The sequence below is a fragment of the Oncorhynchus mykiss genome, chromosome 28 (assembly GCF_013265735.2).
Source record: "Oncorhynchus mykiss isolate Arlee chromosome 28, USDA_OmykA_1.1, whole genome shotgun sequence".
Taxonomy (NCBI): Eukaryota; Metazoa; Chordata; class Actinopteri; order Salmoniformes; family Salmonidae; genus Oncorhynchus; species Oncorhynchus mykiss.
The window spans coordinates 34,854,277-35,109,276 of NC_048592.1; the positions used below are offsets into that span (position 1 = coordinate 34,854,277).

The 255,000-nt window shown below is 42.6% G+C and overlaps 8 protein-coding genes across 12 annotated transcripts in view; 4 read left to right on the top strand and 4 right to left on the bottom strand.

Moving 5' to 3' along the window:
• Positions 1-13,047, top strand: part of LOC110509073 (abl interactor 1) — a 42,355-nt gene extending 29,308 nt beyond the window's left edge. Inside the window, exons 4-11 of one of the 4 annotated variants that reach the window (XM_036966160.1) lie at positions 357-371; positions 741-859; positions 1,013-1,153; positions 1,760-1,860; positions 2,739-2,951; positions 6,798-6,884; positions 9,978-10,166; positions 10,513-13,047. In XM_036966160.1, the coding sequence (XP_036822055.1) occupies positions 357-371; positions 741-859; positions 1,013-1,153; positions 1,760-1,860; positions 2,739-2,951; positions 6,798-6,884; positions 9,978-10,166; positions 10,513-10,688 (1,041 nt within the window). In that variant the 3' untranslated portion in view covers positions 10,689-13,047. The remainder of the gene's footprint in view (positions 1-356; positions 372-740; positions 860-1,012; positions 1,154-1,759; positions 1,861-2,738; positions 2,952-6,797; positions 6,885-9,977; positions 10,167-10,512) is intronic. The other 3 variants (XM_036966162.1, XM_036966161.1, XM_036966164.1) reach the window with 3 other exon arrangements.
• Positions 13,048-14,236: 1,189 nt separating this feature from the next.
• On the bottom strand, positions 14,237-34,654 carry LOC110508238 (amyloid beta A4 precursor protein-binding family B member 1-interacting protein). The gene is made up of 13 exons (XM_036966925.1): positions 34,498-34,654; positions 28,143-28,202; positions 26,010-26,100; positions 25,541-25,761; positions 25,113-25,190; positions 23,603-23,762; positions 23,217-23,338; positions 20,506-20,580; positions 20,191-20,334; positions 19,748-19,858; positions 15,677-15,775; positions 14,782-14,905; positions 14,237-14,689 (listed from the first exon to the last, which is right to left on the bottom strand). The coding sequence occupies exons 2-13, from the start codon at positions 28,200-28,202 to the stop codon at positions 14,589-14,591; spliced, it is 1,386 nt and encodes a 461-aa protein (XP_036822820.1). The 5' UTR covers positions 34,498-34,654; the 3' UTR covers positions 14,237-14,588.
• A 9,596-nt stretch (positions 34,655-44,250) lies between these two features.
• si:ch211-252f13.5 lies at positions 44,251-49,142 on the top strand. The gene is made up of 5 exons (XM_021590036.2): positions 44,251-45,205; positions 45,801-46,006; positions 46,748-47,068; positions 47,169-47,235; positions 47,426-49,142. The coding sequence occupies exons 1-5, from the start codon at positions 44,551-44,553 to the stop codon at positions 48,988-48,990; spliced, it is 2,814 nt and encodes a 937-aa protein (XP_021445711.1). The 5' UTR covers positions 44,251-44,550; the 3' UTR covers positions 48,991-49,142.
• A 7,676-nt stretch (positions 49,143-56,818) lies between these two features.
• Positions 56,819-67,336, bottom strand: anxa13l (annexin A13, like). 2 transcript variants are annotated; one of them, XM_021590038.2, is made up of 12 exons: positions 67,180-67,336; positions 66,250-66,325; positions 65,655-65,749; positions 64,980-65,150; positions 64,255-64,288; positions 62,286-62,365; positions 61,755-61,823; positions 61,335-61,436; positions 60,842-60,917; positions 59,181-59,293; positions 58,186-58,312; positions 56,819-58,062 (listed from the first exon to the last, which is right to left on the bottom strand). In XM_021590038.2, the coding sequence occupies exons 1-11, from the start codon at positions 67,192-67,194 to the stop codon at positions 58,193-58,195; spliced, it is 951 nt and encodes a 316-aa protein (XP_021445713.1). In that variant the 5' UTR covers positions 67,195-67,336; the 3' UTR covers positions 56,819-58,062; positions 58,186-58,192. The 2 variants fall into 2 exon arrangements, with proteins under 2 accessions (XP_021445713.1, XP_021445712.1); XM_021590037.2 differs by having other exon boundaries at positions 56,819-58,312.
• A 3,773-nt stretch (positions 67,337-71,109) lies between these two features.
• Positions 71,110-202,102, bottom strand: LOC110509081 (probable G-protein coupled receptor 158). Its single transcript, XM_036966584.1, has 11 exons — positions 200,732-202,102; positions 191,889-191,994; positions 151,240-151,342; positions 134,498-134,709; positions 133,753-133,821; positions 118,267-118,376; positions 112,628-112,866; positions 102,537-102,675; positions 81,653-81,758; positions 81,181-81,327; positions 71,110-75,022 (listed from the first exon to the last, which is right to left on the bottom strand). Exons 1-11 carry the CDS (start codon positions 201,649-201,651, stop codon positions 73,217-73,219), a joined length of 3,957 nt encoding a protein of 1,318 aa, XP_036822479.1. The 5' UTR covers positions 201,652-202,102; the 3' UTR covers positions 71,110-73,216.
• On the top strand, positions 82,250-85,052 carry LOC110509083 (macrophage mannose receptor 1-like). Its single transcript, XM_021590040.2, has 2 exons — positions 82,250-83,838; positions 84,381-85,052. The coding sequence occupies exons 1-2, from the start codon at positions 82,575-82,577 to the stop codon at positions 84,791-84,793; spliced, it is 1,677 nt and encodes a 558-aa protein (XP_021445715.2). The 5' UTR covers positions 82,250-82,574; the 3' UTR covers positions 84,794-85,052.
• A 23,119-nt stretch (positions 202,103-225,221) lies between the features above and the next one.
• LOC110509084 (ras-related protein Rab-18-B) lies at positions 225,222-233,835 on the top strand. The gene is made up of 7 exons (XM_036966464.1): positions 225,222-225,401; positions 225,953-226,008; positions 226,202-226,263; positions 230,284-230,356; positions 230,704-230,825; positions 231,087-231,153; positions 232,102-233,835. The coding sequence occupies exons 1-7, from the start codon at positions 225,334-225,336 to the stop codon at positions 232,272-232,274; spliced, it is 621 nt and encodes a 206-aa protein (XP_036822359.1). The 5' UTR covers positions 225,222-225,333; the 3' UTR covers positions 232,275-233,835.
• Positions 233,836-237,945: 4,110 nt separating this feature from the next.
• Positions 237,946-250,743, bottom strand: LOC110509086 (homeobox protein Mohawk). The gene is made up of 5 exons (XM_021590044.2): positions 250,522-250,743; positions 249,398-249,551; positions 245,935-246,249; positions 239,059-239,092; positions 237,946-238,761 (listed from the first exon to the last, which is right to left on the bottom strand). Exons 1-5 carry the CDS (start codon positions 250,741-250,743, stop codon positions 238,446-238,448), a joined length of 1,041 nt encoding a protein of 346 aa, XP_021445719.2. The 3' UTR covers positions 237,946-238,445.
• Positions 250,744-255,000: the final 4,257 nt, after the last annotated feature.

Genomic DNA, 255,000 nt, shown 5'->3' on the forward strand with positions numbered 1-255,000 from the left:
ACACCCCGTTACTGCTGTAGTTCTTACTGTCTCTTCTGTTAACCAATGATTACACACTGTTACTGCTGTAGTTCTCTCTCTGTCTCTTCTGTTAACCAATGATTACACCCTGTTACTGCTGTAGTTCTCTCTGTCTCTTCTGTTAACCAATGATTACACCCTGTTACTGCTGTAGTTCTTATTGTTTCTTCTGTTAACCAATGATTACACCCTGTTACTGCTGTAGTTCTTACTGTCTCTTCTGTTAACCAATGATTACACCCTGTTACTGCTGTAGTTCTTACTCTGTCTCTTCTGTTAACCAATGAGCATGTTGTTGTTTTTGTCTCTCCTCTCTTTTTACTGCCTGCACTCAGTGGCTTAAAGCCAAGGTAAGAGTTGTTTCTCTCCCTACCCATGATGCTTTGGGCCCATTACTCCAGATCACCATTGTTTCGTGACATCAGTATCATTATATTCATCATTCTAAAAGCCTTTTTTTTTTGCCATGATGTTGTCCAAATATAAGGTCCCTGTGATGTCTCCCAATGATCTATCTAATTATCAATCCAACAATACACAGACCTTGTTATTGACCATCCGTCCACCGCCACAACACTCTAAAACACTAAGCAAAATGTTTCCGCATAAGCTCCACCATATGGTATATGGGCTACTTCCACTAATTCATCTTTTAGTAATGGGTTGAACATCAGTAGGCCACCTAGGACTGAGTCTCGCATGTTTTTGTTTTTTCATAGCAACAAGGCAACAACCAACCAACGAGGGGAGGAGGAGGAGGAGGAGGGACATTATCCAGGACCAATCCGCCCACACAGAAACCCCCGAGCCCGCCCATGGCTGGTCGTGGAACTCTTGGGTAGGTTGTCCAGAAATGAAAGTGTGTGTACGTACATACGTGCGTGCGTGTGTGCGTGTGTGTGTGTGTGTTTGTGTGTGTGTGTGAGCTTGTGAGCTTGTGTAGTTGACTTGCACTTAGTATTCTCCGTGTGTGTGTGTGTGTCCTCTCCAGGCGAAACACCTCCTATAAGACCCTGGAGCCAGTCAAGCCGCCAACAGTCCCCAACGACTACATGACCAGCCCTGCCCGACTAGGCAGTCAGCACAGCCCTGCACGCACAGCCTCCCTCAACCAGAGACCCAGAACACACAGGTTACTTGCACACACACACACAAGTACACATACACACTCATTCACTCACAGACACACATAGACACACACACATACACACACACACACTCATTCACTCACAGACAGACAGACAGACAGACAGGTGTGTGTTAGTGTGTTTGTTTTACCCAGCTGGGAAACTTCCACTGGTCACAGCTGTCTGAACAGCACAGCAAAGGTCGCATTTCATATTACAGGAAACAAACAACACTTCCTTGACCTGTTTTATTGACCTATTTTTGTCATTAATAATCAAAGCAGATGTATGTCGAGGAGCTTGTGATCACTGAAAAAAATTTTTTAAACACACCATCTCTCACACATTTGATATGTTATTTCTGACATATTATGTTGTACAGAAGCAAGCTGAACTGTGGTAGGATCTCATGCTGCCATTATTACAGGTTGTCTGACACCCTCTCTTCCCTCACCATCCCTCTGTTTTAATCTCTTTATCCCCATCACTCTCTCTTTTACCTCTTCCCCATCCCAATTTCTCTCTCTTGCTCTCTCTCTCTCTCTCTCTCTGTCTCGCTCTCTGTCTCACTCTCTGTCTCTCTCTCTCGCTCACTGTCTCGCTCTCTGTAGTGGCAGCAGTGGGGGTAGCGGGGGGCGAGAGAACAGCGGTGGCAGCAGCATTAGTGTTCCTCTGGCCGTGCCCACGCCCTCCCCTCCCAGCCTGGGACCAGGTGAGCCAAGCAATACATATCCTTCAGTTTAGCTTAGCATTTAGCCTTCCATTCTGTTATTGTAGCTTCTATGTTAGCTTAGCATTTAGCCTTCCATTCTGTTATTGTAGCTTCTCTGTTAGCTTAGCATTTAGCCTTTCTCTCGGTCTAGCATCTCTGGTCGCCTAGTTTAGGATTTAGACTTCCATTTTGTTACCTTAGCTTCTCTGTTAGCTTAGAATTTAACCTTCCATTCTGTTATTGTAGCTTCTCTTCTCTGTTAGCTTAGCATTTAACCTTCCATTCTGTTATTGTAGCTTCTATGTTAGCTTAGCATTTAGCTGTCCGTCCTGTATTGCGTCTCCTACTTCTATCAGGTCTGCTTCTGGTTTGTCTTGAACTAAGCCATTTGTTTGTTTATTGTATCAGCTTGTCAAAATATGCAACCGAAAGGTTGCTGGTTCGAATCCCTGAGCCGACTAGGTGAACAATCTGTCGAGGTTCCCTTGAACAAGGCACTTAACTCTAGTGGTTTTTCTTAGCAGCCTATTTGTTCTGTCAGTGTGGAATCTCTTTGGACAGTTTGTTTTAGCCTCGTATGATGCATCAGCTGTCCATCTGGATCCTGATGGAGATGAATATTTTAATTAGATTTTGGCAGCACATTATATCTTTCCATAGAAGTCTTTTTTTCTGGCTGGTTTGGTTGTTGTACTCGGGCATTCTAGTCACAGCCGAGTCTCTTCCATCCACATATAAACAAATGACCTGAGGTTGACTTCAGTGAATTTGAAAGCCAAATACTTCTCTACCTCTCTCGTTCCCTAGTTCGCTCACTCTCCTTCCCCTACCTTCTTTCTCCCTATAACTCTCCCCTTTCCCCACCCCAACAACCACAGCAGCGGCCCACCAAGGCCCAGGCCTGGGTCCCATCCCAATGGCCCAGTTTGGCACCATCTCACGACAGGTCTCCCGCCACAACTCAGCCACTTCCTCAGCCTCCATGGTGTCGGCCACGGGTACCTACCGCCGGGCGCCCTCCGGCAGCTCCCATTTCTCCATGTCCCAGCAGCCCCACCTCAACGGGGGCCCTGCCTACCCCCAGAACTCAGGTAAGACCATGGAAAGGAGTTTTATGGTTGAAGGAATGTTGAGTCTGACCAAAGAACAACGTCAATAGGCCGCCCGGTCACTGTGTGTCCTGGATAGAGGTAGCTCACTTTCACTTCAGCTAAAAGAGGAGGACATTCAGGGCAGTGGAAGAAAGAAATACACACGCCCACATTAGCTGACAGACTCGAGGAGATTTAAGACGAACGTCACAGACATCAAACCAAGGCTGTCAGTATCTCTGTCAGCACACACACAACATTGACCCATAAGAGGTGGACAAGTTTGAGTGACTGGTCTATGTGTCTGAAGGCATCTCGATGTTTCAGGGCTCCACATCAACGCCTGTCTGCTTACCCGGGGAAAGTCAAATACATTGTTGGACAAGCAGATTATAGATTTAAATTGTCCGAATTGGAAAAATCTAAATTCACAATGTCAAACAATTAGGCTACTCCGATCAGAATTGGATCAGAATTGGATCAAAGTGTCCTCCAGATGTGATGTTTTGCTCACTGTCCATAGGCACGGGGGGGTCTTTTAATCATGGAGTCGCGAGATGCGTTTTTTGAGATCAAAGCGAGCCTTGCTATGTTCACACATTTGTTGATAATAATTGCTGGTGAGTTATTTGGCCAGTTATAGCAAATTGTTGGTCTGCAGTGAAAATCCTGGAAAAGTAATTGTGTGAGAGGACAACGGACTGACTATAGTAGATGACCAGCCAAACTACACAATATGTTTTTAATTGGCTATCTGGCTAGTTAACTATGTTTTTAATTGGCTATCTGGCTAGCTAACTATGTTTTTAATTGGCTATCTGGCTAGTTAACTATTTAGCTATAAGCATGATTTTCCACTGGCACTGGTGTATAAGTGGCGCAGTGGTCTAAGGCACTGCATCTCAGTGCTAGATAGTATTACAACTGGCTGATTGGGAGTCCCACAGGGCGGCGCACAATTGGCCCAGCGTTGTCCGGGTAGGCCGTCATTTAAAATAAGAATTTGTTCTTAACTGACTTGCCTAGTTAAATAAAATGACCACAAATGGCCAACACGCAGGTGATACAGGTAGTCAGGTGATACAGGTAGTCAGTTGATACAGGTAGTCAGGTGATACAGGTAGTCAGTTGATACAGGTAGTCAGGTGATACAGGTAGTCAGGTGATACAGGTAGTCAGGTGATACAGGTGCACATGAAACCAATGCTGCATACTCCGGTCTCTTAAAGGAATAAGTCAAAGGGTATGAACACTGTCTGAAGGCGTCTGCAACTATGCTGTCAAGATCTCCCCAGAATGCTGAGCTGCAGGGTTAGATCAAAAGCCTGCACACCCAGTAGCTCTCCAGATGAAGGGTAAAAATCTGTCATGCCTTTTGGTGGGAACAATCTGTTATAACACCAGGGTTAGAGTGAAGGGAGTAATTGTGTCCCTTGACTAACCAGTGTTCCCCCGCACATTGACTCTGTACTGGTACCCCATGTGTAGAGCCCCGCTATTGTTATTTTACTGCTGCTCTTTAAATATTTGTTAGTTGTATTTGTTTTTCAATGATTATTATTATTTTTATATATATTTTAATGTATTCACATTTTTACAAATATTTTTATTTTCATGTTTATATTTATTTATTTTATTTACATTTAAAAATATATATATATTTTTTTTTTAAATTATAATTGTTTTTAATTGTCTTTTATTTTTTCAATTTCTAGGATAAAAATAAATAAATAATGTAACCAACAACTGCATTGTTGGTTTAGGGCTTGTAAGTAAGCATTTCACTGTACGGTCTACCTAGACCTGTTGTATTCGGTGTCGGTAGCCTAGTGGTTAGAGCGTTGAACTATTATCCGAAAGGTTGCAAGATTGAATCCCCGAGCTGACAAAGGAAAAATCTGTTGTTCTTCCCCTGAACAAGGCAGTTAACCCACTGTTCCTAGGCTGTCATTGATGGAAATTTAGAATTTGTTCTTAACTGACTTGCTTAGTTAAATAAAGGTAAAAACGTAACTGATTTGATGTCAGCCACCTATCAGAAGACAGTTGAGTGTTCTAGTTCAAATGACAGTTTCTGATTGTAATGATGTTATTTCAACAGTTTCTGGTTATAATGATGTCATTTCAACAGTTTCTGGTTATAATGATGTCATTTCAACAGTTTCTGGTTATAATGATGTCATTTCAACAGTTTCTGGTTATAATGATGTCATTTCAACAGTTTCTGATTGTAATGATGTCATTTCAACAGTTTCTGATTGTAATGATATCATTTCAACAGTTTCTGGTTATAATGATGTCATTTCAACAGTTTCTGGTTATAATGACGTCATTTCAACAGTTTCTGATTGTAATGATGTCATTTCAACAGTTTCTGGTTATAATGATGTCATTTCAACAGTTTCTGGTTATAATGACGTCATTTCAACAGTTTCTGATTGTAATGATATCATTTCAACAGTTTCTGGTTATAATGATGTCATTTCAACAGTTTCTGGTTATAATGACGTCATTTCAACAGTTTCTGATTGTAATGATGTCATTTCAACAGTTTCTGGTTATAATGATGTCATTTCAAAAGTTTCTGGTTATAATGACGTCATTTCAACAGTTTCTGATTGTAATGATGTCATTTCAACAGTTTCTGATTATAATGATGTCATTTCAACAGTTTCTGGTTATAATGACGTCATTTCAACAGTTTCTGGTTATAATGATGTCATTTCAACAGTTTCTGGTTATAATGACGTCATTTCAACAGTTTCTGATTGTAATGATGTCATTTCAACAGTTTCTGGTTATAATGATGTCATTTCAACAGTTTCTGGTTATAATGATGTCATTTCAACAGTTTTCCATACTGGGCCTAGTGGCCTGCAAACTGTTTCAAATCATTCCTGTAATATTGGGAACTATGCATGAAATGGTACCTAACTCAACACGGTGTCTGATAGAGTACTGTGAGATATCATGTTACCGTGCTGCATGTTGTTTGTCTACATACCTAGTGGCAAAAACTGGTTGAAAAGACGTCATAATGACATAATTTCAACCAGTTTGTGGTTGTGATAACCTCATCGCTGGGCATGTTTTACTGTCTATGGAGAACAAGCATCCCACAAGGCATTTCTATTCTGCTTCTATCTTTCTTATTGTCTTGTTTCAGTGCCACTCGTTTTATTGTTGTATCTGTAACTTGCCACTATCCTAGATAAAAGATACATTTGGAAGAAACTCTGATAATAAAGTCGTAGTAGCTAATTGAAAAAAGCTGAAGCAAAAACACTATTTACTCACACACTAAGTGTCTTACTGCTTTGTTTTGATCTCTGACAAGCATATTTATCTTGTGTTCCTCACACCTTCCCCTCCACCCTATTTCTGTCTCTCTGTCTCTGGTCTGTCTTTCTGTCTGTCTGTCTGTCTGTCTGTCTGTCTCTCTCTCTCTCTCTCTCTCTCTGGTATGTCTTTCTGTCTGTCTGTCTCTCACTCTCTGGTCTGTCTGTCTCTCACTCTCTGGTCTGTCTGTCTGTCTCTCACTCTCTGGTCTCTGTCTGTCTCTCTCTCTCTGGTCTGTCTTTCTGTCTGTCTGTCTCTCACTCTCTGGTCTCTGTCTGTCTGTCTCTCACTCTCTTGTATGTCTCTCTCTCTCTGGTCTGTCTTTCTGTCTGTCTGTCTCTCTCTCTCTGGTCTGTCTCTCTCTCTCTGGTCTGTCTCTCTCTCTCTGGTCTGTCTGTCTGTCTCTCTCTCTCTCTGGTCTGTCTCTCTCTCTCTCTGGTCTTTCTGCCTGTCTCTCTCTCTGGTCTGTCTGTCCCTCTTTCTGCCTGACCTTGTTGCTGCTTCCAGTGTCTGTAGCTCCTCCTCCTCCTCCTATGGTCCAGCTGACACCTCAGATCCCCCTGACCGGCTTTGTGGCCAGAGTTCAGGAGACCAGTAAGTCTCTCACACACACACACACGGGTAACATCAAAACGACTTCCTCAGTCCTACATATCAAACCAGGACCTATTAATCCCCTTTTATGTTGTCTGTCATGCCTTTTTCACACACCCCCTACTGTCTTTAGACACACCCCTTTCATGTCTTGTCTGTCATGCCTTTTTCACACACCCCCTACTGTCTTTAGACACACCCCTTTCATGTCTTGTCTGTCATGCCTTTTTCACACACCCCCTACTGTCTTTAGACACACCCCTTTCATGTCTTGTCTGTCATGCCTTTTTCACACGCCCCCTACTGCCTTTAAACACACCCCTTTCATGTCTTGTCTGTCATGCCTTTTTCACACACCCCCTACTGCCTTTAGACACACCCTTCCATGTCTTGTCTGTCATGCCTTTTTCACATGCTCCCTACTGCCTTTAGACACACCCCTTCCATGTCTTGTCTGTCATGCCCTTTTTCACATGCTCCCTACTGCCTTTAGACACACCCCGTCCATGTCTTGTCTGTCATGCCCTTTTCACACGCTCCCTACTGCCTTTAAACACACCCCTTCCATGTCTTGTCTGTTGCCATGGTCACTGAGAGACAGTGGAGAGTGTTCTATGCTTCCATCTCTGTTCACTGAACACACTTGACTTAAGATTTGGAAAACTGCATAGTCTCAGCCAAGTCAAGCACAGTGACCCTCCCAATGCCTCCGTGTCCTTATTCAGGTGTTTTTCCAGCTTTCAGATCCCAGTTTCATCCTTCCGGTCATTTTTTAGCGTTTAGACCTTCAGGAGCTATAGGTCTCTGAACTACTGGTTCTCTTCCGGGGCGGCAGGTAGCTTAGTGGTTAGAGCCGGAAGGTTGTTCGATCGAATCCATGAGCTGACAAGGTAAAAATCTGTTGTTCTGCCCCTGAACAAAGCAGTTAATCCACTGTTCCTAGGCTGTCATTGTAATTAAGAATTTGTTGTTAACTGACTTAGTTAGCCTAGTTAAATAAAATACAGTTAAGAAGAATGCTCTGTCATGCCATCTGCTGGCCAGTACAGGTAATCACATGTCTGGAAGATCAGGATAATGCATAAAATAGAATATATGAATTCATGATTTGTTTGTATAATGTTCAGGAGCAACATACTGGTAGGGGCATTTGGAAGTTGTTTGCTCAGTTTGGAGTGGCAGAGCTGAGCTCATATGACATTTTGATAACACTATATGAGCAGCCTGTGGGCGATACATCATGTAGATGGTAACCTGTCATAAGACTGACATAACAATTCCATGACAACTGGTTATTGAAATTATACTTGTTGCATGCATGGTATTCATGTATTATACTGTAGGTACAGGCAGTATATCCTAAACATGGAAAACCCTGCTTTAATATACTGTATATATAACCTAAACATGGAAAACCATGCTGTAGATTTGAATTGGCATACATACAGTACCTGTCAAAAGTGTGGATACACCTACTCATTCAAGGGTTTTTCTTTATTTGTACTATTTTTCTACATTGTAGAATAATAGCACATTATGGAATCATGTAGTAACCAAAAAAAGTGTTACACAAATCAAAATATATTTTATATTTGTGATTCTTCAAAGTAGCCACCCTTTGCCTTGACAGCTTTGCACACTCTTGGTATTCTCTCAACCAGCAATTAACAGGTGTGCCTTGTTAAAAGTTCATTTGTGGAATTTCTTTCCTTCGTAATGCATTTGAGCCAATCAGTTATGCTGTGACATGGTAGGGGTGGTAAACAGAAGATAGCCCTATCTGGTAAAAGACCAAGTCCATATAATGGCAAGAACAGCTCAAATAAGCAAAGAGAATCAACAGTCCGTCATTACTTTAAGACATGAAGGTCAGTCAATACTGAAAGTTTCTTCATATGCAGTCGCAAAAACCATCAAGCGCCCTGATGAAACTGGCTCTCATGAGGACCACCACAGGAAAGGATGACCCAGAGTTACCTCTGCTGCAGAGGATAAGTTCATAAGAGTTACCAGCCTCAGATTGCAGCCAAGATAAATGCTTCACATTGTTACTTAAACTGACACATCTCAACATCAACTGTTCAGAGGAGACTGTGCGAATTAGGCCTTCGTGGTCGAATTGCTGCAAAGAAACCATTACTAAAGGACACCAATAATAAGAAGAGACTTGCTTGGGCCAAGAAACACGAGTAATGGACATTAGACCGGTGGAAATCTGTCCTTTGGTTTTATGAGTCCAAATTTTAGATTTTTGGTTCCAACCGCCGTGTCTTTGTGAGACGCAGAGTAGGTGAACGGATGATCTCCGCATGTGTGGTTCCCACCATGAAGCATGGAGGAGGAGGTGTGGGTGTGCTTTGCTGGTGACACTGTCAGTGATTTATTTAGAATGCAAGGCACACTTAACCAGCATGGCTACCACAGCATTCTGCAGCGATACGCCATCCCATCTGGTTTGCGCTTAGTGGGACTATCATTTGTTTTTCAACAGGACAATAACCCAACACACCACCAGGCCGTGTAAGGGCTATTTGACCAAAAAGGAGAGTGATGGAGTGCTGCATCAGATGACCTGGCCTCCACAGTCACCCGACTTCAAACCAACTGAGAAGGTTTGGGATGAGTTCGACCGCAGAGTGAAGGAAAAGCAGCCAACAAGTGCTCAGCATATGTGGGAATTCCGTCAAGACTGTTGGAAAAGAATTCCAGGTGAAGCTGGTTGAGAAAATGTCAAGACTGTGCAAAGCTGTCATCAAGGCAAAGGGCGACTACTTTGAAGAATATAAAATATATTTTGATTTGTTTAACCCTTTTTTGGTTACTACATGATTCCATAATGTGTTATTTCATAGTTTTGGTCTTCACTATTATTCAAAGTATAAAATAATAAAAAATAAAGAAAAACCCTTGAATGAGTAGGTGTCTAAACTTTTGACTGGTACTGTATAATTAGGTGTTTTTCCCTGGTCAGGTCACATGGTCAGGAGAAACCCTTGACCCTATTGATGTCACAGAAAATAAATAGAATTACTACACCAGTCGATTAAATTCCACTTCCATAATGTCCGTCATTTCTTCCCCGTCCTCGTCCAGTTACAGACGACCCGGTCCCCCCTCCACCGCCCCCTCCCGAGGACGTGGTCATGTTTGACGAGCCCTCGCCTCCTCCCCCGCCCCCGCCCGTGGACTACCAGGGGGATGAGGAGGCGGCCGTAGTGCACTACAATGACCCCTACTCTGACAGAGACCCCCACTGGGCCCCCAAGGCCTACGCTGAGAAAGGTGAGTTTGACTGGTACCACCGAAGATACAGAGACCAGGCACTGATCGCCGTTTCAGCATGATTCAGGCGCTGTTTACAAAGTAAATGTCTGTGGACACAGACGGTCAAACGTATCCAAATCTGGATGGCCAATTTAGTGCAGTACACACTATACACCCATAAATTGTATATCTTGGGTTTAGGCCGACTATATTATTAGTACTGAGTCTGTACTGTAATGTCTCTAAGTTATCCTAGTACAACCCTATTCCCAGCAGTTGTCCTCTCTCACTCTGTTCTGTCTGTGGTCGGATTGCTAATGTATAAGAGAATACAGTGAATAAATAAACCAAATGTATTTTACAGTGGTGGCCATTTATGACTACTCCAAGGACAAGGAGGACGAGCTGTCCTTCATGGAGGGCTCCATCATCTACATCATCAAGAAGAACGATGATGGCTGGTACGAGGGCGTCTGCAACGGCGTCACCGGCCTCTTCCCCGGCAACTACGTAGAGTCCATCATGCACTACACAGACTAAGGGTGGCCATTTTGAATGAGAAAAAAAATGCCAAGATGTTACCAAAAAAAAACAACCATTTTGAATCAAGTGCTGTGTTTAGTATTTGAAACGACAAGGTAGGTTTTAGTAAGATGTTGGCTTTTTGGGGGGGGGGGGGGGGGGGGGGGCAACTCTTATCCACACAGCAACATATACATTTTACTTTCACAGACACACATAGAAAAAAAGAAGAAGAAATCAAACATAAAGAAGTGCATTAGGACATGACCGAATGTTTGTTTTTGTCCGAATCGCAGATGTTAAGAAGCGAAATAGTCTATTTACTATGCTACATGTTGAAAAGGAGGGGTGGGGAGCTGGGCCAAGGGACCAGGAATAGGGGCCAGGGAATAGGGGACATCAAAGGGGAATACTGAGTGTAGAAGTCAAAAAGAACTGAACGTGATTTTTCTTATTTCTGGTGATGTGTTGTTTTTGTTATATAACTTGTATATACTGTAATGTGTGAAGCTGACAGTTGGTTTGCCAGTAGTGTGTTTTACTTGTGAGATTTTTTTTTTTTTGTTCATCGGCGTCTTTTGATTGGTCAACAGCAAGCCAAGTTGTGCCAGATACAGATGGTTTAACCCAATCATATTTTGTCGTTGTGTTTCGGGTATTATTTTATTTTTCTCTTTTAGTGCCATTTCTACCCTAGGCTCGGCCAATTATCACTTGATAAGAATGTTTTTTTTTTGTTGGTTTTTTTATGTGGAAAATAAAGTGTATCTTGCTTATTTTTTATGCTGTCAGGCTACTGTAGAAAATGGTTCCTGAAATGTGCTTTGCTTCAAATGGCAAACGTCAAGAAACGGATTATTGTACTTTTGTTCCACCATGGTTCCATTGTGTTAGAATGTCTGCTTGGTTCTCAATGGCTTTTTATACGACTTCAATTTTATACGGTTTTGATGTGCGACAACCGGGTTGCGTTCAGGCTATCCGACCGTTGCGTTATCTTTTTTTCAAGTTATATCATCCTGAGTTTTGTCAGTGGGGTCTGGATAGGTGCTTATCTTTGGTGCTTGGTAACAAGTATCACCTTCCATTAGCAACACAACCTCAAAACAAGGACGCCGGGCTATCAAAGAACGGTATAGGCTGCTAGCATACCTATTGAGCAGTACAGGGTGATTTGCAACACGATGCTAAATGTTCAATCTTGAACGCACCCTTGCTCTATCCTTTCTATCACAGTGGATGTAGACAATTTAGCAGTGCATTGTTATCTCAAAATGTACTAAAACGATTGTCTTAAAAAAAAATAAGAAGACACATTTGTGCCACACGTTTTCGATGAAGTCGTATTCCACACACATTTCAGTGCATCGTAATACATGACTTTCTTGCAAACATGACATGATGCTATCTATGACTGAATACAGTTTATGATGAAATACTTCCATGCCAAGATGTAGGCTGCTTGTGGACGGATGTCCATACCTCTTACGTACTGACGTTTGAGGTTTATTTGAGCCATCAGTAATGTTAAGAACAGGTTACGGTGATGACACTATGAAGTAGACATGTCGCACAGACAAAGGGATGTTAAAAGCTTGCCACGTGCTGACCGTGCAATGCCAACATAATCAACATGAACAGTATTCAACCTCAATGTATGCATGACTACATCAACAACAACAAAAACATTTCATTTTTTTTTATTGTGAATAATAATTTGCCACTACATCCAGTTATTGATTGTACTTTTAACTCTTCCATCAGAGGTCAATTTTGTGAGAAACAACTTTTTTCTACCTAAGCATTTCCAGCACTGCAAGTGATTGTTTTGAAAGACTCTGTCTGAGACTGCCGGTCATGGTTTGGTAGCAGTTTGGATTGTGATTTATTTATATTTTCCTAGAAAAATATTATTAGACAACCACTATGTTTACCACTAAAACGTGAAACATTTCGGGGCTCCACGGCACAATGCGCCTTGATTTGATGTCTGTTTTATTAGATGAAATGTGGAAAAAGTGTATCTGTAACTTGGACTGTTCATGGGAACAGAATGTGATATTTCTCGTCTCGTTTCTTGGGGCTCTATCCAATCTGGAAAGCTGAAGCCGTTACAAATGCCGTAATAGATATTGAAAGGGAATCTCTGATTGAGCCGATAATATGCAGTGTTTTGCTGTGAATGCCGTCTCCGATTGAGCCGATATATGCAGTGTTTATCGTGAATGGCGTCATCGCTAAAGTGGGAACATTGCCTTCTTGCTGTAAAGCTGAACTTCTGCGATGCGGATCGAATAGAGCCCCTGGTTTGTATATATAATGTGTTCATTTACATTTATGTACAGTCTTTTTTGTAATAAACAGCTCACCGAAACAACACATGAAGCTGCTCTTTGGTGGGGGATTTCTCTTTGGGACAGTTAAAGAAGAGGGAAGAGTGGTAGAATTGTCCTCTGTATCTCAGTTGATAGAGTATGGAGCTTGCAATATCAAGATAGTGGGTTTGATTCCCGGGACCACTTGTACATTAAAATGTATGCGTGCGTGACTGTAAATCTATTATTAAGAGCTAATTGGAAATCCAATTAGTTTCTATGGCGTTTTTGCCAAACAATTTAACACCCAATAATACTACTCAATAATACTACTCATTAATACACACACACACACACACACACACATATGACTTAGTCATTTCATTGCAACGCACTATCCATAGCAACTCTACATCACAGTTTTTCATTGAAGTAAGGTCAATGACCAACAGTAAAGTTAATTGTCAACTAACAGATAGAAACGGGAGTTTGCATGCTAGACATGAAGCACAATGCCAAAGAGATGTTCATCTGCCCGTCAGCATGTAATAAATACTATAGGAATTGATCTGGCTTAGCCAATTATGTCTGTGTTGATAAAGCGGCATAACAACATGCTGTACATCTTCATCAGGTTGCAATTACAACATAGCTTTACTGTGGTTAACTTAGGTTTTAATAATTCTGACTTATTACATAAATAATACAATTCAATACATAAATAACCCAAGAACATGCATCGCGGGGGTTGGGTTAAATGCGGAAGACACATTTCGGTTGAATGCATTCAGTTGTGCAACTGACTAGGTATCCCACCTTTCCCTATACAACTGACTAGGTATCCCACCTTTTCCTATACAACTGACTAGGTATCCCCCCTTTCCCTATTCAACTGACTAGGTATCCCACCTTTCCCTATACAACTGACTAGGTATTCCCCCTTTCCCTATTCAACTGACTAGGTATCCCCCCTTTCCCTATACAACTGACTAGGTATCCCCCCTTTCCCTATACAACTGACTAGGTATCCCACCTTTCCCTATACAACTGACTAGGTATCCCCCCTTTCCCTATACAACTGACTAGGTATCCCCCCTTTCCCTATACAACTGACTAGGTATCCCCCCTTTCCCTATTCAACTGACTAGGTATCCCCCCTTTCCCTATACAACTGACTAGGTATCCCCCCTTTCCCTATACAACTGACTAGGTATCCCCCCTTTCCCTATACAACTGACTAGGTATCCCCCTTTCCCTATACAACTGACTAGGTATCCCCCCTTTCCCTATTCAACTGACTAGGTATCCCCCCTTTCCCTATTCAACTGACTAGGTATCCCCCCTTTCCCATCAGTCACTGGTTTGGAAATGTCTCCACTGCATTGCGTTGTCCAATCATATCTTGTCAGATCAGTTACTTAAAGAAGGAGGGAAGAAAGGAAGAATGCATTTTGAATTATTGGAGCAGGGCCTGTCACCTCCCGAGATGCTATTTTTTAAAAGCATCGCTCTGGTTCATGAACACTGGGCTTGTCTGTCTGTAGGTAGGTAGGTTGAGAACGTCCTCTACAGAAGTCATGGGTGAGTGGGCGGAGCTCCATCCCTAGACCCCAGAGCTCCACCCAGGAGGGGGCGGGGGAATAAAGTCTGGGGGCGGTTCAGAGAAGTCGTCCTGATCAGGATGTCCATTGGCCCTCACTGTTGCTGAGGAAAGGAAAATCATATATTATTTAGAGTGTGTGTGTGTGTGTGTGTGTGTGTCGTGTGTGTGTCGCGTGTGTGTGTGTGTGTGTCACCTATGTGCCCAGTAGAATGTGTGGGAGGGCTGGAGACAGGCAGACTGGTCACATGCAGAGTGGAGGTGGTGGTTAAGGCTCTCCTCACTGCCTTCTGATAGTTGTGATACAGGGTGGCCCCATACTAAACAAAGATAGATACGGGTAGGTACACACAAGAGAGTAAAGGGTATGAGTAGAGTAAAGGGTATGAGTAGAGTAAAGGGTATGAGTAGAGTAAAGGGTATGAGTAGAGTAAAGGGTATGAGTAGAGGAAAGGGTATGAGTAGAGGAAAGGGTATGAGTAGAGTAAAGGGTATGAGTAGAGTAAAGGGTATGAGTAGAGGAAAGGGTATGAATAAAGGGTATGAGTAGAGTAAAGGGTATGAATAAAGGGTATGAGTAGAGTAAAGGGTATGAGTAGAGTAAAGGGTATGAGTAGAGTAAAGGGTATGAGTAGAGGAAAGGGTATGAGTAGAGTAAAGGGTATGAGTAGAGTAAAGGGTATGAGTAGAGTAAAGGGTATGAGTAGAGTAAAGGGTATGAGTAAAGGGTATGAGTAGAGGAAAGGGTATGAATAAAGGGTATGAGTAGAGTAAAGGGTATGAGTAGAGGAAAGGTTATGAGTAGAGGAAAGGGTATGAGTAGAGTAAAGGGTATGAGTAGAGTAAAGGGTATGAGTAGAGGAAAGGGTATGAATAAAGGGTATGAGTAGAGTAAAGGGTATGAATAAAGGGTATGAGTAGAGTAAAGGGTATGAGTAGAGGAAAGGTTATGAGTAGAGGAAAGGGTATGAGTAGAGTAAAGGGTATGAGTAGAGTAAAGGGTATGAGTAGAGTAAAGGGTATGAGTAGAGTAAAGGGTATGAGTAGAGTAAAGGGTATGAGTAGAGTAAAGGGTATGAGTAAAGTCTAACCTTGGCTACTCTGATGGAGTTGACCCAGAGGGAGAGAGTGTGCTCATCGTCACAACACAGGAACCTGATGTACTGGGACTCCTTCTGGATCTGAGGATGCTACAGGGCAAGACCAGAACATATTGTATTGATGGTAATCAACGCACCTACAGCTAATTCTCCCATGCATGCAATGTCTGTCAGGAGAGACTGCATCGATGCTTGATGCAATACGTCTTTGTTCAAGGAGTCCAGTATTTATTGTTTTAGAAGTTCATCAACAAGCCTGCAGGAGGCGACCTATGATGGAGCTCCATGTGTACTTCACTAGCAATGGTAAGAACCTTTCTCGATCATGTTAAGAATGCATGAACATTCCCATACACCCAAAATAAATGGTGAGGTAAAAAAATAAAAGGCCCCTAATTTGAACCATAACTTTGTTGCCTGTTTTAAATCAAAACTCTTATTTGAAGATACACTTTTTTGTCACACCAAATTTTTGCCTCAGAAATGGATTCAGCTCGTATGTTGCCGTTATAAACCGTAACGTGGAAATATAAGCTCAAGTTCAAGGTAACAGTTAGGAACTCAACTTCCGGTGATGTACCTTTAAAAACAAATCACTGTCAGACATGGTTCTGACCTGTTATAACTGACCTATGACCTATTATAACTGACCTATGACCTATTATAACTGACCTATGACCTATTATAACTGACCTATGACCTGTTATAACTGACCTATGACCTATTATAATTGACCTATGACCTGTTATAACTGACCTATGACTTATTGTAACTGACCTATTGTAACTGACCTATTGTGACCTATTATAACTAACCTATTGTGGCCTATTATAACTGACCTATTATAACTGACTTATTGTAACTGGCCTATTATAACTGACCTATTGCAACCTATTGTAACTGACCTATTGTGACCTATTATAACTAACCTATTGTGGCCTATTATAACTGACCTATTATAACTGACTTATTGTAACTGGCCTATTATAACTGACCTATTGCAACCTATTATAACTGGGGCGGCAGGGTAGCCTAGTGGTTAGAGCATTGGACTTGAGCAAACCCCTGAGCTGACAAGGTACAACTCTGTCGTTCTGCCCCTGAACAGGCAGTTAACCCACTGTTCCTAGGCCGTCATTGAAAATAAGAATTTGTTCTTAACTGACTTGCCTAGTTAAATAAAGGTAAAATAAAAATAAAACAATAATAACTGACCTATTGTAACTGACCTATTATAACTGACCTATTATAACTGACTTATCGTAACTGACCTATTGTAACTGACCTATAACTGACCTATTGTAACCTATTGTAACTGACCTATTGTAACTGACCTATTGTGACCTATTATAATTGACTTATTGTAACTGACCTATTATAACTGACCTATTGCAACCTATTATAACTGACTTATTGTAACTGACCTATTATAACTAACCTATTGCAGCATATTATAACTGACCTATTGTGACCTATTATAACTGACCTATTAATACTGGCCTATTATAACTGGCCTATTGTAACTGACATATTGTAACTGACCTATTGTAACTTACCTATTGTGACCTATTATAACTAACCTATTGTGACCTATTATAACTGACCTATTATAACTGACCTATTATAACTGACCTATTATGGCCTATTGTAACTGATCTATTGTAACCTATTATAACTGACCTATTGTAACTGACCTATTATAACTGACCTATTGTAGCTGACCTATTGTGACCTATAATAACTAACCTAGTATAACTGGCCTATTGAGACCTTTTATAACTGACCTATTATAACTGACCTATTGCGACCTATTGTAACTGACTTATTGTAACTGACCTATTATAACTGACCTATTTCAACCTATTATACCTGACTTATTGTAACTGACCTATTATAACTGACCTATTATAACTGACCTATTATAACTGACCTATTATAACTGACCTATTGCAGCCTATTGTAACTGACCTATTGTAACCTATTATAACTGGCCTATTGTAACTGACCTATTGTAACTGACCTATTATAACTGACCTATTGTAACTGACCTATTGTAACTGACCTATTATAACTGACCTATTGTAACTGACCTATTATAACTGACCTATTGTAACTGACCTATTATAACTGACCTATTATAACTGACCTATTGCGGCCTATTATAACTGACCTATTATAACTTACTTATTGTAACTGACCTATTGTAACTGACCTACTGTAACTGACCTATTATAACTGACCTATTATAACGGACCTATTGTGACGTATTGTAACTGACCTCTTCTAAAATGTTCTTACTTGTTAACAGTTACAGGTCAGTCAGACTAATATAAGTCCATTCTTGTGAACTACATTAAACTACATTCACTTCCTTACTGGTTGACCTTACCATGAGAACCATCACTATCATCAACTTAGCTGTTCATTTCCTGAAAATATGAAACAGAGATAACAGAGGTAACAGAGATAACAGAGATAACATAGGGATAGATCTTGGGCTCCTGAATGGCGCAGCGATCTAAGGCACTGCCTTAGTGCTCGATGCGTCACTACAGACACCCTGGTTCAAATCCAGGCTGTATCACAACTGGCTGTGATTGGGAGTCCCATAGGGCAGCGCACAATTGGCCCAGCATCTTCCTGGTTTGGCCGGTGTAGGGCGTCATTGTAAATAATAATTTGTTCTTCACTGACTTGCCTAGTTAAATAAAAATTAAAGTTAAAAAAAAATAGGATAGTAGAAAAAGCGCAAACTCCTCCCATCTGGCACTCCAAGCAGGCTTAAGAAAACAAAGCTCAACGTAGTAGAAAGATTTCAAGTAGTATTTCAACCCAGAGAGAACATTGGGGTTGAGTGGTGAATTGTAGTTGCAAACTAAGGACCATCAGACACAGCTCAACCCAGCTGCAAGGTTCTAAGTACCCGACCCTGAGCGCTCTTTTGAAGGGACGCCACAACCCAGCATGTGTCAGACCTGCCCTCCACTTCAACCAACTGACACCTCACTCCCCCTGCTGTCATTCTTTGTCTGAGAAAATTATATTCTCTGTAGGGGAAACGTTTCCTTATTAAAAAGCCTCTTGATGACTGACAGGTCGTTTAAGTTGATAACTGTCTGTCTCTGTCTGTCTGCCTGATTGTCTGTCTGCTTCTCTCTTTCTCTCTCTCTCTCATTCTCTCGTTCTCTCTCATTTCTCTTTCTCTCTTGACACCTCACTCCCCCTGCTTTCATTATTTTTCTGTCTCTCTCGCTGTCTCTCTCTGTCTCTCTCTTTATGTTTCTCTCTCTGTCTCCATTTCACTTTTTCTCCCTTTCTCTCTCTGTCTCTCCCTGTCTCTCTCTTTCTCGACCTGTCTCTCTGTCTCTGTCTCTTTCTCTCTCTCTGTCTCTCTTTCGTTCCTCATAATAGATAGTGATCTCTGATGGACCACACTAAACTATAGCAACATCCACGTCAGATGTTGGTGTGTGGTGGCGTCGTGGCAATGTGTTATAGTAGACACAATAGGACACAACTTCCTGTTAACATTTTTTATATTTAAACATGCAAACATTCAAATATTTGTTGCCTTGCTGGCCCTCAAAACTTTGCATTTGTATTGTATTGCAAACCATGCAAGGCCGAGCACGCCCCCATCCACATTGACAGGGCTTAGTGGAGCAGGTAGAGAGCTTCAAGTTCCTCGGTGTCCACATCACTAAGGAATTATCATGGTCCACACACAACAACACAGTCGTGAAGAGGGCACGACAACGCCTCTTCCTGATGAGGAGGCTGAGTTAACCCCCACAATTACTCCAGGGCCATCACAATGTCACTAACCCTGTGCTTTTTTCAGCCTGTCAAAAGTGTGTGTGTGTGTGTGTGTGTGTGTGTGTGTGTGTGTGTGTGTGTGTGTGTGTGAGAGTGTGTGTGTATGTGTGTGTGAGAGTGTGTGTGAGAGTGTGTGTGTGTGTGTGTGTGTGTGTGTGTGTGTGTGTTACCTCAGGGTGTTGATGGGAGAAGAAAAATAAATGAATAACCATCATGCTATTGTTTCCTCTGAAGTGGATGGCCTACCTTGAGGATGAAGCAGAAGTTAGTGGGTGCTTTGTACTTCTGTTTGTAATCAGTGGTGGTGTAGATGTTGACTTTGTCAAACTGAATGAAGCACGCCAGGTCCCTGGATGTCTGCCAAGGGAGAAAAACATTTAAAAAAACGGACAAGCAGAATTCAGTTCAGTATGGATCATATTACTGAAGATGCAGTAAGTTATTAAGGATTTCCTACAGCACTGTTTTAGTGGGAAATGTCCCAATATGAAGGAATGAATGTAGACGTCCTCACTAATAAAATAAAAAAAACTGGTTTACCTCAGTTCTATGTAGAAACAACATGTATAGGTCTCTGTAAAAGTTTAGAAATGGCCTGTAATACTGTATATCAAAAATACTTTCTATGTTTGGACAAGATGTTTACGGGACTTGCTGGACTTTGATGGTTATTATGTCACTTCCTGTACCTTTGTCTTTCCTTTAGGCACGTAGTATATCCCAGAAGCTCTGAGCAGGAAGTAGCGACGTTTCCACGATTTCTTCCTGTCCTCCCTCAGATACAGCGGCCCCTCCAGGTCTGGGACGATGACAGACGGACCCTCAAAATGTTCCTGGATTCAGACGTTTAAAATGAGGTGTGTGTGGAAGTGTTTGAGGGTTTTGGATAAATCTGATTTGCTATAGAGGAAGGAGAACTCCTTCAACAAAATATTAGTACAGTGAATGTGTTTACTATATAGGCTACAGAATCCTCTATAGGTGTGTTTGTGATGATAACTCACCTTTAGCAGAAGTTCCTTATGGCATTCTTTTATCTCATTCATAAATTGTTTATGTTTCTTCCATAGGTAGAATATCTTGGAGGTGAAAAGACAATGTTAGATAAAACAAAAAAAAGATTAAAAAAACAACACCTTATGGAACGGAGGGGACTGTGAAGCAACACAAACAGTGGCACAGACACATGCACACACATGCACACATGCGCACACACACACACACACACACACACACACACACACACACACACACACACACACACACACACACACACACACACACACACACACACACACACACACACACACACAATAACATACGCACTATACACACACACGGATTTAGTTCTGTAAATATGAGGTAGTGGTAGAGTAGGGGCCTGAGGGCACACAGTGTGTTGTGAAATCTGTGAATGTATTGTAATGTTTTAAAATGGTATAAACTGCCTTAATTTTGCTGGATCCCAGGAAGAGTAGCTGCTGTTTTGGCAGGAACTAATGGGGATCCATAATAAACCCCAGGAAGAGTAGCTGCTGTTTTGGCAGGAACTAATGGGGATCCATAATAAACCCCAGGAAGAGTAGCTGCTGTTTTGGCAGGAACTAATGGGGATCCATAATAAACCCCAGGAAGAGTAGCTGCTGTTTTGGCAGGAACTAATGGGGATCCATAATAAACCCCAGGAAGAGTAGCTGCTGTCTTGGCAGGAACTAATGGGGATCCATAATAAATAGAAATATAAATGTCAGCACAGGGATATCAATAATGGAACTAAAACACAGAGCTTGGCTGCCAGTTTGTCTACTATAACCAACTCTTTCATTTGGTAAAAAGTTGGCAAAAATAGAGACATACAGTGCCTTGCGAAAGTATTCTGCCCCCTTGAACTTTGTGACCTTTTGCCACAATTCAGGCTTCAAACATAAAGATATAAAACTGTATTTTTTTGTGAAGAATCAACAACAAGTGGGACACAATCATGAAGTGGACATATATTGGATATTTCAAACTTTTTTAACAAATCAAAAACTGAAAAATTGGGCGTGCAGAATTATTCAGCCCCCCTAAGTTAATACTTTGTAGCGCCACCTTTTGCTGCGATTACAGCTGTAAGTCGCTTGGGGTATGCCTCTATCAGTTTTGTACATCGAGAGACTGAAATTTTTTCCCATTCCTCCTTGCAAAACAGCTCGAGCTCAGTGAGGTTGGATGGAGAGCATTTGTGAACAGCAGTTTTCAGTTCTTTCCACAGATTCTCGATTGGATTCAGGTCTGGACTTTGACTTGGCCATTCTAACACCTGGATATGTTTATTTTTGAACCATTCCATTGTAGATTTTGCTTTATGTTTTGGATCATTGTCTTGTTGGAAGACAAATCTCCGTCCCAGTTTCAGGTCTTTTGCAGACTCCATCAGGTTTTCTTCCAGAATGGTCCTGTATTTGGCTCCATCCATCTTCCAATCAATTTTAACCATCTTCCCTGTCCCTGCTGAAGAAAAGCAGGCCCAAACCATGATGCTGCCACCACCATGTTTGACAGTGGGGATGGTGTGTTCAGCTGTGTTGCTTTTACGCCAAACATAACGTTTTGCATTGTTGCCAAAAAGTTCAATTTTGGTTTCATCTGACTAGAGCACCTTCTTCCACATGTTTGGTGTGTCTCCCAGGTGGCTTGTGGCAAACTTTAAACAACACTTTTATGGATATCTTTAAGAAATGGCTTTCTTCTTGCCACTCTTCCATAAAGGCCAGATTTGTGCAATATACGACTGATTGTTGTCCTATGGACAGAGTCTCCCACCTCAGCTGTAGATCTCTGCAGTTCATCCAGAGTGATCATGGGCCTCTTGGCTGCATCTCTGATCAGTCTTCTCCTTGTATGAGCTGAAAGTTTAGAGGGACGGCCAGGTCTTGGTAGATTTGCAGTGGTCTGATACTCCTTCCATTTCAATATTATCGCTTGCACAGTGCTCCTTGGGATGTTTAAAGCTTGGGAAATCTTTTTGTATCCAAATCCGGCTTTAAACTTCTTCACAACAGTATCTCGGACCTGCCTGGTGTGTTCCTTGTTCTTCATGATGCTCTCTGCGCTTTTAACGGACCTCTGAGACTATCACAGTGCAGGTGCATTTATACGGAGACTTGATTACACACAGGTGGATTGTATTTATCATCATTCGTCATTTAGATCAACATTGGATCATTCAGAGATCCTCACTGAACTTCTGGAGAGAGTTTGCTGCACTGAAAGTAAAGGGGCTGAATAATTTTGCACGCCCAATTTTTCAGTTTTTGACTTGTTAAAACAGTTTGAAATATCCAATAAATGTCGTTCCACTTCATGATTGTGTCCCACTTGTTGTTGATTCTTCACAAAAAAATACAGTTTTATATCTTTATGTTTGAAGCCTGAAATGTGGCAAAAGGTCGCAAAGTTCAAGGGGGCCGAATACTTTCGCAAGGCACTGTATGTAGCAACCATGCAACATACCATTTCACTGTTAAATTAGAAAGAACAGTTCACTGTTTTGTGTGAACTCTGGGCCATGGTCATAAGGGCAAGCAACAGTAAATGTTTTAAAACATTTTGCAACAGAAAACACAAATTGACATTTGTTTTTGGTGAAGTTCAAGTAGTTTCCTCCCTGTTTCAATAAATGTTATTCCGTTTGGTGCCGAATCAATACTTCCCAGGTCTCTACTGTACTCACCTGGGGGTCTTTGAAGAGGAGATATTTGTTGGGTCTCAGAAGGAAAAGGATTTTGTTTTCACTGTCTCGTGTCCATGCAGAAAGAGACTCCACCAGATATTCATGGTCTTCAAACCCCCTTTCTGTATTGAGAAAAAATAGGAACTTCAATTGCTTTCTGAAAATGATGTACATTAAATCATACTGTACAATATCATATCTTAAACATACCATTAATACTTTGACTGCACTTGACTGAACTTACTTGGTGCAATGGAACCAATGGAAGAGTCTAAAAAGTACAAACCCGACACCAAACTGCCATTTCAGTCAGGCTCAAGCAAACGCTCAAAGTATTTGACAGAAACAAATACTATTTGAACCCAGGTCTGGTGTGTGAGCCTCACCAGCCTGCAGCTCAGGGTTGGTCTCACATAGGCTCCAGTCCATGCTGCAGTCGCAGTGGGTCTTCTCAAACAGATTATCCAGCACGTCCCTCACCGTCTGTCTCTCGTCCACCATCAGTGTCTTGGAGCTGCCATCGCTCATCATCACCTTGACCACCAACTACAAGGATGTACATAGGAACAACCATAGACATATAAGTATTTATTGGGAAACACTCAATATGGCCACCGGTTCACCCATCACAGATCATTGACTTGAATGGGGATAGCCATTCTAGTCATTCTATTTCTATGTGAAGAGCATTTCACAATGATTACTAGAGTGATGTGCATCTACACTCCCCTCCGTATGTATTTGGACAGTAAAGCTAACATGTTAAATGTGTCTCTATAATCAAGCATTTTGGATTTGAGATCAAATGTTTCATAGTAGAAAATGTCACCTTAAATTTGAGTTTTTTTTGTTTTATACATGTCTGTTTCACAGTTTAGAAATGAAAGCACTTTATGTACCTAGTCCCCTCCATTTTAAGATGTCATAAGTATTTGGACAGATTTGACTTATTAGTGTAAAGTAGCCAAAAGTTGAGTATTTGGCCACATATCCCTTGCACACAATGACTTTATCAAGCTTGTGACTTGACAAACTTGTTGGATGCATTTACGGCATGTTTTGGTTGTGTTTCGGATGATGTTTTGGATGTGTTTCGGATGATGTTTTGGTTGTGTTTCTGTGTGTTTCGGATGATGTTTTGGTTGTGTTTCGGATGATGTTTTGGATGTGTTTCGGATGATGTTTTGGTTGTGTTTCTGTGTGTTTCGGATGATGTTTTGGTTGTGTTTCGGATGATGTTTTGGATGTGTTTCGGATGATGTTTTGGATGTGTTTCTGTGTGTTTCGGATGATGTTTTGGTTGTGTTTCGGATGATGTTTTGGTTGTGTTTCGGATGATGTTTTGGATGTGTTTCGGATGATGTTTTGGATGTGTTTCTGTGTGTTTCGGATGATGTTTTGGTTGTGTTTCGGATGATGTTTTGGTTGTGTTTCGGATGATGTTTTGGATGTGTTTCGGATGATGTTTTGGATGTGTTTCTGTGTGTTTCGGATGATGTTTTGGTTGTGTTTCGGATGATGTTTTGGTTGTGTTTCGGATGATGTTTTGGATGTGTTTCGGATGATGTTTTGGATGTGTTTCGGATGATGTTTTGGTGGTGTTTCGGATGATGTTTTGCCCATTAGGACGTGAAATGAAAGGTTACATTCTGGATTGTTGCCTCATAGGAACCATTTGATCTCAAATCCGAAATGCTGCAGTATAGAGCTGTCATTTACAATTTTAGCATCACTGTCCAAATACATATGGAGGGGAGTGTATATATATATATATATATATATATATAGGTGTTTTCCTCCAAACCTCACAGTGATATACATGATATAGAGGTATCTCAACTCCTCACAAAGTGAAGCTGCTATTATAGCCGGTTTAGTGAAATTAACCCAATGTACCTTCTTAACTTTGGCTTCTTTTAGCTTCTCCAGAGCCAGCTTGATTTTGTCGGCTTTGGCTTGTGCTTCAGCCTCTCCCTGGAAAAAGGAAGGTATAATGTTTAATTAAAAGAGCAAGAGTGTAAAGCAGTGCTACCTTTTACTGTATGTCGGAAGTAAATAGCTACAAAAACAGAAAGGTTAAAATGCCTTGATATACAGAAATATAAATAACTGCAGAACTCAAGGGCCTGATGTTGTGTACCCCTGCATTTATAACATAAATAGTTATGTGTTCTTGCCTGAGACCTGAAGACTTACATTAGCTCCCCTGGCTAATGCCTAGCTTTTAGCTCAGAGGGCTAACAGTCTTGTGGTGAGCAGGAAACCCGCGTTCCAACCCCAGTCAGTCACACATTACAGCGTACAGTATATCTATGGGAAGTTACCGCTAGCAGTGGTTCAGAGGGTTCAGGAGGGAGAGAGGAGGAGGAGGAGGGGATAGGTGCTTGGACATTTTGTTGCGGGGTGTAGAGGCCAGACTTGTGCTGTTGTGTGTGGACATGTCCCGTCTTGGCTGCATTCAGTGTCTCCTCTGTCTCCGTCAAATCTGACCCCAGATCAGCCATCAGAGCGTCAAGGTCGTGATCCTCTAGCTCATTTAGAGATTCTACCAGAGAGGAAGATGAAAATTAGAGGAGGTAGGGTTTGTCTGATCAAAAAGGGTTGTGGGTAAATGGGACAACACAACTACTTCCCTTCTAGTTAATTACTTTACCAGTCTAACTCGTGTACTAGTCAAATGTGCTTAGTAAGGTTGTTATTGGCAAGCAAGGCTTGAAATACATTTACAGTATGTCATATGCATCAACTCTAGAGATAACTGTTTGATGACCTAGTGTTGCTGGTGTTTTTCACCTTTCAAATCTGTGAACCCAATAGAGAAGTTGTTTTCTATCTGTGAACTGCTGGATGATATTTCTGAGGAGTCCGTTTCATACCCAAGACTCTGTCAAGACAAAGGGTTCAGATGAAGAGTTTGAATACAGATATTTTAGGACATGAACAGACAGGAATTGTATGTTTTACATACACTCTTACAAAAAAAGGGTTCCAAATGGGTTCTTCGGCTGTCCCCATAGGAGAACCTTTTTTGGTTCCAGGTTGAACCCTTTTAGGTTCCAGGTAGAACCCTTTTCGGTTCCAGGTAGAACTATTTTGGGTTCCATGTAGAACCCTCTGTGGAATTCAAAAGGGTTCTTCAAAGGGTTCTCCTTCGGGGAGGTTCTAGATAGAACCTTTTTTTTCTAAGAGTGTAGAGAACACTCCAACAATGTTTGCAGCATTTGTAAGTTAATTCCAAGAAAGCCCTCTAGAAAACCATTCCGTTCTGGGTAGCCATGCTTATAAGCTGTGTGGAACACAGTCAGAATTCAGACCTTGTATTTTTTTTTTTATGTCAAATAGAAAGATAACAGAAATATAAAAGAAGAAAGCTATAATTCTGCATTAAGTCAATGATGTGATGTCAGAGAGAAACTGATTATTAAAGATGTAATGCAATGTTTTCATAAATATCCCCAGCAGGCAACACCAGTAATTCTATATCTTAAACAGTCTATAGAAGTGGGCGACCTGCCGACCTGCATAGGATCTCCCCTGGCACACATGAAACCTGATGAACGTAGAGACAAACATCTGTTTTCATGTTCAAAGCCACGCTCAATTAAACCTTTAGCCCTTTGAGTCATTGGGTAGCAAACCATGGATGGATTCTGAGGTCTGATTAGCCTGCATGCTCCCAGGCAATAACCCAAATTGTGTATAAATCCAATCATGGTCATAATTGGATTACATTTGATCCTCTTAAATTCAGGAAGAATGATTATTCAAATAAAAATGGTTTTCTTCCTAATTTGGATAAGACCCTGTTAGACAGTGACACATTTGTGGTTCTCCATATGAGGTTTAATTGACCCATTACGTAGTGTTCGATTTTAATGTATTGCCATTTAGGACCAATCCTGTCCTTAGATCTACATTCATTAAAAGGGGAAGATCCATATTTTACAACTTGATGTTAGATGGTTCCTCACCCTGAAAGTAGTCTATGGGCCTGGAGAATATGTAATCCATGTTTTTAACAGCCACTATAAACTTCAGCTAACTTTATCTAGCGCAATCAGCTGAAAATCAATGGAAGGGATTTGTCAGCATCAAACCCGATATTGAGTTAATTCGGTTATTTTTAAAATGTCTATTCCTTGTTTGTCCCTATCACTTTCATTGATGTTTAGCTAGCGGTGGCTTAAGTTAGCTGAAGTTTGTAATGGTTGTTTAAACAAAACCAAGCCATGGATTATAGTTTCTCCCGGTCCATAGACTACTTTGGGCTCCCAAGTGGCGCAGCGGTCTAAGGCACTGCATCTCAGTGCAAAAGGTGTCACTGCAGTCCCTGGTTTGAATCCAGGGACTGGATCTGGCCAAGAATGGGAGACCCATAGGGCAGTGCACAATTGGGCCGGGGTAGACCATTATTGTAAATAAGAATATGTTCTTAACTGGCTTACCTAGTTTAAATAAAAGGTACTAAAAATCTAACGTTAAGGTGTAAAATACAGAAATGTCCCTTTAAGAGGAGTTTAATGCATGGCATACAATGCACATACTTTAGGCCTTAGCCAGTATTCTATTTGTGTCAAAATGTTTCGTCTGGCTACATACATAATAGTGTCATGGAGGACCAAAAGTGCTTGAGGACATCTTCATCCTACGATGACCTTACAATCAGTGGCTTGCGTCCATTACTCAAACCAGATGATATTACTTCTCATCATTCACTTTTACTTCATTCATAATAAATCAACATCTTCTCTATATTAATTTAAAAAAGAATACATTGAAAATGAAAAGGCTAATTTACAGCTGTAGTCCTTGGGTTAAAAACCGCTACAGCCTCAATAAAAAAAACAATTTAACACAGTTGCTGATGTTCTGATGAATCATGGGAAGTGTAGTTTATGAATAAGAGTGGTCCCAGTGATAACTTACCTGTGTTAGGAGGTCCATCTCTCCCAGCAGGTCAGTGAACATGGCGTCTATGTCCTCCATCTGTTACAGAGAACAAGCAGCAGTTGTTTAAAACAAATGGCTACATGCAAGAAGACCATCAATGAGCCCAACCAGTGTAGACTGCTGAGGGGAGGACGCCTTATTATAATGGCTGGAACGGCGTGAATGGAATGGCATCGAACACATGGAAACCATGTTTGACATCATTACCACGAGCCCATCCTCCCCAAATAAGGTGACCACCAACTTCCTGTGAGCCGTAAACATGACATCATTGGAGTTGACAGAGAATAGCCCTACTCAACCAAAGCCACTTCAACTTGTAAAATCTTAATTAAAGGGATAATTTCAGCTAAATTGCATAAATGCAGTCTATGGACAAAGAAAGGCTGTAATCCCATCCTTGGTTTTTACTGACACCAACTGCTAATATTAGCATTTTTCTAACCGAAAAAAACCGCTGTAAGTGAATGGTACCCAGTTAGCGTGTTTTAAATGCCCACAGTGGCACAGAGACTCAATGTGGCGGTGTGGTATGTGACGGCTCAAAGGGCTTCCATGTTGCTTGTACTTTGAGAGGTGGACACATTTTTATTAGAGGCTGCCAGACAAGTTGCTTTTTAAAAAGGTTCAATGCAGCTGTTTTTATCTCAATATCAAATCCTTTCTGGGTAGGAGGTGTTCAGTCCCAGGCTCCTTAGCTTAGTGATGAGCATTGAGGGCACTATGGGGTTGAACGTGGAGCTGTAGTCAAATAGGTGTTCCTTTTGACCAGGTGGGAAAAGGCAGTGTGGAGTGCAAAATAATTGCCGTCATCTATGGATTTGTTGGGGCGGTATGTGAATTGGAGTGGATCCAGTGTTTCTGGGATGATGGTGTTGACGTGAGCCATGACCAGGCTTTCAAAGCATTTCACGGCTACAGATGTGAGTGCTACGTGGCAGTAGTCATTTAGAAAGATTACCTTAGCATTCTTGGGCACAGGGACTATATGGTGGTTGGCTTGAAAAATATATTGGTATTACAGACTGGGCTAGGGAGAGGTTGAAAATGTCAGTGAAGACACTTGCCAGCTGGTCAGCGCATGCACTGAGTACTCGTCACTGTGAATGTTAACCTGTTTAAAGGTCTTACTCACATCGGCTACAGAGCATGTGATCATACAGTCGTCCGGAACAGCTGGTGCTCTCACACATGGTTCAGTGTTGCATGCCTCGAAGCGAGCATAGAAGGCATTTAGCTCGTCTGGTAGTCTCGTGTTTGCAAGCCCTGACACATCCAATGAGTTCCTCTGTCCAGTGTCTGTGTTCTTTTACACATCTTAATCTTTTCTTTTTATTAGTCAGTCTGAGATATGTATTTTTCTTTGTAACTCTGCCTAGAAGGCCAGCATCCAGGAGTCGCCTCTTCACTGGTGACGTTGAGACTGGTGTTTTGCGGGTACTGTTTAATGAAGCTGCCAGTTGAGGACTTGTGAGGCGTCTGTTTCTCAAACTAGACACTAATGTACTTGTCCTATTGCTCAGTTGTGCACCACTCCTCTTTCTATTCTGGTTAGGGCAGTTTGTGCTGTTCTGTGAAGGGAGTAGTACACAGCATTGTACTAGATCTTCAGTTTCTTGGCCATTTCTTCCATGGGATAGCCTTAATTTCTCAGAACAAGAATAGACTGACGAGTTTCAGAAGAAAAGCCTTTGTTTCTGGCCATTTTGAGCCTGTAATCAAACTCACAAATGCTGATGCGCTAGACTAGTTGAGTATCTGAAGGCCATTTTTAATGGTTATTTAAAACAGCACAACAGTTTTCAGCTGTGCTAACATAATTTCAAAAGGTTTTTCTAATGATCATTTAGCCTTTTAAAATGATAAACTTGGATTAGCTAACACAACGTGCCATTAGAACACAGGAGTGATGGTTGCTGATACAGTGGCTTGCAAAAGTATTCACCCCCCTTGGCATTTTTACTATTTTCTTGACTTAAAACATCAAATTAAAATTGATTTTTGGGGGGTTGTGTCATTTGATTTACACAACATGCCTACCACTTTGAAGATGCAAAATATTTAATTGTGTAACAAACAATAAATAAGACAAAAAACAGAACTTGAGTTGTGCATAACTATTCCCCCCCCCCCCCTCCCAAAGTCAATACTTTGTAGAGCCACCTTCTGCAGGAATTAAAGCTGCAAGTCCCTTGGGGTATGTCTCTATAAGCTTGGCACATCTAGCCACTGGGATTTTTGCCCATTCTTCAAGGCAAAACTTCTCCAGCTCCTTCACGTTGGATGGGTTCCGCTAGTGTACAGCAATCTTTAAGTCATACCACAGATTCTCAATTGGATTAAGGTCTGGGCTTTGACTAGGCCATTCAAAGACAATTAAACATTTCCCCTTAAACCACTCAAATGTTGCTTTAGCAGTATGCTTAGGGTTATTGTGCTGCTAGAAGGTGAACCTCCGTCCCAGTCTCAAATCTCTGGAAGATTGAAACAGGTTTCCTTCAAGAATTTCCCTGTATTTAGTGCCATCCATCATTCCTTCAGTTCTGACCAGTTTCCCAGGCCCTGCCGATGAAAAACTTCCCCACAGCAGGATACTGCCACCACCATGCTCCACTGTGGGGATGGTGTTCTCTTGGTGATGAGAGGTGTTGGGTTTGCGCCAGTTATAGTGTTTTCCTTGATGGCCAAAAAGCTCCCTTTTAGTCTCATCTGACCAGAGTACCTTCTTCCATATGTTTGGGAACTCTCCCACATGCCTTTTGGCGAACACCAAACATGTTTGGTTATTTTTTACTTCTTCTGGCCACTCTTCCGTAAAGCTGTGAAATGCACGGCTTAAAGTGGTCCTATGGACAGAAACTCCAATCACCACTGTGGAGCTTTGCAGCTCCTTCAGGGTTATCTTTGGTCTCTTTGCTGCCTCTGATTAATGCCCTCCTTGCCTGGTCCATGAGTTTTGGTGGGCGGCCCTCTCTTGGCAGGTTTGCTGTGATGCCACGTTCTTTCATTTTTTTAATAATGGATTTAATGGTGCTCTGTGGGATGTTCAAAGTTTCTGATATTTTTTTATAACCCAACCCTGATCTGTACTTCTCCACAACTTTGTCGCTGACCTTTTTGGAGAGCTCCTTGGTCTTCATGATGCCCCTTGCTTGGTGGTGTTGCAGATTCTGGGGCCTTTCAGAACAGGTGTATATATACACTGAGATCATGTGACAGATCATGTGACACTTAGATTGCACACAGGTGGACTTTATTTAACTAATTATGTGACTTCTGAAGGTAATTGGTCACACCAGATCTTATTTAGGGGCTTCATAGCAAAGGGGGTGAATACATATACACCCACCACTTTTTTTTTTAACAATTAATTTTTTTCATTTAATTTAATTTAATTTAATTTCACTTCACCAAATCAAATCAAATCATACACATGGTTAGCAGATGTTAATGCGAGTGTAGCGAAATGCTTGTGCTTCTATTTGCGACAATGCAGTAATAACCAACAAGTAATCTAACCTAACAATTCCACAACTACTACCTTATACACACAAGTGTAAAGGGATAAAGAATATGTACATAAAGATATATGAATGAGTGATGGGAGAGAACGGCATAGGCAAGATGGAGTAGATGGTATCGAGTACAGTATATACATGTGAGATGAGCAATGTAGGGTATGTAAACAAAGTGGCATAGTTTAAAGTGGCTAGTGGTACATGTATTACATAAAGATGGCAAGATGCAGTAGATGATGTAGAGTACAGTATATACATATACATATGAGATGAGTAATTAAGGTATGTAAACATTATATTTTGTTTATGTCCATTACATGAAATCCAAATAAAAATCCATTTAAATTACAGGTTGTAATGCAACAAAATAGAAAAAACACCAAGGGGGTGAATACTTTTGCAAGGCAGTGTAATGGGCCTCGGTACGCCTATGTAGATATTCCATTAAAAATCAGCCGTTCCGGCTCCAATAGTCATTTACAACATTAACAATGTATTTCTGATTCATTTGATGTTATTTTAATGCACAAAACAATTGCCTTTCTTTCAAAAACAAGGACATTTCTAAGCGACCACCAAACTTTTGAACGGTGGTGTATAAAACAGAGAAATCCTGTTTTTTTTGACTGCACTGGACCTTTAAGACAGAGAGGCTATGCGGCACAATAAACCATCCCATAAGCAAAGTCTGATGCTCTTTCAGAGAGGCCTGTTCAGGTTAGCTACTGAGTTAATCCATATGGAGAATGGGGAGCGTTTATGGCCAACGTTAAGTAAAATATGCACCAGTACATGTGTAGCAGGCAGCTCTGGCCAAAATGGATCATCTCTTCAAGTATTTCCTTTAGATAGGAGCACCGTCTCGCCAAAGGTGAGAGGCATTCTATAACCATAACTCGAATGAACATCGGAACAGCATAACTAGACCATATGCAGGGACATATGGAGGATCCATAGTATGGAGTAAAGAATACATCTGAACCAAGTTTTGCTGGTCCAGATTAGAACTTTGGTAAATATAGAGAGTAAATGTCTTTCACTCTCTGAGTCCTTATCCACCCAGCATAGCTAACGCCTGAATAGTTCCACTCTGTTTCGCCAGACGAGTAAACAGACCATCCATTTAAGCTGTAATGAGGAACAGAAAAAGGGCTGCATGGGGTGACTATTGTTTCCATATGAATGTCAAAATGCTGGATGTAAAACAATGTGGGGTTTTTGTTCCAGATCCTGATTCTGATATATTCTATCTGACAGGACCTGTGTGTTTTTTAATGGAGGGGGAAATAACAAACTTGGCATTGTGACATATCGCGCGGGCTTGGAAACAACATCCTCTCATGACACTCAGCTCCATCAATTCAACACAGCTTAGGGATGAAGTGTTTAGTGCACAAGACTACACGTTTAGATACTTCTCAAAAAAACTGTTTGACAAAGGCCCATCCATCCATCCACCCACCCACCCAGCCATCCACCCATCCATCCATCCATCCACCCACCCAGCCATCTACCCATCCAGCCACCCAGCCATCCATCCACCCACCCAGCCATCCATCCACCCATCCAGCCACCCAGCCAGCCAGCCACCCAGCCATCCATCCACCCATCCAGCCACCCAGCCATCCACCCAGCCATCCATCCACCCACCCACCCATCCACCCACACAGCCATCCATCCACCCATCCAGCCACCCAGCCGCCAGCCGTCCCCCCTAAATACCGACCCAGCCACCCACCCAAATACCGACCCAGCCACCCACCCACGCACCCAGCCAACCATCCACCCATCCATCCAGCCACCCATCCACCCAGCCACCCAGCCACCCACCCAGCCACCCACCCATCCATCCATCCAGCCAGCCACCCAGCCACCCACCCACCCATCCACCCACCCACCCAGCCACCCATCCAGCCAGCCACCCATCCAGCCACCCATCCATCCAGCCACCCACCCAGCCACCCACCCAGCCACCCATCGACCTGATAGCTCATTGAAACAGACACATTAATAGACGTTCCACATCATCCTGTTCTAGCAAAGAGGCTGCTTTCAGCTGCCACTGTGGTCTGTGGACATGTTACTTCTGCGTTGACACATAAAGTGACACACTAAAGAACAGACAGACAGACAGACAGACAGACTGACTGACAGACAGACAGACAGAAAGGCCAACGCCTTATCAACAATGATTTATTGTGCAGAGAGAGAGAGAGAGATATAGTGCTTGTTGATAGTGACTGTAGGCTACATATGTTGAATGTTCTTGTGGTCAAATGCTCCCTCTGTTTTATAATTGAATACATAAGCAATTACTGGCTGCTGCTGTAAAAAGACATGTGTTTGCTTTAATTGGGCAATCTGGCATTCAATGGTTATCATTAATTATAAGTCCACAAAGGATGTACCGATCCCAGATTGCCTATTTAACCAAAGCTGATGTGTATGTTCAAGTATTTAACCCTAAACTGGCCAATGGGCTGTATTTGTGATAGTAATGTACTGTAGTAGCACATAACAATTTCAGCATGACATGAAAATGTTACAAGGCCAAATATGAGCAATTCAACATCGCATTAAGAGCAACCACGCCCTTATCTTTGGCAGTACCAGAAGAAGCATTAAACCTCAAACCTGGAAAGAGTGTAATTCCAGACCGTAAGATAACATAACAGATGATGACGCTACAAGTAAAGCGTCCATTCACAGACGTATTAAGTAAGCAAAGTCATCAAAGTCAAAGGACGTACATTTCAAAGATAAACATGTAAAAAGACAAACAAGATCCTGTCTAAAACAACCAAAGTGTTTACCTTTGGAGTTGAACGATCTCCCGGGTTACTCTCCAGTCATAGAGTCAACGGTAGATATTGTATCTGTAGTTCTTGTGTCTTAAAGTACATGTGCACCTTGCACACGTGGGGTTGATCTGGAACTGGTATGAATACTGACACTTGTCTGATCAGTGGGCTCTATTTCCTGTTCTGTGGGGAAGTTGACCTTCTCACTGTGGCATGACTCAGCAAAATGCTTGGTTTGTACTGTATCTAAGCATGAGGTGGCTTTCTCTTCTTGTCTCCTCTGCCTAATCTGCACTGGTCTGAGGATACAGGATAGGTTCAAACAAGATGTTGGAAGCTTACTGTGAATTTGCTTTGGGGCTTGTCCAGATTTGAGGGAGGATTCAATGTTCAGACCTTGAAAAGGATTTGACTGTAGGTTGTGATTTCATAGATGTTTTTTATAACTATGTCATAAAGTTGATACGGACTCTATTCGCAGTTTAAAAATGCGACATAAGTTGGTGTTAATGTTACAAGGAATGATACTGAATGCATCATAGGCCATCTAATAACATGACAAGATGTAGCCTAAAGGGTTTGTCAGTTCATCGGTTTACAGAGTAGACGTCAAAACACACGTGTGGTCCTGACAGCAATTCCTAATTAGGCTGAAAAAGGCCATATATATATAGGAGTATTCCTGTACACAGTCCTCTTTACTCCACAGTCATCAGAGTAAATTATGTGCTTGTGGGAGTTCCATTATTAAAGCCTGTGATATTTTTAATGAAAGAAAGCAAGCAGAGGAAACATTCAACCACGGTTGAATTTCAACTGGAGGCTCGTGCTTTAACCAAAGCCACATGGCAGAAGGAGGATGAGGGAAACGGAGAGGTTGTAAAGTATACATTAAAGACGACAGACTTAGGTTTTCATCTCTCCTTTTTACGATTCCTTAGATTTGTGTTTTAGAAAGTCTGTCGCTGCGCACTTAATGTCAGAGAGGAGATCAAAGCCGTCATTCGCCCCTCAAAGCTGCCATTCACCCCTTCAGTGAATTTGATAGTACTTAATATTGTGGGGGAAAAGGTCTGTAGTCTGAAACACATACTGTCCCCTGTCGAAGTCTCAAATACATTTTAGCGTGGAATTTATTCTTCTGTTTTTATTTCAAATTTTTCATTAGCTTGTATTCCAAAGTTAAAATAGCAAAGAGGCAAATAATAATAATAATGATGTAATAATAATAATAATGATGTAATAATAATAATGATATTGTAAATCAAACTTGTGATTTCATAATTTACAGTAACTAACAGTACCTTTTGATTAATTTACTTTAATTCACAATTAATTAAATACTAGACAGCCATACATAACTTTGAGTTTGTAAGGTTGAAAACTAAAAACAAACTCACAGCGGGTAACAAAATCGGAGGCATGGGCGGATTGGCCATCTGGCAATTCTGGCAAATGCTAGATGGGCCGGATCATCTTTTTTTTGGGAGGGTGGGCTGGTTGAAAACGGAAAGGTGGTGCCGAAAAAGTTAGATAGAGACAAAAAAAAGGCTCTTGAGGCCGACGCTGTTAAACGTGTGAAATTAACAGCCATATTTTCTAAAAGTTCTGGTTCTGCTTGTCCGAGTGCTGTGACTGTGTCTGTGCTGAGAAATGATGTTAGGCTTAGCACCGACAAACCAGCTGCTGCTACAAAAGACAGTGCGGTCGAGGTAGAGAGAACTGAGAAAGACACTAACCAGGTTTCCATCCAAACTTTTTATGCAGGTAGTACATGTCAGAATTTTTTTTTAATGACAGGCAGAACATTTGTCGATAAACTTTACACATGTCGACAAAACAAAATATGCTAAACAAAGTGGGATATTTTTGTGTCGGTAAAATGTATTAACAGGGTGGTGAAAGTGCACGATGATGAGCTTGATGCTCCTTTCCAATAAATATCGAGGGTCTTATTCTGGTGACATGATCATCGATGCTTGGCTGCCATTTAACAAATAAAAATTATATTTTGTCCATAATGATTTCGTCATGTAGGCTATACCCACACTGTATCTTCAAGCTGTTGGCTACAGCACACGTACCAAAACCAGAGTGGACACACTCACTATAACACATTTTTTGGTAAGAAACCCATCAGTAGGGTTGAAAATGCAATGAACACTCATTTAACTTTTTAAAATGTATTTTGTACATGGGAATTTAACTGCAAAATGTATTTTTATGTGCCCAACGTCATCACACACAGCATTTTATCCTCAACAGGTCAATGAGATGGAAATTGCATATTGTTTTAATGTGGATTTTAGAATAGCTGCCAATTGGATGGAAACCTAGCTAGATTAGATTTAGCCTACAGCTGCCAGTTAATATTTTGGCTGTATATTGTATGAAGTATTAGGCTAATTAAAACCTCTTGGCGCACCGATCCCTTTAGCGGGATCATTTTCGTCAACATCCGGTGAATTGCAGAGCGCCAAATTCAAATTACTAAAAATATTGACTTATCATGAAATCACAAGTGCAATATACCAAAACACAGCTTAGCTTGTTGTTAATCCACCTGTCAGATTTCAAAAAAGCATTACGATGAAAGCAAAACAATGGATTATGTGAGGACAGCTCTCAGCAGACAAAACATTACAAACAGCTAGTAGCAAAGTAGATTGGTCACAAAAGTCAGAAAAGCAATCAAATTAATTGCTTACCTTTTATGATCTTCGTATGTTTGCACTCACGAGACTCCCAGTTACACAATAAATGTTTGTTTTGTTCCATAACGATTATCTTTATATCCAAAAACCTCTATTTGGTTGGCGTGTTTTGTTTAGTAATCCACAGGCTCGTGCAGGTCACGACGGGCAGACAAACATTCCAAATAGTATCCGTAAAGTTTGTAGAAATGTGTCAAACGTTTTTTATAATCAATCCTCAGGTTGTTTTTACAATAAATAATCGATAATATTTCAACCGGACGGTAAACTTTTCAATACAAGAGAGAAATAAAAGGTCTCGCTCCAATGGCGCGTGCATGAACAAATCTAAGGACATCTGGCTATACACTGACGCGATGTGATCATTCTCGCTAATTTTTCAGAATAAAAGCCTGAAACTATGTCTAAAGACTGTTCACACCCTGTGGAAGCCATAGGGAAAGGAATCTGGTTGATATCCTTTTAAATGGAGGATAGGCTTGCAATGGAACAGAGTAGTTTCAGAAAAACAGCACTTCCTGGTTGGATTTTCCTCAGGTTTTCGCCTGCAATATCAGTTATGTTATACTCAAAGACAATATTTTGACAGTATTGGAAAACTTTAGAGTGTTTTCTATCCTAATCTGCCAATTATATGCATATTCTAGCTTCTGGGCCTGAGAAATAAGCAGTTTACTTTGGTAACGCTTTTTATATCCAAACATCAAAATACTGCCCCCTTGCTTCAAGATTAACACTTAGGCCTAATGAGGGAAGGGGAAATTCGGGGATCACATTTGACAGGCACGAACTTGCAATAGCCTAAAAAGTTATTAGATTGGCTTTTATAACACAGAATTCATTAGCCATCTATAAAACATTAAACACAGTACTATTGCTTTTTATTAAATACAAGTCATCATGTATTACTATGAAAAAAACATAATGAATACATAATAACTTCTAAATAATCCTCTGTTAAAAGGTCTGTGTATTTGAATTGTTTTAACAATGCTTATTCGCTCCTGAATCTCAGTCTCTTGAGCCAACGAGTGGAAGTGAGTCTGGTGTAAGATTACATTACATACCCATCGCCACTGGAGGCTTGTAAGCCCTGCTTATTTTCCCACCTATTTAATTTGCTGTAAGGCCTGTCATTTCTTGGCAGAAAGATATCCATACACTGTAAAACAAACCACAACGCTGGAAATCTGTCCACATCCACATAAAGTAGTATGAGGATTCTATGACAAACAATAGAAGAGAGGGAAAGGAGGAGACTGGCCGTTCCTTCAATGTAGCCAATGACTGTATTATACAGCCAAAACATTAAGGAACTGTCTCTCTCTCCTTCTCTGTTGTGTTAAATGGAGCCTAACTTAGCTAACTGGGCAGGGTAACACTTTATTTTAAAGGACCGTTTATAAAACCATTTGTGTGTTCACCATTTATTAAGTATTACTCCCACATTAATAAACCATTTACTAATCATTAGTTAAGTATTTTTGTATTCCCTAATCTAAAAGTGAGTGCTATTTATACTTTACAAATGAATGCGTGACCAGTGTAATTTGTCACAAAAAGATGGCCATGCCATTGGTAGAAATTCCATCTGTTCCTGGTAAAAGAATAAACACACAACACAGGATGTTTAAAGAAATACAGTTGAAGTAGGAAGTTTACATACACTTAGGTTGGAGTCATTAAAACTTGTTTTTCAAACACTCCACAAATGTATTGTTAACAAACTACAGTTTTGGCAAGTCGGTTAGTACATCTACTTTGTGCATGACACAAGTCATTTTTCCAACAATTATTTAGAGACAGATTATTTCACTGTATCACAATTCCAGTGCGTCAGAAGTTTACATACACTAAGTTGATTGGAATATTCCAGAAAATGATGTCATGGCTTTAGAAGCTTTGATATGCTAATTTACATCATTTGAGTCAATTGGAGGTGTACCTGTGGATGTATTTCAAGGCCTACCTTCAAACTCAGTGCCTCTTTGTTTGATATCATGGGAAAATCAAAAGAAATCAGCCAGTCTGGTTCATCCTTGGGAGCAATTTCCAAACACCTGAAGGTACCATGTTCATCTATACAAACAATAGTACGCAAGTATAAACACCATGGGACCTCGCAGCCGTCATACCCCTCAGGAAGGAGACGCGTCTCCTAGAGATGAACGTACTTTGGTGCGAAAAGTGTGAATCAATCCCAGAACAACAGCAAAGGACCTTGTGAAGATGCTGGAGGAAACAGGTACAAAAGTATATTTATCCATAGTAAAACGAGTCCTATATCGACATAACCTGAAAGGCCACTCAGCAAGGAAGAAGCCACTGCTCCAAAACCGCCATAAAAAAGCCAGACTACGGTTTGCAACTGCACATGGAGACAAAGATCATACTTTTTGGAGGAATGTCCTTTGGTCTGATGATGCAAAATAGAACTGTTTAGCCATAATGACCAACGTTATGTTTAGAGTTTGCAAGCCGAAGAACACCATCCAAACCATGAAGCATGGGGGTGGCAGCATCATGTTGTGGGGGTGGCAGCATCATGTTGTGGGGGTGGCAGCATCATGTTGTGGGGGTGCTTTGCTGCAGGAGGGACTGGTGCACTTCACAAAATTAGATGGCATCGTGAGGAAAGAAAATTATGTGGATATGTTGAACTAACATCTCAAGACATCAGTCAGGAACTTAAAGCTTGGTCGCAAATGGGTCTTCCAAATGGACAATGACCCCAAGCATAATTCCAAAGTCGTGGCAAAATGGCTTAAGGACAACAAAGTCAAGGTATTGGAGTGGCCATCACAAAGCCCTGACCACAATCATATAGAACATTTGTTGGCAGAACTGAAAAAGCGTATGCGAGCAAGAAGGCCTACAAACCTGACTCAGTTAAATCCATTCAGGAGGAATGGGACAATAATCTACCCAACTTATTGTTGGAAGCTTGTGGAAGGCTACCTGAAACGTTTGACCCAAGTTAAACAATTTAAAGGAAACGCAACCAAATACTAATTGAGTGTATGCAAACTTCTGATCCACTGGGAATGTGATGAAAGAAATAAAAGCTAAAAATAAATCATTCTCTCTACTATTATTCTGACATTTCACGTTGAAAGCGGCAGCTCTAGCCTAGCTCGATGCCGATGTTGCCTGTAATCCATGACTTCTGGTTGGGATATGTACGTACAGTCATTGTGGGGACAACGTCATCGATGCACTTATTGATGAAGCCGATGACTGAGATGGTGTATTCCTCAATGCCATTGGATGAATCCCATCTGACCACTTCCGTATTGAGTGAGTCACTGGTATTTCCTGCTTTAGTTTTTGCTTGTAAGAAGGAATCAGGAGGATATAATTATGGTCAGATTTGCCAAATGGAGGGGGGGGGGGGGGGGGGGGGGGGAGATTTGTATGCATCTCTGTGTGTGGAGTAAAGGTGGTCTAGGATTTGTTTTTCTCTGGTTACACATGTGACATGCTGGTAAACAGTTGGTAAAACTGATTTAAGTTTGCCTGCATTAAAGTCACCGGCCACTAGGAGCGCCACTTCTGGGTGAGAATTTTCTTCTTTGCTTATGGCCTTATAGAGTTGGTTGAGAGCGGTCTTAGTGCCAGCTTCGCTTTGTGGTGGTAAATAGACTGCTACGAATAATAGAGATGAGAACTCTCTTGATAGATAGTGTGGTCTACAGCTTATCATAAGGTACTCTACCTCAGGCGAGCAATACCTTGAGACTTCTTTAATATTAGACATTGCACACCAGTTTTTATTGACAAAAAGACACACACCCCTACCCCTCGTCTTACCAGAGGTAACGTCTCTGTTCTGCCAGTGCATGAAAAATCCCACTAGCTCAATATTGTCCGTATCTTCGTTCAGCCACGTCTCGTGAAACATAAGATGTTACAGTTTTTAATGTCCCTGTTAGTGAGCATTTCTTATTTGCCAAGATAACCCATCCACCTGACAGGTGTGGCATATCAAGAAGCTGAACAAACAGCATGATCATTACAAAGGTGCACCTTGTGCTGGGGACAATAAAAGGCCACTCTAAAATGTGCAGTTTTGTCACACAACACAATAACACAGATGGATCATGTTTTGAGGGAGAGTGCAATTGGCATGCTGACTGCAGGAATGTCCACCAGAGCTGTTGCCAGAGAATTGAATGTTAATTTCTCTACCATAAGCCACCTCGCATGTCGTTTTAGAGAATTTGGCGGTATGTCCAACCGGCCCCTTTGTGCAGCTTCAAATGTCAAACAAAGTTGGAAGTTGTTGCACCTCCGTCTGTCATTTTCTTCCCACATGTTTTGCAAGTTGCAATCCGTTTTTTTGTTGATACAACGTAGTCTTTACATCTGAAAATAATAATTTTGGGTATCAACTTTCCAAGGGCTCCATCTGAATTCACTCGCCGATGTTCCTCTGCACTGCCACACGCAACTTTTTCTCAGGTGGCACAATTTGATTGGCTGCTGTCCGATTCAAACTGTAATCCGTTAAATGAAGAGTTGATGCGCCGCACACTTTTTTAATGGCATTATTTTAAATATTTGGGCTTGGAGAGGGTTGGGGAGGGTATCAAGTCAGTTTGAGTCAAAAGGCGCAACTCCAAGTTAAGTCACGAGTTATTGGTGTTAAAGTCAAAGTCGAGTTGCAAGTCATCCTATTTGTGACTCAAGTCATGTGACTCTAGTCCACACCTCTGGAAGTTGCACACATGGGAAAACAGTCTTTGTGGCCTAGGGTCCGGGAAATGAATGTCCTTTTATAAACGCATATTATACAATTCTACATAATTTTACATGACTGGAGACTTTGGCATAATCTTTTTTAATGTTGTGTCCAAAACAACAGGGAACTCCGAGCTGGGAAATCTCAGACTTCTGACTTCAGTATGTCCCAACCAACAGGGAACTCCGAGCTGGGAAATCTCAGGCTTCCGACTTCAGTATCACCAAAACAACAGGGAACTCGGAAATCTCAGACTTCTGACTTCAGTATGTCCAAAACAACGGCGAACTAGGAGCTGGGAAATCTCAGACTTCCGACTTCAGTATGTCCAAAACAACGGCGAACTAGGAGCTGGGAAATCTCAGACTTCCGACTTCAGTGCGTTCAAGACAACAGGGAATTCGGGGAAAATAAACTGAGCACTGACTGGGAAAATTCGTTTTGAACGGTCATCCAACTCGGAATTCCAAATGGGGAACTCTGGCCTCTTTCTAGCGCTCAGACTTTCTGACTTCTTTTTTTCCTGAGTTCCCAGTTGTCTTGAAAGCACTATAATACCACACAAGGGACGAAATGACAGGCTACTTTGACACTGAGATCAGTGAAAACGACCTTGTCTTGAATCCATCAGTAGCCCAGGCCTAGGTGTGTGGAGACATATTGTTTGCTACAATATGAGAAGGAAATTATAGTTCTTAAAATGCTTTCCAGTTTCACTGACTCACCCAATGATGCGCAGCTCACTAGCTGGTGATGTCATATGGGCTCGTGCCAAAAGCCTCTCTCTCTCTTGTTTAACTTTTTAGACAATATTTGGAAGATTATCAAATATTTTGGTAGCCCGCAGCTGACAGATTATAGTCTTCTCTTTTCAGCAGGAGCAATTTGCAACCTTTTTTCCCCCACGATTGTAGACTATTTGAAATATTGTGAAAGGCCAGTTTTGTCTGCATGCTGTATGTTGACAGAGATTTGCAGCTCGTTCCCGACTGTAGGCTATGCCTATTTATTGGGCTACACTCCACAGCTAGGTTATTTTTTAATAAGCTATGTATCCTCTGTGGCAGGACAATTAAGGAAGAGGCAACTTGAATTAACTTTGATTGCAAAAAAGTGACAATTATTTTTCATGCCAGGGGAAATACCGGATCAGGCCAAATAGGTTCCAGAACAAAACAGTCCAAAACGGAGAGGTGCCGGATCCTGTTCTGGCAGGAATTAAGTACTGGTGGTTACACCAGATACTGACTGGTTTTTCTGATCTACGCCCCACAGATATATATTTTTTTGCATATCTGTATTCCCAGCCATGTGAAAACCATTGATTAGGGCTTAATTTTTTTTTTTCAATGGACTGATTTCTTATATGAACTGTAACTCAGTAAAATCATTTAAATTGTTGCATGTTGTGTTTATATTTTTGTTCAGTATATGTTGGCTCTATATATTATAGCAATTAACACTTAGGAGTCAGACAGACAGACAGACAGACAGACAGACAGACAGACAGACAGACGAGAAGAGAACAAGGTGAAGCACAGACAGACAGAGTGACAGCAGAGAAGATGCAGAGACTGCACAACAGGAAGGAAACAGAGGCCCAGTTAGTGGTGAGTTGTATCCCCTGTAGTGCTTTTACATGTTGTGTTTGTCTTAATCATGGGCTGGTTAAAAAAGGAGGAGGACTGTTTTCTGTCCCAGTCTGCCCCTGGGCACAGCTGGGATACATCAAATCAAATCAAATGTATTTATAAAGCCCTTCGTACATCAGCTGATATCTCAAAGTGCTGTACAGAAACCCAGCCTAAAACCCCAAACAGCAAGCAATGCAGGTGTAGAAGCACGGTGGCTAGGAAAAACTCCCTAGAAAGGCCAAAACCTAGGAAGAAACCTAGAGAGGAACCAGGCTATGTGGGGTGGCCAGTCCTCTTCTGGCTGTGTAAGCATGAGATACAATTCTGTTGTCACTTTTTTTTTTCATACTTCTTGGTATTGTGAATTTGACATTACAATGCAATGTATGGTGACTATTTCCAATTACTGGAGAGAAAAAAAAGGAGATATTTTTAACACAGACCCATAATTTGTCCCCAGGGAGTGAGCAATGCATGATAAATGAACCTCAGATTCCCTTGAAGTCTGAGAAAAATATGTAGATGAAGTATTTGAAATATCTACCACATGCATAGCATCAATAGAAATGAGTGACTCGGCACCGTGGTATGTCCGGGAAAGCTATGGGTTAATTTAAGACGGAAAGGAAACCTGTTGCCAATTAAGTGCACGAAATGCCACATGTTGCCTAGACACATCTTCAGATCGGCTGGAAGGATCAGTACATACCATATCCACTCAGGGAGAGAGAGGCTGGCAGTTCATTCATTTGAAAAGGTTCCACTCACTCCAAAAGGCTACATTAATTGAGAAGGTGTGGATGATCTGAAAGCAGTCTTTCCTTCGTGGGGAAACGCTACGATTTAAAACGCGAAGTGAACCAGGCAGCTTATTCCCCTGGATTCCGGAATGCGTAAAAGCACCTGATGGGATGCGCAATAAAATAGGCACAATTCTACGTTGGCTAAATAACTCTTCTTCTACATCGTGGATAATATGAAAATGACTATCATAACTCCATTGTTTCTGCTCTGCTTGACATTGTTGGTCGGCACAACCGAGAGTGTGGCAGAGATATGCAGGGGGACGCACTGTTTCAGCTCAGAGGACTGGACCAGACCTTGTACAGGGGCGCATTGCCAGCGGCGAACGGACGCAGCACCCCAACACTTAAACCCCGTAATGCAAGACAGGCAGGCGTTTGTTAAGCCCCTTTACCAGGATGCCCATACTAAACATCAGACCAGAAGTGCACAGGTACCATACACTGTCATCCAACCACATCGTGGTGGCACGGCCACAAGCGACACGCAGAAAGAAAACCCAAGATCCATTACCGCGGAGGTGTACCACCCCGGGTGCAAAGGAGGGAATTGTCAAGCTTCCCAGCCGCGACCAACGAGAACTGAGAGTGTCCCCCGGGAATGCAAAGGGATTGAATGTAAACTGCCACTCAGGATGCGACCCAAGCCGAAGCCTCAACCGTGCATTGGCGACAGCTGTGTCACTGGTGGTGGCGAAGACCCGAGAGGGCAGCAGCCCCCCCTGGTTCATGACAGAGCGGCGCAATTTCTTGGAGAATTTCCGGAGTTTGGATCAGAACGTGGTTCATCGCCTCTTGGAATACAGTTGACATGCGACATCAAACCAGGTTTAGCATGTGACCGTCTGATATACAGATTTTTCTACAATTAATTTTAAAAAGAGCATGCCCCCAAAGTAATTAATAGTTTAGCTAGCAATTAATGTTAGTAGAAAAATATATAATTTCAGTTTACACCCATGAGAGTTGACATGTACTCTGAGTGAATGCAACAATAACCAGCTGGCCAGTGTTACTGAACTATTTACAGAGGTACATAAACTCTGTGAAAACGTTATAAAGATAGCTGTAGTGTGGGATAATTTATACTTTTTGAAGTATTAAATGTAAGACAATTAGAGTTAATTTAACACTTGCAATTTTGCAATATAAATGAGGTAAAATAGAGGTAAAATAGAGAATAAAGGTATTAAACAACAGTGTATAGTTTCCTAGAATGTTTGAGTCTAGCAGGATTTACCACCAACTTATCACTGCAACCTTTAATAATTTAATAATTCAGTCTGAAAGGTATTTTTGTATGCCGTTTGAATATAACCCCCCCAAAAATGTATTTCACTATGTAAATTATCAATGTGATGAGTATTTGTGCATGTGGGTGAACACATGTATCCCTAGCTACCCTGTCCTCCCTCCAACACAGGCAACAATGAGGTGCCCTCGGAGGACACCCTGGTGCTGCAGCTGCGTCTGGCCAAGGGCCAGGAGAAGCTGGTGGAGGCACTGAAGGGCCAGCAGGAAGAGATCAGGGAGCTGCAGAGCAGACTGAGCCAACAGCAGGGGACGCTGGTCAGCCAGCAGAGAGAGATCCTGGAGGAGCAGAGCAGACTGAGCCAACAGATGGACCAGGTCTGGAACCACGTCTGAAACATTGTGGTTTCCCTTTGCTGGAGGGAAGATTTAATAGACATGATGCAACGCTTTGCTGTTGCCCGGCAACTTCAACATCTGCTGTGTTTATAATAATAGACCACTGGAAGGTTTAATTAATTACTTTTGGGCAACATTTTGGTCAATAAACGTTTAATAAAGTCTACCTAAAACCATCCAATAAAACAAACAAACAAAACTGTTATTGCAGGACTCTGAAGGAGCTTGCTCTGATGAAGGAGCTTGCTCTGATGAAGGAGCTTGCTCTGATGAAGGAGCTTGCTCTGGTGAAGGAGCTTGCTCTGGTGAAGGAGCTTGCTCTGATGAAGGCGGTTGCTCTGATGAAGGCGGTTGCTTTGATGAAGGAGCTTGCTCTGATGAAGGAGCTTGCTCTGATGAAGGAGCTTGCTCTGGTGAAGGAGCTTGCTCTGGTGAAGGAGCTTGCTCTGATGAAGGCGGTTGCTCTGATGAAGGCGGTTGCTCTGATGAAGGCGGTTGCTCTGATGAAGGAGCTTGCTCTGATGAAGGAGCTTGCTCTGATGAAGGAGCTTGCTTTGGTGAAGGAGCTTGCTCTGATGAAGGGTCTTGATGTGATGAAGGAGCTTGCTCTAATGAAGGCTCTTGCTCTGATGAAGGCAGTTGCTCTGAAATGCGTCAACATTATTGAAAGTTGCCATCCTGAACCTTTTTTCAGTAAATGTGTGTTTGGTCTCATCTCAGGTCAAGGCCCAGTATGGCCTACTCCTAGAGAATGTCAAGCAGATGTCCTTCCAGGGCATGCAGGAGGAGCTAGAGAGCCACATGGTGGCCCTCAGAGGCCAGGCCAGGGCCCATCACACCCAGGCCTACGCTGTGCACAAGGTGGACATGGAGGCCAGAGTGATGGATGTAGACCTCCCCGTGTTGGCCTGCAGGTCCTGTGGAGCGGAGGAGTACTGCGACTTCAGGACAGGTCGGCCGCAATGTGAGAGGTGCACCATCTGTCCAGCGGGCTTCTTCCTGGTGTCCCAGTGCTCCATCCATGCTGACAGGATATGCCAGGTGAGGCTATAAAAGCTTGAATATTCTAAATGTAGATGTACAAACACACCCATTCAGGAGTTGTATTATATTTTATGAATCATTATTTATATTTTTACAGGACAGAGATGAATGCCTTGAAGTAGCAAACCTGTGTTCAGAACAGAAGAAATGTCTAAACACGCCAGGTAAGAAGGGTTTAGACTGTTTGGCGAAAAACGCGTACTGTATCAGTGTTAACCTATTCCCAAATAGTTTTTAAAGAATATGCTACATATAACAATTCCTCTTCCACTCACTCTATAAATAGAAATGTACTACTTGTGTATGTGTGTGAGAGAGGGTTAACTTCTGTCCTTCACTGTTTCTGTGAACCAGGTGGATTCAGGTGCCAGGGCTTGTCTGACAGAGAGGCCAGCACAGGCTTGTGTGGACATGCCTACTTCTACAACTCGGAGATGGAGGAGTGTCAGGCCTGTCAGGAGTGTGAGGTGGAGCAAGTGGCCACACCCTGCACTTTCACGAGTGACACCATCTGCTCCACCCCCTCCTCCACTGACAGCAGCAGACTGTCCCTGTCCTGGGCTGGGGTTGTGACCCTGCCTCCTACCAAGAGCCACGCCCCTGGTCACGCCTTCCCCAACCTGCAGCTCCACATCCATGGGCGGGGCGACAGCAATCTGCTGGCCACCGAAGACGGCCATCTGGTGCTGCGACAGCACGGCCTTGTTTGGGCAGACGAGAACTTGGCCCTGAGCCATGGATGCCGCAGTTTCGTCCAGGTGTGTCTGCAGCTTAACACCAGTGACCTGACCGAGGGGCGGGACCTTAGTGGGGTCAGGGTGGAGCAGCGGGAAGTTAAGTCGCTCCAGAGTGCCAGTGTCAGTGGGGTGGCAGAAGTTGCTCCAGGAAGTATGCTCTCCCTGCTCCTCAGGAGTGCCAGCCACCATTGCAACCACACAAGCGATGGCCTGCACCTCCATGACCCATCTGTGGCCCCTCTCAGTCTCTTCTGGCTGTCCCACGATACCGGTGCCGTCGCCATGACTGCGCAGGCAGTGTCATCGGCGCACTACCACACCAACTACCGGCCCGCCTTCAAGACCACGTCCACCTCTGACCCGTACGTTGTGGGGCTGACTCATGATGGGCGTGGAGTGCGCTTCACCGAAAGTGGCACAGTGCGCTTTGTGTTCCAACAGGCACTCTACTCCATGGGCCAGGCGTGCGTGACGGAAGGCTTTCACCTGCTGGCCTACCTCAACCACAATGGTAGCAGCATGGAGCTGGCTCGAACATATAAGACTGGTGTCCACTATCGCGACACGTCCATCTCCCTGTCGGCTGCTACCATGGTCGGCCCCGGCGATACTCTGGGCTTTGAGATCCTCTCCCCGGGGCAGTGCAACATTCGCTACTTCGGTGACGACTCCGGCATCAGTGCCCTCAGTTTGGTGTGGATCCCCACTGCCATCTCCTCCGCCCTCTCCGCCTCCCTGGCACGCACAGGCTTGCCCTCCGGAGCGGTGCGCAACAAGCCCTTGTATTTCCGCCAGGTGAGCCCCCACATGCCGCAGATGCAGGTCGGGCTTCCAGGGAAGGGTCGCGCTGAACAAGGACGTGAGTTTGTCTTCACGGAGAGCGGGACAGCCAGCTTTGCACTGGACCTGAAGCTGATCCACTCCTGCAACCCGGTTAAAATCACCCTGCTCCGACATAGAGGCGAGGGGGCAGGGGAGGAGGGCAAGCCAGTGCCCCTGGCCCAGCAATTCGGGGGCCAGATGCCAGAGGGCAGTGGGTGGGCAAGTGTGGGGCTGCGGGCCTCCTTCCAGGTCCACAATGGCACGGCGGTTTTTGTCACATTGGACTGCGTGCGAGGACGCATCAATCAGATCAGTCATCAGGCGGGGAGCGGCGTCTCCATACTGTGGGTGGCAGCGTAGCCTAGTGGTTAGAGCGTTAGTTCGAATCCCCGAGCTGACAAGGTACAAATCTGTCGTTCTGCCCCTGAACAAGGCAGTTAATCCACTGTTCCTAGGCCGTCATTGAAAATAAGAATTTGTTCTTAACTGACTTGCCTAGTTAAATAAAGGTACAAAAAAATACAAAAAATATCACTAGTCTAGAAACACCAAACTAACAATACCTAAAGCATGGTTTACCAAATGTTTTACTTCTTCAATTAGCCTTTGATCAACAAAATTGGCCAATTTTAGCATGGTTTACGTCATGTATAAAAAGTACCCTTACATATCCTTACTTAAAATACACCAAAGGATGGTTTTGGTGAGTAGCAGAGAGAATATTTAAGCTTTATGGTCTTCTATGCATATTCTATACTGTATTTTGATATTATAAGGATGCTAGAATTAGCATTGTTATTCAACAATTCTTGGTATGAACCTTCTTTCATGTTGACATTTGCTGGGCGCATATCTTGTCTGTCTTGTATTTACAGTGTATAATTGAGTTACTGCATTGACGCCAGAGCTTTATAGAAGATACTTAAAATTCTTTTTGCTTTCATCAAGGATAATTTTGCAGGGCTGGTTTTACTCTGAAGTGTGTTAAGAACATATGTTTTAGGTTAGCCGCCATTTTCTAAATGTGAGTGTGTCCGCTGCATGCCTTAGTTAATGACCATTTTCAGGAGACCCAGAAAGGGTTTGTACACTCGTGTGGAGGTCCACTTGTGTTAGACCAGCCACAAAGAAGTGTGCATTAGCACGGGTTTAGAATTATACAGAGTTTAGAATTATACAGAGACTTCCTTCATCCACTATTTAGACCAGCAATTATGCCACCAGCCAAAGTGGCAGTCTTTAATGCCGTAATACATACTTTGTAAATATTAAAACAGAAAACACTGATTATGACACCAAACCTCATTCTTATTAAGTCACCTGCATTGCTTGCTGTTTGGGGTTTTAGGTTGGGTTTCTGTACAGCACTTTGAGATATCAGCTGATGTAAGAAGGGCTTTATAAATACATTTGATTTAAACACTCACTGCTTTAAACGCACAAGATTGTAGGCTATATATTTTAATAATGGTTGTTATATATTTAAGCATTAATGCCCGAGGGGGTGTGGCATATGGCCAATATACCACGGCGAAGGGCTGTTCTTGGATACAAAACTTCAATGTGCCTTATTGCTATTATAAACTGGTTCCCAACATAAATAGAACAGTAAACAAGTATTTGTGCATCATACCCATGGTATAATGTCTCATATATAATTACACACACACAGGTGAATGAAATGCTGTTTCAGCCAATCAGCATCCAGGACCCAAGCTACCCGGTTTATAATATGTATTATAACACATTATTATCTACGTTTTCACAGGATAATGTAATTCACAGGATAATGTATAAATGTTACTAGAAGCTGCCATGCTGTATGTCCCTAACCCTAATTCTAACGTAATCATAAAGACAGACAATCTGTCATACTGTATACCTTTTGTAATCACATGTATAGACCTGCGTTGTCATGAGACATGTCTGTCCTTATGGCTTGAATTAAACCCAGGTGTTGCCAGCAACAAAAAAAACCCAAAAAGACCCAGATGTTTTGCATTGCAGATCAAAAGACACAGCAGGTCTTTCACATTGAATTTAAAGAGTTAAAATGGCATTCGAAAGGGGTTAACAGTTTTCCAGTTATAACCTCTCCTCTCTCAGAATGTTTCCAATGCCTTGGCTAAAGATCAATACGTGCAATACTCATCATATGAAATTCAATTCAACAGAGCAGGGCACACAATGTGTGAAAACGTCACCCTATTCAGAGCATGGTATAGTTTTATGTATAGTTTTCATATTGCTGCAGACTAGGAGGGATTCATTAACTCATGGTCCTAGTGAAGCCAATGAGCTCGTCTGTGCATGTCATGAGATGTGATCTGTTGCTAAATAAAGAAGGACCAAAAACCTGCAGACTCACCCACATTAAAAAAAATACTACAGTTTACTATATAATACTACAGCACTTATAGAATTATGCAGTAAACTGTAGAATATACTACACATTGTAGTATACCTCGACCATATGTAGTACTTACAATAGGATATTGCTGAATACTATAGTAAATACTATACTAGTATAGTATACTACAGACCACAAAAGCACTATAATTTACACTACAGCGTGGGACTCCAACCCTGTTCCTGGAGAGCTACCCTCCAACCCTGTTCCTGGAGAGCTACCCTCCTGTAAGTTCACTCCAGCCCTGTTCCTGGAGAGCTGCCCTCCTGTAAGTTTTCACTCCAGTCCCAGTTGTAATTAACCTGATTCTTTATCAACTAGCTAATTATTAGAATCAGGTGTGCTAGATTAGGGTTGGAGTGAAAACCTACAGAACTGTAAGCTCTCCAGGAAAAGGATTGGAGATCCCTATACTGCATTATATATTTTGCATATACCCTGCCCATTCCCCTCCCTTATCCCAATGTTTGCCACCCGTACAGTAAGTGACAAAACTACATGCCAAGTATCGACAATATATCGTGTTCCCTACAGGTGAAAGAAAAGAGCATAATTTCTGAACTGTCCATTCAGACCTACAGGTTATTGAAGATATATATATAAAAAAAAAAATTAAAAAGTATTTTGTTCAGTAGGTTTCCTCAAAGGCAAAGCCACCATTGCTGTCAAAAAAACAAAACAACACTATAGTAAATACTTCAGCCATGTCTGCAAAAACACTACAGTAATTACAATAGTATATAATAGTTCTTACTACAGTATTTATACTATATAGTAAACTGTAAATACAGTCTTGTCCGCAAAACTACACTAAGCACTACCGTATTCACTGTAGTGTTTTTACGGACTTTAGTGAATACTACACTATTTAACTATAGAATACTATAGTATTTTTCTCCCACATGGGCAGCAGCTTTTCAGGAACAGAGGTGCCTATTTCTACTTCAAAAGGCTTCTAAATGGCACAGGTATTTGTAAAGGGCATGAAACAGGGAGGTACTATTTTAACTTAGTTTCTTTTTCCGTTGCAAAACGTTTCACTACAGTGTTCCCTACTGAACAGGACTCAGTTTACTTTACATTGATATACATCAGGCTCATTATATTGAGATCAACAATGTTGATGCTAATAGTAAGTAACTATGGGGGGGGGGGGGGGGGGGGAAATCGGGATCGTATTGGATCGGGATGATGTTTGTCACAGACTATTCCACATGACAGACTATTCCACATGGTCAAAAAGGGACAGAATTCAAAGAGCATGTCATCATGGGAGAAATGAAAACCACTCCACTTACGACTGGTGAGTTATAGCTATGATAAAAAAATTAAAAAGGCCAAAGTCCTTAACCTAGTGATGGCCCCTGTCTGGCCCCTCCCTGTCTGGGGACCAAGCCAGCCTCTCACGTCAGTGCTTCAACCACAGGTTAACGCAAGTGTCCAGTGTTTCCAGATTTCTATGGAAATATGACCTAGAATTAATCACAATACGTGTACAATTGTTTTCCTTCCCCAAAAAATTGCAATTAAGTATGTAAACAAATATTCTCTGTGTTGGAACGGGTGTGGGCGTACCCCCAACCACAGAAAGGGTGTGGGCGTACCCCCAACCACAGAAAGGGCGTGGGCGTACCCCCAACCACAGAAAGGGTGTGGGCGTACCCCCAACAACAGAAAGGGTGTGGGCGTACCCCCAACCACAGAAAGGGTGTGGGCGTACCCCCAACAACAGAAAGGTTGTGGGCGTACCCCCAACAACAGAAAGGTTGTGGGCGTACCCCCAACAACAGAAAGGTTGTGGGCGTACCCCCAACCACAGAAAGGGTGTGGGCGTACCCCCAACCACAGAAAGGGTGTGGGCGTACCCCCAACCACAGAAAGGGTGTGGGCGTACCCCCAACCACAGAAAGGGTGTGGGCGTACCCCCAACAACAGAAAGGTTGTGGGCGTACCCCCAACAACAGAAAGGTTGTGGGCGTACCCCCAACAACAGAAAGGTTGTGGGCGTACCCCCAACAACAGAAAGGGTGTGGGCGTACCCCCAACCACAGAAAGGGTGTGGGCGTACCCCCAACAACAGAAAGGGTGTGGGCGTACCCCCAACAACAGAAAGGGTGTGGGCGTACCCCCAACAACAGAAAGGGTGTGGGCGTACCCCCAACAACAGAAAGGGTGTGGGCGTACCCCCAACAACAGAAAGGGTGTGGGCGTACCCCCAACCACAGAAAGGGTGTGGGCGTACCCCCAACCACAGAAAGGGTGTGGGCGTACCCCCAACAACAGAAAGGGTGTGGGTGTACCCCCAACAACAGAAAGGGTGTGGGCGTACCCAACAACAGAAAGGGTGTGGGCGTACCCAACAACAGAAAGGGTGTGGGCGTACCCCAACAGAAAGGATGTGGGCGTACCCCAACAGAAAGGGTGTGGGCGTACCCCAACAGAAAGGGTGCGGGCGTACCCCAACAACAGAAAGGGTGTGGGCGTACCCCAACAACAGAAAGGGTGTGGGCGTACCCCAACAGAAAGGGTGTGGGCGTACCCCCAACAACAGAAAGGGTGTGGGCGTACCCCCAACAACAGAAAGGGTGTGGGCGTACCCCAACAACAGAAAGGGTGTGGGCGTACCCCCAACCACAGAAAGGGTGTGGGCGTACCCCAACAACAGAAAGGGTGTGGGCGTACCCCAACAGAAAGGGTGTGGGCGTACCCCCAACAACAGAAAGGGTGTGGGCGTACCCAACAACAGAAAGGGTGTGGGCGTACCCAACAACAGAAAGGGTGTGGGCGTACCCAACAACAGAAAGGGTGTGGGCGTACCCCCAACCACAGAAAGGGTGTGGGCGTAACCCCAACAACAGAAAGGGTGTGGGCGTACCCCCAACCACAGAAAGGGTGTGGGCGTACCCAACAACAGAAAGGGTGTGGGCGTACCCCCAACAACAGAAAGGGTGTGGGCGTACCCCAACAACAGAAAGGGTGTGGGCGTACCCCCAACCACAGAAAGGGCGTGGGCGTACCCCCAACCACAGAAAGGGTGTGGGCGTACCCCAACAGAAAGGGTGTGGGCGTACCCCCAACAACAGAAAGGGTGTGGGCGTACCCCAACAACAGAAAGGGTGTGGGCGTACCCCCAACCACAGAAAGGGCGTGGGCGTACCCCCAACCACAGAAAGGGTGTGGGCGTACCCCAACAGAAAGGTGTGTCATAAAAAATAAGAACGCTAGTAGACCAGCTCATCCTCTCTGAGGAAATATAACTTAAAAAAATAAATAAATCATTAAGTCTGTTTGAGATCCAAGTTTGAGGTTGATGCTTTGGCCACAAAGTATAAGTATAGGATGACTCAACATTATTTGGGTATGTGTTACCATAATATTTACTTTTAAAAAGTAACATTTTCACTGCACAGTTACTTTCAAGGTAGAGTCAGCGATGCACAAAGTTAACAGCAATATTTGGGTCAATTAACAACAACAACTAAGAGCATTGAAATGCAAGGCTAAACTTCACTATTTCTGGTCCCGCAGCAATCACGTAGTTATTGAAAGTGCACGTGTGCTGATACTATGAGTGAATTATAGTGCATCGTTTTGCTCATCTGTAAGATGTGCGGTGCTACTCGCGGCAATGTCAAAATGCCACTTTGCTTATTTGAAGTTTTTAGAAAAGACAGTGAATAAATGAAGATGGTTCACTCAGGCCACTTCCCATTGGGGGGGGGGGGGGGGGGGGGGGGGGGGTGGTCAGTTCCAGTCTGCTTTGGTTCTCCTATAGACACCAATGCAATAGCAGCTGGGTTTGGTCTGCTAAGTTCATTGACTAATGTAGCCAGAAAAAAATTAAGTCGTGGAGTGTCTCGCTTCCTCTTCAGTCTCTGGTTTACTGTTAAATTACACTTACCTAAGATGGTGTTGAAACACCCAGAACGTTAAGTGCACTAGATCATTATTTAGCTAGGTCCAGCATGTCCCAGTTAGCATGGCTGCTGCATGCAATGCTAGTGGAAATGGTTAGCACAGCTAGCTGTGTTCTCAAAACCACAAAAATGTCCTTCAGACCATTACAATAATATACACAGCCACACCATGTTTTCAGACTGTGTGTGGAACTTGTGAGACTATCACAATGTTTTTTTTGGCATGCGGGCAGAGTGAGAAGGCAATCAGGAAATGCTTCACAATTTAAATATTGTCAACTTTTACACATAATAACAAGTACAGTTTAATACAGATATACAATGTCAGTTCCTTTGAGCGACATGCTTTAATGCTTTTGAGAACAAAACTTCCACTACTAGCCCAGGAGATGCTGGACCAAAAAAAACACTTGCCTGCATGGAGGGATGACACCACCCGCCTAAGGTGGGAGACTTCACAAGAAAACTATCCCTTTAACAATAGGTGGGTTGTCCATTGACATCAATGCATGCGTCAATGCAAACATTGACGTTATGCTCATATCTCTAATTAGGATTCGGTCCTTGGGGAGTACCACACACGTGGCCTTCACAGCAGACGGGCCGGGGAGAAAGTGTGGTATCCACATGTTTCACAGACAGAAGACCAACTGCAAGTAGGAGAATGTCTGCTTTTGAGAACTCTTTTGTGATTGACACAATCACCCATCGGGTCACATTAACAGTGTCCCACTGACAAACAGTCCCAGAGGGTGAGAGAGAGGGAGAGGGAGAAAGAAAGACAGAGAGAAACTGAGAAAAATAGGAGGGGTAGACAGAGCGAAAAGTAGAGACAGGAGAGAAAGAGCTACAGTTACCTCCTGTGGAAGGATACAGTAGCCCTCTAGGTGATGATGCGCCATCTGGAAGGAGTTGGGGCTTGTTTGTGAGGCATCTCAGGCAAGCTTTTTCCTCAGTTTCCCTGTTAACGCTGTATATTCCTCAAGATAAAAAGGCTTACCCATATGATTTTCCTGAATGGCCATAGAAAAACATGTATTTGTGTTGTCCTGTAGGCATACAAAGGAAGTGGAAAAATCAATTACGAAGTGTACCTTCCGAAATCCTACCTCTTCAACAAGTACGTTAAGACATCCGAGTCTTATTCCCCCCCCCATTAAAGTAAATTTCAGGAAAACATTCTTAGAACTGTGACATGTGGTTCTCACTTAGCCATCTTAAGATGAAAGCACTAAGTCACTCTGGAAAAGGGCATCTGCTAAATTACTAAAATGTACCTAAGTGTTCAATGTTTAAGACATTGAGAGTATCCAACAATGTACTCAACATTAAAACCATATTTAAATGTACTACACTAAACTAAACATTATGCTTTCCTTTCCAGTACAGCCACCTATGGCTTTCAGTATCTATTACTCTTCCTGGGGTCCCAGGTCAGAGACAGTCAAAGAAAGCATATCTTTCAGATAAGGACTTACTATATTGGGGGGGGGAACAGTGTGCTATATCTTGTCAAATGTAACACAGTACCTTGCTTTCTCCCCTAATAGTATAGTTGGCACAACAACATTGGACCTGCAGTTTGGTTATTGGGTAACAGTAGATCTATAGTGCCATCTAGAGGTTAAAATTGGGCATAGATACCAAGGCAGTAACTGCTCTGCAAATTAACACTCCTCATTCACACAACTTTTGGCAAGGCCCGCAGGAAACAAACAAGTTTTACAGTTTAAAGTAATTGATTAGTCCATTATGTGACCCCCCAAAAATAAAATCAGTAGTACTGAACACATACCCATCTCATTAAATGCAATTTCACTTTTCAGAGGTTAAAAAAAAAAAAAAAATGAACACAGCCACATGTTTAATATAGCTATGCTTTATTTATATTTTACAGTAACCACAAATCTTTGGCTATGTTCAGGATAACATTCATCCAAAATGCAAGTCGTTGACATTGACCTGGTTGCCATCAATACCGTTCTGACACCTGTATAGCTGACACAACAGAAGCCCACTCTCACTACAAGATAGTTAGAGGTATTTTTGATATACCATTTTAGGAGGCCATGTAATATTACCATACAGCAGTTGCCTTTAATACTACATGCTCATGATTGTACTTGAAGCCTTACGATTAATTTGCACATTTCCTTTAAATGATGAAATACTACAATCAATGCTATGGTGCATTCCCTCCTTAATATATTATTTTTAGAGCCCCCATTGCTCTTTAAAAGCATTAACATCCACTTATTTATATCAACTACTTCAATTGGTTACTACTGCTGTTTTCCATTGAGTTTTATTAGAAAGAAAAAAGGAATTGTCAATCAAAGTGTAAATATTTCAAAAGAGAGAAGGCTTTGATCTAAAAAGGTATCTATAAACAGTCAACTTCTTTCCTACAGGTTAAAAATCCTAATGATGGATAGAAATTCTAAGCCAGATATGTTTAATCTCTTCTCGATTCAAAATGGAGCCATGTATGTACCGGAAAGCTTCCAATGAGATTCCTTGGAGCTTGAGTGGTGCAGCAGAAAGAAAATAAATGGCATCTTTTAAGGCTTCGTCAAGGCATCTATGTGGTAGACACAGTAAACGTGGTATGAACTAATGATACAGCCAACATCAACTATCAGCCACAAACAAGAAAGGAGTAAGAACAGGGGGATGCTGAGGAGTATTTCTCCTCAACTGATACAGGAGCAGTAAAGGACAAAGTTCACTAATTTTGTTTTTTTTTAAAAAAAGCAAATTGACTTGTTTTTTTCCCCAAGGGGTGTTGCAGCGCCTTCAGCACCCCTACTTCCCACAGCTTTGAATAAAGAAAAGAGGGAAAAAAAAGAATGACAAATAGTTGGTTACATTACTGTATGTAAGAAGAGCCTAACTGTGGAATGTGTGATAATCAACATAGTATATCAATATGTTATTCAGTTTTAAGAACAGTATTTATAATTCAGGTCTATGACTTTTAAGTCATTATCCAGTATACGGCCCAGGATACTTGGCAGTCTTCTGTTCATAACTCAATGTAGAAGTTAGTGACATCTTGTGTCTGTGTTAGTAACACATGACGGTGTGGTTGGTTTTTGGTCCATGCTGCAGTCAGAGCCGGAGAGAAGGAAGAGGATGAGAGAGGTAGAAGTATTAGAAGACAGGTGTTTTAGGAGTGTAACTGTCAAAGAAGGATAAAGAATAAGAGGAACAGAAAGAGAAACAAACAGGGGTCTTAGTGCAGGATCTCCAGTAGGAGACGTTTGAAGTCTCCTCCACACTCAGAGCTCAGAGCTTCTTTCAGAGGAACATCATACTTCTCCAGGTACATCTCCTTAATGGTCTCCAGGTCAAACTGTTGGAAACAAACATTGACATGATCTTCTGGTTCTATAATTATCCTCGTATGACATTGATATGTTCTTATTTAGAGGGCAAGTAGTAGTAGTATTCGTGGGTTGCACCTCTGTCCGCACATTGTTATGAACATACGACCCATACTGGTGCCCAGTCATTCTGAACGAAAGACTTATCAAAATTACACGACAGCGGCCGGCAAATTCAATGATATTGCTCAAGAAATAATGAAATGTCCTCAAATTTACTTTAGAGAGCTGGCCATTAGCTAGCAAAGTTTGTAAAATAAAAACTATTGCTAACGTTAGCTAGCTAAAATTCAGTGCCGTCCCCTCAATCTTGACTAGCTAAAGTTATACTGCATCTAAAGCCAATCTGGCGACATCACAATGATAAAGATTTCCCCCTTTGAAAATGTCATTGTGTTTCCAAGCCACAGTAATGCACTTTAGACTACATCTTTCAGTTGGGCATCAGTCCTAAAACATTGAAAACAATATTGTGAAGAAACGTGCAACCCATGAAGACAGCTAATAAAGTTAAATACGTTTCAAATTATTTGACAAAACACATGGTCCACAGAATCACTCCCGTTGCGCAATAAATAATTATAAAACGGTGACAGTTTCCTTATTATGGTAAACAAAATAATTGTTGCTTTAGCAACAGAGTGATTCCTGAGCAAGGTCGCGTCATGTGCTCAAGCAACAATTGTGGCACCACCCGCCATCATACGCCCTACACAATACTGTTAGGAAAACGAGGGGGGGGGGCATTGTCTAACAGGGCAAAAGCTTTAGAAACACATTGGTGATACTAAACCCCTTAAAGAGTAATATTCTGTGTCTCATGCCTTGATGTCATACCTCTGAGCGACCAACAATGATGCGGATGAGCGTGTCTTCGTCAGTGCCCGCCCCTTTCATTGCGGCGTTCAGGCGACGGGCAAAATAGAGCTGAGGGTTTTTGGCACAACGCACTGTAGAGAAAGAGATGTGCATGCAGACACACACAGATGAATACTTCCCTGTGTGCCTCACAGAGCACTGAGTTGGAGGGGCACTTAAGTCCAACTCCAGCATTGGGTTCAATGTCATGGCAACTCAAGTAAAAAAAATAAAAACAGGAAATGCCACAGTTCTGTTTACATTTGATGAATGAAAGTTTCCTAATTTTGGAGTCTACCCACTATGCTATAGTCGCATGAGGAAGCCATGATTACTCCTTCAGACACTTGAAGTAGTTTGCTTTATGTCACATTTACAACTAAGGGCAGTGAATGGTTTCACCCTCAGTCAGCTATATTGAACAAAAATATAAAAACATAACATGAAACAATGTCACCGAGTTAGTTCATAAGAAAAAAATGTATTAGGCCCTAATCTATAGATTTCACATGACTGGAAGAGGCACAGTGTGTGGGTATAGGCCCACCCACAGGGGAGCAAGGCCCAGCCAATCAGAATGAGTTTTCCCCACAAAAGGGCTTTATTATCGACAGATATTCTACTCAGTTTCATCAGCTGTCCAGGTGGCTGGTCTCAGGTGAAGCCGGATGTGGAGGTCCTGGGCTGGAGTGGTTACACATTTAGGTTGTTTTAGCAGACGCTCTTATCCAGAGCGACTTACATGAACAATTAGGGTTACGTACTTTGTTCAAGGGCACGTCGACAGATTTTTCACCTAGTCAGGTCAGAGACTGAAACCAGCAACCTTTCCATTACTGACCCAACGCTTTTAAACCACTAGGCTACCTGCCGCCCCTACACATGGTCTGCAGTTGTGAGGCCGGTTGGACGTACTGCCAAAATCTCTAAACGAGGTTCGAGGGATGGATTATCTTGGCAAAGGAGAAATGCTCACTAACAGGGATGTAAACAAATGGAGAGAAATATTTGTGTGTTATGGACCATTTCTGGGATCTTTTATTTCAGCGCACAAAACCAACCCTACAAGGCTTCTCAACAGTTTTTACCCCATAAGACTCCTGAACAGGTAATCAAATGGCTACCCGGACTATTTGCATTGTGTGCCCCCCCACCCCAACTTTTACACTGCTGCTACTCTCTGTTTATCATATATGCATACATTCATGTACATACTACCTCAATTGGGCCGACCAACCAGTGCTCCCGCACAGTGGCAGACCGGGCTATCTGCATGGTGTCCCTCCACCCACGACCCCTCTTTTACGCTACTGCTACTCTCCGTTTATCATATATGCATAGTCACTTTAACCATATGTACATACTACTTCGCCTGACTAACCGGTGTCTGTATGTAGCCTCGTTACTTTATATAGCCTGTCTTTATTTCTTTACATACCTATTGTTCACCTAATACCTTTTTTGCACTATTGGTTTTGCACTATTGGCCTGCAAGTAAGCATTTCACTGTAAGGTCTACACTTGTTGTATTCAGCCCACGTGACAAATAAACTTTGATTTGTGTTTATATTTTTGTTCAGTGTATCTAACTTACAGGTAGTTAGCAACCATGTAAAACATGGCCTTTAGAAATAACATACCCAGGGTGATGTAACACTCCTTTAAGGTCCCAGTGGCTTCGTTGTCAATGGCATCCAGGATCTCTGTCCCAGAGAGCTGAAGAGAACAAACAGGACAGTGAACACAGAATCAAGATGGTGATCCATTTGTCCATACTGAGTACAAAACATAACCGACTACTGCCAGGTAATTTCCCCACGTACTTAGAAATGCTTCCATTTAAGTGGCAAATGGTTTTACTTCCTTCTTATTTTTAAAAAGAAGTGGGACAGTCCCACTCCTCACGCATCTCTTGTTTATTGGATAGGACATATGGAGGAAAGAGCAGTGGGACAGATCTGCAGCAGTATGTGGGATGGAGGCAGCGGCTTACGCCACTGGACCAACCTAGTAATAACGGTTATTTTCTTACTGTTGACTATTATTGTCAATTCAGAGCGTTGACAGAGTTAATGACCCCCCCAGTGGCAGGTGTGCTGTACATACTGTAAATAGCAGGTGTACTGTACATACCTGCTCATAGATCTTGAAGGTGGCCTGAAGCTGCAGGTAGTTCCTGTGTGTCAAAATGTAACTGAAGGTGGACTCGTCCGTTCCAAAACGACCCTCTCCTGCCTGACATCCACAAACAAAGACCAGAAGACACTTCATCAAGGCCAGAATACACACACCAGCAGAAAGCACAGGGATACACAGTCAAAGTCAGTGCTTATAAAAAAAAAGGAATTCTGGCTCGAGATCCATACACACAACTTGGATTTTTGCATAAATTACGCATTGATGTCAACGGCAGATTTACGCGAAAGAAATTAGTTACTCACGTTCCACAAGCGCTATTTGTTGAAATCTTACCTTCATACTGATTCCTAGAGCATCATGAGGGGTTGACAGACATAAAACAAGAGCCTGGTACCGTACATGGTGAGAGCTCACCTCAAACATAGCGGTCGCATCCTGCTCGGCCAGTCCCTCGTCCACCTCGAAGCCTTCATCTCGGTTAGCCTATCAGGATAGAGGTAGAGAGAAGGGGGTGTGGGGGGTAAAGAGATGCAAAGGGAGAGCGAGGGGGACAAAGAAAGGATGGCGACAGACCGAGTAAGAGTGAAAGAGCAGGTCTGGGAAGAATCAACCTATCAAGCGAAGGTATGATGTAATGCCGCTTTGTTTTCCCAAACCAAAATATATTTTCCTGTTTCCCATTTACTTCTTTTAACTTTCATACCTAGCAGTCATTCTTATCCAAATTAATTTACATGGTCATTGTGACAGGATATGAGTCATGTACCTTTTAGTGCAGGGGAAGTGGGAAGGGGGTGGGGAAAGAGTGGGCACAAGGCCCACAGACTGGCCTCCCAATGGGGAACACCTCCAGTTGATGTCGTGTCGCCTTGTCACGTGATCAATTGGTGCAAAATGTGTATATTTGACACATGTACTTTAAGCATAGAATATCACCCTGTCTACCTGCAGAAGAGATATCAGGAGGTTCTTGACATCTCCACTGGTGTCATCCTCAATGTCAGCCACAAGGTCACGTTCGTTCACTGGAGGGTAAACAAATGGGTCTCACTGTAGAGGTCATTCCAGATGTACATTACCAGTCAAAAGTTTGGACACCTACTCATTCAAGGGTCTTTTTACATATTTACATTGTAGAATAGTGAAGATATCAAAACTATGAAGTAACACATAAGGAATCATGTAGTAATCAACAAAGTGTTAATTTTTTATTTGAGATTCTTCAAAGTAGCCAACCTTTGCCTTAACTTGGCATTCTCTCAACCAGCTTCATGAGGTAGTCACCTGGAATGCTTTTCAATTAAACAGGTATGCCTTGTTTAAAAGTTAATTTGTAGAATTTCTTTCCTTCTTAATGCACTTGAGCCAATCCGTTGTGTTGTGACAAAGTAGGGATAGCATGCAGAAGATGGTCTTTTAAGAAATAGGGCTAAGTCCATATTATGTCAAGAACAGCTAGAATAAGCAAATAGAAACGACAGTCCATCATTACTTTAAGACATGAAGGTCAGCCAATACTGAATTTAAAACTTTCTTCAAGTGCAGCCGCAAAAACCATAATCCGCTAAGAAACTGGCTCTCATGAGGGCCGCCACAGGACAGGAAGACTGTTACCACTGCTGCAGAGGATAAGTTCATTAGAGTTACCAGCCTCAGAAATCGCAGGCCAATAAAATCCTTCAGAGTTGAAGTAACAGACACGTCAACTGTTCAGAGGACTGTGAGAATCAGGCCTTCGTGGTCAAATTGCTGAAAAGAAACCACTACTAAAGGACACCAATAAGAAGATAATTGCTTGGGCCAAGAAACACACGCAATTGACATTAGACCGGTAGAAAGCTGTCCTTTGGTCTGATGAGTCCAAATTTGAGATTTTCCCACCATATCGTTGAGACGCAGAGTAGGTGAAAGGATGATCTCCGCATGTGTGGTTCCCACCGTGAAGCATGGAGGTGGTGTGATGGTGCTTTGCTGGTGACACGGTCTGATTTATTTAGAATTCAAGGCACACTTAACCAGCATGGCAACCACAGCAATATGCCAGCCCATCTGGTGTGTGCTTAGTGGGACTATCATTTGTAAAAGGTCAATGACCCAATACACCTCCAGGCTGTGTAAGGGCTATTTGACCAAGGAGAGTGATGAGTGCTGCGTCAGATGACCTGGCCTCCACAGTCAGACATCAACCCAATTGAGATGGTTGGGGATGAGAGGACAGCAGAGTGAAGGAAAAGCAGCCAACAAGTGCTCAGCATATGTGGGAACTTCAAGACTGTTGGAAAATCATGCCAGGTGAAGCGCGTCGAGATAATGCCAATAGTGTGCAAAACTGTCATTAAGGCAAAGGGTGGCTACTTTGAAGAATCTAAAATATATTAGGATTTGTTTAACACTTTTTTGGTTACTACATGATTCCATAGTTTACGTCTTCACTATTACTCTACAATGTAGAAAAAGTAAAAATAAAGAAAAACACAATTTCAGATGTGTTAGGAAAACAAAGTAGCAACAAAAGACAAAAGTTCACAAAACCAAATAATGGGATGTCAAAACACAATACTATGAAAGGACAGCAATTTGAGAAGAATGAATTCAATATCACAACAGCATGGAATGTATCAATAATTCCCTTGACAGACATTGGGTCAGCATATTTTTTTAAGGGGGTAAACAGTGTCACGTTTCAACGACAGTTCGGAGATTTCCCAAAAGCTCCAACATTACTCTAAAATTAATTTATGATGTCATGTCTAAATCTCCACCAGCGAACGAGAGAGGAAAACGTGACTGATTCTACTGTGAGTCATCCTAGTGACTCACATAACAAAATACAAGAACACTGGTTGCGTGTGGGTTGACTGACCATATTCTGGACCATAAAATATATTATGAAGTCCTGGCTAAAAATACTTACCCTGGGCATACGCCTCCTGGCAAGTCAGGATCTCCTGTTGGGAGAGAGTCAGGGAATAACAAGTCATTCTGCTTTAGCATTTCTGTTTTCATTCACTAAATAATAATATTTTACCTTTTTTATTTAAGTCAGTTGAGAATTTTTATTTTCAATGACGGCCTAACAGTGGGTTAACTGCCTGTTCAGGGGTTTGAACTTTGAACTTGCACTAGTAACCTTCCGGTTACTAGTCCAACGCTCTAACCACTAGGCTACCGATCTGTTGAACAGTATTGTGACAGGTAAAATGGATCTGCTGAACAGCATTGTTTGTCATTATCGTGCGAGTACATTCCTGCAGAGTGCAGATTTGACAGTCCAAATCAATGCTAGTTGGGCCAATAAACCCATACCCGATAAGCCTTTAGTCAAGAATAATTCATCTTCTGCACATTCTACCATTCCAGTGGTTAATTGTTATATTGTAATTACTTTGCCACCATGGCCTATTTATTGCCTTACCTCTTATCCTACCTCATTTTCACATGCAGTGTATACTGTATTATTGATTGTATGTTTGTTTATTCCATGTGTATTCTGTGTTGTGTGTGTCGAACTGCTATGCTTTATCTTGGCCAGGTCGCAGTTGCAAATAAGAACTTGTTCCCAACTAGGCTACCTGGTTAAATAAAGGTGAAATAAAATAAAGGACATCCAATTGGCTTAATGGTCCAGTAACAACATACCTGATTGGTGCTGGTGCACAGGATCTCCACCAGAACGGCCTCGTCGGTGCCCGCCCCTTTCATGGCCTTCCTCAGCTCCTTGGCAGAGTAGATGTGGGGCGGATCTAGCATAGCCACAATGGCCATCTCAAAACTACCAGTCAGCTCCTTCTTCAACACCTCCTCCAACTCCTTAGTATGGACAATACATAGAACAGATGGTTCTCAAAAGTCTTTCCTCATGAAAACCCTGTGGTATAGTGGTAACACACCTGCTGCTGTCACATGTCTGCCTCCCCACCAAAGACCAAGGGTTCAATCCCTGTATCCTCCTGTCTAAAGTATACATTTATAAAAAGGACAGTGAAATTCCACTCTCATTTAAACAAGTTCTGACCTCGATTCCTATATAAAAAAAATCCTATTTCAAGGAGGCAAGCAAAGCAGAATATAGAAATCGAGGAGAGGGGAAATTCTGTACAATGGCATCAGCCATTTTTTTTTATTTTTATACACATGTTAGTATTTCCATCACTCATTCCCCATGCTAACTCATCATTCAGGACATCCATCTTGTGATCCAAAAAGTATTTCTCCTCTACAACTCAAATGAAACAAACAGTTGGACTCTGCATTTCACATAAAAATGGTCTTAATGCGTTGACCTCCCGAGTCCACGAATGAGAAACGACTCACGTCGTCATACTTCTCAAAGTATGCGTGCTTGATTTCCAAGCGCTGTGCTGATGAACGATTGGCCAGGATCTCAATGATGGCCTCCTCATCCGTCCCTGTGGAGAGGAATCAGAAAGACACTTAAAAACAATAAAGTTACAAACAGTTGATCCGTGAATGCTCAAAACTATCCATTGATGGAGTGTCAATAAATACAATTTATATTGTCCTATTATCATTGTATAATCCGTTGATCGCTACATCGCTGCATAATTGACTCATATTGGTGGATACATAGTGATCAGGTCACTTTATTTCTAATCAGATGGATGATGTCATGCATCTGATGTGCAAGAAAAAAAAACACATCCATGACCCTATGCAACAGACACTAATGACAAGTTCCTGTACTAATCCTCAGTACTGCTGGTCTACATTCTGCCCCTTCTAATCAGGAACTGATTCAGACCTAGACGTCGCTCTGGCCAATCACTGACATGGATTAATCAATTCCTTAGGGAGACAAGAAAAACGATCCGTACTATCGACCTCAAGGCAAGATTTGAGAATCCTATAGCCTTCGGCCTAAATTAATGCTTGAATGGAATACACTTACCCAAACCTTTGCAGGATTTGCGAATGGCCTTGATATCAGCCACAACATCGAAATCATCATAGGGGGTAATAGTTGGCTATGGGAAAACATTCAGAATCAGGACATCCAATGACACTAATATAACATACAAAAATATGCTCTCCCATGATATCATATCTGTCTCAAATAACCATAGGTCTATGCCACATAATTCATCCTAAAAATGAGTCTTTTCGGTATAGATCATGCGAGAAAGACTATTCCTTCATGGTTGAGTACAGTAGACTAGATTCCCCTCCGTTCCTAGTCTAGCAAAAGGGTGCAGTCTCTGTGCGCTGAGTCATGGGGCAATTGCATATTGCTACAAAGCTACTTAGGCGCCAGCCTCCCTCCCTCTTCATCGCTCAGCCTCCCCAAAGACAATGCAACGGTATTGATCATTGAGTGGGGGGCATTTCTGAGAAATTCCAGAGAGAAGCAGCCTACTCAAGCTGCCACGCTCCTAACACGCATTTGATATACAGTCGGGTTGACGTATGAATGGTCCTTCTGCATAGCCTACGTTTATAACAGGCTATGATAAACAGCAAGCTATTTAATGGATAAATTATGCTCCACGCATACACAAATCATATATGAAAGCTAACCATTTACATACATTTTCTAAAAACGGACATTTTAAAAGCTTTAAAATGATTTGATAAACAATAGCAGTGTGATGGGCCATTTAGCTGAATTGTTCTTACATTCTAACAGAATATAAATAACTATATTTTTGACATGTAGATTGATTCAGTCGAGTTGTACCAAGACGCATTTAAAATGAGCGTTTATTTTCGTTTACTTTCCGGCTACACTGTACAGTAGCATCAAATAGGCTACTAGGCATAGAAAGTCAACAAAAGCTGATAACGCACTTAAAAATAAAATTGTCCAAAACGTGACACTCACTTGGACGTTGCCCATGTTGCAGACTCTTGTTTTCAATCCAGCGAAGATGATGTACAGTGTCGGGTCAGTCAACGTCCTCCTCGCTAGTCACCCTTTAAGAAGTCGATTCTGCACACGAAGGACCAGCCCTGCCAGCATAGCTGACGTCACCAGCCTTTATCAATTTGGCAGGCTAATTACGACACTGCTGAAAGCGTTTAGTGATCATCCTATCTAGCTACTTAATTTGAATCATTTCGGTTTGTGTACTATGATTTAGTGAATTAAAACCATTGATTTGAACTGTATAACGTAAGAAGTATAGGCTCCTACTTTTATATTGAATTGAAATCAACTAATGGTGTTAAGAATGAACAAAAATTCAGGCGATAGGACAAGACTTGAACGCTGTTCCCTACTAACTCAACTAGCACAGCTGCAACACATTGCTAATCAGCCTCCACACCTGTCCTCACTCTCCTTAATCACCACTGCCACCCTACAGGCTACAGGTTAAACCTGGTCAAACTAACGTTCCCCCTCTGTGTTCTGTAATGCATGTCACTAGCGTGATCAAATTTTGCATGACCCCTTCTGTCTAAAATCTCTTAGGTTCCTCCAAGGATTTAGGCTTCATCTGACCCAATTCTCGTTCCCTTCCTGAATCCTTCTGACATCCATTACATTTCTTAAAATTAATATTCTAAACCCATTTCAATGTATGGTCCTTAAACTTGTCAAATCAAAAAATAATCACAGCTGAATTGGATTTAAATTATATTTCTTAATGTGCTTTCAGGTTACTCCAGACAGACTAGAATCTATATAATCTATCTTCAGACTATGGCATTATTTGGAATGTTTCATGAGCTGAAATGAATAATCCCAAATGTTCCATATGCACGAGAAAATTTCTCTCAGATGTTGTGCACACATTTGTTTATACCCCTCTTATTTCTCCTTTGCCAAGATAATCCATCCACTTTACAGGTGTGGCATATCAAGTTGATATCAACAAGCTGATTAAACAGCATAATCATTACACAGGTGCACCTTGTGCTTGGGGAAAATAAAAGGCCATTTTAAAAATGTGCAGTTTTGTCAAACAACACAATGTCGTAGATGTCTCAAGTTTTGAGGGAGCGTGCAATTGGTATGCTGACTTTAGGAATGTCCACTAGAGCTGTTGCCTGATAATTAAATGTTCATTTCTTTAACACCAACGTAGTTTAAGATAATTTGTCAGTACGTCTCCAACCAGTCTCACAACCACAGACCACGTGTAACCACACCAGCCCGGGACCCCCACATCCGGCTTCTTCACCTGCGGGATCATCTGAGGAGGGGAGGGGGTAGTAAAGTCCTTTTGTGGGGAAACACGAATTGTGATTGGCTGGGACCTGGCTCCCCAGTGGGTGGGCCTATGCCCTCCCAAGCCCACACATGGCTGCACCCCTGCCCAGTCCATAGATTAGGGCCTAATTAATTAATTTAAATTGACTGATTTCCTTGTTTTAATTGTAACAGTAAATATTTAGAAATTGTTGCATGTTGCGTTTATATTTTTGTTCAGTACACATTGAAATCATGCATAATATAACAAAGAATTCACATCTGTCAAGGTGAGACGAAACCTTATCAGCAATCGTTATACAATACATGTATTTCTGTTCTGGAGATAAAATGTAAGATTTTTATTACAAAAAAAAGAAAGGGTTACAGTGTATGAATATGACAGGAGTTTACAGTAGTTTTCAGGCAGTCAAATTTAGTATTTCATATTACAGTACACATATGGTATCAAAGCAAGTACTGTATAATGACACACACTACAAAACCCCTAAAATTGACTGTATTTTACTGTAAAAAAAAGAGTAAACACTACTGTAATCAGAATGAATCAATGAAATTCATTGATGAGAGGGGTTTGTATTCCACAGTATTTTACTGTATTGACAAGGGATTGGTGCAAGCAGGTTGGTTTGCCAAGTAGAGTGTTTACAGCATATGAATTAATATTTGGAGGCACTTTTAAAGGTCTTTAACAAAGGCTTCCAAACTGGCAACGACCACAGGGCAAAACACCAAAAAGACATGACAAAATGCTCAACCATTTAAGGTTCAAGACTGGCAGCCACTTCAATCTGTCCCCTATACATTTTCTATTGATGGGGGCACTGTAATCACATAAAATATACATTTGTACAGCATTCTCACTCACAGGTTCAACAAATATAGCTTCTTACAAATCACGCTTCAAAATACCTTGCGCCCGCTAGTGATCAAAAGGCTCTCCAAAGATACGGTATGCTACTTGTATTAGGTGTGGTTGAATTACAGCACCATTCAAAATACAGCAAGTATTTCCCCGCCCACAACATTTTCCCACAATGCACCATAATTTACAGCATGCTGGAGTAAAATGTGTCAAAGTATTTTACTGTTGATAATACCCTAAATTACTCTATTAATAAAATATATATATATGTTACGGTGTAGATTATGTAATAAAATGGACTAACTTCTAATAAACAAATAAGCATAACCACCATCATTTACACACAAGTAGAAAAGACAAAGCCTCTGGTGTTTATTGTCAGAACACAAAGTAACTACAGTCTCTCTCTGTAATCATCTTTGACCCTGCACTACAGCCCACAGTCTCTCTCTGTAATCAGCTTTGAACTAGTACTGACCAGATGCATGTCATTCTCTGAAATACAGTATTTTTTATTATATTATAATATCAACACATATTCAATATATGTTCAGTATATTCAATAGTATATTCAATATTTAATAATTCAATGCGCTGGATTAAATGTCTAAAAATGTAAGGGTTTTTACAAGTTAGCCATCTGTTAGGCTCAAGTATAATTTATTATGTTGGGACTTCATTAGTTTGATATTAGACATCTAATAAAATTGTAATCTGTACAATAATTTATGGATTGTGAGAAAGTACCATTATAAGACTTGTCATGAGCATGTATGAGCCCCTTAAAGGGGGCTCATTCAAACAAATGACAAATTAACACATTTGTTTCCTTATTGATAGCAGTCTATCGTCAAGGAGAGATTGATATCCACCCTGTAGTCTTGTTTACTTTGTCACTGCCAAAAATATGAGCATTTTATAACCAAAAGTCAATGTTCCCCAAAGTACCATCCTTCAGATTCCATTTCCCAAATCATCTCAAACTAACTTCAAACAACAACACAATCACTTTCAGAGACTTTGAAATGACTTGGGTTTGAAATACAGGCCCTGCACAAAATAGGTATACACTGAGTGTACAAAACCTTAAGAATACATTCCTAATTATTGATATGCACCCCCGTTTGTCCTCAGAACAGCCTCAACTCGTTGGGGTATGGGACTACAAGGTGTCGAAAGCATTCCACAGGGATGTTGGCCCATGTTGACTCCAATGCTTCCCACAGTTTTGTCAAGTTTGGCTGCATATAATTTGTGTGGTGGACCATTACTGATACACACAGGAAACCCAGCAGCGTTGCGGTTCTTGACACAAACCGGTGCGCCTGGCACCTACTACCATACCCTGTTCAAAGGCACTTAAACCTTTTGTCTTGCCCATTCACCCTCTGAATGGTACACATCCACAATCCATGTCTCAATTGTCTCAAGGCTTAATTTTTTTATTATTATTATTTTTTTTTTAAATGGTCTCCTCACCTTCATCTACACTGATTGAAGTGACATCAATAAGGTATCATAGCTTTTCATCAGGTGAAAAGAGCAGGTGTTCCTAATGTTTTGTACTCTCAGTGTACATTGGTTATTGTCAACAGTTTGGTTATGTATGCTCATCACCACCAGGGTGTAGTGTTGTTCTGTGTTGTGAAACAGTAGGTTTTCTCTCCTAGAACAGGGTTTGGTCAGCTCTGTTCGACACTACCCATCAAATAACAACAGAAAAAGACATTGAGTTTTATTATAAATATTTATTGCAGGTTTAAGGGGGGGAGTTATGTACATGCGATTACAACAGAACACAATATAAATGTACAATATAAATATTCCTATGTGGGATGCAACAGCAGTGTTACCAAGCATTATAGTGATAAGACGACGGTGGTACAAGTTCACTCAACAAACAGGTTATAACGGAGCAGAGTTTGCTAAGAGCAGTGAGACGTTGGGCCAATATGTTTACTGTCATGCAGAAGTCACTGTAGCATTAATGGATACAGCGGAATCAGTGGTGTGAAGTACTTAAAGTACAAATACTTCATAAAGTACTACTTAAGTCATTTTTTGGGGGGATATCTATACTTTACTATTTATGTTTTTGACAATTTGTACTTTTACTTCACTATATTCCTAAAGACAATAATTTACTTTTTTTACTCCATACATTTATCCAGAAACCCCACAAATACTTGTTACATTTGAATACTTAGCAGGAACAGGAAAATGGTCCAATCACACACTTATCAAGAAAATCTCCCTGGTCATCCCTACTTCCTCTGATCTGGTGGACTCACTAAACATAAATGTTTCATTTGTAAATTATGTCTGAGTGTCGGAGTGTTCTCCTGGCTATCCGTAAATAAATAAAAACAAGATATTGTGTCGTTTGGCTTGCTTAATATAAGCAATTTGAAATTATTTATATTTTTTACTTTTGATACTTAAGTATATTTAAAACCAAATACTTTTAGACTTTTACTCAAGTAGTGTTTTACTGGGTGACTTTCACTTTTACACGAGTCATTTTCCAATAAGGTATCTTTACATTTACTCAATTATGACAATTGGGTACTTTTTCCACCACTGAGAAGAACTGTGTTACGGATTAGCTGGGTTTTACTCACTAGGAAGCCAATTGGAGAAAAACAGACTGAAACAGGGGATGGACTAAGTTGAACTTGTCCAATAAGAAATGTTTGTTTCTGTTGCAAAAAATGTCCATTACCAAATGCTGTAGCATTTTGGATGTAAATTGATGAATTGACAACAAAGCAATTTCTGGAAGTGCTCTGTCACATTCTATAGCAGTTTTACAAAATGTATGCATCAAAGATAAACTTTAGTTTGTTTTTTTGTACGAACACAACGCATGTTTGACTGGAAGGAGACCAAATAGATACACTTCCTTAAGGGGATGCATCCTCGTGTTGCTACGCAAGTGGTAACTATGTATGGTGCACCAATGTAGCTATTTCTCCTACTCAACACTTCAAATTGTATAATCTATAAGGCCCCAGAATTAACAGTATACTTATCTGTGCACTGTGCTTCATATGGAAGTTATATTATACACTTCCCGATGACCAACACTCTGAATTCATACTTGGCCCACTACTTGACAAGAATGACCCAGGTGCAGGAAACAGACAAAAGAGAACTCCAGTCTAGAATATTGGAATGACCCAGGTGCAGGAAACAGACAAAAGAGAACTCCAGTCTAGAATATTGGAATGACCCAGGTGCAGGAAACAGACAAAAGAGAACTCCAGTCTAGAATATTGGAATGACCCAGGTGCAGGAAACAGACAAAAGAGAACTCCAGTCTAGAATATTGGAATGACCCAGGTGCAGGAAACAGACAAAAGAGAACTCCAGTCCAGTATAATGGAACATGTGGCAACATCATCAATTAGTTGTTTACAAAAATGGACTGGTTAAATCAGTCCCACGTTCTTGTACAAACCTGTCTAAAATCAGATTGTTGTCTGTAATTCATTCAGTGTAAATTCCCTCACAGGTAGTAAGGACGTGTTTCATGTATTAAAGAGTGTGACAAATGGCTCAAAACTGCAAACTGAGCAAATGTACAAGCAAATAGTGCTGACTAAACATTTCTCTACATTGCGGATAGTGACTTTAAGCTGCACAACTAACAACAGGACTTTGTATTCGAACAAATACTTTTGTTGGGAATGCTCTAACAGACCGTATTGCATGTTTTACTTCACAAAATGATTTAGTCATAACCACAGTACAACTGTTTTTCCCACCCTTATCTTTAAAACCCAGTTTGCAAGGCATTTGTGTCGTGAATACAAAACACATTGTCTATCATTTTGATTATCATGCACTTTTCTCTGACCCATTGTCTTCAAAATCCCAGGGGCAAACGTCAACCCTTTTAGCAGTGCTAACGGGTTGTTTGTTATGAGAACTCAAAGAGTTCTCTTTCGCTGGAGAAGGCTTTGTCTGTGCTACGCTGGCATGCGCGTCTTCTACCTCCCACGGGCACACCTCTACCCTCTTGTTCTCCGACGCCTCCGGGTTTCTCGTTGAGCTCCTCCGTCTCCCAGATGTTGGCACGGTGACCGGAACACCCTCTGATGATTGGCTGACACGTGGTCTTTCCGAGGGCCTGCTGGAGGAGCTCTCCTTGTTCTTTGACCTGTGCTGCTTCTCCTCCTCCTTGTCCCTCCCTCCTTTCTCTCTCTCACCCCTCTCTCCCCTTTCTTTGGAGGAGCACGAACCTTTTCGTTTCCGCTTGGAGTGAGCCGTGGGACTGGAGCAGGTCTTCTCCTGGCTGGGGGAAGGCGAGGCTGGGGCTTCATTGTAGTCCCAGGGACAGATGTCCAACATCAGGGTGGGCGGCTGCAGCAGACTCCCTGTGGATTTGGAGTAGTCTGAGTGGAGGATCTTGGGCTTCCCATCAGTTGGTGTGACGCTCCTCTTACGTCTGATCCTCTCTGGAGAGATGGAGTCTGAATCGCCTCCCAACATTGGCTGCACCTCAAAGGCCCAGGGGCACACCTCCGGTTTGAGCAGGAGTGGAGATCTGGGAGACCTGGGCTTCCTTGTTTCTTTGGCCTCGTCTCGTTCACACCCCTTGTCTTTGGAGCGCTGTCGGCCTGCAGGCGATTGCCCTGCGGTTCTCTGCTGCTTCTGTTGGGAGCGACTGCCCTTGGTGGTACCCGTGCCACCACCACCATCACCCCTGTGGACCGTGGTAGTCTCTCCCGGAGCAATGGACACATGCTTCTGGGACCTTCCATCCGACGGGGTTGGGGGGTCCTCCACATCCCAAGAGCACACCTCGGAGAGGTCATACAGGTTTCTCCCCGGCTCTGTATTGATGGACGGCTGGCTGCCACTCACCTGCTGCTTCATGATGCCCATCTTGGCCATGGGTGTCCTGGAGTACTCTACCGACTGGCTGATGATCATCTTAGGATAACACTCCATCTCGTCCACCTCAGACAGCATCCTCCCATCGCGACCCTTGAGTCCCTTCTTGCTGGCATCCTCTGCGCTATGGGTCTTGCTGGTGAGCCCGGGCATCTTCTCTTTGGCACTGGTGATGACACTCAGTGACTTCTGCATGATGGACGTCCTCAGCTGAATGGGCTTTTTGTCCGCTGTGAAGTTGTGCGCGCTGGCCGACTTGCAGACCAAGGGCACTGACTCGGCCGGTTCCACCTTTGGGGCAGGCTCCGGTGACTTCTTAACCTGCCTCCTAATGAGAGATCCCAGCAAGGAACCATCGCCGGTGGCCATTTTGTCCCCACCCAAGCCTTCTCCGCCGGTAGTTTCCTTAGCTTGGTCACAAACGTGGTCGTAGCTGTGTGACTTATTCAGGCCCAGAACTTTGTTCTTCAAAGAGTCTTCCCTGGACTTGTGACCTGAATGGGACGAGTCGAAGGGATTCCGTCGAAGGGTGCTGCGGTTGCTCCCGTGCTCGCTACCGTCACGTTCCTCACGGCTGCCATAGCTGCCATGTCGGTGCAAGGTCTCCGGGATCTCAGTGAGGCGCCTCATGAGAGAGCGGCCCAGGCCCTTCTTGGAGCTGCGCTTCTTCTGCAGGTGTGGGTTGTTGGCCAGCATCTTCTTGCGCTTGTAGACTTCCAGTTGGGCGTAAAGCTTCTTGAGCTCGTCCTACAATGATGACACAGAGGATGGGTTGGGATAGAGAGAGAGAGAGAGAGAGAGAGAGAGAAGGAAGGAAGGAAGGAAGGAAGTGGATGAGAAAACAATGCTTGATCAATGCAAATATTTTGTTGTTGCTCTAGAGACATAAATTGACATCACAGACACATCACAGACACAAACCAAACTAACCATGGTCCATTTCCTTGACAGACCAGAATGTTGCCACAAGGTAGCGACTTCCCACAGGGTTCAGTGTTGGGGCCAATCCTGCTTTAATCTACACGCTCCCACTCACCTAACTCCTCAGACATTAAATCATCAACTTTCACTGCTTTGCTGACACTCAAGTATACATCAAAACCAAATCGGACACCATCGCCCATATTTCTTTGTAATGAAAAGCGTTATACAAATTACATTTGAATGACTAATTATTACAATTCTGAATGTTCCCAAACAAAACAGCAAATGGGTGCTAAATCTAAACAGTCTCTACACTGTAAAGATGTGAAAATCTTGGCGCCATACTGGATGGCTGCAGGTTTGTAAGCTCCGACCAAACTTTGCTATTTTGTGATTATTTTGTTGTTTATTTTTACTTTATTTTCTCTAAAAGTATCCGCTATCATTTCTTAAAACCGACAATAACTTTTAAACTGTTATGGTGAGTGAATGAGGACCCAAAAGCGAACTAACTTAAACAGAGCTTCTTTAATAACCAAACATAGGTAGGCTCAGATAGACCGGCAGATTCCGACAGGACAGGACAAGGTTACAGCAAACATGACGATAGTCTGGCTCAGGCATGAAACACAAACAAGAATCCGACAAGGACAGGAACAGAAACAGAGAGAGATATAGGGACCTAATCAGAGGGAAAAAGGGAACAGGTGGGGAACGGGGTGAATGGGTAGTTAGAGGAGACAAGGAACAGCTGGGAGAAAGCGGGGGAGAAAAGGTAACCTAACAACGACCAGCAGAGGGAGACAGGGTGAAGGGAAAGGACAGAGACAAGACACAACATGACAGTACCCCCCCACTCACCGAGCGCCTCCTGGCGCACTCGAGGAGGAAACCTGGCGGCAACGGAGGAAATCCTCGATCAGCGCACGGTCCAGCACGTCCCGAGAGGGAACCCAACTCCTCTCCTCAGGACCGTACCCCTCCCAATCGACAAGGTACTGGTGACCACGGCCTCGAGGACGCATGTCCAAAATCCTGCGGACCCTGTAGATGGGTGCGCCCTCGACAAGGATGGGGGGGGGGGGGGGGAAGACGAGCGGGGGCGCGAAGAACGGGCTTAATACAGGAGACATGGAAGACCGGGTGGACGCGACGAAGGTATCGCGGAAGAAGAAGTCGAACTGCGACAGGATTAATGACCCGAGAAATACGGAACGGACCAATGAACCGCGGGGTCAACTTGCGAGAAGCCGTCTTAAGGGGAAGGTTCTGAGTGGAGAGCCAAACTCTCTGACCGCGACAATATCTAGGACTCTTAGTTCTACGCTTATTAGCAGCCCTCACAGTCTGCGCCCTATAACGGCAAAGTGCAGACCTGACCCTCTTCCAGGTGCGCTCGCAACGTTGGACAAAAGCCTGAGCGGAGGGGACGCTGGACTCGGCGAACTGAGATGAGAACAGCGGAGGCTGGTACCCGAGGCTACTCTGAAAAGGAGATAGCCCGGTCGCAGACGAAGGAAGCGAGTTGTGGGCGTATTCTGCCCAGGGGAGCTGTTCTGACCAAGACGCAGGGTTGCGAAAAGAAAGACTGCGTAAGATGCGACCAATAGTCTGATTGGCCCGTTCTGCTTGACCGTTAGACTGGGGGTGAAAGCCGGAAGAGAGACTGACGGAAGCCCCAATCAAACGGCAAAACTCCCTCCAAAATTGAGACGTGAATTGCGGACCTCTGTCCGAAACGACGTCTGACGGAAGGCCATGAATTCTGAAAACATTCTCGATGATGATTTGTGCCGTCTCTTTAGCAGAAGGAAGCTTAGCAAGGGGAATGAAATGAGCCGCCTTAGAGAACCTATCGACAACCGTAAGAATAACAGTCTTCCCCGCTGACGAAGGCAGTCCGGTGACAAAATCTAAGGCGATGTGAGACCACGGTCGAGAGGGAATAGGAAGCGGCCTGAGACGGCCGGCAGGAGGAGAGTTACCGGACTTAGTCTGCGCGCAGACCGAACAAGCAGCCACGAAACGACGCGTGTCATGCTCCCGGGTGGGCCACCAAAAACGCTGGCGAATGGAAGCAAGCGTACCCCGAACGCCAGGGTGGCCGGCTAACTTGGCAGAGTGAGCCCACTGAAGAACGGCCAGACGAGTAGGAACGGGAACGAAAAGAAGGTTCCTAGGACAAGCGCGCGGCGACGGAGTGTGAGTGAGCGCTTGTTTTACCTGCCTCTCAATTCCCCAGACAGTCAACCCGACAACACGCCCCTCAGGGAGAATCCCCTCGGGGTCAGTGGAGGCTACTGAAGAACTGAAGAGACGAGACAAAGCATCAGGCTTGGTGTTCTTAGAGCCCGGACGATAAGAAATCACAAACTCGAAACGAGCGAAAAACAGCGCCCAACGCGCCTGACGCGCATTAAGTCGTTTGGCAGAACGGATGTACTCAAGGTTCCTATGGTCAGTCCAAACGACAAAAGGAACGGTCGCCCCCTCCAACCACTGTCGCCATTCGCCTAGGGCTAACCGGATGGCGAGCAGTTCGCGGTTACCCACATCATAGTTACGTTCCGACGGCGACAGGCGATGAGAAAAATACGCGCATGGGTGGACCTTGTCGTCAGAGAGGGAGCGCTGAGAAAGAATGGCTCCCACGCCCACCTCTGACGCGTCAACCTCGACAACGAACTGTCTAGAGACGTCAGGTGTAACAAGGATAGGAGCGGATGTAAAACGATTCTTGAGGAGATCAAAAGCTCCCTGGGCGGAAACGGACCACTTAAAGCACGTCTTGACAGAAGTAAGGGCTGTGAGAGGAGCTGCCACCTGACCGAAATTACGGATGAAACGACGATAGAAGTTCGCGAAGCCGAGAAAGCGCTGCAGCTCGACGCGTGACTTAGGGACGGGCCAATCAATGACAGCTTGGACCTTAGCGGGATCCATCTTAATGCCTTCAGCGGAAATAACAGAACCGAGAAATGTGACGGAGGAGGCATGAAAAGTGCACTTCTCAGCCTTCACAAAAAGACAATTCTCTAAAAGGCGCTGGAGGACACGTCGAACGTGCTGAACATGAATCTGGAGTGACGGTGAAAAAATCAGGATATCGTCAAGGTAAACGAAAACAAAGATGTTCAGCATGTCTCTCAGGACATCATTGACTAATGCCTGAAAGACAGCTGGAGCGTTAGCGAGGCCGAAAGGAAGGACCCGGTATTCAAAGTGCCCTAACGGAGTGTTAAACGCCGTCTTCCACTCGTCCCCCTCCCTGATGCGCACAAGATGGTAAGCGTTACGAAGGTCCAACTTAGTGAAAAACCTGGCTCCCTGCAGGATCTCGAAGGCTGAAGACATAAGAGGAAGCGGATAACGATTCTTAACTGTTATGTCATTCAGCCCTCGATAATCTATGCAGGGGCGCAGAGACCCGTCCTTCTTCTTGACAAAAAAAAACCCCGCTCCGGCGGGAGAGGAGGAGGGGACTATGGTACCGGCGTCAAGAGCTACAGACAAATAATCCTCGAGAGCCTTACGTTCGGGAGCCGACAGAGAGTATAGTCTACCCCGGGGGGGAGTGGTTCCCGGAAGGAGATCAATACTACAATCATACGACCGGTGTGGAGGAAGAGAGGTGGCCCTGGACCGACTGAACACCGTGCGCAGATCGTGATATTCCTCCGGCACCCCTGTCAAATCACCAGGCTCCTCCTGTGAAGAAGAGACAGAGGAAACAGGAGGGATAGCAGACATTAAACATTTCACATGACAAGAGACGTTCCAGGAGAGGATAGAATTACTAGACCAATTAATGGAAGGATTATGACAAACTAGCCAGGGATGGCCCAAAACAACAGGTGTAAAAGGTGAACGAAAAATCAAAAAAGAAATGGTTTCGCTATGATTACCAGAAACAGTGAGGGTTAAAGGTAGCGTCTCACGCTGAATCCTGGGGAGAGGACTACCATCCAGGGCGAACAAGGCCGTGGACTCCCTTAACTGTCTGAGAGGAATGTCATGTTCCCGAGCCCAGGTCTCGTCCATAAAACAGCCCTCCGCCCCAGAGTCTATTAAGGCACTGCAGGAAGCTGACGAACCGGTCCAGCGTAGATGGACCGACAAGGTAGTGCAGGATCTTGAAGGAGAGACAGGAGTAGTAGCGCTCACCAGTAGCCCTCCGCTTACTGATGAGCTCTGGCTTTTACTGGACATGAAGTGACAAAATGACCAGCAGAACCGCAATAGAGACAGAGGCGGTTGGTGATTCTCCGTTCCCTCTCCTTAGTCGAGATGCGGATACCTCCCAGCTGCATAGGCTCAGCTCCCGAGCCGGCAGAGGAAGATGGTAGTGATGCGGAGAGGGGGGCAACGGAGAACGCGAGCTCCTTTCCACGAGCTCGGTGACGCAGATCAACCCGTCGCTCAATGCGAATAGCGAGTTCAATCAGGGAATCCACGCTGGAAGGGACCTCCCGGGAGAGAATCTCATCCTTTACCTCTGCGCGGAGACCCTCCAGAAAACGAGCGAGCAAAGCCGGCTCGTTCCAGCCACTGGAGGCAGCAAGAGTGCGAAACTCAATAGAGTAGTCTGTTATGGATCGATTACCTTGACATAGGGAAGACAGGGCCCTGGAAGCCTCCTCCCCAAAAACAGATCGATCAAAAACCCGTATCATCTCCTCCTTAAAGTCCTGATACTGGTTAGTACACTCAGCCCTTGCCTCCCAGATTGCCGTGCCCCACTCACGAGCCCGTCCAATAAGGAGAGATATGACGTAGGCGACACGAGCAGTGCTCCTGGAGTAAGTGTTGGGCTGGAGAGAAAACACAATATCACACTGGGTGAGGAACGAGCGGCATTCAGTGGGCTCCCCAGAGTAACACGGCGGGTTATTGATTCTGGGCTCCGGAGATTCGAAAGCCCTGGAAGTGGCCGGTGGATCGAGGCGGAGATGGTGAACCTGTTCTGTGAGGTTGGAGACTTGGGTGGCCAGGGTCTCAACGGCATGTCGAGCAGCAGACACTTCCTGCTCGTGTCTGCCTAGCATCGCTCCCTGGATCCCGACGGCTGAGTGGAGAGGATCCGAAGTCGCTGGGTCCATTCTTGGTCGGATTCTTCTGTTATGGTGAGTGAATGAGGACCCAAAAGCGAACTAACTTAAACAGAGCTTCTTTAATAACCAAACATAGGTAGGCTCAGATAGACCGGCAGATTCCGACAGGACAGGACAAGGTTACAGCAAACATGACGATAGTCTGGCTCAGGCATGAAACACAAACAAGAATCCGACAAGGACAGGAACAGAAACAGAGAGAGATATAGGGACCTAATCAGAGGGAAAAAGGGAACAGGTGGGGAACGGGGTGAATGGGTAGTTAGAGGAGACAAGGAACAGCTGGGAGAAAGCGGGGGAGAAAAGGTAACCTAACAACGACCAGCAGAGGGAGACAGGGTGAAGGGAAAGGACAGAGACAAGACACAACATGACATAAACATCAGATCGGCAGTTAATTACCTCAATTCAGGCTTTAACTTCCCCTCATCTGCTCTGTAACGTTTCTGTAACCTTTCTGTAACCTTTCTGTGACCTTTCTGTGACCTTTCTGTGACCCAATTTCCAGGCTACCCAAGAGGAAACGCCGACGTTACAGAGGCAAGAGAGGGGGGAAACTGGCGAGATTAAAGGGAAGGGAGAACCGGCCACCTCTCCACCCTCCGTTCTACTGGCCAATCACTTGATAATAAGATGGATGACATCCGATTGCGGATTTGCTACCAACGGGACTCTCAAAACTGCAATATTCTCTGCTTTTATGAAACACGGCTATCCAACTCGATGGATTCTGCATTCACCATTCTCCATTTGCCATTCTCCATTCACTAAGGGAGTCTTTCACCCATGACATTAAAACTTGAGAACTTGAAAACCAGAACAAATGAAGTTTACAGAACAGAGGGTAAAAAAGGGAGGGACCCTGCTCACCCGTATGTCTTCGGGGTCCAGGCTGTGTTCGCTCCAGGCTGAGGTGATGCTGCTGTTGAGGTAGGACCCGGACCGGCCCATGTCCAGCTCCTCTTCATAGGTTTCAGTGGCAATGTCATCACTCGCCTGGGTCACTGTGGACAGACACTAACGAGAGGGGGAAAAAACAGACAGAGTGATATTATTTCAAATGTTCTGGTGCACTTTCGCACAGTGTGTGTGTCTTGGAGAGACATGTCGCCCACAGACAAGATTGATCCCATTGTTTTCTACTTCTGAGGATTCTAATTAAGACTTTAGAAATGAACGGTTTATTCCCCACTCAGCGAAAGTTTTTAAAAGTTCCCCACGGGACTGAAGAGACGAAATACCCAGAAGTGCATTTAAATTACAGTACGATACCACTATCGAAGCTGTTTAATGTACTGGTTATGTATTCAGGGAAATGTGACAGGAGAGAGAGCAGGGTTACCTTTGGTACAAACAGCAGCCCCAAAGACACAGTCACGGTGAGCTGTGTGTGAGTGAAGACCAACATGAGCATCCAGTCAGGGTGCCACTGAGGAGCCAGAGTGAACCTGCCGATAAAGACCAACAGGTTTTATTCAGGACACTATTATCTAAGTGTAACAGAGTACATTATATTCTGCCACGAGCTGTGGCTGGAACTCACAACCTTCTGCACAACAAGACGCCACTCAACGCCAACTGTCTTAGCCAACAGAGAAAGAGACTCTGGGAGCAACAGTTGGCTTCTAAATCTCCGGTTAGGTGATGTGACAGATGTACTCCAGTCAACATTCTACGGATGAGTTTCACATCCACTACACAAGATCTTCACTATCTGACATGAGTAGCCAGGAAGCTCAGGGACGAAGAGCTACCACCCTCACTACGAAGACATAAGATTGGACTTGATCCCTTTTTTTCATTTTTTTTTAGCTTATGGATTTATCTTTCTTTACAAAGTGTCTTTCTATTCTGCTGTTCTCCCTGACTCAATGAGTTTTGGTTACTGAGTATCAGTCATTGGTTAAATGATTTGAAAGAGGAAGAGTATAAATCTATTTGAATAGGAGAGGGACGCACACTCTCACCCTGTTACCACAAACAAAACCTAAAATATCCATTATTTGCATGGAGCAACCAACGGCGTGGAAAACCAAAAAAAAACAGCATGTACTCAAACTACAAAACACTGCTTTGCATAGCATAGATACAGGTCTGGCTAGGTACAGCAGGCTGTACATGTCCCAGGATATGAATCATGAAAGAGTTTCATTGTGTACAAAAGGATGATATATCGGCAAGTAAAGGTGACGGATGTACAGAACGAGTGAGAGAGACACAGAGAGAACTTCAAATCGAACAGAGGACAGAAGACAGATGATTGAATGAAGCCTCCACCACTAACCATGCAGTGGAGTCTATCTCTCTGCTCTTTAATGGGAGTTGCGTTATTAGCCCAGATGAGCAGCACCTCAACAGTAAACGTTGCGTTACAAGGAGTGGCCACTCAGTCATCACTGTACTCTGCTCCTAATACTAATGTTAATCATGTGAAAGCTTCTAATGCCATTGACGGGAACAAAGACCCAAACGCCGACAATGGATCCTGCACCCACACAATGAAGGAGACCAACCCCTGGTGGAGAGTGAACCTGCTGGATGTGTACAAAGTGACTACTGTTGTAATCACCAACAGAAACAGCAATCCTGAGAGGCTCAATGGTGCAGAGATTCGTATTGGTAATTCACTGAAGAACAACGGCAACAACAACCCCATATGTGCAGACATCTCCAGCATCTCAGCAGGACAGAACCAGACCTTCCAGTGTAAAGAGATGGAGGGACACTATGTCAGTGTGATCATCCGTGGCAATGACCAAATTCTCACTCTGTGTGAGGTGGAGGTATATGGCAGTCTAGCGGGACACTGTTCATCTGCAACATGCCTCTCTCATGACGAGTATCAGTTTGTGAACCAAAATAAGACCTGGACTGAAGCACAGAGTTACTGCAGACAGCGGTACACGGACCTGGCCACCATAGACAACGTGGAGGACTTGGACAGACAGATGAAAGCTGTACACAGTAATTATACTGAAGCAGCCTGGATAGGGTTAAAGAAGGGAGACTGGAAGGGAGAGTGGCAGTGGTCAGACGATGATTGCAGTGAGGGATATTTCAACTGGCGCCAAGACGAACCAAATAACAGGGAAGGGAACGAGGACTGTGTGATGATGAGCAACGGTGGCCAATGGAATACATCTAATTGCAACAATTCACATGCATTTATCTGCTATGACAGACTGAACAGTTCTGGTACGAAATTCAATTTTATTTATAATACTCAGATGACTTGGAGAGATGCTCAGATGTACTGTAGGGAGAATCACACAGACCTGGCCAGTGTGAGGAACCAGACTGAGAACGAGGAGATATTTAGACTGGCTAGTGGTGATAGTGTGTGGATTGGCCTGTTCAGAGGCTTCTGGAAGTGGTCGGACCAGAGTAACTGCTCATTCAGAAACTGGCATGAGAGACAACACGATAACACCGGAGGGAATCAGACCTGTGCTGTGACATTTATGAACTATTCCGGGCGTTGGGGTTTTCAGAAGTGTGATGAAAAACAACCTTTCTTCTGCTACTACAGTGAGTGACCCCCTCCTCTGTTTATGGCATATCTAATGTTGCTGAGTTATAGCATGGAGTAAACTACAGCTACACCACTGAATGTTGGTTATAACAAGATTTTACACACCTCTCCTCTGGGACCCCTAGACATTTAAACTATTTTGTTTTAACCCTTAACTAGTTCACCTGATTCACCTGATTCACCTGATTTACCTGATTTACCTGATTCACCTGATTCACCTGATTTACCTGATTCACCTGATTCACCTGATTTACCTGATTCACCTGATTCACCTGATTTACCTGATTTACCTGATTCACCTGATTTACCTGATTCACCTGATTCACCTGATTTACCTGATTCACCTGATTCACCTGATTTACCTGATTCACCTGATTCACGTGATTCACCTGATTTAAGGGCTTGATGATTAGTTGACAAGTTGAATCAGGTGTGCTCGATCTAGAATAAATCAAATGCATGGTATGGCTGGGGTACCCGAGGAGAGGTTTGAAAAAGGCTGTGTTATAATATCACAAACTCGTTTTTTTTTCCTCAGATAAGGTGATCTTGATCCATCAGAATAAGACGTGGAAAGACGCCCTGGCCTACTGCAGAGAGCAACACAACGACCTGGTCTCTGTCCACTCTGACGAGGTCCAGAGATGGGTGGAGGCCCAGGCCAAGAGAGCCTCCACTCCTCATGTGTGGCTGGGCTTGCGCTTCACCTGCACTTTGAACCTCTGGTTCTGGGTCAGTGGAGAGTCCACCTGCTACAACAACTGGGCTTCGGGAAACGGGACCGTCATGAAGGACTGTGGGAGAACCGGAGTGAGGAGTACCGGGGCGGTAGAGAAAGATGGAGGACACCAGTGGGTCAGTCTGCCTGACACAGAAGAGCTCAACTTCATCTGCAGCACCTCTAACAAAAGTAGAATCAGGACCAAGGTAGTAGAGTCTGGACCAAGGTAGTAGAATCAGGACCAAGGTAGTAGAATCTGGACCAAGGTAGTAGAGTCTGGACCAAGGTAGTAGAATCTGGACCAGAGTAGTAGAATCTGGACCAAGGTAGTAGAATCTGGACCAAGGTACTAGAATCTGGACCAAAGTAGTAGAATATGGACTAAGGTAGTAGAATCTGTCATGTATTGTCATGTTGTGTCTTTCTGTCCTTTCCTTTCACCCTGTCTCCCTCTGCTGGTCGTATTAGGTTACCTTTTCTCCCCCGCTTTCCCCCAGCTGTTCCTTGTCTCCTCCTAACTACCCATTCACCCCGTTTCCCACCTGTTCCCTTTTTCCCTCTGATTAGGTCCCTATATCTCTCTCTGTTTTTGTTCCTGTCCTTGTCGGATTCTTGTTTGTTGTGTTTCATGCCTGAACCAGACTATCGTCATGTTTGCTGTAACCTTGTCCTGTCCTGTCGGAATCTGCCGGTCTGTCTGAACCTACCTATGTTTGGTTATTAAAGAAGCTCTGTTAAGTTAATTCGCTTTTGGGTCCTCATTCACTCACCGTGACAGAAGAATCCGACCAAGAATGGACCCAGCGACTTCGGATCCTCTCCACTCAGCCGTCGAGATCCAGGGAGCGATGCTAGGCAGACACGAGCAGGAATTGTCTGCTGCTCGACATGCCGTTGAGACCCTGGCCACCCAAGTCTCCAACCTCACAGAACAGGTTCACCATCTCCGCCTCGATCCACCGGTCACTTCCAGGGCTTTCGAATCGCCGGAGCCCAGAATCAATAACCCGCCGTGTTACTCTGGGGAGCCCACTGAATGCCGCTCGTTCCTCACCCAGTGTGATATTGTGTTTTCTCTCCAGCCCAACACTTACGCCAGGAGCACTGCTCGTGTCGCCTACGTCATATCTCTCCTTACTGGACGGGCTCGTGAGTGGGGCACGGCAATCTGGGAGGCAAGGGCTGAGTGTACTAACCAGTATCAGGACTTTAAGGAGGAGATGATACGGGTTTTTGATCGATCTGTTTTTGGGGAGGAGGCTTCCAGGGCCCTGTCTTCCCTATGTCAAGGCAATCGATCCATAACTGACTACTCTATTGAGTTTCGCACTCTTGCTGCCTCCAGTGGCTGGAACGAGCCGGCCTTGCTCGCTCGTCTTCTGGAGGGTCTCCGCGCAGAGGTAAAGGATGAGATTCTCTCCCGGGAGGTTCCTTCCAGCGTGGATTCCTTGATTGAACTCGCTATTCGCATTGAGCGACGGGTTGATCTTCGTCACCGAGCTCGTGGAAAGGAGCTCGCGCGCTCCGTTGCCCCCCTCTCCGCATCACTACCATCTTCCTCTGCCGGCTCGGGAGCTGAGCCTATGCAGCTGGGAGGTATCCGCATCTCGACTAAGGAGAGGGAACAGAGAATCACCAACCGCCTCTGTCTCTATTGCGGTTCTGCTGGTCATTTTGTCACTTCATGTCCAGTAAAAGCCAGAGCTCATCAGTAAGCGGAGGGCTACTGGTGAGCGCTACTACTCCTGTCTCTCCTTCAAGATCCTGCACTACCTTGTCGGTCCATCTACGCTGGACCGGTTCGTCAGCTTCCTGCAGTGCCTTAATAGACTCTGGGGCGGAGGGCTGTTTTATGGACGAGACCTGGGCTCGGGAACATGACATTCCTCTCAGACAGTTAAGGGAGTCCACGGCCTTGTTCGCCCTGGATGGTAGTCCTCTCCCCAGGATTCAGCGTGAGACGCTACCTTTAACCCTCACTGTTTCTGGTAATCATAGCGAAACCATTTCTTTTTTAATTTTTCGTTCACCTTTTACACCTGTTGTTTTGGGCCATCCCTGGCTAGTTTGTCATAATCCTTCCATTAATTGGTCTAGTAATTCTATCCTCTCCTGGAACGTCTCTTGTCATGTGAAATGTTTAATGTCTGCTATCCCTCCTGTTTCCTCTGTCTCTTCTTCACAGGAGGAGCCTGGTGATTTGACAGGGGTGCCGGAGGAATATCACGATCTGCGCACGGTGTTCAGTCGGTCCAGGGCCACCTCTCTTCCTCCACACCGGTCGTATGATTGTAGTATTGATCTCCTTCCGGGAACCACTCCCCCCCGGGGTAGACTATACTCTCTGTCGGCTCCCGAACGTAAGGCTCTCGAGGATTATTTGTCTGTAGCTCTTGACGCCGGTACCATAGTCCCCTCCTCCTCTCCCGCCGGAGCGGGGTTTTTTTTTGTCAAGAAGAAGGACGGGTCTCTGCGCCCCTGCATAGATTATCGAGGGCTGAATGACATAACAGTGAAGAATCGTTATCCGCTTCCTCTTATGTCTTCAGCCTTCGAGATCCTGCAGGGAGCCAGGTTTTTCACTAAGTTGGACCTTCGTAACGCTTACCATCTCGTGCGCATCAGGGAGGGGGACGAGTGGAAGACGGCGTTTAACACTCCGTTAGGGCACTTTGAATACCGGGTTCTTTCTTTCGGCCTCGCTAACGCTCCAGCTGTCTTTCAGGCATTAGTCAATGATGTCCTGAGAGACATGCTGAACATCTTTGTTTTCGTTTACCTTGACGATATCCTGATTTTTTCACCGTCACTCCAGATTCATGTTCAGCACGTTCGACGTGTCCTCCAGCGCCTTTTAGAGAATTGTCTTTTTGTGAAGGCTGAGAAGTGCACTTTTCATGCCTCCTCCGTCACATTTCTCGGTTCTGTTATTTCCGCTGAAGGCATTAAGATGGATCCCGCTAAGGTCCAAGCTGTCATTGATTGGCCCGCCCCTAAGTCACGCATCGAGCTGCAGCGCTTTCTCGGCTTCGCGAACTTCTATCGTCGTTTCATCCGTAATTTCGGTCAGGTGGCAGCTCCTCTCACAGCCCTTACTTCTGTCAAGACGTGCTTTAAGTGGTCCGTTTCCGCCCAGGGAGCTTTTGATCTCCTCAAGAATCGTTTTACATCCGCTCCTATCCTTGTTACATCTGACGTCTCTAGACAGTTCGTTGTCGAGGTTGACGCGTCAGAGGTGGGCGTGGGAGCCATTCTTTCTCAGCGCTCCCTCTCTGACGACAAGGTCCACCCATGCGCGTATTTTTCTCATCGCCTGTCGCCGTCGGAACGTAACTATGATGTGGGAAACCGCGAACTGCTCGCCATCCGGTTAGCCCTAGGCGAATGGCGACAGTGGTTGGAGGGCGCGACCGTTCCTTTTGTCGTTTGGACTGACCATAGGAACCTTGAGTACATCCGTTCTGCCAAACGACTTAATGCGCGTCAGGCGCGTTGGGCGCTGTTTTTCGCTCGTTTCGAGTTCGTGATTTCTTATCGTCTCTTCAGTTCTTCAGTAGCCTCCACTGACCCCGAGGGGATTCTCCCTGAGGGGCGTGTTGTCGGGTTGACTGTCTGGGGAATTGAGAGGCAGGTAAAGCAAGCGCTCACTCACACTCCGTCGCCGCGCGCTTGTCCTAGGAACCTTCTTTTCGTTCCCGTTCCTACTCGTCTGGCCGTTCTTCAGTGGGCTCACTCTGCCAAGTTAGCCGGCCACCCTGGCGTTCGGGGTACGCTTGCTTCCATTCGCCAGCGTTTTTGGTGGCCCACCCGGGAGCATGACACGCGTCGTTTCGTGGCTGCTTGTTCGGTCTGCGCGCAGACTAAGTCCGGTAACTCTCCTCCTGCCGGCCGTCTCAGGCCGCTTCCCATTCCCTCTCGACCGTGGTCTCACATCGCCTTAGATTTTGTCACCGGACTGCCTTCGTCAGCGGGGAAGACTGTTATTCTTACGGTTGTCGATAGGTTCTCTAAGGCGGCTCATTTCATTCCCCTTGCTAAGCTTCCTTCTGCTAAAGAGACGGCACAAATCATCATCGAGAATGTTTTCAGAATTCATGGCCTTCCGTCAGACGTCGTTTCGGACAGAGGTCCGCAATTCACGTCTCAATTTTGGAGGGAGTTTTGCCGTTTGATTGGGGCTTCCGTTAGTCTCTCTTCCGGCTTTCACCCCCAGTCTAACGGTCAAGCAGAACGGGCCAATCAGACTATTGGTCGCATCTTACGCAGTCTTTCTTTTCGCAACCCTGCGTCTTGGTCAGAACAGCTCCCCTGGGCAGAATACGCCCACAACTCGCTTCCTTCGTCTGCGACCGGGCTATCTCCTTTTCAGAGTAGCCTCGGGTACCAGCCTCCGCTGTTCTCATCTCAGTTCGCCGAGTCCAGCGTCCCCTCCGCTCAGGCTTTTGTCCAACGTTGCGAGCGCACCTGGAAGAGGGTCAGGTCTGCACTTTGCCGTTATAGGACGCAGACTGTGAGGGCTGCTAATAAGCGTAGAACTAAGAGTCCTAGATATTGTCGCGGTCAGAGAGTTTGGCTCTCCACTCAGAACCTTCCCCTTAAGACGGCTTCTCGCAAGTTGACCCCGCGGTTCATTGGTCCGTTCCGTATTTCTCGGGTCATTAATCCTGTCGCAGTTCGACTTCTTCTTCCGCGATACCTTCGTCGCGTCCACCCGGTCTTCCATGTCTCCTGCATCAAGCCCGTCCTTCGCGCCCCCGCTCGTCTCCCCCCCCCCCCCCCATCCTTGTCGAGGGCGCACCCATCTACAGGGTCCGCAGGATTTTGGACATGCGTCCTCGGGGCCGTGGTCACCAGTACCTCGTAGATTGGGAGGGGTACGGTCCTGAGGAGAGGAGTTGGGTTCCCTCTCGGGACGTGCTGGACCGTGCGCTGATCGAGGATTTCCTCCGTTGCCGCCAGGTTTCCTCCTCGAGTGCGCCAGGAGGCGCTCGGTGAGTGGGGGGGTACTGTCATGTTTTGTCATGTTGTGTCTTTCTGTCCTTTCCTTTCACCCTGTCTCCCTCTGCTGGTCGTATTAGGTTACCTTTTCTCCCCCGCTTTCCCCCAGCTGTTCCTTGTCTCCTCCTAACTACCCATTCACCCCGTTTCCCACCTGTTCCCTTTTTCCCTCTGATTAGGTCCCTATATCTCTCTCTGTTTTTGTTCCTGTCCTTGTCAGATTCTTGTTTGTTGTGTTTCATGCCTGAACCAGACTATCGTCATGTTTGCTGTAACCTTGTCCTGTCCTGTCGGAATCTGCCGGTCTGTCTGAACCTACCTATGTTTGGTTATTAAAGAAGCTCTGTTAAGTTAATTCGCTTTTGGGTCCTCATTCACTCACCGTGACAGAATCTGGACCAAGGTAGTAGAATCTGGACCCAGCTCTAGCAGGGTACCATTCCCAGACATGGGTTTGGCCTAGTCCTGGACTAAAAAAAAGCAGAGAAGAATCTCCATTTAGAATTATTTTTAGTCCATGTCTAGGCTTAATCTGTGTCTGGGGAAACCGGCCCTCAGTCTTCAGATCTATATATTTTCATTCATAGAACTTTCTGGAAGCATGTTGCTGTCGTAGCTTTTGAAAAAGAAAAGCATCACACTCTAGGAGCTCAGATGTAATAATTTAATAACCAACGTTTGGACAGACAAGCTGTCTTCATCAGGGTATAATGACAAACACTGCGGGTCACTAGTTGTCTCTGTAATCATGGCTGGGTGTGGCTTGATATCATTGGTCGATTTACAGATATAAATAGAACATATATAAAAAAAATGGATATATGATCATAGATACAATTCAGCTACATCAGCCAACAGACATTTACAATGAACAGCAAAATCACAATAATCACAAGAATGGCTTCAGATTAAAAGTCTATGTTGAGACCGAAGGGAGTGAGGGTCTTTAAAGTTCCGAGAGGCCTCTTGTTTTAACAATACATTTTCACAATTGTAACCTTACAACTTTTTTTTGTTTGACATTATATTGTATTGTGTGTGTGTGACTTAATAAATTATTTGATTTTTATAGATTACGTTTAAGGTAAAAAAAAATATATAATAATCTTGTTGTACTGTTTTATCTTTTGAGGTTGTTTATTCACATCCTTTTCACATATTTGTCGAAACATTTGATTAGTCTTTCAATCACATATAGACCTGGATGATCATTGTTGATGTTCAACTTGACTGTCCTTTTAGTGTCAATAGTATTGGTGTGTGTGAGTATGTGACGTTTGATTATTTTTGGTTTAAGTGATTGTTTTACTATTTTGTTGATTATTGATCCACCGCCAATGTGGCAAAAACTATATAAATATATATATTTGTCAAGTTGCTGTGTAATAAAAAAAAAAAAAAACATTTCATAGATTGTTAAAAACGTATTTAAAGGTCATGTTTTATATTAAATTGGATGATATTTGAAGGAAGCCAGATCAAAGTATGAAAAATGACTGTTGCTTCTACATTGATAAAGTCACTCAAAACTCCAACGCAGTTGTCAAGTCAACACATTCGTCAGTGCTGCTGTTTATTTATTTATTTATTTATATCACCTTTATTTTACCAGGTAGGCTAGTTGAGAACAAGTTCTCATTTGCAACTGCGACCTGGCCAAGATAAAGAGTAGCAATTCGACACATACAACAACACAGAGTTACACATGGAATAAACAAAACATACAGTCAATAATACAGTAGAACAAAAGAAAACAAAAAGTCTATATACAGTGATTGCAAATGAGGTAAGTTAAGGAAATAAATAGGCCATGGTGGCAAAGTAATTACAATATAGCAATTAAACACTGGAATGGTAGATCGGCAGAAGATGAATGTGCAGGTAGAGATACTGGGGTGCAAAGGAGCAAAATAGATAAATAAATACCAGTATGGGGATGAGGTAGGTAGATAGATGGGCTGTTTACAGATTGGCTATGTACAGGTGCAGTAATCTGTAAAGCCAGTGGGTTTGGCGACGAGTATGAAGCGAGGGCCAACCAACGAGAGCGTACAGGTCGCAATGGTGGGTAGTGTATGGGGCTTTGGTGACAAAACGGATGGCACTGTGATAGACTGCATCCAGTTTGTTGAGTAGAGTGTTGGAGGCTATTTTATAGATGACATCACAGAAGTCGAGGATCGGTAGGATGGTCAGTTTTACGAGGGTATGTTTGGCAGCATGAGTGAAGGATGCTTTGTTGCGATATAGGAAGCCGATTCTACATTTCATTTTGGATTGGAGATGCTTAATGTGAGTCTGGAAGGAGGGTTTACAGTCTAACCAGACACCCAGGTATTTGTAGTTGTCCACGTATTCTAAGTCAGAGCCGTCCTGAGTAGTGATGCTGGATGGGCGAGCAGGTGCGGGCAGTGATCGATTGAATAGCATGCATTTAGTTTTACTTGCGTTTAAGAGCAGTTGGAAGCCATGGAAGGAGAGTTGAATGGCATTGAAGCTCGTCTGGAGGGTTGTTAACACAGTGTCCAAGGAGGGGCCAGAAGTATACAGAATGGTGTCGTCTGTGTAGAGGTGGATCAGATAATCACCAGCAGCAAGAGCAACATCATTGATGTATACAGAAAAGAGAGTCGGCCTGAGAATTTAACCCTGTGGCACACCCAGGGTTCATGACTTGACACACTGAACTCTATCAGAGAAGTAGTTGGTAAACCAGGCGAGGCAATCATTTGAGAAACCAAGGCTGTCGAGTCTGCCAATAAGAATGTGGTAATTGACAGAGTCGAAAGCCTTGGCCAGGTCGATGAATACGGCTGCACAGTAATGTCTCTTATCGATGGCGGTTATGATGTTGTTTAGAACCTTGAGCGTGGCTGAGGTGCACCCATGACCAGCTCTGAAACCAGATTGCATAGCGGAGAAGGTATGGTGGGATTCGAAATGGTCAGTAATCTGTTTGTTAACTTGGCTTTCGAAGACCTTAGAAAGACAGGGTAGGATAGATATAGGTCTGTAGCAGTTTGTGTCTAGAGTGTCTCCCCCTCTGAAGAGGGGGATGACCGCGGCAGCTTTCCAATCTTTGGGAATCTCAGACGATACGAAAGAGAGGTTGAACAGGCTAGTAATAGGGGTTGCAACAATTTCGGCAGATCATTTTAGAAAGAGAGGGTCCAGATTGTCTAGCCCGGCTGATTTGTAGGGGTCCAGATTTTGCAGCTCTTTCAGAACATCAGCTATCTGGATTTTGGTAAAGGAGAAATGGTGGGGGCTTTGGCGGGTTGCTGTGGAGGGTGCCGGGCAGTTGACCGGGGTAGGGGTAGCCATGTGGAAAGCATGGCCAGCCGAAGAAAAATGCTTATTGAAATTCTCAATTATAGTGGATTTATCGGTGGTGACAGTGTTTCCTAGCCTCAGAGCAGTGGGCAGCTTGGAGGAGGTGTTCTTATTCTCCATGAACACTTCACAGTGTTCCAGAACTTTTTTTGGAGTTAGTACTACAGGATGCACATTTCTGTTTGAAAAAGCATTTTCTAACTGCCTGTGTATATTTGTTCCTAACTTCCCTGAAAAGTTGCATATCACGGGGGCTATTCGATGCTAATGCAGAACACCACAGGATGTTTTTGTGCTGGTCAAGGGCAGACAGATCTGGAGTGAACCAAGGACTATATCTATTCCTAGTTCTACATTTTTTGAGAGGGGCATGCTTATTTAAGATGGTGAGGAAGGCACTTTTAAAGAATAGCCAGGCATCATCTACTGACGGGATAAGGTCAATGTCATTCCAGGATACCCCGGCCAGGTCGATTAGAAAGGCCTGCTCGCAGAAGTGTTATAGGGAGCGTTTGACAGTGATGAGGGGTGGTCGTTTGGTCGCAGACCCATTACGGATGCAGGCAATGAGGCAGTGATCGCTGAGATCTTGATTGAAAACAGCAGAGGTGTATTTAGAGGGCGAATTAGTTAGGACGACATCTATGAGGGTGCCCGTGTTTACTGATTTGGGGTTGTACCTGGTAGGTTCATTGATAATTTGTGTGAGATTGAGGGCATCAAGCTTAGTTTGTAGGATGGCCGGGGTGTTAAGCATGTCCCAGTTTAGGTCACCTAGTAGCACGAGCTCAGAAGATAGATGGGGGGCAATCAATTCACATATGGTATCGAGGGCGCAGCTAGGGGCAGAGGGAGGTCTATACACTGCGACAACAGTGAGAGACTTGTTTCTGGAAAGGTGAATTTTCAAATTGTTTGGGTACAGACTTAGATAGCCTTCAGAGTTCTGTATTACTATCTTTGCAGTAGATTGCAACACCACCCCCTTTGGCAGTTCTATCTTGGCGGAAAACGTTATAGTTAGCAATGGAAATTTCAGGGTTTTTGGTGGTTTTCCTAAGCCAGGATTCAGACATGGCTAAGACATCTGGGTTGGCAGAGTGTATATTTCGGTGGTAGCACAGGAGCCCTGGCCAGGCTAGATTCAAGCTAATTGGTGCTTGCTCTGGGATGGAAACGCTAACCAGGAGTAGTCATCCGGGATTGCGGTTAGCTAGTTGTGAAGATCCAGATGAAAATGTTCAGTTTGCAGTAGGAATCCGGGGATAAAAATAACAGGTCCGTTATGCTCTGGTTAGAGTCACGTTGTTCGAACTGACGAGAGCTTTCCGAGCTGAAGGTTAGCTGATGACCACTGGCAATGGTTTGCTGACTGATAGCTGGTAGTTAGCTGGCTAGCTTCAGTTGAAGGATTCCGGAGTAAATATAAATACTTTAGGGGGAAAAAGGCAGATCCACGCCACATTGGGTGAGGCGGGTTGCAGGAGAGTATTTAGATATTGAGGTTTAGCAAAATATTTTAAAGGAAATGCAACGAAAAAGATGTAAAACGATATATACAAGCGACACGACAGGACAAAGACGTCTGACTGCTACGCCATCTTGGAATAGGAACTGTGAACCGTGTCACAAGAGAAATACTAAACGGGAGATCATATCACTGATGCAATTTCAATGTTGCTTGAGTTGCTTTGTGTATCACCAAATTTGCTTGAGATGATTTTACTACAACACTGCTCACTGTATCCAAGTTGTTTGACATGAATATATCCTCCCCGCCCACTCAGCCTGTCTTTTCAAACTTCCTGGTAGTTAGCCATGTGAAAAAGTAAATACTTTTCAGAGTTACTTTTCAGGAACTTTCAAACTTCTTAACTATAATATATGATGCTTAGCTTATATTGTATCCACTTTGTTTCCCCTGAATGAAAAATAAAATAAAATAAATCATTAAAAAAAAGATCTAGAATTGAAATGAGAATGGAAGAATGTGATCATATCAAATACTCTTGAGTATACTAAACATTAGGAACACCACAAAACACTGCAACAAAAACTATTTATCGTTACAAAGTCCCATTAAATTTGCTGGGTGGAGTGAGTGACTTAAGTGGTCTATGAAATATTAATCATCATCAAACTTCAAACGAGGCAGGTGAATTTTCATATCCTCGACTAATTCAATGGGGGATCACAACGCTGAGGGATGGCGGTCAAGGTCCCGGGGAGGTCGATGTCCCACCACCCCTCCGTCAACTGTTCCCCCCGATAATGAGATTCAACCTCATGAATCACATTAGTCATCCCAAAAGGGTGTTTTTGGCACGGGGTTGAAAAATAAACATCACGACTCTCTCGCTCTCTCCTTCCCTCTCTTAGACAAACTCAGCCAGCTCTTATCGCTGGGCTCCAGCAGCCTGGCTGCTCTCTGATGCCTCTGACGCGGTTCTCTGAAATAAGCATGGCAATAGACTCTCTGGACTTTTTTATGGTCATACTGTACATACTCCAGCCTCATTTCCTTTCACTGGGTTTTGTTAAAAGTTATTTATTGGCGCCACCTGTTGGTGATGATCTTAAGTACTACAGACACATTCTACATTCAGCTTTGAGGTGAATGTTCTAGGTACCACTTTACATACCAGTGTCATGACGTTGGCCTGGGGGGTAGGCTTATGACAGTCATAAATACCTCTTCCCCCCTTTTTCCTCTCTCTACCCTACTGAGGTTACATTTGCAAATCCATTGGTTAACATAGAGATTCTGGGAACATCAGTAGGTGGGGGGAAATTAACTATATTCTGGTAATCCGAACAATTGACCATATGCGGTGGTACTTAATGAATATGATGTCAGTTTGGTTGTCATCTGAGACATTCTCATCAATGATAAGAGGACATAAACTCTACAGTGGAAAGTCTACACATCAGAGTTATCGGATTTACATGGAATTGTTGTTCAATTTAAATGTTTGAATATGAAATTATTCGTGATGGGATGAAATGGGATTTTAGCTTCTAAAATGTGAGATTTGGGTTTTCATAAGGTATGGCTCTGCTCAATCAGTGGCCCTCCCCTGTGAAGGGACATGGGCTATAAAACTTTTCAAACACGCCCTCCTCTCCCTTCCTACATAAGCCCTTGACGACAATATAACTTCCTGTTCCGAGGATGTAGGACGACGGTCCTATGTCAGAATGGTTCAGATAATAACTAGAGAAGTGATACCTCCTAGCCGTTGAGTTAGAAACAGCAGATGCAATGAGGGTTAGGAAGGAACAGACAGAGTATCCCGTCTATCACCCAACGACGTTACTACAACGTATCCAATTGACAACCAGAGACATTCTTCAAAGGACTCGGTTGGGCAACACGGCCTTCCATCTACCACCAACCTACCGAAGCGCAGCTCAGAGTAAATATTTATTGCATTTTCCCATTTTCCTGAATTGAGCGGTAATTTAGAATGCATAAGATACTGTATTTACGATAGCACAGCTTCGCCTTTGTTCCTCAGTGTTCCCGCTCCTTTACTCAAACCCAGACCCTTTTCTTTTGTGTAACAAGCTGTCATATCTGTTCCGCCCGCTAGGGACGTTTTCCTTTATGACGTCATTTGCAATCAAGTTCTGATTTAATTATGTGTATGTGTAATTCTGTGTGATTAGTTAGGTATTTAGTAAATAAATAATTTAACCCAATTTTGTATAGCTGATTCAAATTGTTAGCCAGGGTTCGTGCAGATAACCAATAATTTACAACTTTCAGATGAGACTGAATTAAGATGACGATTGATATTGACTGCTATTGATGTAAAATATTACTAGGTCTTTAAGAGTTTATTCGGAAAATAACAGCTCTATAAATATTATTTTGTCGTGCCCGACTCTCTAGTTAATTACATTTACATGATTAGCTCAACCAGGTAATATTAATTACAAAGAAATTATTTTATAGAATCACTTAATCCGGCATAGCCAAAGACACGACACTATAGTGATCCAGTATTGATCCTATAATCCTATAGTGATCCTATAATCCTATAATGATCCTACAGTGATTCTATAGTGATCCTACAGTGATCCTCCCCAATTAAAGTGCCACCAACCTCCTGTGCAGTGAATACCATTTTTTATGTCTCTGCATGCAGTTTGAAGAAAGTTGCTAACTAGTGTCAGTGCAATTGCTAACTTGCGTTAGCACAATGACTGGAAGTCTATGGTAACTGTTATCATGCTAGTAGATACCATAGATACCATAGTCAAAGACACGACACCGGATACATGCTGAGTGACAAGTTGATACATTGAGGGAATGACTGCTACCAACAAAAAACAGCGCACACACACACTTGTAGTTTTCCTAGTTGTCAAATGGGAAGGAGGCTCATCAAGCCAGTGTCAGCGCCTCCAGCAGATAACTGTAGAGAGACAGTTACATACAGGGTATAAGGAGTTTATTTTAAGCCTTGGCAGATTTTTTTGCACCGTCTGCCTGGTGCAGAATATTATCCACCTCCTTTCAAGGGGCTTATCCGAGTTGTCCTGCTGACACTATTCATTTGTTTGATGGGAAGGAGCGCTCTACTCTGCCTTTTAACTGGGGATGTTCTGCTCCTGTTATTCTCCTGCCTATATCTCTTCTTGATTATGGTTATAAACTATAAGGGCAAAAAGTTGTAAGGGCATATACAGTTCTCTCTCTCTCTCGCTCTCTCTCTCTCTCTCCCTCTCTCTCCCTCTCTCTCTCTCTCTCTCCCTCTCTCTCTCTCTGTCCCTCTCTCTCTCTCTCTCTCTCTCTCCCTCTCTCTCCCCCTCCATCCCTCTCCCCCTCCCTCTCTCTCTCCCTCCCTCTCTCTCCCCCTCTCTCTCTCTCCCCCTCTCTCTCTCTCCCCCTCTCTCTCTCTCCTCCTCTCTCTCTCTCCTCCTCTCTCACCCCCTCTCTCTCTCCCCCTCTCTCTCTCTCTCCCCTCTCTCTCCCTCTCTCTCTCTCTCCCTCTCTCTCCCTCTCTCTCTCCCCCTCTCTCTCTCTCCCCCTCTCTCTCTCTCTCTCTCGCTCTCTCTCCCTCTCTCTCTCTCCCCCTCTCTCTCTCTCTCTCTCTCGCTCTCTCTCGCTCTCTCTCTCAAATACTTAGTAAAAGTCTACTCTCCTTGCACAGTCTTCACATTCAATTATATTCCCCTCCCCCCTACAGATCTATACAACCTACTCTACATTTTAAAAAGTGAAAGGAAATTCTAGAAAATGTTCAAAATTATTATGATATACATTTTTTTTTACAAAGATGTCTTGATTGCGTATCTCTTCACACTCCAGAGATAATACTTGTTGGAAGCACTGTTGGCAGCCATTACAGCTGTGAATAATTTGGAATAGGATTCTAACTTTGCATTACACTGTGTCATTGGATGTAGGTAAAAAGTTGGGTGAAAAAAAGATTAAATTCTCTGATGTTGATGACTTTTTACAAATCCAATCAGTTTTCCGTGTTGATTCATCACATATCATTTTTTTGTTGTTGATATGACCTGGAAACAACGTTGATTAAACCTGTTTGTGCCCATTGGGAATATTCCAACCTTGTCTCTACATTTTCAAGCAGATTTAAGTCAGGACTGAGACTGGACTATTCAGGAACACTCACCACCTCTTATACCCTGACTACACCACTCGTGAGCGTTGCAAAAATACATTTAGGAATCCATGTTATTCAATTATTGCACCCACACTGTTCGCGCGCGCCAACGAGCGTCTGCTACGCCAAGGGCTAAAATAGAAGTCATTGTCACGTTCTGACCTTAGTTATTTTGTTATGTCTTCGTTTTAGTATGGTCAGGGCGTGAGTTGGGTGGGTTGTCTATGTTCCTTTTTCTATGATTTGGGATTTCTGTGTTTGGCCTGGTATGGTTCTCAATCAGAGGCAGCTGTCATTCGTTGTCCCTGATTGAGAACCATACTTAGGTCGCCTGGTTTCACTTTTGAGTGGTGGGTGATTGTTTCCTGTGTCTGTACCACACGGGACTCATTTAGTCATTCACGTTGTTATTTTGTATTTCTGTAGTGTTCAGTTTTATATATTAAAATGGACACTTACTGTACCACGCTGCGCATTGGTCCTCCGATCCTTCCTATTACTCCTCTTCGTCAGAAGACAATCGTTACAGTCATTCCTATTTCTGATGCAGATCGCACTGCAAGTCCTGCCTCTCCCATCTCCTCATTGGTTTATAGAAGCAGGTACCCACGTGACATATCCTCAATGGTTATACCCATGTGGGTGATTGAAAGACGAACTGTTTTGCTGGTTGTCGTGGTAATACTATGAAAGTGTAGATGCCAATCACCATATAAGTTCAAAGATGAAAAAGCCTGGAAGGAGGAGAGATGACTAGAAACGATTTTATGTGTGGATTAATTGTCGGAGTAGAGGAACTTGTGCATTTCAGGTAAAATAAAAACTCAATGTTTATATCCCAGGACAAATTAGCTAGCAACAGCAAGCTAGCTAAATAGGACAAATTAGATAGCAAGTGCAAGCTAACTAGCTAAATTGTCATACATGTTTAATGCTTTTCGAGCTGTCCCGAAATTAATGTCATTGGTTCAGAGTTTGTTTTGATATTTTAACCTGCGTGTCATGATCGCGTTTGCTGTAGGGGGACAAAATAAATGCATGCACGATAGCGCACGATCGCGCAGCCGGTTTGGGTTCTGTGTTAGAAAGCGATCTTTGACAATTAAATAAAGTTAAATAAAGGTTAAATAAATTGTCTCGATGAAAAATACAACTCTATCCCAGGGTTTTCAGAAGACTACGGTGAGTTTCCCTCTAACTTTTTACTATCAATGACTTGCAACAAAATGTACTGAACATTAAGCAATTTTGATCATTCGGAAAGTATTCAGACACTTTGACTTTTTCCACATTATGTTACGTTACAGCCTTATTCTAAAATGGATTAAATAAATTATTTTCCTCATCAATGTACACACAACGCCCCATAATGACAAAGTGAAAACAGGTTTTTAGTAATTTTTAAAAATAAAAACAGAAATACCTTATTTACATAAGTAGTCAGACCCTTTGCTATGAGACCCGACTATTGAGCTCAGGTGCATCCTGTTTCCATTGATCATCCTTGAGATGTTTCTACAACTTGATTGGAGTCCATCTGTGGTAAATTGAACTGATTGGACATGATTTGGAAAGGCACACACCTGTCTATATAAGGTCCCACAGTTGACAGTGCATGTCGGAGCCAAAACCAAGCCATGAATCCGAAGGAATTATCCGTAGAGCTCCGAGTTCTGGGGAAAGGTACCAAAAAATGTCTGTAGCATTGATCAGGGAGGTGACCAAGAACCTGATGGTCACTCTGACAAAGATCCAGAGTTCCTCTGTGGACAACCATCTCTGCAGCACCCCACCAATCAGGCCTTTATGGTAGAGTGGCCAGACTACTCCTCAGTAAAAGGCAGCTGACAGCCTGCTTGGAGTTTACCAAAAGGCACCTGAAGGACTCCCAGACCATGAGAAACAAGATTCTCTGGTCTGATGAAACCAAGATTAAACTCTTTGGCCTGAATGCCAAGCATCACATCTGGAGGAAACCAGGCACCGCTCAACACGTGGCCAATACCATCCCTACAGTAAAGCATGGTGGTGGCAGCATCATGCTGTGGGGATGGTTTTCAGTGGCAGGGTCTGGGAGACTAGTCAGGATCGAGGAAAAGATGAACGGAGCAAAGTATAGAGAGATCCTTGATGGACCTCAGACTTGGGTGAAAGTTTTAACTTCCAACAGGACAACAACACTAAGCACACAGCCAAGACAACGCAGGAGTGGATTCGGGACAAGTCTCTGAATGTCCTTGAGTGGCCCAGCCAGAGCCCGGACTTGAACCCGATCTAACATCTCTGGAGAGACCTGAAAATAGCTGTGCAGCAACGCTCCCCATCCAACCTGACAGAGCTTGAGATGGGATCTGCAGAGAAGAATGGGAGAAACTCCCCAAATACAGGTGTGCCAAGCTTGTAGAGTCATACCCATGAAGACTCAAGGCTATAATTGCTGCCAAAAGTGCTTTAATAATAACTTCTTAGGGCTAGGTGGGACGCTAATAACCCACCTCGACAACATCCGGTGAAATTGCAGAGCGCGAAATTCAAAATACAGAAAACGTAATATTAAACATTAATGAAAATACAAGTGTCTTACATCGTTTAAAAGCTTATTAACTTCTTGTTAATCCAACAGCACTGTCAGATTTCAAAAAGGCTTTAGGGAAAAAGCATAACATCTGAGGACAGTGGTACAGTGCCTACACCAGCATTAAAAACATCTTCCAAACCAGCGGAGGCGTCACAAAAATCAGAAATAGTGATAAAATAAACCACTTACCTTTGAAGATCTTCCTCTGTTTGCAATTCCAAGGGTCCCAGCTACACAACAAATGGTTGTTTTGTTCAATAAAGTCATTCTTTCTATCACAAAAAAGTCAGTTTAGTTGGCACGTTTCATTCAGTAATCCACCCGTTCCACTTGTTCAACATGCAGACAAAGGAATCCGAAAAGTTACCAATAAACTTCATCCAAACAAGTCAAACAATGTTTCTAATCAATCCTCAGGTACCTTAATATGTAAATAAAGGATACAATTTAAGACGGAATGTAATATGTTCAATACCGGAGATAAATAACGAAGTGCGCGCCCTCATCCACGCGCGCCACAAGACTACAATCCAAATGGGAGCCACCTTGAAAAACTACAACTACTAATTCATTTTTCAAAACACAAGCCTGAAACCCTTTCTAAAGACTCTTGACATCTAGTGGAAGCCATGGGAACTACAATCTGGGAGGAATTCCTTTGAATATCTCATAGACAAGCATTTGAATGGACTGTGACCTCAAAAAAAGAAATTTCGGATGGATTCTCCTCGGGTTGTCGCCTGCCATATCAGTTCTGTTATACTCACAGACATTATTGTAACAGTTTTAGAAACGGCAGAGTGTTTTCCATCCAATGCTACCAATTATATGCACATCCCAGCTTCTGGGCCTGAGTGACAGGCAGTTTACTTTGGGCACGTCAGTCATCTGAAATTCCAAATACTGCCCCCTAGCCTTAAGGAGAAAGTACAGAGTAAAGGGTCTGAATACTTTTATTTAATTATACATTTGCAAAAACTTCTAAAAACTTGGTTTTACTTTTTTCATTATGGGTTATTGTGCGTAGATTAATGAGGGGGAAAAACTATTTAATCAATTTTGGAATAAGGCTGTAACGTAACAAAATGTGGAAAAGGGGAAGGTCTGAATACTTTCTGAATGCATTGTATGATGCCCTAAGTGTTGTGCAAGGTTGGTAGAATCTTATTCAAAATTAATCACATCTAGAACGACTGCAAAAGGTGCTTCCATCAAATATGAACTCAGGGGTGTGAAGACATGCTATCAAGACATCGTAATTTTACATTTGTATTATTTAGGACATTTTTCTATAATCTTTCTTTAACTTTAAAAATGTGGAGTAGGGTGTGTAGGTCGTTAGGATTCTTTTGGGAATGTAATCTCTTGATAGATTACATTTTATGGCAGCTAAATGTGAAGACTGTGCAAGTTGACCATATTACTTACCTAATGGTGTGGAATACTGCCGATATGAGGAGTTCATTGTATATGGCAACAGTCATGTAGCGTGGTTCATGGAAGGCTGACGGTACGGTCCGGACAGCATAGCACAGGTACACTCCCCACAGAAGAAACAGGAACTCGGCTAGATAAGGAGAGGTCAACAATACAGGTGGGTTAGACCAATGTCCTTAACTCTAAAATAACTCTAAATGCCCTTAATTCTAAATGCCCTTAACTCTAAATGTCCTTCAATCTAAATGTCCTTAACTCTAAATGTCCTTAACTCTCACAAAGAAATAGCAGAGATACAGTATATACTGTATACAACACACAATGACTGCTGACTGAAATTAGATTCCGGAAGTTCTGTATTATTTACGGCAACCATTGTTGCTTTGGTTTGTACAAAATGGCAGCAATACAATTCAAGAGTGTCCTCATGTTGCCTTCAAAGAATATGCAGTGTGCACTCCAGGAGAGGGCACTGCTTTGCGGAAACGTTGGCCTATTGTATTGTTGGGTTTGCCTATTGGAATGTTGGGTTTGCACATTGTATTGTTGGGTTTGCCTATTGGATTGTTGGGTTTGCACATTGTATTGTTGGGTTTGCACATTGTATTGTTGGGTTTGCCCATTGGATTGTTGCATTTGCCTATTGGAATGTTGGGTTTGCACATTGTATTGTTGGGTTTGCCTATTGGATTGTTGGGTTTGCACATTGTATTGTTGGGTTTGCCTATTGGATTGTTGGGTTTGCCCATTGGATTGTTGCATTTGCCTATTGGATTGTTGGGTTTGCCCATTGGATTGTTGCATTTGCCTATTGGATTGTTGGGTTTGCCCATTGGATTGTTGGGTTTGCCCATTGGATTGTTGGGTTTGCCCATTGGATTGTTGCGTTTGCCCATTGGATTGTTGGGTTTGCCCATTGGATTGTTGCGTTTGCCCATTGGATTGTTGCGTTTGCCCGTTGGATTGTTGCGTTTGCCCATTGGATTGTTGCGTTTGCCCATTGGATTGTTGGGTTTGCCCATTGGATTGTTGCGTTTGCCCATTGGATTGTTGGGTTTGCCTATTGGATTGTTGGGTTTGCCCATTGGATTGTTGCGTTTGCCCATTGGATTGTTGCGTTTGCCCGTTGGATTGTTGCGTTTGCCCATTGGATTGTTGCGTTTGCCCATTGGATTGTTGGGTTTGCCCATTGGATTGTTGCGTTTGCCCATTGGATTGTTGGGTTTGCCTATTGGATTGTTGGGTTTGCCCATTGGAATGTTGGGTTTGCCAATTGAATTGTTGGGTTTGCCTATTGGATTGTTGGGTTTGCCCATTGGATTGTTGGGTTTGCCCATTGGATTGTTGCGTTTGCCCATTGGATTGTTGCGTTTGCCCGTTGGATTGTTGCGTTTGCCCGTTGGATTGTTGGGTTTGCCTATTGGATTGTTGGGTTTGCCCGTTGGGTTGTTGGGTTTGCCCATTGGATTGTTGGGAGCAAATTCGGTTCCTCCGCAAAATGTTTGTGTGTGCGCCAGCTCATGCTTTTTTTCTAGACCCTTCAAAGAATATGAAAAACGATTCCATTTTTAATGAAGCAGCCTTGAATGTTTGACCTGCTATACCTGTTAAACATTCACTGTAATTGTATAAATAATGAATCAATCAGAAGTGTCAATGGTGCTATATCTAAGTACTAAAAACGAGAGACACACTCTAAAAATCCTTCCCTCAAGTTTATTTTGTTTTAATTGCAAACAAAGTTACAAAAGAAAATTCAGTCGGCCAAAATGAGACCATTTCACCATTGGGAAGTATACTGACCTCACATCACTAATCTCCACTCACACACCTTTCAAAAGGCATAATTCACTGGGGGAAAAGTGGCCAAATGTACGGCCCTCAGCCTGTCGTTTGATGCACAAAGTGTTGATGGCTGCACATCATGTAGTTACTAGCCACTGACATTTGCTAAGGAGAGTTCCCTTTCTGCCAACATTGATTTCCCACAGCTTGACTGCCAACACACTGCCTTGTTGCCAAATATGCTGATTGCTAGCCCACTGCCTTGTTGACAGATCTGCTGATTGCCAGCCCACTGCCTTGTTGACAGATCTGCTGATTGCCAGCCCACTGCCTTGTTGACAAATCTGCTGATTGCCAGCCCACTGCCTTGTTGCCAAATCTGCTGATTGCCAGCCCACTGCCTTGTTGCCAGATCTGCTAACTGCCAACCCACTGCCTTGTTGCCAAATCTGCTGATTGCCAGCCCACTGCCTTGTTGACAGATCTGCTGATTGCCAGCCCACTGCCAAGTTGACAAATCTGCTGATTGCCAGCCCACTGCCTTGTTGACAAATCTGCTGATTGCCAGCCCACTGCCTTGTTGACAGATCTCCTGATTGCCAGCCCACTGCCTTGTTGACAGATCTCCTGCTGGAGAGGGATCCTCTCTAGTGTTCCAAGGTCGCTGGGGATTAGCAGACGGTAAGGCAGTCCAAGTCTCTCATCTCTCCTTTATTCTTTGTTCTCAGAACTGTTCTCAGAACTGCTCCCTGTTGTCTGACTTAATGTTATTTGGGAGCGCATAACTGTGACACTAATTTACATTCCTTTCTAAAAACTGTTCTCAGAACTGTACAGTAGTCCGTGTCTCTCCTCTCTCCTTCATTCTACGTTCTCAGAAATAGATCATATTCATTCGACACAAAATGGAAGAAAACGTACTGAAACAGGGAGGGACAACTTGGACTTACGGTTTTCTGTTGCAAAACTGCATGCCCCAGTTTTCAGAACTGTCGACTGTCTGACTCACCGTTACTCAGGAACCCATAACATTGACCCTAATTTACATTCCTTTTCCAAGAACTGTTCTCAAAACTGTAAGGCAGTCTCATGTCTCCTTTATTCTGTTCTCAGAACTGTTCTCAGAACTGTTCCCCGTTGTATGACTCACTGTTAGTTTGGAGCCCATAACAGCAAGCCTGATTTACATTCCTTCAATAATTAACACCAAAGACAACATGGGAATCATGTCGGATTGCAGATTATAATTTATAAATAGTGATTAGAGTGTATTATTATTCATGAATATTCATAAATCACAACGACTTATTATAAGATACTTAGTATTTAACCAGTATGCATGGTGAGCTGTTTGTAAATGCTGGTAGGAGGGATAATTCATTTGAACTGACACAGACATGATCAACACTTTTTTTTAAATTAACTACAAAATAATTCATATAATTATTATAGAGCCCCAAATAAAACTGTTTTTTAAAACCTGATAGCACCTTAGATGAGTGGGTATCGCCCTTCAGCCTACTCCCAACCCACACTGCCCTCCCCTATCCTGCACCGCAGACCGACCTCTCCACCATGTATATGTACAGGTTCACTAGCTGTCTCTGCCTTCCCTGCGAAGATGCACAATGTTCTTATTATGCCTTATGTCAACAGCGACCTGAGCTGTCCTCCTCCCTCCTTTACCTGAGCTGTCCTCCTCCCTCCTTTACCTGAGCTGTCCTCCCCCTCCTTTACCTGAGCTGTCCTCCCCCTCCTTTACCTGAGCTGTCCTCCTCTCTCCTTTACCTGAGCTGTCCTCCTCCCTCCTTTACCTGAGCTGTCCTCCCCCCTCCTTTACCTGAGCTGTCCTCCTCCCTCCTTTACTTGAGCTGTATCTTTACCTGAGCTGTCCCCCCCCTTTACCTGAGCTGTCCTCCCCCCTCCTTTACCTGAGCTGTCCTCTCCCCCTTTACCTGAGCTGTCCTCCCCCTCCTTTACTTCAGCTGTCCTCCCTCCTCCTTTACCTGAGCTGTCCTCTCCCCCTTTACCTGAGCTGTCCTCCCCCTCCTTTACTTGAGCTGTCCTCCCTCCTCCTTTCCTTGAGCTGTCCTCCCTCCTCCTTTACCTGAGCTGTCCTCCCCCTCCCTTGTTTCCCTTTCCATTTTTCCTCGTTGAAAAAAACTCTCTGCATCGCTGTCCATATCTCTCTCAGGGTCCTCAGACAGAGCAGAGCTCACCGCCTCTCAGAGATCCATCCACTTAAACAGGGATTAGATGATAGGTCCTGATCCTCAGCTGCCTGTCACATTCCACTCTAGAAGAGGCTCGGCATTTCTCCTATTTTAACTGGTTATTTAGACTGATTAGAGTCCATTTGAGTTTCCACCGATAATCTGGCATCAGGAATGATAAAACAAACAACAACAACAACAATAGCAGCAGCAGTGGCGATGATATTATTTTTATTTTACGTTTGTTTTACCAGGGAAGACATATTTAGACCTAGGTCTCTTTTTGAAATGTGCCCTGCATGATACAAATATACACATTATACATAAAATATCTATATATATACACATTACAAATTATGGCCTAGTCTGATGAGTACAGGGGAAACCCGTCTTGGTGATTCCTGGTATATGATCAAAATAAATCAAATCACAGCACATTTTCGGACTCATTCAGCAGTTTTTACCTGATCAAGTACAATACCATTGGAAATTATTGCTAAACTTAAGTTGAAAATTATGCTGTAGCTGCTTCCTGTTGGCAAGACATTGATGAATAACCCAATGTCAAAACTCAGTTTTAAAGTGTCCAAGTCAATAACCAATATACAGAAACTGTTTTGTGATATATTGAAAACCAAAACATTTGCTATCTACACATCATATTATTTGTATTTTTTTTAAAACAAGTATCTTATCTTATTTTTTTAAACTTAGAGACATTTTAAACACTGTTGTTTTGTCAAGTGGCAACAAATCACTCATCGATTAGGGCGGGATACGCGCTGTTGAAACTACCACAACTCAAAAACCACACGCTGAAATCAAAAGAACAGCAGGCAAAGGTGTGGGGTGTAGCTATGTTTAAACTAACATTATTCAAAGGTCGGCGGGTAGCCTAGTGGTTAGAGCGTTGGACTAGTAACCGAAAGGTTGCAAGATCAAATCCCTGAGCTGACAAGGTAAAAATCTGTTGTTCTGCCCCTGAACAAGGCAGTTAACCTACTGTTCCTAGGCTGTCATTGAAAATAAGAATTTGTTCTTAACTGACTTGACAAGTTGAATGAAACTTGGAATAAACCTATACATGTTTAGTTAGATGAAAACTATAAGGAACAGAACCATTTTTCTGTTAGTATCACACCCTGATCTGTTTCACCTGTCTTTGTGCTTGTTTCCACCCCCCACCAGGTGTCTCCAATATTCCCTCATTATGTGTGTTTGTCTGTGGCCAGTTTGTCTTGTCAAGTCCTACCAGCGTGTTTCCTGTGTTCTAGTCTTCCTAGTTCTGACCTTTCTGCCTGCCCTGTACCTGCCTGACTGAAAGTGATAGGAAAGTGATATCACAACTTAAAATTGAGAAGGCAGGTTTATCTCCACCACCTTCTTCAAAAAAGTTTTTAATAGCATATCTGAAGAACTGCAAGCTATTGTTAATCTCTCCCTGTTCACAGGCACGAAAAACTGCTATGGAGAAACCCCTTCTGAAGAAAAGTAATCTAGATTCTTCAGCTCTTAGCAATTTTCGACCAATCTCCAACCTCCCATTCTTAAGCAAAATTCTGGAGAAATTGTTTTTCAAACAGCTAAATTATTTTTAAGTGGCAACTGTATTTTGGAAAAATTCCAATCTGGTTTTCGTGCCCACCACAGTAGACTTAGGTAAAGTGTTAAATGATCTTAGAGCCAACACAGCTTCCAAACAGCTCTCTGTCCTTGTACTATTGGATTTGTGTGCTGCATTTGACACTGTTGACCATTATGTCCTTCTGGACAGACTGGAGAGGTGGGTTGGCCTCTCTGATCCAGTTCTCTCAGGCTGATACAGAAAGACTCATCCATGCTTTTATTACAAGCAGTCTTGACTACTGTAATGCCCTCCTGTCTGGTCTACCCAAGAAAGCTATTGGTCAACTGCAAAACATACAGAATGCTGCAACACGGGTACTGACCAAGACCAGACGGAGAGCACACATTACACCGGTTTTAAGGTCTCTGCACTGACTGCCTGTGAGTTTTAGAATACATTTTAAGATTCTTCTATTAGTTTTCAAATCAATCCGCGATTGTGCACCCCAATACATGTCAGACATGCTTTTAAGTTATGTTCCCAGTACCCTTCTAGGCTCGGCCTAATTTATGTGCTCTGAAGTTGAGCTGGAGTTGCATGGAAAATGGTCCAGGAACAGGACGATGCCAAAGGACAAATCAGCCCTTCCCTCTCTTAGGGGCTAAAACATATCTCTGCTATAGTATCCAGAGGACTGACTATAGAAGGAGTGATAGAATAATACTATATTATATAATAATACTATATGATAGAATAATACTATATGCTATGATATAATAATACTATACGATAGAATAATACTATACTATATTATAGAATAATACTATGTGATAGAATAATACTATATGATATAATAATACTGTATTATGAATAATAATATATGATAGAATAATACTATATGATGAATAATACTATATGATAGAATAATACTATATGATGAATAATACTATATGATATAATAATACTATATGATAGAATAATACTATATGATAGAATAATACTATATTATATGATATAATAATACTATATGATAGAATAATACTATATTATATTATATAATAATACTATACGAGAGAATAATACTATACTATATTATAGAATAATACTATGCGATAGAATAATACTATATTATATTATAGAATAATACTATATGATAGAATAATACTATATTATAGAATAATACTATATTATCCTGGTTTCTATCTGAAACTTGTTCCCTGAGGATAAATCTGATGCTACAGTACAATGCATTCGGAAAGTATTCAGACCACTTGACTTTTTCCACATTTTGTTACGTTACAGCCATATTCTAAAATGGATTTTAAAAATGTTTTCCTCATCAATCTACACACAAAAGACCCCATAATGACAAAGAAAAAATGGTTTTTAGACATTTTTGCAAATGTATATAAAAAAATATAATATATATCACATTTACACAAGTATTCAGACCCTTTACTCAGTACTTTGTTGAAGCACCTTTGGGAGCCATTACAGCCTCAAGTCTTCTTGGATATGAAGCTACAAGCTTGGCACACCTGTATTTGGGTAGTTTCTCCCATTCTTCTCTGCAGATCCTCTCAAGCTCTGTCAGGTTGGTTGGGGAGTGTTGCTGCACAGCTATTTTCAGGTCTCTCCAGAGATGTTTGATCGGGTTCAAGTCTGGGCTCTGGCTGGGCCACTCAAGGACATTCAGAGACTTGTCCCGAATCCACTCCTGCGTTGTCTTGGCTGTGTGCTTAAAGTCGTTGTGCGCTCTGGAGCAGGTTTTCATCATAGATCTCTCTGTTCTTTGCTCTGTTCATCTTTCCCTCAGTCCTGACTAGTCTTCCAGTTCCTGCTGCTGAAAAACATCCCTACAGCATGATGCTGCCACCACCATGCTTCACCGTAGGGATGGTGCCAGATTTCCTTCAGACGTGACGTTTGGCATTCAGGCCAAAGAGTTCAATCTTGGTTTCATCAGACCAGAAAATCTTGTTTCTCATGGTCTGAGAGTCCTTTAGTTGGCTTTTGGCAAACTCCAAGCGGGCTGTCATGTGCCCTTTACTGAAGAGTGGCTTCTGTCTGGCCACTCTACCATAATGGCCTGATTGGTGGCATGCTACAGAGATTGTTGTCCTTCTGGAAGTTTCTCCCATCTCCACAGAGGAACTCTAGAGCTCTGTCAGAGTGACCATCAGATTCTTGGTCACCTCTCCGACCAAGGCCCTTCTGCCCAGATTGCTCAGTTTGGCTGGGCGGCCAGATCTAGGAAGAATCTTGGTGGTTCCAAACTTCTTCTATTTAATAATGATGGAGGCAACTGTGTTCTTAGGGACCTTCAATGCTGCATAAAAGTTCTGGTACCCTTCCCCAGACCTGTGCCTCGACACAATCCCGTCTCGGAGCTCTATGGACAATTCCTTCGACGTCATGTCTTGGTTTTTGCTCTGACATGTATTGTCAACTGTGGGACCTTATATAGACAGGTGTGTGCCTTTCCAAATCATGTCCAATCAATTGAATTTACCACAAGTGGACTACAATCAAGTTGTAGAAAACATCTCAAGGATGATCAATGGAAACAGGATGCACCTGAGCTTCGAGTCTGACCTTCGAGAAATTCCGAGTCTCATAGCAAGGGGTCTGAATTCTTATGTAAATAAGGTATTTCAGTTTGAGTTTTTTTGTACATTTGCAAAAATTTCTAAAAACCTGTTTTCCCTTTGTCATTCTGGAGAATTGTGTGTAGATTGAGGAGGATATTTTTTTATTGAATACATTTTAGAATAAGGCTGTAACGTAACAAAATGTGGAAAAAGTCAACGGGTCTGAATATTTTCCAAAGGCACTGTGTCTGGATGTATGATCTCTATGCAAATGTTTTTATGGTCCAGGAATTCTGTCTTATTTCCATTGATCTCATCCCCCACCACAAGCCTTTAAATGCTGTGACACCCTGTGGAGATTGGGCCAGGAAGTGTTGAGGTTACTGTAAACTTGGTATTTTTTTGACTGGTTAATGGTGGTTGGTTTTGGGTTGAAAGGTTACACTGTCATATGTTATAAATGGAATTACATGCCTTTGTTCTTTCTCTTATCGTGTTTCCAGTCATGGAGGAAGGTTGTATGATCAATTCATCATCAAATCCAAATCAAATAAAATGTTATTGGTCACATACACATATTTAGCTGATGTTATTGCTTGTAGCAAAATGCTTGTAGGAATTTACTAGGCTTCTAGGACTCTGGCCTAGTAAGCATCTCTTTAATCGTGTTTTGTCCTGCTTGGAATAATGACTTGTAATGCTTCTTAATGCGTATCTTAATTTATGCCTTGCATGTGAATCCATGAATTGTACAATGTTAATTAAATATTTGTCTTTGATATAGACAATTCCCAGACCAATTCTTGCTAGTCAACGTCATCTCATTGCCTAACGCTTGTTTATATTAATTATCTTTATGGAGTCAGATAAACATTTTAATAGGCTAATTGCTTCGTCTTTTTACGAGTGACGTGAGGTACTTATAATTTCATATATGATAACAATGGCTGTACACTGCACCCTCAGGTCCTCTGTCACTGGCCTTTTAACTCTCCTAAAGCCTGGGACCAAGAGGCATGGAGAGGCAGCCTTTAGTTACTATGCCCCCAGCCCTCTGCCAGAGAACCTGAGGGGACCAAGAGGCATGGAGAGGCAGCCTTTAGTTACTATGCCCCCAGCCCTCTGCCAGAGAACCTGAGGGGACCAAGAGGCATGGAGAGGCAGCCTTTAGTTACTATGCCCCCAGCCTCTGCCAGAGAACCTGAGGGGACCAAGAGGCATGGAGAGGCAGCCTTTAGTTACTATGCCCCCAGCCCTCTGCCAGAGAACCTGAGGGGACCAAGAGGCATGGAGAGGCAGCCTTTAGTTACTATGCCCCCAGCCCTCTGCCAGAGAATCTGAGGGGACCAAGAGGCATGGAGAGGCAGCCTTTAGTTACTATGCCCCCAGCCCTCTGCCAGAGAACCTGAGGGGACCAAGAGGCATGGAGAGGCAGCCTTTAGTTACTATGCCCCCAGCCCTCTGCCAGAGAATCTGAGGGGACCAAGAGGCATGGAGAGGCAGCCTTTAGTTACTATGCCCCCAGCCTTTAGTTACTATGCCCCCAGCCCTCTGCCAGAGAACCTGAATGGGGGTTGAAACTGTGGACATATTTAAAAGAGATCTTAAAACACACCTCTTTAGCTTTGCTTTTCCTTAGGGTACTTTTTAGTCTTTCAGTTTTTATTATTATTATTTTGTTTTTTATCCTCCTAAATTTGTTGTGTAGTAAATATTTCAGTTTTAATTTTCATTGTTTATCATTTATTTTCTGTGAAGCACATTCTGTTGCGTTCCATGTCTGAAATGTGCTGTATAAATAAAGCTTGATTTTATTTGATAATTTCAATAATTTTTTGGCTTTAACAATGTCATTTCAACTAGTTTGCCCACTTGGTAATTGACTAGGGGTATTGACAAGAGGTCCACACTTCCGTCACAACTCACCAACTGCCATCATGTAATCCCAGCGGTCCAGCAGGCACATGCTGAACTGCAGCCCGTCGGGGGTGAGGCCCACATCGATGAGGGCCGACGTCCGGTCAGGTGTCTGACACACGGCCGAGGTCCAGGCCACCAGAAACCACAGCACCACCAGCAGGATGACCCCCAGCAGACGCAGCACCCGCCAGCTGGTGATGTAGGGCGTCCGCTGTGCCGTACGGGACAGGAACACCTTCAGCACCCTGGAGGAGAGAAGAGAGATAAGGGTTGTTTCTGTTCTCAAATTTGGCACGTGACGTCTAATAGTGTTTTTTTAGGGTTTTATGGTTCTCGTTGAGAAGACGTCATATAACCAGATTACAACCAACTGGTGTCTGTTATATATAACCAGACTAAAACCAACTGGTGTCTGTTATATATAACCAGACTAAAACCAACTGGTGTCTGTTATATATAACCAGACTAAAACCAACTGGTGTCTGTTATATATAACCAGATTACAACCAACTGGTGTCTGTTATATATAACCAGATTACAACCAACTGGTGTCTGTTATAACCAGATTACAACCAACTGGTGTCTGTTACAACCAGATTACAACCAACTGGTGTCTGTTATAACCAGATTACAACCAACTGGTGTCTGTTACAACCAGATTACAACCAACTGGTGTCTGTTATAACCAGATTACAACCAACTGGTGTATGTTATATATAACCAGATTACAACCAACTGGTGTCTGTTATAACCAGATTACAACCAACTGGTGTCTGTTATAACCAGATTACAACCAACTGGTGTCTGTTATAACCAGATTACAACCAACTGGTGTCTGTTATAACCAGATTACAACCAACTGGTGTCTGTTATAACCAGATTACAACCAACTGGTGTCTGTTATATATAACCAGACTAAAACCAACTGGTGTCTGTTATAACCAGATTACAACCAACTGGTGTCTGTTATAACCAGATTACAACCAACTGGTGTCTGTTATAACCAGATTACAACCAACTGGTGTATGTTATATATAACCAGACTAAAACCAACTGGTGTCTGTTATATATAACCAGACTAAAACCAACTGGTGTCTGTTATATATAACCAGATTACAACCAACTGGTGTCTGTTATAACCAGATTACAACCAACTGGTGTCTGTTATAACCAGATTACAACCAACTGGTGTCTGTTATATATAACCAGACTAAAACCAACTGGTGTCTGTTATAACCAGATTACAACCAACTGGTGTCTGTTATAACCAGATTACAACCAACTGGTGTCTGTTATAACCAGATTACAACCAACTGGTGTCTGTTATATATAACCAGACTAAAACCAACTGGTGTCTGTTATATATAACCAGACTAAAACCAACTGGTGTATGTTATATATAACCAGATTACAACCAACTGGTGTCTGTTATATATAACCAGACTAAAACCAACTGGTGTCTGTTATATATAACCAGACTAAAACCAACTGGTGTATGTTATATATAACCAGACTAAAACCAACTGGTGTCTGTTATATATAACCAGATTACAACCAACTGGTGTCTGTTATATATAACCAGATTACAACCAACTGGTGTCTGTTATAACCAGATTACAACCAACTGGTGTCTGTTATAACCAGATTACAACCAACTGGTGTCTGTTATAACCAGATTACAACCAACTGGTGTCTGTTATAACCAGATTACAACCAACTGGTGTCTGTTATAACCAGATTACAACCAACTGGTGTCTGTTATATATAACCAGACTAAAACCAACTGGTGTCTGTTATATATAACCAGACTAAAACCAACTGGTGTCTGTTATAACCAGATTACAACCAACTGGTGTCTGTTATAACCAGATTACAACCAACTGGTGTATGTTATATATAACCAGACTAAAACCAACTGGTGTCTGTTATATATAACCAGACTAAAACCAACTGGTGTCTGTTATATATAACCAGATTACAACCAACTGGTGTCTGTTATAACCAGATTACAACCAACTGGTGTCTGTTATAACCAGATTACAACCAACTGGTGTCTGTTATATATAACCAGACTAAAACCAACTGGTGTCTGTTATAACCAGATTACAACCAACTGGTGTCTGTTATAACCAGATTACAACCAACTGGTGTCTGTTATAACCAGATTACAACCAACTGGTGTCTGTTATATATAACCAGACTAAAACCAACTGGTGTCTGTTATATATAACCAGACTAAAACCAACTGGTGTATGTTATATATAACCAGACTAAAACCAACTGGTGTCTGTTATATATAACCAGATTACAACCAACTGGTGTCTGTTATATATAACCAGATTACAACCAACTGGTGTCTGTTATAACCAGATTACAACCAACTGGTGTCTGTTATAACCAGATTACAACCAACTGGTGTCTGTTATAACCAGATTACAACCAACTGGTGTCTGTTATAACCAGATTACAACCAACTGGTGTCTGTTATAACCAGATTACAACCAACTGGTGTCTGTTATATATAACCAGACTAAAACCAACTGGTGTCTGTTATATATAACCAGACTAAAACCAACTGGTGTCTGTTATAACCAGATTACAACCAACTGGTGTCTGTTATAACCAGATTACAACCAACTGGTGTATGTTATATATAACCAGACTAAAACCAACTGGTGTCTGTTATAACCAGATTACAACCAACTGGTGTATGTTATATATAACCAGACTAAAACCAACTGGTGTCTGTTATAACCAGATTACAACCAACTGGTCTGCTAGCATTCATTACACTGCATTATTCCTTCTACCACTGCTAGCATTCATTACACTGCATTATTCCTTCTACCACTGCTAGCATTCATTACACTGCATTATTCCTTCTACCACTGCTAGCATTCATTACACTGCATTATTCCTTCTACCACTGCTAGCATTCATTACACTGCATTATTCCTTCTACCAGTGTTAGCATTCATTACACTGCATTATTCCTTCTACCACTGTTAGCATTCATTTCACTGCATTATTCCTTCTACCACTGCTAGCATTAATTACACTGCATTATTCCTTCTACCACTGCTAGCATTCATTACACTGCATTATTCCTTCTACCACTGCTAGCATTCATTACACTGCATTATTCCTTCTACCACTGCTAGCATTCATTACACTGCATTATTCCTTCTACCAGTGTTAGCATTCATTACACTGCATTATTCCTTCTACCACTGTTAGCATTCATTTCACTGCATTATTCCTTCTACCACTGCTAGCATTCATTACACTGCATTATTCCTTCTACCACTGCTAGCATTCATTACACTGCATTATTCATTCTACCACTGCTAGCATTCATTACACTGCATTATTCCTTCTACCACTGCTAGCATTCATTACACTGCATTATTCCTTCTACCACTGCTAGCATTCATTACACTGCATTATTCATTCTACCACTGCTAGCATTCATTACACTGCATTATTCCTTCTACTACTGCTAGCATTCCTCAGTGTTACGGCTTCCGTTATTACTTCTCCTATACTACTGCTGAAAGACCCTTGCCAGAGCTAGCAACAGTGTGTTCTCTGAAGTGTGGTCTAGATTAGCATAGATATAAGGAGCTATTTCAACCTCTGGGGTCTCTGAGGGACAGACTATGATTGATCCTGCCTCATCTTTGATATCTGTGTGGGATTCTCCTATATTGAACTGACACTAAGGTTAGGTTTCAAGCCCATCACACCACGAGGAACTTAAATTGTAATTTTGTCAGGGGAAGTAGCAGGCTGCCCTTTGGCCCCCTATTTTCTGCACTCACAAAACTATATTAACTGAAGTGGGAGTGGACAATACACACACACACACACAATTTCTTACACACACTTGATCAGATTGAGTTGTTTCTCTGCTGTCTCTGCGAAATGTAAAAAGGCCAACATGAAAGCCAAGTCATTTCCAGAGGAGAGTGGAGAGAACTCTATGCTACGGTAGGTAGTGATTGAGAATGTAAAGTGCTACCTGTGCCACTGTCCACTCACTTTGACTACTAAGTAGCAAAATAGAACAATGGCAAACCAGGACCAATTCTGAGAGGAACTTGTTTATTGGAGGGCACTCTACAGGGCAAACTCATTAAGGAGCATCTTTGGGAAAAATCGTTGGGAGAAAAGACAGAAAGTTCTAGGCAGAACACTGCAGAAGTGTTCTCATTTGGCCAAATCACATTTTATTTGTCACATGCCCCGAATACAACTGGTCTTTACCGTGAAATTCTTGTTTTATACGAGCCCTTCCCATCAATAAAAATTAAACACTAACACAAGAGTAATACAATTAAATACAGAAGAATGGAACTACAGTATAGTTGGAGCTATATACAGGGAGTACCAGATCAATATGGAGCTATATACAGGGAGTACCAGATCAATGTGGAGCTATATACAGGGAGTACCAGATCAATGTGGAGCTATATACAGGGAGTACCAGTACCAGATCAATGTGGAGGTATATACAGGGAGTACCAGTACAAGATCAATGTGGAGCTATATACAGGGAGTACCCGATCAATGTGGAGGTATGCACAGGGAGTACCAGATCAATGTGGAGCTATATACAGGGAGTACCAGTACCAGATCAATGTGGAGGTATATACAGGGAGTACCAGTACAAGATCAATGTGGAGCTATATACAGGGAGTACCCGATCAATGTGGAGGTATGCACAGGGAGTACCAGATCAATGTGGAGCTATATACAGGGAGTACCAGATCAATGTGGAGCTATATACAGGGAGTACCAGCACCAGATCAGTGTGGAGCTATATACAGGAAGTACCAGTACCAGATCAATGTGGAGCTATATACAGGAAGCACCAGTACCAGATCAATGTGGAGCTATATACAGGAAGTACCAGTACCAGATCAATGTGGAGCTATATACAGGAAGTACCAGTACCAGATCAATGTGGAGCTATATACAGGAAGTACCAGTACCAGATCAATGTGGAGCAGTACCAGTCCAAAGTTTGGACACACCTACTCATTCAAGGGTCTTTCTTTATTTGTACTATTTTCTACATTGTCGAATAATAGTGAAGACATCAAAACTATGGAATAACACATATGGAATCATGTAGTAACCAAAAAAGTGTTAAACAAATCAAAATATATTTGATATTTTAGATTCTTCAAAGTAACCACCCTTTGCCTTGATGACAGCTTTGCACACTCTTGGCATTCTCTCAACCAGCTTCATGAGGTAGTCACCTGGAATGCATTAAAATGAACTGGTGTGCCTTGTTAAAAGTTCATTTGTGGAATTTCTTTCCTTCTTAATGTGTTTGAGCCAATCAGTTGTGCACCTCAGATTGTAGCCCAAATGACGTCTTCACTATTATTCTAAAATGTAGAAAATCCAAACTTTTGACTGGTACTGTATATACATGGAGTACCAGTACCAGAACAATGTGGAGCTATATACAGGGATTACCAGTACCATATTATGGGATTGATTTCTGCATTATACAGCTTGGGTATATTCACTAGGAACAAAACAGGCCGAAACAGAGCATTTTGCATACGGCATACACTAATGAATACACCCCGCGTGAAAGACCTGTACTAGAAAGTAGACCTGTAGCAAACCTGTAAAGCTTCAGTATCACTGTTCCGTAGGCCGTGGCAAAGCCCAGGAGACGCACCCATCTCAGGAGGATACAGCGCAACACGCTGGGGCTGAAGTACAGTATCATCACCTAAACAGAAGGGGAGATCCACATTACTCTCATTATACTCTACTTCCCTTTTCTTTTTCTTTTTTTACAGAAGTAGTCCTACTTCTTTAGTAATGTTCCTGTTTAATAGACAGGGTAGAGAAACAGGAGCTGTTTATTAGACAGGGTAGAGAAACAGGAGCTGTTTATTAGACAGGATAGTGAAACAGGAGCTGTTTAATAGACAGGGTAGAGAAACAGGAGCTGTTTATTAGACAGGGTAGAGAAACAAGAGCTGTTTATTAGACAGGATAGTGAAACAGGAGCTGTTTATTAGACAGGGTAGAGAAACAGGAGCTGTTTATTAGACAGGATAGTGAAACAGGAGCTGTTTATTAGACAGGGTAGAGAAACAGGAGCTGTTTATTAGACAGGGTAGAGAAACAGGAGCTGTTTATTAGACAGGATAGTGAAACAGGAGCTGTTTATTAGACAGGGTAGAGAAACAGGAGCTGTTTATTAGACAGGGTAGAGAAACAAGAGCTGTTTATTAGACAGGATAGTGAAACAGGAGCTGTTTATTAGACAGGGTAGAGAAACAGGAGCTGTTTATTAGACAGGGTAGAGAAACAGGAGCTGTTTATTAGACAGGATAGTGAAACAGGAGCTGTTTATTAGACAGGGTAGAGAAACAGGAGCTGTTTATTAGACAGGGTAGAGAAACAAGAGCTGTTTATTAGACAGGATAGTGAAACAGGAGCTGTTTATTAGACAGGGTAGAGAAACAGGAGCTGTTTATTAGACAGGGTAGAGAAACAAGAGCTGTTTATTAGACAGGATAGTGAAACAGGAGCTGTTTATTAGACAGGGTAGAGAAACAGGAGCTGTTTATTAGACAGGGTAGAGAAACAGGAGCTGTTTATTAGACAGGGTAGAGAAACAGGAGCTGTTTATTAGACAGGATAGTGAAACAGGAGCTGTTTATTAGACAGGGTAGAGAAACAGGAGCTGTTTATTAGACAGGGTAGAGAAACAGGAGCTGTTTATTAGACAGGATAGTGAAACAGGAGCTGTTTATTAGACAGGGTAGAGAAACAGGAGCTGTTTATTAGACAGGGTAGAGAAACAAGAGCTGTTTATTAGACAGGATAGTGAAACAGGAGCTGTTTATTAGACAGGGTAGAGAAACAGGAGCTGTTTATTAGACAGGGTAGAGAAACAGGAGCTGTTTATTAGACAGGATAGTGAAACAGGAGCTGTTTATTAGACAGGGTAGAGAAACAGGAGCTGTTTATTAGACAGGGTAGAGAAACAAGAGCTGTTTATTAGACAGGATAGTGAAACAGGAGCTGTTTATTAGACAGGGTAGAGAAACAGGAGCTGTTTATTAGACAGGGTAGAGAAACAAGAGCTGTTTATTAGACAGGATAGTGAAACAGGAGCTGTTTATTAGACAGGGTAGAGAAACAGGAGCTGTTTATTAGACAGGGTAGAGAAACAGGAGCTGTTTATTAGACAGGGTAGAGAAACAGGAGCTGTTTATTAGACAGGGTAGTGAAACAGGAGCTGTTTATTAGACAGGGTAGAGAAACAGGAGCTGTTTATTAGACAGGGTAGAGAAACAGGAGCTGTTTATTAGACAGGGTAGAGAAACAGGAGCTGTTTATTAGACAGGGTAGAGAAACAGGAGAGAGTTTAGTCCCGTGTAGCTCAGTTGGTAGAGCATGGCAGTTGCAGGGAAGGGTTGTGGGTTTGATTCCCACGGGGGAACAGTAGAAAAGTATGTTTTAAAATGTATTCACTCACTACTGGATAAAAGAGTGCTAAATGTCTAAAATGTAAACGCTAGAGCAGTGGGTTAGATCCAAACCCATGTTCACAGCGGTGCAGAGTAAATGTGATCCAGAGGCTGGACCACCCTAGGCTGGACCACCCTAGGCCACTACATTATAACCGTAGGTTTATGTGACAGAGAAAACGCACATTAATCACGTTTTTTGTGAAGGTGCCAGATTTTGTGCCAGACAGCTAATTTTCAACTGTCGTCTCTCCCTAGGCAGATAGAACTAAACATCACTGAGGCATCGGGCGCCCTCATTTCTCTTTCTGCCTTGCTGACAAAACTTTAGCTTTTGTTAATAGTTGGATGGAGGCACCAGGTCATGCATGGTGAACTGAACCAAGGGGAAAGTGTATTTGCTTTCAGCTTCTGTATGTTTACAGACTTATTTCATTATATATTCCAGCAGCTGCAGAATCACAAATATCACATCTCACATGATTAAAAAAGATTTGTGTTATAAACCCCATACTGGATATGCAATGTATTGTGACAATTTGAACTGTTTGGGTTTAACCCTCAAGACGGAGAACTGGTATGTCAACCATGCAACTAGTATGTCAACCATGTAACTAGTATGTCAACCATGCAACTAGTATGTCAACCATGTAACTAGTATGTCAACCATGCAACTAGTATGTCAACCATGTAACTAGTATGTCAACCATGTAACTAGTATGTCAACCATGCAACGAGTATGTCAACCATGTAACTAGTATGTCAACCATGTAACTGGTATGTCAACCATGCAACTAGTATGTCAACCATGTAACTAGTATGTCAACCATGCAACTAGTATGTCAACCATGTAACTAGTATGTCAACCATGCAACTAGTATGTCAACCATGCAACTAGTATGTCAACCATGCAACTAGTATGTCAACCATGCAACTAGTATGTCAACCATGTAACTAGTATGTCAACCATGTAACTAGTATGTCAACCATGCAACTAGTATGTCAACCATGCAACTAGTATGTCAACCATGCAACTGGTATGTCAACCATGTAACTAGTATGTCAACCATGTAACTAGTATGTCAACCATGCAACTAGTATGTCAACCATGCAACTAGTATGTCAACCATGCAACTAGTATGTCAACCATGTAACTAGTATGTCAACCATGCAACTAGTATGTCAACCATGCAACTAGTATGTCAACCATGTAACTAGTATGTCAACCATGTAACTAGTATGTCAACCATGTAACTAGTATGTCAACCATGTAACTAGTATGTCAACCATGCAACTAGTATGTCAACCATGTAACTAGTATGTCAACCATGTAACTAGTATGTCAACCATGCAACTAGTATGTCAACCATGCAACTGGTATGTCAACCATGTAACTAGTATGTCAACCATGTAACTAGTATGTCAACCATGCAACTAGTATGTCAACCATGCAACTAGTATGTCAACCATGTAACTAGTATGTCAACCATGCAACTAGTATGTCAACCATGCAACTAGTATGTCAACCATGTAACTAGTATGTCAACCATGTAACTAGTATGTCAACCATGTAACTAGTATGTCAACCATGCAACTAGTATGTCAACCATGCAACTAGTATGTCAACCATGCAACTAGTATGTCAACCATGCAACTAGTATGTCAACCATGCAACTAGTATGTCAACCATGCAACTAGTATGTCAACCATGCAACTAGTATGTCAACCATGTAACTAGTATGTCAACCATGTAACTAGTATGTCAACCATGTAACTAGTATGTCAACCATGCAACTAGTATGTCAACCATGCAACTAGTATGTCAACCATGTAACTAGTATGTCAACCATGCAACTAGTATGTCAACCATGCAACTAGTATGTCAACCATGTAACTAGTATGTCAACCATGCAACTAGTATGTCAACCATGCAACTAGTATGTCAACCATGCAACTAGTATGTCAACCATGCAACTAGTATGTCAACCATGTAACTAGTATGTCAACCATGCAACTAGTATGTCAACCATGCAACTAGTATGTCAACCATGCAACTAGTATGTCAACCATGCAACTAGTATGTCAACCATGTAACTAGTATGTCAACCATGTAACTAGTATGTCAACCATGCAACTAGTATGTCAACCATGCAACTAGTATGTCAACCATGCAACTGGTATGTCAACCATGTAACTAGTATGTCAACCATGCAACTGGTATGTCAACCATGTAACTAGTATGTCAACCATGTAACTAGTATGTCAACCATGCAACTAGTATGTCAACCATGCAACTAGTATGTCAACCATGTAACTAGTATGTCAACCATGTAACTAGTATGTCAACCATGCAACTAGTATGTCAACCATGTAACTAGTATGTCAACCATGTAACTAGTATGTCAACCATGTAACTAGTATGTCAACCATGTAACTAGTATGTCAACCATGTAACTAGTATGTCAACCATGTAACTAGTATGTCAACCATGCAACTAGTATGTCAACCATGTAACTAGTATGTCAACCATGTAACTGGTATGTCAACCATGTAACTGGTATGTCAACCATGCAACTAGTATGTCAACCATGCAACTGGTATGTCAACCATGCAACTAGTATGTCAACCATGCAACTAGTATGTCAAACATGTAACTAGTATGTCAACCATGCAACTAGTATGTCAACCATGCAACTAGTATGTCAACCATGTAACTAGTATGTCAACCATGCAACTAGTATGTCAACCATGTAACTAGTATGTCAACCATGTAACTAGTATGTCAACCATGTAACTAGTATGTCAACCATGCAACTAGTATGTCAACCATGTAACTAGTATGTCAACCATGTAACTAGTATGTCAACCATGTAACTAGTATGTCAACCATGCAACTAGTATGTCAACCATGCAACTAGTATGTCAACCATGTAACTAGTATGTCAACCATGTAACTAGTATGTCAACCATGCAACTAGTATGTCAACCATGCAACGAGTATGTCAACCATGCAACTAGTATGTCAACCATGCAACTACTATGTCAACCATGTAACTAGTATGTCAACCATGCAACTAGTATGTTGACCATGTAACTAGTATGTCAACCATGTAACTAGTATGTCAACCATGTAACTAGTATGTCAAACATGCAACTAGTATGTAAACCATGCAACTAGTATGTCAACCATGCACCTAGTATGTCAACCATTCAACTAGTCAACCATGCCAGGGCTAGTCTACATATTTGAGAATCCTCAAGTTGAGCTGTTGTCCCAGCTCCACAGACTAAACTGCTTTGCTTTCAGCATAATAACAAAAAAAAAATAAAAAAAACAGGATTTGGACTATTCTACGATACTCACAACCTATCCCTGAAATAAAATGTGATGGCCTTTCCAAAACTTGGGGGGGCCCAAATAAAACCACCCGAGGGCCAAATTCGTCCCGCTGATCGCCAGTTGGGGAACCCTGCTCTATGGTATACCTTTGCAATTTATCCACTTCCAAGTCCCATGGTGCACTGTGGCAGTTTGAGAGATGGCAAGTATCCTCTATAATTAAGCAGAGCGACAGACACCTATCCCATGCGGCGAGACGACAGAACATCTGTCGCTGATCGTCAACGAGCCCGCTTAAACTCGCAAACAGGGGAAATGTCACTCCCCGGATGGGATGAAACAATGGCTCAGTGCCAAGCAATGCTTGAAGCACATATCACACTTCCATGATATGAGAGGAGGACTCATTAAGCTGCAGAATTCACTGGGAGAAAATATTGGTGATACTTTCGCTGAAGGGTACCTGCGTAAGGACTTTATAACACATTAATAAGCCATACCTAGGCCATTCATAAGCAGTACATTGGCCATTCATAAGCAATACATAAGCCATTTATAAGCCAACCATAGTAAATTCATAAGCCATTTCTAGGCCATTCATAAGCCATACCTAGGCCATTCATAAGCCATACCTTGTCCATTCATAAGCCATACCTAGGCCATTCATAAGCCATACCTAGGCCATTCATAAGCCATACCTAGCCCATTCATAAGCCATACATAGGCCATTCATAAGCCATACCTAGGCCATTCATAAGCCATACCTAGGCCATTCATAAGCCATACCTAGCCCATTCATAAGCCATACATAGGCCATTCATACGCCATACCTAGGCCATTCATAAGCCATACATAGGCCATTCATAAGCCATACATAGGCCATTCATAAGCAGCACAGGCTTTTCACAGATGCAACAACAGAAGTTGCCTGCATTCTTAATCCTCTACCCAAAGTGTGTTATATCAAACACGGTTAATAGGAAATGTGTGCAAAGCTTTGAGTCAGTCGTCTCTCATCTCGCAGAGACAGATCACACGTCTCTCATCTCGCAGAGTCAGGTGTGATAGCCGAATAGGTACACCCACAGTCTAAGGATTTAAATACGCAGTGTATGAAAGATCCACAGTTACTACTAGTATGACCTAACTGCAGCCACATGTCATGGCTCATGGCCAGAAGCAAAGAAAGCAGCCCAAGACTGGCAGCTTTGGATACATTTAGTTAGTTGATTTTCCTCCAGGAACCAAGAAGTAAGTAAGTATGGTAAGTATACCCTAATTGTCCAAGATGTATTTGCATGTAATACTATGCATATATTTTCAGAATGGACTGTCAGTTTTCCTCCCATGAAAAACAAGGTTCCCGCATCATGACTGTAGATGTGCCAGGAAAAAGGTATGAGTCTAACTCCTGTGTATCATACTGCCATTTTGGTGTCCTTCAAAGCAACATACATGTATTTTTCATAATGTAGTATCTGGGGAATAGAGAGGTGAAGGTTTTGATTTTGACTGAGGAGTGAAAAATTTGGGAAGTGTCCTAAGTGTACCATGCACACACGCACACGCACACGCACTCGCACTCGCACTCGCACACACACACACACACACACACACACACACACACACACACACACACACACACACACACACACACACACACACACGACATCACAACCTCTTCTCCATAGACTGGCCCTCTCACTGTATTGATGACCTCTGGCTAGTCTTAGTTGTATGTATTGTAAACAAGCCCTGTCCACACAGAACAGCACGTCCCACAGTCCTCCATGACAGGCTAAAATACACCATGTCCCAAACAAGAGGTAAAACTAGGACACACACACACACACACACACACAAAATATCCAGTGGAGACTAACTGGCATGGGATCCTGAAACGAGCGAACGGAATGGGGGATCCTGAAAGGAGCGAACGGAAGGGGGGCTACATGTTTGTTTCCAGCATCACCCAGCTAAGGTGGATCCCTCTTCTTTCCCCTTCCATATACCCCCAACTCCGCCCAATAAATTAATCAGCAGATTTATTTTTAAAACAAGTTGCGCTAGAACTTGATGGACTCTTTAAAAATGCATTGAGCGCCACAGTGGAGCAGCTGCACCAAGCTGAGGTGGGAGTAACAGCAGCAGCAAGAGGAGGGTACATCACTGTGGAAAAGAGAGAGAGAGAGCGAGAGAGAGAGAGAGAGAGAGAGAGAGAGAGAGAGAGAGAGAGGAAGAGAGAGAGAGAGAGAGAGAGGAAGAGAGGAAGAGAGATAGAGAGTGGGAGAGCGAGAGAAAGAGAGATGGGGGAGTGAGAGAAAAAGAGAGAAAGAGGGAGGGAGAGTGAGAGAGAGAAAGAAAGAGAGAGAGAGGGGGAGTGAGATAAAACAGAAATAGTGAGAAAGAGAAAGAGAGGGAGGGAGAAGAAGAGAAAGAGAAATGAGTAGATGGAGGGAGGGAGGGGGTGGAGAGAGAGAAAGAGAGAGAGAAAGAGAGAGAGAGAGAGAGAGAGTGAGAGAGAAAGAAAGAGAGAGAAAGAAAGAAAGATAGATAGAAAGATAGAAAGAAAGAAAGTGAGAGAGAGATATCATCCTCAGCTCTGGCATCTTCCCCAATATTTGTAACCAAGGACTGATCACCACAATCCACAAAAGTGGAGACAAATTTGAACCCAATAACTACCGTTGGATATGTGTCAACAGCAACCTTGGGAAAATCCTCTGCATTATCATTAACAGAAGACTCGTCCATTTGCTCAGTGAAAACAATGTACTGAGCAAATGTCAATGTGGCTTTTTACCAAATTACCGTATGACAGACCGTGTATTCACCCTGCACACGCTAATTGACAAACAAACAAACAAACCAAAACAAAGGCTAAGTTTACACATGCTTTGTTGTTTTCAAAAAAGGGTCTGCTATACAAATTGATGGAAAGCGGTGTTGGGGGAAAAACATACCAAATTATGAAATCCATGTACACAAACAACAAGTGTGCAGTTAAAATTGGCCAAAAACACAGATTTCTTTCCACAGGGCGAGAAAGGGATACAGCTTGAGCCCCAAACTCTTCAACATACATCTACAGTGCTTTGGGAAAGTATTCAAACCCTTTGACTATTTACACATTTTGTTACGCTACAGCCTTATTCTAAAAATTATTAAATTGTTTTCTCCCCCCCTCATCAATCTGCTCACAATAACCCATAATGACGAAGCAAAAACAGGTTTTTAGAAATGTTTGCTAATTAATCAAATTAACAAAATGTAATTTACATAAGTATTCAGACCCTTTACTCAGTATTTTCTTGAAGTACCTTTGGCAGTGATTACAGCCTCGAGTCTTCCTGGGTGTGACACTACGAGCATGGCACACCTGTATCTGTGGAGTTTCTCCCATTCTTGTCTGCAGATCCTCTCAAGCTGTCAGGTTGGATGTGGAGCGTTGCTGCACAGCTATTTTCAGGTCTCTCCTGAGATGTTCGATCGGGTTCCAGTCCGGGCTCTGGCTGGGCCACTCAAGGACATTTAGAGACTTGTCCCGAAACCACTCCTGCGTTGTCTTGGCTGTGTGCTTAGGTCGTTGTCCTGTTGGGAGGTGAGCCTTCGCCCCCAGTCTGAGGTCCTGTGCGCTCTGGAGCAGGTTTTCATCAAGGATCTCTCTGTACTTTGCTCCGTTCATCTTTGCCTCGAACCTGCCGCTGAAAAACACCCCCACAGCATGATGCTGCCACCACCATGCTTCACTGTAGGGATGGTACCAGGTTTCCTCCAGATGTGACGCTTGGCATTCAGGCCAAAGAGTTCAATCTTGGTTTCATCAGATCAGAGAATCTTGTTTCTCATGGTCTGAGAGTCTAAAGTGCCTTTTGGCAAACTCCAAGCAGGCTGTCATGTGCTTTTTACTGAGGAGTGGCTTCCGTCTGGCCACTCTACCATAAAATATAGAAAAAGTCAAGGGGTCTGCATACTTTCCAAAGGCACTGTATATAAACAAATTGTCAGGCACTAGAACAGTCTGCGGCAACCGGCCTCACCCTACTAGAATCTGAAGTAAAATGTCTACTGTTTGGTTATGATCTGGTGCTTCTGTCCCCAACCAAGTAGGGCCTACAGCAGTACCTAGATATTCTGCACAGATTCTGCCAGACCTGGGCCCTGACAGTAAGTCTCAGTAAGACAAAAACAATGGTGTTCCAAAAAAGGTCCAGTTGCCAGGACCACAAAATAAAAAAAAAGTTTCATCTAGACACCGTTCCCCAAGAGCACACAAAAAAACTATACATACCTCGGACTAAACATCAGCGCCACAGGTAACTTGTAGACAGCTGTGAACAATCTGAGGGACAAGGCGAGAAGGGCCTTCTATGCCAACAAAAGGCATACCAATTAGGATCTGGCTAAAATTACTTGAATCAGTTATAGAACCCATTGCCCTTTACGGTTGTGAGGTCTTGGGTCACCTCACCAACCAAGAATTCACAAAATGGGACTAACACCAAATTGAGACTCTGCATGCAAAAATATTCTCTGTGTACAACGTAAAACACCAATAATGCATGCAGAGCAGAATTAGGCCGATACCTGCTCATTTTCAAATTCTACAACCACCTAAAAGGAAGCGATTCCCAAACATTCCATAACAAAGCCATCACCTACAGAGAAATGAACCCAGAAAAGAGTCCCCTAAGCAAGCTGGTCTGGGGGCTCTGTTCACAAACACAAACAGACCCCACAGAGCCCCAGAACAGCAATACAATTAGAACTGGAGCTGGCCACCCCTGGTCTAAAACAGTAGGCCACCCCTGGTCTAAAAGAATAGGCCACCCCTGGTCTAAAAGAGTAGGCCAACCCTGGTCTTAATGAGCTGGCCACCCCTGGTCTAAAAGAGTAGGCCACCCTTGGTCTAAAAGAATAGGCCATCCCTGGTCTAAAAGAATAGGCACCCCTGGTCTAAATTAGTAGTCCACCCCTGGTCTAAAAGAGTGGGCACCCCTGGACTAAAAGAGTTGGCTACCCCTGGTCTAAAAGAATAGGCCACCCCTAGTCTAAAAGAGTAGGCCACCCTTGGTCTAAAAGAATAGGCCACCCCTGGTCTAAAAGAGTAGGCCACCCTTGGTCTAAATTAGTAGTCCACCCCTGGTCTAAAAGAGTGGGCACCCCTGGACTAAAAGAGTTGGCTACCCCTGGTCTAAAAGAATAGGCCACCCCTAGTCTAAAAGAGTAGGCCACCCCTGGTCTTAATGAGCTGGCCACCCCTGGGCTAAAAGAGTAGGCCACCCTTGGTCTAAAAGAATAGGCCACCCCTGGTCTAAAATAATAAGCCACCCCTGGACTAAAAGAGTAGGCCACCCCTGGTCAAAAAGAGTAGGCCACCCCAGGTCAAAAAGAGCTGGCCACTCCTGGTCTAAAAGAGTGTTGGACCCCTGGTCTAAAAGAGTAGGCCACCCCAATTTGAAAAAGAGCTGGTCACCCCAGGTCAAAAAGAGCTGGCCACCCCTTGTATAAAATAATAGGCCACCCCTGGTCTTAATGAGCTGGCCACCCCTGGTCTAAAAGAGTAGGCCACCCCTGGTCTAAAATAATAGGCCACCCTGGGTCTAAAAGAGCTGGCCACCCCTGGTCTAAAAGAGTAGGCCACCCCTGGTCTAAAAGAGTAGGCCGCCCTGGGTCTAAAAGAGCTGGCCACCCCTGGTCTAAAAGAGTAGGCCACCCCTGGTCTAAAAGAGCTGGCCACCCCTGGTCTAAAAGAATAGGACACCCCTGGTCTAAAAGAGTGTTGGATCCCTGGTCTAAAAGAATAGGCCACCCCTGGTCTAAAAGAGTTGGCCATCCCTGGTCTAAAAGAGTAGGCACCCCTGGTATAAAAGAGTCGTCCACCCCTGGTCTAATAGAGCTGTTCACCCCTGGTCTAAAATAGTAGGCCACCCCAAGTCGAAAAGAGCTGGCCACCCCTGGTCTAAAAGAGTGTTGGACCCCTGGTCTAAAACAGTAGGACACCCCTGGTCTAAAAGAGTGTTGGACCCCTGGTCTAAAACAGTAGGACACCCCTGGTCTAAAAGAGTAGGCCACCCCAATTTGAAAAAGAGCTGGTCACCCCAGGTCGAAAAGAGCTGGCCACCCCTGGTCTAAAAGAGTGTTGGATCCCTGGTATAAAAGAGTAGGCAACCCCTGGTCTAAAAGAGTAGTCCACTCCTGGTCTAAAATAATAGGCCACCCCTGGTCTAAAAGAGCTGGCCACCCCTGGTCTAAAAGAGTAGGCCACCCCTGGTCTTAATGAGCTGGCCACCCCTGGTCTAAAAGAGTAGGCCACCCCTGGTCTTAATGAGCTGGCCACCCCTGGTCTAAAAGAGTAGGCCACCCCTAGTCTAAAAGAGTAGGCCACCCCTGGTCTAAAAGAGTAGGCCACCCCTGGTCTAAAAGAGTAGGCCACCCCTGGTATAAAAGAATAGGCCACCCCTGGCCTTAATGAGCTGGCCACCCCTGGTCTAAAAGAGTAGGCCACCCCTGGTCTAAAATAATAGGCCACCCCTGGTCTAAAAGAGCTGGCCACCCTTGGTCTAAAAGAGTAGGCCACCCCTGGTCTAAAAGAGTAGGCCACCCCTGGTCTAAAAGAGTAGGCCACCCCTGGTATAAAGGGTAGGCCACCCCTGGTCTAAAAGAGTAGGCCACCCCTGGTCTAAAAGAGTAGGCCACTCCTGGTCTAAAAGAATAGGACACCCCTGGTCTAAAAGAGCTGGCCACCCCTGATCTAAAATAATAGGCCACCCCTGGTCTAAAAGAGTGTTGGATCCCTGGTCTAAAAGAATAGGCCACCCCTGGTCTAAAATAATAGGCCACCCCTGGTCTAAAAGAGTTGGCCATCCCTGGTCTAAAAGAGTAGGTATAAAAGAGTAGTCCACCCCTGGTCTAAAAGAGTAGGCCACCCCTGGTCTAAAAGAGTAGGCCGCCCTGGGTCTAAAAGAGCTGGCCACCCCTGGTCTAAAAGAATAGGACACCTCTGGTCTAAAAGAATAGGCCACCCCTGGTCTAAAAGAGTGTTGGATCCCTGGTTTAAAAGAGTAGGCCACCAATGGTCTAAAAGAGTAGGCCACTCCTGGTCTAAAAGAATAGGACACCCCTGGTCTAAAAGAGCTGGCCACCCCTGATCTAAAATAATAGGCAACCCCTAGTCTAAAAGAGTGTTGGATCCCTGGTCTAAAAGAATAGGCCACCCCTGGTCTAAAAGAATAGGCCACCCCTGGTCTAAAAGAGTTGGCCATCCCTGGTCTAAAAGAGTAGGTATAAAAGAGTAGTCCACCCCTGGTCTAATAGAGCTGGTCACCCCTGGTCTAAAATAGTAGGCCACCCCAAGTCGAAAAGAGCTGGCTACCCCTGGTCTAAAAGAGTGTTGGACCCCTGGTCTAAAACAGTAGGACACCCCTGGTTTAAAAGAGTAGGACACCCCTGGTTTAAAAGAGTGTTGGAACCCTGGTCTAAAAGAACTGGCCATGTAACGTTGTTAACATGTAATACTGTTAATATATAACGTTATTGCCATGTAATGGCGTTACTATGTAATGTTGTTACCATGTAATGTTGTTACCATGTAGCGTTGTTGCCATCATGTAATGGTGTTACCATGTAACGTTGTTACCATGTAATGTTGTTACTGTGTAACGTTATTACCATGTATTGGTGTTACTATGTAACGTTATTACCATGTAATGATGTTAATATGTAATGTTGTTACCATGTAACGTTGTTACTATGTAACGGTATTACCATGTAACGTTGTTGCGATCATATAATGTTGTTACTATGTACATTGTTACTATGCCATGGTGTTACTATGTAACGTTGTTACGATGTCATGTTGTTACTATGTCACGTTTTTACTATGTTATTTTGTTAATATGTAATGTTGTTACTATGTCATGTTGTTACTATGTCATGTTGTTACTATGTAATGTTGTTATTATGTAATGTTGTTACCATGAAAACTTTGTTACTATGTGATGTTGTTACTATGTAATGTTGTTACCATGTCATGTTGTTACTATGTAATGTTGTTACTATGTAATGTTGGGCCTACGTTACATTGTTACTATGTCATATTGTTACCATGTCATGGTGTTACTATGTCATGTTGTTACTATGTCATGTTGTTACTATGTAATGTTGTTACTATGTCATGTTGTTACTATGTCATGTTGTTACTATGTCATGTTGTTACTATGTCATGTTGTTATTATGTCATGTTGTTACTATGTAATGTTGTTACTATGTAATGTTGTTACCATGAAAACTTTGTTACTATGTGATGTTGTTACTATGTCATATTGTTACCATGTCATGGTGTTACTATGTAATGTTGTTACTATGTCATGTTGTTACTATGTAATGTTGTTACTATGTAATGTTGTTACTTAGTCATGTTGTTACTATGTCATGTTACTATGTCATGTTGTTACTATGTCATGTTGTTACTATGTCATGTTGTTACTATGTCATGGTGTTACTATGTCATGTTGTTACTATGTCATGTTGTTACTATGTCATGTTGTTACTATGTCATGGTGTTACTATGTCATGTTGTTACTATGTCATGTTGTTACTATGTCATGTTGTTACTATGTAATGGTGTCATGGTGTTACTATGTAATGTTGTTACTATTTAACGTTGTTGCCATGTACTGTTGTTACTATGTAACGTTGTGCCTACGTTACGTTGTTACTATGTGCACTGTAAAACCGGATAAATTCTGGATACTCAAACATTATGAGGATTACCTAAAAAAAATGAAGAAACTGAAATCACTGACGTGAGCTGTACTACCTTCATATGAGTAATACAAATACAAACGTTTTTTTTTAGTAAGGTAAACTTTAATTTAACGCCCCTACTAAGCCACTTCTCAAATAATTTACCAGTGTGCCTTGCCTTTTCGATTGAATTGTTTCCACACATGCATGACCGTATTTGTAAGTGACAGAGACACGGTTGTTGAATGGATTCATTTTCAGTCCTGTGGCCTTCACCAAGTGAGTTCCTAGGGCGAATATGATCATTCTAATTTAACCATGACATAAGGCTTTATACAGTGGCCTGAAACCCATAGTTTACATGCCACATCAGGCCTGCAAGTAGGGTTGCAAAATTCCACAAACTTTCTCAAAAATTTTTTCCAGTAATCTTCCAATCAGGATTTCTGGAAAACCTGAAAAATGTACAAGAATTTTGCAACCCTAACTATAAATCACATTGTGCTGGCTTGCAAAGTGATGTGTAACTCCTATTGGAATCTAGCCAGAGTTAGGAAAGCCAGAGTCCAGCATTTTAAATGTGTATACACCCACAACCTGTATTCGTAACGACTGCCAAGGTTACGAATGGTGGAAGGAAACTGCCTAAGCTGTTGAAACTGGAACAACCATTTCAGTAACGGGTGCAAAAATTCAATGATTGGATTAGTATATAATTAGTATATAATATATATGTATATATATATATGTATATTTGTGTAGCATTACATTTAATCATTCAATGTACATGCAAAAACAACAGATATTAAAAACTACTCCAAAAAAATCTACCTGCAGTAGAGCATGCTGGGAAAAAAGTTAATTTGTTACCATGTCTTTAAAACATTTAGTTGGTGTGAGTTCTCATGTAGTTTGAGATAGTACAACATAAAGATTTTAAGTAATTATGACTGTTCATTGACTTTGAGTAAAAATGTTACAGTGACATTTTTCCAACTCTAGACTCAGAGGAAAAGCCCAATCTACAGTGACATTGTTCCAACTCTAGAGTTTAGATCACCCAACCTCGCCCTTGGCAACAAGGACTTCTATATAGTCCCTCCTGAGTGGTTGATTTCTATGGCCTTGTTTCCCCTCTTTCTTTCTGTGTGTATTGATGTTGGGGGCCATTGGAGGTACTTGACGTGAGTGAATTTGAAATCCCTGTAGCTCCATAAGAATGCCATGTAATGTTGGCTATAAGCTACCCCCAATCCCCGTCTGTTCCAACTCTGTGGCGCTCCAGGTTGGACTGTACCACACACTTGGAAGCATTACTCACACATACCAGCTGTGTTGTCGTTCAGAATTTCTGTGTCTTGTTTTTGGGTCCGTTTTTAATAAATAGCTGTGATATATCATTTTGGAAGGTTTGACACAAGCAATTGAGGGACAGATGGACGACGGACAGAGAGGCATACAGGCAGACAGACAGACAAACACAAATGCATGCACAGACACAGAAACACAAACACACGCGTTTGGAGACTTACGGGAAAGTAGAGAAGCAAGGCTCCAAACAAGATGGCCTCCAGGAGGACGAGACCAGACGCTCGGATCCTCTACAAGAAAGAGAGAGAGAGAGAGAGAGAGAGAGAGAGCGAGAGAAAAAGAGATAGAGAGAGAGAGAGAAAGAGAGAGAGAAAAAGAGATAGAGAGAGAGAGAGAAAGAGAGAGAGAAAAAGAGATACAGAGAGAGAGAGAGAGAGAGAGAGAGAGAGAGAGAGAGAGAGAGAGCGAGAGATAACATAACATCAATCAAACACAGAGTTATTAGGATGACATCTACACAATCATATTATCTACTGAGTGCAATTGTCAGCAATTCAAATAATTTGACTCAATGTCACAACAAGATGACTATGAATTACCAAGATGATCTCTTAGTTGAGCTGCTCTGTTACCAATGACCAATGAAAAAGAGAGGATGGTGGGACATTTCTGGGACAAATTTAATTACTCATTATAGCCTAGAAGGTTAGGTCTTTTATGTCAATACGTAAATTCACTCTCCTCGGGGGACATCTCCTCTGAACTGTATTTCTGTAAGATTCTTATTGGAAACAACACGACTAGTCAGTTTCACACCACAAGTACATACAGATAGCTCATATTTCGGAACACAATTTACAGGTATGTTTAGCTTTAAAGAGACATTACACTCTAAAATCTGGATGAAGTTCCTGTATATTGACCTGCTTGACCCCTAACCCCTGACTCCCCCCAATGAGTCCTTACCTTGTTCCTGCGGAAGTGGTAGACCAGCACCATGGCCACTAAGTCCAGCAGCATACAGAGGCCCTGGAAGGAGGCTACGGAAAGCCGAAGGGCTCCGTCCTCCTGAGCCAAGCAGGGCGTGTCATCCCGGCAGTAGGGGCAGCCCTCATGGCATGGCAGACACCTACTGGACCCCTCCGAGGGGTCCTCACCGTGAGCGTGACCACCGCTCTCTTTCCCGGGAAAGGACAGACGGAAGGAACACAGAAAAGATAGAGGATGACGTGTTGTGACATCAATGGGGAGGCAATTACAATGTACCAAAAAAATACTATTTGTCTTAATGTCATTGTTTCTGTGGTTAATTTGTACTGAGCCCAGTAAGAGTAACTGTTGCTGAAGTAAATGCTAATAAGGACCGAAATAAACAAACTGTCAACGTAAACAGCTGGTAACTACTAGCCTTACATTTGATCTACAGTGAAACATTCCAGCCAAGACATTTAGAACAGCATTTTGGAAATTGGCCATGTGGCGGCAGATGGATTGGCAATTAGCAGGGTGTCAGGGTGCAACCGTTTCACAACACATTGTCATAAAACTTCAAATAACTCCAATGTGCGGGTAGCAAAAGCTCCAGTACAAGGTAGGTTCACTAGCTCTGTAGCTACTAGATGTGTTGAGTTATTGTGGTCCACTACAGGGCTGTAGCTAGATGTGTTGAGTTATTGTGAGGTATGTAATACTTAGTATCACAGTCACACAGATGTTATTCATCCCCTCAGTAAAAAGTGTCTAACAAGTCTGTAATTACTCCACCGGTTCCAATATGCACATACTCTATACGTCTCAAATGTACATACAGCATAGTATGTACTTCAAAGTACTTCATAGTGCACTACTGTTGACCAGAGCCCTAAAGCAGAGCCTCATGAAACGGTAGAGCTCTAGCAGACAGCCTCATGAAGTGGTAGAGCTCTAGCAGACAGCCTCATGAAGTGGTAGAGCTCTAGCAAACAGCCTCATGAAGTGGTAGAGGTCTAGCAGACAGCCTCATGAAGTGGTAGAGCTCTAGCAGACAGCCTCATGAGGTGGTAGAGCTCTAGCAGACAGCCTCATGAAGTGGTAGAGCTCTAGCAGACAGCCTCATGAGGTGGTAGAGCTCTAGCAGACAGCCTCATGAAGTGGTAGAGCTCTAGCAGACAGCCTCATGAGGTGGTAGAGCTCTAGCAGACAGCCTCATGAAGTGGTAGAGCTCTAGCAGACAGCCTCATGAAGTGGTAGAGCTCTAGCAGACAGCCTCATGAAGTGGTAGAGCTCTAGCAGACAGCCTCATGAGGTGGTAGAGCTCTAGCAGACAGCCTCATGAAGTGGTAGAGCTCTAGCAGACAGCCTCATGAGGTGGTAGAGCTCTAGCAGACAACCTCAGGAAGTCGTCGAGCTCTAGCAGACAGCCTCATGAAGTCGTCGAGCTCTAGCAGAAAAACTCATGAAGTGGTAGAGCTCTAGCAGAAAGCCTCAGGAAGTCGTCGAGCTCTAGCAGAAAAACTCATGAAGTGGTAGAGCTCTAGCAGACAGCCTCAGGAAGTGGTCGAGCTCTAGCAGACAGCCTCAGGAAGTGGTCGAGCTCTGGCAGAACCTCATGAAACGGTAGAGCTCTAGCAGACAGTGGGTGACGTGTCTTCTCAGTGGGTTATGTGTCTTCTCAGTGGGTTATATGTCTTCTCAGTGCAGTGGGTATTTTGACTTCTCATTGGGTTATGTGTCTTCTCGCAATTTGTTGTTCTGAGTCATGTTGGAAGAACCACCAGGGTCGTGTTGAGTGGGGCACTCTGAAGCAAAACCTGTTAACAAAACACTTTACTTAAAACCTGTCCTTAAGGTACTATTATCTTGTTATAATCATGTAAGATTTAAGCCTTTATAATGTCTTATAAAAGCCTAAACAAGGTGTCGGTTCCAGGTGTGTAGGTAAAATGAGAATACTGGAGACCCGCACACTGTTTAAAAAGAGGAAAAAATCCAAAACTGAGGCTTAAAGGCAACAAAAAAAACATGTTTCATTTAGACATCATAGTGCAGAAAGGTTAGTAATTTAGTAATGACCAATATGAGATGATATCAAGACATATAAGGGGCTCGCACAGGACAAGTCTTACAACGCATTATAACTTAATCATACCTGCATCATAATGTATTATATCTGCATCATAATGTATTATACCTGCATCATAATGTATTATACCTGCATTATAATGTATTATACCTGCATCATAATGCATTAACTCTGCATCATAATGCATTAACTCTGCATCATAATGCATTATACCTGCATCATAATGCATTATACCTGCATCATAATGCATTAACTCTGCATCATAATGTATTATACCTGCATCATAATGCATTATACCTGCATCATAATGCATTATACCTGCATCATAATGCATTAACTCTGCATCATAATGCATTAACTATGCATCATAATGCATTATACCTGCATCATAATGCATTAACTCTGCATCATAATGTATTATACCTGCATCATAATGTATTATACCTGCATCATAATGTATTATACCTGCATCATAATGCATTAACTCTGCATCATAATGTATTATACCTGCATCATAATGTATTATACCTGCATCATAATGCATTATACCTGCATCATAATGCATTAACTCTGCATCATAATGTATTATACCTGCATCATAATGTATTATACCTGCATCATAATGTATTATACCTGCATCATAATGTATTATACCTGCATCATAATGTATTATACCTGCATCATAATGCATTAACTCTGCATCATAATGTATTATACCTGCATCATAATGTATTGTACCTGCATCATAATGTATTATACCTGCATCATAATGCATTAACTCTGCATCATAATGTATTATACCTGCATCATAATGCATTATACCTGCATCATAATGTATTATACCTGCATCATAATGTATTATACCTGCATTATAATGCATTAACTCTGCATCATAATGTATTATACCTGCATCATAATGTATTGTACCTGCATCATAATGCATTTAACCTGCATCATAATAAATGGCGGCGGAAGAAATGGCAGCAGTTTTACGGGCACCCAACCAATTGTGCGATTTTGTGTTTTTTTCCCGTGTTATTTGTAACTTATTTTGTACATAATGTTTTGGCAAAAAAAATTGGACTAGACTAAGATTTTTTCTTCAACAAGCAGGACGCACAGGACATTCTCCGAACACCCGATAAGGCCAACATCCCAGTTATTTGCAAGAGGAAGAGACGCAGGTACAGAGGACACAGAGCGGGGTACCAGGACGTGTGCTCCGGGCATGTGCTGACCAACTGGCAGGTGTCTTCACTGACATTTTCAACATGTCCCTGATTGAGTCTATAATACCAACATGTTTCAAGCAGACCCTCATAGTCCCTGTGCCCAAGAACACAAAGGCAAACTGCCTAAATGACTACAGATCCGTAGCACTCACGTCCGTAGCCATAAAGTGCTTTGAAAGGCTGGCAATGGCTCACATCAACACCATCAACACCATTATGCCAGAAACCCTAGACCCACTTCAATTTGCATACCGCTCAAACACATCCACAGATGATGCAATCTCTATTGCACTCCACACTGCCCTTTCCCACCTGGACAAAATAAATACCTACGTAGTATCCTTAAAGGCTTAGAGTTATAACTCATGAGACTTTAGTACAGTTTAGTATTTAATTGTAACTTAGAATTACATTCTTTGATGCACCTGGCTTAAAACTACCTGAAGCTTTCTTAATTATAGTTTTATAGGATAGCGGAAATAGCTATAGCTACGGATAGCGGAAAGCAAACCTCCGTCTTGGGTCAATACTGCCATCTATTGGTAAACATAAATATACCAGGTTACTACAGTGAGAATGCTATTCATTGACTACAACTCAGCGTTCAACACCATAGTACCCTCAAAGCTCATCATTAAGCTAAGGATCCTGGGACTAAACACCTCCCTCTGCAACTGGATCCTGGACTTCCTGATGGGCTGCCCCCAGGTGGTGAGGGTAGGTAGGAACACTTCTGCCATGCTGATCCTCAACACTGGAGCCCCTCAGGGGTGCGTGCTCAGTCCCCTCCTGTAGTCCCTGTTCACTCACGACTGCATGGCCAGGCACGACTCTAACACCATCATTAAGTCTAGGACAAAAAGGCTTCTCAGCAGTTTTTACGCCCTAGCCATAAGACTCCTGAACAGGTAATCAAATGGCTACCCGGACTATTTGCATTGTGTGACAACCCCCGGTCCAACCCCTCTTTTACACTGCTGCTACTCTCTGTTTATCATATATGCATAGTCACTTCAACAATACATTCATATACATACTACCTCAATTGGCCCGACCAACTAGCGCCCCCGCACATTGGCTAACCGGACTATCTGCATTGTGTCCCTCCACCCACCACCCGCCGACCCCTCTTTTACACTACTGCTACTTTCTGTTTATCATATGCACAGCCACTTTAACCATATCTACATGTACATACTACCTCAATCAGCCCGGTGCCTGTATATAGCCTCACCACTGTCATAGCCTCGCTACTGTTATAGCCTCGCTACTGTATATAGCCTCACTCCTGTATATAGCCTCTCTAATGTATATAGCCTCGCTACTGTCATAGCCTCGCTACTGTATATAGCCTCGCTACTGTTATAGCCTCGCTACTCTATATAGCCTCGTTACTGTATATAGCCTCGCTACTGTCATAGCCTCGCTACTGTATATAGCCTCGCTACTGTTATAGCCTCGTTACTGTATATAGCCTCGCTACTGTCATAGCCTCGCTACTGTATATAGCCTCTCTACTGTATAAAGCCTCTCGACTGTCATAGCCTCGCTACTGTCATAGCCTCGCTAATGTATATAGCCTCTACTGTCATAGCCTCGCTACTGTCATAGCCTCGCTACTGTATATAGCCTCTCTACTGTCATAGCCTCTACTGTCATAGCCTCGCACCTGTCATAGCCTTGCTACTGTCATAGCCTCTCTACTGTATATAGCCTCATTACTGTATATAGCCTCTCTACTGTATATAGCCTTTCTACTGTATATAACCTCTCTACTGTATATAGCCTCTCTACTGTATATAGCCTCTCTACTGTATATAGCCTAGCTGCTGTATATAGCCTCTCTACTGTATATAGCCTCTCTATTGTATATAGCCTCTCTACTGTATATAGCCTCGCTGCTGTATATCGCCTCTCTACTGTATATAGCCTCTATACTGTATATAGCCTTGCTGCTGTATATAGCCTCTCTACTGTATATAGCCTCTATACTGTATATAGCCTCTCTACTGTATATAGCCTCTCTACTGTATATAGCATCTCTACTGTATATAGCCTCTCTGTATATAGCCTCTCTACTGTATATAACCTCTCTACTGTATATAGCCTCTCTACTGTATATAGCCTCTCTACTGTATATAGCCTCTCTACTGTATATAGCCTCTCTACTGTATATAGCCTCGCTGCTGTTATTTTTCACTGTCTTTTTACTGTTGCTTTTATTTCTTTACTTACCTATTGTTCACCTAATACTTTGTATTGCACTGTTAGTTAGAGCCTGTAAGTAAGCATTTCACTGTAAGGTCTACTACACCTGTTGTATTCAGCATTTCACTGTAAGGTCTACTACACCTGTTGTATTCAGCATTTCACTGTAAGGTCTACTACACCTGTTGCATTCAGCATTTCACTGTAAGGTCTACCTACACCTGTTGTATTCAGCATTTCACTGTAAGGTCTACTACACCTGTTGTATTCAGCATTTCACTGTAAGGTCTACTACACCTGTTGTATTCAGCATTTCACTGTAAGGTCTACTACACCTGTTGCATTCAGCATTTCACTGTAAGGTCTACCTACACCTGTTGTATTCAGCATTTCACTGTAAGGTCTACTACACCTGTTGTATTCAGCATTTCACTGTAAGGTCTACTACACCTGTTGTATTCAGCATTTCACTGTAAGGTCTACTACACCTGTTGTATTCAGCATTTCACTGTAAGGTCTACTACACCTGTTGTATTCAGCATTTCACTGTAAGGTCTACTACACCTGTTGTATTCAGCATTTCACTGTAAGGTCTACTACACCTGTTGCATTCAGCATTTCACTGTAAGGTCTACCTACACCTGTTGTATTCAGCATTTCACTGTAAGGTCTACTACACCTGTTGTATTCAGCATTTCACTGTAAGGTCTACTACACCTGTTGTATTCAGCATTTCACTGTAAGGTCTACTACACCTGTTGTATTCAGCATTTCACTGTAAGGTCTACTACACCTGTTGTATTCAGCATTTCACTGTAAGGTCTACTACACCTGTTGTATTCAGCATTTCACTGTAAGGTCTACTACACCTGTTGTATTCAGCATTTCACTGTAAGGTCTACTACACCTGTTGTATTCAGCATTTCACTGTAAGGTCTACTACACCTGTTGTATTCAGCATTTCACTGTAAGGTCTACTACACCTGTTGTATTCAGCATTTCACTGTAAGGTCTACTACACCTGTTGTATTCAGCATTTCACTGTAAGGTCTACTACACCTGTTGTATTCAGCATTTCACTGTAAGGTCTACTACACCTGTTGTATTCAGCATTTCACTGTAAGGTCTACTACACCTGTTGCATTCAGCATTTCACTGTAAGGTCTACCTACACCTGTTGTATTCAGCATTTCACTGTAAGGTCTACTACACCTGTTGTATTCAGCATTTCACTGTAAGGTCTACTACACCTGTTGTATTCAGCATTTCACTGTAAGGTCTACTACACCTGTTGTATTCAGCATTTCACTGTAAGGTCTACCCCTGTTGTATTCGGTGCACGTGACAACTTAACTTTGATTTGATAATACATTATACCTGCATCATAATGCATTATAACTGCATCATAATGCATCATACCTGCAGGCTTAAACAATTTGTTCCCTGTCTTTAACAACACCAAATGACGTGGACTCAGTGCTCTCCACTCCCCTAGGAATAAACCCGACAGGTGAATGACGTGGACTCAGTGCACTCCACTCCACTAGGAATAAACCCGACAGGTGAATGACGTGGACTCAGTGCACTCCACTCAACTAAGAATAAACCCGACAGGTGAATGACGTGGACTCAGTGCACTCCACTCAACTAGGAATAAACCCGACAGGTGAATGACGTGGACTCAGTGCTCTCCACTCAACTAGGAATAAACCCGACAGGTGAATGACGTGGACTCAGTGTACTCCACTAGGAATAAACCTGACAGGTGAATGATGTGGACTCAGTGCTCTCCACTCCACTAGGAATAAACCCGACAGGTGAATGCATAATGTACACAGCACAATGAGCGAACAAACCACAAAACACTCAGTCACGGTAAAACAGTGTTTGGATTTAGTGAAGTAAAGTGCTGCCACAGTATTTGCAAACAAACAAACACACATAAATCCCCCAAGGCTGACTGAGAAGACAATGCAGTCACATGAGTTTGGTGGCACCTTAATTGGGGAGGACGGGCTTGTGGTAATGGCTGGAGTGGAATCAGTGGAATGGTACCAAATACATCATTATACCCTGATGAAGACAGTCTGTCCAAATGTTGGTTATTAAATTATTACATCTGAGCACCTAGAGTGTGCGGCTCTCCTTTTCTTTTTCAAGTGTTCTACTCCGTTAGCCAGCACCGCTCCTAACCAGGTGATCTACTCCACTAGCCAGCACCGCTCCTAACCAGGTGTTCTACTCCACTAGCCAGCACCGCTCCTAACCAGGTGTTCTACTCCACTAGCCAGCACCGCTCCTAACCAGGTGTTCTACTCCGTTAGCCAGCACCGCTCCTAACCAGGTGTTCTACTCCGTTAGCCAGCACCGCTCCTAACCAGGTGTTCTACTCCGTTAGCCAGCACCGCTCCTAACCAGGTGTTCTACTCCACTAGCCAGCACCGCTCCTAACCAGGTGTTCTACTCCGTTAGCCAGCACCGCTCCTAACCAGGTGTTCTACTCCACTAGCCAGCACCGCTCCTAACCAGGTGTTCTACTCCACTAGCCAGCACCGCTCCTAACCAGGTGTTCTACTCCACTAGCCAGCACCGCTCCTAACCAGGTGTTCTACTCCACTAGCCAGCACCGCTCCTAACCAGGTGTTCTACTCCACTAGCCAGCACCGCTCCTAACCAGGTGTTCTACTCCACTAGCCAGCACCGCTCCTAACCAGATGTTCTACTCCACTAGCCAGCACCGCTCCTAACCAGGTGTTCTACTCCACTAGCCAGCACCGCTCCTAACCAGGTGTTCTACTCCACTAGCCAGCACCGCTCCTAACCAGGTGTTCTACTCCACTAGCCAGCACCGCTCCTAACCAGGTGTTCTACTCCACTAGCCAGCACCGCTCCTAACCAGGTGTTCTACTCCACTAGCCAGCACCTCTCCTAACCAGGTGTTCTACTCCACTAGCCAGCACCGCTCCTAACCAGGTGTTCTACTCCACTAGCCAGCACCTCTCCTAACCAGGTGTTCTACTCCACTAGCCAGCACCGCTCCTAACCAGGTGTTCTACTCCACTAGCCAGCACCTCACCTAACCAGGTGTTCTACTCCACTAGCCAGCACCGCTCCTAACCAGGTGTTCTACTCCACTAGCCAGCACCGCTCCTAACCAGGTGTTCTACTCCACTAGCCAGCACCGCTCCTAACCAGGTGTTCTACTCCACTAGCCAGCACCTCACCTAACCAGGTGTTCTACTCCACTAGCCAGCACCTCACCTAACCAGGTGTTCTACTCCACTAGCCAGCACCGCTCCTAACCAGGTGTTCTACTCCACTAGCCAGCACCTCACCTAACCAGGTGTTCTACTCCACTAGCCAGCACCTCACCTAACCAGGTGTTCTACTCCACTAGCCAGCACCTCACCTAACCAGGTGTTCTACTCCACTAGCCAGCACCGCTCCTAACCAGGTGTTCTACTCCACTAGCCAGCACCGCTCCTAACCAGGTGTTCTACTCCACTAGCCAGCACCGCTCCTAACCAGGTGTTCTACTCCACTAGCCAGCACCGCTCCTAACCAGGTGTTCTACTCCACTAGCCAGCACCGCTCCTAACCAGGTGTTCTACTCCACTAGCCAGCACCTCACCTAACCAGGTGTTCTACTCCACTAGCCAGCACCTCACCTAACCAGGTGTTCTACTCCACTAGCCAGCACCTCACCTAACCAGGTGTTCTACTCCACTAGCCAGCACCTCACCTAACCAGGTGTTCTACTCCACTAGCCAGCACCGCTCCTAACCAGGTGTTCTACTCCACTAGCCAGCACCGCTCCTAACCAGGTGTTCTACTCCACTAGCCAGCACCGCTCCTAACCAGGTGTTCTACTCCACTAGCCAGCACCGCTCCTAACCAGGTGTTCTACTCCACTAGCCAGCACCGCTCCTAACCAGGTGTTCTACTCCACTAGCCAGCACCTCACCTAACCAGGTGTTCTACTCCACTAGCCAGCACCTCACCTAACCAGGTGTTCTACTCCACTAGCCAGCACCTCACCTAAATAGGTGTTCTACTCCGTTAGCCAGCACCTCACCTAACCAGGTGTTCTACTCCGTTAGCCAGCACCTCACCTAACCAGGTGTTCTACTCCGTTAGCCAGCACCTCGCCTAAATAGGTGTTCTACTCCGTTAGCCAGCACCTCGCCTAAATAGGTGTTCTACTCCGTTAGCCAGCACCTCGCCTAAATAGGTGTTCTACTCCGTTAGCCAGCACCTCACCTAACCAGGTGTTCTACTCCGTTAGCCAGCACCTCACCTAACCAGGTGTTCTACTCCGTTAGCCAGCACCTCGCCTAAATAGGTGTTCTACTCCGTTAGCCAGCACCTCGCCTAAATAGGTGTTCTACTCCGTTAGCCAGCACCTCGCCTAAATAGGTGTTCTACTCCACTAGCCAGCACCTCACCTAAATAGGTGTTCTACTCCACTAGCCAGCACCTCACCTAACCAGGTGTTCTACTCCACTAGCCAGCACCGCTCCTAACCAGGCGTTCTACTCCACTAGCCAGCACCTCACCTAAATAGGTGATCCACTCCACTAGCCAGCACCGCTCCTAACCAGGTGTTCTACTCCACTAGCCAGCACCTCGCCTAAATAGGTGTTCTACTCCACTAGCCAGCACCTCACCTAACCAGGTGTTCTACTCCACTAGCCAGCACCGCTCCTAACCAGGTGTTCTACTCCACTAGCCAGCACCTCACCTAAATAGGTGATCCACTCCACTAGCCAGCACCGCTCCTAACCAGGTGTTCTACTCCACTAGCCAGCACCTCACCTAACCAGGTGTTCTACTCCACTAGCCAGCACCGCTCCTAACCAGGTGTTCTACTCCACTAGCCAGCACCGCTCCTAACCAGGTGTTCTACTCCACTAGCCAGCACCTCACCTAAATAGGTGATCCACTCCACTAGCCAGCACCGCTCCTAACCAGGTGTTCTACTCCACTAGCCAGCACCGCTCCTAACCAGGTGTTCTACTCCACTAGCCAGCACCTCACCTAAATAGGTGTTCTACTCCACTAGCCAGCACCTCCCCTAAATAGGTGTTCTACTCCACTAGCCAGCACCGCTCCTAACCAGGTGTTCTACTCCACTAGCCAGCACCGCTCCTAACCAGGTGTTCTACTCCACTAGCCAGCACCGCTCCTAACCAGGTGTTCTACTCCACTAGCCAGCACCGCTCCTAACCAGGTGTTCTACTCCACTAGCCAGCACCTCACCTAAATAGGTGATCCACTCCACTAGCCAGCACCGCTCCTAACCAGGTGTTCTACTCCACTAGCCAGCACCGCTCCTAACCAGGTGTTCTACTCCACTAGCCAGCACCGCTCCTAACCAGGTGTTCTACTCCACTAGCCAGCACCGCTCCTAATCAGGTGTTCTACTCCACTAGCCAGCACCTCACCTAAATAGGTGATCCACTCCACTAGCCAGCACCGCTCCTAACCAGGTGTTCTACTCCACTAGCCAGCACCTCACCTAAATAGGTGATCCACTCCACTAGCCAGCACCGCTCCTAACCAGGTGTTCTACTCCACTAGCCAGCACCTCACCTAAATAGGTGATCCACTCCACTAGCCAGCACCGCTCCTAACCAGGTGTTCTACTCCACTAGCCAGCACCGCTCCTAACCAGGTGTTCTACTCCACTAGCCAGCACCGCTCCTAACCAGGTGTTCTACTCCACTAGCCAGCACCGCTCCTAACCAGGTGTTCTACTCCACTAGCCAGCACCTCTCCTAACCAGGTGTTCTACTCCACTAGCCAGCACCTCCCCTAAATAGGTGTTCTACTCCACTAGCCAGCACCGCTCCTAACCAGGTGTTCTACTCCACTAGCCAGCACCGCTCCTAACCAGGTGTTCTACTCCACTAGCCAGCACCGCTCCTAACCAGGTGTTCTACTCCACTAGCCAGCACCGCTCCTAACCAGGTGTTCTACTCCACTAGCCAGCACCTCACCTAAATAGGTGATCCACTCCACTAGCCAGCACCGCTCCTAACCAGGTGTTCTACTCCACTAGCCAGCACCGCTCCTAACCAGGTGTTCTACTCCACTAGCCAGCACCGCTCCTAACCAGGTGTTCTACTCCACTAGCCAGCACCGCTCCTAATCAGGTGTTCTACTCCACTAGCCAGCACCTCACCTAAATAGGTGATCCACTCCACTAGCCAGCACCGCTCCTAACCAGGTGTTCTACTCCACTAGCCAGCACCTCACCTAAATAGGTGATCCACTCCACTAGCCAGCACCGCTCCTAACCAGGTGTTCTACTCCACTAGCCAGCACCTCACCTAAATAGGTGATCCACTCCACTAGCCAGCACCGCTCCTAACCAGGTGTTCTACTCCACTAGCCAGCACCGCTCCTAACCAGGTGTTCTACTCCACTAGCCAGCACCGCTCCTAACCAGGTGTTCTACTCCACTAGCCAGCACCGCTCCTAACCAGGTGTTCTACTCCACTAGCCAGCACCTCTCCTAACCAGGTGTTCTACTCCACTAGCCAGCACCGCTCCTAACAAGGTGTTCTACTCCACTAGCCAGCACCTCTCCTAACCAGGTGTTCTACTCCGCTAGCCAGCACCTCTCCTAACCAGGTGTTCTACTCTGCTAGCCAGCACCTCTCCTAACCAGGTGTTCTACTCTGCTAGCCAGCACCTCTCCTAACCAGGTGTTCTACTCTGCTAGCCAGCACCTCACCTAAACAGGTGTTCTACTCCACTAGCCAGCACCTTTCCTAACCAGGTGTTCTACTCTGCTAGCCAGCACCTCTCCTAACCAGGTGTTCTACTCTTCTAGCCACCACCTCTCCTAACCAGGTGTTCTACTCTGCTAGCCAGTAAGGTGTGCATTTTCAGTTCTGCCCATAAATGTTGTGATGGCCACTCCAATACCTTGACTTTGTTGCCCTTAAGCCATTTTGCCACAACTTTGGAAGTATGCTTGGGGTCATTGTCCATTTGGGAGACCCATTTGCAACCAAGCTTTAACTTCCTGACTGATGTCTTGAGATGTTGCTTCAATATATCCACATCATTTTCCTCCCTCGTAATGCCATCTATTTTGTAAAGTGTACCAGTCCCTCTTGCAGCAAAGCATCCCCACAGCATGATGCTGCCACCCCCGTGCTTCACGGTTGGGATGGTGTTCTTTGGCTAACAAGCCTCACCCTTTTTCCTCCAAACATAACGATGGTCATTATGGCCAAACAGTTTCATCAGACCAGAGGACATTTCTCCAAAAAGTATGATCTTTGTCCCTATGTGCAAACCGTAGTATGGCTTTTTTATGACGGTTTTGGAGCAGTGGCTTCTTCTTTGCTGAGCGACCTTTCAGGTTATGTCGATATAGGACTTGTTTAACTGTGGATATAGATACTTTTGTACCTGTTTCCTCCAGCATCTTTACAAGGTCTTTTTGCTGTTGTTCTGGGTTTGATTTGCACTTTTCGCACCAAAGTATGTTCAACTCTAGGAGACAGAATGCATCTCCTTCCTAAGCGGTATGACGGCAGCGTGGTCCCATGGGGTTTATACCTTTGTACTATTGTTTGTACAGATGAAGGTGGTACATTTGGGAGTTTGGAAATTGCTCCCAAGGATGAACCAGACGTGGAGGTCTACAATTTTTTTTCTGAGGTCTTGGCTGATTTCTTTTGATTTTCCCATGATGTCAAGCAAAGGGGCACTGAGTTTGAAAGTAGGCCTTGAAATACATCCACAGGTACACCTCCAATTGACTCAAATTATGTCAATTAGCCTATCAGAAGATTCTAAAGCCATGCCATCATTTTCTGGAATTTTCCAAGCTGTTTAAAGGCACAGTCAACTTAGTGTATGTAAGCTTCTGACCTACTGGAATTGTGATACAGTGAATACAAGTGAAATAATCTGTCTGTAATCAATTGTTGGAAAAACTACTTGTCCTAACCGACTTGCCAAACCTATAGTTTGTTAACAAGAAATTTGTGGAGTGGTTGAAAAACTAGTTTTAATGACTCTAAACCTAAGTGTACGTAAACTAGTTTTAAGGACTCCAACCTAAGTGTATGTAAACTAGTTTTAATGACTCTAAACCTAAGTGTATGTAAACTAGTTTTAATGACTCTAAACCTAAGTGTATGTAAACTAGTTTTAATGACTCTAAACCTAAGTGTATGTAAACTAGTTTTAATGACTCTAAACCTAAGTGTATGTAAACTAGTTTTAATGACTCTAAACCTAAGTGTATGTAAACTAGTTTTAATGACTCTAAACCTAAGTGTATGTAAACTAGTTTTAATGACTCTAAACCTAAGTGTATGTAAACTAGTTTTAATGACTCTAAACCTAAGTGTATGTAAACTAGTTTTAATGACTCTAAACCTAAGTGTATGTAAACTAGTTTTAATGACTCTAAACCTAAGTGTATGTAAACTTCCGACTTCATCTGTAGATGAAGTACTGTATATGGTTTTCCACAGCTTTGCCAATTTCATTATGTAAATGGTGAACAAACAGGCCCTAAAATGGAGCCTTGTGGAACTCCTTTTGCGATGTCCGAGAAACTGGACATTTGACCGTCCACATATACACACAGAGTTAATCAGAGTTGATTAAACAATTAATGGATGGACACCCTCTCATGAGGAAAATAATCAATGACTAATCAAATAAATATACAAGGAATTTCATTGACTTTTTTATCAGCATCTAATTTCATGGAGTTTGCCATGACTCGGAAGATGAGACCCTCTCAGCACCTGTTTTTCCTTAATGCTTCATTGCTTTGTTTGTTGCTAGGAAACAACAATAAATTAAATTGGGCTGTGAGGAATAACAGTGGCAGGTCAATTCAGAAGTGGAAATGAGTATTGCTCCTACAATCCAATCTAAGCCGAGGAGAAGCATTTGAATATTTTCTAATGATGTGGTTGTGAGCTTTTGAAGATGACGTTCTCTCCTCGATGCTACCTTCAAGCCTCCCATTGCATTCCAATAAGACAGTGGCAACACCAGGGGAGGCATCAAAAAATACGTTATGAAAAGGACTGTATACACACTAATAACTTCCTCCTCATGCCCTGGTGCTAACCCAAGCCTGTGCTGTGCATTCATCCAAGGTAATTGTACAGAGGTTTCGAAAATACACACTCCTTTTATGTTATACGCACTTATCAAAACTATATGAAAGCATTACCCATGATGCCAAACCAATATCAATGAAAACAGATGCCCCTTGATGCTCAGCTCAAACACAGGACAGGCATGGCCAATATGGCCAATAAATGTAAAATATACTGTGTCCGTAAAATGTATAAGCTGGAAGTAGAAGCCTAACTGTTGTTGTTCCATAGTTTACTCCAATTACGGGAAAATAATAAAGGAAAATATGTTTAAAAATATATATGTTATATACAGTACCAGTCAAAAGTTTGGATACACCTATTCATTCAAGGGTTTTTCTTTATTTGTACTATTTTCTACATTGTAGAATAATAGTGAAGACATCAAAACTATGAAACAACACATGGAACCATGTAGTAACCAAAATAGTGTTAAACAAATCAAAATATATTTTAGATTTTAGATTCCTCAAAGTAGCCACACTTTGCCTTGATGACTGCTTTGCACACTTGGCATTATCTCAACCAGCTTAACCTGGAATGCTTGGTACCAACAGTCTTGAAGGAGTTCCCACATATGCTGAGAACATGTTGGCAAATTTCCCTTCACTCTGCGGTCCAACTCATTCCAAACCATCTAAACTGGGTTGAGGTCGGATGATTGTGGAGGCCAGGTCATCTGATGAAGCACTTCATCACTCTCCTTCTTGGTAAAATAGCCTTTACACAGCCTGGAGATGTGTTGGATCATTGTCCTGTTGAAAAACAAATGTTGGTCCCACTAAACCAGATGGGATGGCGTATCGCTGCAGAATGCTGTGGTAGCCATACTGGTTAAGTGTGCCTTGAATTAAAAAAAAATCACTGACAGTGTCACCAGCGAAGCACCCCCACACCATCACACCTCCTCCTCCATGTTTCATGGTGGAAACCACTCATGCGGAGATCATCCGTTCACCTACTCCGCATCTCACAAAGGCGGTTGGAACCAAAAATCTCAAAATTGGACTCATCAGACCAAAGGGACAGATTTCCACCGGTCTAATGTCCATTGCTCATGTTTCTTGGCCCAAGCAAGTCTCTTATTTGTATTGGTGTCCTTTAGTAGTGGTTTCTCTGCAGCAATTCAACCATGTGTCTGTTACTTGAACTCTGTGAAGCAATTTCTGAGGCTGGTAACTCTAATGAACTTATCCTCTGCAGCAGAGGTAACTCTGGGTCTTCCTTTCTTGTGGTGGTCCTCATGAGAGCCAGTTTCATCATAGCGCTTGATGTTTTTTTGTGACTGCAATTGAAGAAACTTTCAAAGTTCGTGAAATGTTCTGTATTGACTGACCTTCACATCTTAAAGTAATGATGAACTGTTGTTTCTCTTTGCTTATTTGTTCTCTCGCTGTTCTTGCCATAATATGGACTTGGTCTTATACCAAATAGAGCTGTCTTCTGTATACCACTCCTACCTTGTCACAATACAATTGATTGGCTCAAACGCATTAAGAAGGAAAGAAATTCCACAAATGAACCTTTATCAAGGCACACCTGTTAATTGAAATTCATTCCAGGTGACTACCTCATGAAGTTGGTTGAGAGAATGCCAAGAGTGTGCAAAGCTATCATCAAGGCAAAGGGTGGCTACTTTGAAGAATCTCAAATCTCAAATATATTTTGATTTGTTTAACACTTTTTTGGTTACTACATGATTCCATGTGTTGTTTCATAGTTTTGATGTCTTCACTATTATTCTACAATGTAGAAAATATTAAAAATAAAGAAAAACCCTGGTATGAGTAGAGTCCAAACTTTTGACTGATACTGTATATATATATATATATTATTATAAATATAAATATAGTATTTTTAAATAGATGGAAATTATGTAGACAATTACATTGATGGAAGCCAATCTATCTGCAATGTTAAAGCTGATCTACCCCTTAATTAAAAAAAATATATATTCAAAAAAGTGATTGAAATCAGAGTGGAGGAGAAAGATGCCACTTGTTGCTGGGCAGGGAAACAGCAAACCTTGGAGTCTGTTGCTGGGCAGGGAAACAGCAAACCTACTTGTAAAGCCGTTGAGTGCCACTCTGCTAGGATGGTAGAAGCCTCTCCGGCATTGGCACTTGTAGTTGTCTAGCACGAATCCATGTCCGACAATGGGATTGCACTAGGGAAAGATGAGAAAGAGAGCGAAAGAAAGAGAGCGTTTATCTAAAAGGCATGTAAACAGGATAGAGGGAATTAATGGAGGGAAGGTGACTCAGCCTTCCATTTGTGTTTCTTGAAACTCACAAAAAAACATGCTATGTGTTTTTCTAAAACGAAGTGAAATACCCTGTGGCGCTGTAATGTGAAATTCTTTAAAAAAACTGAAATATTTGGGTTGGTTATGTAAGGTTTGAATATGTCTCTATGACAGTCTTTTCTTCTCCTATTCTGCTCTGTGCTCTTTGGAAAGGCACTCTCACTTCCTATTCAGATCTCTACTCAACTGACAGGCCTGGAATTCAGTTATTCAAAAACAAAACTTGTTTGCACATTTACCTTTCTCATCTATACGTTAACATTGACGTTGTGTTGTCATCATGAAAGACAAACGCTACAGCTAATCACTACACTAATTAATCATGACAACACAGAGTATCAGGTTAAACTTAAAAGTAGACTCAGTGATATGACGTAGATGCAGAAAGTAAATAGCATAGTGGGTCAATTTCCACAACAGCGAAGAGCGGTGAAGGGCGAGGCTCAACTTTTCCTCTGTTTTGATCCTGCTGTTACCACGCAGTACACAACATGAAGCGAATCCCTGCACATGTACAGATACTGTGTGTGACATTGTGAAAGTGTTGCATCTCGCTCATCTCAATATCTCCGGTGCTGCTTGTGGCAACGTCATTTTGCTGAGTCTAACTTTAAAGCATCCTGACAAAATGTCTCTACAACACTGTCACATGACACACTGCACATTCCATTCAGATTAATCCACTTTCCCTAAAGAGAACTGTCAGATTTTTTAAAATTATCGCTGCAACTCCCCAACAGGCAAAGGTCAAGTCATGAGTCCTCCAAAATGTGACCCGCCAAACAGCGCTTCTTAACAACCGCCCACTTAACCCAGAAGCCAGCCACATCAATGTTATCGGAGTAAACATCGTTCACCTGATGACCAAGGTCAGCCTGCAGTGTGATGAGCAAAGTAAAGTCCCTCCCGGCCAAACCCTCCTCTTACCCATACGAAGCTGGGCCAATTGTGTGCCATGCTATGGGATTCCCGATCACGGCCGGTTGTGATACAGGCCGGGATTGAACCCGGGTCTGTAGATACACCTCTAGCACTGCGATGCAGTGCCTTAGACCGCTGCGCTACTCAGGAGGCCCTGGCAGGATGGTTCTATGAGAAAACAGTTAAAGCCAGACTGCACCTTATTCCACTCACTATGGGAGAACAATGGCCATGCTATATCCCTATAGGCGATTAAAAACAATAATATTATTTTTTTATATTATTATTTTCATTTATATCTTATTTCATTTTATCTGCATGCCTCTTTAGTTTAATTAGTCTTGTTATTAGTATGTTATATATTTCCAATGTTTCTTATTTGATGACTATGTCACTTTTGTCACCATTGCACTGTGTGAGAAGCTTGCAAGTACATGACCATAACATTGGATTTTACTGGATTTGATTTGTGGTCCCCAGTGGATCCACGTGACCAGGACTGGCCCTCATTATCTGATATATTACACACATAATCATTTACAGTCCTTTTGCACAAAACTTTTTCAAATGGCATCCAATATATCTTAAATAATACAAATATTAATATTGATATTAAAATAAGTGACGATAGGGAGTAGGCATGCGCTGGCTTGACGCTGGAAAAAGTGTCTTATCTCTGACTGGCAGCTGTAGTGTTACCGGTCAGGAGAAGAGCAGGTGAAGGGTGGGTGGGTTGTTTGAGGAAAATGGCACGTGAACGGCAGGAGCATGGCTACTGCTTGACAAAGCGGTTTATCGCGGGCGCACGGTGAATGAGGCTGATGAGCAAAAAAAGCTGTTGCGCGGTGCTCAACCACTTTGGAGGGACGCCGGCCTCCTGAGTGCCCATTGCTAACTGGGTTAACGCCAGATTTGTTTAATATCAAAGAGGTACTACCAAAAACAATGTAAACAATATTCCAGTATGCCATTTTCCCAAGCAAATAATAGCCCTTGATTTCTGCATCACACATAATATAATTATTCAGACACTGGGAGCGATTTGTCTAAATGAACTCCTCTTACTTTTGCTGACGAAAAGTGATATTCCAAGTATAAATAATACTCTAGTACACACATTAAAGTCCAAAGAAAATAATATTTTTTAGTAAAATAGAGTTTTATATGGAGTCGGGCATTCAAGGAGTTGGTCTGATTGTCAGACGTGATGTCATCAGCCTCCTCATTGCTTGAGGGACAATAAAGGCGCAAATAGAGAACAAAAGAGGAGGATGTGATGTCATGAAGATGCCTGGGATACCTATTGAGATGTGCCTTTTGTTAAGTACATCAGGTGTTCAATGAGGTGAAAAAGGGGTCTGGAGTGCCACTTTAAATAAGTATTTTCTTCTAACTAGCGTATCCCGAGCAAACGCCCCAATAACAACCATGAGAACAGCGTCAGGGGAAATTACACACTTTTGCCAAGTTGCAGGAATCTAATTAATATCTAAATTAAGAATTAAGACCTTGTTTGCAGAATTTAAATTCACTGCATAACTTCAGCTTGGAGACAGAGTGATGGCTGGCTACAAGCACATGGACCATCTGGATCGACTGGGAGAAGACACTTCCTTAAACATGAACCATCTGGATCGACTGGGAGAAGACACTACCTTAAACATGAACCATCTGGATCGACTGGGAGAAGACACTACCTTAAACATGAACCATTTGGATCGACTGGGAGAAGACACTACCTTAAACATGAACCATCTGGATCGACTGGGAGAAGACACTACCTTAAACATGAACCATCTGGATCGACGGGGAGAAGACACTTCCTTAAACATGAACCATCTGGACCGACTGGGAGAAGACACTACCTTAAACATGAACCATCTGGATCGACTGGGACAAGACACTACCTTAAATATGAACCATCTGGATCGACTGGGAGAAGACACTACCTTAAACATGAACCATCTGGATCGACTGGGAGAAGACACTACCTTAAACATGAACCATCTGGATCGACTGGGAGAAGACACTACCTTAAACATGAACCATCTGGATCGACTGGGAGAAGACACTACCTTAAACATGAACCATCTGGATCGACTGGGAGAAGACACTACCTTAAACATGAACCATCTGGATCAACTGGGGTAAAACACTTCCTTAAACATGTGCAGTATGGAGCTCTGTCCCCAATAGATTTGCAGTGAATATGACATGAATGCTCATGAATAGTGGATTATACTGTGCGAATGCATTAATGTAGGCTTTGAGACATTGGTGATTTGGAGGGACCGGGGTATGGCTTGAAGGAAAGGAAAATAAAACCTATACTGTACATGTTACTTTGAATTTAGATCCATTGTTTTTGAGCCTAGAGAAATCCCCTTCACCCCTAGGCTTTTTCTGCTGGTGAAAACAAACAGATAAAACGCTAAGCTCTACTGTGTTTCGGGGAAAATATAATGAATATTTAATCACCAATGTTTTGAGGAAGCAGTCTGAGATATCCCGACAACTTGATCATCACTTTGTTTCTTACATTCTCTGAAATAATATATTTATTGGGATAACAGTTCACACCTGTATTTGCTGCATATTGGTGTCACAGTTGATTTGAAAAGGGCACGGATTTGTATTGAAACCTAAGGGAAACTAGTTCAGGGCCAAGCTGCTACTTCTTTTAGAGCAGGTGGCAGAACTTGTCTCCCAAGAGGTTCCGAGAGTCATACTCCACAAAATTCCAACATCTGCAGAGAGGACGGCATGTTGATATCCTCTACCGCCCAGCAGGGAAGTGTGGGTAAATAAACCCACCAGCTTTATTATGGACTTATTTTGTTCTTATGACTCCAGGCTGGAGTGAAATGGTGCCAGCCTTACATTAGCTCTGAAGGGGAAAGTCATTAAGATAACACCAAGGAACATCAAGCGCAAGGAGGGCGGAAAATTATGGTTATTGTGGGATTATCGAAGTCTATGGAAGAATAGTTGCATTTATATCAACCTGAAAGAACTGTTTGTGTTGATATGGGCTCAGTGACGTGAGGTATTTTTTTTCAGGGTGCATCTAGACAACACGTGAATCTCTCTTGCCATCTGCAATGTGTTCAAATGATTGATGTGGGACCTGGTTGTATCGTGTGTGTCATACATGGGACTTTAAAAGTGTGCCTCCAGGCTCTAAACAGGGAATAATTTAACCTAGCACATCTGGTGCAGGGAACCGCCTAGGAACATTTTCACGTGCCTCTCCATGCATGAACAATCAGGGACGTATTTCATACACTCAGCTCGAGGCTGGTGTTAAATGGTGCCAAGGTCTACACTCTGCTCGAGGCTGGAGTTAAATTGTGCCAGGGTCTACACTCTGCTCCAGGCTGGAGTTAAATGGTGCCAGGGTCTACTCTTCTCGAGGCTGGAGTTAAATGGTGCCAGGGTCTACACTCTGCTCCAGGCTGGAGTTAAATGGTGCCAGGGTCTACTCTTCTCGAGGCTGGAGTTAAATGGTGCCAGGGTCTACACTCTTCTCGAGGCTGGAGTTAAATGGTGCCAGGGTCTACAGTCGACTCCAGTCTTGAGTTAAATGGTGCCAGGGTCTACACTCTGCTCTAGGCTGGAGTTAAATGGTGCCAGGGTCTACACTCTTCTCGAGGCTGGAGTTAAATGGTGCCAGGGTCTACACTCTGCTCCAGGCTGGAGTTAAATGGTGCCAGGGTCTACACTCTGCTCCAGGCTGGAGTTAAATGGTGCCAGGGTCTACACTCTGCTCCAGGCTGGAGTTAAATTGTGCCAGGGTGTACACTCTGCTCCAGGCTGGAGTTAAATTGTGCCAGGGTCTACACTCTGCTCGAGGCTGGAGTTAAATTGTGCCAGGGTCTACACTCTGCTCCAGGCTGGAGTTAAATTGTGCCAGGGTCTACACTCTGCTCCAGGCTGAAGTTAAATTGTGCCAGGGTCTACACTCTGCTCCAGGCTGGAGTTAAATTGTGCCAGGGTCTACACTCTGCTCCAGGCTGAAGTTAAATTGTGCCAGGGTCTACACTCTGCTCCAGGCTGGAGTTAAATTGTGCCAGGGTCTACACTCTGCTCCAGGCTGGAGTTAAATGGTGCCAGGGTCTACACTCTGCTCCAGGCTGGCGTTAAATTGTGCCAGGGCCTGCCGTTTTTTCTTCTGTAATTATACAAATGTGAGAATTAGCCTTTTGATACGTCACAGTTTGATATATCCCCTTCGTCTTTTTAAAGACCCAAAGGGAGAGAGTAATAATATGTGATTGTGACCAAGCTATTTTGGGAACATGTTTGCAGACGCTATTGTGAAACAGACAAGAAAAGCTCAACCCGTGAAATCTTAATTCAACCATGATAATACGTCAAGGGAGAAAAGAAAAGTGAACATTAATCTCGGTGAAAGCACCTCGTGGTCAAAATGGTTGAAATCAGACTAGGATCTTACAATGTTATTGCACGTCATCATGCACATTGCTTTATTTATACATCTATACGTGCACAATTCATAATGTAGCTTGTAGTGATTCTAGTGTAGTCTGTCGTTTCTAGCTTGGTGTTTATTGTGTACATATTGTATGTGGATTGTCTAAATTCTGTGTTTTTATAGTTTGTCCATATATTCTGTTCATTGTCTGTGTATTCTGTATATTGTCAGTGTATTCTGTTTATTGTCTGTGTATTCTGTTTATTGTCCATATGTTCTGTATATTGTCAGTGTATTCTGTTTATTATCTGTGTATTCTGTATATTGTCAGTGTATTCTGTTTATTATCTGTGTATTCTGTATATTGTCAGTGTATTCTGTTTATTATCTGTGTATTCTGTATATTGTCAGTGTATTCTGTTTATTATCTGTGTATTCTGTATATTGTCAGTGTATTCTGTTTATTATCTGTGTATTCTGTATATTGTCAGTGTATTCTGTTTATTATCTGTGTATTCTGTATATTGTCAGTGTATTCTGTTTATTGTCTGTATGTTCTGTTTATTATCTGTGTATTCTGTATATTGTCAGTATATTCTGTTTATTGTCTGTATGTTCTGTTTATTATCTGTGTATTCTGTATATTGTCAGTGTATTCTGTTTATTATCTGTGTATTCTGTATATTGTCAGTGTATTCTGTTTATTATCTGTGTATTCTGTATATTGTCAGTGTATTCTGTTTATTATCTGTGTATTCTGTATATTGTCAGTGTATTCTGTTTATTATCTGTGTATTCTGTATATTGTCAGTGTATTCTGTTTATTGTCTGTATGTTCTGTTTATTATCTGTGTATTCTGTATATTGTCAGTATATTCTGTTTATTGTCTGTATGTTCTGTTTATTATCTGTGTATTCTGTATATTGTCAGTGTATTCTGTTTATTATCTGTGTATTCTGTATATTGTCAGTGTATTCTGTTTATTATCTGTGTATTCTGTATATTGTCAGTGTATTCTGTTTATTATCTGTGTATTCTGTTTATTATCTGTGTATTCTGTATATTGTCAGTGTATTCTGTATATTGTCAGTGTATTCTGTTTATTATCTGTGTATTCTGTATATTGTCAGTGTATTCTGTTTATTATCTGTGTATTCTGTATATTGTCAGTGTATTCTGTTTATTGTCTGTATGTTCTGTTTATTATCTGTGTATTCTGTATATTGTCAGTGTATTCTGTTTATTGTCTGTATGTTCTGTTTATTATCTGTGTATTCTGTATATTGTCAGTGTATTCTGTTTATTGTCTGTATGTTCTGTTTATTATCTGTGTATTCTGTATATTGTCAGTGTATTCTGTTTATTATCTGTGTATTCTGTATATTGTCAGTGTATTCTGTTTATTATCTGTGTATTCTGTATATTGTCAGTGTATTCTGTTTATTATCTGTGTATTCTGTATATTGTCAGTGTATTCTGTTAATTGTCTGTATGTTCTGTTTATTATCTGTGTATTCTGTTTATTGTCTGTATGTTCTGTTTATTATCTGTGTATTCTGTATATTGTCAGTGTATTCTGTTTATTGTCTGTATGTTCTGTTTATTATCTGTGTATTCTGTATATTGTCAGTGTATTCTGTTTATTGTCTGTATGTTCTGTTTATTATCTGTGTATTCTGTATATTGTCAGTGTATTCTGTTTATTATCTGTGTATTCTGTATATTGTCAGTGTATTCTGTTTATTATCTGTGTATTCTGTATATTGTCAGTGTATTCTGTTTATTATCTGTGTATTCTGTATATTGTCAGTGTATTCTGTTAATTGTCTGTATGTTCTGTTTATTATCTGTGTATTCTGTTTATTGTCTGTATGTTCTGTTTATTATCTGTGTATTCTGTATATTGTCAGTGTATTCTCTTTATTATCTGTGTATTCTGTATATTGTCAGTGTATTCTGTTTATTATCTGTGTATTCTGTATATTGTCAGTGTATTCTGTTTATTATCTGTGTATTCTGTATATTGTCAGTGTATTCTGTTTATTATCTGTGTATTCTGTATATTGTCAGTGTATTCTGTTAATTGTCTGTATATTCTGTTTATTGTCTGTGTATTCTGTATATTGTCAGTGTATTCTGTATATTGTCAGTGTATTCTGTATATTGTCAGTGTATTCTGTATATTGTCAGTGTATTCTGTTAATTGTCTGTATATTCTGTTTATTATCTGTGTATTCTGTATATTGTCAGTGTATTCTGTATATTGTCAGTGTATTCTGTATATTGTCAGTGTATTCTGTATATTGTCAGTGTATTCTGTTTATTATCTGTGTATTCTGTATATTGTCTGTATATTCTGTTTATTATCTGTATATTCTGTTTATTATCTGTGTATTCTGTATATTGTCAGTATATTCTGTTTATTGTGGCAGCACCATTGCAATGAGTCAAATTCCTGCATATGCAAATGAATTTGGTGAATAAAGGGGATTCTGCCTGTATCCCTGTGGCGTTCTGCCGACTGCCAACAAAATGTTCTAATCAGACAGTATGCAAATTGGTGGGGATGCCCTTTTGCGTGATGCAATTTGGAATGCATTTGGTACAGCCCTTATCATGACCCCAGGGTGAACCCAACAGGGTTACGGCGCAAGGCCCTTATCATGACCCCAAGGTGAACCCAACAGGGTTACGGCGCAAGGCCCTTATCATGACCCCAAGGTGAACCCAACAGGGTTACGGCGCAAGGTTTTGTCTAGTTCCCAGTTTGTTCCAGGGACGTCCCCGAGAATAATTTTATGGCTTTCTTTGGCCGTTTTGTCGTGGTCCCCTGGAAGTTTTGTCTAGTTCCCAGTTTGTTCCAGGGACGTCCCCGAGAATAATTTTATGGCTTTCTTTGGCTGTTGTGTCGTGGTCCCCTGGAGGTTTTGTCTAGTTCCTGGTTTGTCCCAGGGATGTTTTTAGGACGTTCTTGGGATGTTGTGACATGGTCCCCTGAAGGTTCTTGGGACATGGTGTCATGCCGCCCTGGAGGTTTTTGTCATGTGATGGTCCCAGGTGTCCCAAAACATTATAATTAAAGTAAAAAAATGGTAGGGGGGTTTAAGGTAGGTGATACGCTGTTCAGCTAAAATAATGTCAAAATTGTCATCAATGACAATGTTTGTACCAAATGCATTCCAAATTGCATCACGCAAAAGGGCATCCCCTCTAATTTGCATACTGACTTTTCAATATGACCCCACCTGGGATTGGAAGTCACAACCTCTGGAATTAGCATACGCTGATCTTTCTGCTGCGCCACAATGTCTGTAGAAGTTCAGAAGTTCCCTACACACTCATTACCTATAATACATCTCTGCACTTAGCAAAACATCTGCACTGCCATATATAAATTAATCTGACTTTTCTCTCATTGATTTCATGTACTTGTTTCAGCTATTTGAGTTTGGGTTTTCAGTATAGTTATATAATGTTGATGGGGCGCAATATTCTGTTTTAATGTTACTCCTGCATAACTCTGATAAATAGACTTTGTTTTCCTCCTCATTGTATTTTTCAACAGAGCTGAGATTTACTTAGAAGTGAAAAGTGTAGGGAAAGGCCTACAGGGGAAATCAGTCATTGCAGACATGGTGGTGTTGCAGGAATATTGGAATTCCAGGAACCAGGAGATTGTGAGTTTAAATCCAAGGTGAGGACATGTTAAATAATCATGAGTGTATGAATAAACATACACAATGTAATAAAAACCTACAGGAGACCATGTCAATGTGTGTCAAATATCTAAGTTTAAAACACTATGTCCTTAGCATTGCCAAAATACAAACGAGCTGTGACTGGATCAGTGGTTCACCAATCAGGGCCTTGATAGACAATGACACAACGTCCCAAGAACATTCAGGGGACCTTCAGTGTCCGAAAGGTCTGGCCACAAGACTTGTCTGAAGTTGGTACAGCCTTTTCTGTCAACTTCTATCTGTACAATCCAAATGGTTTGGGCTACATACTAATATCATCCCTCTGTGTACACCTGAGACTCTCTCGATTGTGTTCTCCGTTTTGCTAGGACATCCACAAGCCTCACAAGACTCTTCTGAAGGTCCCCGATACCAGTTTTAAAAAATGAATGGAAGTATATATGGAGATAGTTAACAAAATGTTACTTAGGGCCATTCAAAAGGCTTGGGACGGATCTGATTGAATGTTTGGGTATTGATGTGGATCCACACAAACAGATGAGATAATGAGAAGTGCCTCTCCAATCTCATAAAGTTCATAGACTGATGATCTGCCATAGTGTGAATCAATCTGAATGATCATACAGGATCTCTGTTAAATGATATCATCTTAAGTCTAGAGACTGTATTACACGTGTTAACTTCATGCAGGAGAGAGGAGAGAGGCAGACATGATTATATTGTAAATAATTTCAGTTTGACCTTTCATGCCAACCTTTTAATGTAAAAAAATTGTTCTCCCCAATTTCCATCTGGTCTCCTCGCTATAACTCACCAACGTGCTTGGGTCAAAGGTCGAGTCATGCAGCCTCCGGTAAAATGACCCGCCAAACCGTGCTTCTTAACACCCGCCCACTTCATCCGGAAGCCAGCCGCACCAATGTGTCGGAGGAAACACTGTTCACCTGACAACCGAGGTCAGCTTGCAGGAGCCTGGCCCACCACAAGGAGTCGCTAGAGCACGATGAGCCAAGTAAAGCCCCCCAGGCCAAACCCTCCCCTAATCCGTACAACGCTGGGCCAATAGCGCACCGCCCTATGGGACCGATTGGGATACAGCCCGGGATCAAACCCTGGTCTGTAGTGATGCTTCTAGCACTTCTATCCAGTGTCTTAGACCGCTGTGCCACCCGGGAGGCCATTTAAACAGTTTTTAACTGTGTTTGTCGCTGGTTATTATTACAGCATAGTAACTGTATTATAAATTGAAAACATGACATTGAGTCTCAAACCATACAGTATGTAGAGCTGCTGTAGTAACAGAGGGGAAGTGAAAAAAATACTAGTCATGCAGTAGAAAGGCAAAAGAGTACAGATATATTATTATAGATTAGAGATATTTCCACATTAACAGTCACACTGGTATTCAGAACAGTATGACTAGCCATGGCCCAAAGACTGACTGGACTGTACCAGAGTAAGTCCCCACTGCAAGGCCCCCCTTACCTTGTAAGTGTTATTGTTTGTTAAAATACAAAAATCCTGATCCCCGTAGCACAATGTGTCCCCACCAATGTCAGAGACGCTCCTACGCCCCAGTGTGGCAGTGATGTACATAACCTGAAGTGTTAAGCATTTCCCCACTTTGCAGAGGGAGATTCTCTGAAGGTTATCTCCTGACCCCTCCTGTCTCAGCCTCCAGTATTTATGCTGCAGTAGTTTATGTGTCGAGGGGCTAGGGTCAGTTTGTTATATCTGGAGTACTTCTCCTGTCCTATCCGGTGTCCTGTGTGAATTTAAGTATGCTCTCTCTAATTCTCTCTTTCTTTCTCTCTCTCTCTCGGAGGACCTGAGCCCTAGGACCATGCCTCAGGACTACCGGGCATGATGACTCCTTGCTGTCCCCAGTCCACCTTGGCTGTGCTGCTGCTCCAGTTTCAACTGTTCTGCCTGTGATTATTATTATTTGACCATGCTGGTCATTTATGAACATTTGAACATCTTGGCCATGTTCTGTTATAATCTCCACCCGGCACAGCCAGAAGAGGACTGGCCACCCCACATAGCCTGGTTCCTCTTTAGGTTTCTTCCTAGGTTTTGGCCTTTTTAGGGAGTTTTTCCTAGCCACCGTGCTTCTACATCTGCATTGCTTGCTGTTTGGGGTTTTAGGCTGGGTTTCTGTACAGCACTTTGAGATATCAGCTGATGTACGAAGGGCTATATAAATACATTTGATTTGATTTGATTTATCTGTTTCTTGACATTAAATCTAATAGGCAGGTTTTTTTGTGGATTGTTGGCTTTCTGAGAAATAATCTCTCGTCTCTCTGCCCTAATGTTAGAGAGTTTTCTCTGAATCCAACTTTGGGCAAGGAAGCGGGAAAACAGGACGCTAGGGGAGAGAACACAAGCCTTTCCTCCAAGGTCTATAAATATCCCTGAAAGCATTAAACCCTAAAAGCATTACAATCACTCTCCCCCAGGGGTCTGCAGACGGAAATATGTCTAATAAGAAAGAAGACTGTGCGGAAACTCCATTTATGAGACAAAGGGAGACAAAGGGAGACAAAGGGAGACAAAGGGAGACAAAGGGAGAATTTAAGCGCAATTAGATGGTCACCTACTGTAGACCAGTAAACTATGGTCACTCTGACTGGTAAGTGGTTTTCTGCGATTTTGTCACGCAACGCAATGCCACAGATGTCTCAGGTTTTGAGGGAGCGTGTAATTGACATGCTGACTGCAGGAATGTCCACCAGAGCTGCATCCAGATAATTGAATGTTAATTTCTCTACCATAAGCTGCCTCCAACGTCGTTTTAGACAATTTGGCAGTGCGTCCACCGGCTTCACAACCGCAGACCACATATAACCACGCCAGCCTGTTATGGTGAGTGAATGAGGACCCAAAAGCGAACTAACTTAAACAGAGCTTCTTTAATAACCAAACGTAGGTAGGCTCAGATAGACCGGCAGATTCCGACAGGACAGGACAAGGTTACAGCAAACAGGACGATAGTCTGGTTCAGGCATGAAACACAACAAACAAGAATCCGACAAGGACAGGAACAAAAACAGAGAGAGATATAGGGGACTAATCAGAGGGAAAAGGGGAACAGGTGGGAGAAGGGGTGACGAGGTAGTCAAGAGGAGACAAGGAACAGCTTGGGGAAAGCGGGGGAGAAAAGGTAACCTAATACGACCAGCAGAGGGAGACAGGGTGAAAGGAAAGGACAGAAAGACACAACATGACAATACATGACACAGCCCAGGACCTCCACATCCTGCAGGATAGTCAGGGGGGTGCTGAGGAGTATTTCTGTCTGTAATAAAGCCCTTTTGTGGGGAAAAACTACTTTTGATTGGGTGGGCCTGGCTCATGCCCTCTCAGGCCCACCCATGGCTGTGCCCCTGCCCAGTCATTTGAAATCCATAGATTAGGACCTAATTTATTTATTTCATTTCACTGATTTCCTGATATGAACTGTAACTGAGCAAAATCTTAGAAATTGTTGCAAGTTGCGTTTATATATTTTTTCAGATCCTTAATTAAGAATTTTGTTTGGTTACGTTTTAGCTATACATGCCATGATAAACTCGTCAAGTACTGAGAGTACAGTACATCTAGAAAAGGGACCTTTCCCATTACATGTGAATCACTTCAAACGGAAGAGGACATAATAGAAAGCCAATGGAAGAGGTTATAAAGTGAACACAGAGAAGACAAGAGACGTTGACATTTGTGTTTCATAAGGAAACTGTTATCCAGTGGGTGGTCACTGAGCCCCACACAGTCAGGTCCAGGAGGCCCAAGCCAATTACGACAATCTGGTGTTCTGTTGACAGCCTCTTTAATATTGCTGTGGCAGCCGCCGAGCTGCAGACACTAGATTAGGAGTAAATTATGTTTCTGTGAGGATGAATCCGTCTCGCCCTGCCAGCATGTCTGTTGTCAGGGGAGGACTGCCAAAGAAAAGTAAAGTGGAGAGAGACAATCTGTATCTAATGCTCAGTGATTACAGACCTGTGTTTTTGACAAGTCCCACCTTGCACTCTTTGTGACTTCTGGAAGATTTTAACCCACTTAAACGCCAACATCTCTCCAAGTTTTCACCATCATTGGAAAGCCGTAGTTATTTTTGTTGCTTTGACCAAGACATTCCTGAAGATTATAATTTATTTAATGTGGTTAGTGATTCACCCTCATTTTAAGGTCAACGTTTTTTACATGAACTGAACTCTCATTTTAACATGGTGAGACTATTCATGTTTTCAAAAGAAACATTGAACATTTAATAGTCAAATTGTATTGAAAAAGCAGGTGAGCTGCTTCTACTCTTTTTGGCCATTTTTTGGTGATTTGTGGTGGAAAACTGAGCGGATCGAGCATAACACCCGTAGACACTGTAGACAGGCTAGAAATGGTTTAATAATTTAACATTTTTGGGGGTGAATCATACATTCAATTGCCACACCCTGTTTTCCTGGTTCAAGATCTGTATTTGGTTGTGGTGCACGCTATGTCGTCTTGAGGAGGCGATAAAGGATTTTTTTCGAAGCGTGTAGCTCCCTGTACAATTTTATTTAGGAAACCTATGGTGGCTGCACTGGGGAAAAACTGAAAAGATTTATTGATCAGGGATGGACTGGCCACCTCACCACGGTGTCAGTAATTTTGAAATCAAGTGACAACATCACAGAGATGCTCGGTGAAATTGAATGTACTCGTACATTTGGCACAAATGTGAGACTCGAGGCCACAGGCGTATTGAAAGCAGTGACATAGCCAAGCTTTACGTTTATTGCTAACATGACGACTCACAAAATCAAAGTTACAGCAGTCTGAAGCTATTGATCTGCACAACGGTGTCAAACTTGTCTGCAGTACGTAGAAAAAATGCCATGTGATCCTGAATTCAAAAAGCCTTGGAAATGCAAAGAAAGCACACCAGCTCCAAGCTGTTCTGGGCCAATTGCAATTTTCCTAAGTCCCTCTTTGTGGCCCCTGACTAGGGCTGTTGCATGACCGTATTACCGCCACACAGTTGGTCACGAGTCATGAAGGCAGTCAAATTCCACATCACCGTTTAGTCACGGTAATCAGGCTTCTCCAAGCTCTGATGCTGCTGGTCATTAGTGGCCTACCAAACTTGCTCACTCCCTCTAATCACTCTGTCACCAATGAAAATGTAATAAAAAAATCTAATGAAACACTTCATGAGAGCCCATGAGCTCATGTTGCACAACATTTCTATAGGCTTTGCAATTGCGTGAGAAAACAGAATGATGGCTGCTAATAAAAAGAGGAGGATCCCATCAGCTTTCTATAGGCTAGGCCTACTATATTTATTTCTCAACTTTCCTCATATTAAGCACATTACTTATATTTACAACAGGAGTATAGCCTACCTGGCTGGTATGAAAATAAATCACAGGGAAAAGCGTCCTCCATTCACTATTTAAGTGCATAGATGACATGTGATTTTTCCCGCTGCCCCTATTTCGATACAGGTGCATGATAATGGTCCATTCTAAATCAAAACAAATGTCAAACACATTATTTAGTAAAGACAAGATTAAATCAAGACTAGTCTGATGGGTCTAAACCCAAGAAGTTCTGGAAAATGGCTAAAGACCTGGAGAACCCTCCTCCTCACAGCTGTCCATGTCCCTTAATGTTGATGATGTGGTTGTTACTGACAAGAAGCACATGGCTGAGCTCTTTATTCACCACTTCATTAAGTCAGGAATCCTATTTAACTCAGCCATGCCTCCTTGCCGTCCAACATTTCTTCATCTCCCACCCCTTCTAATACAACTATCCCCGATGCTTCTCCCTCTTTTCCCCTGACCCGCTACAAAGTTTCTCCCTGCAGGCAGTCTGTCACGAATCCCGCTTCCTGAGTCTGTGTTTGCCTGTGTTTCTGTCCTGGAGTGTGTTTCCGGTGTCCTGGAACGCACCCTGTCTGGTTGCCGGGCAAATTAGCTTGTTGGGAGATCATGTTCACCCGCACCTGTATCCCATCAGTAATCTGCACACCTGTCCTGATCATCACCTCTCCCCTTCAAAAGCTCTGACCTGACATCCATTCCCTGCTGGATTGTTAGCCATGAACAGTATGTTGTGCCATAGTATCAGCCTCAAGTTGGATAGAATTTGTTTTGTTGTTTTTTTTATGTATTGCTTGCCTTAAACTTACCTCCGTTTGTTCTGTCTTCAGTTACTCACCCGGATCATTTACCCCATTCCCGCCTGGTCGTCGGAGGATTCCGCTACCCCATTGGATTCACCTATTTACTCTCACCTATTTACTCCCATCAACTCACCACCGCTGCCCGCTACGCCACCTGGATATATCTACCCATTCACATTCACTTGTAAATAAATACTCACCTTCTTCCTACTCTCCTTGTCCTGGTCTGCTTCTGCGTTCGATTTTGAAAGAACGTGACAGTCACTGAGTCCGAGGTGCTAAAGGAGCTCCTGAAACTTCTTAACTTCTTAAATTTCTTTAAGGTTGCTGCCCGTTTCATTGCCAAGCCTATCTCTAAACTTTTTAACCCGTCTCCTCTCTGGGGAGGTTCCCATTGCTTGGAAGGCAGCCACGGTTTGCCCTTTATTTAAAGGGGCAGATAAAGCTGATCCTAACTGTTACAGGCCTATTTTTATTTTTGCCCTGTTTATCAAAAGTGTTGGAAAAACTTGCCAATGATCCACTGACTGGCTTTCTTGATGTCTATAATATTCTCTCTGGTATGCAATCTGTTTTCTGCTCAGTTTATGGATGCATCACTACAACCTTAAAGGTCCTCAATGTCACCATTTCCCTTGATTCTAAGCAATGTTGTGCTGATATTTTTATTGACTTGGCCAAAGCTTTCGATACGGTAGACCATTCCATTCTTGTGGGCCGGCTAAGGAGTATTGGTGTCTCTGAGGGGACTTGGGCCTGGTTCGCTAACTACCTCTCACAAAGAACGCAGTGTATAAAGTCAGAACATCTGCTGTCTCAGCCACTGCCTGTCACCAAGGGAGTACTCCAAGGCTCAATCCTAGGCACCACACTCTTCTCAATTTACATCAACATAGCTCAGGCAGTAGGAAGCTCTCTCGTTCATTAAATGCTCTACAACAAAGCTTTCTTAGTGTGCAACAAACTTTCTCTACCCTTAACCTTGTTCTGAACACCTCCGAAACAAAAGTAATGTGGTTTGGTAAGAATGCATCTCTTCCCACAGGTGTGACTACTACCTCTGAGGGTTTAGAAGTACTTGGGAGTATGGCTAGATGGTACACTGTCATTCTCTCAGCACATATCAAAGCTGCAGGCTAAAGTTAAATCTAGACTTGGTTTCCTCTTCTTAATCACACCTCTTTCACCCCAGCTTTCAAACTAACCCTGATTCAGATGACCATTCTAGATTACGGAGACATGATTTATAGATCGGCAGATAAGGGTGCTCTCAAGTGGCTAGATGTTCTTTACCATTCGGTCATCAGATTTGCCACCAATGCTCCTTATAAGACACATCACAGCACTCTATACTCCTCTGTAAACTGGTCATCTCTGTATACCCGTCGCAAGACCCACTGGTTGATGCTTATTTATAAAACCCTCTTAGGCCTCACTCCCCCCATCTAAGATATCTACTGCAGCCTTTATCCTCCATATACAACACCCGTTTTGCTAGTAGCATTCTGTTACAGGTCCCCAAAGCACACACATCCCTGGGTCGCTCTTCTTTTCAGTTTGCTGCAGCTAGCGACTGGAAAGAGCTGCAACAAACACTTAAACTGGACCGTTTATTCTCAATCTCTTCATTCAAAGACACAATCATGGACGCTCTTACTAACAGTTGTGGCTGCTTTGCGTGATGTATTGTTGTCTCTACCTTCTTGCCCTTTGTGCTGTTGTCTGTGCCCAATAATTTGTGTACAATATTTTGTGCTGCTAGCATTTTGTGTTGCTGCCTTGCTATGTTGTTGTCTTAAGTCTCTCTTTATGTAGTGTTGTGTTGTCTCTCGTGTTTTAACCTCATATATATTTGATCATTTTTTTTAAATCACAGCCCCAGTCCCCGCAGGAGGCCTTTTTCCTTTTGGTATAGGCCGTCATTGTTATTAAGAATTTGTTCTTAACTGACTTGCCTAGTTTCAATAAAGGTTAAATAAATAAAACAAATTATGAAAAAAATAATTGCAACCAAAGTGGACAAATAACTACAAATTAAGCACATTAAGCTGCTTTACAAGTGGTGTAGAGCCTAACTGGCGTATAAGCAGCGCGTGAGTTTCAAGTTTGGGGAAGATAATTTTCACCATAAAAATGCACCTTTATAATAAAAGCATTACTTGCATAATTGCATTTGCAGTCACTTTTGAGAATTATGTTTTACGCTAATGGAACATTGACGCTTATAGCCTACTACCATCTGTGCATTGCTGCGCTTATAATGTGACGAAATAGCCTAATAGTTTATCAACATTTTAAAACGGATAGGACCCTTTTTTTTTCAATTTTCGGTGCCTGTAGCTCAGGACCTGAAGCAAGGATATGCATATTCACCGATCCTGTAGAGGTGTTAAGCTAAACGTCACAGGTTTGTAATATTTTGGGATCTTTCGCATCCCACAACCGTCCCAGATTATGTTTGGAATATTTATTTACATTTATTTCTCGCACAGAATAGAATAGGTGAACTTTGTACTGTGGGGGATAATAGATTGACATAGGCTAGTGCTTTTGTTGTTTGATAGGCCTACTCATCTTGTTGGCTGATGAAAATATATCTTCAATACCCACCTCGGAACTGGATAAAGATGAGCGCAGTTGCGTCCCGGATGTGTCTCTCGTAACTAGCCTGTGAAAAAGACCCGATCACGTGAGTGAGAGATGCTTCGAATTGCGCAGCACACGCAGGGAGAAAGGCACAACGCAGCATTTTTTTAGGGAGCCTTACCGAAACAAAGGGGATGCCTCCGTGAAATTTGAGACATTATCAAGTGCTTGTCACATTGTGAATAAGAGACTAATGGAGTGTAGCAGAGCTCATTCCTTTCAAGCGACTTATTTCAAATAATCTTTAGAGTCTCATCACGCAGCCTTACAATGTATTAAAAATCAAAACATATAGCCCAATGTTTGTAGAACAACTAAAGCTACACTAATAACTCTCAATTAAGCAAATAAGAGTACCTATTTATTTGTTAACCGCTAAACGCAGAATAGCCGAATGTATGATCAAATCGTTTGGAGAAAAAAAAACAAATTTATTCAGCTTTGTTCAATTGTATTCTTCATACTATCAAATAATATAATATAATGTCACGCAATTACAAGAAAATATTGTCTCCTAAATGAACTATTGTAGCCCACATCCATTTGACATAGCCACATCAGGATCTAATATAAGGACAACTCAGAGTATGCTATTCTATTCTTCTGAAATAGACTACATTTTCTTCATATCATGCTTCTTTAGACCTGTCTAAAATAAATAATCAGTGGTAGAAAAATAACCCAACTGTCCTACTTGAGTAAAAGTAAAGATATGTTAATAGAAAATGACTCAAGTAAAAGTACAAGTCACCCAGTAAAATACTACTTGAGTAAAAGTCTAAAAGTATTTGGTTTTAAATATAGTTAAGTATCAAAAGTAAATGTAATTGATCAAATGTACTTAAGTATCAAAAGTAAAAGTATAAATCATTTGAAATTCCTTATATTAAGCAAACCAGAGGGCACCATTTTTTAATTTTTTTTTTATATATAGATAGCCAGGGGCACACTCCAACACTCAGACATAATTTACACATAGCCAGGGACACACTCCAACACTCAGACATAATTTACACATAGCCAGGGACACACTCCAACACTCAGACATAATTTACACATAGCCAGGGACACACTCCAACACTCAGACATCATTTACACGTAGCCAGGGGCACACTCCAACACTCAGACATCATTACACGTAGCCAGGGGCACACTCCAACACTCAGACATCATTTACACGTAGCCAGGGGCACACTCCAACACTCAGACAGATATAATTTACTAACAAAGCATTTGTGTTTGGTGAGTCATCCAGGGCAAAGGCAGTATGGATGACCAGGGATGTTCTCTTGATAAGTGCTTGAATTTGATGATTTTCCTGTCCTGCTAAGCATTCAAAATGTAACAAGTACTTTTAGGTGTCAGGGAAAATATATGGAGTAAAAAGTACATTATAGTCTTTAGGAATGTAGTGAAGTAAAAATAAAAGTGGTAAAACATTTTTTTTTGTAAAGTACAGATACCAAAAAAATCTACTTAAGTAGTACTTGAAAATATTTTTACTTAAGTACTTTACTCCACTGTAAATAATGGATTTATTGTGAAGGTGTAGGCTGTATTACATGGATTTATTAGACTTTTCTAAAATGGCTTGTAGGCCAAATGTGGAAGCCTGGATGTGGAAGCCAGGAGATGTTTTTATGTTAATTAACGGTCAATTACTGTGAGACCGACCGTTATTTTCTTGACAATCACCTCTTATTAAATTTTGTGAATGCTTCAGCCCTATACACCTGACCATACGACTGGACAATAGCCCAGGTGTGTCAAAACTAGAGCCTGTAGGACCTGCCTTGTTGATAGTGTTGTTTAAAAAGGCAGAGCTGCGCTTTTATTATGGACAGACTTCTCCCCATCTTAGCTACTGTTGCATCAATGTGTTTTGACCATAATAGTTTACAATCCAGGGTTGCTCCAAGCAGTTTAGTCTCCTCAACTTGCTCAATTTCCACATTACCCATTATAAGTTTCAGTTGAGGTTCAGGGTTTAGTGAATGATTTGGTGAAATAAAAATTTGTCCGAAATACAATGCTTTTAGTTTTTTTTAATATATATTTAGGACTAACTTATTTCTTGCCACCCATTCTGAAACAGCTCTTTGCTAAGTGTTGCAGTGATTTCACTTGCTGTGGTTACTGATGTGTATAGTGATGAGTCGTCAGGACACAAGCTTTACTCAGAGCTGTGGCAGGTCTTTTTTGTAAAGATTGAAAAAAGTAAGGGGCCTCTAGCTGGATTATGTTGGAGAGGCTTCCATTAAAGAACACCCTCTGTGTTCTGTTGGACAGGTAACTCTTGATCCACAACATAGCAGGGGGTGTAAACATAGCAGGGGGTGTAAACATAGCAGGGGGTGTGAAGTCATAACACATACGTTTTGCCAGCAGCAGACTATGATCGATCATGTCAAAAGCTGCACAGAAGCCTAACAAAGCTCCCAGAATCTTTTATCATCAATTTCTCTCAGCCAATCAACAGTCATTTGTGTAAGTGCTGGACATGTTGAATTGCCCTTCCCTAAAAGCGTGCTGAAAATATGTTGTTAATTTGTTTACTGTGAAATAGCATTATATTTGGTCAAACATTCCAAAAGTTTACTAAGGGTTGGTAACGGGCTAATTGATCATCTGTTTGAGTCAGTAAAGGTGGCTTTGCTATTCTTGGGTAGCGGAATGACTTTTGCTTCCCTTCAGGCCTGAGAGCACACCCTTTCCTGTAGGCTTAGATTGAAGATATGGCAAATAGGCCTTTGCTTGTTAGATTTATCTGTGCGTCTTAATGTCATTGCTTGCTTTAGTGGTTCTAATCGCTATTGATAGATATACAGCTTTGCGTTATTTTATAGCTATAGGGACAATGACCAATGTAGCCTATTGATTGTGCTCTGAGGTGAGCCCTGGCGCAGTGCTGCTATTGTCCTAGCTGTCACGTTGGTGGTGCTGAAATTGGCAGTGCATCCCTTCATCACGCCTTCTGTCCATGGTCCATCTTGGGCTACCAGTCTTCGTGAGGCTTCTCTTCAACATCGAGTGCTTTCTTGTGTGCAAAAGGACAGTTGTTGTGTATGTGGCTACAGTTCAGATAGGTCTCCATTTAGTTCAATTCTGTATGTCGCAGTAGTATATGACTAATACCATGTGTAGCCTACTAGAAGAAGTAGGCAAACATTCCGTCTGCTATCATTCATTTGCATTGCACAGTCATTGTGTGACAGGCTACTGTAAAAATGAAGTCATTACTATGACAACGACACACAGCCGACGCTCCCTGCTGTCTTGCTATAGCATCTGTTTGTTGCTCTCTGAATTTGGCATTTACTCTTATTGGCGGCAGATTCAAAATGGCTACTGTCATGTAGGACATTTCACATCAGCTATGAAAAACATATTACGTACCTGAAAAAGTGGCAGCTTGGCTTACTATTTATTTTTTACCTTTATTTAACTAGGCAAGTCAGTTAAGAAAAAAATATTATTTTCAATAACAGCCTAGGAACAGTGGGTTAACTGCCTTGTTCAGGGGCAGAATGACAGAATTGTACTTTGTCAGCTTGGGGGTTTGAACTTGCAACCTTCCGGTTACTAGTCCAACGCTCTAACCACTAGTCTACCCTGCCACCCCTATAAGGTTATGCTCATTGAGGAGTGTCACAAATCTGACAGAAATGTAGACTTTAGTTATAATTATTGAAGTTGAAGCCTGTAAGAATCTAAGATAGCCTAGTGGTGCTCATCCTGTCCAGCTGATCTGTGCGTGTAGGCAGGCGCAAATTATGCATTTCCGATACACTTGTATGTCGTAGTGGGGGGCATATCTTTCTTGTGTTATTCTTTATAAATGACGGTTGTTGTATGGCTACATTTCAGATACTTTTTTGTACATTTGAACAGCAGTTGGACCAATCTACCTTGTTTTACTAGAGCTCTAAAGCAATACTAGTTGTGCCCCCCCCGATGGATTTAAAATGCCCCCTCACACATGTCATCCTGGAGCCGAGTCTGAGCTTTGAACCTATCAATACCCGCCATCTCCTAGAGCAGTCTAACCTCATTCACTAATCGAGACATTCCATCCTGTCAGCAGCCATCGTGTCACATCCAGTCCTGGTCCCTCGAGGAGCGTTCAAGACGTCTATGGAGTACGAGGATGAGTGGAATTAATGAATAACACAAAGCTTTGTTGATGAGGCAAGTCTGTGAATTCACTCAATTCAGTCTCCGAGTCCTGTCAATGTGGCGTTCTCTTAGGGCAGCTCCATGTGTTTCAGAAGGGTTCGTTTAGCCATGGGCTATGGCTAGGTCTTTCCCCACCATCAAGCTGTTCTGTCACATACAGTCGACTGGAAATGCAATTCGCCATTTCATAATGAGCGTCTGTGAATGTACCATCTTCACTATGGTTGATGGACAGGCAGCTTGAGACCACAGAGACTTCTGCCAGAATACTGTATATGGAGGCCTTTAAAAAAAAAAATGTTATTTACTTAAACATTTCAGCGGGACAAATTAGCCTCATTCCCAAATGACGGTTTGTCGTACCAAAGCGGCGGACAAATAACGTTTTTTTATAGTCTGAAACTCGGGAGAGATGAGATACTAGCCGAGGGCTCTGACACAACTATTTATCCTCTCTTTGCTTATTCCTCTGTTTGACAGTGTTTTATTTTTATCTATTGGAGATAAATTGGGGATGGATGGAACCGTTCTACACTGTTGGGAGTCAGCCGGAGAACACACCTCCAGAGATGTACAGCTTCAGAACTGTGATGATAAATAAAACACAACCCTTGTGGTCGTCAGACTCAGAAGACACAACGTTATAGAGTACAGTCTTTGTGCTTTACAGAATACATTTTTTTTTCAATTCTGAGCGATAACTTTAAGTAATCCTTATGACATATTTGACAGAATAATGCAACATCTAGCCTACGCTTTGTGAATTTTCACTTGGAAAAGAGCAAGGCAGCCGATTCCTATTTTATTCTCAATAATACAATATAATAGGATGACTACTCGAATCTCGCATTTCAATTTGACAAAAATGGAAGACTATGAGTTGCTAAAGTGATAAGTAAAAAGAAAAACAGACAAGAGTCAGCTACTACTTTTGAAATGAAGTATTTCTCATGTCAATTACAAACATGGGTTTGTTAGTGATGATATACTATAGCAGGGTTCCCCAACTGGCGGCCCGCAAGCCAGATTTGGCTCGCGGGTGATTTTATTTGGCCCCCAAATAATAGACGTGAAATACTGAAAAAACACTAGCAAATCACCTCCAAATTATTTTCATTTTGGAAATCTGTTCCAAAATATTCCTACGCACAATAGAGAGATATACAGTACGTGATCGTCTATAAATGTTTGCGCTTCTTGCAGTCAATCTGTGGTCTACAAATTATTTGTAATTATGTTGCGGACCCCTGACCATCCGCTCAAGAAAAAAAAATCTTTCCTCGGCTGAATCTAGATGATGATCGCTGCACTACAGGCATGTGTGCCACAGAGAGAAAAGTTTGGTTTATATCTTTGCCACAATCATTTTTTTTTTCAATATCTGTTGATAACCAACCGAAAGCCTTTAGAAATCTGAAATCCGCTACTCTCCTCTACATCTTCAGCGAGGGAAGTGAAGGAGGCAGTGAGGTAAAAAAAATAATATACTATTTCGGTTGTTTACATTCTCCTCTCGTGGTGCTGAGACATGGTTGAGAAAAGGTTGAGATGAGGTTGAGACAAGGTTGAGCCGAGGATGAGACGAGGTTGAGCCAAGGTTGAGACGAGGTTGAGACGAGGTTGAGCCGAGGTTGAGCCGAGGTTGAGACGAGGTTAAGACGAGGTTGAGCCGAGGTTGAGATGAGGTTGAGCCGAGGTTGAGATGAGGTTGGGTCGAGGTTGAGACGAGGTTGAGCCGAGGTTGAGCCGAGGTTGAGAATGCAAGGCAATTTTTTTCCAGACTGATCCGGATGTGTCTTAGTGATACCATTTTCGATGGGAGGGACCAGCCTGATCATTACTGTGTACGTGCCACTGCCACACTATCGACTTCAAGCCTAAAATAACTGATACCGGCCCACATAACACGGTTCAATATGTAAGTAGGCCTTTACATTGTGCAAATATTTTTGTGTATGTTTTGCTTATGCAAAAGATATGCCATATGCACTGTGTATCGTTAATGATACGGTACTGTATGTAGATACATGTACTTACAGAGATGGAGTGTGTATGGGTGTTCACTGAACGATGCCCAAATAAACATGAAAGCTGATCTTTAAGATGAGGCCTGCCCATGTGTATTCTAAAGACAGCATGCAGTACTCAAAGTTACATAGTAAATTGAGTAAACCAAAGACTTGAGTTCAGAGGAAACAGTGGAGGAAAATAGAGATATATTGAGCGACACGTCATGATGGGCATGGCATCTGACGTGGCCACTTTATGCAGCTTGTATGCAACTTGCATTTTTAAATGAGGGAGACTCTCGGGAGAAGCAGGAGGAAGGGGGAAGCTAAGATAATTAGGATAGTGACGGATGTGGAAATGATTTGAAGATTCCGTCGCTGGGCTTCTCTGAAGTGTAAAGTGCCTCCGTGAAGATGGAGACAGGGAGAGAAGGAAGAGCAGATGAATGGAAGGAGGGAGGAACGGAGGAGAGGCGAGGGAGGACAAACCTCCTTGGCTGTCACAGCAGCTAACACTCATTAGCAAAGCACCCCCCTTTGAAGCTGTTTATCTCTATTGCCATGTTTTCAGAGGATGGGCAGGGAAATTACAACACACGCACGTACACACACACACACACACACACACACACACACACACACACACACACACACCTAATACAGACTCACTCCCCCTAATTCCATAAGCTACAGTCCTTATAGTAAGGCGGAGGATCCATAAGGCATGATGGCTTGTGTTTGATTCATGGTGATTTCAACACAGGCCCTTTCTATCAGGGGTTGGAACCTAAATTATTTTCTAATCGTTTCATTCTGAACAGAACTAGAATTTTTGGGTGTTCCGTTCCACTGTTCCGACGAGCAAAATAAAGTTCTGAACTGGTTCAAACCCCGATTTATATCGCTCCTTTTTGTTCCTTTTTTAACCTCTGAAATATATATATATATATATATTTTACATTTAGCTCAATATTAAATGACTTCACCAATCAGTGTGGATAAAGCAACATGCTGTGGAGCTATTTAATCTATAGGAAAGTCGTTAAGAGCACATTTAATTTTGCCGTTAACAGCATGGCTTAATCATAATGAAAGACAAACACTCACACTGTGCTGCCAGTCACAGTGTTTGGGGCGGAAGATACAACTGACATTTTGAGGGTGAGGTGTCACGCCCTGACCCGAGATATCTCTGTTTTCTTTATATTTTAGTTAGGTCAGGGTGTGATTAGGGTGGGTACGCTAGTTTTGTATTGTCTAGGGTTTTTGTATTGTCTAGGGTTTTTGTATTGTCTAGGGTTTTTGTATGTCTAGGGTTTTTGTATGTCTAAGGTTTTTGTATGTCTAAGGTTTTTGTATGTCTATGGTTTTTGTAGGTCTAGGGGTTTTTGTAATTCTATGTTGGCCTTATATGGTTCCCAATCAGAGACAGCTGTTTATCGTCTCTGATTGGGGATCATATTTAGGTAGCCATTTCCCTTTGGTGTTTGTGGGATCTTGTTCTATGTATATATATTCTATATTGGTCTATGTTTAGATGCCTGTCTGCACTATTCGTATAGCTTCACGTTTCGTTTGTGCGTGTTTGTTTTGTTTTGCTGAGTTTCGGTTTTATTAAAAACATGTGGACCTCTACTCATGCTGCGCCTTGGTCTCATCTTTATAACGAACGTGACATGAGGAGAGAGAGACAGAGAGAGAGAGTATAGAGGAAGCTTGCCTTGAAGCGCTGGGCATCTTGTTATGATGTGCATAGCACCCTGCATACCACTGCTGGCTTGCTTTTGAAGCTAAGCAGGGTTGGTCCTGGTCAGTTCCTTGATGGGAGACCAGCTGCTGCTGGAAGTGGTGTTGGAGGGCCAGTAGGAGGCACTCTTTCCTCTGGTCTAAATAAATATCCCAATGCCCCAGGGCAGGGATTGAGGACACTGCCCTGTGTAAGGTGCTGTCTTTTGGATGGGACGTTAAACGGGTGTCCTGACTCTCTGAGGTCATTAAAGATCCCATGGCACTTATTGTAGGGGTGTTAACCCTGGTGTCCTGGCTAAATTCCCAATCTGGCCCTTAAACCATCACGGTCACCTAATAATCCCCAGTTTACAATTGGCTCATTCATCCCCCTCCTCTCCCATGTAACTATTCCCCAGGTCGTTGATGCAAATGAGAACGTGTTCTCGGGTAAATTACCTGGTAAAATAACGGATAAATAAAATAAAAATTATCTGAATTAGAGTCACAGTATTATATCTAAGGAGGAGCGGCTTCTATGGAGGAACCTTCAATGTCTTTGAACTTCCAAGTTGGTTTAACTTTGGACCAGAGCCAACAAGCTTGTGTGTGCAGAGCAGCACTAGAATTAAAAATACATTTTACATTTTTTGTTGTTAATAAATCCAATATGAAACATAATAACTATAGTATCCTTAACTAGCATTGAAAAAAGTAATTGCTTTCTCTAATTAAACATCTTCTGAATCATGATTGTAACGTTGTCAGTAGGTTACAGTAATCTATGCTTAAGAGGGGGAGGGGCTACAGTAATCTATGTTTAAGAGGGGGAGGGGCTACAGTCATCTATGCTTCAGAGGGGGAGGGGCTACAGTAAACTATGCTTCAGAGGGGGAGGGGCTACAGTAATCTATGCTTCAGAGGGGAGGGGCAGTTAGCCCAAACACACACACCCACACACTGACAGAGATGTTCAGCTGGCAGGCAGACGCTGGAATAAGTTTCTGAATAACAAAGTGAGGGCTTTGCATAGACGCTTTATTGCGATTTTTTGGGGACTGGAAATAAATGCCTGGAATGTAAAATAACTTTATTAACGGGTTCCCATTCTTTTAAATCACTTTATTTTCTGTTCGGTTTCTGTTCCTCAAATCATTTAGTTATTTTCCCATTTCCAGGTCTGTTCCCTGAACCGGTTCCAACCTTTGCTTCCCATGCAGGCTCCCTATATCTGGGCTAATTATTGTTACTGATCAATAGTGACAAACCTGGTATTAACAACTTAGATGGAATGCTACTGAGGATGGTAGCTGACTCTATAGCCACTCATAGCTGTCATATTTTTAATCTGAGCCTAGAGGAAAGTCTTTGTCCTCAGACCTGGAGGGAAGCCAAAGTCATTCTACTACCCAAGAGTGGTAAAGCAGCCTTTACTGGTTCTAACAGCAAACCTATCAGCTTGCTGCCAGCTCTTAGCAAACTGTTGGAAAAAATTGTGTTTGACCAAATACAATACTATTTCTCTGTAAACAAATTAACAACAGACGTCCAGCATGCTTATAGAGAAGGGCACTCAACATGTAATGCACTGACACAAATGACTGATGATTGGTTGAAATAAATTGATAATAAGAAGATTGTGGGAGCTGTAATGTTAGCTTTCAGTGCAGCCGTTGATATTATTGTCCATAACCTGTTGTTGAAAAAACTTAAGTGCTATGGCTTTATGAGAATTAACCAACGATATCAGGCCACAACTGGCCATGATTACAGACACCTGTGTGTCTTTTGACACGATGTAAATGAGTCACCCCACAGTGTTTGTCATTATACCCTGATGAAGACAACTTGTCTGTCCAAACGTTGGACATAAATATTTTTGCATCTGAGCTCCTAGAGTGCGGCTCTCCTTTTCTTTTTCAAGTGTTCTACTCCGTTAGCCAGCACCGCTCCTAACCAGGTGTTCTACTCCACTAGCCAGCACCGCTCCTAACCAAGTGTTCTACTCCGCTAGCCAGCACCGCTCCTAACCAGGTGTTCTACTCTACTAGCCAGCACCTCTCCTAACCAAGTGTTCTACTCCACTAGCCAGCACCGCTCCTAACCAGGTGTTCTACTCCACTAGCCAGCACCGCTCCTAACCAGGTGTTCTACTCCACTAGCCAGCACCGCTCCTAACCAGGTGTTCTACTCCACTAGCCAGCACCGCTCCTAACCAGGTGTTCTACTCCACTAGCCAGCACCGCTCCTAACCAGGTGTTCTACTCCACTAGCCAGCACCGCTCCTAACCAGGTGTTCTACTCCACTAGCCAGCACCGCTCCTAACCAGGTGTTCTACTCCACTAGCCAGCACCGCTCCTAACCAGGTGTTCTACTCCACTAGCCAGCACCGCTCCTAACCAGGTGTTCTACTCCACTAGCCAGCACCGCTCCTAACCAGGTGTTCTACTCCACTAGCCAGCACCGCTCCTAACCAGGTGTTCTACTCCACTAGCCAGCACCGCTCCTAACCAGGTGTTCTACTCCACTAGCCAGCACCGCTCCTAACCAGGTGTTCTACTCCACTAGCCAGCACCGCTCCTAACCAGGTGTTCTACTCCACTAGCCAGCACCGCTCCTAACCAGGTGTTCTACTCCACTAGCCAGCACCGCTCCTAACCAGGTGTTCTACTCCACTAGCCAGCACCGCTCCTAACCAGGTGTTCTACTCCACTAGCCAGCACCGCTCCTAACCAGGTGTTCTACTCCTTTAGCCAGCACCGCTCCTAACCAGGTGTTCTACTCCACTAGCCAGCACCGCTCCTAACCAGGTGTTCTACTCCACTAGCCAGCACCGCTCCTAACCAGGTGTTCTACTCCACTAGCCAGCACCGCTCCTAACCAGGTGTTCTACTCCACTAGCCAGCACCGCTCCTAACCAGGTGTTCTACTCCACTAGCCAGCACCGCTCCTAACCAGGTGTTCTACTCCACTAGCCAGCACCGCTCCTAACCAGGTGTTCTACTCCACTAGCCAGCACCGCTCCTAACCAGGTGTTCTACTCCACTAGCCAGCACCGCTCCTAACCAGGTGTTCTACTCCACTAGCCAGCACCGCTCCTAACCAGGTGTTCTACTCCACTAGCCAGCACCTCACCTAACCAGGTGTTCTACTCCACTAGCCAGCACCTCTCCTAACCAGGTGTTCTACTCCACTAGCCAGCACCGCTCCTAACCAGGTGTTCTACTCCACTAGCCAGCACCGCTCCTAACCAGGTGTTCTACTCCACTAGCCAGCACCGCTCCTAACCAGGTGTTCTACTCCACTAGCCAGCACCGCTCCTAACCAGGTGTTCTACTCCACTAGCCAGCACCGCTCCTAACCAGGTGTTCTACTCCACTAGCCAGCACCGCTCCTAACCAGGTGTTCTACTCCACTAGCCAGCACCGCTCCTAACCAGGTGTTCTACTCCACTAGCCAGCACCGCTCCTAACCAGGTGTTCTACTCCACTAGCCAGCACCGCTCCTAACCAGGTGTTCTACTCCACTAGCCAGCACCGCTCCTAACCAGGTGTTCTACTCCACTAGCCAGCACCGCTCCTAACCAGGTGTTCTACTCCACTAGCCAGCACCGCTCCTAACCAGGTGTTCTACTCCACTAGCCAGCACCGCTCCTAACCAGGTGTTCTACTCCACTAGCCAGCACCGCTCCTAACCAGGTGTTCTACTCCACTAGCCAGCACCGCTCCTAACCAGGTGTTCTACTCCACTAGCCAGCACCGCTCCTAACCAGGTGTTCTACTCCACTAGCCAGCACCGCTCCTAACCAGGTGTTCTACTCCACTAGCCAGCACCGCTCCTAACCAGGTGTTCTACTCCACTAGCCAGCACCGCTCCTAACCAGGTGTTCTACTCCACTAGCCAGCACCGCTCCTAACCAGGTGTTCTACTCCACTAGCCAGCACCGCTCCTAACCAGGTGTTCTACTCCACTAGCCAGCACCGCTCCTAACCAGGTGTTCTACTCCACTAGCCAGCACCGCTCCTAACCAAGTGTTCTACTCCGCTAGCCAGCACCGCTCCTAACCAGGTGTTCTACTCCACTAGCCAGCACCGCTCCTAACCAGGTGTTCTACTCCACTAGCCAGCACCGCTCCTAACCAGGTGTTCTACTCCACTAGCCAGCACCGCTCCTAACCAAGTGTTCTACTCCGCTAGCCAGCACCGCTCCTAACCAGGTGTTCTACTCCACTAGCCAGCACCTCTCCTAACCAAGTGTTCTACTCCACTAGCCAGCACCGCTCCTAACCAAGTGTTCTACTCCACTAGCCAGCACCGCTCCTAACCAGGTGTTCTACTCCACTAGCCAGCACCGCTCCTAACCAGGTGTTCTACTCCACTAGCCAGCACCGCTCCTAACCAGGTGTTCTACTCCACTAGCCAGCACCTCACCTAAATAGGTGTTCTACTCCACTAGCCAGCACCGCTCCTAACCAGGTGTTCTACTCCACTAGCCAGCACCTCTCCTAACCAGGTGTTCTACTCCACTAGCCAGCACCGCTCCTAACCAAGTGTTCTACTCCACTAACCAGCACCGCTCCTAACCAGGTGTTCTACTCCACTAGCCAGCACCTCGCCTAAATAGGTGATCTACTCCACTAGCCAGCACCTCTCCTAACCAGGTGTTCTACTCCACTAGCCAGCACCGCTCCTAACCAGGTGTTCTACTCCACTAGCCAGCACCTCTCCTAACCAGGTGTTCTACTCCACTAGCCAGCACCGCTCCTAACCAGGTGTTCTACTCCACTAGCCAGCACCGCTCCTAACCAGGTGTTCTACTCCACTAGCCAGCACCTCACCTAAATAGGTGTTCTACTCCACTAGCCAGCACCGCTCCTAACCAGGTGTTCTACTCCACTAGCCAGCACCTCTCCTAACCAGGTGTTCTACTCCACTAGCCAGCACCGCTCCTAACCAAGTGTTCTACTCCACTAGCCAGCACCGCTCCTAACCAGGTGTTCTACTCCACTAGCCAGCACCGCTCCTAACCAGGTGTTCTACTCCACTAGCCAGCACCTCGCCTAAATAGGTGATCTACTCCACTAGCCAGCACCTCTCCTAACCAGGTGTTCTACTCCACTAGCCAGCACCGCTCCTAACCAGGTGTTCTACTCCACTAGCCAGCACCTCTCCTAACCAGGTGTTCTACTCCACTAGCCAGCACCTCTCCTAACCAGGTGTTCTACTCCTTTAGCCAGCACCTCACCTAAATAGGTGTGTGTTTCTTTCGCCTCTTAATTAAAAGCTCAAAGATGATTTTAAGAATAGTGAAAGGACAAAGGGGGAATAAGAACACGCTTTTTTTCATCTATAAATTATTAAATAGTTGCCACAAAGTTGTATCTTGTGTGCAGGGATGATTTTGCTTATTGTCGGGCCAGGATGATGAGCGACAGATCCCCTGTGTCAGGACAGAGCAGCACATTGCTCTTCTAAGGGAGGTATCTTAGGGAGTACTTGAGGGAGTCTTCTAAGGGAAGTATCTTAGGGAGAGCTTGAGGGGGTCTTCTAAGGGAGGTGTCTTGGGGAGGTCTTTGTAGTCTTCAAGGACTTGATGAGCCCTGCATAAACTTTCTATAGCTTTTCAACACACATGTTTGTGTGATAATAATATTCTATTGGTCAAAACTGGTTGCAACAACGTCATGAGTCCAGGCTGTATACTGGCTGTATAGGGACGTTTTGCTAATTAAAAAAACAAAACATTTTCCCATTATGTCTTGATTTGTCATGACAAATATATCTTTACCTGATTGTTACAGAGATGACTTGGTAGTAATCTGGTTATATAATGTATTTTTGCCAGTTTGCAAACAGAGAATTACACCATGTGGCACATATTGCCACTAGGGTAATAGAGACAAGAGTGGGAATTGGGACAATGAGTCAATAAGTAGAGATGATTAGGGAGTGGCACTTTAAGATACTGAATAGGAAGTAGAGAAGAAGATAGAACAAGTAAGTGAAGCGGACAGGGAAGGAGGAAGCTAAAACAGATACATTTAAACCAGTTCGGGTTTTGGCCTTGACATAGGCTTATTGATATCACCTATGTGATTTTGTTTCCAGCTAAAGCAAACACTCCCAAATCAATAGCAAGGCCCTGTGGTAGGGTGCCAACACCAAGGCCCTGTGGTAGGGTGCCAACACCAAGGTCCTGTTGAAGGGTGCCAACAGCAAGGCCTTGTTGTAAGGTGCTGTCATGACGTTGGCCTCTTTGGGTATAGCAAGCCCCATCCCCATCTCCCTGCCTCCCCCTTTCCTCCTTCAACTAGGTTGCTGTGGTCAGAGAGATGTCGTAAATTCCTGAGGATCTCCTCATGGACACACAGTATAGAGAGAGTACATTTTCATAGAGAACAAAGCAATTCCTTCCACCTCACAGAACTTGAGGAACGAACAAATTTCATATTCCGGAGAAAGTATAAAAGATCGGTGAAGAATCCAGCTACAAACTGGTCCATGTGTCACAACTTGGGGAAGCTCATGGGAGACGGTGTGGCCACATTACCATAACGCTGTGTATATAATAGCCTCAGATATTAAGATGAATGAGTGATTATGATACTGTTTGTAAAATTGTGTAATATGATTTTGGACTGTTTAATGAAGGAAAACTCAAAAAGGGGATTGGAGGTAACTAAATCAGAGGACCGCCCGTGAGCCCAGTTATGGTCAGGCATCCTGGGACAGCCCTTTTCTGCCTTCCGAATAAAACCCCCACTCGGGTTTTCGATCAGCAGACCGAGCTTACCTCAATTACGAGATGGCTAAAGGTTGCAGACCATGTTTTTCTCCATTAGGAGGACAAAGGTTGTAGACCATTGCTGAATCTTTTAACCATACCACGTGGTTAAACTCTTAGACTATCGATACCCACAGAATAAGAACAAGTCTTTGATATTAATTACTAGTCTGCAACTAGGAATTCGGTTTCATTGAATGCGAAGAACGAAAACCGCCGAAACATCCATTCTATAACGAAACAAATGATTGTCACTCTGAACTTTCCACTATAACCGTGACAGAGAGAGAGAGGGAGAGAGACGGACAATTCTACAAAAGAAATGAACTTTTCACCAGCGATCAAGACGACACACTGAGCGTAAATATATATATTGATTGCAATTGTTCCCGAATGAGTGAGCGTTCATGTGCAAAGGATTAGCGTTTCAATTGTTATAATTATCACTTTTTAGTGATTTATTGGTCAACCCCCACTTCCCCTTTTGTCTAACAAGCCGCCATGCTGGTTCAGCCCACTAGGGCACATTCTGCTATAATTTCATGTAACCACATTTACCTTGTTTGTTTGTTTGTTTATGCATTTCTGTGAATTACTTAGTTAGTAATAAGTAAATTATATAAGACAATTGATGTATGGATGACTCACAGTGAAGACTGGGTTCGTGCAGATAACCAACAATTTACGAAGTTTGGAATGAGACTAACGTGAGGTAAAGTAAATAATTCATTAATTCAGAGATAAAATATCTGAAAAGTTATTTTAGGAAATGATAACTTTGTAATCTGATCATTTTTCCTTGGTGCCCCGACTTCCTAGTAATTACGGTTACATGATTAATCAGTCTAATCGCATAATACTAATTACAGAGAATCTTTGATAAAAACTATCAGTCTTCAGTTAATGATAGTGAAGACACGACAGTGCCAACAGCAAGGCCTTGTTGTAAGGTGCCAACAGCAAGGCCTTGAAGTAAGGTGCCAACAGCAAGGCCGTGTTGTAAGGTGCCAACAACAAGGCCTTGAACTAGGGTGCCAACAGCAAGGCCTTGTTGTAAGGTGCCAACAGCAAGGCCTTGTTGTAAGGTGCCAACAGCAAGGCCTTGTTGTAAGGTGCCAACACCAAGGCCCTGTTGTAGGGTGCCAACACAAAGGCCTTGTTGTAAGGTGCTAATAGCAAGGCCTTGTTGTAAGGTGCCAACAGCAAGACCTTGTGGTAGGGAGCCAACACCAAGGGCCTGTTGTAAGGTGCCAACAGCAAGGTCCTGTTGTAGGGTTCCCCGCCAAAACAATGCCAAGGGAAACACTGATGTGACTTATAATTACAGGTACCTGACGGATTCATACGGCTCCATATCGATCACTACTATAATGTCGGTTCCCTCTTTCAAAAGGAGCTCATAAGAGATCGGCGGGATGATTAAGACTTGACTTGATGTGAGATGACAATCACCTGGAGCTCCGTAACCATGGATTCCAGCCCACTGAAGACAAGCGCTGTGGTGACTCATCAATGTACTTCAAAGAGAAGGAGGCAGAGCATTATGGGTCTTTTTCAGTGCTCCACAAAGGGAAAGTCTGTGCTTGACAAATGGTTTGCCGGTGCCAATTTACTGTGATGTGTAGCTATGCATGTATGTTCCTCATATGTCCACTTTGTGTCTATACTGTATGTCCACTTTGTGACATGTAGCTATCTATTAAAAATGCTAACTACATTTGATTAATTGATTGATTGATTGATTGATTGATTGATTGATTGATCGATCGATCGATCCAAATATACAGAGCAAGGGAATTGGTAAAGGGGATACAGCAGTAGGTCCCTCAACTCAACTCTAGTAAGGGTTATAGATCAAGTCTTAAAGAAGCATGATATGATTGGTAGAGTCAATCTGCACAGGATATTGTGCAGCCAGCTATCTGGGACTAAAGGCTACCTGGGACTAAAGGCTATCTGGGACTAAAGGCTATATGGGACTAAAGGCTATGTGGGACTAAAGGCTATTTGGGACTAAAGGCTATGTGGGACTAAAGGCTATGTGGGACTAAAGGCTATGTGAGCCTAAAGGCTACGTGGGACTAAAGGCTATCTGGGATTAAAGGCTATCTGGGACTAAAGGCTATGTGAGCCTAAAGGCTATGTGGGACTAAAGGCTATCTGGGACTAAAGGCTATCTGGGACTAAAGGCTATGTGGGACTAAAGGCTATGTGAGCCTAAAGGCTACGTGGGACTAAAGGCTATCTGGGATTAAAGGCTATCTGGGACTAAAGTTTATTTTAGTAATACTACTTGTTCACGTTACATTTAACAACTTTAGATTCTACAAAACAATAAAAGAAAGTTGCTCGCGAGAGTCAGGATAATCACTTGTCACTTGTCGCAAGGCATTCTGGAACTTGCAGTCAATAGCATAATCCAATACTAACCAATACAACAGAAATATGTATATAGTTCTCTCAATCTTCAACACACGAATTCTAATACAATTACATATGAAAAATAACTGTAAAGAAAAATATCTTTAGATACAGCTCAATGAATTAACTGTAAACATTAACTCTGTAACCCATTAAAGTTACAACAATCTTTGACTAAAGGCTATCCTGGACGAAAGGCTATGTGGGACCACAGGCTACTTGTGACTAAAGGCTATCTGGGACTAAAGGCTATCTGGGACTAGAGGCTATGTGGGACTAAAGGCTATGTGGGACCACAGGGTATCTGGGACTAGAGGCTATCTGAGCCTAAAGGCTATGTGGGACTAAAGGCTATGTGGGACTAAAGGCTATGTGGGACTAAAGGCTATGTGGGACTAAAGGCTATGTGGGACTCAAGCCTATGTGGGACTAAAGACTACCTGGGACTAAAGACTATGTGGGACCACAGGGTATCTGGGACTAGAGGCTACCTGGGACTAAAGCCTATCTGGGACCGCAGGGTATCTGGGACTAGAGGCTATCTGGGACTAAAGCCTACCTGGGACTAAAGGCTATCTGGGACTAAATCAAAATCAAATCAAATGTATTTATAAAGCTGATATCTCAAAGTGCTGTACAGAAACCCAGCCTAAAACCCCAAACAGCAAGCAATGCAGGTGTAGAAGCACGGATAAAGGCTGTGTGTGACCACAGGGTATCGGGGACTAAAGGCTGTGTGTGACCACAGGGTATCAGAGACCACAGGGATATGCAGGGGCAGATGGTAGATGCTGATACAGCATGACTTGTCAAATCCATCAGTGCTCCTCCACAGAGTGCACGAGCCAGTAAGACTCAACTCCCAACTAACAACATGAAAGCAACCCCCAAACTTGACTATCGTATTAATTTAACTAAAATGTATGTCATTAACCCCCCAAAAAGCATAATTAGAAATACTGATGCATGAATGATTTATTTACTGAAGTATTACTTTGTTTATTCAGGAGTTGATGAATAGTTACTTTCATAAAATTGCTTTCCTGATGGGCATAAATTAATGTTTGGATTCTATTGGTGAGTAGTAGGCAACTCAGTGCTTGACCCCCTGGCCCCTACCCTTATTCAAGCTTCTGTCAGTTAACATCGTTAACACCTCTGTTGGGACAGAGAGGAGACTGATAGGAGATGACGTCCACTCACTGGCTGCTGTTAAGCTAAAACACAGCAGATCCAAAGTCAATGGAGGACAAAGTCCAATGTGCTCTGAAATGTTGTTTAAAAATATCAACCCATGTCACAGTGTTTTTGTCCTACTCATCTGACATGACAAGACTAGAATTGCTCACACACTCACACACACACCTCTTTATTACACACAACTTAGCTCTCAGAACAAGTGATAATCTAACAATATAACACATCCTGGCAGGTAACTGGGATACATGGAACCTTGGTATGTTCCTTCAGTAGGACAGGGATACATGGAACCTTGGTATGTTCTTTCAGTAGGACAGGGATACATGGAACCTTGGTATGTTCCTTCAGTAGAACAGGGATACATGGAACCTCGGTATGTTCCTTCAGTAGAACAGGGATACATGGAACCTCGGTATGTTCCTTCAGTAGAACAGGGATACATGGACCCTTGGTATGTTCCTTCAGTAGGACAGGGATACATGGAACCTTGGTATGTTCCTTCAGTAGAACAGGGATACATGGAACCTCGGTATGTTCCTTCAGTAGAACAGGGATACATGGAACCTTGGTATGTTCCTTCAGTAGAACAGAGATACATGGAACCTTGGTATGTTCCTTCAGTAGAACAGGGATACATGGAACCTTGGTATGTTCCTTCAGTAGAACAGGGATACATGGAACCTCGGTATGTTCCTTCAGTAGAACAGGGATACATGGACCCTTGGTATGTTCCTTCAGTAGAACAGGGATACATGGACCCTTGGTATGTTCCTTCAGTAGGACAGGGATACATGGAACCTTGGTATGTTCCTTCAGTAGGACAGGGATACATGGAACCTCGGTATGTTCCTTCAGTAGAACAGAGATACACGGAACCTTGGTATGTTCCTTCAGTAGAACAGAGATACATGGAACCTTGGTATGTTCCTTCAGTAGGACTCCCAGAAGAAGGAAACGCCTAGGAGGGGGAGCAACCAGACAACGAGTATGGTCAATAATTCAGTGTTCTTGCTGCAATCCATTACACTGCATTTATAATATATCATATAGCCAAGGCCATGCCACGCAAGCCTGAACAGCAAACCTGAACAACAAGCCTGAATATCAAGCCCGATCAACAAGCCTGATCAACTAGCCTGAACAGCAAGCCTGAACAACAAGCCTGATCAACAAGCCTGAACAACAAGGCTGATCAACAAGCCTAAACAACAAGCCTGATCAACAAGCCTGAACAGCAAGCCTGAACAACAAGCCTAAACAACAAGCTTGATCAACAAGCCTGATCAACAAGCCTGGTCAACTAGCCTGATCAACAAGCCTGGTCAACAAGCCTGGTCAACTAGCCTGACTAACAAGCCTGAACAGCAAGCCTGAACAACAAGCCTGAACAACAAGCCTGATCAACAAGCCTGAACAGCAAGCCTGAACAACAAGCCTGAACAACAAGCCTGATCAACAAGCCTGAACAACAAGCCTGATCAACAAGCCTGAACAACAAGCCTGATCAACAAGCCTGATCAACAAGCCTGAACAGCAAGCCTGATCAACAAGCCTGATCAATAAGCCTGATCAACAAGCCTGATCAACAAGCCTGCACAACGAGCCTGATCAATAAGCCTGATCAACAAGCCTGATCAACAAGCCTGAACAGCAAGCCTGATCAACAAGCCTGATCAACAAGCCTGAACAGCAAGCCTGATCAACAAGCCTGAACAGCAAGCCTGATCAACAAGCCTGCACAACGAGCCTGATCAACAAGCCTGAACAGCAAGCCTGATCAACAAGCCTGATCAACAAGCCTGAACAGCAAGCCTGATCAACAAGCCTGATCAATAAGCCTGATCAACGAGCCTGATCAATAAGCCTGATCAACAAGCCTGATCAATAAGCCTGAACAGCAAGCCTGATCAACAAGCCTGATCAACAAGCCTGAACAGCAAGCCTGATCAACAAGCCTGATCAATAAGCCTGATCAACGAGCCTGATCAACAAGCCTGATCAATAAGCCTGATCAACGAGCCTGATCAACAAGCCTGATCAACGAGCCTGATCAACAAGCCCGATCAATAAGCCTGATCAATAAGCCTGATCAACGAGCCTGATCAACGAGCCTGATCAATAAGCCTGATCAATAAGCCTGATCAACAAGCCTGATCAATAAGCCCGATCAATAAGCCTGATCAACGAGCCTGATCAACGAGCCTGATCAATAAGCCTGATCAATAAGCCTGGTCAACTAGCCTGATCAATAAGCCTGATCAATAAGCCTGGTCAACTAGCCTGATCAATAAGCCTGACCAGCAAGCCTGATCAACAAGCCTGATCAATAAGCCTGACCAGCAAGCCTGATCAACAAGCCTGATCAATAAGCCTGATCAATAAGCCTGATCAACGAGCCTGATCAACGAGCCTGATCAATAAGCCTGACCAGCAAGCCTGATCAACAAGCCTGATCAATAAGCCTGATCAATAAGCCTGATCAATAAGCCTGATCAATAAGCCTGACCAATAAGCCTGATCAATAAGCCTGACCAATAAGCCTGATCAATAAGCCTGACCAATAAGCCTGATCAATAAGCCTGATCAATAAGCCTGATCAATAAGCCTGACCAATAAGCCTGATCAATAAGCCTGATCAATAAGCCTGATCAATAAGCCTGACCAATAAGCCTGATCAATAAGCCTGATCAATAAGCCTGATCAATAAGCCTGATCAATAAGCCTGACCCCACCACTGAATTTTGCTTCAACACATTACACATAACACATATTTGACACACACTTCAAACACAGTACACACACACCTCACGTCATCAAAAACTCCTGCACTTTGAGGGTGATCAAATATGACGTCCCCCCCCCCCCCGGTGCCAGTCACTAGAAACACTGGTTAAAACCTCCCTGTTCCACTTGCAGAGTATGTTACACCGTATTAAGCTGTGGACAACACGCACCTTCAAGCAATGGTCTATTATTTGCAGCATCCCATATTCAATGCAAATATTGCTACAGAATTCTGTCTGTTAATCTTGCTATTCTTTACATAAGAACAAAGATGAAACCCGCCCTCTGCTCCACCAGAGTGATTTACTGTCTACATGGAGACAAACCACATGTCATCCGTTAACTTCACAACGAGACAATAGATTCCGTTTGGGGAGCATTATCATTAAGAACAGGACAGCTCCCAGTAGCAGTACACATCTTGGATGTGTGTAAATCTTGCCAAGTACTCTGAGATTTTATATGCATTAGCAATAACATTCAGAGGGACATACATATTGCTTGCAAAGAAGCTATGTCCTGCATTCTTACTAAGGGCTTTATGTCCTGCATTCTTACTAAGGGCTTTATGTCCTGCATTCTTACTAAGGGCTTTATGTCCTGCATTCTTACTAAGGACTTTATGTCCTGCATTCTTACTAAGGGCTTTATGTCCTGCATTCTTACTAAGGGCTTTATGTCCTGCATTCTTACTAAGGGCTTTATGTCCTGCATTCTTACTAAGGGCATTATGTCCTGCATTCTTACTAAGGGTGTCACGTTCTGACCTTTATTTCCTTTGTTTTGTATTTATTTAGTATGGTCAGGGTGTGAGTTGGGGTGGGCAGTCTATGGTTGTTTTTCTATGATTTTGGGATTTCTATGTTTCGGCCTAGTATGGTTCTCAATCAGAGGCAGGTGTCATTAGTTGTCTCTGATTGAGAATCATACTTAGGTAGCCTGGGTTTCACTGTTTGTTTGTGGGTGATTGTCTATGTTAGTTGCTTGTGTCAGCACAGTGCTTATGATAGCTTCACGGTCGTTTATTGTTTTTGTACAGTTTACTTTGTGTTTTTTGTCACCTATTAAATGATGCATTCACACCATGCTGCGCTTTGGTCCACTTCTTACGACGATTGTGACAAAGGGCTTTATGTCCTGCATTCTTACTAAGGGCTTTATGTTCTGCATTCTTACTAAGGACTTTATGTCCTGCATTCTTACTAAGGGCTTTATGTCCTGCATTCTTACTAAGGGCTTTATGTCCTGAATTCTTACTAAGGGCTTTATGTCCTGCATTCTTACTAAGGGCTTTATGTCCTGCATGATTGTTTTGTATGGATGGATGGAGAAATAGATGGATGGATGTATGGACAAAGGGGTGGATGGATGGAAGATGGAAAGTTGGACAGATTAATGGACAAACTTAAGGATCAGAGAAGTAGACTCACATCCATGCTGGTCAGATTACAGCGGTGAGTTCCAGCAAACCAGCCACTGCTGGAGCACTGGTCAATGTCCACATCCTGGAGGTTGATGTCCACTCGAACCACACCCCTGTAATAGGAAAGACAGAGAGAGAGTGGGTGAGGGGTGGTGAGAGAGAGAGACAGAGAGAGGGTGGGTGGAGAGAGAGAGGAGGTGGAGAGAGGGTGGCGAGAGGTCAGAGAGAGAAAGGTTAGAGAGAGAGAGGGGTGAAGAGAGATCAGAGAGAGAGAGAGAGAGGGTGGCGAGAGGTCAGAGAGAGAGAGAGAGGGTGGAGCGAGAGAGAGGGTGGAGAGAGGTCAGAGAGAGCAGCTTCAACTCAGACGTCTCTTTTAGTGTCAGATAGAGAATGAAAGAGGGTCAGAGGTTCCATTGTGACCTCATCATAACAGGGTCTCACTTTGGTCCAATTCCTACAGATGAACTATTATCCAGGCAAAAACTAGTATGAGCATCAAATGCCACTCAATGAGAGTATATCTTCCAATTTAATGTCAATTGAAACAACAAAAAAAAAAACAATGTCCTGTGTATAACGTTAATATGTTCATGCTATGTTGAATCCATTTTTATTTCATTTTTTTTAATGTGCCCTGATGAGAGAAGCAGCCTAGCCTAAATATCCCACTTGAATCATGTTGAATCTAGCTCTGAACATCAGGTTAACTGTAACCAAAACATGAATAGCTTATCCGCTTACAGTAAATCAATAGACCAAAGGCTGCTTGATGCTGTTTACCTCTGGGAGAGTATACTGCAGTGTACACATGCACACACTTCTACTGGCACGTGGTTCATTAGGCTACTACATTGGTTCATTAGGCTACTACATTGGTTCTTTAGGCTACTGCATTGGTTCATTAGGCTACTACATTGGTTCATTAGGCTTCTACATTGGTTCATTTGGCTACTGCATTGGTTCATTAGGCTACTGCATTGGTTCATTAGGCTACTGCATTGGTTCATTAGGCTACTGCATTGGTTCATTAGGCTACTGCTTTGGTTCATTAGGCTACTGCATTGGTTCATAAGGCTACTGCATTGGTTCATTAGGCTACTGCATTGGTTCATTAGGCTACTGCATTGGTTCATAAGGCTACTGCATTGGTTCATTAGGCTACTGCATTGGTTCATTAGGCTACTGCATTGGTTCATTAGGCTACTGCATTGGTTCATTGGGCTAGTGCATTGGTTCATTAGGCTACTGCATTGGTTCATAAGGCTACTGCATTGGTTCATAAGGCTACTGCATTGGTTCATTAGGCTACTGCATTGGTTCATTAGGCTACTACATTGGTTCATTAGGCTACTGCATTGGTTCATTAGGCTAGTGCATTGGTTCATTAGGCTACTGCATTGGTTCATTAGGCTACTACATTGGTTCATTAGGCTACTGCATTGGTTCATTACTACATTGGTTCATTAGGCTACTGCATTGGTTCATTAGGCTACTACATTGGTTCATTAGGCTACTGCATTGGTTCATTAGGCTACTGCATTGGTTCATTAGGCTACTGCATTGGTTCATTGGGCTAGTGCATTGGTTCATTAGGCTACTGCATTGGTTCATAAGGCTACTGCATTGGTTCATAAGGCTACTGCATTGGTTCATTAGGCTACTACATTGGTTCATTAGGCTACTGCATTGGTTCATTAGGCTAGTGCATTGGTTCATTAGGCTACTGCATTGGTTCATTAGGCTACTACATTGGTTCATTAGGCTACTGCATTGGTTCATTAGGCTACTACATTGGTTCATTAGGCTACTGCATTGGTTCATTAGGCTACTACATTGGTTTATTTTTTGTCACTTAAATATCACGTGAAAAAAAATGTATGGAATTGCAAGAAAATTTGCTTTAAAACTGCAACATTCTCTCCACCAATAAGAGGGGTGTGAACAGTTTGTGTCATGAACAGTGCTTGTGGCTATAGAAATAGATGTGACGCGTGCATTGGGAGGGGGTGTTCCTCAATGCTGGAAGGGGTGCCCTCGAGTGAAAAAGTTTGGGAACCCCTGCATTAGGCTACTGCAATGGCTTGCATCCAAAGAACCTTTCACATATCCACTGTTGGCATTCAGACAGCTGGATAGTTGGACTGGCGGGTCCTAAATCTGTACAGTTCACTCCTACATTTCATGAACACGGTCCCAGGAATGCAACGATAGTAAAACTGAATGCCAGACAAGCGAACAAAGCTGAAATCCCTTGTCTACTAATGTATCAGTATGTAGACCTATGTCCTTGGCTGACATCAGGTGTTCTCTACCCATGGGCCCCAGGTCAGTCTCTCTCTTTATTCAGTCTGTCTGTCAGTATCTACCCATGGGCCCCAGGTCAGTCTCTCTCTTTATTCAGTCTGTCTGTCAGTATCTACCCATGGGCTCCAGGTCAGTCTCTCTCTTTATTCAGTCTGTCTGTCAGTATCTACCCATGGGCCCCAGGTCAGTCTCTCTCTTTATTCAGTCTGTCTGTTAGTATCTACCCATGGGCCCCAGGTCAGTCTCTCTCTTTATCCAGTCTGTCTGTTAGTATCTACCCATGGGCCCCAGGTCAGTCTCTCTCTTTATTCAGTCTGTCTGTTAGTATCTACCCATGGGCCCCAGGTCAGTCTCTCTCTTTATTCAGTCTGTCTGTCAGTATCTACCCATGGACCCCAGGTCAGTCTCTCTCTTTATTCAGTCTGTCTGTCAGTATCTACCCATGGGCCCCAGGTCAGTCTCTCTCTTTATTCAGTCTGTCAGCCAGTATCTACCCATGGGCCCCAGGTCAGTCTCTCTCTTTATTCAGTCTGTCTGTCAGTATCTACCCATGGCCCCCACAATGTTAGTGTCCATCTTTATATTCCCTTTTCTCGCTCTTTATTTCTTTACCTTTTTTTCAGTTTGTCATGAATCCTCCTGATCTCTGTGTTTCAGTTTGTCATTAATCCTCCTGATCTCTGTGTTTCAGTTTGTCATTAATCCTCCTGATCTCTGTATTTCAGTTTGTCATGAATCCTCCTGATCTCTGTGTTTCAGTTTGTCATGAATCCTCCTGATCTCTGTGTTTCAGTTTGTCATGAATCCTCCTGATCTCTGTGTTTCAGTTTGTCATGAATCCTCCTGATCTCTGTGTTTGAGTTTGCCATTAATCCTCCTGATCTCTGTGTTTTCTGTGTCTGGCAACCTTTCACTCTTTCTTACATGATGAAACACTATCTCCCACTTTCACACAGTCGGTCGGTCTGTCTGGCTGCCTGCCCCACTCCCCATCACTCTCTCTCATAATGCCCAGGCCCAGGGCTGCTTCTCGAGAGGAGCCTAACACCATTAGCTGCATGTGCCTGAAACAAACACCAATGAAGAGAAAAGGCTGAGGCTCATGCCATCTTTTCCCAGGAGCGAGAAGAGAAGGTGTTGATGAGATAAATAATCTCTCTCTATGTGTGTGTGTGTGTGTGTGTGTGTGTGTGTGTGTGTGTGTGTGTGTGTGTGTGTGTGTGTGTGTGTGTGTGTAAGGGAAGGAAGGAGGAATGGAAGGTGAGACTAAATGTGTGTGGGAATGTGAGGATCCAGGAACATGGGTTAACCACCAAGCAGGAGAAAGGCTTTTATTTTGAAGTCACTCAGCTCAAAACAAAACCAATAGCTTAACCATTGTATTTGTATTTATTAGGGGCCCAGCAAAATTAAGTTAGTTTATACAATTTTAAAACATTACAATACATTCCACAGATTTCACAACACACTGTGTGCCCTCAACATGATATGACATCATAAATAGAAGTAGTGATGAAGTCAATCTCTCCTCCACTTTCAGCCAGGAGAGACTGACATGCATATTATTAATATTAGCTCTCTGTGTACATCAAAGGGCCAGCCGTGCTGCCCTGTCCTCAGCCAAATGCAATTTTCCTAAGTCCTTTTTTTGTGACACCAGACCACACGACTGAACAGTATTCAATGTGCGACAAAACTAGGGCCTGTAGGAACTGCCTTGTTGATGGTGTTGTTAAGGCAGAGCATCGCTTTATTAAAGACAGACTTCTCCCCATCTTAGCTACTACTGCATCAATATGTTTTGACCATGACAGTTTACAATCCAGGGTTACTCTAAGCAGTTTAGTCATCTCAACTTGCTCAATTTCCACATGATTTAGTACAAGATTTAGTTGAGGTTTAGGGTTTAGTGAGTGTTTTGTTTCAAATACAATGCTTTTAGTTTTATAAATATTTAGGACTAACTTATTCCTTGCCACCCAATCTGAAACTAACTGCAGCTCTTTGTTGAGTGTTGCAGTCATTTCAGTCGCTGTAGTAGATGACGCGTATAGTGTTGAGTCATCCGCATACATAGAAACTCTGGCTTTACTCAGTCAGTGGCATGTCGTAAGTAAACATTTTAAAAATCAAGGGGACTAAAAAGCTACCCTGGGGAATTCCTGATTCTAACTGGATTATATTTGAGAGGCTTCCATTAAAGAACACCCTCTGTGTTCTGTTAGACAAGTAACTCTTTATCCACATTATAGCAGGGGGTGTGAAGCCATAACACATACATTTTTCCAGCAGCAGACTATGATCGATAATGTCAAAAGCTGCACTGAAGTCTAACAAGACAGCCCCGACAATAATTTTATCATCAATTTCTCTCAGCCAATCATCAGTCATTTGTGTAAGTGCTGTGCTTGTTGATTATCCTTCCCTATAAGAATGCTGATAGCATTGTATCCTTCCCTATAATAGCATTGTATCTGGTCAAACACCATTTTTTCCGGAAGTTTACTAAGGGTTGGTAACAGGCTGATTGGTTGGCTATTTGAGTCAGTAAAGGGGGCTTTACTATTCTTGGGTTGCAGAATGACTTTAGCTTCCCTCCAGGCCTGAGGGCACACACTTTCTAGTAGGCTTACATTGAAGATGTGGCAAATAGGAGTGACAATATTGTCTGCTATTATCCTCAGTCATTTTCCATCTAGATTGTCAGACCCTGGTGGCTTGTCATTGTTAGTAGAGGTCAACCGATTATGATTTTTCAACGCCGATACCGATTATTGGAGGACCAAAAAAGCCGATACCGATTAAATCGGCCGTTTAAAAAAAATATATATTTGTAATAATGCCAATTACAACAATACTGAATGAACACTTATTTTAACTTAATATAATACATCAATAAAAATCAATTTAGCCTCAAATAAATAATGAAACATGTTCAATTTGGTTTAAATAATGCAAAAACACAGTGTTGGAGAAGAAAGTAAAAGTGCAATATGTGCCATGTAAAAATGCTAACGTTTAAGTTCCTTGCTCAGAACATGAGAACATATGAAAGCTGGTGGTTCCTTTTAACATGAGACTTCAATATTCCAAGGTAATACGTTTTAGGTTGTAGTTAATATAGTATTTATAGGACTATTTCTCTCTATACCATTTGTATTTCATATACCTTTGACTATTGGATGTTCCTATAGGCACTTTAGTATTGCCAGTGTAACAGTATAGCTTCCGTCCCTCTCCTTGCCCCTACCTGGGCTCGAACCAGGAACACATCGACAACAGCCACCCTCGAAACATCGTTACCCATCGCTCCACAAAAGCCACGGCCCTTGCAGAGCAAGGGAAACAACTACTCCAAGTCTCAGAGCGAGTGACGTTTGAAACGCTTTTAGCCCGCACCCCGCTAACTAGCTAGCCATTTCACATCGGTTACACCAGCCTAGTCTCTTACCCATGCAGAGCAAGGGGAACAACTGCTTCAAGGTCTCAGAGCGAGTGACGTTTGAAACGCTTTTAGCCCGCACCCCGCTAACTAGCTAGCCATTTCACATCGGTTACACCAGCCTAATCTTGGGAGTTGATAGGCTTGAAGTCATAAACAGCTCAATGCTTGAAGCACAGTGAAGAGCTGCTGGCAAAACGCACAAAAGTGCTGTTTGAATGAATGCTTACGAGCCTGCTGCTGCCTACCATCGCTCAGTCAGACTACTCTATCAAATATCAAATCATAGACTTAAGTATAACATAATAACACACAGAAATACGAGCCTTTGGTCATTAATATGGTCGAATCCAGAAACTATCATTTTGAAAACAAAACGTTTATTATTTCAGTGAAATACGGAACCGTTCCGTATTTTATCTAACAGGTGGCATCCCTAAGTCTAAATATTCCTGTTACATTGTACAACCTTCAATGTAATGTCATAATTACGTAAAATGCGGGCAAATTAGTTGACAACGAGCCAGGCGGCCCAAACTGCTGCATATACCCTGACTCTGCGTTTCACCTGGTTAATATTGCCTGTTAACATGGATTTCTTTTAGCTAAATATGCAGGTTTAAAAATATATCCAGTGGGGCAAAAAATGATTTAGTCAGCCACCAATTGTTCAAGTTCTCCCAAATATCTGCAGCGTTAGTAAAAATGTGATCAATACATGTTGATGATTTAATTCCTGTGCTGTTTGTAACTACCCTGGTAGGTTGACTGACAACCTGATCCAAGTTGCAGGCACTGGTTACAGTTTGACGTTTTTTCCTGAGTGGGCAGCTTGATGATAGCCAGTCAATATTTTAATCACCCAGAAAATATGCTTCTCTGTTGATATCACATACATTATCAAGCATTTTATACATATTATCCAGATACTGACTGTTAGCACTTGGTGGTCTATAGCAGCTTTCCACCAGAATGGGCTTTAGGTGAGGCAGATGAACCTGTAGTCATATTACCGCAACAGTATTTAACATTAGATTGTCTCTAAGCTTTACATGAATGTGGTTCTAAATCTAGACCGCAACACCACCTCCTTTGGCATTTCTGTATTTTCGGTAGATGTTATAACCATGTATTGCTACCACTTTATCATCAAAGGTATTATCTAAGTGAGTTTCAGAGATAGTCAGAATATGAATGTCATCTGTTACAAGCAAGTAACAGATGACATTCATGTAACCAGTCTAATTCAAACAAATCCATTACCAAACAGCCATTATACTAGATGATCTCTCAACCAATATGTCATAGGCTTAACAGACTGTTTATGATAATGGCCTCAAAGCCATTGCTCTCATTCTGCATATCCTCCACAAAATCACACTGGAATCATTTACATTTTGATTAGGTTTACAAAAAGGGGTCTGTATTGGTTTATTTAATCCTTGGGGTGAATAGATTGCTTGGGATGTACATCCAAAGATTTGGCCTACAAACTCTCCTAAAAAGGAAGAGACGAGACCGTGCAGAGGGATTCTCTTAGATCTTTGAAACGTCTGAACTATAATTGTGAAACTGAATCCACAGGCCTATTCTAAAAGTCATGCTGCTGCTAATCATTAGACGACGATGCCACATCCATTTGTGGGAATGTCAAATGAGTTTTAATGCGCCCTCGGGACATTCTGAAATTCTGAACAGGAACCAGCTCTTTAAAAACCAGTGGAAGCAGTTAATTTTGCAGCCAATTAAAGGTCATCTCACTGATGGCTTTTAATACCAATGTCCTCATAAAACGGGTGTCAGAGAGCAAAGTGAACTTTACAAAATAAAGTATATTGGGCTTGAAATCCAATGTCTTCAAAAGCAGCTCCAAGGTCGATAATGCTTCCCTCTGTGCAGGACGTGGATTTGATTATTTGTGATTGAACCTTGATTTTATTAGAGAGTCATACTGAGACCAAGATCTGTTTTACAGATAAGTACTGAATTACAGCAATTACAGAAATACACACCTCAAATACCAAATGCAAGTAGAAAAAAAGGGTTGATAGCCTTGATTTTTTTGCTAAGCCGGAACCGTACAGTAGCTGTCTGCAACAGCAGGGGTCTTTTTGTATTTTCAGGCTGAACCCTAATCCGATGACCTACAGATGAGCCTCTGTTTGATCCCCTTCCGTAGCCAATCTAAACTTGACTGGGTAAGTGTGATCAAGCACCATGGAAGATGAGATCGGTTAAGAGGTTTCAACAAGAGACTAAAGCAAAGGGTAGGTAACCCTGGACATGGAATGCCTGGGAGAGCAGGTATGTGCAATTTGGCCAATCACTGATATTCATAAATTGGCTTAGTTGGTGAAGTGAATTAGTAGACAGTTGTGGTGCCTGTTTAGAACTAAATGTTTCTGTACCTGCAGCACTCCATAATAGAGCTCCTGGCTTAGTGATATGGGCTTGGGAATTGTTTTTGGATCAGCTCAGGCAACAGCTTTGAGATGATCTTGCATGTATGCTAAAGGCATGACCAAAACAAACTAAACTTACAGTACCTAGTCTTGCCTAAATGAATAAAGCTCAGGGACAAACTAACATGCTGGAATAATTGTGTAGACACAGCACTTGCATTTAAGTGGGAGTAAAGTGGACTTGCAATTCAAAGTGGTCTTTTATAATTCATTCATGACTAAATAGATGTTTGTACACACTTGGACCTTGAAATGTGACATATTTATTGTATTTGCTAATGCACAGACCTACTCACACAGCAAAGACAGCTTTTTTGAACCATGCGGGCAAAGGTTGTTTTTTAAAACTTTTTTTTTTTTTTTTTTTTTTTTACAGCAAACACATTCCTCAAAAATGAAGTGTAGAGGCCTACAGTGTGAATACAATAGACATGAGCCGTTTTCGATGGATAGTTTGGGCCCTTTTCATGCACATGGCCTGATTCAAAGCGCAAGAAGCGCACTGTCAGGACTGCAACAACAGAGACAGGCCTACAAAAACATGTTTGATTAGATAAACGTGTCAAATGTAAACCAAAAGTGTTCCTTTAAAACAAACAGTCATGAGTCACAGCCAGGTCCCTTAGTCTATAGGCTACTCACCTGAACTCGGGCGCGGAATTTGTCTTCAGACCATAGAACCCCGCAGACAAGGTGAGTAGCCAGTGTGGTACGAAATTCCCATGCTCGCATTCCAGGTAAGGCGCAGACCACTTGATTTGACTTTTGTCGAGAATGTAGCCATTTTGAGTGGCTACTGGGTCTCGGCTCGACGCCCTTCTCTGCATGTACGGTTTTTTTCGGTCCCTGAACTCGTTAAACCACTCAGAATCCGGGCTCCTGCTCTTGAGATGGTGGTGAGCGGAGTTGGAAAGGTCCTGGAGAACCACTTCCCCTTCAGTTCTTGTCGCTTGAAGGAAAACATGGGGACCCCGCGTCGGAGCATCAGAATGGAATGTAACCACTGCCCTGTGAATTTTGGGGTCCCCCTCGAGAATACTCCGAACCAGTGCGTGGTACCAGTTAATATCCCTCCGAAGGCTGTGCTCTCTTGACCTGTTGGCTTGTAAAATCATGTTCAGAAAGTTGGTTGCGTGCGCCATGGTGTCCAGCACGCTATGGAGAAAATAGTGTGAGGCCACATTGGTTCCACCGCGGAGGCTACTCAACTCATACCTCCGAGAACAGTTGACTTGTTCAAGAGCCGACGAGTCTCCCGTGTGCAGGAAAGCTGTTACCACCCTAGGCAGGTCCTCTTCGATTTTGTGCGCCACAATGGTGCGCTCCGTGAAGGGTCCTGGGTAAGAAGTTGGATGGTGCATCGATTCCTTGTTGATATTTTGAGTGCTGTACATAGTGGGGTTCTTCGATCGTATTTCAGCGTCTTTGTCGTTATCCGACCATTCCACATACCCATAATTAGATCCGAAAACGAATCCCATTTGCAGAAGCAGATGAATAAGAAAAAAAGCCATACCGTGACTGCTTTTACCGACAGAGTGAAGAATCCGTTTGCTCTCCATTGAGCATAACAGAAACCAACCACTTGCGCGCAGTGACTAAATTTGATAGGCTAATGGACACCTACTAGGAGATGAATTAGTATCATCCCAATTCAATAGCGTAAAGTGCCATTAAACGATACTATCAAAAGCTGTAGGCTACTTGCTCACATGCTCGTCCGTGATAGAGAGACGCTTCCTCAACACCCGTTTACGCTCTGCAACCAAGCGTCAGGCAGATGTTTTTACAGTCAACCAATCCTCTTACTGCCAAGACAGGCTTAGTTATTGCAGCGGTGAGCTCCGGTGGTCGCTTTACATGGGTGAGTTAACACTCAAGCCGCCAGTTTCAATCCTCCTAGTGCAGGCTGTAGAATTAGAGTGAAAACAGAGGGGAGGCTGGAGCAAATTGCTTTCAAATTCCCATCCCTCCCAATATCGCATAGGGCACCTGAGGTGTCTTTGGCTTCGTTTAGACAGGCAGCCCAATTCTGATATTATTTTCCACTAATTGGTCATTTGACCAATCAGATCAGCTCTGAAAAAGATCTGCTGTGAAAAGATCTGATGTAATTGGTCAAAATACCAATTAGTTGTGAAAAAAATGTCAGACTTGGGCTGCCTGTGTGAATGCAGCCGTAGACAGGCGTGTGTGACTGCTGTTGCTGCCAATCGTCTTTGAGAGGTGGGATAATATGGGTGGCGCGAGCTGCCAGGAGCTGTCCGGTTCTGAAAGTAGTGCGTGAGGAGGGGAAAGAACAGTGACGGATTTATGCATGACTGCTAAAGTGAAACGTTCAGGGTTTAAATTGGGCTTTTGTAGGTGATGGAATAGTCCCTATTATTTTTGTATTTTCCATGGTAACTGTCCAGTAGCCTAATGTCCCACAGTTTTAATAATGAGAAAAATGCATAAGCGTGTAGCTCATTTGGTAGAGCATGGCGCATGCAACACCAGAGTTGTAGGTTCTATTCCCACGGGCCGCTAGTATGAAAATGTATGCGTTCAATTCTGTAAATCAATCTGGATGACGGAAATGTTATAGTGTCATACTTTCTCTGTACCCTACGGGTGTGCCTGCTTATCTGTGTTTCTAAATACAGCTGTGCCTCGTTGTGTTGTGGGCTTTATCAAGAGCCAGTTCCAGGAGAGCTGCCTGCCGCCTGGGGTGATGTGCTGTTACCATGGTGACAGAGGTTACGACCGCATTGGCCCCAAATGCGCTGGTCCCAGGTTCAGCTCCACCGAGACAGAACATAGTGTAATGCATTGGACTCATAACAATGTACTAATAAAAGGTAATTGGTTATGATTAGCATAGAGCAAAGAAAAATCTTCAAAGGACTGAAAATGAATCACTTCAGTAATTGTTTCAGATTACTGTTAAAAGAAAGAAAATATCCAGTTTGTTTCTATGTTCTATACATTCAATTTCTATGCTGCTGACTGCAGTACAGATGACAAGTCAGCATCCTCGTTTCTCACCACCTTTATCCAAATCCTCCTATAATCACAGATTGCTGTACCCTAGTGATATATCTATCCATTTCATTTCTATACTGACAGTATTTCCCAGTGCATACAGACTCCTCACGCCCCTCCATGTAATCTTCCTCTCCTGTAAGCACGACAACCTCTTATGGCCTGATGAATATTTCATGGCCGTCGGGTGCATCTTCTACATGCCTTACGACGGGGGCCTTCCTGACAGGAGCAGTAGCAGCGCTACTAGTAAAGCTTTCACCTTCACTCTCTGGACTGCGTCCCAAATGGCACCCTATTCCCTACAAAGTGCACTTATTTTGACCCCCCCCCCCCCCTAAACCCATAGAGTTCATTTTTTTTTATTTAAAGGTGAACTATATAGGGAATAGGGTTCCATTTGGGATGCGGACTCTATGTTCCCAAAGGATTATTTAGATTCCCCCCCCCCCCCCCCCCCCCCCCCCAAAAAAACAACTTCACAACAGATTTCATCTGATTGTGACACGGCTGTTTTTTTAGAAGAAATAATTGCAGCAGCTACTTCTACAGTATTTGGGGTGAGTTACACAACGCAGTGTGAGGCAATCCTACGCTCAATGGAGTGGGTGCTCCTGATTATACACTGAGCGACTCTGAAGATGAGATCTTTACATAATGTATGCAATTAATATATTTTATGTGTTCATAAATTATAATACATACTTTTGCAATGCTGACGTCAAAGAATCAAAAAGACAAACCTCAGCCTTAAACCAGCAGACTACAGAGACACTCCCTTTAATGATAGAAATAACATTGGAAAGAACAGGACTTACTGGAGCTACCTGCCTCTGACCTGTATTCTACAAAAGGTCATTTTCAACAAAGTTTGAATGTAATTAAAATATGTCATTGAACTATTCAAAGTCAAACACTTAAAAATGATCCATTTCAAAAGCAGTTTTAAAAGTAAGTCAGTCTTATCAGTAGTGGAAATATGCCCCGATCACTTGATTTTATGAGAAGAAAACGTGGAGGTTATGCAGATAGAGATATTCCTCTTTAATTTGAGAGGATTACCGTCACCTCAGCCACTGGGTGTCAAAGACAGACACTGTTTTAATTATAAATCTCGAATTGATAAGGTGTAGGGCTGTAAACACATCGCACAGCTAGCTTTTACAGCAAAGGAGACGTCATACTGAGCACGACACACACATGACACAAATCTACATGATGCACATCTACAGCGCCTTCGCAAAGTATTCAGACCCCTTCACTTTTCCCACATTTTGTTACGTTATAGTCTCATTAATCTGCACACTAAACCCCAAAATGACAAAGCAAAATCAGCATTTTTTAGAAAAGCTAGTTTATAAAAAATAAAAAAACGGAAATGTAACATTTACATAAGTATTCAGACCCTTTACTCAGTATTTTGTTGATGCACCTTCGGCAGCAATTACAGCCTCGGGTTTTCTTGAGTATGACACTACAAGCTTGGCACACCTGTATTTGGGGAGTTTCTCCCATTCTTCTCTGCAGATCCTCTCAAGCTCTGTTAGGCTGGATGGGGAGCGTTGCTGCACTGCTATTTTCAGGTCTCTCCTGAGATTTTCTTTCTGGTTCCAGTCCGGGCTCTGTATTGGCCACTCAAGGACATTAAGAAACTTGTCCCGAAGCCACTCCTGTGTTGTCTTGGCTGTGTGCTTAGGATCGTTGTCCTGTTGGAAGGTGAACCTTCATCCCAGTCTGAGGTCCTGAGTGCTCTGGAGCAGGTTTTCATCAAGGATCTCTCTGTACATTGCTCCGTTCATCTTTGCCTCGAGCCTGACTAGTCTCCCAGTCCCTGCCGCTGAAAAAACACCCCCACAGCATGATGCTGCCTCCGCCATGCTTCACCGTAGGGATGGTGCCAGGTTTCCTCGACATTCCGGCAAAAGAGTTGAATATTGGTTTCATCAGACCAGAGAATCTTGTTTCTCATGGTCTGTCATGTGCCTTTTACAGAGGAGTAGCTTCCGTCTGGCCACTCTACCATAGAGGCCTGATTGGTGGGGTGTTGCAGAGGTGGTTGTCCTTCTGGAAGGTTCTCCTATCTCCACAGGGGAACTCTAGAGCTCTGTCAGAGTGACCATCGGGTTCTTGGTCACTTCCCTGACAAGGCCCTTCTCCCCCGATTGCTCAGTTTGGCTAGGCGGCCGCTCTAGGTAGACTCTTGGTGGTTCTGAACTTCTTCCATTTCAGAATGATGGAGGCCACTGTGTTCTTGGTGACCTTCAATGCTGCATAAATATTTTTCTACCCTTCCCCAGATCTGTGCCTCGACACAATCCTGTCTTGGAGCTCTACGGAAAATTCCTTTGATGTAATGGCTTAGTTTTTGCTCTGACATTCACGGTCAATTGTGGGACCTTATATAGACAGGTGTGTGCCTTTCCAAATCATGTCCAATCAATTGAATTTATCACAGGTGGACTCCAATCAAGTTGTAGAAACATCTCAAGGATGATCAATGGAAACTGGATTTACTTGATCTCAATTTTGAGTCTCATAGCAAAGGGTCTTATTGCTTATGTAAATAAGGTATTTAAGTTTTTTTATTTTTAATACATTTGCAAAAATGTGTTTTCATTTTGTCATTATGGGGAATTGTGATGTCGTTATGGAGAATTGTGATGTCATTATGGGGAATTGTGATGTCATTATGGGGAATTGTGTGTAGAGGATTGTTTTTATTCAATACATTTTAGAATAAGGCTGTAACATAACAAAGTGGAAAAAGTCAAGGGGTCTGAATACTTTCCGAAGGCGCTGTATGTTCCAGACCCTTTGACCATCTGCTCAAGAAACATTTGATCTGCGGCTGAATCTAGTTGATGATCCCTGGTCTAGATTTCGTTTTTTTAAATCTACTTATTAGGAATATTTTTATCTAGCGTGTATATTTTTTTATTGTATCAACAGTCCTGTAAACCAAAATACATAAGTACTGTATATCACATTTTTGAAGTAGGAAGGGACATACACAGATAGCCAGGGATATAAAATTCAATGTACTGTAGTTAACATTCTCAAACATTCATTTTGGTGGGTACGGTCAAAGCAGGCCCTCAACAGTGATCAATCACTATGTCCAGTCCAACTGCAGGGGCTTGATTAAAAGAGCTGGGAATTGTGTGTGCCGATGTTATTTACTGACAGAAATGCCTATAGAGGGTATCAACAAACCTTTCCATCTGTTATTTAGACAAGAGAGCAAGAGGAGTTTTGATCAGAATTGGAGCATTGCTCTGTAGGACTTCTGAACATTTACTTCATAATAATTATATTTTATTTACATTCATTAATCTCATTGAGATTGTACATGTCGTTTTAAGAGGAGGCACATCCCAATTTATTTTTACTTGAGTCATACGCTATCAAGGAATCAAGCAGATGCTAATTTAATGTAATAGATGAATATGAATGAATGAATATGATTCCATATTCAGGTTTGTTCTTGATCAAAGGGGGGTTTAGGTGGTGAGCATGGCAGGGGGTGTGGCAGGAGCCCGGTCGGGCCGTCAGCGAAGCAGAATTTTTGCGTTTTTAAGACAATTTCCTGCAATTCTACAATTTCTCCATGGAGCCGATAGACATTTTACAGTTTGAAAGCTAATTTCCTCTAATTCTACAAATTTTGCTGTGGCGCCGAGAGAAAATGTTGTTGTTTTTAAGCTAATTTTATGCGATTCTACATAGAAAATGCATAGAATTGCAGGAAATTTGATTTAAAACTGAGACTAAATGTTGTTTTTTTAAACTGAGACAAAAGGTTGCAGTTTAAAACAAATTCTATGTATTTTGCCATGGCTAATGCTGTGTTTTAATGCTCAAACATAATAACAAAATCAATAAATTAATTGTTTCTGGAATGTTCTAATATCCCCGCCAAGCTTTTATTTTGGTGATTGTTATTTTACCAGGTAAGTTGACTGAGAAAACATTCTCATTTACAGCAACGACCTGGGAAATAGTTACAGGGGATGAATGAGCCAATTAGAAGCTAGTTAGTTCGTTGTCTCTGGATGCTCCGGACCGTGGATCGTCGTAGGAGGCTCCGGACCGTAGATCGAGCAGGAGGCTCTGGACTGAGAAACCCTGCTGGAGGCTCTGGACCGCCAATCGTCGCTGAAGGCTTCGGACCGCCGACCGTCGCTGGAGGCTTCGGATCGCTGATCATCTCAGGAGGTTCCGGACTGTAGACCGTCTCAGGAGTTCCGGACTGTAGACCGTCTCAGGAGGTTCCGGACTGTAGACCGTCTCAGGAGTTTCCGGACTGTAGACCGTCTCAGGAGGTTCCTGACTTTAACCCGTCTTTGGAGGTTCCGGACTGTGGCCCGTCGTTGGAGGTTCCGGACTTTGAAACGTCGCCGGAAGTTCTGGACTGGTAACTGTCGCCGGAAGCTCTGGGCTGGGAACTGTCGCCAGAAGCTCTGGGCTGGGAACTGTCTCCCGGAAGCTCTGGACTGGGAACTGTCGCCCGGAAGCTCTAGACTGTGGAGGCGCACTGGAGGCTTGATGCGTGGGACCGGTACCGGTGGCACCGAGCTGATGACACGCACCTCAGGGAGAGTGCGGGGAAGAGGCACAGGATGTACTGGACTGTGGAGGCGCCCTGGAGACCTGTTGCGTGGGACCGGTACAGTTGGCACAGGACACACCTGACTGGAAAAGCGCACTTGAGGGAGAGTGTGAGGAGTTGGCACAGGACGTACTGGGTTGTGAAGGTACACTGGAGACCTGGTGTGTATAGTAGCCGGCATCAATTGTTCCGGAACTTTAACACACGTTTCAGGATGAGTACGAGGAACTGGCACAGGTGACATCGTACAGCTAACACGCTCGTCATGGCGAATGCCGTGCATACTACGCCAAACCAACAGCTCTCTCTCTTCACTCTCCTCCAATTTGATCAACAACTCCTCGAAGGTCTCTAACTCTCCCCTCAGTTCACTCTCCTCCAATTTGTCCAATAACTCCTCGACAGTCTCTGACTCACCCCTCAACTTCGCCGACTGCTCCATGTGCCCTCCCCAAAAAATGGGGTTTCTATGGCCTACCTCCCCAACGTCGTTGCTGTCCTCTCATGCTCCTAGGCGACTCCGGCCAAGGAAGGCGATCCTGTCCTGCCAGGATTTCCTCCCAAGTCCAGGATCCCTTCCCATCCAGGATCTCTTTCCAAGTCCAGGATACTTCCTCCTCCTGGGCACGCTGCTTGGTCCTTTGTTGGTGGGATCTTCTCGTCAAGCTCGTTATAATGATGAGACCAAGGCGCAGCGTGAATAGAGTTCCACATCATTTTAATAAAGAGAAACTCACTAAACAAAAACAACAAAAGCACAAACGAAACGTGAAGCTACTGGTGTGCACAAATGCAACTTACTGTAGACAAGATCCCACCACACAAAGGAGGAAATGGCTACCTAAATATTATCCCCAATCAGAGACAACGATAAACAGCTGTCTCTGATTGGGAACCATATCAGGCCAACATAGACATACAAAACCCCAAGACATACAAAAACCCTAGACATACAAAACTAGTGTACCCACCCTAGTCACACCCTGACCTAACTAACCAAAATATATAGAAAAACAGAGATATCTAAGGTCAGGGCGTGACATTAGTTTCCAAAGATTCTATTATAAAAATGTATATACAGTTGAAGTCGGAAGTTTACATACACCTTAGCCAAATACATTTCAACTCAGTTTCACAATTCCTGACATTTAAATCCTAGTAACAATTCCCTGTTTAAGGTCAGTTAGGATCACCACTTGATTTTAACTTCTTGACTCTACCCATCCCTGTCGCGGGATCATTTTCATCAGCAACCGCTGAATAGCATAGCGCCACAGTCAAATAATATTACTAAAAAATATTCATATTCATGAAATCACAAGTGCAATATTGAAAAACACAGTTTAGCCTTTTGTTAATCCACCTGTCGTCACAGATTTTGAAATTATGCTTTACAGCCAAAGCAATCCAAGCGTTTGTGTAAGTTTATCGATAGCCTATCATAGCATTATGTACACTTAGCATCAGGAAACTTGGTCACGAAAATCAGAAAAGCAATCAAATTAACCGTTTACCTTTGATGATCTTTGGATGTTTTCACTCACGAGACTCCCAGTTACACAACAAATGTTCCTTTTGTTCCATAAAGATTATTTTTATACCCAAAATACCTCTGTTTGTCGCGTTATGTTCAGAAATCCACAGGAAAGAGCGGTCACGACAACGCAGACGGAAATTCCAAATGGTCTCCATAATGTCCACAGAAACATGTCAAACGTTTTTTATAATCATTCCTCAGGTTGTTTTTGAAATATATATTCCATAATATATCAACCGAGTGTGTAGGTTTTTCAATAACACCGGGTGGAACAATGGCCGCTTTACTCTGTAGCTTAAAAACTCACTCTGAGAGCCCCCACCTATCCACTTACGCAATGTGATCTTTTACGCTCATTTTCCAAAATAAAAGCCTATGAAACTATGTCTAAAGACTGTTGACACCTTAGGGAAGACGTAGAAAAAGGAATATGGTTGATATCCCTTTAAATGGAGGATAGGCATGCATAGGAACAGAAGGGTTTCAAAATAAGAGGCACTTCCTGATTGGATTTTCTTCAGGGTTTCGCCTGCAATATCAGTTCTGTTATACTCACAGACATTATTTTGACAGTTTTGGAAACTTTAGAGTGTTTTCTATCCTAATCTGTCAATTATATGCATATTCTAGCATCTGGTCCTGAGAAATAGGCCATTTACTTTGGGAATGTTATTTTTCCAAACTAATAGTGCCCCCTAGCTTCAAGAGGTTGAATGTTAAATCTCAGAATAATAGCAGATAGTATGATTTATTTCAGCTTTTATTTATTTCATCACATTCCCAGAGGGTCAGAAGTTTACATACACTCAACTAGTATTTGGTAGCATTGCCTTTCAAATTGTTTAACTTGGGTAAAACATTTTGGGTAGCCTTCCACAAGCTTCCCACAATAAGTTGGGTGAATTTGTGTCCATTCCTCCTGACAGAACTGGTGTAACGGAGTCAGGTTTGTAGGCCTCCTTGCTCGCACACGCTTTTTCAGTTCTGCCCACAAATTTTCTATGGGATTGAGGTCAGGGTTTTGTTGTCCTTAAGTCATTTTGCCACAACTTTGGAAGTATGCTTGGGGGCATTGTCCATTTGGAAGATCCATTTGCGACCAAGCTTTAACTGATGTCTTGAGATGTTGCTTCAATATATCCACATCATTTTCCTACCTCATGATGCCATCTATTTTGTGAAGTGCACCAGTCCCTCCTGCAGCAAAGCACCCACACAACATGATGCTGCCACCCCCCGTGCTTTACGGTTGGGATGGTGTTCTTCGGTTGCAATCCTCCCCCTTTTTCCTCCAAACAAAATGATGGTCATTTTGGCCAAACAGTTCTATTTTTGTTTCATCAGACTAGAGGACATTTCTCCAAAAAGTAAGATTTTTGTTTCCATGTGCAGTTGCAAACGGTAGTTTGGAAGTTTTGGAGCAGTGGCTTCTTCCTTGCTGAGCGGCCTCTCGGGTTATGTCGCTATAGGACTCATTTTACTGTGGATATAGATACTTTTGTACCGGTTTCCTCTAGGATCTTCACAAGGTCCCTTGATTTGCACGTTTTGCACCGAAGTACGTTCATCTGTAGGATACAGAGACTCTGATACAGAACAGAGTCTCCTTCCTGAGCGGTATGATGGCCATGGTGTTTGCGTACTAATAATGCAAATTAATTACTTAAAAATCATACAATGTGATTTTCTGGATTTTTTTTTAGATTCAGTCTCTCACAGTTGAAGTGTACCTATGATAAAAATGACAGACCTTTACATGCTTTACATCAAATACTTATTCTCCCCACTGTGTATATATATATATATCAACATTGGATCATTCAGAGATCCTCACTGAACTTCTGGAGAGAGTTTGCTGCACTGAAAGTAAAGGGGCTGAATAATTTTGCACGCCCAATTTTTCAGTTTTTGATTTGTTAAAAAAGTTTGAAATATCCAATAAATGTCGTTCCACTTCATGATTGTGTCCCACTTGTTGTTGATTCTTCACAAAAAAAAAATACAGTTTTATATCTTTATGTTTGAAGCCTGAAATGTGGCAAAAGGTCGCAAAGTTCAAGGGGGCCGAATACTTTCGCAAGGCACTGTAGGTCCAACTATATATAGGTCCATTATCTTTCTACCTACTTTATGTATGGTTTCAGTCATTTAAGTTTATACTGAAGGCATTCGTCCGTCCTGAAAATGTATGTATATATATATATATATATATATATATATATATAATGTACCAATCAAACGTTGTCACGTCCGTTGAATAAATAAGTGGGCAACTAGCGTCGGTGGCGGCTCCGGTGCCGGACGTAGCACCCGCTCAGACCGTGGGTGCTACATGCCCGGACTGAGTGCCCGGAACAGAACACCGGAACAGAGGACGGCTCCGGCCATGGAGCAGGACTGGACGCCGTGCCTGGACTGGGCACCCGGTGCAGAGGAAGGCTCCGGTCATGGAGCGAAACTGACGGCCATCCTCCTCCAGACCTTGCCTGGAGTGTGATGGTGTGGGGGTGCTTCACTGTCTGTGATTTATCTACAATTCAAGGCACACTTAACCAGCATGGCTACCAGAGCATACTGCAGCTTACACCATCCCATCTGGTTTGCGCTTAGTGGGACTGTCATTTGTTTTAAGGGCTATTTTACCAAGAAGGAGGGTGATGGAGTGCTGCATCAGATGACCTGGTCTCCACAATCACCCGAACTCAGTCCAAATGAGATGGTTTGGGATGTGTTGGACCGCAGAGTGAAGGAAAAGCAGCCAACAAATGCTCAGCATACGTTGGAACTCCTTCAAGACTGTTGGAAAATGTCACGTCTGCTCCTGCTCCTCCCCACCGGCGTATGACGTCGCCAGAATACTACCCAGCGGTCCTGGTATTCATCATTACGCACACCTGGCACTCATCATTACGCACACCTGTGAATCATTATGATTCACACCTGGACTCCATTACCTTAATAATTTCCTCCCCTTTATATGTCACTCTCCCAGGTTCACTCACCAATTGGTATTGTTGTGTATCGGCGTAGTCCCTTATGTTAGTGTCCTGTTCTTGGTTTTGTTGTTTTATTAAAACGTTTCCCCTGCTCCCCCCCCCCCCCCCCCCCCATCATTACATCAAAGCATTCCTCATGAAGCTGGTTGAGAGAATACCAAGAGTGTGCAAAGCTGTCATCAAGGCAAAGGGTGGCTACTTTGAAGAATCTAAAATCAAACATTTGTTTAACACCCTTTTGGTTACTACATGATATATGTGTTATTTCATAGTTTCGTTGTCTTCACTATTATTCTACAATGTAGAAAATAGTACAAATAAATGAGTAGAAAATAGTAAAATATAAAGAAATCGTTGAATGAGTAGGTACTTCTAAACTTTTGACTGGTACTGACATTTTCTGATCATTTTCTTGTTTTGCCTTGCTTTGTTCTTCTTTGCAAGTGGAAAATTCCTCCACACCATCAGAGATGCAGAAAACCTTAGCAAGAACACCATCTGTCTGTCACGCTATCCCCCCAAGGTGTACCTTGCTTTTAAGCGACTGCTGAATGTGTTCATTGTATTCCCTGGCCACTTGCCTGTCCAAACCATCAAAGGGGTTTTATGGCATTGCAGGTAAACTAAACCCAACCTATGCAAATCAACAATGGTATCTGTTGTCAAAAGTTTATAGCCTCAATGGACATTGGTGGATTAGAAGGTACCCACTGCCCCACTACCTCCCCTACCGGACTAAATTGAGGCTCCACTTTCACAGAGTAGATGTTCAGGTACATAATGTAGGCTTCTCTACAGTTATACAGCATCTTAGTAGGCCTTCAATAATAATGCAGAACTGTAGTCTATTTCATGTGGAATGACTTCATGTGCAAAAGGCCCATTTTTTAAATAATAATATATATATATTTTTTTACATTTGTTTCTATTCATCGCTATACTTTTCAGATGATCTGTTACCATCAGGGTCTTGTCACTGACATTGAGCCGAAGTGTCCTGTTTCGGTACATGACTCACACATCTTTAGAGAGTATTACCAAAGATTGGAGCAAGGTGATGATAATATTTACCTAAAAGTTACATTATTTATCGCTGGTAAGCAACTGCCTACACACACACACACAAAGACACACACACACTCACACACTCACACAAAGACACACACAGACACACACTCTCACACAGACACACACACAACGGCACACACAGACACACACACACACAACGGCACACACACAACGGCACACACACAGACACACACAGACACACACACCGAAGCCAGGAAGTTCCAGGAACACCGTTCTTAATGAATCCCTTTCATATCACTGTCAATCAAATGACTCAAGAAATGTGTAATTTTCGTGAGGAGTATGAGAGGAAGAATACAGGTCAGTTGAAAATAGCGGCCCGTCTTCCCACAGATGGCTGTGATGTGGAGTGTTGAGAGGTGCAATAGTGACGTGAGCAGTCTGGCTCGACTAACGTGTGAACAGACAGGTATAAAATCACAGTTTGTTGAAGGAGAAAAGGCCTCCTGAGAACTTGGAAGTGCTAGCACAACATCACAACCCACCCCCTTTCACAGCTGTGACAGATTACCTACCACACACACACACAAGTTTGTTTTACTATCATTGTGGGGACCAAAAAATGTATTCACATTCAAAATCCTATTTTCCTTAACCCCTAAACCTAAACATAACCCCAAACCCTAAAACTAAACCAAACCCTAACTTCTAAACCTCACCCCTAAGCCTAAAATAGCCTTTTTTCCTTGTGGGGAATGGCAAAATGTCCCCACTTTTGTAAGTCTTCCTTGTTTTACTATCCTTTTGAGGACTTCTGGTACCCACAAGGATAGTAAAACCAAACCGAAACACAGACACACAAACGACAGGCTTATACACACAAAAACACATGCGCACTTGCTCTTTTACTATTTAAACCTGTATAGAACACTGGTAAATACAATTTAAATAAATACTGTTTTGATATGTTGTAGGTTTAAATAGTATTTACCAGTGTCCTATACAGGTTTAAATAGTATTTACCTGTGTCCTATACAGGTTTAAATAGTATTTACCTGTGTCCTATACAGGTTTAAATAGTATTTACCTGTGTCCTATACAGGTTTAAATAGTATTTACCTGTGTCCTATACAGGTTTAAATAGTATTTACCTGTGTCCTATACAGGTTTAAATAGTATTTACCTGTGTCCTATACAGGTTTAAATAGTATTTACCTGTGTCCTATACAGAGTTAAATAGTATTTACCTGTGTCCTATACAGAGTTAAATAGTATTTGCCAGTGTCCTGTACAGGTTTAAATAGTATTTACCTGTGTCCTATACAGGTTTAAATAGTATTTACCTGTGTCCTATACAGGTTTAAATAGCATTTACCAGTGTCCTATACAGGTTTAAATAGTATTTACCAGTGTTCTGTACAAGTTTAAATAATATTTATCAGTGTTCTGTACAGGTTTAAATAGAATTTACCTGTGTCCTATACAGGGTTAAATAGTATTTACCAGTGTCCTATACAGGTTTAAATAGTATTTACCTGTGTCCTATACAGGTTTAAATAGTATTTACCAGTGTCCCATGTCTCCACAACCTGCAGAGTAACAGTCAAGCGTTGGCTGCTCTCTAGTGGTGATTCTGGCTCCACTATCGTACTCCATGTGTTGCCATTTGAATGGTTTCTTATTGATGAAAGACCTTCATTTATTTGCTTGTTTGATTGTCAAAATCAAATAAGTGTTTCTGATCATTGTAAGGGTTGCAAAATCCCTAGAACCTGCAATAAATTCACTGGTTTTCCTGAAATCCCGGTTGGAGGATTCATTGAATCAGGAGTGAATAAGCAGGAAATGCCGAATCATCCACACAGGATTTCTGAAAATCCAGGACATGTGTTTAAAGTTCCTGGATTTTTGCAACCCTAGTCATCATAATGATATTTTGTTTTGCATTATAAATGAACCCCACAGTGTTGCGAGCATTGTGAAGATATGCTTCTAGTTTACAATATACTATATTATGGAGAACACCGCCATAGTTTTTGAAAAGGCTCAGAAAAGGTTATTGCTTTTCTGGCCTCCCGAGTAGCGCAGCGGTCTCGGTCTCGGGAGGTGCTAGAGGCGTCACTACAGACCCGGGTTCGATCCCAGGGTATGTCGCAGCTGGCTGCAACTGGGAGACCCATGAGGCGGCGCACAATTGGCTCAGCGTCGTCTGGGTAAGGGAAGGGTTTGACCGGCCAGGATGTCCTTGTCCCATTGCGCTCTAGCGACTCCTTGTGGAGGACCGGGCGCATGCCAAGAAACAGTGCGGCTTGGCTGGGTCCGTACGGGAGTTGCAGCGATGGGACAAGACTGTAACTACCAATTGGATATCACGAGAAAGGAGTATTTAATAAATGTAAAAAAGTTATTATTTTCAAGGAAGCTAAGATCCTTTGATGTCTGCCTAAAAATGCTCCATATGTTGCATAACAGTGTTTTGGCTAGTGTCTTGTTCTACAGTATGATCTACTGGTGGTAACATCACAACGGATGATGCTAACAAGTTGAACAATATCATAAAGAAAGCTGGTTCTACCATCTGCACCCACCAGGACAATCTAGAGCCCATTCTGGATAAGCAGATCTTCAAGATGCTCAATAGCATAGAGACCAACACCAACCATGGTATCTGCTTGGGGCAACGCAGTCGAATGGCAGACAGATTTATATTAGCTATGAGAAAACCGAATGTTTCCACAGATCCTTTTTACCTTATGCTATTAGGCTTTTTAATTTTTTAATAAAAAAAAAAATATCCATTGATGATGTCTTGTTTGTGTATTTATTGGTGTTGTACTGTATGCATTAGCTGGTGCAACAACATTTTCCTTTTAAGGGATAATTAAGTACTATTTTATCTAAACTGACCCTATAGGATCCTTATAGATTAATCACGCAATACTATACCTATACCACCAATGGTTAATTATACAACAACAATATTCTTGTAATAAATGCTTTGTTTCACTGTAAGACAGCATTTGTTGAAATGTGGATGTTTTTATTTTCAACACAATACCTTATGTGAGGAAACACATTAATACCCAAAGTCACAACCTGGTCTCAGAGCATTTCGTATTATTCTGTACGTCAATCCGAGACACTCCATTTAGGATGAGATGTTACGTTTCGTATGGTATGTATTAATTTGTGGATGTCCATCATCCATTTCATATGATGTACAATATGTAGAATATGTTACGGATTTGCTAAACGTACAATATGTTAAGAATTTGCAAAACATATATGTTAGCTATTAGCTATTAGCTAGCTGGCTAATGTTAGCTAGGCTAGGGGTTAGGGATAAAGTTAGGAGTTAGGTTAAAGGATTAATGTCAGGGGAAGGTTTATCTAAAAAGGTTAAGGTTAGGGTCATGGTTAGCTAACATGCTAAGTAGTTGCAAAGTAGCTAAAAGAAGTCAGTAGTTGAAAAGTTGCTAATGACCTGAAATGCTAAAGTTGTACGTGATGAGATTCAAACATGCAAACTTTTGGGTTACTCGACGTTCACGTTACCCATCCACCCCGACCAACCACCCTCTTTCGTTTTTGCCTTCAGTAACCTTCTGTGTTATGTAACCATCCCAAACGTAGCATATCATACTAATTTGAGTGTCCCGGATTTCCATTAATTATGTTACGTGTAGTCTATGAGACCAGGCTGAAAGACATAGCAAACCATATTGTCTCTTTTAACAGGAAAAAGCGAACAAGACTATAGGCCTAATGGCCAACAGCTTGCCTCAGTCACTACCACTCTGCTGGTCATTGTCTCTGTCCTTTCATCTGGACTTTCAAGAGAAAACAAGCGCTGTGGAGGCCAGGATAGTGACTCTGCTCATAGTTGAACTGGGTCTCCTCCGTTTTGCATATGATACAACTATTGAGACTGTTTTCTACGTTATTAATGCACTGTTGTGTTTTTTTCTTCAGCAGTGCACAATGTCTGCCCAGAAGTTTTGTAAGCAACTTTATTTGGACCGTTGATGTTCACAATGCATTCTGGGAACAAAAAAAGAAGTTGACTGACTTTAGCAAGTAAAAGCATGAACTAGCAAGAATAAGGCAGTGATCTCTGTGATTCCCTTTCAAAATAAAAGACCTGCGATGAAACTGGTACAAAATTATACAAATGGTTGAAATGCATACCAAACGTGGAGTAAGTGCCATGCTGAACAGAGTTGTTTTTTAGGCAAATTGCAATAATAATTGGTCACTGTTTTACCGCCAGGTGATCTCTCATTAAACCGCCAATACAGGCACTGTGGATCTCAATTACAATCATTATAGGCCAACATATTACCGCTCCTGCTTAAGCTAGGTCATGTTAACTTAAAGCCTGCTAGTTGAGCAGACTATTGCAGATTCATCGGGTTGACAATCATTCCATGCAACTAAAATAAAGTATTTCTTTGTTTCCTACGACAAATCTACTCTGGCAATTTACCTTACACATTTTAAACATTGAAAACTCATTAGTGATCACCTACAAATTTTAAATGTTTAGTTTATGTAATCCATTCATTACAACTTGGCTTAATGAAAAAGGACTATGGTCATTTCTTCCCAAGAGTGAAAAATATATTATTCCTGAACTGTCCACATTTGAAATTTGAAACTGAATCGAGCCATTCAGGATTGTCTTATATTTTGTATTCAAATAAAAATGTGGTCTAATAAAGTTAATTTCAGTGGCAGAAATTATATTATATAAATTAAATGATAAAATACAAAATAATAGATCTGATATCAATAATGCCACAGATGTTGAGATACTGCAGTGGCTTAGGTTGAAATTAAATGTTTGTTTCATATATACTCCATTATTACTATGAGTATTTTAAATTCATTAATTAAAAGTCTTCTTTTCGACGCTCAAATAGGTCGTCATTCATAAGGGCATCACAGAATATGTGAAAAGTCAGAAGTGAGCTTCATGGATACCACTGTACCCTAAGCCTGTATGTGCACTAAATAATGATTTTACGATTTTATGGTTTAAAAAAAAATCTGATTTTTTGACAACCAAACATTGACATTTCATTCGTAAGCAGTCAATATAAAAAAAAAATATTTATTTTTTAAATCACTTGCGCATCTGAGTTGCAGGTGTGTGGGATTAATTTCATTACTTATAAGAAAAGAAAAACTAGCACCCTGGTCTTGGTAATGTTGGCAGGAAAGTATCATGTCACAAGGCGAGTCCCAAATGCAGACACAGGAGGCAGATGGTTGGAGTTGAAGATGTTTAATAAATCCAAAGGGAATAGGCAAGAGAGTGGTCGTGGACAGGCAAAAGGTCATAACCAGATCGGAGTCCAGGAGGTACAGAAGGGGGAGGCAGGGTAGCCTAGTGGTTAGAGCATTGGACTAGGAACCGAAAGATTGCAAGCTCAAATCCCAGAGCTGACAAGATACAAATCTGTGATTCTACCCCTGAACAAGCAGTTAACCCACTGTTCCTAGGCCGTCATTGAAAAAATGTAGTTAAATAAAGGTAAAATAGAGTGGCAGGCAGAATGGTAACAGATTCCAGAACAGGCAAGGGTCAAAACCAGAAGGACTAGAGTCCTAAAAGGAGAAAAGGCATTACTGGGAAAACACACTGGTAGGCTTGGACATACAAGACTACACAGAGTGACAGGGTCATTGTATCCTTCATGTGGTAGAAGGCCAGAGTACCTGACTTGTGATCCAGGTACACTCCTACTCTGGAGGATTGAGGACATGATACTTTAGTCTCAACATAAAGCACTGTAAACTCCAGGACTTATCATTGTGGCAAAATCTGTTCTCAGATTTTATTGGTCACATACACATAGCTAGCTTATGATCCACGCGAATGTGGCATGCTCTGGTGTGACGCACGCCAAAAAAAGACTGCATCTGTAGGAATGGTTTCCTGGACACATATTAGGCCTATAGGTTTCATTCAGATTAGTGCATTTGGACATTTTCTAAGCAACTGCAGTTCTGTACAGGATATCCAGCTATGGAAACCAAAACTCCATAAAGAACTCCATAGAGAACTCCATAGAGAACTCCATAAAGAACTCCATAGAGAACTCCATAAAGAACTCCATAGAGAACTCAGTAGAGAGCTCCATAGAGAACTCCATAGAGAACTACATAAAGAACTCCATAGAGAACTCAGTAGAGAGCTCCATAGAGAACTCCATAGAGAACTACATAGAGAACTCCATAAAGAACTCCATAGAGAACTCAGTAGAGAGCTCCATAGAGAACTCCATAGAGAACTACATAGAGAACTCAAAAGAGAACTACATAAAGAACTCCATAGAGAACTACATAAAGAACTACATAAAGAACTACATAGAGAACTCCATAGAGAACTCCATAAAGAACTCCATAGAGAACTCCATAAAGAACTCCATAGAGAACTCCATAGAGAACTCCATAGAGAACTCAGTAGAGAGCTCCATAGAGAACTCCATAGAGAACTACATAGAGAACTCAAAAGAGAACTACATAGAGAACTCCATAAAGAACTCCATAGAGAACTCCATAAAGAACTCCATAGAGAACTCCATAAAGAACTCCATAAAGAACTCCATAAAGAACTACATAGAGAACTCCATAGAGAACTCCATAGAGAACTACATAGATAACTACATAGAGAACTACATAGAGAACTCCATAGAGAACTCCATAGAGAACTCCATAAAGAACTACATAAAGAACCACATAGAGAACTCAAAAGAGAACTCCATAGAGAACTACATAAAGAACTACATAGAGAACTCCATAGAGAACTCCATAAAGAACTCCATAGAGAACTCCATAAAGAACTCCATAGAGAACTCCATAAAGAACTACATAAAGAACCACATAGAGAACTCAAAAGAGAACTCCATAGAGAACTCCATAAAGAACTCCATAAAGAACTACATAAAGAACCACATAGAGAACTCAAAAGAGAACTCCATAGAGAACTCCATAAAGAACTCCATAGAGAACTCCATAAAGAACTACATAAAGAACCACATAGAGAACTCAAAAGAGAACTCCATAGAGAACTACATAAAGAACTACATAGAGAACTCCATAGAGAACTCCATAAAGAACTCCATAAAGAACTCCATAAAGAACTACATAGAGAACTCCATAGAGAACTACATAGAGAACTACATAAAGAACTACATAAAGAACTACATAGAGAACTACATAGAGAACTCCATAGAGAACTCCATAAAGAACTCCATAAAGAACTACATAGAGAACTCCATAAATAACTACATAGAGAACTCCATAAAGAACTACATAGAGAACTCCATAAAGAACTCCATAAAGAACTACATAGAGAACTCCATAGAGAACTCCATAAAGAACTCCATAAAGAACTCCATAAAGAACTACATAGAGAACTACATAGAGAACTCCATAGAGAACTCCATAGAGAACTCCATAAAGAACTACATAAAGAACTACATAGAGAACTCCATAGAGAACTCCATAAAGAACTACATAAAGAACTACATAAAGAACTACATAAAGAACTCCATAAAGAACTACATAAAGAACCACATAGAGAACTCAAAAGAGAACTCCATAGAGAACTACATAAAGAACTACATAGAGAACTCCATAGAGAACTCCATAAAGAACTCCATAAAGAACTACATAAAGAACCACATAGAGAACTCAAAAGAGAACTCCATAGAGAACTACATAAAGAACTACATAGAGAACTCCATAGAGAACTCCATAAAATCCCCCCTTAGTATTTTTTGTAGTTTCTCTCTCAGCTAAGACACAGCCTCACTCGCATCTTCAAAGCACTGATGAGGATAGGCAATGAGGCTGGGTACATCTGAAGGTGCACTGTGACTGGAGAGAGACTGATAACCCTGGAGAGAAGGGGGGAGAGACTGAGAGAAATGGAGAGGGAGAGGGAGAGAAATAGCGAGGCAGGCACATGAACACAGACAGACAGAACAGATTGAGAGAATTAATATTTATTTTCAATTATGAATTATTTTTCATATCACTAGCACCTCTAACAAGGCAGTATAGTTATCTGAAGGAAATGGATGTGATCATGTGTGTGTGAGAGCTGCTCCAGCTCAGCACTTCTACTCCTTAGCTCAGCTATCTCCTTCTCTAGTTGCTCCAGGAGTCCTTCAGCCTAAGTCACTTCAGCCTTCTCCTTGTTTCTGACCAGTTCCTTCAGCTTAATGGAGCAGATCAGCTCAGTAAAGATCCTCTCTTTGTCCTCCACTTCTGCCTGTGCAGAGTGCTTTCAGGACAGCGATAGAGAAGAGAAAGGCTCCATGTTAAGCAGTTCATTCCCTCTAAATTGGAGCCCAGACAGCCTGTTCCGTAGCCTGAAATCCACAACCTGTTTTGTGCTAACATTCATGTTTGGCATGACAAGGAGTGGCAAGCAGTGAAATGTTAGCACAAACATATTGGTATACCCAGGCTACTTGTTCCCCACAGTGGGGGGACGGTGGGATCGGAGAGTGTGCTTGCTCTCTCACTCTAACCACAATCACTGTAAATATTGTCAATATTTTGATTAGTGTTATAAAATGTTGATTGTATTGATGAATAACATTATCTTAATATTCTAATATGTGGGCTGGATTATTCTAAAAAATGGTAATGGTGGTTAAAAGATGGTTAAAATTGATGGGAAGATGGATGGAGCCAAATACAGGACCATTCTGGAAGAAAACCTGATGGAGTCTGCAAAAGACCTGAGACTGGGACGGAGATTTGTCTTCCAACAAGACAATGATCCAAAACATAAAGCAAAATCTACAATGGAATGGTTCAAAAATAAACATATCCAGGTGTTAGAATGGCCAAGTCAAAGTCCAGACCTGAATCCAATCGAGAATCTGTGGAAAGAACTGAAAACTGCTGTTCACAAATGCTCTCCATCCAACCTCACTGAGCTCGAGCTGTTTTGCAAGGAGGAATGGGAAAAAATGTCAGTCTCTCGATGTGCAAAACTGATAGAGACATACCCCAAGCGACTTACAGCTGTAATCGCAGCAAAAGGTGGCGCTACAAAGTATTAACTTAAGGGGGCTGAATAATTTTGCACGCCCAATTTTTACGTTTTTGATTTGTTAAAAAAGTTTGAAATATCCAATAAATGTCGTTCCACTTCATGATTGTGTCCCACTTGTTGTTGATTCTTCACAAAAAAATACAGTTTTATATCTTTATGTTTGAAGCCTGAAATGTGGCAAAAGGTTGCAAAGTTCAAGGGGGCCGAATACTTTCGCAAGGCACTGTGCATATCAGATGAGTAATGTAGGGTATGTAAACATTATATAAAGTGGCATTGTTTAAAGTGGCTAGTGATACATTTATTACATCAAATTTGTTATTATTAAAGTGGCTAAAGATGAGTCAGCATGTTGGCAGCAGCCACTCAGTGTTAGTGATGGCTGTTTAACAGTCTGACGGCCTTGAGATTTCAGTCTCTCGGTCCCCGCTTTGATGCACCTGTACTGACCTCGCCTTCTGGATGGTAGTGTGGTGAACAGGCAGTGGCTCGGATGGTTGTTGTCCTTGGTGATCTTTTTGGCCTTCCTGTGACATCGGGTGGTGTAGGTGTCCTGGAGGGCAGGTAGTTTGCCCCCGGTGATGCGTTGTGCAGACCTCACTACCCTCTGGAGAGCCTTACGGTTGTGGGCGGAGCAGTTGCCGTACCAGGCGGTGATACAGCCCGACAGGATGCTCTCAATTGTGCATCTGTAAAAGTGAGTGTGAGTGTTTTTGGTAACAAGCCGAATTTCTTCAGCCTCCTAAATTTTGAAGAGGCGCTGCTGTGCCTTCTTTACCACACTGTCTGTGTGGGTGGACCATTTCAGTTTGTCCGTGATGTGTATGCCGAGGAACTTAAAACTTTCCACCTTCTCCACTACTGTCCCGTCGATGTGGATGGGGGCTGCTCCCTCTGCTGTTTCCTGAAGTCCACGATCATCTCATTTGTTTTGTTGACATTGGGTGTGAGGATATTTTCCTGACACCACACTCCCAGGGCCCTCACCTCCTCTCTGTAGGCCGTCTCGTCGTTGTTGGTAATCAAGCCTACACTGTAGTGTACTCTGCAAACTTGATGATTGAGTGCATGGCCACGCAGTCATGGGTGAACAGGGAGTACAGGAGAGGGCTGAGAACGCACCCTTGTGGGGCCCCAGTTTTGAGAATCAGTGGGGTGGAGATGTTGTTTCCTACCCTCACCACCTGGGGGCGGTCCATCAGGAAGTCCAGGACCCAGTTGCACAGGGCGGGGTCGAGACCCAGGGTCTTGAGCTTAATGACGAGTTTGGAGGGTACTATGGTGTTAAATGCTGAGCTGCAGTCGATGAACAGCATTCTTACATAAGTATTCCTCTTGTCCAGATGAGTTAGGGCAGTGTGCAGTGTGATTGCGTCGTCTGTGGACCTATTGGGGCGGTAAGAAATTTGGAGTGGGTCTAGGGTGTCAGGTAGGGTGAAGGTGATATGGTCCTTGACTAGTCTCTCAAAGCACTTCATGATGACGGAAGTGAGTGCTACGGGGTGATAGTCATTTAGCTCAGTTACCTTAGCTTTCTTGGGAACAGGAACAATGGTGGCCCTCTTGAAGCATGTGCGAACAGCAGACTGGGATAAGGATTGATTATGTCCGTAAACACACCAGTCAGCTGGTCTGCGCATGCTCTAAGAACACGGCTGGGGATGCCGTCTGGGCCAGCAGCCTTGCAAGGGTTAACACGTTTAAATGTTTTACTCATGTTGGCTGCAGTGAAGGAGAGCCTGCTGGTTTTGGTAGCCGGTCGTGTCGGTGGCACTGTATTATCCTCAAAGCGAGCAAAGAAGTTGTTTAGTTTGTCTGGGAGCGAGACATCGTGGTCCGAGACAGGGCTGGTTTTCTTTTTGTAGTCCGTGGTTGACTGTAGACCCTGCCACATACCTCTCGTGTCTGAGCTGTTGAATTGTGACGCTACTTTGTCTCTATCCCCAGCTGACTCTATGGAGAACAAAGTCTTTATTGAATAACAATCTTGTTCTTTCAGTATTCTTGTCAGAATGAAATTATGTTATTACCCATGCCCAGCATCTTAGTCCCACTACATCCTTAGTCCCACTTAAAAATAATATAATGATCTACATTGTTAAGGATGATTTGATTATCTCTAACCACTTTCACTTTTTATCTTACAAGCACAGCAACAGGTAAGTAGGTAGCCTAAGCTTGTGCTATTCGGAACGACTCATAGGAGCAGGAGTCTATCTCCTGTTTCTGTAGTGTGAGGCAGCTTGATGTACAAGTACACCCCCTAGACAGGACACTAGTCTATCTCTTGTTTCCGTAGTGTGAGGCAGCTTGATGTACAAGTACACCCCTTAGACAGAAGTTAGTCTATCACAGGGCCCCTTCTATCTCCTAAATGCATCAGCAACAGCAAGAGGAGTTTAGACTAAACTATAGACTTGTAAATGGGCATTTATAATGATAATATGGTTAAATATTAAACAGCAGCCCAGTTTTCTTGAATTTATTTTGAGAATGTTTCATATGCATATCAGTGAGACTTTGACTGATAAACACATGTGATTTAGCTTCACCCTTTTACTGGCAATACTGAACATAGTCATCAAACTGGTTAACCAGGAGGGTCCCCTGGTAAATATGGACCTAAACTATGGTTCCTAGACTGTAACAGCAATATGTATGTTCCATAAGACACATCCAGGGGTGTATTCACTAGGAACTAAGGTGTGAGACAAGTTAATATACTATAATAAATGTTGAAACGTTTCCATATTTTCGATCATGTTTGCCTTCACAATTAACGAACAGTGTTCATTTTACACAGTTTACAAGATAGTACTCTTATTTTGAAGGAAGAATAAAAACCACGAACCGGAAGTGCTTCGTTACTGTTGTAGCGGTCACAGCACTGAGCCGAAAATCGCACTGTCAACGTCAGACAAACACCCCCCAAAAACTGATTATCAGACAGCTTAGAAAAACGTTAGAAATATGGACGACGACGTGTTGACAACTTTGAAAATATTGATAATTGGTGAGAGTGGTGTCGGCAAGTCAAGGTAAGATAGTATTTTTGTTGTTGAAGTTTTGCTCATTACAGGAAGGCTATTTAGCCTAGTAACGTTATATTGAGCTAACCTTAGCTACACTATGTAACTTTTCTTAGCTAACACATTAGCTAACGCTAGCTGTATAACCAGCTGCATCCGTTTGTCCTTTGAATTGGGAATAACAATAACTTTCCTACACTTGCTTTTTTATCATCTTACTTGATGATTATTTAAATATTTGCAGGTAAATTGCTAGCTACGTGTTAGTTATTTATTTTTGTCTAGTAGAACCAGTAATCAATCTGCTGGGTAAACGAAACGACGAGTAGCTTTCTGGGTACAGAGGAGATCTTGTCACGTCCTTCTCGTTTGCCCAGATACCGGTTGATCTACAAGCTAGCTATCTGGAGCTGGTGGTATGTGGCAAACCCATCCCAGCCCTTGTTAGTTTGCTAACTAAATAGTTTTCATAGGTTGTGGGCTAGGTAGGCTATATCTGGTGTGTCAGTGTTAAAATGTCTGCTCTCAGACGTGGTGTTTCCCTTCTGTATCCCAAACAGTCTTCTCCTGAGATTCACAGACGATACTTTTGACCCAGACCTGGCAGCAACCATAGGTAAGTCCTAAAGGAGTATGCCCCAGTGCACTGTTAATGGGAAGGGGAAAACACAGCATTCCCACGCTAACAGCCGTTTTGACACCGTTGCTAGGCCTATGTGACAATGGAATATTGTTATGTCACACATTAGGCTATTCATATTTATGGGTCTCCACTTGAGTCTGCTCCTGCCTCCCTCTTTTTGACACAGGTGTGGATTTCAAAGTAAAAACAATTGCAGTGGATGGGAATAGTGCCAAGCTTGCTATTTGGGTAAGTGTATGAAAATGTCATGTATTATCATTCGAATCTAAGCTCTTTCACTGTAATTAGGTAGATTTTTCTAAGGTGTGGCCAACGTACTCTGTGAAGTGAACGTCAGGAAATTCACATTCTTAAAGGGACAGTCTGCAGTGCACACAAAAACAAAGTTGCCACCTGCCAGTGTTTTGGTAAATAACGGATGGTGGAACCAGTATCTGTGTGTTATAGACCTCTCTAATGCCCAGAAAGCTCTGACTCAGACTCTCATTCACCAGCTCTGCAAGCTTTATAATGTAAAAATATGTTTATCACCAAATAAGGAGTTTCACTGAGCGGCGATTTTCATTTACGCCGTTACGGCTGGGAGGTACTTCCAACAAAGGTCAAAATAAATAATGTACAAGCAACTGGACAATGCCTGTTGTAGTCTTCTGACCTGTGACCTTTCTCGGTTGCAAGTATGTTTTAATTGTATTTTTTTTGTGACTTTTTGTTGGAAGTACATACCAGTTGTAAGGGGAGTAAATCAATGAGTCGATACGCGCATTTTGATTTCGTACATTTCGTACAGTACATGCTGGTTAAAATATGACCCTGAACCGATTCTTTTGGGTGCAGGTTCGAAATACATATGAAACATTAATGGACATTTGGCTAACTAGATGTTGCTAGCTAGTTTGACCTGGGGTTGGACATTGGGTTGTTATTTTACCTGAAATGCAAATGGTCATTTTCTGATTATTTTATGCAAACATGACTGTCCTTGGGTCCATGTTATTGTACATTCAGATAGGTTACCTCCTAAGTTTCAGAACGTTTGTTCCTTTCCTGCCTCCTGAACACATCCCAAGATGTTCTATTTCAGAAGAACTACATACAGTGCCTTCAGAAAGTATTCACACCCCTTGACTTTTTACACATTTTGTGTTACAGCCGGAGTTTTAAATGTATACTTTGTCACTAGCCTACTAAATAATGTCAAAGTGGAATTATGTGAGTCATTAAGTATTCAACCCATTTGTTATAGCAAGCCTAAATAAGCTCAGGAATAAACATTTGCTCAACAAGTCACAATATGTTGCGTGGACTCACTCTGTGTGCAATAATAGGGTTTAATATGATTTTTGAATGACTACCTCATCTCTGTACCCCACACGTACAATTATCTGTAAGGTCCCTCATTCGAGCAGTGAATTTCACAGATTCAACCATACAGACCAGGGAGGTTTTCCGATGCCTCGCAAAGAAGGGCCCCAATTGGTAAAAAATCGATAAAAGGCAGACATTGAATATCCCTTTGAGCATGGTGAAGTTATTCATTACTCTTTGGATGGTGTATCAATACACCCAGTCACTTCAAAGATACAGGTGTCCTTCTTAATTAACTCAGTTGCTGGAGAGGAAAGAAACAGCTCAGGGTTCATTACCATGAGGCCAATGGTGATTTTTAAAACCGTTAGAGTTGAACTTCTTTGGGACTGGGGGGGCAATATTGAGTGGCTTGGATAATATGGTGCCCAGAGTAAACTGCCTGCTACACAGGCCCAAAAGCTAGAATATGCATATAATTAGTAGATTTGGATAGAAAACACTCTGAAGTTTCTAAAACTGTTTGAATGATGTCAGTGAGTATAATATAACTCATGGCAGGCAAAAACCTGAGAAAAAATCCAACCAGGATGTGGGTAATCTGAGGTTTGTCGGTTTTCAAGTCTTTGCCTATCCAATATACAGTGTCTATGGGGTCATATTGCACTTCCTACTGCTTCCACTAGATGTCAACAGTCTTTAGAACCTTGCTTCAGGCTTCTACTGTGAAGGGGGAGAGAATGAGAGCTGTTTGAGTCAGGTGTCTGGCAGAATGCCATGAACTAAATCATGTGCGTGGCTGTGAGGTAGCTGCGTTCCCTTTCATTTCTAAAGACAAAGGAATTGTCCGGTTGAAACATTATTGAAGATGTGTGATAAAAACACCCTAAAGATTGTTTCTATACATCGTTTGACATATTTCTACGAACTGTACTAAAACTTTTCGTCAGAACTAATTTTTTATTTTACCTTTATTTAACCAGGCAAGTCAGTTAAGAACAAATTCTTATTTTCAATGACGGGAACAGTGGGTTAACTGCCTGTTCAGGGGCAGAACGACAGATTTGTACCTTGTCAGCTCGGGGGTTTGAACTCGCAACCTTCTGGTTACTAGTCCAACGCTCTAACCACTAGGCTACCCTGCCGCCCCAGGGTAGCCTAGAACTAAGCGATTGAGCATTTGGATTACTGGGCTAAACGCGTGAACAAAAAGGAAGTATTTGGACATAAATGATGGAAAAAAACAAACATTTATTGTGGAACTGGGATTCCTGGGAGTGCATTCCGATCAAAATCATCAAAGGTAAGTGAATATTTATAACGCTATTTCTGACTTTTCTTACACCTCTGCTTCTTTGGAAAATGGCTGTATGTTTTTCTGTGGCTAGGTGCTGACCTAACATAATCGTTTGGTGTGCTTTCGCCGTAAAGCCTATTTTAAATATCACAGAGAGGTTAATGGCTGTGATAGGAGAGAACTGAGGATGGATCAACAACATTGTAGTTATTCCACAATTCTTACCTATTTGACAGGGTGAAAAGAAGGAAGCCTGTACAGATTACAAATATTCCAAAACATGCATCCTGTTTGCAACAAGGCAATAAAGTAATATTGCAACAACAAAAAAATGTGACAAAGAAATGTACTTTATGTCCTGAATAGAAAGTCTTATGTTTGGGGCAAATACATCACTGAGTACCAATCTTCATATTTTCAAGCATGGTGGTGGCTGCATCATGTTATGGGTATGCTTGTCATCGGCAAAGACTAGGGAGTTAAAAATAAAAATAAAAATATGAAAGGAAACTGAATCGAACAAAGCAAAATCCTAGAGGAAAACCTGGTTGTCTGCTTTCCAGCAGACACTGGGAGACATTCACCAGGACAATAACCTAAAACCCAAGGTCAAAGATAAACTCTGCGCCACTCGGGAGCAACTTCAGTGTAAGGCACTGTGTCTCGGTGCAAGATGGGTCACAACAGTCCCTGGTTCAAATCCAGGCTGTGTCACATCCGGCCGTGATTGGGAGTCCCATAGGGCGGCGCACAATTGGCAAAGCGTCCTCCGGGTTTGGCCAGGGAAGGTCGTCATTGTAAATAAGAATTTGTTCTTAACCTTTATTTAACTAGGAAAGTCAGTTGAAATAAAATGTTATTTAAAAATAAAAACGATGTTGCTGAGTGGCCTAGTTACACTTTTTGACTTAAATTGCTGTCTAGCAATCAACAAACTTGACAGAGCAAAGAAGTATAATAAAAAAATTAGAATGAATGTGCAAATATTGTACATTCCAGGTATGGAAAGCTCTGAGAGACTTACCCAGAAAGACTCACAGCTGTAATCACTGCCAAAGGTGGCTCTAACATGTGTTGACTCAGGGGTTTGAATACTTATCTAATCAAGATGGTGTATGTGTAGATGGTTGACAGAACCATTTATCACCTTGTAACACAACAACATGTGGAAGAAGTCAAAGGGTGTGACTCTTCCTTTCTGAAGGCACTGTAGAACAGCTTGTTCAAGGATAGAGATGCAAGCAGCATGGGATTGCACCATGAGATGGTGCTATTGTCTAATGTGTCACATAGAGAAGCTATGACGGCGGAAGGTTGGCCTCCCAAAGTGAAATCCACGACCCTAGCAGGACCTGGGAAGATTGACATGTTTTAGTATTTACTAAATGTGAATCTCTTCATAGTCTCATCAAATTTTGATAATTGTGACTCATCAAAAAAAATATATATATTCATAAACTAATTGAAAAAGTTGTTATAATTCCTATCCATAATGCTGCGTGTTGATACTTTCTACGAAGTGAATTCCTCTTGACGCTGGCAGGGCATGGGTAACAGTTTCTGTGTTCAGTGCTGAAAATTGACACACTGCTTTCTCTCATTGACGCCGGTTGTTGTTGTTGTTGTTTTTTTGGGCCTGTTAGGACACAGCAGGACAGGAGAGGTTCCGGACCCTGACGCCCAGCTACTACCGTGGTGCACAGGGAGTCATACTGGGTGAGTGTTTGTTTGACCAACAGTGGTGAACATATTATTATCACGTCTGGAGCCGTATGTACTAAACATGCTGACTTAGGATCAGGTTCCTCCTGGCCATACGATCTTAGACATTATGATGTAAAATTACGAAGCAGTCATACTCTGAGAAGTCCCTGGTCTCCCAAAAAATGAGGTGCCTATTTCAAATACTCCATTCAACTCACATTCTCAATTCTGAACCTCTAGTACTGTGGACCTCCACAGTATGATTTCCGTACCCCCTACCCCCGCGCTTGTATAACACATTTTAATTGTAGATGTGGATAAGGTACAGACACTGTTAATCTCCTCTTTTTTGCTCTTAGTGTACGATGTCACTAAACGGGACACGTTCACGAGGCTGGAAAACTGGCTGAACGAACTGGAGACGTACTGCACACGGAACGACCTCGTCAAAATGCTGGTTGGGAACAAGATTGATAAGGAGGTGGGCGTCCCAGTGCATTGTGGGTCATACCTGTCTGGCATGAATCTGTCTTTTCAGCTGCGCTTCTCTTATATTGTCACCTAGCTGCCATTGTCTCCCGTGTTGGAATGCAACAAATAAAGTCCTATCACTTAGCAATGTTTTGTGTTGCTGGTATTGTGCCTGATGCCGTTACACATTCCACAGGCTAACCTCTGTTATGTGAACCCATTGTTAAATTTGACAGTTCCGTTTTTTTTTTTTTTTTTTTTTTTTTTTCAGGAAAACCGTGTAGTTGACCGAAACGAAGGCCTTAAGTTCGCAAGGAAACACTCCATGCTTTTTATTGGTAAGTTCTTGGGTCTTTGTAAAATAGCTGGGCGTCTGAGTACAATAACCCGGATACTCAAGTTAATGGGGTCTACTACTTAAAGATCTCTTTCACCGTTTGGTGAGTAAATACCAGTTGGAGACTAGCTTTTACAACAAGTGTGCAGACTCTTGAATTCGGGCACAGATGTCATCCTGTAACTCTCCATTTTGACATTCCTAATCTCCACTGTCAGCACAACACTGAAGGATGCAGCCCTTCCAGGAGAACTGGATTACGATCGCAAATCTGCAGTCAATCATCTGTCAAACCTCATGTCTACATGTGTTTCTATTTCCCAGCTCCAATCGCCTCCTGAAATTAGGTTATAGCATTTCTGAAGACTTTCCATTTTAGAATGACTAAATTAAAGGTTTTGAAAAGGGTTTATGGAAAAGGGTAATGTTTTTGTTTCTATGTGCCGTGTAGGCTACACAGTGCCCTGTGTGTGTGTGTGTGTGTGTGTGTGTGTGTACACACACACACACACACACACACACACAACTTTTTCTTGATGCGAACATTGACATTTTATGAACGCTGAATGTGTATGTCTACACATGTCAATCTAAATTACCCAAATCAAGATCATCATCCATCATAAGTCAGAAAATCAACAGAGTAAAGATATCTCCTTAGAAAAGGACCTTAATGTGTGGACTGGGTGAATCGGACATCACTCTCGGGGTGAAGAAATCCATCCCAGTCCGATGTTGTAATGGCACTTGTCATGCACATATTTTGTTGCATTAAAAACAATCAGCTACTGGGACTTGAACTGAAATAGTCTGAAAACGTATACCCACTGTCACTTTTGCTCCCATTTTATTCAAAACAGACCCTAAAATAGTTTTGAAGTGAGTTTTTGTTGTTGTTGCATCCCCCTTAATGCTAATATCACACTAATGTGCCCTTCCACTTTGGTAGAGGCCAGTGCTAAAACGCGGGATGGTGTCCAGTGTGCCTTCGAGGAGCTGGTGGAGAAGATTCTCCAGACTCCAGGGCTTTGGGAAAGCAACGCCCAGCCACGGGGTGTTCAGCTGGGGGACCAGGAGCAGCGCGGGGCTGGAGGCTGTGGAGGATATTGTTCCGTACTGTAAACCTGGAACCAACCCAAACGGCATACTGGAAACCAGAACCTGAGAAGGATATTAAGAGTCCGTTAATATACTGTGTGTGTGTTTATATACTGAGTCACGGCAAAGGGTTCATCTGCACTTTCCGATGTCTCGGTACAAAGGGACTTTGCGGTTTGCACTCTTCCTGTACCGCCAGCCAGTTGTCACAGTGCGTCGTGTTGAGAACACAGTTGATTTTCATCATGTGTAAAATATCACGCTTGAAGGAGGTACATTTTGTTTTATCAAGTTTGTTAACCACACCAAGTCACTTGTGCGTCTTGTCGAACACATCATGGTGAAACAGGGAATGTCTTCTCTACACTATATTCAATACCTTCTGCTACACGTTTATGCAATACATTATGAATAGGATCATTGTGTCATGTCAAATGCCTACCAAGTTATACCGCAAATACCTTCGCTATTTATGTCGTTTTCTACTTGATGAGTAGATCTGCATGCCTTAACTATGGTTACCGTAGGACCAATAGATGAAGGTAGAGTCCTTCGATGTGGGGTGGGGCTTCAGACCTTCCACGCACCTTCACTTTGTCCTAGCTAGTGTTTTGCAGGCCTATTAACCCCCCCCCGCCCCATAAGCACTTCGTAACAGCTGACAGGCGTTCATCACCACGCATTGTGCGCCTAGTCATAGACAGACATCCATTTAACGTGGAAGAAGTGTGTACACTTCAAACGTATCCCACTGGTTGACAACCAATTGTCTTTTTTTTTTTTTTTATCCCCTTCCATTTTATTTACTTGGTAATTGCTCTATTCCAAGCTGTTAAATATTTTATATTTTCTTCCACTTTTTATTTCCTGATGTGGGAACATGCATGCAATGTTTTACGTCTTCGTAACCACAGTCCGTCCGTGTGGCGTTGTGAGCCTAGTGATGTGCTTATCCATAGCTGTTACTGGCTCAAATGTTGAAGGGGGGAAAAAGGTTAAGTTTATTATTAAAGCTATTGCAAAATAAAGTTGTTTTTCTCTTTAAAAAAATACAAATAATCAACTTGGTTTCATTCTGACCTCAAGCCCTTCAATCAAGCCTTCTTATTACATAATGGTCGTTAGTTCAAGCATGCTTATGGATGTTCAGTGTATCCCGTGGTCTGGAAAAGGGATGCAATTTACATGGATCGGCCCAACAGGTTTCTCTCATGCCTGTCTTGTTAAATGGTCCACTCTAATGGTCCACTCTAACATATTACACACACAGTCATGTCACGCCACACGTACATGCAAAAACCCATTGTCAAGACAGATTTGAGTCTGTATATCTGTAGCAAGATATACAGTATGTTTGTTGCATGTTTTGCTATTTTAATTTTAAATAACTATCCTGTTTATTTGTTGTATCTTCAGTTTTTGTCTGACCTTTTTTTTTTAAATTTAAGTGGGCTCGTTTTCCATCCATTAATCACCTTATATCTATCTATACCATAACATTCAAATGACACTTGTAAGTGGTGTTGTGCTCGGTCATGACAGTTTGTATAATTTCAAACTGAAATAAAAGACAATGGGAAGAAGAGGAATGTTTTGAGTTTGTTGTTCGAGTTGCCTCGAGAGCACTATTTCTCTACTGCAATAGGCTATTTTTACGAGCTGAATGTTTGTGGGGAATGCGCATACCGGTATTCTTTCACTATTTGTTTTCTTATGGTAATCGTATCTTTAATACAGTCCAAAGGTCCTTTTATTTGTTGAACTGTATTGAATGTCAATGTTAGCTATACCTAACCAAACTGCAGTATTTATACTGAGTACAAAAAATTAAGAACACCTTCCTGATATTGAGTTGCAACCCCCCCCTGAACAGCCTGAATTCATCAGGGCATGGACTCTACAAGGTATCAAAAGTGTTCCACAGGGATGCTGGCCCATGTGTTAAGTTGGCTGGATGTACTTTAGGTGGTGGACCATTCTTGACACACGGGAAAATTCAGAATGTTATTTGATTTGAAACTGTTGAGCAAGAAATCCAGCAGCATTGCAGTTCTTGGCACAAACCCGGTGCACCTGGCACCTACTTCCATACCCTGTTCAAAGGCACTTAAATATTTTGTCTTGCCCATTCACACCCTGAATGGCACACATACACAATCCATGTCTCCAGACTTTAAAAAAATCCTTCTTTAACATGTCTCCTCCTCTTCATCTACACTGATTGAAGTGGATTTAACAAGTGACACCAATAAGGGATCATAGCTTTCACCTGGACCGTCTATGTCATGGAAAGAGCAGTGTAAATAATGTTTTGTCCACTCGTTGGATAGATCTGATAAACTTCTACTGATCTAGCTCAACGTGCAAGACTTTGAACACGCTACTCATGATGTCACCAAAGCATGCGAAAGGGACCAGTGGAAAATGCTACTAAGCTATGTTTTAGGGTATTGTCTCAGAGCCCAATGTATGATTATATGCGTATGTTCAGTGTCAGGAGAATGTCCCCAAAATGCATCATGATAAGTCCACTCTGTCAGATGGCCAATACAGTGATAAAAAAACAAAATAAAACAGTTGTATGGTTGTGCAGCCTTAAAACTCATTCTATAAGACCAAGACATAAGTGGTTTATGAGCAAAAAAAAACTAAACTCATCATTTTTAGTGAGGTATAGCCTAGTGGGATTGGATTAGCAAGAGAAGTTGAACACGTTTCACATTTATTTAGTCAAATGTATTAATTCAAAAGTATTTCCACTGCTATGTTGTGATAATATTTATACCTAGGATACAAATCCAGTCTTTTAAAAGTGAATATAACAAGTCATTGAGAATTTTTTTGTGAGAATTGAGAATTTTTCTTAAATAGTCAATGGTCAAAAACACAGTTCTCATGTAATCAAATATATCTCACGGTTACAATAAAGAAATACACACATTGACACCCCCCCCCCATTTAAATGTTTTTATCGCTCAAACATTACAATCCGATAGAAATACTATAAGGCAGGAAGTGGTGAATGAATGAGACTTGTTAACCGTTTAGTATACAGCTCCTTCAGAAAGGATTCATACCCCTTTGACTTAATCCATATGTTGTCGTGTTACAGCCTGAATTCAAAATATATTAAATCCATTTTTTCTCTCTCTCTCTCACCCATCTACACACAATAGCCAATAATGACAAAGTGAAAACATGTTTTTAGAAGTTTTTGAAAATGTAAATAAAGATATCACATTTACATAAGTATTCACACCCCTGAGTCAATCGTTTTTTAGCAGCACCTTTGGCTACGATTACTGCTTTGAGTCGTCTGGGGTATGTCTGTATCAGCTTTGAGACTTCTGGGGTATGTCTGTATCAACTTTGCACATCTGAATTTGGGGATTTTCCTCCCGTTCTTCCTTGGAGATTTTTCTCAAGCTCTGTTAAATTAGATGGGAAGTGTCAGTGAACAGCAATCTTCAAATCTTTCCACAGATTTTCAATGGGATTGAAGTTTGGGCTTTGGCTGGGTCACTCAAGGACTTTCACATTCTTGTTCTGAAGCCATTCCAGCATTGCTTCATTGCTTTGGCTGTATGCTTGCTGTCATTGTCCTGTTGGAACGTAAATCTTCACCCCAGTCTAAGGTCATTTGCTTCTTTCTTTCTGAAGCAGGTTCTCATCAAGGATTTTCCTGTATTTGGCACTATTCATTTATAGTTTAAAAAAAATTCTTACCAGTCTCCCAAGTCCCTGCCACTGAAAAGCATCCCCATAGAATAATGCTACCACCACCATGCTTCACAGTAGGGATGGTGTTAGACGGGTGATGAGCTGTGCCTGTTTTTTTTCCAGGCACTTTGCTTTCAGGCCAGAGAATCTTTTGTCTTATGACATGCCTTTTTTTTGCAAACTCCAGGCGTGCTGTCATGTGCCTTTTTCTCAATAGTGGCTTCCATCTGGCCACTTTCCCATAAAGCCTAGATTGTTGAAGTGTTGTAGAGACTGTTGTCCTTTTGGCAGGTTCTCCCATCTCAGGCAAGGAACTCTGTAGTTCTGTCAGAGTGGTCATTGGGTTCTTGGTCACCTCCCTGACCAAGGTCCTTCTTGCTTGGTTGTCCAGCCAGCTCTAGGCAGATTCTGGGTTGTTTCATATTTTTTCAATTTCCCAACGATAGACACCACTGTGCTCTTGGAGATTTTCGACATTCTAGAAATTGTTTTATACCCTTCCCCAGATACAGTATATGCCTCATCACAATTCTATCTGCCAGATTTACGGACAGTTCCTTGGACTTCATGATATAGTTTCTGCTCTGACATGCACCATCAACTGTGAGACCTTATATATACAGGGGTGTTTCTTTCTAAGTCATGTCCAACCAGTTAAATTGGCCACAGGTAGACTCCCAAGTTGTAATGAGATCTCAAAGGAAATTGGATGCCCCTGAGCTCAATTTGAAGTGTCTTATGTGTCTTAATACTTATGTAAATTAGATTTCTGAGTTTCATTTGTAGACATTTCAAAAAATATATATTTTATCTTTGTCATTATGGGGTATTGTGTGTAGATGGATGAGAGAAAAAAATTAAATATTTAATCAATTTTGTATTCAGGCTGTAACACAACAACATGTGGAATAAGTCAATGGGTATGAATACTTTCTGAAGGAACTGTAGGTTATCTGGTAGGTGGAACTGTCTGTCTTGGAAGAAGAAGCCAGCAGCATTCCAAAGAAGCAAGAATCAGGTTGGCACACCATTGTCTCTGCTCCACTTTTCAGCATATTTAAAGTCATGTGGTTACTTGGATGGACTTGCTTCAGTTCGACTGGTGGCTAGCCAAAGTCGGCTAGGCTAACCAAACGAGTGTGCTCGTAAACTCACTTAAGACCTTCGCTTGAAAAATGAGAAAATAGTACTGTTTGGCCATTTTGAGAAGCTGTAGCCAATATACACTTCCTAAAAAGAGTCAGAATGAATCTAAGATACAGTAACTCAAGAAATCGGTCATTGATTTTGCCGTGTTTGCCGTGGAGATCGTAGTCACGCAATTACTAAGATGTTTGGTGCTGTATTTCTCAATTAAAAAATGTGCATGAAAACAAGTCGTCTCTCTCGTTGAATGACAACAAAGACTTTATTAAAGAATCCCTACAGTTGACCAATCACGGAAGAAGGTGCGAAAACTTTGAGTTCTAAACTCCGGTTGGCCTCTATACATTTATTTTTTTATTTTTTTTATAATGTGCCCGAAAATCTGAAAAAACCCTTACTGGAGTCCAACACAAACAAAAAAGTCATAAAATGGCGTATAATATATACACAAACTCATCCGAACCTGTTAGTCTGGGAAGCATGCGGACGCCTATACTCCATACCCAGACCATGAGGTGAGACTACCAAAGGGGGGGTTCACCTCATGGTGAAAACTGATGAAAACTGGTCTTTAGTATTGAAAAAATCCTCAGTTCTATTTTTGCTCTGAAATGTGCTACTATATTCTATCATGACTTCGATGCCACATTATTTTACAATACTGCTACAAGGATATTTATCTAATATTTGGGGCGTCAGGTAAGCCTAGTGGTTAGAACGTTGGGCCAGTAACCGAAAGGTTGCTAGATTGGATCCCCGAGTTGACAAGGTAAAAACAATCTGTCATATTCTACCCTTGAACAAGGCAGTTTACCCACTGTTCCCTGGTAGGCCATCATTGTAAATAAGAATTTGTTCTTAACTGACATGCCAAGTTAAATAAAGGTTAAATAAAAAAATATTTACATCAAGGTAGAAATTTGTCCTTTCATATTCCTCTCACATCAAAATCAAAAATGTTAAAACACTTTGACAGAGTAGGTAACTTTGCAAAGTTGGTCAACACTGTTTTTTTTTACTGCAGTTCTTCTACACTTGTGTTAAGTTTTGAAAATCGCATTAAAAAAAAAAATTGTACCACAATTTAACATTGTAGGTTGTAAAAACATATAATATAAATCACAGGTTGCCTTTTGTAATTCAAATTGATTCAAGTGACCAGATTGGCCCTGGTCCAGACGGTGTAGGTTGAAGAAGCCCCTAGACGCTGATCTTGGTTCAGTTTAGCATTTTCCTCGCTAATTATTAAGGATAGGATTGGAGGGGGAGAAGCTGATCCTAGATATGCGCCTAGAGGGAAATAGTGTCTAGACATTGAGTGATCAGTGTCTAGACCACTTTGACAGTCTTTATCTCGGAGATGTGGGAAGACTTCTGGATGATGCAACTGGTGGGCCCTGTGGCGCAGCTGGTGGTGGAGGAGGGCCCTGTGGCGCAGCTGGTGGTGGTGGGCCCTGTGGCGCAGCTGGTGGTGGAGGAGGGCCCTGTGGCGCAGCTGGTGGTAGTGGGCCCTGTGGCACAGCTGGTGGTGGTGGGCCCTGTGGCGCAGCTCTGCCCCTGGGCCAAGTTAGACAGAGCCATGGCAGCGTGGATCTCCCTCCACTCTGCCACCTCCCTCCGCTGGCCTCTTTCACTCTTCCCATCGCTGCAAAAGACATAAAGGAGAGCCCAGGCGGAGATTTAAAGACTGTATGGTACACTCCCCAGGATGAAATCGTCATACACAACAGGGAGACTTTCTACCTACAGACGACAGAAATGCATCTGCCTAGACTGCCATTATTTGCTCCTCCCAATGTGGGCATGCCAGAAGAGAAAGCCACATTATTACGTGTTAATGAATGATTTGAAAAGTGAACATGTCGGCATTCTTGTGCAGCTAGAAGTCTTTTACTCACTTTAAAGCCATGCAGACGTAGAAGAGTTCCTTAAACAAACATACCTGTCACATCTAGTTGATGCCAAGTCCATCACGTCTGAAAAACATAGAGAGACAAAATAAATACCAAATTAAATGTATTGTGCAGAAAAGTATGGAAACTGGAGACGGGAGTTTTCCAGAACCTGTACTTCACATATATGTATTTTCATATCCGTGTGACTGTCTACGTTGTGTTTTCCAATATTTACGTGTGTGTGTGTGTGTGTGTTTTGTATGCATTAGAGTATTTGCGTGTGTGTGCGTGCAATACAGAATTTGCGTGTGTGCGTGCCTGTGCTTGTTTGTGCGTGTGTTTGCTTTACAGTATTTGCATGTGTGTGTGTGAACTTTAACTGCACCAGAGGGCCTTAACTCACTGAAGTACTCTAGTCTAGCTGCTCTTAGGCACTCCGGCCAAAACAAATGCAATTATGTTTCTCCTCTGCCTTTGAGATGGAAAAATCCGATATCTGTGCGGTGTCATGAACACAGACGCTGTGTTTCCAGGTCTCCAGAGTTTGTTTGACTGTTATTTGGCTGTTTTTTTTTACTATTCCTTCCTCTGCCTTTGTTTCAACTGCAGTACATCCAAGGTCATAGGAATGCGCATTAGAGTATTGTGTGAATAAGCGACATGTAATACTCCCTCTATGGATCTTTAGTGGCAGTGTCTCTCCTTCTGGGTGCGTTTGGTTCCTGTCATGCCCTAAACTGATTCAATCACCTTAAGTCAGTGTATTGATGGCTATCTCACCTTGGGTTCTTTGGATTTGAAGTGCTTTTGGAACAGTGTTGTTGAACAGGTGGAACGGTGTCGTTGAACAGATGGAACGGTGTCGTTGAACAGAGAACGGTGTCGTTGAACAGAGAACAGTGTCATTGAACAGAGAACGGTGTTGTTGAACAGATGGAACAGTGTCGTTGAACAGATGGAACGGTGTCGTTGAACAGAGAACAGTGTTGTTGAACAGATGGAACAGTGTCGTTGAACAGATGGAACGGTGTCATTGAACAGAGAACAGTGTTGTTGAACAGATGGAACAGTGTCGTTGAACAGATGGAACGGTGTCGTTGAACAGAGAACAGTGTTGTTGAACAGATGGAACAGTGTCGTTGAACAGATGGAACGGTGTCGTTGAACAGAGAACGGTGTCGTTGAACAGAGAACAGTGTTGTTGAACAGATGGAACAGTGTCGTTGAACAGATGGAACGGTGTCGTTGAACAGAGAACAGTGTTGTTGAACAGATGGAACGGTGTCGTTGAACAGAGAACGGTGTCGTTGAACAGATGGAACGGTGTCGTTGAACAGAGAACGGTGTCATTGAACAGATGGAACGGTGTCGTTGAACAGATGGAACGGTGTCGTTGAACAGAGAACGGTGTCGTTGAACAGATGGAACGGTGTCGTTGAACAGAGAACGGTGTCGTTGAACAGATGGAACGGTGTCGTTGAACAGAGAACGGTGTCATTGAACAGAGAACGGTGTCGTTGAACAGAGAACAGTGTTGTTGAACAGAGAACAGTGTCGTTGAACAGGTGGAACGGTGTCATTGAACAGAAAACGGTGTCGTTGAACAGAGAACAGTGTTGTTGAACAGGTGGAACGGTGTCGTTGAACAGGTGGAACGGTGTCATTGAACAGATGGAACGGTGTCGTTGCCAGGGGTGTATTCATTACGGAAACTTTCACAGTTTAAAAACCAAACGGAAGCAAACAGAGCAAAACAAGAGTTTCTATTGGACAAATTCAGGTACATAGATCACTCCCCGTTCCATTTTTTTCTGTTTTGCAACAGAATGGGTGTAATGAATACGTCCCAGGTTGAAACTTAAATCTTACGGAAAATATGAGCTCAAATGTTGGATTTTCAATCTACCAAACACACTTTGTGTACTGTTTGGGTGTTATCATACATTTTGTTGATTTAGTTTATAAATGCGTAAGAAATAGTGTGTAATTTGCATGTTTGCACACACATTTTTCATGTGAACACAGCAGAACGGGCTCTCTGTTATGTTGAGTCGAGTCAGGCGTGTCAAGAGCCATGTTTCTTCAGGGAGCTATGAGCAAGAAAATTAGAGGCCAATTGCGAGCACACAAAATGCCGCTTTCAAAACACACTGCCTGAAACATCTCAGACTCCGATTTCTATAGCAAGGTCCGGGCCAAAATCAACTACAGCTAGACAATAAATCGTCTGGCCTCTTTCACATTTTGCTACTGAATGTCTCTAATCTTTTTTGGTGGTTCTGACATTTCATTTTACCAAGGAAAATAGTAATTATTCTGGAAAACTCAGCACTAAATCAAAATGTACATGTACAGTTGAAGTCGGAAGTTTACCCATACATAGGTTGGAGTCATGAAAACTCGTTTTTCAACCACTCCACAAATGTCTTGTTAACAAACTATAGTTTTGACAAGTCGGTTAGGACATCTACTTTGTGCATGATACAATAATTTTTTCCAACAATTGTTTACAGACAGATTATTTCACTTATAATTCACTGTATCACAATTCCAGTGGGTCAGAAGTTTACATACACTAAGTTGACTGTGCCTTTAAACAGCTTGGAAAATTCCAGAAAATTATGTCATGGCTTTAGAAGCTTCTGATAGGCTAATTGACATCATTTGAGTCAATTGGAGGTGTTCTATGTGTACCTGTGGATGTATTTCAAGTCCTACCTTTAAAACTCAGTGCCTCTTTGCTTGACATCAAGGGAAAATCAAAAGAACTCAGCCAAGACCTCAGAAAAAAATTGTAGACCTCTACAAGTCTCGTTCATCAAACGCCTGAAGGTACCACGTTCCTCTGTACAAACAATAGCACGCAAGTATAAACACCATGGGACCACACAGCCATCATACCGCTAAGGAAGGAGAGGTGTTCTGTCTCCTAGAGATGAACGTACTTCGGTGCAAAAAGTGGAAATCAATCCCAGAACAAAGGACCTTGTGAAGATGCTGGAGGAAACTGGTATAAAAGTATCTATATCTACAGTAAAATGAGTCCTATATCGACATAACCTAAAAGGCCATGCAGCAAGGAAGAAGCCACTGTTTCAAAACCACCATCAAAAAGCCAGTCTACGGTTTGTAACTGCACATGGGGACAAATATCGTACTTTTTGGAGAAATGTCCTCTGGCCTGACGAAACAAGAGTAGAACTGTTTGGCCGTAATGACCATCGTTATGTTTGGAGGAAAAAGTGGGAGGCTTGCATGCCGAAGAACATCATCCCAACCGTGAAGCATGGGGGTGGCAGCATCATGTTGTGGGGGTGCTTTGCTGCAGGAGGGACTGGTGCACTTCACAAAATAGATGGCATCATGAGAAGGGAAATTATGTGGATATATTGAAGCAACATCTCAAGATGTCAGTCAGGAAGTTAAAGCTTCGTCACAAATGGGTCTTCCAAATGGACAATGACCCCAAGCATAATTCCAAAGTTGTGGCAAAATGGTTTAAGGACAACAAAGTCAAGGTATTTGAGTGGCCATCACAAAGCCCTGACCTCCATCCTATAGAAAATGTGTGGGCAGAACTGTTAAAGCGTGTGCGAGCAAGGAGGCCTAGAAACCTGACTCAGTTACACCAGCTCTGTCACGAGGAAAGGGCCAGAATTCACCCAATTTATTGTGGGAAGCTTGTGGAAGGCTTTCTGAAATGTTTGACCCAAATTAAACAATTTAAAGGCAATGCTACCAAATACTTAATAATAATAATAATTGAGTGTATGTAAACTTCTGACCCACTGGGAATGTGATGAAAGAAATAAAAGCTGAAATAAATCATTCTCTCTACTATTATTCTGACGTTTCACATTCTTAAAATAAAGTGGTGATCCTCACGGGCTTAAGTGTAGGGAATTTTTACTAGGATGAAATGTCAGCAATTGTGAAAAACTGAGTTTAAATGTATTTGGCTAAGGTGTATGTAAACTTCCGACTTCAACTGTAAATCATTATGGGCAAATTGAACTGTGCTTTTTTTTGTCTCTGCATTCTTTAAATTTTACAATAATTCTTGATTTGTTTTCCTGAAATTGTGTTTTTTTTTTACAAGACCTGTAAAAAGCATGTTAGTGCCTCTCAGACCAATTCTGATCTGGGAAACTGACTACAACAAATACAAAATACCTTGGCTGACTCTGAAAATAAAATGTCAATTCTGGTCATGGAAGTCCACTTAGTTCATGAACTCGTAAAGTCGTTTTGCACAAACCTGGGTCTTCAAGGGGATGCAAGAGCTGCTAGTTTTCACACCCCCTCAAAAGTTAGACATTGATTGGCACTGGAGATAGACAAATCACCTGGTTCTAAAAATCTAAATCAGTTGCCGATTGAGAGACAGATGGAAACCAAGCCACCAAGATTTAGAACTTCTTGAACAAAAGTTAATTTCCTGCAATTCTACACATTTTGACATGGAGCGTAGAGAAAATGTTTATCTTTTAAAGCAGGTTTTCTGCAATTCTACTCATTTTACCATGTGGCAGAAAGAAAGATTAGCAGTTTTACTAATTTCCTGCAATTCTACACATTTTGCCATAGAGTGGAGGCAAATGTTTGCAGTTTTTAATATGATAACTGACAATCAATGGGCCCAACCCTGGTCGGTAATTCAACCATGTTTACTACAAGTTTAGATAACTTGCTTATCTAAAATGTTTTTGCTGACATGGGCTGATTGAGTGACTGCTGATGCGCAACCACATTTCTAAATTGAACCTGGTTTATTCTATTATTCTAACACCTCAACAGTAAGTTGAGACCCCGACTGAGTTCCTAAAAAAATTTACAATATTGTATTTACAGTACCAGTCAAAAGTTTGGATGCACCTACTCATTCCAGGATTTTTCTTTATTTTGACTATTTTGTAGTGCAAATAAAGCGTGTTTGATGAACTGCCGTCATATTGGACAACCCAGAAACAGCACTAATTAGGCATATTGACTAGTTTACTCTTTCCACTCCCACGCCAAGCAGCCCCTAAATACTCCAGGGACACAAACAGTTACAGTGTGCCTGTGACATCTGAAATCTTTCTTGTTTTCTGAATGTTATATTTTCTTTTGGAAGCCTACCCTAAAACGAAGTATTTTGTGACTTAATTAAGTAAAAACTTCCTGTGATATAAACTGTTATGTTTTTATTGAACAATTTAAGTCACAATTCTGAGATAAACAATTAGAAACTATACTGTCAACTCTTGAGTGTGAATACAGTGGTTCCAACTTCCATGGAGAACTCTGTGGTGATTTAGTGACAGGGACCAAGCAGAAACACTCTGAAACGGCATCTGTACCAGAAACTTAGGCAAAGGTCCTCACGTCTCACCTTGGGGACAATAAAATCTCAGATATTCTGTAATTGACCCTGAGAATTGACATTTCCACCATGGCAACGAAACTACGCTTTCTAGAATATGGATAATGGAATTCACTGATCCGTAAATCTTTAAGTAAGGGATTTAAATGTCAGCATAAGTTCCTATTAGCTGTTGCTTTGGTTCCAGGACCTTTTGTGGAGTTTAGAGTTGTCAACCTGATTAAGGGCAGTTCTCCTAACTTCAGGTCAACCTGATTAAGGGCAGTTCTCCTAACTTCAGGTCAACCTGATTTTAAGGGCAGTTCTCCTAACTTCAGGTCAACCTAATTAAGGGCAGTTCTCCTAACTTCAGGTCAACCTAATTAAGGGCAGTTCTCCTAACTTCAGGTCAACCTGATTAAGGGCAGTTCTCCTAACTTCAGGTCAACCTGATTTTAAGGGCAGTTCTCCTAACTTCAGATCAACCTGATTAAGGGCAGTTCTCCTAACTTCAGGTCAACCTGATTAAGGGCAGTTCTCCTAACTTCAGGTCAACCTGATTAAGGGCAGTTCTCCTAACTTCAGGTCAACCTGATTAAGGGCAATTCGCCTAACTTCAAGTTTTTTTTTTTTTTTTAATTTCACCTTTAATTAACCAGGTAGGCTAGTTGAGAACAAGTTCTCATTTACAACTGCGACCTGGCCAAGATAAAGCATAGCAGTGTGAACAGACAACAACACAGAGTTACACATGGAGTAAACAATAAATAAATCAATAACACAGTAGAAGTCAACCTGAATAAAGGCAATTCTCTTAACTTCAGGTCCTGAAGGGCACACAGGTGTTAAAACAGGTGCCTATTTGTGTCTTGTTAAAGCTCTCGACATTGACAGATAAGACCAACTCAAGGAACAGAAGTTTGGCCAACCTAAAATGGCAAACGTTAACCCGACAAGCATTTCGCTCTGCAAATCTGTGCACCCAACCAATAAACTTGATTAGAAGTAAACTAGTTGGTTAGTGTTATGCCAAGCAAGTGAACCCACGACCGTGTCCAGTCGATATAAACATACAGTGGCAAGAAAATGTATGTGAACCCTTTGGAATGACCTGGATTTCTGCATAAATTGGTCATAAAATTTGATCTGATCTTAATCTAAGTCACAACAATAGACAAACACAGTGTGCTTAAACTAATAACACACAAATGGTTGTATTTTTCTTGTCTACATTGAATACATAATTTAAACATTCACAGTGTAGGTTAGAAAAAGTATGTGAACCCCTATGCTAATGACTTCTCCAAAAGCTAATTGGAGTCAGGAGTCAGCTAACCTGGAGTTCAATCAATGAGACGAGATTGGAGATGCTGGTTAGAGTTGCCCTGCCCTCAAATGTTATGACCAATTTATGCAGAAACCCAGGTATTTCCAAAGGGTTCACATACTTTTTCTTGCCACTGTACATTAGCTGGTATGTCTGCGTATGCCGTGTCTTAGGTCGTGCTTATGGCAGTGTTTATGGTTGGAGTTTTCAAGTAAAGTGTCACAATATAATGAGGAATGTGTGATCTCTTACACATAGGGTAGACAAAGCGTGTCTCTGCCTCGGAGGAAGAGGGCGAGACAAGGTCATCGTCACACTCGTTGGAGCTGAACGACCCTGAGTGGTTCCTGCGGCGGGACTTTGTGACGTCATCAGTGGTCGCCATTACGTGTCGTAGGGTGTCGTTAAGGTACCGTTTCAGCAAGCTGCTCTTGTACTTGGGCGGTGGAGAGATGTAGTCGTCACTGTAGGCGGGATCAGTCCTTTTCTCCTGTTTGATGACACTCTTGAGGGAGGGCCTGGAGATCTCTGATTGATTTGCTGGAGTTTGTAAGGGACATTCGTCGTCTGCAACATGGGGGTAAACAAAAAAACATTGGCCTCCATCAATTGGTCTCCAAAAGAGCCTGAATATCTTTCTTTTTTTGGGGGGGCAAATCAGGTTTAATATTGTAGATAGATAATTGTCTGCATAATTTCCAATTCCCTTATATATTTTTATGTAAATATGTAAATATATACACACATACACATATATATATACACACACACGTGTCAAGTTCCTCGGCGTACACATCACTGAAAAACTGAAATATTCCACCCACACAGACAGTGTGGTGAAGAACGCACAATTTGGCTTGGCCCCTAAAACCCTCACAAACATTTACTGATGCACAATTGAGAGCATCCTGTCAGGCTGTATCACCGCCGGGTACAGCAACTGCACCGCCCACAACCGCAGGGCTCTCCAGAGGGTGGTGTGGTCTGCCCAACCCATCCCTGGGGGCAATCTACCTGCCCTCCAGGACACCTAAAGAACCCAATGTCACAGGAAATCCAAAAAGATCATCAAGGACAACAATTCCCGAGCCACTGCCTGTTCACCGAGCTATCATCCAGAAGGCGAGGTCAGTACAGGTGTTTCAAAGCTGGGACCGAGAGACTGAAAAGCAACTTCTATCTCAAGGCCATCAGACTGTTAAATAGCCATCACTAGCACATTAGAGGCTGCTGCCCTATATACATAGACTTGAAATCACTGGCCACTTTAATAATGGAACACTAGTCACTTTAATAATGTTTACATATCTTGCATTCCTCATCTTAAATGTATATACTGTATTCTATCCTATTCAACTGTATCTTAGTCTATGCCGCTCTGACATTGCTTGCCCAATATTTATATATTCTTAATTCCATTCCTTTACTTTAGATGTGTGTGTATTGTTGTAAAATTGTTAGATATTACTTGTTCGATATTACTGCACTGTTAGAGCTAGAAACACAAGCTTTTCGCTACACCTGCAATAACATCTGCTAAACACATTTATGTGACAAATATGATTTGATTTGATATTTTTTTAAATATATTTTCGTTTATTATTTTCCCCTAACCCTACCTATATACATTTTATGGACACAGCGTATTTTACATTAGTTATCTTGTTGTTTTTAATTCCACTGTCACTACTTCCGCCGAAGTCGGTCCCTCTCCTTGTTCGGGCGGCGTTTGGCGGTCGACGTCACCGGCCTTCTAGCCACCGCCGATCCACTTTTCATTTTCCATTTGTTTTGTCTTTGTTTTACACACCTGATTTCAATCCCACAATTACTTGTTCATTATTTAACCCTTTGTTCCCCCATGTTTTTTTTGTGAGTGATTGTTTATTGTACTTTCGGTCTGTCATGGTGTGCGTGTATTTGTTACTTTGTATATTGGACATTTTGAGTAAAAGTATGTTGATTACTCATAGGACATAGGACCCATTACACCCACCCTTCAGCTCCACTCAACCCCTCTCATCGCTCCACTCAACCCCTCTCATCGCTCCACTCAACCCCTCTCAACGATCCACTCAACCCCTCTCATCGATCCACTCAACCCCTCTCATCGCTCCACTCAAACCCTCTCATCGATCCACTCAAACCCTCTCATCGCTCCACTCAACCCCTCTCAACGATCCACTCAACCCCTCTCATCGATCCACTCAACCCCTCTCATCGCTCCACTCAACCCCTCTCATCGATCCAATCAACCCCTCTCATCGATCCACTCAACCCCTCTCATCGATCCACTCAACCCCTCTCATCGCTCCACTCAACCCCTCTCATCGATCCACTCAACCCCTCTCATCGATCCACTCAACCCCTCTCATCGATCCACTCAAACCCTCTCATCGATCCACTCAACCCCTCTCATCGATCCACTCAACCCCTCTCAACGATCCACTCAACCCCTCTCATCGATCCACTCAACCCCTCTCATCGCTCCACTCAACCCCTCTCATCGATCCACTCAACCCCTCTCATCGATCCACTCAAACCCTCTCATCGCTCCACTCAACCCCTCTCATCGATCCACTCAACCCCTCTCATCGATCCACTCAAACCCTCTCATCGATCCACTCAACCCCTCTCATCGATCCACTCAAACCCTCTCATCGATCCACTCAACCCCTCTCATCGATCCACTCAACCCCTCTCATCGATCCACTCAACCCCTCTCATCGATCCACTCAACCCCTCCCATCGATCCACTCAACCCCTCTCATCGATCCACTCAACCCCTCTCATCGATCCACTCAACCCCTCCCATCGATCCACTCAACCCCTCTCATCGATCCAATCAACCCCTCTCATCGACCCCCCCAACACCATCCAGTTTTTATTTCTATTTGCCACATATTTTTCAACTGTGCTGTGAAAGTTCTGAACCTTTTTATTCTCATAGTTTACAGATTGTAAATTAAAGATAATTTTTTTTGCTAAAAGTATTATTATATTATTGATCGACTGACTATGACTTTTCAATTGGTCCATTGAAAAATCTCTTCCCAACTATTTTGCTATCTATATGGCACAGCTGTCAATTTTTTGGTCCTTAAATTAAACGGGTATACATTTTTATTTATCACAATTTTCTTTAACCACTTTCGGTCTTTAAAACCAGGGCCAATAGTTCCTTACTTTTCCCACCTTCCACTTGCCTCTTCCATTTTTGTGGTCTCACGTTACTTTTCAAGTTCACTCTCTGCAGACACAAAGAAACTCTGGTCTTTATTTATTTCAGTTTGTATCTTATCTTTAACTCTGCGTTGTTGGAAAAGGACCCGTGAAATAAGCATTTCACTGTTAGTCTACAGCTGTTGTCTACGAAGCATGTGACAAATAACATTTTATTTGTTGAAAGGTAATCAACTCTATTACTTATTAACAAAATTACTCAAGAGACAGTTGTTTTTGTATAACAGTATTGGCCAGTGTTAATTGTCAACTTTTTTACAGAGTTACAGAAACTCTTTAAAAGTGTTAAATCTCTAACACTTTCTTAAGTAAAACATTAACTCTGTGTGGTACGGGACATTATATTATGAGTGTTACAATGAACACTTTTAGAGTTGATTTCACACTTGCAGCGTTGATATGTGTAACGCATATTTGTTGGAATTACATCCCCAGCTCTAATCTCGCTTAGTCTACCCGCAGCCCCTCTTACCCTCAGAGTTGGTGTCATCACTGCTGACACTAAGTCTCTCAGCGTTGCCCTGAACGTATTTGTTGTAGAGTTTGATACGTAGAGCCCAACTCAGGTCTGGCTGTGTCACTGTGTTCTTCAGCCTCCGCCGGGCATTGGCAAACCAGTTTGAGACCTGCAGCATAAAGAGAAAGAGGAATTCAGGATCTTCAACTTGTCAACAAATATGTTTTTCACTGACTGGTTTCTCCTTCTACTTCCATGGTTCATCCACATGATCGATGAATGACTAACATACCTCAGTTCCCCTGTACTAAAGTCACGTCTCAGTTCCCCTGTACTAAAGTCACGTCTCAGTTCCCCTGTACTAAAGTCACGTCTCAGTTCCCCTGTACTAAAGTCACGTCTCAGTTCCCCTGTACTAAAGTCACGTCTCAGTTCCCCTGTACTAAAGTCATGTCTCAGTTACCCTGTACTAAAGTCACGTCTCAGTTCCCCTGTACTAAAGTCACGTCTCAGTTCCCCTGTACTAAAGTCACGTCTCAGTTCCCCTGTACTAAAGTCATGTCTCAGTTACCCTGTACTAAAGTCACATCTCAGTTCCCCTGTACTAAAGTCACGTCTCAGTTCCCCTGTACTAAAGTCACGTCTCAGTTCCCCTGTACTAAAGTCACGTCTCAGTTCCCCTGTACTAAAGTCACGTCTCAGTTCCCCTGTACTAAAGTCACGTCTCAGTTCCCCTGTACTAAAGTCACGTCTCAGTTCCCCTGTACTAAAGTCACGTCTCAGTTCCCCTGTACTAAAGTCACGTCTCAGTTCCCCTGTACTAAAGTCACGTCTCAGTTCCCCTGTACTAAAGTCATGTCTCAGTTCCCCTGTACTAAAGTCACGTCTCAGTTCCCCTGTACTAAAGTCACGTCTCTGTTCCCCTGTACTAAAGTCACGTCTCAGTTCCCCTGTACTAAAGTCACGTCTCTGTTCCCCTGTAATAAAGTCACGTCTCAGTTCCCCTGTACTAAAGTCACGTCTCTGTTCCCCTGTACTAAAGTCACGTCTCTGTTTCCCTGTACTAAAGTCACGTCTCTGTTCCCCTGTACTAAAGTCACGTCTCAGTTCCCCTGTACTAAAGTCACGTCTCTGCTCACCTGTACTAAAGTCATGTGGGACCCCAGGGCGAGCAGGGTCTTCTCTGTCTTGGTGGGGTAGGGGTTGTCCCTGTGTTGGTACAGCCACTGCTTCAGTGGCCTCGCCATGTCCTGAAGTGCCTGCCGCTTGTAGCGAACTTTGACCCCACCCAGACTAGACCTGTGTTGAGGTGATATATGATATAAAAATGTATCATTCTCTGACGGGAGATGAGTTGTCATCATGTCATAGTTATTGCAAGGATAGGGTTGCTATACCTGATAGTTCAGGGACGGACTAGGACCAGAATACAACCTGGGCATTATTTACACTGGCAACAAACCAAAAAATCTCCATACAGGTCTCCACACCGGCCCGTTTTTTTTCTTGAGGCCCACATTATTAGCCAAATAATGATTGTTTTGTACAAAACCCCCAATGTTCTGTAGACAGGCAAACTGGGCAAAAAAAAATGACCAGCCCATCTGGCATCAACATGATAGAAATCCTAAATAGTATTTTATACCAATCAAATCATAATGAGCAACTTTTACTGTAATACAGTCATCGGTAATGTTTTCACTTTCAGTAATAAATCATGCCCGAGTATGTATTGTTGGTTACATGATCCATAGGTGTCACTGTTGGGCTGTGGAAGCTACCGAAAGTTGGCTCTCAGTGATGGGAATATGTGGGTCAGGTTCCTTAATAATTAAAGAAGTGTTCTTGTTCTGCAGATATAACCTGGTTCTCCCAATCAATTCAAACGTTTGATCATGGTATCCATTTCCCCTCAATCTGAATAAGTAATGTTATTATATATCTATCTCAGTTTTATTTTACGTGTATTTTTGCAGCATTACATATTACAGACAATTTTATATTTATTTAATAAAATATCAACACTGTCTTTTGTATTAAAAAAAAATACAAATATAGGACTGCAATGAAGATTTTTGAAAATGCATCTCATCAATGTGGGTTTTACTTTTACCTTTAGTAAGTTGTGCTGTATTTGACAAAAAAAATAAGAGAAAAGGTGCTTACCCGTACCTCCTGTCTACAACAGGGTTGTCTTCTATTGCATCTTGGCACAGTAAGTCTATATGCTGTTCATCTGTTACCAGACAGTCCACATTGCATCTCTCCTCCTCACTCCTGTGTTCCTCCAAAATATTGTATTGATTTGACCTGTTGACAACTATCTTGTTCATCTTTCGAATTGCTCGTTTTATCCAAACAACATCAGGCGCAACTGCAGAAGTTGAAATGCGAATAGATGCAGTAACTTCCCATCCACACTGTGATGAATGTGAGCAGAGGAAGTAACCCAAAGTCTCGGTGCGCTCAGAACTTAAGCCATCGAGCCAAACGACAGCCCATCTGGAGGAGCCCGTTGGAACTGGCCCTTTAGGAATCAGTCACTGATGCCAGTCTTGACTTTACCAATGAGAGGGTGTTGTCTGTAGAGTGGAGGATGGATGAACATGTGGAAGCTGCTTAGGCTTCTTTGGGGAATTCAAGTAACCTGCTTTCTTGCATCTAACTGGCTGTCTCTAGCTCTTTTCAGCATCCAATTACAAGTCAAGAGATCTTTCTGCTCGGTGGAGGGAGCTGCTCATTTTATTCCAGTAGTACCAAGACTAGTGATGAATACCATGTAACAAGAGCTGTATTCCAGTAGTACCAAGGCTAGTGATGAATACCATGTAACAAGAGCTGTATTCTAGTAGTACCAAGACTAGAGATGAATACCATGTAACAAGAGCAGTATTCCAGTAGTACCAAGACTAGAGATGAATACCATGTAACAAGAGCTGTATTCCAGTAGTACCAAGACTAGAGATGAATACCATGTAACAAGAGCAGTATTCCAGTAGTACCAAGACTAGAGATGAATACCATGTAACAAGAGCTGTATTCTAGTAGTACCAAGACTAGAGATGAATACCATGTAACAAGAGCTGTATTCCAGTAGTACCAAGACTAGAGATGAATACCATGTAACAAGAGCTGTATTCTAGTAGTACCAAGACTAGAGATGAATACCATGTAACAAGAGCAGTATTCCAGTAGTACCAAGACTAGAGATGAATACCATGTAACAAGAGCAGTATTCCAGTAGTACCAAGACTAGAGATGAATACTATGTAACAAGAGCAGTATTCCAGTAGTACCAAGACTAGAGATGAATACCATGTAACAAGAGCAGTATTCTAGTAGTACCAAGACTAGAGATGAATACCATGTAACAAGAGCTGTATTCCAGTAGTACCAAGACTAGAGATGAATACCATGTAACAAGAGCAGTATTCTAGTAGTACCAAGACTAGAGATGAATACCATGTAACAAGAGCTGTATTCTAGTAGTACCAAGACTAGAGATGAATACTATGTAACAAGAGCAGTATTCCAGTAGTACCAAGACTAGAGATGAATACCATGTAACAAGAGCAGTATTCCAGTAGTACCAAGACTAGAGATGAATACCATGTAACAAGAGCTGTATTCTAGTAGTACCAAGACTAGAGATGAATACCATGTAACAAGAGCTGTATTCTAGTAGTACCAAGACTAGAGATGAATACCATGTAACAAGAGCTGTATTGTGATGGGGACCGTGACGGGGATCAGCACATTTTAGGCACTTCACTCTTGAGCTTTTTATTTATGTTTGTAAGAGATCCCAATGTTCTGATGCTTTACTTGTCTAACACATGCACCCAATATATATTTATATATATTTATATATAATTATATATTTATATATATATTTTGCTGCATTCAAATATGGTCACACTGTACCTATAGATGCACGTTAGAGCTAAAATACATTCTCATGAAGTCCGATTGACTCCGGATTTGGTATATGGACTCAATGAATTAGCCTCTAATAAATTATTAGCCTCTAATAAATTAGCTTCTAATAAATTAAACATGCACCCGATATTTACTTTGTGAGGATCATGAAACCATGTGGTATTCCACAACTGCCATGTCAGCAGATAATATATATATATTTTTTTACAAAGGGATCCTGTAAATGTATAGGTGTTGGTACATGGTTTCTAATGCCCACTGAAACCGCTGTGTTTTATATGACCTCTAACCGGGTCTGTAACTGACGGTCAACGTAGATCCTTCTAAGAGTGAGTTAGTTAGGTTAGGGATTCAGAAGGAAGACAGTAGAAAACAAACAATAATTGCACTAGTAACAACTTAACAGTAACATGTGACAGTCCCACAGTAATTACACAGCAGTTGTAATGATGAGCGGTTGTTGTAAGACTAATAGGCGATTGTTCCTAATTCCAACTTGCAACTAAAGTACTATTTAACCGCTACACAGGACAGAGTAACTTCAAATGTAAAGTGTTACCAGACATTTGAAAAATAATATTTTGTTTTACAATATCAGTGCACCCCAACCTGAGAGAGAGAGAGAGAGAGAGAGAGAGAGAGAGGGAGAGAGAGATTGAGAGAGAGAGAGAGAGAGAGAGAGAGAGAGATTGAGAGAGAGAGAGAGAGAGAGAGGGAGAGAGTGAGAGAGAGAGAGAGAGAGAGAGGGAGAGATTGAGAGAGAGGGAGAGAGAGGGGAGAGAGAGAGAGAGGGGGAGAGAGAGAGGGGGTGAGAGAGGAGGAGAGAGAGAGAGGAGGAGAGAGAGAGAGGGGGAGAGAGAGAGAGGGGGAGAGAGAGAGAGGGGGAGAGAGAGGGAGGGAGAGAGAGAGGGAGGGGGAGAGGGATGGAGGGGGAGAGAGAGGGAGAGAGAGAGAGAGAGAGAGAGGGACAGAGAGAGAGAGAGAGAGAGGGAGAGGGAGAGAGAGAGAGAGAGAGAGAGAGAAAATAAATATATGGAAGTGAGCAAAGAAATGAAACAGCACTTTAATCGATAGTCAACTGTGGGAATTATAAAAAACTAACTCTGACAAAAGGCTTTTGACTGTTGCTTTATAAAACTTTTCAGGCTCTGTGCCCAGCACAATCCCTCCAATGAAAAACTGTCAAATATGTGTCTTCAAATACTCCCCAACACAAGGAGAGAATGTGTTGTTCTCAATTTCGAGTCTATATCGCAGACAGTGCATACCTTCTACTGCAGTTTTACTTCGATACTGTACACTGAAAAAATATATAAACGCAACATGTAAAGTGTTTGGTCCCATGTTTCAGTTGTGGTATACCAAGAAGATGATTCAACAGCTTGATCATTACACAGGTGCACCTTGTCCTGGAGACAATAAAAGGCCACTCTGAAATGTGCAGTTTTGTCACACAACACGATGCAACAGATGTCTCGGGTTTTGAGGGAGCATGCAATTGGCATGCTGACTGCAGGAATGTCCACAAGAGCTGTTGCCAGAGAATTCAATGTTAATTTCTCTACCATAAGCCACCTCCAATGTTGTTTTAGAGAATTTGGCAGTACACTCAACCGGCCTGGCAACCGCAGACGTATGGCGTTGTGGTTGTGGGCAAGTGGTTTGCTGATGTCAACGTT

Excerpts from the sequence above, each read along its gene's own strand:
- si:ch211-252f13.5 (XM_021590036.2), top strand. The coding sequence starts at position 44,551 with ATGAAAATGACTATCATAACTCCATTGTTTCTGCTCTGCTTGACATTG. Across the intron at positions 46,007-46,747 it reads TGAGCCAACAGATGGACCAG|GTCAAGGCCCAGTATGGCCT; the intron begins GTCTGGAACCAC and ends GTCTCATCTCAG. Across the intron at positions 47,069-47,168 it reads ATGCTGACAGGATATGCCAG|GACAGAGATGAATGCCTTGA; the intron begins GTGAGGCTATAA and ends ATATTTTTACAG.
- anxa13l (XM_021590038.2), bottom strand. Across the intron at positions 65,750-66,249 it reads CAAATCCTGCAAAGGTTTGG|GGACGGATGAGGAGGCCATC; the intron begins GTAAGTGTATTC and ends TCCTCTCCACAG. Across the intron at positions 65,151-65,654 it reads ACTTTGAGAAGTATGACGAC|GAGTTGGAGGAGGTGTTGAA; the intron begins GTGAGTCGTTTC and ends GTCCATACTAAG.
- LOC110509083 (XM_021590040.2), top strand. The coding sequence starts at position 82,575 with ATGAAGCCTCCACCACTAACCATGCAGTGGAGTCTATCTCTCTGCTCT. Across the intron at positions 83,839-84,380 it reads ACCTTTCTTCTGCTACTACA|ATAAGGTGATCTTGATCCAT; the intron begins GTGAGTGACCCC and ends TTTTTTCCTCAG.
- LOC110509084 (XM_036966464.1), top strand. The coding sequence starts at position 225,334 with ATGGACGACGACGTGTTGACAACTTTGAAAATATTGATAATTGGTGAG. Across the intron at positions 230,357-230,703 it reads TGCACAGGGAGTCATACTGG|TGTACGATGTCACTAAACGG; the intron begins GTGAGTGTTTGT and ends TTTTGCTCTTAG. Across the intron at positions 231,154-232,101 it reads ACACTCCATGCTTTTTATTG|AGGCCAGTGCTAAAACGCGG; the intron begins GTAAGTTCTTGG and ends CCACTTTGGTAG.
- LOC110509081 (XM_036966584.1), bottom strand. The coding sequence starts at position 201,651 with ATGGAGAGCAAACGGATTCTTCACTCTGTCGGTAAAAGCAGTCACGGT. Across the intron at positions 191,995-200,731 it reads AATTCCGCGCCCGAGTTCAG|GGGTGTGGTTCGAGTGGACA; the intron begins GTGAGTAGCCTA and ends TTCCTATTACAG. Across the intron at positions 134,710-151,239 it reads GGCACTCAACGGCTTTACAA|AGAGCGGTGGTCACGCTCAC; the intron begins GTAGGTTTGCTG and ends TTCCCGGGAAAG.
- LOC110509086 (XM_021590044.2), bottom strand. The coding sequence starts at position 250,743 with ATGACAACTCATCTCCCGTCAGAGAATGATACATTTTTATATCATATA. Across the intron at positions 246,250-249,397 it reads TGATGACACCAACTCTGAGG|ACGACGAATGTCCCTTACAA; the intron begins GTAAGAGGGGCT and ends CCCATGTTGCAG. Across the intron at positions 239,093-245,934 it reads ACGCTTTGTCTACCCTATGT|ACGTGATGGACTTGGCATCA; the intron begins GTAAGAGATCAC and ends TATGTTTTTCAG.
- LOC110508238 (XM_036966925.1), bottom strand. The coding sequence starts at position 28,202 with ATGGAGGACATAGACGCCATGTTCACTGACCTGCTGGGAGAGATGGAC. Across the intron at positions 14,906-15,676 it reads ACTCCATCAGAGTAGCCAAG|TATGGGGCCACCCTGTATCA; the intron begins GTTAGACTTTAC and ends ATCTTTGTTTAG. Across the intron at positions 14,690-14,781 it reads ACATTCTACTGGGCACATAG|CAACAGTGAGGGCCAATGGA; the intron begins GTGACACACACA and ends TCCTTTCCTCAG.